Source organism: Phalacrocorax aristotelis, chromosome 1 (assembly GCF_949628215.1).
Source record: "Phalacrocorax aristotelis chromosome 1, bGulAri2.1, whole genome shotgun sequence".
Taxonomy (NCBI): domain Eukaryota; kingdom Metazoa; phylum Chordata; class Aves; order Suliformes; family Phalacrocoracidae; genus Phalacrocorax; species Phalacrocorax aristotelis.
Window position 1 is genome coordinate 59,475,135 of NC_134276.1, and position 243,793 is coordinate 59,718,927.

The 243,793-nt window shown below is 42.6% G+C and overlaps 2 protein-coding genes across 7 annotated transcripts; both read left to right on the top strand.

The window, feature by feature from the left end:
* Positions 1–13,457: 13,457 nt before the first annotated feature.
* TM9SF2 (transmembrane 9 superfamily member 2) lies at positions 13,458–42,128 on the top strand. The gene is made up of 17 exons (XM_075090061.1): positions 13,458–13,806; positions 17,906–17,973; positions 19,086–19,179; positions 19,904–20,031; positions 24,476–24,605; positions 25,847–25,971; positions 26,821–26,932; positions 29,420–29,499; positions 29,589–29,697; positions 29,816–29,948; positions 30,193–30,312; positions 32,453–32,510; positions 33,162–33,321; positions 34,798–34,949; positions 35,968–36,079; positions 36,703–36,874; positions 40,958–42,128. The coding sequence occupies exons 1-17, from the start codon at positions 13,675–13,677 to the stop codon at positions 41,023–41,025; spliced, it is 1,953 nt and encodes a 650-aa protein (XP_074946162.1). The 5' UTR covers positions 13,458–13,674; the 3' UTR covers positions 41,026–42,128.
* A 21,542-nt stretch (positions 42,129–63,670) lies between these two features.
* CLYBL (citramalyl-CoA lyase) lies at positions 63,671–236,269 on the top strand. Of its 6 annotated transcripts, none has more exons than XM_075090089.1 (9): positions 63,671–63,756; positions 151,605–151,794; positions 207,583–207,771; positions 211,321–211,428; positions 213,237–213,330; positions 214,716–214,883; positions 219,948–220,072; positions 222,323–222,378; positions 235,633–236,269. In XM_075090089.1, the coding sequence occupies exons 1-8, from the start codon at positions 63,689–63,691 to the stop codon at positions 222,362–222,364; spliced, it is 984 nt and encodes a 327-aa protein (XP_074946190.1). In that variant the 5' UTR covers positions 63,671–63,688; the 3' UTR covers positions 222,365–222,378; positions 235,633–236,269. The 6 variants fall into 6 exon arrangements, with proteins under 6 accessions (XP_074946190.1, XP_074946200.1, XP_074946174.1 ...); XM_075090099.1 differs by having other exon boundaries at positions 211,327–211,428; XM_075090073.1 differs by lacking the exon at positions 222,323–222,378.
* The last annotated feature ends 7,524 nt before the right edge of the window (positions 236,270–243,793 follow it).

Sequence of the window (243,793 nt, forward strand, 5' to 3'; positions counted from 1 at the left end):
TTTGTAATCTCTGTCCAGGAATTCCTTAGCTCATCTGTCTCAGTGCATTTTCCTTGGAGTAAATGGAAGATCACACTTCCCTACACCTTTAATTCCTTCTACTAAGATACCTGAAACAGTGCACCATTTTATAGAGAGATAAAAGCTTGTAAGTGGCACAATATCCTCATCAGAAGAAACCTGCCTTTTAGTGAATGGCCTCACATCCATCCTCCCTTGCCCATGGATAATTTTTCTTGGTAACTGGAAATACAGCTCTCCATTTCTTCTCTTGGGATAACTGTGCGAGAAAAAGAGATGTCAGTGAGCAAATATTTGGCGGCAAAGCCAGAGGAATGATGTTCTTTTGAGACAAAACTCTACTTACAGCTGAGTAGACAGAGATTAAGTTATAAGGAATCCGGGCTCCTTGCCAATTCCTCCCCATCTGCTTGTCAGGAACAAATGCTTCGTTATTTGGCTCAGTGAGGAGCAAAGAGCAGGAGACAGGGCAGTGGGCCATGGCCATGCCCTCCCGCAGGCACTTCCCCACCCACAGGAGCTGCTCTTGCCTGGGACCTCCAGCACTAATGCTCCATGTTAGTAACAGAGGGAGGGCCAGTGCTGGCTTGCCAGCAGAGGTGGGCACCATTCAGGAAAAAACATCTGGATTCTGGATAGAGGAGAAATTAATGAAGATGGATATGTGAGGCTTACAAAAAATAATTAAAAAAAAGGCTGGTGTGGGAAGTCAAGAAAGTCAAGAAGAATAGAGATTTTCAGCGTCCCTGCAAGACCAAGGCATGTGGTGTCACAGAGATAGGGGCTGAGGGGCTACTGGGGGCTGTCAGCAATTGAAAGAATTTGTAGTTCCTGGAGCTGTTACTATGTCACCAGTATATAATGAAAAATGTGAAAAATCACAAGAGGAGCAACCCCAAGAACCATATACCCTCACCACAGCAGCAACATCAGCCTCTTTCTGCATCTTGTCCCATGTATCAGAAGGCAAGCTGAAATGAGAAGGAGCCTTGAGTGGGTGGAAGACTGTTGCATGACACCTACGTTTGGGAGCTAAGGAAGTCTGGGCGGAATGTCTGCTGGATGGTCCGACACCTGTTAGGTGATTTGACAATTGCTTGGACCACAGGGCTCGAAGGACAGTGATCAACATCTTGATGCCCAGTTGGCAGCTACAAACAAGCAGAGTGCCCGAGGGGTTGCTACTGGTGCCAGTATCGTTCCTTATTCTCATCAAAGACCTGAATGAGGAGACAGAATGCAAATCTGTAAATGTATCTTCCTCAAACAAATCTGCAGATGATACTAAACTAAGGGAGCAGCTGACAAGCCAAATGGTAAAGCATCAATAAATAGACCTCAAAAACCTAAGGACTGCATCAGCAGAAACCCCATGAAGATCAACAAGGAGATGTGAAAAGTTCTGTGACTGGGACCCAACCTGAGAAGTAAGACCTCTGCTGAAAAGGGCCTGGGGGTTATGCTGGGTGACAAGAGGAATATGGGTCCCATTGCAAACAACTGCAGATTGCATACTCAGCAGTGCTGGGAGGAGGGCGGACAGCAGATGGAACTGGACTTCTGCATGGCACTGGTAGGTCTGTGCCTGGAGTATAGCATCCTCTTTAGGGACCCTTGCTTCAAGGGGAATGTGGAAAAACTGCAGATATCCAGCTAAGGGCTGCCACCATGGTCCAGGCCTAGAGTGCAGGTACGGTGTGAGAGAGAGAAAGGGAGCTGGGCTTGTTTTGCCCAGTGAAGAGGAGCCCAAAGGGTGATGGAACAGTAGCCTGCAGCTGCCTGAAGAGCAGGTACAAAGATGACAGAGCCAAACTCTTTGTGGTGGCGCCAGAGGATGTGACAACTGGCAATGGCCACACACAGCATCTGGGGAGGTTCAGGCTGTCCATTAGGAAAACCTTCTCCACAGGTGCTCCTGAGAGATGGTGGCAGCTCCTTCCTTGAAGGCTTTTCACAAGTTGGCTAGATATAGGCACAGCTGACCTAATGGTGTAACACTGGTAGTAGTCCTGTTTCAAGTGGGGTGATCTCCAGCAGTCCCATCCAACCAATATTTCTGTGATTCTATGATCTCATTTCTTTATGTAAAATTTATCAATGTAGGTACTGGCCTACCTCGCTAGCATGGATGACATTTCGGAGAAGTTGCAGTCAATGCAACTTTACATACATGAGTAGACACATAACTTGCTGCAATCCAAACATGCCACCCAGCTCAGAGCAATGAATGCCTGGGTTGCATATGCAGCTGCATGTATTTTCTGTTCAGCCAGATCGCACAGATATATTACAATGTCCTTTATGAAGCCTTTCCCACTGCACCAGAGGTGCCGAGGCACTAGCAGACGCAGCTGTTGGTTGTCTTTAATTGCTTCTGGATTCACCATTCATGGCAGGCCAAGCCACCACAGATTGCTCTCTTTTTTTGGCTTGTAGAATTCCTGGAGCACACAACATGCTCCAATCACAAATACAGCATTAAGAGGCACTACGGTCCACATGAATCCACAGACTGCAGTCATATGCATTGCCAGCCCACAAGACTACTGCTCTGCATTCACTCATCTGTAAGAAAGGGGAACAGTATAGAAACTCAACCACATACCTTGTCATACACCCACATACCATATACTGGCCAGCACACCCAGTTTGAGTATCTGTGAATACAGCCACAGCACTGTGTAACGTCAGAATAGCAATCACCTTTTCCACAGTTAAATTTTCTGTTATTTTAATGTAGGACAACAAGTGTTCTGCACATTACAAAGCCATACTATTTAGGAGAACACCTAATCTGAAAAAAAAGGAACTGACTTGCAAAAATCTTGGCCCTAACAGATTTTGGGTTGCGTTACCTTTCCATTTTCTCAGTGGCACTACACTGTACTGCTCATCCAAGCCCAAGAGCAGCAAACAACGCCTCTTTCTGAGCAGTGCAAAGTAACCTTTGCAGACCTACCCACTGTGTAGGAGTGTTTATAGATGATTCTTATTGCAAGTTTCTTGAGATTCACCTTGTTAGCAAACTAACACGTCAGGTGAGATTCTTGTCACTACAGCCTCTATTTTCTGCTCCTGCATGTCTGCACAGTGATCATGTATAGAAGAGCAAGTGATCCTCCCAGGGAATGTACTGTAATTTCCAGAGAGAAAATGTCACCGAGAAAGCCATCATCTTTTCGCCAAAACTTCCCAAGCATTTCTGTCTCTCGTCTATGTAAATAACATACACAGATTTTTTTTTCATATTTGATCAGCCTTCCTCCCATCAATTATAAATCAAAGAGGCAGTTTTGTGTTTATCTGTAATCTGCCTGATCTTATTTTCTTTGGTGGGGTATGGAAGACATAAATCAGAGCATAATTTGAAATTTCCAGAATTCCTCTAGTCTACAATGAATTTATAACACAGAACAGAGATAAAAGTTCTTCTAGCTGATGTTGTATATCAATTTTTGACATCCTAATCCCATTGACTGTTATTTTAATTATGTTTTAGAGTAAACTCTGTTCTGTTACTGATTGGGACATATTGACAAAAATTTTTAGAGCATGTGAAGTAGTGGCTGGGACAGGGTCTCAAAGGAGATCTCATACAAAAATCAACAGGAGGACCCCTCGCTCCTGCTGCACTCCTTCCCCTGAATTATCTAGCGCTCCTAAGAAATCACGTTGCAAAGGGCAACGTAAGAAAGAATTTTAGTTGCAAATGAGGGCAAATAACATTATTAAACTGGTTTGTGGGTGGGAACTGGCAAAACTGCCTATTGTAGTCTACTCATTAGAAAAATGTGCCTCTCAGTTTTTCCTTAATCATTCAAATTTGGGTACTTAGAGACTCAACTCTCTAGTATATTAAAGGGACCTTCATTACGGGACGAGTTGCAGCAGGTTTGCTTGCTTTTCTCCCTCATTTGAGAAAACAAAAAGCATCATGCAAAGGATCTTAATATTTTTGTCGGCATAGGGCAGGTTTGTATTTACTGATCTGGCAAATCAGGTTCTATTCACAGTCACACACCATTGCTATGAAGACAAAGGCATTGCATGAAACTACAACACTAGATCATAGAATCATTAAGGTTGGAAAAGACCTCTAAGATCATCAAATCACAGTATTGTGTTGGTTTTTTAATTTGGACCCTTTTTGTTATTCTTGGAGGACAAAAATTTACCCCATTTTGTACCTTCTTCCCTCTCCACACCTCTTTCTTCCTCTTCTGCCTTCCACGTTTGTTCGATCCCTTGCCTCCTTTTTACTAGTAGTTTAATGAAGATCACGTGTCCCTAGTTTGCCTATAAGAGTGTGATATGGGACAGCATTCAAAGGTTTCCTTGTACCCCTGCATGCAAGCCACCTTTCACACTATCTTTTTGGCTGTCAGGTCATCTTCCTGGGTGGCCACACTGGCCTCTCTCCATTCTCGCTGCAAGCCTCCTGCATCAGGGCCGTTTCTCATTGCATCTTCAGCACCTCTTTTAGGAGCTGACAGTTCTCCCAGGCTCCCTTTCCCATTAAAATTCCTTTCCACAAGACTGCATTTACCAATTCTTTGAGAGGGTTGAAGTCTTCTCGTTTAAGTTCATTAGTCCATTGCTTTCGCTCCCTCCTCTCCTGAAACTTGAGAGCTCTGCTGATTTGTGATCTTTTCCACCCAGATCACCTTCCTCCAGCAGCAGCATCTCAACCAGTTTTCCCATGTTAACCAGCAACAAACCACAAGCCGCCAGGTACAGCTGCGTACGCCTCACGTCACTGAAACAAAAAGCCACTCTTTATGCCCAAAACTTCAGGGACAGGCTACACAGTGCAGTTGCCTCCCAAACACTTATCTAGGACAGTTTCTTCGGCTGTTGGGTGTATCCTACAGGAGGCATAGGCATCACTTCCCCATGTCCCCTGCTGCACGCAAGGATCCAGTTCAAGGTACCAGCTTGCTGCAACTTAAGCAGGATGTTTGCAGCTCTGCAATCAGCCTCCTAGTCTCCATGCAAGCAATTCCCCTAGGAGCTGGGAACCAGCTCAAATGCTTTGGCTCTGTACTGTCCCTAGCTCTCCTAAGTCCTAGGATGTAACAGGCTAGAAAGAGACAGGTCTATGACCTTTAAAGCTGTGTCAATATCCTTGTCTCTGAAACAGCGGGCTTCTTTCCCCAGTAACAGGCAGTCAGACGTTCAGATGCAGTTACTGATTTTGCACGGTTCTCATCTTGGAAGCTGAATTTCTCTCTGAAGTCAAGGGAAGTGTCATCAGATGCCCAGCAACACTGAAAGTCACACATAGGTTGTCTTAAGAAAGGGCAACAAAAAAAGAAAAAAAAAAAACACCTCAAACCCCACAAAAATCAAGGCATACAAAACTGAAATGCAGATGTTAGAAAAACAGGAAAAAAGAACTTTTGCCTGGATTTCTCCCAGAAACAGCCACTATAATTCTGTTAGGCTGAAGATGAAGAAAATTTTCTTTTAGTTTTACCCACATCATCTTACATAGTATTTTAAGCATAATATTATTCACTATAATTTTTCACTTCTAATTGTCAAGTTCTTTTATTTCTAAGTGTAAAGCTTAAAAGAGGTAAGTAAAGCTTTTTTCAGTGTCAAATTCCCCCAGAATTAGAGGTCTGGGAGCACGGAATTACCATTACCATTTAACACACATCCTGCCTCTCACTGTTCTCTGTCCTGCTTTTGCTTTTCTCCGGCCGTATATTACCTTCTTGCCTTTCCCCACTTTCTATTCAGGCTGTCAAGGAAAGAGCAGGGTCTGACTCCCACAATGAAATGCTTCACCTGGGGAGACTGCTGAGAGTGAAATTGATAAAGGACAGCACCAGCCCAGGCAATTTCACTCACAGCAGGCACTTGCAGGTGAAGCACTACCGTAAAATGGATCAAGGTTACTCACCCACCACCTCCCAGCACAAGTCACAGCTGATAGCTACTACTTTCGTGATCTTTTCACCCGTCTCCTGCCAGGCACCACTTGCTCTAACCCTTGCATGAGAGGCAGGAATCAGCCATGCAGACCAGTGTTTGCTAGTGGGGAGATAAGCCCAGGTAAGTGCTCCAAATGTTGAATGCTCAGCTGAAGCGTGGCCCGGCCGCAGATTGGCTGGAGGCCTTCCTCAGGCCACCTCCTCACAGGTGGCACCCGGGGAGGATGCCCACGATCCCACCTGCCTCACTGGGTAGGATGCCTGCGATCCCACCCACCTCACCAGGTACAACTGTCCCATAGAGCTGTGCCAGTTGCAACTCCCTGATGGGACAAAGGCAACTTTTGTAGCATCTGATAAGGGAACCAGCCTGATGCTCGGTGTAATTTAGGACAACATATACACCATTTTAGCTGGTGGCTCCCGGAGATCTATTTCATCACGGGTCAGGTCCCAAGGGGTAGGGACACTATAAGTCCAGCATCACTGTGCCCCAATCCCGCTTTCTCTGCTATTTGAAAATCATGTGTATTAAAGGACAGCTTTTCACCAGCTCAGGATTTCTTTTTTTATTTTGATAGCAATATTCCTAAGAGCTTTACTGACACTGGGGCTGAGATTTTTCCTTCAGACAGGTTAGCAGAAGGAGCATCAGAGCAAAGCCTGGTGATGCAAAGTAGTGAAACTGGGCTCTGCCATCTACCCCTTTCTTCAATACTGAGAGTAGGGCATGAAACTTAAAAGCTCCAGATTTGAAACAAATAAAGAGATTTTTTCTTACATACTCATAATTTGTCAAGTGAAGATACACTATGTCATAACTGAGATCAAAATATTTTCAAATCTAAAAAGGCTTAAGCCTTTAAGAGGAACAGTTATGGCTGCAGTTACATCACATTGACAGAGCAGGATAAAAAGTTATGACAGATAACCTTTCTCATACTTCAGGGCATAAAATTCCAGGAACTGAAAGGATTATTGAGAAACTCTTTTTCTAAACACTGTTCCTTATGGAGCACTCTATAGTTGTCATTAGAGACTTGAATACCAGGCAGTGCCAGACATCTGGTAGAGCAATTCCTGCAGTACTAGTGGGGAGAAATCATTACGACAACAACTCTTTCTATGAGTCAAAAAATACTGATCATACCGTTTACAAAATTCAAGGACTGAAATTAAGACCTAAGAAGCCCAGTGCAAACTCAATGTACGTGAATACTCTGCTCCTAATTTCGCACATAATTCCCAATTGAAATTAGTGGAAAAATAGGAGTCTCAAAAGGATTTAACTGCCTCAATACCTTCATAATTCTTGTCTATATTTCCAGCAGCCACATCCCAAATCAGCTCTGCAGCCTTTACTGCAGTGTTCCAGAAGGCTTCCCATAATCTCAGTTTCATAAGCATGATTTGCTTTACAACAGCGCAAAATTCACTACCAGGAACTGGACTGGGGTAAAGATCTATGTCAATGAGTGTAGCTGATTGCATGTGTTAATAAATCATGCCTCAGAAGGATACAAGGTGAGGACAAAATATTTGAGAAATGTGACCACATTAACTGCTAATAACAAGGCAGTATCTGTGTGTGTCTGTCTGTGTGTTACCACTTACAGGCTAGAATAATTTTCATACAGACTACTATAGAAAAATTTTCTTCTCTTTTTTAACCCCCAAAATCTAGTTTACTCTTGTCAAAGACCCTGAACTGTCTCTTCTTAAAGGAAAAAAAACCCCACAGATTCTTCTTTTCCCGGTTGATAGAAAACAGTGATCACTGAGAGTGATACTTAAGCTTGGAAATTTGGATAAGCTTGGATATTTAAGCTTACAGTGAAACTATTAATGGCTGACCATGCTTACTGCTGAACAGGTAACCAGCTCAATTTATCTGGGGCTATTATCGCCATAAAAAGAAAGCATTCCCCTTTGTTTTATCCACAAAAATACTCCTGTATAACGGTTTGTTTCTCCCCAGTCCCTATAACTGGTACTAATGTGAACAGCAATTACAGTATTACACACTGAGGGCTGAACAAACTAATTGGTGCAGCCTGAACCAGACCTGCTCCAAACATGGGAGACGTGGGCCAAGGCAGGCAGCAATCTTCCCACACTTCCTTTTGTGCTGGTTTAAAATTCACCAGGGACCTCACAGAAACCTTACTTATAGCAACAACTGAAAAGAGTCATAAATGCAGCTGCTCCCGAGGCTGTTAGTGCTCAGACCGACTAGCTGGTGCCACGTGCCCCCTCTCCCTCCTGGAAGGGTCTGGTCTGTGTTTGCTGCAAGGCATTGGTGCGTGCCTCTTGGCACACTCATTTCTGTGAAGGCTCTGCCCTATTGTCTAGGCAAAGCAGTCAGCCAAGCTGAATTTAGCCTTAGATATAAAGTGATGGCTGTATAACCATCTCAGCATTTCCTTTTGAGACATAATTCAGTAGCAGATTTTACCTTACAGAGTTCTTCTTTGCCCATTTTATTCAATCAGTCCTTTCCCTTTTTAAGTTGGCAAGTCAGGTATCAGGCTGACTGCACATTTCTAGCGCCATATGAAATAGTGGAGAAAAGGACATAGGCCACATAGGCCTCTATAGTATACAAAACGCCTGAAAGGATTTGTGTTAAATACTAATTTGAAGCTGGTCATAAAGTCATGGGAGGTGCTGGATCTAATGCCTGAACAAAGATTGGAAAAAAAAAAGCCCCAAAACCAAACAAAGACAGCAATGGCACAACCAGATGTCCCTACACACTGTGTGGCTAGTGTGAACGCTGCACTGTTTACTTAGCTGCTGTTCAAAAGGATATACTTTTCCAGGAACGCTGCAGCTCTACTTTGACCCGAAGGAGAAGCATGCCTCATGTGCCGCTGAGCCCCGCAGAGTATTCACAGGTTGCAGCACGGCTCCTGCAATGTTCCTGAGCTGCAGGAGGCCAATGCCTACCCACCAGAGGACTGTGCTTTGGGAAAGAGGGAGGGAAATTGGCAGGATCTCTGCCCTGGTGCTTCACAGACGATGCTGCCATCCATCTGCGTGGTCTGAGGGTGCTCATGCCATGCCTCCACTCCTACCGGTCCCACAGGTGACATGGTCAATGACACCTTGCTATTGCCAAGGAAGCTTTGGATCTACAAAAGCACTAGGGCACTTGATGTGCTTGACTTCCACTTCAGGCACAGAACCATAACCCTGCTCTGCTGTTGTCTCACTGCGGAGGCACGCAGCCCCCGCTGTTTTCAGGCTCAAAGCTCCCTAAAGGTTGGCTTGCAACTGTTTGCAGAAGTACCTTATGCTTGGCAGGACCATATTGCTCAATTCTCCTCAAGCCAAAGTAGCATCAATCTTCACAAACCAGAATCCTTCACCTGTTCCATCTGCAAGAAGTTCTCAGACACGCTTGATACGTCTGCTGGGGGGAAGCTGTTACCAGCAATCACCCTTAGTACAGCCATCTGGGACTTTAATTCAACTTCCGGCCTCACCTGATGACGTCCTCACCCATGCTTCTCACTTTCTAGAAAAATGACCAAACTACCAGTCTAGGGGCTACTTAACAGCAGGGGATTTTCCCCCAAAATTAAATTTGTCATTAAGTTACTAGTCCCAATTGTCTTGAGAGAGAAAAAGAGCACGCTCATTTACAAAACTCTGTATTTTAGCTGTTAGGGGAACTCATCTGCAAGAGGGGAGATTTGGGTTCTGGGCTGCAAACATATAGTTTATATTAAACATTTTTAAAAGAATGTTGAAATGACTATTAGCAGTAAAGTGGATGTTAGTTGTATCTAGTTAGCACCCTAAACTTTATGCAACAGAGTATTATTCTGCTCTTCTGGTACTAAAAACAAGCTCACTGAATTGTAACTTGTGGGGGAAACAACTGTGTGCTTGCACCCTCCACAGCAAGGAGTATTTAGCCACTCCACAGCAAGTGGAACAGCCCCCCAGCTTGGCTGCTAAGGCACTATAGTGAGAACAGCAGGTTTCTGTGCCCTCAGGCAAAGGAGGGAATATGCTGGGTGAAGGCACTAGCCACTGAGCTGTAGGATACAAGGGGCATTTAAGAGTTTGTTTCTGAAATGAAGAACTAAACTACGAGAGCTGTGAATCCCCAGATGAAGGAGGAACTCCTCGCAGCCCAGGCATAAGCAGCAAACAGTGAGAACCACCACAGTAATAGCAAAAGTTATTCACAACAGTTCCTGATAAAAAGAACGGTAACATTTTTCAAGGAGTGGCGCTTATTTTCCCAGCAGTTTTTGACCACTCTGTATTCTTATCTCTCATTAAAAATCCCAGGCTGTTTGTTTGCTTTGGCCTCTGTTGGTTCACTAATCTCTGAAAGAGTAATTTTTCATACGTTTTATTTCACAGTCTTGCATAACCTTGGCATTTCTTATGATAAAACCTGCGATACTTGTTCTTCTAGTATTAAAACCACACCCCCTGTATTGTAACCTATAGCTGTAAAACCCGTAGGGAAGGAATCTAAGATGAGAAATTATCAAGCAAATTCCCACTGAAGTTCTCATTAAATTAGGGAAGGTGAATTTTGCCCAGGCTGAAACCAGGCTGAAATCTCAAGGTCCGTGGCCATTCCTGGGATTATAACCCATGGTTATAGTTGCTCCAAAAGAGTTGCTATATTGAATTAATAACACAGCCTAAAAAATGTTTTTCCATGTCACCTTTGTAGAGCAGAGAGGAGGGAGCATCATAGCATACAGCACCACATCTGCTGGAATGCTCTTTGCACCAACTGGCAGACCACCCCTTAAAACCACCCTGAGTCAGCACGTTTGGTTGTCACAAAGGCAGAGTAAGACGAGGGATTTAAACAGATCACAAAGCACACCGCAACTCCTACTCATCGTGCAGCTTTTGGAGCGTTCTCAGGGAAGATGAGGATTAAATGGGCAAAGGTTTTTAAATATTCTCTCATGTGAAGGAATGGAATTAGGCCCACAAAAGTAATTTGCTTGGAATATTAACTTGGGAAATGGGAGATACGTTTGATCTCCCTTGTGGCAGAAGAGAAACTGAACTTGGGTCATTTACAACCTGATTACCCTAACCATGAGCAATTTTAAATAAAAAGAGGGCACAGGGAATTCTTCTCCAGCTGCGCTTGTCACAAGGCTTGATCTTATAATTGTGCTTTTAGGATACCTACAGGATGAGACAAGTAGGAATTAGACCTAGGAATGAGAAAGGTAGATGAACAACTTAAATTTTAAACATGGAGAGTTCAAAAATATCTAATGCATACAATATGTTACAAATCAGCATGTATTTCTCTAAAACTAAGAATGGCTTATGTAGTGTAAAAAATATATAAAAATATGTTTTAAGTAACCTTACCTAAGGATTACATTATGTGGCCTTGGTGCTTAGATGCTCAACACTGCATCTGGTCAAATGGTGTGTGAACTCACCCACCTGGAACTCCATCCTGCTGTAGACAGGCTGGCAGCTATAGCCAGATATCTCATTTATTGCTTTCTGAGGCACTGGGATGTTGCATTTCAGGACACAGCCCAGACATGCCTCTGGAAAGCCCTGCTCATTCCTTACTGGCTTTACCAGCAATGCCTTAGCTGCCTAAAGACCTTGTCCATATATAGGATCATGTGAGCAACAGATGCATCCCCTGAACCCTGTGATAAATACAAGAAAGGAAATCGCAGAATCATATAGTCGTTAAAGACCTCTGAGATCCTCAAGTCCAACTCCACCATGCCTCCTAAATCACATCCCGAAGTGCCATGTCTGCACGTTTTTTGAACACCTCCAGTGAGGATGACTCCACCACCTCTCCAGGCAGCCTGTTCCAATGCATGACCACTCTTGCATTAAAGAAATGTTTCCTTATATCCTATCTAAACCTCCCCTGACACAGCTTGAGGCCATTTCCTCTTGTCCTATCACTAGGGACTTGGGAGAAGAGCCAATGCCCACCTCGCTACAACTTCCTTTCAGGTGGTTGTAGAAGGCGATAAGGTCTCCCCTCAGCCTCTTGTTGTCCAGACTAAACAAGCCCAGTTCCCTCAGCCACCCCTCAGCGAGGTGTGAATCAAGGAAATTAGTGGAAATGCTGCAACATTTATAAATACTGTTTTTCATTAGATGCTGTTGTTTGGAGTTCCTATAGCTGCACAAACCCCAAGTGATGGAAAATATTAGGAAGTAGGGAATGGTAAAATGAGCATCTGAGCAACATTATCAAAACAACAGACTTCTTATGACTGCCCCTTTTATTCAACCCCATGCAACACTACAGGTTAGGGGTAGGGTGGCTGGAAAGCTGCCTGGCAGAAAAGGACCTGGGGGTGTTGGTCGTCAGCCAGCTGAACATAAGCCAGCAGTGTGCCCAGGTGGCCACGAATGCCAACAGCATCCTGGCTTGTATCAGGAATAGTGTGGCCAGCAGGAGCAGGAGCAGGGCAGTGATGGTGCCCCTGTACTCGGCACTGGTGAGGCCATACCTCGAGTGCTGTGTGCGGTTTTGGGCCCCTCAGTACAAGGACATCGAGGTGCTGGAGCGTGTCCAAAGAAAGGCAACAAAGCTGGTGAAGGGTCTGGAGGGCAGGTCTTATGAGGAGAGGTTGAGGCAACTGAGGTTGTTTAGCCTGGAGAAGAGGAGGCTGAGGGGAGACCTTATCACTCTCTACAACTACCTGAAAGGAGGTTGTAGCGAGGTGGGTGTTGGTCTCTTCTCCCAGGTTACTAGTGAGAGAACAAGAGGAAACGGCCTCAAGTTGTGCCAGGGGACGTTTACATTGGATATTAGGAAAAATGTATTCACTGAAAGGGTTGTCAAGCACTGGAACAGGCTGCCCAGGGAAGTGGTTGAGTCACCATCCCTGGAGGTATTTAAAAGATATACAGACACGACACTTCAGGGAATGGTTTAGGAGACCTGGTGGTGTTGGGCTGACAGTTGGACTTGATGATCCTAGAGGTCTTTTCCAACCTTAATCATTCTGTGATTTGGTGATTCTACAGGGTTTTTTCTGGTGGGGATTTTTTTCCAGTGACAGCAGCCATCAGTGACGCAGAGGGAATGCAGACCCGGGTTGCTCTGAATGCTGAGGTGTAAGGGATGGTCACTACAGCCAACACCTTTCTGTCCGTCTGTCCTTCTCCTCCCCGGCGCCACTCAGCCAACAGTAGGTCTCCCCCCAAGTTCAGTCTGAAAACCGGGAGAGCTGTCCGTAGCGAGAATGTATTAAAAGAGAAAAAAAATGTATTTTAAAAAGAGCAACGAACGTTAACAGCCGCGAAGAAGCCAGCGCAGCCTGACCGGGGGCCTGCTCCCCTTCTTCCTCCCCGGCCGCGGCCCGGGCCGGTGCAGAGGGAGGACCGGGGCGGGGCGGTGGCGGGCGCCGCGCTGCCATGGCAACCGGGGCTGGCGGAGCGCTACCCCGGAAGCGAACGCGTAAAGCCCGGACCGGTTCGTCGCGTGCGCCGGCCACGCCCCCCCTCCCGCTCGTCCGGCGGTCCGCGCGGGGTGACGTGTCGCGGGCGAGAGAGAAGCCGGAAGTGGCGGCCGTCCGTCAGTCTGTCCGTCCGTCTGGGCGGGGGCGGGGGGGAGACGAAGCCACTATCGTTGCCGCCGCCGGCGCGCGAGAGGCGCCCAGGGACCCCCTCCCGCCCGCCTCCGGCTCACGCCGCCGTTCCTCCACCGCCGCGCCCCCCGCCCCCCGCCATGGCCCTGCGGCGGCTACTCATCGCCGCCGCCCTGGCGGCAGCCGCGCCCGTCCCCGCCGCCGCCTTCTACCTGCCGGGCCTGGCCCCCGTCAACTTCTGTGAGGAGGGCAAGGAGAAGCCCGAGTGCAAGGTGAGCGGGGCCGGGGGGCTTGGGGGGCACCCCGCCGCCACCGCCGGCCTGAGGGGAGGCCTCGGCGCCCGGGTTGCTGCGCGGCCCGAGTTTTACCCTTCTGCTGGGGGCGGCGGGTCTGTGGTGGGTTGGGTTGGGTAGGGTTCCCCCCCCCGCCGAGGGTTTGTACCAAACGCCCACGGGGGCTGTTGCTGCGGGGGTTTCGAGCGTGTTCCCCTTCCCACCGTGACCGGTAACGGTGAAGCACCCTTCGCCCCTCGCCGGGAAGGAAAGGGCCATCGCTTCATCTCGTGATTTACAGTCACGTTACAGAGATGGGAAGCCCCGGCCGGCTTATCTCTTGGGCGCTTCTAAATACTTGTTGGGAAGCTGCAGAAAGTAAGGATCGCAGTGGCGGGTCGTGCCGGTCGGGTGTGTGATTCTTGGCAGGAGCGAGCAGCCGGTGCCTGCAAGCAGGTATACAATCAAGGCAGCCTTTCCTTGCTGTCTTTTCTCGGCTGCAGGAATCTGAAGTGTAGGGGCTTCTTGGCCCCAGAGTCTCACATGAAGCTTAAACTTATTTTCATGCCTACATAAGTGACAAGCGGACTTCACATCACATAACCAAATTACTGATTTGTAAGGATGTTGGCTGATAGGGGCTCTGTACTTAAAATAGTCTTTTCTCCTTTGGGTGAGCTTTAGAAGTTGTTTGCTGCTGCTGGGGTGGAAATTACGCCAGACCATGCCTTGAGACTTGAATGAGAAAGTTCAAGACCAATAGCTTTTACGATCCCTTGTCTTATTGCTGTTACAAGTGGCTATCTCACACTCTTATCTCCCAGCTTCTGTGTTACATGAAACACTGGTCCCTGATTCTTCAGAATAAGAGTATATTTATACTGTATCCTTTTGCCAATCACCTTGCACTGTCTTTATCCATTTGCTGTCATGAATCAGTAGAGCGGATAATAAGCCAAACATGTAATGAAAGCGTAGTTGCTATAAATGTCTTTTCCCTTCTTTAAGTGTATTGTTCCATTCAGACCAGCCAAACCTTGTGCCTAACACATAGCTGTGGATTTTTTCACTCATTTCCGTGCCACTTCTGTTGTAGTAGTAGAACATTCTGTGGATGTTTTTTATAGGATCATAGAAACAGTGTCTGGAAGCAACCTTAGGAGGTCATGTAGTCCAGCCTCATGCTTGAAGCAAGACTGTTGCCAACACTAGATCAGCTCAGCTCTACCTTTGTTTAAGCAAGCCTTGAAAATATCCATGCATGGAGCATCCGTCACATCCCTGGGTGACCTGCGGGGTGCTGCACTACCCTCTTAAGGATTTTTTTTTCTTCAAGTACAGGCTAAGACTTTCAAGCTGCAGTTTATAGTTTTTCACAACACCCATGAAAAATACAGCTATGTCTGAATTATTCCTGTTTTAAGCTAGGACTGTGGCAGAAAGTTGGTTTTGGTTTGGTTTTTTTTTAAAGTCAAGTAAACCAGATTGCCTACTGTCTTCTGTATCCAACCTGAGATGCTTATGGGGTCGTCCTTCTCAGACGTCTTTTTTTTTTTTTCCCCTCGTATAATGTGTACAAAATGTTTGTCTCCTTATCCTGAGAATTCATCATTCTGTAAATGTGAAGTAAGGTGCTTAAGTAATGTAAATCTACCACCAGCGGTTAGCTGAATGTTTTAGGATAACCTCGACAGGTGTATTATTGCAAAAATATCTTCCTGAAATTAGCCACCTCTTATAGTCCTCTACCTCGTGCCAGCCATTTGTGTACTAAGCAAGACATAGGCATATGGAGAAGCCTAAATCACTCTTCACATCTAAGTCTTGCCATGTAGCCTGCAACTGAATGTAGTCTGGTCCCTGGTGAGGAGAAACAATATGTGATCAGATGATTGCTATATCATAATGCTTACGTAAGAGGATAAAACTATGCTTCCCTGGACAACCTTAATTTTTTACGTGTTCTTGCTGAGTTCTTAAAATTGTCACTGTTGATTATGATGTCAGTAATAATACTGAGTTTTATTCTGCCTAGAGGATTTAGATCCACAGAGCAGATCTCTAAATGGTACTATTTGTCTGTTATAATCTCTATGGCTCTCTGGTCCTCTGTTGGTGAGATGGGATGTTGTTAGTGGGGCACGTAGCTAGCAGCACAAGAATGATGAAACTCATGACTTTCCCCCTTCCTCCAAGCTGTGTACTAATCTGCTTGGGCAAACTCAGCTTGGCCGCTTTGTCTGTTTTGGTTAGAACATGATCTGTGCAGACTTAAATAGTAACTCTTGCCTGAATATTAAGAATCCTTTCTCAGTTTAAAAAAATACTGATGCCTCCAAAGGGGGCTTGCCATTGTATGGGAAATTGTTATATCAAAGATACTGATCTTTGATAGAAAGTAACACATACTTCTTATGGAAAATTGAAGCATTCAAGTAAATCTCCTCCTCCAATGAAAAATAGCTAATCTGAGGCTGTGTTCCTGTGGCCAGCTGAGGCACACTAACTTCTTGCTGCTAGAAGTGAGAGATTTCATTCCTGTATTCCTTGGGGCAATGTCTTCCTCTCCTCTGCATTGTCCCAGCTGTGTTACTTGTTAAATCCTTTTTTGAGCTTATTAACATGGCAGGAAAATATCCAAGTTTTTGCCAGACTAGTTTTTTGCTGTGTTAGTGAGTTGAAGTGGCTTATAGAATTATGGCAAGTGTGCGCTACCCAGAGGTAAGAAGCAGGTCTGTGTAGCTTAGGGCAGGGGTAAGAGGTACAGTAAGGTGTTGTGGCTTAAATGTGTCAATTTAACATCTCAAAGCACCCTACGGCTCATGGAACTGCATCCTGACTTGCACGTGGGCAATTACAGAATATCAGTAAAACATAGCACCTGACTGAAGTATCTGAGCTACAGATACAAGTGAACAATTCCATTCACTTTTTTCCCCCTCCAGAATGTCTTGCTTTGGCTAAACTTGAGTGAATTTTCATAGGGAGGAAAAGCTTTCCTGTTGCTTCCTGGTGAGAAAATAGATGGCTTGCTGTTGAAAGGGAGGTCTTGTTCCTGAAAACACTCTTCTTCCTTTTGCTGTCTCCAGCTCTGGTCTGATTGCACAGTATTACAGTTCAACTTGCTATGCTGCTAAAAACTGCTCTTTAAAAATTTTTGGGGTAAATCTTTTTTGCTGTTTTAGCCAGTTGAATTGGTTTACTGTGCAAGCAGGTAACTGCCAAAAGCAGTGTAAGGTAAACAGTTTACATGTATTGGGACTGCGGGACTAGAATAAAGGAAGGGACTTTGAGGCTAAGAGGGAAGAGTGAGAGACCTCTTCCTTTCCATAGCAGGAGACTACCCCATCTGTAATTCATGTGTATAGACCAAACTAGACTGAAACCACAGCAGACTTAATTTCAGGTTCTTACTCAAGAGTTTCTAGAGTTCTTAATAAACTTCTGTAAGAAGGTAAATGAGTATATCTTTGCCTTCTCTTTGGAAAGAGCTTCTGTTCAAACTTCAAATAGAGCATCAGTCTGAATACGTTGTTTAAATCCTCATACTTCAGTTTTCAGTTGCAACATAGATAAAATTGTGGAGCAGCTTAATTATAGGGAGAAGTACTATCTCATCCATTCTTTCGTTCTTGTTCTTTTAAGACTTTTATTACACAAAAGTTGTGGCAATGAATAATACAGCTCTAACTTGGTACCTTAAACTAAAACACCAGCAGCTGTGGTAATTTTATTATTCTTGTGCATGGTTTCTTGCTATCTTGTAGTTCGCATGGTTATGTTAGCCTTAAAGTGGTTTTGTCATGTGGTCACTGTTTTTGTGATGGTTAGATAGTGTTTAACTTATGCTGTCAGCAGATACGGTTCATTACACAAGAGTCTGTGTTACAAGATGTATAATTGCACAAATCTTACATTTTCAGCTTCACTTTACTTTATTCACACAAATCTATGTATCTAGGCGTCCCTGCTCAAGCAGGGGGGTTGGACAAGATGATCTTCAGAGGTCACTTCCAACCCCAACCATTCTGTGATTCTGTGATCTGTCAGAATTGAAGAAGTGCTTTAATGTAACTGCTGATTATCTCCTCTCTTTCAGTCTGGAATTGAGCTGTTTGTGAACCGGCTTGACTCTGTAGAGTCTGTCCTTCCCTACGAATATACTGCGTAAGTATATTATACTGTTTATGTCACTTTAGTTGTCAGTTCTTCCAAAAAGATGAATTTAATTTATCTTAAAGTATTATCTACCTCTTGCTACAGCAGTTTGCCAGTGAGGACCATCTATTTATTTACTAACATAAATTTACAAATACAGAATTTTCAATGAGGAGGTGGGTGCATACATTGCTTCCTTCTTCTCAGTTGTGCTTGCTTATACTTTAGAAGTAGTGCATGGGTTCATAGGCCCTCACGTAGGTCAAATCGCTGCTTTAGAGTAACTTAAGGTTAAAATGTGTGTGTGTGTATAGATAATATTTACTATTCTGCATTAGTTGTCATTTCTGGAGATCAAAGTAGTAGCGCTGTCTTTAGTAGCCTGTAGCCAGATGAGTTAAATGGTAATGAGGTGTGAACTTCCCATCAATTATCTTAATGAGGTGTTAAATGTTTCCTTGGTACACATCATAGGAGTGAACAAAATGTATCCCTGCCTGGTACAACTATGTAAAGTTGCTTCAAAGAATATTTTGACTATTAATATTGAAGAGGTTAAGCATTAGTTATGTCTTAACTTTAATGAACGCAAATGTGATACACTTGAAATTAGGCTGGAAAAACTTGGAGGATGTGCTATTAAATGTGTTGGTGAATAAAACTGCAATAACCTGTTTATTTAATAGTGCTTGTTGTAAAGGAGCCGTCTCGGTGTATTTTTTTTTTCTGTTATTATTACCTCCACACCCAAGAATCTGGCCTGCATGCTTTTTTCTCAGAGCTGTCATAAAACTCTATGTGAAGGTTTAATTCTTGGCTAAAATCCCTGTTCAAAGAGGAAACTTTGTACTACTTAAGGAAACTTTTATGCTACCATGTTTAATATAAACTGTTCTGAAACAGCTGATTAAGAGATTTGATTGTTGGTTTTATTTTGTTCTTTTCAAAATGGGACTGTGATTTTCACACTTTGCTTTGCACATTCAAAGAAGGAACTGTTGTCTAGAAGGCAAGCTGTATAGTTACTTGTGATGAAGGTGTTGATTTGGGAGCACTCTTTGAGGTCTAATGCTTGCAGCTGAGAATATTTTATTAACTTCTGTATCTTTTCTGTAATTCAGGTTTGATTTTTGTCAAGCAGAAGGAAAGAAGCGTCCCTCTGAAAACCTTGGACAAGTATTGTTTGGAGAGAGGATAGAACCATCTCCTTACAGGGTTTGTTCTCTGACAAGGGGTGTCTGGTAATACGTACATTCAAATGTAACCAAAGGAGATCAGGATCTTGAAGATCCTCTTCATAAGGACTTTGTCTCGAAGAGCTTCGAAATCTGAAATTCCACATAATAGAAATCTATCAATGACACCTAATTGTAACTATGCTCTTTGCATCATGAAGCTGTAGCTGCGGAGGTTGTGTTCTCTCTTTGGCAAAACCTGATTCTTACTCCTCAGCTGTCCCCTTGTTAGAGGAAGTTGAGTACTCTTATTTCTTGGAACCAGATCCGAAATTACTGCAGCTGTAAAGTGGAAGTATTAGAACTGGTGTTAGCCAGCTTGTCTTTGCTGGTGACTGAAGCTCTCGCCTTTGCTCCTACATATAGTAGGAGAGAAAGTTATCAATTGAATCTGCCTGGGACAGCATTGCTGCTGTGAGGTTAAATGACTTGTCTTGGTAAATCATTGCAGAAAACAGGTTTTAATCAGTAACAAGGAGCTCTTAGTGTAGGGCTCCTACAATGAACACAGGAGGGTTTTATAGCACACATCAAAATAAAAACCTCCTCTGGAGTGCTAATATACATAGTCTTGGTAATTTGTTAGGTGTTTTTATTATAATAGTATAGGCAATTTAAAATGCATAGGGGAAATTTGCTAAAATACTGAAATGATACAAAGTTTGTTACAACCTTTTTGCTCATATGTCTTTCATTTTTCTTAGTTCACATTCAAGAATAAGGACACATGTAAATCTGTTTGTACAAAAACATATGATACCACAAAGCCAGAAGATAAACAGAAATTAGACTTTTTGAAAAAAAGTATGCTACTGAATTATCAGCACCATTGGTAAGTTGATAGCTAAATTTATAGGTTGCTTAGTCTAGTATGTTGGCGATAATTTACTTTATCATTTTGTATTTGCAAGTTAATACAGATTGAACACCAGGTATTTGCACTGAATCTATTACCCTTCTGTCCGTGCAAAAGATGTTCTATTGTTTATCATCATAAAAAATTTCCTTCGCTTGAAGGATAAGCACCAGGTGTAATGGAAACAAGTCTGTTTCCAAACAAAGCTTTGTAGTTTTTGTGCTGTCTCTGTGCCTACTGTAAAATACTGCTATTTCTTTGCACCTGTAAATGTAGAAGTTAATCGTGCCCTAGCTTGAGAAAAGTCTTAAGGGACCTTCATTCTATTGCTGTATTGTCTTTGTTTTCCTCAAGAGCCTTTGCGCTCCCCTTCAGATGTTGTGTTGAGGAGATAGGATCAATGGTTCTGGTAGTTTTATGCCAAGTTTGTTTCCCCTACAGGATAGGCAAGTGAAAAGTGGCCATTGAAAATTAATTACTGAAATAATTTTGAGGAAATTATAAACGCTTGGTCCCTTCCTGTTTCCTGAGACCCTCTGTAACCATTTGAGTTGTCTTGGAGCATGCTGGGGCTGTTTTCTGCTTGGGCACAGAGGTGCTCTTCCAACAGGCTTTAAGGGTGGGGCAAGGCTGAATGCTTATGCTGAATCTCATGCTGATTGTCACTTAGGATTTAGCTGTCTTCTGCACCCACATCCAGTTGCTGGGAAATGTTTATCTGCGGGTTCTGTCTTGACACTGGAAATACCCAGCTGTGCTACCTGTATTTGTGTAGTGCTTTGTAGGTTGGTATGCTGTGCTAACGGCAGCCTTTGGGTGCAAGGCTAGAAGGAACAACTTTGTCATGAAGTCGTCAGAGCTCCTGTGGCATGTCTTCGCAAGTAATACATGAGCATAATTAACTGATGTTGCCCATGTGATTCTAAATATGTGCTCCCTGCTTCACAGAAATAAAGGTTTCAGTCTTCATCGAATTAGATGAAAACTTTCAGGATATAGTAGTAAAAATGCAGGTCAAATGTTGAATCTCACCATTGTCATTAAATATTTTTCTGTAATGTCATGTTCCATTTCTTCGTTTTCGAAACAGCCACCTGTGCTGGAAAGCCAGGGAGTGCTTTTTCTACTGTTCTTGGGAAGGAATATGGGATACCCTTTATAGGGATAAACTATGGCTCGCTGATGTAAATCTTTCTAGGAAAGTCTTGAAAATCAGTGTTGTTGGAAGTTGATAGGTTAGGTCAGAAGGGTTCATAGGCAATAGCCATATGTTTATGTAAGTGAACCAGAAAGTAATAAAGAAACCCTGAAAGGCACAGCTACTTTTGCAGGGATTCAGTGTGGATATGCCTAATGCTGAAATAAATGGAGCTTCAAACATGCTGGATTGGGTTATATTCCTGTTAAATACGGCATGTATTTATAATATGTACAGCATTTTGAATTCCACTGATGCATGTTGGTGTGGTATAAAGCTTCAGCTTTATAGGTTTTTGTATGTTTTGGTGTATAAATGAAAAATAGTTTCCCAAGGCTATGACCCTGTCACTCGTTGAAAGAGATTCAGCTTTTTTAGGGGAGCCCAAAGCTTAAGCAGGCTGTTGATACAGAAACTGAAACAGAACCGTGTAAAACTAATCATACAGAAAAGTACTTCAGGTGGGCTTCCGCTCCGCCTTAGCTTAAATTGTTTTACAAATATACTTAGTGCATTTAATTATATTTTTTAGGCTGTACAGCTAGCTTGATAGGGCTGTTCAGATTTTAGTAAGATGTAGTTCTATTTTTCAGTGTGAAAACTTCCCTTTAAATTTAGGGCACTCTATGCATCATCTTACATTCTTAGTTCTTTTAATAGCACTTCTACTATTTGTTTTTGGGGTGGTGGGTTTTTGGTGGTGTGTGGTGGTTTTGTTTTTTTTTTTTTTTGCTAGGCCCAGTACCCTAAAACTTTAGAACCAGTGGCATGAAGAATCCCTGTTTATGTCTGTTACAGTAATGGTAGTCCCCATCAGCCACAGCTTCACAAAGTGGAAGTGTCTGGATTTTGTGATGCATGATGCGTGGTCCAGGAGTATGGTCCGGGGCGATGTTTTATGGGGATCAGCAAGGTAGCATAAGTGAGGATTTAAGAGGTTTATTATCCAGCTTCAGTTTATCATAAAATTCCTGGGGAACACAGATGGTACAAAGAACTTTTAAGGCTTTAGAAGCCACTTAATAAGATTAGGAATTGACATACTGAATTGACTCAACAGCTATACTGATATCTTGGCTGACAACGTTCATCACCAGATGTTCTTGAGAGACGTATAAGAGCACTGTTGTATAGCATATTTGCCCCACATGTATAATCTCTTCAAGTCATTTTAAATTTGAAGATTAACTGTGAAAAATTATTTGCTGCTTAAACTCTCAATTTGTTCCAGCATTGCTGCTTGAAGGCAGCTCAGCATGTCTTTGCTGTAGAAGATCCAAGGGAAAGCCTTTAACCCAACCAAACTCTTTAGCAGTAGGTTAGTGCATGACCTGGTTTTGATTACGAAATGAAAATACTAACAAGCAAGAGCTGTCTCTAGCATATATTATGGAGGTAGAATTCCAAATATGGTTCAAGTGTAATGAATCTGCATCTGGAATAGCTCCTAATCAGCAACTTCATTGTGCTGTGTAGTAGCATGCTGAAACGAGTAGGATTTAGTTCGTGCTGCTGCTGTCTGCAGCTCTGTGATAGTTTTTGGAATCTCCTGAGAACCCAAAAACTGTGTTTTGGGAGGGCCTGTCTTCACCTCTTCCACTGTGTGAGTATGAGCCATGAATGTTGCTTCTGATTTCTGTCTGGGAGCTAATGGTAGGGATGATGCAAATCTTGCATTTTGTGAACAAAGGCACCACATACTACTTTTTTTACCCCCTTCTATTGGTGTGCTTTAAAAATGATGCTACTGTAGAGACTGTTAAAATACACAGCAAACTAAACATTTCATTGTTGTCTGAAGTCGTAATTCCTGTGTTTTATTAGGTATTGAAAAGTGCCTGATGAGGTATTATCAGGTATGAGGTATTTGTTTACGTGAATAGCCTAGTGGTTGTAATGATGAGACGTTTCATTGTAAGGGCTGTTCAATAGCTTGATAAGTTTTACAAAAATGTGCGGTGTTAAGTTTTTGGTCTAGTGATGCACAAGAAGTGGCAGATGTCTCATCTCTTCATGTGCGAAGTTTATTAATAGACCTTTAAGAACATACCTTGGAGCCATTAATGTTGCCGTAAGAGCAGCTACTGAATTTTAAGTCGTCTTTGAATTACTTCCTTTTTCAGATTTATCTTTCAGCTAGTTAAAACACTTCATAACATAAAGAAAAAGGTTTGTTCTTTTTAGTAGTCTCTCTTAAAAAGGGACAGGTGACCATGTTTGGTATCTTTCTCTATGTTCAAAAGTATATTTTTGGTTTGATGTTTTTACTCTTTGTAGCATATTGGATACTGTTTGTATCTTACTGTCTTATAATTTTCCGCAACTGCTCATGGGGGTGTGGGATTCCTCTACAAATTTCTCATTGAAAGTGAACTATAAACCTACCGGGCTCAGGACTTTTAGGTAATATGAACATAAATCTTGAGGCAATAATGTAAAGGCAGCAGGTAAACAATGGAGGGAGGTTTGAAAGCAACTACTTTCCCAAATGTGGCTTTCAATTTTTTGCTCATGTAAACCATCTAGTTAAAATATTCCATACTCTCAGGGAATAGAACTGAGGTTAATGGTCAGGAATTCATTTAAATAGAAGGGGTAGGGGAACAAAACCAACCAACCAACCAACTTGCTTAACTTTAGTGCAAAATAAAAGTTTAAAGAGTGCAGTGAGAAAAGTATTTTGAAGAGCAATGAAGAAGCTGGAGAATTAATGTGTGTGTGTGTGTAGGCAAAATTTTTTTTGGTTTTGTCCTAAATTTGAAATTACCAAATTCATTTTATCTGATTTAGTGGATTATTTTGGCCATTTTAAAATACAAAATAATGAAATGTTAAATTGTTATGACTTTGGAGTGAGAGTTTTATATGTTGGGCTATATTTGTATGGGGGCTTTAGAAACCAGTCCAGTGAATAGAAAGTTTTGGTGGTGACAGAGTAAGCTTCCTGTTTCCAAGCCACCTGCTGAAGAAATAGACTGATTTTTAAAAATATTGTTTTTCTAGAAAAGATAAAGTTTCTGTTCAAGAGCTAGATGCTTATCTCATTTGGAAATTGGTTTGGTAATTGGTACAATTCCATGGTTAAGATCTTAAAGAAGTATTATTATTGTAGTTAATCTTCCAGTAATGAATGTAGCAAAGTTAGATTAATATTAGTTTGCTTTTGTTTCCATTACACTGTGTGTTTTGAAAGATTGTGAAATGTCACTGTGCCATTTACAGGATTGTGGACAACATGCCGGTGACCTGGTGTTATGATGTTGAAGAAGACCAGAGGTTCTGCAATCCTGGTTTTCCTATTGGCTGTTATATTACAGAAGATGGCCGTCCAAAAGATGCCTGTGTTATTAATGTATGTTTATGCAATTATTTTTTTTAATATCCCCTTTTTACTAAAGACTGGCATTTTTCCTGTGTCCTCTTTCTATGGTGAGCCCTTACCATCTTAAGAACCCTTGTTGCTTAAAACTAGGTAAGTGTTTTGATATCTCTACAAGTACCACAATTTGTTAGCCTCAACTAAGCCTAAGAACTTTGTCTCTTCTGTTGCATAATACAGAAGGGCTCTAAAAGATAGAGGGAAGAGATGAACATGCATAGCATTTAGTACCTGTAAATGGTGACAGAGAAGAAAAACATGTCATCCTTCATTGCCTAAGAAGTCTAAACATTCAAAGGCTTGGACTTTACATTTTTGTGGGATAGAAGTGTTTTCACAGAAGCAGGTTTGCATAGACATATTTGTACCTCTCCATGGAAATTAATACTTCTTGAAGGATCGCTTTCCCTAAAACTGTGTGGGCTAATGGAAGAAAGCAGAATATAAGATTTCTGAGTGAACAAAGCTTCTCTTGTGAGAGATCTATCAGATTAACTGGTGGAGGTCCAGATAAAAGCACTGTAAGTATTGTGGAGAAAAGAATGCAATAGAAAATCCAGGATTTCTTTAGATTACTGCAGACCTCTTCCGTGGAGAGGTCACTGAGAACCTGGAATGGATTTTTGGTTTTACCAAAATGGTTGGTTTTACTTAATGGATTGTACCAAAGACACAGCATTCTTAGCTGCTGCTTGCAGTTCATCCCTGTGCATCTTTGGTTTCAAACGTCAAGGTGGCTCTGTCACAGAGAGCAGTTATTTGCATTGTTTGTCTTGGGAGGTTCTCTTTAATCTATGAAAAATATAGACATTGTTTTAAAATAGCTGATGTTAATGAAACACTTCTGATATGAAAGTTGTCATGTAGGTAGCTATCCAGTTTGCCACTTCAATTAAATAAAGTGGGACATCTTCAGTTACTGAAATATTTGAATATATTTATAAATACATTTTGTATTTAAATACATTTTTTTACTTTTCAACTGTAGTAGACAGTTCTTAGCATTAACTTTTTTAGTTTGTCTTTTTAATGCAAGGCTTTAATGCAAAGACTTTACTGTCTTTGTATACCCTAAATCCCCCATTCATCTTGTAGGAGAACTTCTTGACAGAAAATCTGTACATAATCTAAAATTCTGTTATGTAAGCTTCTGCCTAAGGCTTTTAGATGTCTCTATCTTTTCGATTGTTTAACACCATCGTTTATCATTGCAGTCAGAATTTCATGAAAAAGATACTTTTTATATTTTCAACCATGTCGACATAAAAATATATTACCATGTTGTGGAAAATGAAGCTCTGGGAGCAAGACTAGTTGCTGCTAAACTTGAACCAAAAAGGTTAGTACTCGGGAATGACTTGTCATCAAATGGTGGTCCATCCCAAGATACTTGCTTTGGTCTGGGGACCTGTTGCTAGTCAGAAATATTTTCAGATATGTGACCTGTTTTCTGTTGATGGATGTCTAACGTAATTCTGTCCTGAATTCAGTAGATCTTTGTGCACCATTTCCTATTTGGGGGAAAAACAAAACAAACAAACAAAAAAACCTGGAAGCGGTATGTGTTCAGTGAAGCAACCCTCAGTTCCCTACTGGGGAACGGTCCGTCTTGTGACAGAACAGGCCACCAGTGCCTGAGGCAGGCGTAATCAGAGTGCAACATTTGATGTCCTCAGCAATCAGGATTTGAATGGAATGATTTCAGAAACATACCCGTCGGTTGTTCTGGTGTCTGTGTGGCTTGCACAACTGATGTCTTAGCATCTTGTCTTTCCTTTATTTTGTATTCTTGGTATAACTGAGCTTGTTGCATTGTTGGTGCAGCATCATGATGACACTATTTTTTTTCCGACAAAAGTTAGTAATTCTGTTGTAATTTTTTGAGTGTTTTGGAGGTTATTAACAGTACTCAGACGTCTTTAATTTTTGGTGCTCAGCTTTAGAGACTATGCTCTCTATAGTTTTCTCTTTAGAAGAGACAACTATTGTTTAAAAAGTTCAAGTATCAAAAGTTCTGCAGTTATGATACATTGCTTATGAGCTCTGAAATTTGAGGTATTAAGAAAAACTCTTACATTGAAGGGAAGAATCCTGGATGAGACTGATGGCTATGTAAGATGAATGAATTCTTAAAAGCGTTGTCAGTGAAGCAGCTTTCATTCTGTGGTTTTTTTTTTTCTTCCTGCAGTTACAAGCATACTCATCCAGACAACCCTGATTGCTCAGGACCGCCTATGGATATAAGTAATAAGGCTAATGGAGAAGTCAAAATTGCTTACACATATTCAGTTTCTTTTAAAGTGAGTACTAAGCTTTCTGTGGTAGTTTCCTCTTAAAATCATTCATTAATACTCTGAACTATAAAGATGGACAACTAAAATGATCTCAGAATAGGAAATTTGTGGTTTTAAAACTTCATTTGAACTGGAATGTCAGAGGTGGCTTGGGATTTAACCACATGCTTTTTATGATTTTGTATACACACTGAATGTGAAGTGCATATGTGTTTGGGTTTTTTGAAAGAATCATACTTTCCTTGTTTAGATAATTTTTCAATCCAAGCTCTGAGAAAATGTGTGCTTCAGCAAATTAGTGTTGTAGGTAGGTTGAAGCTGATAATTTTCTACTCTCCTGCTGCAAAAGCTTTAATTTCTTCAAGGTCTTCCTCCTATGGAAATTTGCAAAAGAGTAGGGAGCTGGTATTTTTTGTTCCACTACTCGTGATTTAAAGACAGAGGAGCAGTATATCACTCAACTGTAGGGAGCAGTGATACCTGAATATGTCTCATTCTGGTGACAAATGAGATTGATTTTTTTTTTAATGGAGTTGGCTGGATGAACTATTTCCCATTCTTTCCCAATCTGTTTAGTTATTAGTCCAAGACCTCAAAACGTTAGTGACTCGCTAGAAAGAGTGCACATTATAACTAAGTGGATTTCTTGACTCCCTGTGTATGTGTTGAAGGGATAGCTCATACACAGCAGTTCATATTTTCAACCTCATTCTGTGCTGCTTCTGGATATGAAGGAGTCCATGCCTTCCTTTTTTCTGTTGTTATGGACTTCAATCAGAATCTTGACAATTAATAGCCTGAGAAATAGCAGTAGAGCAATTTTTTTGTTTTATGTTTTTCTTGTTCTGATTGCAAGGCCAGTGGTGTCTTTGAAAACTATAGGTCATTGTCATATGAAGGCTGTTCCTGTATCTGTCTTAATTCTATGTTTATAGCCTGCTGTAGGATTCAGTTCAACTGTGGTGAAATGGAGACCAGATAGGGGATCTTTAAATTTAGATGTGGGGTAGCATTGAATTAGGGTGTGGGATCCACTGCCACTGTCATAAGTACCCAGTAAAGCACTGGTCTTGTTATTATATCACCACGCTGTCTCAGGCGTGAACCCTTTTTCTCTTAGAAGCTGTTACAGCAGTGTTTGAAAAATTACCATGATCATTCTTTACTCTAGTAATGTACTGGATTACATGGTAGAGTCCAAAATACTATAACTAGTAGGAGAAAATATTCATAAGGAGCTTTATTATGTATGATTAATTATGTTTTGAGAAATTATGTGAGTTATGATGCTGAAATTAATTTATATACTGTAAAGTAAGTACTTTTGGAAACCTGTGAGTAGTATTTAAGAATGACCTTAGCTTCGTGCTATTATATGGTTTATCTAAAAAGAAAAAAAGACACGCTTCACTGTGTGTGTGTGTTACTGTCCTGTGCACAATGTTACATCACTTGGAGATCATTTTCTGAAATTCTGTCAGGTTGGCAGATCAGGTCATCTCAGGAAGGCAGAAAAAAGGTATGAGGGAAAATGGGATTCTGCCCTAGAACTGTTGATACTGGTTTAGAAACTTGTTGCTTGCATTGAGTCTTAGTTTTATTACCTCAGTGAACTAGGCATTTGATCTTGGCTGAATTTTTTAACACACTGTTTGTTATATTTTCAAAAACTGGCTTTACTGGAAAGCATTCTTGCTCTTGTATGTTATAAATTACTAAAATAACATCCTGTCAGAAAAACACCTACCCATTTTTATTAATTGATACTCGTGTGTATGGTTTGTTTAATAGCAGTCTTCAGGTTGATCAGCACTGTTTATTCCTTTTTTCACATTTACTCTGCAAAATGAAATAAATGCTTTTTGAAGTGTTTCTGAACAATGAAAGTTCAGTCTGAATAGGTATAATCAGCTGAAATGCATGAAGGAATAGTTTGTTTCCTTCTACTAACAATGTAAGTTTTGTAGTATTGTCTCCCCACCTGTCTGGCAGTATAAGCTGAGTGTAATTGGATTGGTAGTTGGTACTGAAACAAGGTTGTATCAAAGCACAGGATAATTTGGACAGAGCACTACCTAGAAAGTGGAATGTTATGCTGGACACCATATAGCAGAGCTTAGTTTCTCACTCTCTGTAGTGTTGACTTACATATGCTAAAAAATGCATATTCTGTGTTATTCTGCTTGTCGTTTGAATTCCAAATGAATTAAAGTAATTTTATTGTTCTTCCTCCCTTCAAGAACTGATTTGATATGCGTTTATGTCTTAAGAAGACATGGGAGCTGAGTGCTATTCAGAAAATATTTTGGTTTAGATTCTATGGCCAAGTCTTAGGTTTGTTTTAGGTAGTTGTTATTAAGCTATTTCCTTTAAGGCATGCAAAATTCAATTTTCAATTTGTCGTGAAATTTAAGATTGCTTTGCGTGAACATCAGCTTGTAAACTTCAGTTGGATACTGACTGTATCTGAAACTGATGTGTTTATTCTTTCAGGAAGAAAAAGATATAAGATGGGCATCAAGATGGGATTATATTTTGGAATCCATGCCTCACACTCACATTCAGTGGTTTAGGTGAGAAGAAAGTTTGTCTCCAAGTGCACTGTACTGAAATGTTTACATAGCTATTTGATGATATTTTTTTAACTTTTTTTTTTATTCAGTATTATGAATTCCTTGGTGATTGTCCTCTTTCTGTCTGGAATGGTAGCTATGATTATGTTGAGGACACTGCATAAAGATATTGCAAGATACAATCAGATGGATTCCACTGTAAGTCTGAAATATACTTCCTAAAACTTATTTGGAATATATTTTCTTCAGCTAAAGGTATATCAGGCTATTTCAATGGCAATCTACTGTATTAAAATAGGTGTGTTTTCCTTTACAGGAAGATGCTCAAGAAGAATTTGGCTGGAAACTGGTTCACGGTGATATTTTCAGGCCCCCGAGAAAAGGAATGCTGTTGTCTGTTTTTCTAGGCTCTGGCACGCAGATCTTAATAATGACTTTTGTCACCCTGTGTAAGTAATAAAGTGGGGAGGCGTTCATTGAGTACAGATGACCTTTCACCACTAATCGCGAGGTACTAGTAAAAATAGCAGTATAGTTTTTGTCTAGAAAATTCTTAAAGGTCTAAGACTAGAAACAGCTGAGCTGATATAGTAGACACGCAACTTAATATACACAAATTTTAAGATAACTTATGTACTGGCTTTAAGTCAAACATATAATTACTTTCCAAAATTGTGCACCTCTGCTTCACAGTTTTTGCTTGCCTGGGATTTTTGTCACCTGCTAACCGGGGAGCTCTAATGACCTGTGCTGTGGTTTTATGGGTGCTGCTTGGAACTCCAGCCGGTTATGTTGCTGCCAGATTCTATAAATGTGAGTAAAAGTTATTTAAAATGACAGGGCCTAAGTTAATTTAAGTAAATTATCATCACAGAACTGATTTTTACTTTCCAGTACTGTTTGTAGTTTCCCTCAGGGCAAGATAGGGAAATGTACTTACTCTTACAACAGAAAACATATAGAACGCTGACGTAGTTACATTGGTCTTTGATGCAATCACGCCTGAAGACCCTGAATTGCTCTTGGTACTGTGTGTTTATGGAATTGGAAAGCAAATTCCGTGTTACTAGTACAAAGCTCATTACATCAGACAGTTTTGTACTTCTGTTTCCTACAGTTGGGGGTTGGGTGTTATCTTGCATTCCATTTTAGCCATCAGTGTTGCTTGGTAACATTCTCTCCCCTTCCTCCCCGGCGAAATCATGAACCTGTATTCTTGCATGCCTGAGATTTGTCACCTCTATTTAGCTAGTTCCTAGGTTTTTGGGAGAATGGTGTTTATCAGACTGGGGCCAGGGGCATAGGGGGAAGGATTTTTAGGTGTTCTGTAGTTGTAGACGTCAACCCAGTGGTGTTTGGACACCTGACAGTAGTTGGTTGATACTATTTTCCTTAACTGATCCCAGCTAGCTATTGTTTCAAGGCCTGCCTACAACCTTAAACAGTTTGGGCCTGTACCTTCTGGCTTATTTTAAGGTGAAGCACATCATTCCACATACAGGTTGTTTTAATTACCTTACTCAAGGTACAAGACTCTTTATGACTGATTGAGCCGGACCTTTTGGACTGTTTTAGTTCTGAACATACAGAGCTAGAGTTTTATCTCTGAACTTCAACCTGGCAGTAGCCACTGGAGTTACTTCTCCTAACTGTTTTGTAATTTTCATGTGGGGAGAACCACTGGGGTTGTATTTTGTAGGGAGTTTTTCCACAGTGGTAGTGATGTGATTCCGTGTCCTTTTCTTCAAGCTATTTATACTTAAATAGAAGGAGATTTCAGGACTAAGAGGACAGAATTATTGTCTCTTTCATGCTGTCTACTATGTGTTTTGAAGGATATTTTGAAGTGTATCAATGATAAATTGAATCCAGTATGTTTGGAGATGTAGCCAATAGTAATTACACTTCATATTTATACTTACAAGGAATCATTTAGTTGAGTATTGTGTTTAACTACTAAGACAGTGAGTGGCTGATCCAGAAATATTGTTGTTATAACACAAGGTGGTCCGTACCCTGTATAGAGCATGTAAACAATGTTTCTCCTTATAGTATACAAATAATGTGAGACATAAACCAAAAGGCTACTGAAATGGATATCCAGTTTTAAAAGTGGGTTGTTCTTTTTTCTCAACGTTGCATTTAAAAAGTGAAACCTGACTTGAAATTAAATGGTTAGTCTTTACAACCAGTGCCATGTACTACCCAGATTTTATGAAGCAATAGAAACTTAATTAAAATCACTCTAACCATAATCACTTCTGAGTCTTGAAGTAAAGAAGCATGTCATTATGGCAGTGCTCAGATGAAATTGTCAGCTTCACTGAAGTCCAGCAGGATATTTTCATTTAAAAGTATACTGACTATAATTTTTATCAGCGTAGTGCAAATTCATAAAGATTTTCTTAATAAAGCTATCTCTGGCCTTTTGGTATCACCACTGCTTAATGCTGTTAAGACTTGAGAGCATCACTACTTCCTGTAAGCATGTTAGTCATGACTTTCTTATAAGAGTCTTAGACAAGAATTATTTCAAGAAAACTCTTAAGCTTGCTTTTCACATATTTATATGGTTTTTTCCTACCGAAACCAGCAGTCAAATTCTAGAAAGCTTAAACTTCTTAATCACTGCAGGTTTAAACTGTTTTTTAAGACTTGAAAGTACTGCATATCTTCTTTTTCCTTTTAACAGATAAAGTGGTCAGAGACCCAGTTTTTTCACTTGGGATACTTTTCCTGACCATGGTCAGGCTTTGATTGACGCTTTGTGATTAAGGAATATGATGAGGGAGTTCAGTTTTATTACTAAAGACTTACTTTACCGTTTTAAACTTGGGCACGATAGCACATTATTTGAGTATTTGCAAGCTAAGTATAGCAGATAATTGTACTAGAAAATTAATAGTTGTGAGCTTAATGCATGTTTTGATGACTGTTAAATGTTTTAATACAGCATTTGGAGGTGAGAAATGGAAAACAAATGTCCTGCTGACATCGTTCCTTTGTCCTGGGTAAGTTGAGAATATTGCTGTGGTAAAAAGAATTAAATTGCATATCTCTGACATGCATAGCTAATTTTTAAGTTTCAGCTATACAAGTAAGTCTTATTACATCGTCTCTTTATTCCAGAAGCTACAAGAGTATCACAGTGCTTTTGACAAAGATGAATATGTTAATGGCATATCATCCTTAGATTTTTTTTTTTAGTAAGCGTTTGTTCACTCTCACCACCTGAAGAGGTTGATTAAGAAGGAGCATTATGATAGTAGCAAGTTTTAGACAGGCACACTTTTTCATTGCTTTCTTTTATTCTCTAGGCTGTTTCTCTAACCATACTGTAGTTGGTCTTACATAGTGTCATATACTGTGTAACCACTGTGATAAGTTTTTCTACTTAAACACAGCAAGCAGTCTTACCCTGAAGTGTAGTTAAGACAAGCATATATTTGAAATTGCTTAGTTGGAACGTCGGCTCCTGCTGGAGTTCAATCCCACTAGATTAACAGAGAATTGCTTGTTTGACCTCTTGGTTTTGATATTTTGTGTGTGTCATTTCATTTTAACAGAGATTTTCACTAAAATCTTAATACAGTGCTATTGCTTTAACATTGTTAAATATTAAGGAGTATTTCTGTGCTTTAAGCGTGTTATGTATTTTTCAGAATTGTATTTGCAGATTTTTTTATCATGAACCTCATTCTCTGGGGAGAAGGCTCTTCAGCGGCTATTCCGTTTGGTACTTTGGTTGCTATTTTGGCACTCTGGTTTTGCATATCTGTACCACTGACGTTTATTGGTGCCTATTTTGGTTTTAAGAAAAACGTAAGTGTTTTTGACAAGTTGTTTTATAAGTGTGTGTATACGCATGTACACACACATGCACACATGTATATTTGTCACTGTATAAATTATGACTGAGGTAACACCTAAGCTAGTTGCATTGTCAGCTCCAGTCCTGTTCGGTTACTTTAGAGCTGCATTAGATACCCGATCTTGGGTTCCAAGACTTTGATATTCAGTTGGTTGGTGGTGCTAATTCTCCACAACGATTAGGGTTATCATTGAATTTAACTGAGTGACTGCACGGGATAAGGCAGGGATTTGGGCATTCTTTATTTTAATAAGCATCTCTTCCATTACTAAAAAATTAAGATGACCCAGCCAAGCATAAGGGGAAGGAACTTACGCATTTCTGGTGTCTCACATGTTTTTTGTTCCTGTCTGCCCACTGAGTCTTTAGAAAGATATTTTCTGATCAAATTGCTAGAGATCTTGTGAAGTTGCTTTCTGTAACTATTCTGTAAATGATTATCACTGCTTGGCAGATGTTAATTGGGATTTACTCCTAAACTGACCAATTTTACTTATTTATATGAGGGCTCTTTGTGACACTGGTGACCAAACCTTCTTAAGTAGCAAAATCAATTCTTCCATTTTTGCTTAAAAAGTGGCTTGCTGTGCCACATAAACTTAAAGATCTAGAAGTTCAGATATTTTTGTGTGTTTTCCTGTATAGGAAGCCAGAGTTCGAGCTCTGTGTAGCTCTCATGAGATACCTTCAGAGAATATTTAAGTATCCTAGAAGGCACTTCTAAAGTTGATTGTAGTTATCCACTTTTTCTTCACCAGAATTCAGGTTTGGTGTTTTTTCTGATAACCAGGTTAAAATTCCAGCAAACCCCCTCCTGCATTGTGACAGGTTTCACAAATACATTAAAATCACGTCAGAAAGCAAGTACCTAGCAAGTGTCTATTGATAGTCTTGATGTAATCGTTACGAAAGGGGAAAGATGGCAAAGTATGCGTGTATCTGCCTTAAGTTTTTTCTCCCACCACACTGATCTATGTATGCATCTTCAATTAGCATTTAATTGCCAGTTTGAATCCTCTCGGTTTCTAAGTTTACCCTAATGCGATTTTTTGAGTAAATGCTGAAAAACAACATCCAGGGGTTTTTAGAAGGGGAAAACAAGAGTCTGCGCCACCACTACTCCCCAGTGGAAAAGTGAGAAATCGGCTCAGGCTCAGTAACAGATCATACATAGCTGGGTAATCATAAAAAGGGAAGTCCAAGATATCTGTTGCTGTGTTTTCAATAAGAGCTGTTTTTTAGCTTGGTTGCCTAGCAGATGATGGTAGCTAGGCTGGTAGCGAAAGCAGATGTAGTGGTAGCTGGGTATGCGCATGCTCAAAACAAATACTAGACTTTTGCCACCACTTGTTTCAAAAAGAAAGCAAAAAGGCGGTGCTGTAGTTTGACGTGCTATTTATTTAGTAATTTCGTATTTTCATTTAAAGGCTATTGAACACCCTGTTCGCACAAATCAAATTCCTCGTCAGATTCCTGAGCAATCGTTTTATACAAAGCCATTACCTGGCATTATCATGGGAGGGATTCTGCCTTTTGGATGTATCTTTATACAGTTGTTCTTTATTCTCAATAGTATTTGGTAAGTTAACACGATCTATTTGAATTTTCTCTTTCATAAAATGTGGTAATTTCTTTCTGAAAGTTTTTCTTCAAGACGCTTTGAGTTTTGGTGATGTGGGGTTACTAGGTACTGGTTCAATAAAAATTTAGATGTTAACATCTTTTTAACACTTTGTGGTTTAGAAGATATTCAGTGCCTGTTCTGCTTGTCGAGGTGTGTAGAGAAGTGGCTGTGATATGGTTAGCAATTTACAGCTGACCTACAATATTCAGACAGCTAGTTTTCTCATGCTACTCCTCTGACTTCATGTGAAAGTGGCTCTGAAGCTGACACATGGCATACAACTTGAGAGTAGTAAGTACATTAAAATTGACTTGAGGTTTTGTGGTAGTTGTTGTTATTGAGCTAGAAAAGTATTACTACTCTTGGGGGAGAAAAGAAACATGAACAAATTTTGTGAAATTGTTATGAAGGCACCAGAGAGTAATTCTTCTTAAAAATAAAGCACCAAAGACTAGTCCAGTGTAAGTGGATTTTGGTGTGAGCTCGTAGCACACTGACAAACTAATCTACTGTGAGGGATTTGTCTTCCTTCTGGCACGATTTAGTTATTGGATCTTGTTAAACTGTTTCTGAACCTTGAATAGGTGCCTCTACCCAATGTAGACAGCTACAGCATTTGACACTTCTCGTTATTTTGCAGCTCTGCCCCTTTGATTGAAATGTGAGGTGAAATCCAACTTCTGCTGAAGTCAGTGGAAGAGGTCACGCTGACTTCACTGGAACTGTAATTTCACTCATTGTGTCTAGTCAGTTCTTTCCCGACAATCCCAACCAGGACCATGCTTTGGGCTTGCTTTCTCACTGTCTTCAGACTGGGCTGCCGAGGCTCCTATTCTTCAGTTAGGAAACGAATTACCCAATTGCATGGCCACACAGCTGATGGTACCTCAGTAGGAATGGGAATACTTAGGGTGACGGTATTAGCACAGTGTCCATTTTAAATTCTTTTTTTTTTTTAAACTCCGTGGTATAGGTCTCACCAGATGTATTACATGTTTGGCTTCCTGTTTCTGGTATTCATTATTCTGGTTATTACATGTTCTGAGGCCACAATATTGCTCTGCTACTTCCATCTATGTGCAGAGGTAAGAAATGTTCTTCTGTATTCGTACTTCATATTGTTTTAAGGATGCTTCAAAAAAATTTTAAGGCTTTTGTAATTGGAAACAAGTATTCCAGCATTCCACATAAACACGGTGACTAGATGTCCTGAAATCATGTGTTTAGAAAGTGAAGCAGAATTGAAGTGGGCTACTTCTGGTGAAACTCATAAAAAATATTAAAACCCTGCACCAAGTACCACGAAGTCAGATATCTATCTCTAGAGTCTTAGCTCCCTGTTTTCTGAAGATGCTAAACTAATCCATTAACTTTTTTCAATCAACGTGCGTTTTTGCACATGCCCAACCTTGAGGGGGAGCAGGGGGAATCTCTGTGGCTGGCAGTAGTAGGTCTGGCTTATTTGGGTTTTTAGATTTTTGCCTATTTGATACTGATCGTTAGGTTTCTTACCTCTAATTGTGAATGATGCAATTAATGCAGTATTGGATATATATAGGTTTTTCTGCTGTAGATAAAAGCTATTAAAAAAATCACTTTTTGATAAAGTAATAATAGAAAAAGTAGCTCTGCATTCAGCAATAGGGTCAGTGCATTAGAGGTATATGGAATATTATTCATACGTATTTTCTTTTCCCACCCCTTCTAGGACTATCACTGGCAGTGGCGTTCATTTCTCACTAGTGGCTTCACTGCAGTTTATTTCCTAATATATGCAATACATTATTTTTTTTCTAAACTGCAAATCACAGGAACAGCTAGCACCATTTTATATTTCGGTTATACCATGATTATGGTTTTGATCTTCTTCCTTTTCACAGGTAAGCATATTGAACCCTAATTTTAAATGTTGAGGCTACCTTGGCAAAACTTGTCTTTATACAGGGTCATAAATTTATATACAAGTCTTTGATTTATTTTTTTTCCAGGTAGTTGTGTAACATTTTGCAACTCCAATCATAAATTAAGTGAGGATGAGGCAAAACTACTGCTAACTTGAGACATGGCCTATAATTAGATCTTCAAATATTATGCCTTTAAATGGGATACGTACTTCTCCAGATTCCATTGCTATGTTAGTCATGTGACAAACGAGTTTTTTTAAATTAATTGTCTTTGGAGAAACACGCTTCAAATCACACACAGTCAAGTCTAAAGTTACAGTATCAATTAAGGAAAAAGTGCAGCTTCTGTGGAATAGGAGGAAAGAAGAGAGAGGAGCAAAAGTTGACAGAGAACACTTCCCCCCTGCCCCCCCGCCCCTTCATTTGCTCCCTTCCATAATGTCCTTGCCTTCTTTCCCAATTGCATTGAAGCGGCAGGGGGAGCAGACAGACCTTCTTAACCATTTTTTTTGATGCAGTTGTGTCAGAACCTTGTCATCTTTATTTTGAGCTTTGGGAAAAAGCACCTGCCTTAGGTGCTGCACTTCATTTGCCTTTTAAGTAAGGTGAGCACAGGTGACAATCTTCATCTTCAGTACTGAGAATGAATCTTCAGACACACTTATCCCTTGTTTGGAGTGGAGGAATGGCAGTGAAAGATGCAAGAAGTCTCCTTTCAAGCTCTTGTGCAAGAAGGCAGCAACCACCAACTCCCCCAAAACTTAAAAACACTAAATTGCGTTCCAGCAGAGTGTAACAAGTCTTTGTGGACTTTACCCTACAGAGCAATATTTTTTTAAAGTATTTTGAACTGGTCGATGCTTTAAATGATTTCAAGCTCCACGTTTATGAAAAAGTTTCATGATTCCTAAGGCTTTGATATGGATTTATGTATACCGCTATAAAGGCTATATTTTGAGGCCTGCTAGAACACAAATGGCTTGTCATCAGAGCTTTTAAAACAGATCTCAGTATAACTGCAAGCAGAATTTTAATTTCCACTTCAAGTAGAAGAACAAAAAAAAAAAACCTAGTGGGAAAAGAAGTGACATTTGAGAATGGTGTTCATTTTAAGCGTAACCGAATATTAATTCCAAAGACATTGCCACTTCAGCTTAGGGAATATTGAAGCAGTTTGGGCACCACAACTGAATGCAGATGATGATGAACAGGAGCAAGAGCCTGCAAGGAGCTTCTTGGGTCATTGCCTGTTAAAAGGAGGGAATGGGACTTAAGTAGATTATATAATTTCTTTGAAAAGTGATCAAGCTGTGTTCCAAAAGTGGTTAGTTTTATCTTCCATCTTCTTTAAGTCAGTCTAATGTGTTTTGGCATTGCTTGCGGATGTTTGTAAGTTACACATCATCTCTACTTTTATTTATATTTTGCCTGCTGGTTAGCAAGTCATTCTGAACGTGTGGATCAGAGATTCTGCCTCCCTTTCACCATCCATCTTATTTCTTGACCTGTCTTTCTCTTAACCTTTATTTGTGACCTGGGTTTACTAACAGTCTCATTGAACTAAAGAATTTAAGAATGTGTGGTGGTTCAACTAGAGATGAATGTGTACTGCTTTACGTAGAACAATTTTAAATGCAGTGCAGACTTAGAAAGTAGCATGAAAAAATAATCAGGCCTTACATAAGCATGGGGTCAGTTAATTTAGTTTCACTAGCTTTTCCAATAGATATTTAGCCTTTAATAGTAAACATTCTTGGCCAAAACCAGCACTGTGTTTACCCTGCCTCCTTTGTTCAGCCTCTTTGCTTTGGATGCATGCAGTAATTCTGGAGCACACACATTCAAAATAAAGGGGATTTACAGTAAATATTCTATGCTGAGACTTAGCTTAGCTGCCTTTCAGCACCTAAGGTAACCCATATAATTTCCATCTTTTGCCCTTATTCTTTCAAGTCAGTCACGTCACATGGTATCGTCTGGAGGCATTAAGATGCGTCCAGTGCATCTCCCTTTTCCTTTGCTCACACGTTCACTTTCAGTTGACCAGCTGGCTGCACAGCACCTGCCAGCAGGTTTGGGGAGTCCTTTTCAGGGTAGGTTCCCGAGCATGTAAAAAGGTGTTTTACACACAGACCCCTTGAGATGCTTTCTGTGGCAGTCATTTGTATCTAACTGGGACAGTGGAGATCGGGATTTTGCTGTGCGACTTGAACTAAGCTTTCAGAGTTTGTATGCTTTCGGTTTTTGAAATTTTTAGTTTCTATATTGAAATTAGGGGAGAATACATGTGAAGTTAACCACACGGTTAGAACTTTGAAAAGTCACGCACTTAACGATTTTTTTTATCTACTTCCCCCAAGATTACACTCAAATTATCCTTTCATTTGAGGGACTGGTCCTATTTCTTAAGATTTAAGAATAATTTTGTCCACTTAGGTTGATATGCATCCAAAGGTGGGTAAAACCCAGTTCTCTGAGTTTTGCTGAAGTGCTTTGAGATAAGGCTTTACAGAAAGTTGAGGCGCAGGGTAAAAGGACAGGCGGTTCTCTAGTTTCTTAAACGAAAAAGCATATTAGCAATTTAGCAAAAACTGCTCCTAAAGGCAACCAACTTCCTGTGTCAGGATGATAAAGAAGCTAAAAAGAGAAAATCATAATTGTTATATAGAAATTATTCTGCTGCTGCTTACTCATCTGTTAAAAATCATCAGTATCAGGAAGGGTTTTGATGGTGCCCTGCTGCTATGTCAGTGTAACACGTGCTTCAGGCTCTTGCATCCGTGCTGCATTCCAGGTCATTGATCAGGCTCAGCAGGCAAAATACCGGGAGCTACATGACAAACCTTTGATTCGCAGCTGGGACCACAACTACGTATCATAGTAAATGAGTCAGTTAAACATCAGTAGTTTAGCAAGCGTGAAGGGAAGAATTTTTTTTTTAACCGAGGTATTATTCATGGTTCCTTCCAAGGTTGCATAGTGCATGAGCCGGCACACAACTTGTATTGTGCCTCTTATCAGATCTAAAATAAAGGGGAATTTTTTTTTCTTTAAGGAACTTACTTGGGTCTTGCCTAATTTAGGGCTATGATTTTAGAAGAGGTACTCAGGCGAAAAACAGATAATCTTCAGGCCTTTTTTGCTGTCCTAGTTTTTGTGGGAAACGAAGGTACCCACAATGTAACAGGTGTTCTGAGCTGTTGTTCAGTCCATTATTGTTCTGACTGAGGCTGCATTTTGAAGTAATCCAGTTAGATTAACGAAGTCCAACTACATTAACTACTTTGCATTCAAAATAATATTTTTGTTAAAAACACCTGTTGGAGTTTCACAAAGAGAAGGGATGCAGTTATTTTTATTCAGCTAAAAGGATTAGAAGTTATGAGGAAAACAGTCTCCATCCTCGAATTTCAGTTCAACTTTGCTTATGCCTTTTGACCGCCTTAAGGACTTCAGAAGTATTTATTTTTAAGGTATGTAACACATTTTTTCAATAGGAAGTACAAGTTGCGTAGTAACCACGCTATGGTTTGAAACACAGAAATAAAGGTAGTGCTCTAATTTTCCAAGACCTTAAAGTATAGCTAAGAAATGGGAACTCCTTTCGATGCTGTCAGTCTAACTGGTTTATTAACTGTAATAATAATGCTCTGACCAGCTGAGCAGATGGGGTAAAGTGTGTGTGACTAGTCACTGAAGAAGGGTGAAGTGGAGCAGTGTGAAAGAGTTGGACTGGGAAATAACGAAACAACAGAGGACAGATATGTAGGAAGAGAAATAACACAGAAACGTTTTGAAATGACAGTATTCCATGTGATCTGTTCAATGATTCTGAAAATAGCGAGGTACTTTATATAGTAGTTGATTCCTATAAAGGCCAGGTACTGTCTCTAACTTGCCATTATCTGGTCTGATTGATGTCCTGAAGATTAAAGATAGCAGATTGTATATACAGATGCCCTGATTTATGAACTACAGATAGAAATTGATGTCTCCTGTGACAGTTTTCCTAATATGTAACTTTTTTGGGGGGGTTGTTGTTTGTTTTTTTTTTTTTAGGAACAATTGGATTCTTTGCATGCTTTTGGTTTGTAACCAAAATATACAGCGTCGTGAAAGTTGACTGAAGAAACCAATGTAAAGAATTAACACAGAAGAGGTTTAATCTTCGTTAACGTAACTTAAAGACCTGGTCTAGTTGATGAACTTGAGCTTTATCAGAAGTATTGGCTTCCTATTCTGATATGATACTGAGTATGGAGCTACTTTTTCCACTAATGCATTTGTATTGTGACTTAACAACCTGTTTTCATTCAGATCTTAAGGAAGATCAGAGTTGCGATATTTATGCATTTGTAAATACAACTATACTTTAAAAGAAATGTTAAATTCTAACGGCAGAGTAGAAGTGGCTGTATTACACGATATAATGATACTTCTGATCAAAGTACAACTGTAAATAGTTTTTTCTAGCTTGGTAGGTGGGATGAATTATTTTTCTTTGAGGGAAATGAGAACTTTTTATTATGCTGACTTTGAAGGATGACTCTTAAGAAGTGTTGCTTTTAGTTTGGATGTGATTTTTATTTTTTACTGGTGTTACGTCCATAAATATTCTGATTTCTGTGACTTCATTAGTACGGTGTTCTTGGCCTTTTAAACAATGTGCCTCCGAGTCCTTGAATTTATAAATTCATAATCTAATAAATATTGTAAAAATGTCTTCAGTGGCTTACTACACATCATAAGTTCATAAAAATATGTAAATACAATTATATTGAAGATGGATGGATGCTTAAAGACTGCACAGAGTATTTTATGGCACTTTTCTATGGTTAAATGTATATTGACACACCCTCAGATCCGCAAGAAATGTTTTGTGCTACAAGGCTATAACACGGAAATATGACTGTGGCGCATGAGAATTACATTATATACACATTTAACAAAACCACTCTGCAGCATTAATCCAGTCCTTAACCCAGATACGTTTTCAGAGATCGCTACAGAACCGTCAGGATGTTGAGAAGATCTTACAACGCATGAATCAGCATTCTCTGCTGATCTTGCTTTTAGATCTCAATGATGCATATTCTCTACGGCAATTATTGCTGACTGTACTTACTGTAGGTTAAAAAATAAAAGAAAATCACTATTTTTGCCTTATATTAAGAGACTAATGTCGATTTTGGATGACTACCATTAAACGTATATTTGCTTTTTTTGAAAATGGAGTATTTTGTTCATATCTTGTTCAGCTATTTTAGACTCGTAACACAATTTGGCTTTTAGCATGTTTCCACAAGCCTGATAAAATTTTATTTAAAATTCAACTTCATGTACCCAGTTGCCATTCATAAGGTTGGGGTTTTTTATTCTTAGCGGTTTCCTTTTCTAAAAGACCATAACCTAGTGGTGCTTGAATACTGAACCCAATAAAAATATCTTTGGTTAAGGTAACTTGTTATTAACCTCCTAAAAGTTGGTATGCAAAAAGGCTTCGGGTGATGTTTCCTCAGCTGCTGTGCTCCACAGCCCCTCCCAGCTGAACCGCACCACTCTCGTGCTCTGCCTGTCCCCAACCACAGCTCTGTTCGGATGTTGTGGACAGGTTTGTTCCTGTGCCCCTCCCAGCGTGCAGTCACTAGGAAATGCTGATTTCAGATAAATCTTCCATGTTTTATGTTCAAAACAGGAAAAGGGTGAGAGTGGTAAGCGTTCGTTCTTTACTAATACAGTGAGCTGTACTGCGGCTCTTGATATAAATTTCAAGAAGTATGAAACTGAATATTCTTAATATCCCTGGTTTTGTGATCACCGACTATGTGCTCAAAATCATCAATAGTTATTACACAAACGGGAGTGCTTAGTTTGAGAAATGCAGATCAGTTGTCTGTTACTGCAGTATGAATATCATAGGTGCTTAAGAATTTCAGTGTGTACGGATACAAAAATGGATTTTTGTGATGTATTTAGAACTGCCGTTCAAAAAAATCACATGGATAGAAGTGAGATGGAACGACTGTATATGGGTTTGAATCTGATGGGTGTGTTTCATTTTTTTTTTCTACAGACTAGTTGACAAGACATGGCATGGTAGCAGAGATCTACCAAGATGATCAGGGGGCTGGAGCATCTCCCTTATGAGGAAAGGCTGAGAGACCTGGCTTTGTTTAGCCTGGAGAAGAGAAGACTGAGGGGGGGATTTCATAAATACCTACAAATATCTAAAGGGTGGGTGTCAGGAGGATGGGACTAGGCTCTTTTCAGTGGTGCCCAATGACAGGACAAGGGGCAATGGGCACAGGTTGGAACACAGGAAGTTCCACTTAAATCTGAGAAAAAACTCCTTTCCTGTGAGGGTGCCAGAGCAGCGGCACAGGCTGCCCAGGGAGGGTGTGGAGTCTCCTTCCCTGGAGACATTCAAAACCCGCCTGGACGTGTTCCTGTGCCCCCTGCTCTGGGTGTCCCTGCTCAAGCAGGGGGGTTGGATGAGATGGTCTCCTGAGGTCCCTTCCAACCCCTACCATTCTGTGATCTTCTGGAATCTAAACCTGCTGCACACACGATTTTTCAAGCAGCCTTGCCTTGTAATAATTGCAGCTGGTTTGGAAGTTGAAACGGTTAGGATTCAGCCTGCAGTACTTGAGACAATCCAGAAAGTTTAATATATCACAGATTTTACAGAAGAGCTATTCTGAAGTTGTCCCCTCCCTTGAACCCCATTCTTTTAAAAGTTTTCTTCTATCTAAAAAGATAATTTAAAAAGTTTTTTTCTAGCATTAGGCTTCTGGTGTGTGTTAGGGCATCCAGATGTTCTACTGTGTACCATATCTGTTCTTCAGATCTCTTGGGAGGCCTGGGTTTTCGTCTGAACTTTCAAAATACTGGCCTTTTCCAAAATCTTTCTCTACTGCCAGATATTTTCTTAAAATGCAATTACTGCATGGATATCTGAGAAAACGTACATTATAGGAAGGTTAAGAAGCAGGAACAAATTCCCGAGCTGTATGAAGGCAGAGCAAATTTAGACAAAACATAATGCTTTGGACCAGAGTCCTTTTTTTGGTGGCTGGTAAATAATTGAAAAACTGGTTCTTCAGAGTCTGAAAAAAAGTGACCATCATTGCCAAATTTAGCCGGAAAGTAATCCTCAGTCCAAATCATCTTTTGAAAACATGATATGGGAGTTAGCGGTTTGGTTTGATTTTCTTTCTCTAAGAAAGAAGAAATAAAAAAGCAGCCTTACAGCAAGCTCTATCTCCTGGCAAGCTACCTGCTCCATTCTTAGCCCGGTAGTGTCACTTCTTACTAAAATGCTTAGCTGGGTTTGAACAGCCGTAGATCTTTGCTGCCGTACAGACCGCGTATGCCCGCAGCTGCTCTGCTGGAGTCTTGCAACCACATGACAGATATTAGTTGACTGTGAGCTAGCCATGGACAACGTCTTCATGGGCTTGTGCCATTTTCAGGTAAAAGGCAGTGAGGGATGACTGGGAAGTGCTGAGGTCATTAGTGCAACCTCCTGCTTGCTGCTTACCTTTCTCCCATTTTGCAGTTTTGTTTTAGGATTGCTTGAAAACAGATTTCCCTGTGCTTCAACCCTCCCTCTTTCCCATGCAAAGGGCAGTGATTACCCAACCAAGCCCTTGTGAATAGCACTACCCTTTCTTATTTGAAAACTCAGCTCGCTGGAACGTGTGGTTACGGGTATGTTGCAGGTGCAGCAACAAGGACAAAGGTGTAGACAGCACTGTGGCACCTGTAGGTGTATTCTGCGTTTCTTTAATGCCACTTACTGTCCCTTTGGGGCTTGAGACGTTCAGAGTGATGGCATCACACGGGGGTCCGTTGATATTTAGATGGAGGAGAAAGCCTGTCCTATGGGGCAGTGAGAAGAGGTGGGTGAGCTGTCTAGTTGTCAGATACAGAGGTGGAAGGAAGGCAAGCAGAGCTTCTCTGCAATTGCCTAGAAAAGGCTTTTAGTGGGTACTTCAGTCCTGTCATGGGCGGTGCCTGCATTTTCTTCAGGAAGAATAAGTGCGGAAGAGAAGCGAGGAAGAGAGAGTGGAACGGGATGGAATTCAGGCAGGCGCCTGAGGCACTTGGTTATACTGATCTGAATAACCTGTTTGAAGGGACAGGAAATGCAAATCAAGTCCTGTTTGAACTGACATACAAATCAAAAATGTGAAACCTGGTGGATGGGAAACACCATTTTACTAATACTAGTAAAGGCAAAAATACCAATCTCTACAAGAAAAGTAGGCTGGACATCATCTGTACTTCGGGCAAGGTAGGGGAGGAGTGAGAGACCCTGAAAGGGTTTTGGTGTATCTGACTTCAGTCAGTGGGGTTTGAAACTGTGGCCAAGTATTTCTGCAGTGCTCTGTGGGTTGCTGCAGCCAGTCCTGACTGCATTAGCAGTGCACAATAAATACAAACTGAGGTTGTCTGGTGAAGCATTGATACTCTGCTGATAGAGATCTGGACTTTCACAGGTAAAGAATAAGTCACATGAAAGTATGGCAAATCCTTAACAGCAGGGAGAGGTTTTTGTATTTGATGGTTGCTAAACATTGTCCTTTGCTGTCGTCGTTATAATTGAATGCTACTGCAGTGTTGGGTTTTTGTTTTCCTGCTCCAGCTACCCCAAAGGTCAAATTTGATGAGCTAGAACTTTGATAAACTTAGCTGGTGTGAGATACACATGACCATGACTTTATGCCATGAAGTTACCTGCTGTTCTCTTTCTGCGCCTTACCAGTTTGGGCAACAGCTTCACTTCTGGGGGCAGCTGTATCTCCTTCATTATGAAAAATTATGGAATTTTTCTTTAAAGTTATTGCTTCTGAAATGATCTGTTCATCCAAGTTTGCTCTCTCAAATCCTTGCTTGCCCCTTGGATTAATTACTAGTCATTTAGAGCATGATGCGTATTCTGCAAAGAGCCACTTCCTCTCTGCTTTTACATCCCTTTTTTCCTTTCAATTACTGTTCTTCTGGAAGCGCTCACTTCTGATAATAGACTCAACTCTTATTCTTGGAGCTCATCACAACTAAGTATTTTCTTACAGGAAAGAAGATTACTTGTGCAGAGATGTTCCAGTCTTCTCCCAAATATAGTTTCATACAATTCACCTCTAATTTCGTTTTTTTATTCTCAGTATCCTTATGCCAGACAGTTAATAGCAATCTACTTATTTATGTATCTGCATAAAGCTGACGTGTGAATTATTTCTCCCATTACCTCATATATTGACTTTGGGTACACGGTCATACGCAAGTGTAAGACACTTCAGACTAAAGCATGAATCTTCAGGGATTGAGAGGCTTAATTTTATTGTATAGCCGCCATCATGCATTTTCTTTATTCTTATCTGAAACAACTAGAACTCGCTGTTGATGAGAGTAGTTGTAGCTGCTTGTAAATCAGATGTGCCAGAAGATTACAAATGAAACCTGTCACGTTTGGGTGATGGCACGTTCTTGCTGCTTCTCAGGATTCCAGCACTTCTAATGAAAATGGAGTTCAAGTTCTGCCTTCCCTCAGAGGTATTTTAGCATCACCTGCTGGCCACAGCACGTATAAACTCATAAAGCGCAGGAGCAGAGTTAAGGGGATGGTAGGAAGAGTTACCAAAGCACGCTGCTGGGGGAAGGGGCTTATCCTTAACATCACATCTTCAAATATGTCCGCTCATTTTAAAGTTTCTGGATGTAGGCAGCCAAAACTCAAGGCAAACAATCGTAACAGTAATCATACAAATAACTTCTCTGTGAAGGTGTTAAAAGCATGCCTCCTGTGTCTAGCATGGGCACACGGCTAGCAAGGGTCCTCTGGAATGAATTGTAATTCAGATAGACAGCCTTGCTTTATAAGGATGAATTGTTCTCGCTCAGGCACCTTCAAACAGGTTTTCTAAGTTCACTAACAAACGGGATGCTTTGGAGGAGGCCCTGCAGAACATCCTGACAGGCAGGTCAGCCTGGGTGGTGAGACAGGCTGAATGCCCGTTCCTAGCTTCATACTGTCAACGGTGTCAAGTCCTCATTTTTGAGCAGTTCAGCACGACCCTTGTTTTGCTACTGCTGGTGCAAGGTTTCCCTTGGCTTGGTGTTGGGTGGAGGGAGGTTGGTCTGGGGTTTGTTTTGTTTTATATTATTTTCTTTGATCATATCAAATCAAGAAGACAGTATAGACTTAATTTTCTTCTCTAATTTGGGGGAATTATTAAGGTAGAGAAATTATTTCTGGTATTTTCCCCAACTTTCCATTACTATCTTTTGATTTGTTCACAACTACTAATCAGTTGAGCTGTGTAAAATCATAGAATAAACTGACTCGGCTACGACTATGTGAGGAAGAAGTGCACATGGTGTCCTCCCGAGAGGACAGGCACACGCACATACACAGTCCGGCCACTGCTTGCCCTGGGCATTGCAGAAAAGGAGCAAGCTTCTTGTTCACTGGAGGTCACAGGTGGGCCGCGTCCTGCTCCCACCTGTTGTGTGCACTCCGAAGGAGTTGCTCTGGGATTTGCCGAGGAAGTTGGTGGGCTGGCGGGGAGGCCTGTTCTCTCCCTTCGTGGCCCAAGGATAGAAGAAACAGTAGGGTTGGGACATGTCTTCTCCAGCCTTGCTTAGGAGCTACAAAATGGAGCAATCAGAAGGGCAGGCCTGCGTTCTTCTGCTGTTCTCACACGGAGTCCTAACCACCCTTCACCTGGAAACTGCTCGTCTCTGCCCATTGCGGCAAGGCTAGCGAGACAGCTGAGAAGAAATGGATGTTTTGTTCTGTCACCCTTTTCCTGCTATCTGCAGGCCGCAGTGACAGCAACAGAGTTAAATCACACAATTATGCATGTTTTCCTGCTGCATAATGTTGGATCAGTGCAGCCTCGAGGCAGGTGGAGGGCAAGGCAAAGGGAAGCAGCGGGTGGCCTTAAATCTACTGTTTATCCGAGAAAGCAGCGTGACTGTAGTAACTCCGGACAAAAATTGCAGAGAGGAAGAGAGGAAGAAAGAGGCTTCCTTCCCTTCAAGAAGGACAATATCCAGATCCAGGGGGGCAAAGCTCAAACAAAGAATTGATTAATGTCCCAGGAAAATGCTGGTTTATTAAATCTGAGTCTTCTCTGTCAGTCTGCTACCAGTTTCAAGCGAGGGTGTCTGCTGGAAGAGCCATCTTAGATCCAGAACAGCATTTCTGAAGAGAGCAAGACAGGCAGACAAATTTAGGCAGATTAGGAACATGATTCTAAATCCCCAGAGATTTTCTTGACCAGTGGATTGTTTTAGGGTTAATATGTCTATCTTTGTCTTTCAAAACAGCTTTACAGACAGAGGTTTGTGAAGACAGTTGCTGCACAGAATTGGACAGAACTTGCAATCTTGGTGGTTTTTTTGGACAGGACACTGTCTCCTGTCCCACTCATCCCTGACACTTCAGAGGATGGCTGGTAAAATAACCTCAGCAAGCCATCGGCCATGTAATTTGATGCAGAAATACACTCTGCGTGCTGTAAGATGAGTCCCAGTGTGCAATGTCCAAAGAAACAAATATCCAGCAGGAGCCCCTACAGCCAGAGACAGTCTGGTGGGCCATCTCTGTGCAGGACTGGGGAGAGAAAATCGTAGCCTTGGAGTCCTCAGTGAAAACACTGCCAAAGAAAAAGGGGATAAATGGAAAACAGAAATTGCAGGAAAAATGATAAGAGTTCTAGGGCTGCAAATAGATGCCAGGAAAAACAAATACTCCCTCTTGCACTTTTAACCAACTTTGAATCTCACAACCTGAGCAAATCCAGACAAAACTGCAATGCTACTAGTTCATATATGGTATGCAGCAGAAATCCAGCAACCAAAAGAAGTTCATGGAACAACTTGCACTTCCCAAGTTTACAGGATTCAATAAATGAGCTCTATTTACTGTGGTTAAGCTCCAAAGGAAAATCTGAGTTGGCTCGAATTAAAGGGAAAAGGAGCTGGGATAATTTCAAAACTTAAGATGATGCAAAGTTTAAATTGTATTAAACTAATTTTCTGGGCACAAAGGATCTATCAAATGTTTTTCTTGGGTTTTGATAAATTTATTGGGAATATCAAGGAATTACGCATTCCTGGAAAGTCACTATGCATAAGCTGATGTTCAAGAAGTTTGTTTTTGTTAATGGGATCAAAACCATAGGACAGAGTACAAGAAGAAAAGTGCTGCCATAACCCAACTTGGGCAAGACCAGTGGCCAGTGCTGACCCTTCAGCACCTCCAGGCACAGGCACGCTGTTACACAGCTCTGTTGCCTCCTTGAAGTACAGATCCTTGAAGACCGTAAAGGGCCTGAGATCATCCCCTCGGCCCTAACAAGCTCTGCTCTTCTGTGAAGCTGCGACCTGATGTTTCAGACTTTGAGGACCCTTTTAGCCTTCTCTCCCTTTCAGCCCCTCCTTGGGTACAACAGCAGCAACCTTCTCACTCCCATCATCCCCACCAGCACAGAGAGGGCTTCCCGTGCTTTGCTGCTCCCTAAAACTCAAACTTGCCCAGGCCAGGCCTGATGCTCCTACTAGGTGTCATGTAGAAACCAGTTTTATTCAGGTGCTGAACTAATACTTGCAAAGCAGGCAAGGCCAGCAGACCCCAGACTGCACCCGTGGTGATGTTGGCTGTAGCTTTCCATGCCGTCCCAAGCGCAGCGGCTCACAGGAGGCAGGAGCGCCATCAACCAGCCTGTCTCGGTGGAGGCCAGGCTCCCCACACGTAGCACAAGCCAGAGCTCCAGTTTGGTATGGACACGTTCTAGCCCTTCACGTTTATTTGTGTGGGTGCAAACACATATTTCCTTTTTTTTTTTTTTTTTTAAATGCAGCTTCAAGGCAGTAGCTGTGTATTGATGAGCAGAGGCATAGGAAGAAGTAGACATTTGCCACCACTTCTTACCGGCAGTGGCAACATCCACAGCAGGGGTAAAAGAGATCGGATAGGGTTAACAAATTAGAGAGTAATTATTATAACCCACCCTTTTCATTATAACTTTGGGCAACTTTTTCCATCATTTCACTGCCTGCCCTGAGAGTAGTTTTGGGGTTTTTTGGTAGGGTTTTTTTATCCCCTCCTAGTTAGCTGATGCTCATTGTCACAGAAACTCCCAGAGCTGCCTGCCAAAATTTTGGTTAAAACTTGCAGGTCGATGTTAATAATTAACATCTAGTGGTCTTTGGGAAGCAGCATGGAAGTCTGTAGTAAAGGATCATGGAGTGGTGTCATCCAGTTACCCTTTGGAATTTTTGAGAGGCCAGGTTTATTCTTGTAGATGACCACTGACAAGATTTTTACACGTGGAAGAGATTGAATTCATACTATGGCCACCAAGTGTAGCAGTCTCATTTTCAACTATTCTGTTAAAAACTGAGCAACGAAAGGCTACTCCTAAACATCTCAAAGCCACGACGGTTAATCAGGCCAACCATCGTTATCTGGGAGATATACCGGTGGCTGCCATAGTAGCTGTCACTCACAGCAGCACTAAGTATAAACCACAGCATTAAAATAACAAACAAAAAAAGAAAGCTGAGCTGCAGGAGGATTATCCTGGCTCCCGTCCGTCCTGAAAATACCACATGACCTTCTTCATGAAATGGTAGTCAAAGAAAATCATGTAGTTGCATAGCTTTGCATGTTCCCCTGGCAAAACCCTGGAAGTTGAGGCAGCCTCTTCTCAAAAGTATTCCTGCTGGAGATTTTCTGTATATGTTTTAGCGCACAGGTTTCTCTCGGAAGTGTATTTCAGTATTTCTAAAGAGGATGATCATTTTTTGAAGACTCTGTGCTTCTGCTATGGATAATGGCTTTCCATGTGGTATAGGGTATATACCTACTGGCCAAAATTATTTGTAGTTTTTACTTTCAGTTTAACTTAGGTTTAATTGTCTTGATTTAAGCCTCTTGCGCAACACTAAGCTGCTTCTGTTTTTACTTTGGATCCAATAATTTTAATGTTTCCTCCATATGGCAGTGGGTTTTCGAAGGAAAAACAAGGTCTGAGACGGAGTTATGTGAATGGATTGAAATTAGGAAAGTGAAACTAAACATATAAATAGGAAATACCAGGCTAATGTGACATACATATAGGGAACTCCTGCATGATATAAACATATACAAAAATTTGACAAAATATTTCACGTCTTATGTTCAGGACTTCTGTATCTACAGCGGATTCTCTACACCTTCAGCAGCAGCTGGATAAGCAGCACAGCTACTCCTCTGGGGTGAATGCCAGGGAACAACAGTTATAAAATACATTTCAGTGATTTTAAACAATGAATTACACCTCCTTGTCAAAAGTACTTTTGTCAAGCATAACCGGGCAGTGGGCTTATTCTGTGAGTGAGGTGTACTTTGTTAGCCAAGTTTCCTTCATAGTCAGTTGGGTTATTAGCACAGGGAGAAATACAGGTCTGCTGATCCAGTTTTTTAGTCTAATAGTTATATCGGTAAACATTCTCCCTTTGAGGGTATTTAACCATTTGTTCAATTGGTAAAACCAATGCTGCGTTACCTGGAGACTGAAGTCTGGGTCCTCCTCCAGCTGTGGCTTTGTCCTGAGGCCAAGCTGTGAGATGGCACTCCCAAAGCTGGTACGTCAGAGACTATATTCTTGTTAGATCTGAAATGCATCCTGAAATCATTTCAGTTGAAACACAGTAGCTTAGCCAAGATCTCCTACTTAAACTGGCTGATTTCATCTAAAGACCTTTGGAAGAAATGGTATGATCATTTCTCTCAAGTCACCAGGCAGTTTGGGAGGTGCTGCAGGTAGCAGTAGGTCATTATAAATGACCACAGCTGATGCAAATCCACCTGAAAACAAGTCTCTACGTTGCTCTAGTTAAAGCACAACTGGTTTTTCCCTGTAAAGATGTGAGATACGGGAGGTGGCTAGCTGGTCCATTTCTTCATCTGCTAGCATCCCTCTACTTGCATTTAAGTTGTAGGTCACTTTCCACAGCTGGACTCTAAGGTGGGAATCTTTTCAGTCCCTGAAAAGTAGCCCAAATTGTTAAAGAACAAATTTCCTGCCATGTGATAACCATATTAAAATCTCTGTGAAACGATTGATGATTCTGGTCTAGTTGGTGGCAGAAAATGTTTCCATGTCATTAAAATCATTGTGACAAGTACTATTTTTCATGCCACATCAGTCACAAAACTGAAGGTTAAATGGAAAGTGTATTTCCAATATACTCCTCTAACACTGGTCACTGTGAGGCTACTGAGATGCAGGGGCTGTCTGTACTTGTTGGGAGTGATGAACATGGATGACAAAGTCAACAGATCCTTCAGTTCAGGATCTGGGATCAGCACTAAATTTACATCTGCCTTGTCCACATGGAGGTCTTTGGAGAGCTCCCGGCTTGATTGTGCTGCGGCATGGCGCACTGAGCAGAGAGGAGTCAGCACCTGGCATTTTTACCTCTGCAGCCCAATGAAACAAACACACACACACACACACACAAAACTCCACCAAAAAACAATTCTAGTTCATGCAAAGAGAGGAAAGGAAAATACAGTCTTTAAAACCTACCCAAGACAGAACATGGCATGCAAAGTGCTTATACTCATTTGCAAGGGACTGCAGGTTTTCCAAGGGGCTGGAGGCCACATCAGCACCTGTGTGGAGCCTGAGGGAGTTCTGCTGCCAGTGGCAACGGTCTGTGCTTGGGGACAGGAGTATAACATAATTATGTCCCACTATTCATCTGATGAAAAGTCTGTTGCCTGCTGGGATGCATGAGTACCCAGGTTATTTGAGGAAAGCAAAATAATTTCACTTGATGTTTCTCACATTGAAAGCATCCACAAAATCTTATCACACTTGCCAAATCCTTCTGTTTCCTTTATAAAAATAAGAAAATGAGCTCATTGAAGTGACGGGAGACATTAGCCTTTGTACACTTAATGGTCTTTGGAAAACTATTTTCTTTTGAAATACAGTGCTTTCTGACATGATGAAAAGCAGTAGCATCTAAATGATGTTTCAGAGACTATAAACAGAATAATACATTCAGAGTATCCACTATATTCAGAACATGTATTCTTACCTTCTTGATCTTGGCAAATTTACTGGATAAAAAAAAAATCTTACTAGAAATCAGTCAAAGCTCTTTCCTGGTTTTCTTTTTTTTTCCTTCCAGCATTAAAAGATAATGGACCACTGTCTTTATATAAAGACTTTAGAAACGTAAAGAATGATGGCAGGTGTGTTAGAGTGGTAGGTAGGCAGGCTACACTTAAGTTCTCTAAGACTTCTTTAAAAGCTTTTTTCATTTATTTTTATGTCAAAAAGTGAAGCGTAATTTCCGAAGCTAGCAGCAACCTAATCCAAACCGCTAGTACCACAGGGCTAAGTTCTAAGAGACTTTTTAACTAACGAGAAGTAAAAGCTAAGTTGTACAAACCTTTCTGTTAGGGTTAGATAAAAATTGGATGCCCTTTAAATGTTGGCTCAAAGAGCGCTGGGCAAGGAAATCAACTCATCACCAGCTTTTTTCTAGATATTTCCCCCCCAGTTTCCCAGTGCCAGTTCCCCAGTTCTTCCAGAGCTGCACTGAACAGCTGCCAAAGGCCTTTCTTTTCTTACACACTAATTCAGGTGTCGCTTTTTAGAATATGAAGGTTTCCCAGTCCCTGCTGCACTACCCTGGCCACAAGCATCATTGCCTACAAGTACAATACTCTTCCCTACACTCACACGCGCTCCCAAAGTGATGCCTTTGTGGCTGCCTTGCGCTGAATCCATTTGCTGCACTCTTCTGTGTGGGGTCTCACAAGGTTCTCCCAAACCGCAGCATCGTATGTCATGGGGCTGTACAGATGTGGACCTGAAAACTAACAGATACGATCAGGTGATGGATAGTCCACGGAAGAGAAATCTCCAGCACAGGCATGCCTGCAGGAGTATTATTTGCTTGATATGGAAGTGTCCAAACTTCCATTCATAAATATCCAAACTCATCCATAAAGTACAACAGGGACCTGGACTATCAACAACAGGATTTAAAAAAAAAAATCCTAAAACTGGGATTATAAACAATTTTTAAAAAATGACTTGCATTATAATTGAAATTTGATACTAACATGTTCCACCATGGGAAAAAAAATGGCTCTGCTCTACTTATAATAAATATACAATTTTTATAAACAATTTTTTCATGTCGGCACTTTGCTACTGAAGTTTTGCCTACTAGTTCACATGAAAACTAGTATCAACCAGAGTTCAGCTCTCCAGTGCACAGAGCCAGCTTTAAGGACAGCGACCTGTGGCAGGCACACAAACAAACCCAAGGGTCTCTGCCTTTTAAACGAACCCCATTTCCCTTGCCCTTCCACCCAGTAAACAGCTTCTGGCTGCAGATTTGGTCCTCTACAGAAATTATTTTTAAGATGCCAGCTGACCTGTCCAGCAGCCTGGTAATCCTCAAATCATCTGCTCACCATGCTCATGTGGAGATGTCACTGAAAAGGCTTGTTGACAACCTTCTGTTGCATTAAAGATAAGTCTGTAAACCTGCCACTATCTCACTCAGTTCAACTTTACCGCACGGTTGAATAAAACTTCTTCTTCTGACAAATTCAGAAAGACTGTTGACAGAAGAAAATTGTATGGAAAAATACTTCTGGTTTCCAGTTCGCTTTGGGTTAGATTAAATTGACAGTGATCTGTATAACAGCTTGCAAACTCTTTTTAAAAAAAATATTTGACAAGTTATTATTTCAGAAGTCCGAATGTCTTTTCCGTGTGCATTCTCATACAATGCATTTTAAACCATCTAAATACCATGTTTTGTATTAGTATGATGTTAAAATATTTTAATTAATAAGAGATTTATGTCAGTTATTCAGTATTACCTTTTCACATGAATTGATTTTTTTATTCTCAGGTCTTAAGAAGAACTCATATAGCAAAAAGACAGTAATTTGCTGACCAAACACAAACTGTGATATTATCAGCATCTAGGAATCCTTCAATCAATTTTTGCGTTGAGTAATGAATACTAATCTCAGCTAAACTGTTTTGTTACATATAAAGCATGCTCTGATCCCAAACAACTCCTTAATCCACTCTCTTAATAATAGTCTGTGGATTAAGGGATCTATACTGAATGTATACTGACACAACGTATTGAGTTCAGGATCTATAGATGAACATTTCTGTGATTCATTTTTAATGGCATACAAACCATCACAGTATTATGGTGTCACCAGCCTGCAGATTATCTACTGGCTTTCAAAGCATCCTGCAGCAAAGCAAGTTTAATGAACCTCCATAAAGGTGAAAACACCACCAAATGTATGGGGAGAGAGGACTTGGGGAAAAAAAAGCTTATATAAATACACACATTTATATATAAGCAGCTGTAAGTTATAAATAATGTTTCAAGTTTTGAAATCTGTCAAAATAACAATGTTAAGAAGGGCAGTCTTCTTCCTTGGCCCCCTCTTCATCTGCACATGCATCACACTTTTCTCCTGGTGTCCTCATTTCTGTCTCACAGCTTGACAGTATTTCATGTAGGAAACACGTCATGATGGATTTTGTTTTTTAAAAAAAGAGCGTTTGATCCAGGTATCTCTGCATCTATTATATTCCTGCTTCTGAACATCATTGCCTGCCTCTCGTTAAGTAAAACTGCCAGCACGCTGGCAGCAGAGGATCTCCAGCACCATGTAAGGTAGGGAAGCGTCCCCACCACCCACCTTCAACTGGCACCCACACTAACTCAGGTTATTTTTCCCAGGCTCTGCCTGCAGTCAGGGAAAGGATGTACTCCTGCAGACAGCAGTTCAGGATGGAGTCGTCATCGCTCTGAGTTGCCTTCTTCTTGAGTGTGGAAGGTGTCAAGAGGGATGAACCCCAGCAGGCTGGAGTCAGTGCCCGCGTGCAGCACCGCATCCACCCAGAGCAGCATCGGCACCCCTCACAGGCCCCGCTCTGGGGGAGGGCGCTGCGACTCCCTCCCCCAGCGGCAGAGCAGGCACTGCATTAGCAAGCCCAAGGTAATGCACGTCGGGGAGAGCATCTTGAACCATTCCCATGCACCGTTCATTGCTAAGTGACCGGCTAATGCTCAAGTAACAGCCCCACTCCAGTCCAGTGAAAACATCTGCTCAATGTAGAGCACCAAATAAAATGTGGGGATGTATAAGGAGTGAAGAACAAAACCAATACTGAAACCATGCCACTTCTTGTAGGAGACCACCTGCTCTCACCTGGAGGACTGGCAAGCACATCTCTCCGCTTCAAACCCCCTTACAACCCCTGTCTCCCAGTTGTTTCCTCCTTTTTCTTCCCCTCTGATTCTTTCCAGCCAGTCTTGGAGCACCTGGGGACTGTGCCGCTTCCCAGCACGAAAATATTTTGACTTTCCTGAATTCCAGTGACTCCTCGCAGACACTTCTCAGGGATCTTCTCCCAGAGCTGCACAGCACGTAACAGTGTCCGAATTGGATGGCAACAAGCATTCTGCGTAATGTCCTCCTGATGTCCGAAAACAGGCCTCCTGTACTGGATATCATTTATTGAGCATTTTATTTGATTTATGGCCGGACCTGTTCTTGTAGTTTCTACTCCCTGCAGCTTCACCTCAGCTACTGGCCCTTCATTTTTTCCAGATGTTTCTCCCCTTTTGACTTTCCTGTTCCATCTGTTGGTGATGCTTGCCAACACCTCACTCAGGGAAGGGAAGGGTTTGATTTCAGAGGAGGAGAACTGGACTTGGACAAGCAACCTCTAAAGATCATTTCTGGTGAGCTGGTTGTGCTGGGCAAGGAGTATTTACTGAGGAGTTTCCTGCGATCTGGGGAGGATCCAGATGCATAAGGCTGTGGATTTCCCCTGGTTCAATAAGACAGGAGGAATTGGCTGCCCAAGCTGTGCTTTTGAGGTGGTTGAGAAAGCAAAGCTGGGGTGCTCCAGACCCTTCAGGACTGCAGAGAGCGCTTTTCTTGGCAAAATGATCCTGTATATATACCAGGGCTACTCAACCCATTTTCACCAAAATCCATTTTCCATCATGCCTGAAGCATCGGCTCTGGATGGTGGATTTATAATGGATTAAAACACTAAACCACTGCTAGGACACTTAACTGAAACTTGTTTTAAATGTAAACAAATACAAAGTTCAATATATAGCAGCTATGCATGCAAGGTTGTACTTGCAGAAGGGAGGAATGCTTCTGCGTCTCTCAGCACCTCTGCAGGGTTACATATCAGGCACCAATATGCTGAGTTTAATGACAAATGCAAGCCCTGAAGCAATATTTAGCGGTTGAAATGGTTGAGTCACCATGGTGCACTTGGCAGTGCTGGGTTAACAGTTGCACTTGATGATCTTAAAGGTCTTTTCCAACATAAACAATTCTATGATTCTTTGATTCTATGACATGACGTGCACCGCAATTCTGTTAAACATAACAGTGCAATGCATTGGCATTGGAAAATTAATTCTTCACCCATGAAAGCTATTCAGTGTTTACTGGCTTATTTCTAGTCCTGTATCAATACAGTTTTGGGGGAAGTTCCCTAGGTTTTCTTGTTGCTGGAAAGCAGGTTCTTCCTTGGGCTCTCCTCCTCCTACAGGAGGAGACAAATTGTCCCAGCAGCTTCCCAGGCCCGGCTGTGTCCCTGCACACGGGTGCACTGTTGGCTCTGTGCAGAGTAGCAGACCAGGACAGTTCTCCCAGGAGACGGGTACACCCGAAACAGGCAGGAGATGCAGACAACATTAGGCTGAGCACATGTGGACCTGGCACCTGCTCCATTGGGGCACCAGCTGCTACCACACACCTCACAGACTCCACGGTGGTGGAGGATGGGGGTCCTGCCTGGCACAGGAACAGAGAGTCCAGCTCAGCTTTCCACTGCTGGCAGGAAACATGAGGTCTCAAGCAAGGAGGCTGGCAGTGCCATGGGCTGCATTTGGAGGCCTGCCCATAGATGTCCAGTGCCACGTGAGGTGCTCTTGGTGCAACTTGAACAGATGCTGGGGCTCAAGAAGGTTCCAAGTCCTGTGACATATCTGCTGCCTGGCACAGATGTCTCACATGGCACTTAAGGGCTTATATTTAAGTGGCTGGATTGAGCTCTTCAGGGATGTCACACCTTGTGTGAGGTCCAGGCACTATTTACGGTGGCCTGGATCCAAGGAAGTGTTTGCTGTCTCAGGCTGTGTCTACACTACCAGTAGGTCCAAAGCAGTAGTGCGGTTTCAAAGGGAAATCCACCATTGCACTTATTGTGCCCTGGGTTGGTTCTCAAAGCATCTGTGAAGTTCAGGAATTGGATGCCTTTTGAAGGAAACTAAGCTAGAAACTGCGCTCCAGTGCCTGCTGTGGGCACCAGGGCCCAGGGTCTAGGACAGGGGTGAGCTGCACTATCATGAGGTCTCCTAACACGTATGTGCCAACAGGGTATAGCTCTTGGGCTCTCAGCAACTCCTGGAGCATCCTAAAATAGTTCTTGCACTATATATGGGGCAAGTGTGCCTCCCTATTAGCCTTTGACTTCTTGTCCTCAGCATTTTGTGACTCCCCTACTCCTTCCCCACCCATTCACACCTTTCTTATGGCTCAAAAATCCTTTCTCTTCCTTTCCTTGCCCTTGCTTAACCACCTATATTTTTAATCACCTTTTCTATTATCTCCTTAACTCACCATCCAGGCCAAGTCAACCCCATCACTCTTCCAGAAAAGCCAGTGAGACCCAACCAAGGTCCCTTAGGAGACATCACTGCTGGTCATCACGCTGTGAGGCCAAAGGCGGTTTCTTGATGGCCAGATGATCCATGGCAGTGCTGTGATGGTGCTAACCTCCCGGCTGCTGCTGAGTACGAGAAGGCCACGTAAAACTGAAGACAGTGTTCTTCAAGAGTCAGGACACCAGCTGGGTTAGCAGGGAAGAGGTGGCCTGGCAGGTATGCTCCTGTTGCAGGAGCTTGAAGAGATCTTCTGACATCAGTGTCCCACCAGCCCCAGGGATGGCCACGTGGCAGCATCTGGAGGGGAGCACATCCTCCCACCCTGCTCTTGCAGGAGACCCAGGGAGGGATGGCTGGCGCTACAGCCTGCAGAGGGGCTCGGTGTGCCCTGCAGAAGGGGCTGGGGGCCAGGGGCCTCCTCTGCATTCGCAGGGCTGGCACCAGCAGGAGCCAGAAGGTTTGAGAGGTCTCACGTGGCCAGTGTCAGTGCGGGCAGAGCTCTGCTGGCACATGCAGCAGGAGGCAGGCAGGAGGCCAGCATGGGCTTCCTGTGGTGCTTGCGGCAGGGAGCAGAGGTTTAGCACCTTCCCTCTGCACCTCCGTTCTGCAGGCCTGGAAACACAAAGGCAGTTTGTAGGGGAGACCCAACGCTGCCCATTGCTAGCAGCCACAACCTGAATAAAAGACTGACAATGCCCTGTCGTTTCCTCTGTGCTGTTAAGCTAGAGCTGGAAAGTACAGGATAAAGAGGTGTAATGGGGGAATGCCGGGAGCTCTTTGGTGGCACATGAGGCACTGCAGGAGAGGGCTCCCACCAGGCACCAAGCGCTCTCATCACCAGGGAGCTGGGAGGCAGCGGAGGTGTGCAGAGACCCCCGCAAACACTTGGCCAGGTAGGAGACCAGGACCAAAGTAGTGCATTCGCCACAGAGGCACTTTAACACAGCTAGCCCATAAAAACAAGTGTCTGTCGGAAAGAGGCATGGAAATCTCAGTGATATTGGTGCTGACAGTTATTTGTTTCCCGTTTTTGCACAACGAGCTGAAGAGGACATCCCTTTGTGCTCACAATACCAAGTGGAAGGCACATTTGTCCTTGACTGTGACGATGCTCATTTCTCTCTTGAAAATCAAAGTAAATGAGTGTCAAGAGGACATTGACATGCAATAGCTTCAGGCAGCAACACAGGTCTTTTTTTCTACGCAGACTCCAATAAAAGATTATTTATCTTTATCAGCATGACTTATTAATAGTTCTACAGCTTCTTCTACTTTTCTCGTGCAAAAATACCTGCTTTAGTCACTGATTATACCATTAAGAGATCATTAAAGAATTAGAAAACGAGCATAGAAAACGACAACCATATCTTCTTCCAGAATATTTGGTTTGCTCTTTCACAGCAACCGCATGCTTTCAACATCTCAGAAAATACCAGACCACCATTACAAAAAAGGTGTTTGAAATATAACAATTGAAAAAATAGCGTACGTGTACATGTACGTTGTAGCACTGAGGTTGCTGTGATGCTTTACTGAAATAAGGAACACTGGTAGGCAGTTATCTTTTTTTAGCCTATTTTGCCTAGTCCTTTAGAACTGCAAAATAATTTTCAACAGCGCAGTCTATGAGTCATTTGATCTTCATAATTTGTTTTCTGAGAAGTTGCAGGATCGCGCTCTCAGATTAATTTCTGCATGTCATTATCACACATTCAGCTGAAATATTTGTGTAGATGGGGTTTTGCCAAAACCAATAGCACAGACAAAAGTATCACAACACTGACTACAAGTCCCAGCTGAGCTCAGCGACCCTGTTCCCCACGTACTCTTCCTGTACATTCAGCCCTGGGGACTTAGCCCCAAAGATACTGCTGCTATAATACTCACATCCTCATAAGAACCTGGGTGCCTAATTCCTGAGGATGTCAGTGGGAGTTAGGCTCATAAATACCTTCACAGCGTCCTGGAAAATGTTACAATTGGCTTAATCCAATTCATGGAAAACAGCATCTCTCAGAAGCTTCCTACTTCAAATGGGCAAGACAGATGAACAGTTGTTTTCCCAGAATACAGAAGGGAAAAGGCAGTAGTAAGACTTAATTGACCTCCCTGTGCTCCTATGAACATTTACAAGTTTGAAGGGGCATATGTCATTTGGAAACAAGCAGGCCAGGCTACCCCAGGCTTTCCGACACTGGTTTATGCAAAACCTACACTCAGGTACTCGTGCTGACAAACGAGTGTTTGGAATTCTGACAAAACCTGCAAGCTGCTCTGCATGCAGTGGCGACAGCTGACCTGCTGTCACCACACTGCCCTGCCTCCACCTGATGCTGCAGCACTAAACGCCATTGCTGCAAGGGAGACCCGCATTTTGGGGGGTCTGCCCCTGGCTGGCTGTACCCCTGCTCTCATCCTCTCCAAGCTGGCATGGGGAGCCACTGAGAAACAACAGCTAAGAGGGGCTGGCAGGGGCCACACACCTCTTTTCTTCCCCACTGCCGGATGGCCTCATGACAGCAAAGTGGGGAAGGAGAGCATCTGGTGCACCTGGGAGTCTTGGAGTCAGAAAGGGAAAAGGCAAGAGATGTGCTGGGAAGGAAATCCCCTGTCCCTACAGAGGTAAGAGAGGGGCAGGACACAAGTCCCCAGCTCTCCTCCAGCACCTCCTGCCATTTCATCCATCATGGGGAAGAGCTCCCCAAGGTGATAGGATTGTCAGGAAGAGAGGGCAAAGAGAGCGAGGCACTAGCAATGGGAGGGAGAAGGAACAGTCTGTTTCTGTTCACTGGACCTTCATTGAAAAGGGTTAACACTACCATGCTACTGGTGATACAAGGAAATGTTTCTTTGTTATCATGTTGTGTCAGATTCAAGTGGTATCAGCCATGACTAGCACGCAAGATTACAGAGGGGAGAGAAGTTGAGCGCAGGTCACTTTCATGCTTCAGCACAGCTCTTCAAAACAGCATATTTCATTTTGCTAGGAGGGGAAACTCACACTTGCTGACACTGTTTCCCCAGTAAAGTGATGCTAAGCCAGACTGGAAAATTTGTACACAGCCCTCTGACAAAGAAAAGCAAATTGTATGTCAGGGAAAGAACAAAGTTATGCAGCAAAACTAAACGATGCTAGAAAATAAAAAGCTCTTCCATGAGGACCTGAGCTTGACCTGCATGGATGTGAGCCCAAGGAGTACAGGCAGTGGTTTGGGGTGTTGTTTCATTGGCCTTCTCCTGTTTTTATAAAAGCTACTGAAACTGAGTGTCTTGGGGATCTGTGTCTCGTGGCCAGACTTGGTCCAAAATGGGCAATGTGTTCAGCAGTCATGGGAGGGTAGGGATGGGAGACAATGGGACAGATAGGTGGCATGATCCAGGCTCCTGTCCTTAGGAAACCTGGCTGAAATACCCACATAATTAGAGGAGCTTGCCGGGATTATGCTTTGTGGCCACTCCAGCACATTCAAGCAGCATGGTGAGGAAAAATATGTTATCAGTCTAACTTTGGGCTGATGGAAAACAGATCAGCAGAATCCCTGCTCCATTTTCAGGACCCTTTCCTCCGCAATTTCGTTTCCTTCCTGTCCCTTCCCCTGCTACTTCATATGTTACCTTTGGTGTCCGCTCTTTATCCCCTGCAAGAATGAACCATTTCCATTCATGGCAGTTATTTCCACACAGATGTGGAGAGCAGAAGCATCATAGCCAGAACTGACCCCTGAAGCTGGAGGCACGTGTGCCAAAAGCCTCTGCTGCAGCAGTGGTCCTGGACCACTGCTAAGATGCAGTCGGTATTGCCACCAAGTACATTGCTGACTCTAGCAGCCTCACCACAAACACACACCAACTGTGTTAAGTTTTGCTCTGCCAGTGAGTATACCAAGGCGTACACCAGCAACTGGCTGGCTGAAGTTGTGCTACCACAGTGGCTGTACCGGTACAGCTACCACTGCCTGGGACGGACAAGAGAATCATAGAAACATTAAGGTTGGAAAAGACCTCTAGGATCATCAAGTCCAACCGTCAGCCCAACACCACCAGGTCTCCTAAACCATGCCCTCAAGTGCCACGTCTACACATTATTGAACACCTCCAGGGATGGTGACTCAACCACCACTCTGGGCAGCCTGTTCCAGTGCATGACCACTCTTTCAGTGAAGAAGTTTTTCCTAATATCCAGTCTAAACCTCTCCTAGCACAACTCAAGGCTGTTTCCTCTCATCCTGTCGCTAGTGACTTGGGAGAAGAGAACACCCACCTTACTACAACCTCCTTTCAGGTAGTTGTAGAGAGTCATACGGTCTCCCCTCAGCCTCCTCTTCTCCAGGCTAAATAACCCCAGTTCCCTCAACCTCTCCTCATAAGACCTGCTCTCCAGACCCTTCACCAGCTTTGTTGCCCTTCTCTGGACACGCTCCAGCACCTCGATGTCCTTCTTGTCCTGAGGGGCCCAAAACTGAACACAGTACTCGAGGTGCGGCCTCACCAGTGCCGAGTACAGGGGCACGATCACTGCCTTGCTCCTGCTCCTGCTGGCCACACTATTGCTGATACAAGCCAGGACACTGTTGGCAGCCCTGGCCAACGCGACAGCCGGAGGTGACGCCACGGGCGCCCTTCTGGCCGCGGAGCCGCCGGCCCCCTCACGCACCGCCCGGACCGGCAGCAGCCAGCCTGAGGCAGCCCCGCTCGCCTCCCCCTCAGAGCAGCACAGGGAGCGGGAAGGGACCCGCCGCTCGGCCCCGCGGGGGGTGTCCCAGGAGTGGGACTGACGCCCGGCGGCCGGGACCGGGAGTCCCGCCCCACCGTTCCATAACGGCCGGTAACGGCCGCAGCACACGCGCGCGCCCCCCCGCAGTGACGCAATGCTCCTCCCCAGCCCACGGCCGGCTTGGGCACGTGGGGGGCGCGGCGCGGGAGGGGTGGGCGGCAGGCCTCCTTCCGACCAATCAGCAGCGCGGGGGGGGCGGGGCGACGGGGACGGCAGCAGCCCCAGCCAATAGGCCGCGGGGAGGCGGGGCCGAAGCGGTGATGATGGCGGCGGCGGTGGCGGCGCGGGCCTTCTCGCGGGCTGGGCTGTGCCTGAGGAGGCGGAGACTGTGAGTGACGCCAGCGCTGCGCGCGGTGGGCGGGGCCAAGCGACCCCCGGCGCTGCCCCTCCCCCTTCCCCGCTGGAAACGGCGGTCGGGGGGTATCCCCCCGCACCGCCCCCACCCCCACCCCTCTCGCCAGGCCGTGGCGCGCGGGGCGGGGCGGGGCGGGGCGGATGGTCCGGGGGGGCGGGGCTCTGTGCCACGCAGCGGGAGAGCGGGGCTCCGGACGCGCAGCCTTGGCTTTGCGCTGTTTTAGGGGAACCCGGTGTCGCCCCCTCCATCGATAAACCAGCCCGGGTGGAGCCGAGCACAGATCGCCGCGTGGGGAGAAGCGGGGCTGAATGACATACTCACTGACGTAGCTTACATGCTATACTACGTAAGAGGAGGGCTCCACCGCGGCTTGCTTCTGGAGACCCGCGTGGTTCTGATGCCGGGCGCTCTGCCCGCGGGAGCCTGCCTACACCTCACCTGCGGGCATAGAGCCACCCCTGCCAGAGCCGGCGGCTGCCGGGGCTGCAGGGAGGCTTCCAACAGCAGCGCTTCCGGAGGCAGGGCGGATATTTTCAGTACTGATACGAGTCAGGCAATCAAGTAGTAATTAATGATAATATTTAAAGCTCTAAATTCTTGCAGTGTCTGCTGAGACCCTGGTACTGTAAGTCTTTTACTGTTGACTGACAAAAGAGTTTGCAGCCTGTAATAACGGTAACGCAGATGTTACCCGGAACTCGCGACGTTGGTGCTGGTGTTCTTGGGGAACCGCGGGGACAGCTGGGCTGGTTTGTGCTCTGCTAGAGGCAGCGCGAAGGGCCCATAAAATCCTCACCAGTCTTTCTTGTCCACAGTAACACTGTTCTGCATAGCACCCAGGGTCATTTTTCCAGCCTGCCTCCTTCACCTTACTTTTACAGCCTGTTTCTGGAGAAGATGCATGCATGCATGTGCCTTTTTTCCTCCTCCCTCCCCCCCGTATTGGTGCAGAATTATAAATGCTATGCCTTACTATGTCTGGTCGTGAGAAGTTTTGAATGTTTATAATGTGGGGAGAAGACTTGTTTATGCAGTGTGAGGGCAATCAAATGATCACATTTATATGTGCATAGCAGCTGTTTGGGGCTGGGAGGGGAGGCTGACCACATACCCCCAGTGAGGCTGCTCTGTTCCAGCGTGGTCAGAAAGGGCTACCTTGGCTGGTGCTTCTGGGATGGGACATGGCCACCGAGCACTGCAGCCCCCTCGCTTGAGTCCCAGGAGACATGATGGCCTCCCTATGGTGGGAGCTGCTTGCCCCTTGTCATCAGTGCTGCTGTGGAGCCTGAGAGGCCGCCACGCAGGTGGAGACCGCAGAGTTTGGGGCATCCAGGCAGTCAGAGACCAGATCAGGATGAGGCATGAGCTGCGCAGCCGTGTAGCCATGTGCAGTGGGGAGAGAAAATGCAGGGACAACTTCAAATGTTGGCAATCAATACACGAGTTGGTTGGATTTGATTAGCAGCTCCCTGGTCTTTAGCAGGAGTTGGCAGGTCCTGCCGGGCCCAGACCCTGGTGCCCAGATCCCACAGTGCTCCTTACCACGCTGTCAGGCTGGGACCCTAATTACAGCAGGTACCTCCGATGCGGTGTGGCTGCCTTTCCAGCTGCCACCATCGTCTCTTCATGCAGGTGGTCCTGCCCCTGCAAAGCCGCTGCGCAGTGCTCCCGTGAGAATGTGGAGGGAGTATTTGTGTCGTTAGCAGGCAGCCGAAACCTAGGGTACCCAGAGCTGGCTTTGCTTACTTGTGACGTTACAGAGCTTTTTGGGCTTCCCCTGCCTATGAAAGACTTTTGTCTTGTTGGAAAAAGTTCAAACTTCTTCCAGCTGTTTTTTAATAACAAATGCAGCTGTTCTTCCTGTTGTCATTGTTGTCAAGAGCTTCAAATGTGCTTTTAAAGGCAATGCTGCAGCAAAGCATTGACTATGAAAACTTTCTTGCTGACATATCTTTGTGAAAGGTGCTCTCTTTGCTTGATGATTATGCTGTAGGAGAAGAGTGTTGCACACGTAAGCACGATCACCTGTTTTCCCTCAGCTAGCTGAGTGCATGTCTGCTTCACCTGTGTACAAGAGGTTTTTTACATGTATTTATTTACATGGCACATTCCAGGCAGATCTATACCCACATGGTCATACTAAATCAATCAAAAGCGGCACTGTTAAGCTCACATCTTGGCACAGATGCCTGCTAGGAACAAAGGAGCCTGAAAGGAGTAATAACCCCGTGTCAGATCTTGTTCAGGGACTGAGTCTATGTCATCTAAAATTTCTAGCACTGGGAGTTTCCTCTCTCCTCTCAGCTTTCCATCTTCCCTCCCAGGAATCCATTGCTGCTCCGTCTTGTGTTTCACGCTCCCAAGGTTCTGTCTACTTGGCAAATTAGTGATGATGTTGTTTGTCATGGATTGGACACTGGAGGGTGCTAATGCAATGAGAGCTGAAATTGTTCTAGCAAATTAAAGGGTTCCCCTTTGTTAGTTGTGAAATACTTTTATTCTTTGTTGCAATGTTTAAATGGAAAGACATGAATCGTGGTCCTTACCAGTAGCTGATCCTGCTTGGCATATGTAGAGCTATAACCAAGACTATCAATAAAGTGTTAAGTCTGTGAGGGATTTCTTTCCTGAACTTCTGTCCAAAAAAATCACTCATTTTATGTTCTACATGTTTTTAAGTATGTCTTTCAAGGTTATGGACTCTGGGTGAAATTTATTTGAAAGTGTGACTTTCTAGTGATAAAAACGCTTTACCTGGCAGAACTGCTGAGCCATATCTGCAGAATCTGCTTTTCTACGAGGTCACTTTGGTCCACCTAAACCAATTCTGTCATGTTGCTGGTGAGGTGAGAACCAGATAGTAGCTCAAGCTGGGGAGGGAGGGGACACCTTGAGCACCACTAATCGAGTCCCCGGCATTTCGATCCTCTCTCTGGGGATGGACCCTCAGTTTACCTTGCAACCACCGTCACCGGGCTGCGTGCGAGGGAGCGTGCAGGATGGGGCCTTTTGTCAGCCGTCGCTGCTAGGTCAGGCAAAGCACCTTGCGAAGCTGAGCCTTAGCTCTGGCATTTCAAATTAACTCAAAACATTTTTGGCAGGTTAAAGTTACGTTGGAATGTCTCACGCTAAAGGAGGCATTACCTGTCTATGCTGCTCCAGCTTTCTGCTGAACTGGGTTTCTGATCTCCTTTGCCCTTGGCAGAAAGACACGGGGCCGACATAAGCTCCCCGTAGTGCGGTCTGGCAACTCCGTACTCGGCATTAAGGACTGTGAAACTACTGCCTGAGCCAGTTCTCATCCTGGCAGCAGCAGAGGTATGATGCCAGCTAATTAATGCTAATGAGAAGCAGGGTCCAAAGCTGAGCGTGTCCAGCTAATCACCGCTGGCACCTCAACTAGTCTGCTTAAAGCTAACGCAGTTCTAGGCAGTCCTGCCCGGTCCTGTACCCGCCTTTGTGGACCCATTAGCTAGATGAAAGCAGGTATTCATAAAATGTGTGAGCAAAACAGCATTGGGTACAAATACACTTTTCTTAGAAGTCTTTCTCCTTCAGTACAAGCGGCAAATGAGCCACTCCTCTGTCTCATTCCCCTTTGTAAATGAATTGGGCTGTCCTCTCCTGGAAAATGTTGTTACTGTGCTGCATTGGTCAGGTTTTGTTGCAGTTTGCTTATATACGGCTGGTTTTGGTTTTCTTTCTTTTAAAAATATGCATAATTTTTCTCCAAATTCCCCCTTGAACGGAAGGTACAGATGAGCATGGAGAAAGCCTGTGGATAAGGAAACCAGAACTTGTTGTCATCCTGTTCTGGCATCATTTGAGATCTGCTGCTCACCTTGCAAATGGATGCATGGCCAGTTTCACAGCAAAGTTGCTTGACTCTATTGGAAGTAGCAGAAACGTAGCCAGCTGAAAGTTTACATTTCTTTTGCAAAAAAGTAGCTTACCAGAACAGGGTCACAAGGGGATGTGGGCAGAAAAGCTTTTAAAATCATTGTAATAACTAGCAGTACTAAATACAGTCTGCTTAAGAGGAGATAATTTAGTCTAAGCACACGATCTGGTTGACCGTGTATTCATCTCATTTACCAGCTTTTAAGCAAGACCATTTCTTCCATTGCACCTCCATGCTTACAAGCAGGGAGCCAGGGTACACCTCCTGGCATCATTTCAAGAACCGACATGCTAGCTGTGGTGCCAAAAGGATTTGCAGCTGTGCATTTTACGTAGGCAGTGTCCTAATTTATCCCGGGAGACCTTTCTCCGGGGAGATGGTTAACGGACCTTCCACCAACCTGCTTAATAGCATTGAATTTAAATGCCGCCAACTGTGGGGTGCCATCTCTGAGGCCCAACGCCACCCCTGCTCCGTGGCTCTGCAGCGGGAAGGAGCACACCTATTCCCTTGGGGATGTTCTGTGCTGTCCAGCGTTGAGCCTTCACAGACTCATCCAGTCTTTCTTGGCTACTCGTAAAGGCTGGGTGAGTGGGCTGGCCGGTGTTTTCATGCCTTTTGGAGAGATAGGGCTGCTGTGGTTGAAGCCTCTTCACTTAAGAGTCATTCTGGCAGGTAAAAGCCCTTTGATGCTAAGAGCTTTGTAGGATTTCTGCTGATGAACTGGTTGTCTTGAATGCCCAGTGTGGTGGTTGCTCCCATCCTCTGCACATCAGGTGGGCTCCCAGTAGTTGTCTCTCCCAGATCCCTTTCTCACACCTCCCTGAGCTCCAAGCTGCCTCATTTGGAGAGGGCAAATACTGGATTCACCCTTCTTATTGTGTCAGCTGGGCTGTGCATGGAGGTGTTTCTCCAGCCACTGCCCTTTTCACACTTCCCCCTCCCACCCCGCGAGGCCGTGGAGCACAGCAGGTCTGCAGAACTTTGACTGCAAGTGGGTCTGGAGGTCAGCTGTGTGGTTACTGAACCCCGCAGGTGTTGAACAAGTCCCCTTTGTAATTTTCCCCTTATTTTCTCATCGGTGCTATATTTACCTCTCAGGTGTCCCTGTGCCCTTTAAATCTCCGAGCATCACTGGTGTAAATAGGATTTGCCTGTCCTGATGAAACAGTCATCGGGGTGGCTGCCTGCCTTGCCTTCTCCAGCCCTTTGTGGGCTGGGGTTGACCTGTTGTCATGGGCTGAGCAGCCAAACCCACTTTCTTCTCTGCCATTTTAATTAAAAATGGTTGGCATCAGGGGCTCTGCAGCGATGAAAGGGAAATGATGAAACTTTGAAGAATTTGGGGCATAAAGTCAATCTCTAAATTTTAATGTACTCATTGCACTTAAACAGTTGATACATTTTATTATTGAGCTTTCAGGTGACCTAATTTCCCTTAATACTGTACATTTAGCTTTATACATCTGCACCTAATTTGTAAAAAAGGACTTAATGAGAAACTTCAAACAGTTTAAATGTCAATTACAAAGAAAGCGAGGTTTTAAAGTTCCAGTAATCTGTCCATATTGGTCATCGAAACACGATCCCAGGTGGATGTTAATTCAAGACAGATGGCATTCCAAAGGCACAATTACAAAGAGCTTATATATTTTCAACACTAACAAGCTGTCACGCTATGTTGTAGCTATGCTTCCAGTACTGTATAACCACAATTGCTGCTTTATCTGCTGCGGACTTGGTAGTAAAGGGGTTTGATTCCCCACTCTTGATATTGTCAGTGGGATTTTGGTGGGGGGCTGGGAGTGGAACTGGAGACCAGGGCTAGTTAGTGCAAATGTCTTTCATTCACTCAATCTCTTGGGTGTGGGGGGGTTGTGTTTGTTTTTATGTTTAAGTGGGTGAAATGCATTTCAAAGAAAGGAAGGGAAATACTGAATATGGGCATAACAAGTCTAGCTCATCACAGGCGTATTTCTATTTCCCGGCAACATTAATTAGCTTTAGTCTTATCAGCTGCTAGGCAGTAGCTATGATGATTTCTTAAAACCCCTAACATCCTGGATGTTTTCAGTTTAAAAGTCACCTGAAAGTGTTTGGAGTAACACACGTGTTACTTGGAAGACTGAAGTCCAAGGGATCGATAGTGACTTGACTTGCAGTGGTGTAAATGGGCAGCAGCTCGGCTGCACCACCTGGGCAGGAGCGCTAAACCCCATGTGAAAGGCAGTTTGAATTATTTTTAAGTTTCTGAAAGTATTCTTAGGCCCGGAGGCGGAGGGGCTGGACAAAGCAGGGTCAAGGTAGGACTCCATTAGGCTGAAACATCAGCATGTGTTGTAGTCCCTGCTTATTGCAGGGGGATGGGACTAGATGACCTTTAAAGGTCCCTTCCAACCTAAAGCATTCCGTGATTCTATGTGGTAGATGGAAAGGCTTGTTGTAGAAGGACGATGTTTGGTATCTAGCTAGTAGTTGAGGTGGGTGATGCTCTGTGTAACTGAAGAATGTAAGATAACCGGGCATAATTTCCACTGATTTTTTGTTTGTTTCTTGAAACCAGGTCATGAAAAAGCAAGACTTGCACGGCTATGACTAGACAGTGTTTTAATAGGCTTTAAAAATTCTGTGCTGTTAGGAGTGAGATTAACAGTGCTCCCCAGGAAGGTTTTTAAGCTCCTATGGGCACATGTATCCTCTAAAGAGGTGCTGAGAACCAAGAGCTTACATTTCTGCCAACTTATCTACCTTTCACTGGAAAGTGGAGAAGAAAGGAAAAAGACTGAGACACTTCATCCTTGGAAGGCAGGAATTAAATGGTGAGGCTGTGCTCTTTAATTTTTGTTTTTCATTAATGAATGTTGTAAATGTGTTTTTTGAAAGCATCTTACCCAGCTTCCTTTTTGGAGGAGATGCAAGTGCTATTTGAAATATGCAGCTCGCCAAAAAGTGAGTTGGACTCCTGAGCCACGCTTGAAACAAAATGCCAATTTTACCTACAGTTTTACTAGGTTTCCTGGTTTATGCAGTGGCATTTGAATGGCCTCTAGCAATTGTTTTTAGCAGGAAAAAAAAATTCAAACAAAAATTAAAAACACAACCCAAAGCTCATTAGCACTGTATTTGGCATGCCATGAATCGTTAAATCTTTATATAAATGCAGAAGTAATTTGAAAGAAACAAAATCCTGTATTTTTTTGGAAAGACTTTCTCTTGAATTTTTGTTTGGACTGCTGTGGTACAATATGTTTTCCAAACGTTGGATGTTATTACAGAATAGGGGAGGAACCAATTAATGTTTTAATTAAATATAATGTATAATTCATGAGCGTCAGATATACTTAGTGGTGATAAGTGAACAAAATTAGGTGGAAAACAAAAAAACAATAAATAAATGCTTAGATAGGGGGGTTTTACATGATTTTTTTAACCTAATTTCAATGTTAGTGTGTGTTGCTTTTAAGTGGTTTCCCCTCAGGTTTTCCCAGTGCTTATTGGGGTAACATACCGCAGTCTTTTTATTTAGATCAGGCTTCACTTTGAGAGTTAACTAATTGTTCAAGCCCAAGTGGGAAACTTTCTTGCACCTGGAAAATTAGGAGAGCAAAAGCAAGAGACATGTCCGCATCCTTTCCCTGGTGGTTCTTCACCTGCGAATTTGAACTGCAGCGGTAATAAAAGTTTTGTGGACCTCATTTTATGTGAGATCATTAAGCGACAGGAGAATTCAGGACTAGCTGCCCTTCATAATTCAGGACACTGAAAGGTGCCATTTATAAGCTCAAAGTGCCTGCAGGAAGGCAAAACAGGCTTGTAAAACCCACACTCCAAACGCTGAAAGGGAACCGTTTTGTATTGCTGGCTGCAGCCTTGGAGTGGCAAAATTGCAGAGGTCATGGGGACTGGGTTTAAAAAAAAAAATGGAAGAACACCTGCCTCTAAAAGTTGATGTAGTAGCCTGGTTTTTCACACTTCTTTTGTTGGTATCTATTGTCCAAAAAAAACCCCAAATGTCTCAGGCAATGATCCCAGTAAAAACCTTATCAGTTGTAGGATCAGCTGTTGGGTTATTATCTTTCTTACTATAGCCCACTGTTTTGCTGAGCTGCTAATTTAGCTGTAAAAAACGTTTTTCCTGACTTTTAAATAATATTTTGCAACTGGTGACCTTTACCCATTATGTGGGTCAGGCTTTTTGTAGGGAGAGCTCTAGCTTCCTTTTTGCTTGAGAAGGAGTAGCAGCGTGCACAACACTTGGAGAGGTCTTCAGTGAAGTGGGTGTTACGCCAGCATACCCAGTCATCATGAAACAGATTATTATGGCTCTAAACAGGCAATGTAGTCTGCTAAATAGAGAATATGGTGCATCTTTATGGACCTAGAAAGCCTGAAAGGCACTACAGTGGCAGCCCAAGGAAACATTTTGTCTACTGTTTATTCTCAGAGCAGGTACTGCTTTTACTACATGCTCCCCTGTTACTCCTCACATGAGGGTTGGAGCAATCCTTTTTAAGTTTATCACCAAAATGTAGCAATTGCTGCCTAGAAATAAGTCGTGTAGTCTTAAATGGCTGGGACTGAACGCTTCTAGTCCAGCCAACATCAACCAACTACTCACGGCCTCATTAACGTCCCATGACTGAAGTTCCTTGGGTGCCAATTTGCACCATCAGAGCCTAAATTCCAGTGAAGACAAGTCTGCCTGCAGCGTTTTTGCTTTATTAATTTGTATGAATTCAATACCTGCATGTTTTATGCACATTGATTTCAGCAGCAACTGGCTATATGGCGTGGTATCTAGTATCCAAACTGTCATCCCTCCATACGTCAATCACATAGGAGCCAGAGAAGCAGCTGCGCTTTGGTATTATTCCATTTTCTGATGCTGCTTTTGTTGCCTAGATTGACATGCTCGGGGCCCCAAATACTGCACTGAGTTTAGTATGACCCCAGGGCCTTTGCAGAGTCGACTGCAGGACTTAAACCTTTATATCCACTATTAAAAGGCAGTTACGTGTCTGTTTATGTTAGAGCCAGGTGCTTTGTTGCCTGTGGACGTGCTGTTACTCGACTTTTTTTTTAATGGTCAAAATGCGATAAACATACTTACCTGAGTACCTTACTCTCTGCAAATGGTCTGGCTGCCTTCAGCAACCTCTCAGCTTTCTGTGGGAGGATGGGAGTCAGGGTTTTCCAGCTCTCTGTAGGGATGTATCCATGGCAGCGTTCCTGTTACTCCTGTATTTTCTTTGTGAAGGATATACAACTTCTAGACGGCATATTGTCAATGTATTTTTAATGACATTTTTTGTGGTATTTTTCCTTTCAGTTCTCTAATTTGTAATGCATTTCTAGTTTTTGTGGGTTCGTTTATTTAGGCTTTATATATGAATGCATGCTTTGCGGGCTTATTGCATTAAACATCCACTTATTTTTTGTTAAATCTATAGCAGTACTAAAGCACTGAGGGTGCTTTGGGTTGGGTCAGTACCAAATAGTGACTTCAGCATACTGGAAGTATAAACTCTGTTTTCTTACTAACTGTTTTTTTGAGAAGTTGATAGATGTGAAAACCATTTAAGGGTTGGGTTTCTTTCCTTTCCTGTTAAACTAAGCTACTGAGGAAATCTTCCTACTGCTACACGCTGCAATATGTCAGAAACACCGTTATGTTATAGTTGCATCATTATCTAAAGGAAAAATTGAGTGTGGGTTTGAAGTCGACAAGTGATGAAAGTAGCCCTGAGGTTGTCAATTAGAAAGCCAAGGCCTGGAATTGATAAGTTAATGGCCAGTTCCCTTCTCACCCCCTCGCTTTGCTGCCTGCTCCCGCCTCACCCTGCAGCAGCTTTACTGCTCAGAACATAAAGAAAAGGCTCCCGTTGGTTTGTGTCCCAAAATTTATCTCACTACTATGATTCACTTAAATTCTTAGCTGGTTGCAACACTCTTAGTGTGGACAGATAGTTAAACAAGGAGAAATGAGATGCCGCAGAGAGAAGACTGAGTCTCAAAATTATGCCCCCTTTTTGTCTTTTTTTTTAATTTAATTTTATTTTTTTGTTTAAATGTCGGACCGTTGACACTGTTGTTTCAGACCATCCTCCTGCAGTACACATGGCAAATTTAGCAGTAGTGCATAATTTAACTTCTACCGTATGTTTGTTTGCAGGTTTTAAAATCTGAAATTTAATGGCAGCCAGTTGGAACCCATGTGTTCCTGTAAAGGTGGAGGGCGACACGTGTGGTTTTTCCTGAAGGAAGATACTGGTTACCAAAGTTTATGATATAATGTAGCATAATACATAGCGTTTCTATTTCTCTTGGGCAGGAGGGAACTAATGTATTGCCACTTCTCCTAAGGAACACATGCGTTAGATAAATAAGTAAATTATGGAAAATAACAAACCTGATTTATTCAGCTTTTAATCATTCTTGGTGTGCTGTGTTGTGAGAACAACAGTAACCTTATGAAAAGAGCTTTAAGGCAGTATTAGAGGTAAAATACAATTCAAACAGGCATTGTGCAAAGCCAAACATGTAATTCATCTTCAGTTTTTAAAAACTTCACGTACAATGTGAGTTTTTAGGGCTTGTTGCAGATGGGCACCCCCTCTGCAGCCTGAGGTTTTCTGCTCATGGCACAGCTGGTTCAGTGACAGTAGAAATTCAAGATTTTTTTCCACATAGCCCTGTCTAAACCCAGAGCAGATGAATAATAATCATGAGTATGAGAACGCAGTTTAGTTTGCAAGCACATTCAGGTTTTCCACCTTTCTGATGGCTTCACCATAACCAGCAAACATCTGTTGAATAGTAAAAAAAAGTTGCAGTTGCTACTTACCTGCCACAATCAAATGAAACAGAGAGCTCTGAGCATGGACTGCTGCTCTGTAGTCCCTCTTTCCTCCAGCCAGATTTCAGAACATGAAATAAATTTTACCCTTGCTTAATTCACAGAAGAGACATGCCACTGTATTAAACAATTCAGCATTGGATGGCGCTCCCTCCGCCTGACGTGCCCAAGACACACAGAGCTTTTCCAGTGCTTCACGGGAGGTTCAGTGCAGAGGAGGCAGTACACGATTTTCCAAAAGCAAGTGTTCCTTCTGTGCTATACTTTACTTCTTGAGATAGGTGTGCCTCAGAGTACCCATCAATAATGAAAATAAACAATGATGATGTTGATGAGAGGTTTTCATATACATTGTGACTCTGGTGTTTCTAGTGCTACAGGATAAGCTCCTGTGGTGGCCTGTTTCAAAAGGGGTTATCGCAAGATGAAGAAAGAACATTCCACCTAGTTTAGCCTGATCTGTTCAGGTATCACACCTACCAAAGACCATAATACCACATTTTCCTCCTATGTTGGCCCTTGCCTTGGATTTCCATTTTTGTATTTGCAGGAGTTTTCTGCGGTTACTTTTTGAACGAGGTTCTCAAAGTTAATGGTGTTGGGTCAGCAAAGTTTATCTTCCAGGGTCATCTCTTTCTGGACTTTTCTTCTGATCTTGTTGACACCTGCTTCATTTGGTCTCTGCTGTTGTGGTGGTTTTTTTTCCCCTTCCCCTTTTGTCTTTGCTGTTGGGTAACTGTGACTAGAAAAAAAAAAAAGAAAAAAACCCAAACAACCCAAAGGAAAACCCAGTGCTTGCACAAAGGGATGTTGGGAGTGAGAAAGTGGACTTGCATTTCCAGATTTTGAATTTCTAAAACAAAATTGAAGTCCACTGTTGTCTTTATGCAGTCGAGAGATATTTCCTTTGTGTATATCTGAAATGATACAGAGTTCAGTTAAGTCAACTTTGTCTTTAGGTCAGTATCATCATGTAAGACACATGCTTTTAGCAGGTTGTCATCCAGCAGGAGCTCAGCACCAACGTTCCTGAACAAGATAAACCAGAAGAAGAATATGCTATCAAAGGGCTGCATTTCTTAGGGCAGCTGTGGGTTTGTTTTTTTTTATCAGCTTCTGAGATCATTTTCCAGGCAAAAGCGGTCAACTCACCTTAAAACACAACCAACAAATGGCAGAATCTAAAAAAGAAGAAAGGTTTGTTATTGTTATCTGCAACTGTATAAAATCACATATTCATTATGCAACAGTAATGGCAAAATTAAATGGCTTTGAACCAAATGTAAACTTGTTGGGGGAAACCAGCAACAGTTTGGGCCTTTCTAGTACTGTAGACATCAAAGGTGTTTGAAGGCCTTGACTTTAGAGACTGAAGTGTTCACCCCTCCCTGACTCATCTGTTGCAATGCATGACGGGGTCTTCTGTGCGGAGAGGGATGGCTGCAGAATGTCTTCGCCCCACAACCATGAAGAGAGTTAGTTTAGAAGAGAAAGACATTGAAGATTTAACTCTTTAGACACTTCCAGTTTCTTTTTCAGACCACTTTCAGCCTGTTCTACAACTGATAAAAATATTTATTTTCTGGCATTTTTATATAAAATATTTGAGAGGTTGGTCTTGCTGCTTTCTGCCACTAGAATGCTGGCATGTTCCTCCATTAAAAAAAATAATTCTGAAACTAAATGATATGCAAAGAGCTGAACCCTGAGTCAATGAGATGGTAAAAACTTAGTGGTCGAGAAATAAATACCAAAAACAGTTTTCAAAATTTATGCTGAGTATACTTCTTCTTAAAAATACATCTGTTAAAATTATGCCAAGGCCTAAGGTTGCTGTAATCTGCTTAAACCTTAAAAATAACAAACAAAATAGAAACCCTGCTTCCAGGTTGTGGGTCAGCCCATTCAGCTGATGAAAGTCACTGCTTAAACACTGGAAGCCCAAACTGTTTGAAGTACAGAATTGGCTTTTGAGATCAGTAGTCTCTTTTGCAAGTACCAAGAGAATATTTTCTTCAATATATTCAATTAGCTCAGTTAAATGACTAATTTATTCAAACTTGACCAATTGGGAGTTGAAAGAAGCAGAAAATCTTGTTCTTCTCTACCAATCTGTGAATAAAAGCTGATTATGAGAGGATTAAATTTGCTAATACTACAATATTGAAGGATATTATGACCAAATACTAGAATGGTGCTAATTCTAGCTAATACAGAGTTGTTTTAATAGATCAATTTTTAAACTGAATCACAATTTTCTTTAGAAGTCTAGCCTCTTTAAGACAGTGCTATGCAACTGATGAACCGTCTCACTACGTTTTAAGTTGCACTCCAGTTTCCATCCAAAGAACCATAAATCACAAGTAAACACAAAGGGATCGGCTAGTAAATAATAATTGTGCCATACATGATTTTCTAACAAAAACAGTAAAATTAATCTGAAAAAATATATAATGAGGTATAGAAAAGCTTAAATATGTAACAGCAGAGCTACTCTGTCCTTCTGGCTAGCAATAAGAAGTGCCAAATTTAGTGTAAAAGCTATATTTAGTTACAAAGCAACATACTTGAGTGGTTACAAACTGAGAATTAACCTTTCTCCAAGAAAATAACTAAAACATTTAAATGGGAAAACAAGATTCAAATTAATTATTTAACTCAAGGTTTCCCGCTTGGTAGTTTAACTTGTTATTTTAAAATAAGTGGCTTAAAAGGTTTCATCCTGCTGAAAGCCATCGATAACTGAGGTACGTACAAGTGAATGTAAATGTAAGTGCAAACTTGACATAAGGATCCAGAAATTCAGCCAAGAATGTCATGTCAAGAAAATGTCAGGATAAAATTTTCAGTCCTGTCCGTAAACATTTGGTATATGGGACACCCCACAATGAAATTTAATTACCTCTTCTGCTGATAGGATCACGAGAAAAATGTTGCTTCAGGCACCAGCAGAATGAGATATGGAGGACAGGATGGAGAGTGTCTCGGTCATCGTGCCTTTGCTACAAAGACACCAAGTTCTGCTGCCATTGGTCCTTGGCATCTCAAACTTTGAGACAGACACCATCGTGGTTCCTCTCCATCTGCTGGTTGCATCGGAAGCTGTTCCTGTAAATGCTTATTCATAACCTTTCATCAAATTGCGTTGAAAAACCAACGCTTTCTGTTGCTGACTGTTTAAAAAATCAATTTGGCAATGGTTAGGCTGCCCATTTTTCATATCCGTTCCCCCACAAGTGGAGTCCATGAATGGTGCTGTGTTTCTGAGAAGTGGTACTTTTCCTATAGCTTACTTGACAGCGTGGCTGGCTGGCTCTTCCTCACCTCCTAGCTGGGATGGGTGACCAGGGCAACAGAGACGAGTGTTCGGTGCAGTGCCGCCAGACCAAGAAACAAATCTTGGGGTGCTCCAGCGCTGTGCTCTGTGTGCACCCGCTGCTGTGTGCCTGCCTGACCTTGCTCGGTAGCTTCTTTAGGTTATAACCTTTCATGAACAGGGGTTCCTCATCTTCAGCAGGTCCATAAGCCAGCTGTGTAACTTAGAAGTAGCCTATTGGTAAGTAGAAAAAGAATTTGTAGCTGGAAATTTTGCTGGGTATAATGGCTTGTTTCCCCAGCTCCCCCTTCTCCCCACGGTTATTTCTCAAGGTAGTCCGGTATGTTTTGTCTATATGTCCTGAGCCTCCAGGAGCCTCGCACTAACCACTTTTCTCATTGACGAGCCCGGAAGAGGATTTTCTTACCCAGTTGCCCAGCCCTCTGCTTACTGCTGGAGGCACGGGGATGTAGCAATGAGTGTAGATGGTGGTGCTTGCCTCCCCAAAACTATTAATGTGAACAGGCTACGGATGCACCCCGACCTCCATTCCTCTCTGCGTGATCTGCTGTCTCCCTCATCAGGCGCTGGGGTCTGCGACCCTGCTTGGGCATTCATCGCGAGAGCGATGAGGCTTTATGTGTTTATTGAACTGTAACAGCCAGTGTAAAGGATGCTGAGGTAAAGGCTGTGTGTTACCTGCCCTGTGTATCTGCCCAGGGCCCAGATTTTTAAATATGCTATTTCTCTGTAGTGTCCTTTTCAAGTAAAAATCCAGGTTTTGCCATCTCTCCCTCACGTGCATCCACTGTGAAAGATTAGCACAGTATATAGGTTTTTTCCAGACCGATTTTCAGGACAACTTGGACCTTATTTTTTCTGTGATGTTTCTAAAACTGGCAGAAGAAGAACTTTTTTTTTAAGCCTGAATATGCTGCGAGGAGTATTTTAAAATAAAGATTTATATTTTTTTTAGATCTTTAAGTGTGTTTAATGCTTGTGTAAGGTGCCAGATTTTAATTACAGTTGGCATTTATAAGTGTGGTGCTGGCAATGGCAACCATATTGCTGAAAAAAGGCATAAATTTTGACACTGGCAATATGGGAACCCAGCATATGAGATTGTAAACCTCATTGCTTTCTGGTTTAATATACTAGTTTAAGGGAAGAACATTTAACGGTTAATATTTAACTAGAACATTTAGGGTTCGATATAAAGTTGTTCTAATTTGAAACTATTTAGTAATTTAGGTCCTATCAAAGATCAGCTTAGCTAATAACTTTCTATTAAACAGCCTTTAAATAAGCATGCTTAAAGTAGGGAAAATAAGATGCTTCATTACAAGAAATGAGGTTGGCATCTACCAGGTTTTCCATTAAGTTCCAGGTCACAGACAAATAAAGGAAGTATGTTAGGAAAAAAAACCTTTTTAAAAATAATTAGGGAGATGTCTGTTTTGTTCACCAGATGGAAAATCAGTAGTTGTGGGTGGTCTGTGCTGGATGGGGCATCTCACAATTGGCAGAACTATGCCTTTAACTTTTAAAGTCCTGGGACAAAATGTGAAAGTAATTGACTGTTCAGAATGCTCTCCCTCTGGATACCTAGCATGCTTTTAAAACCAAGATTTGGTGAGTTTCTGACTTTTTTTTTTTTCCCTAAGAATGCTCAAGCTGTTGTGTCTTGTATTAGGCCAGTTGGGTATATTTTTGGTAGCTGTTTAGCGGGGCTGTTGCCTTTTGTGCTTTACGCTTGTGTGTGCCTGGACTTGCATGCGCACAACTGAAATGCCACAGCTTTACAATTCTCCATTAGCATGTTGTGCACATGATTTTCATAATATTGTCATTGTTTTCCTGTTCAGGGTATATGTAAACCGTTGGTTAACATAATTTGTTTCTTTCCTTTAGTTCATTCTGGTTTAAGGAATTTAAATCTACCGATTTGCCAACATACAAAAGAAAACAAAGTTGCAACCTTATTGATGCAAACAGGAAGAAATTTCCTGTTTTAAAATAATTCGGGCATTGGCAAAAGTATTAAAAATCCATAGTATTCTTTTTTAAAAAAAAATCTGAATAAGTAAATCCAAATGTGCATGTGTGGGTAGTACGTGTACACATATGCATATTAAATACAGTCGTTTATGATTGTGTTAGAATCTTCTTGGTGCAGTTTGTAACTTTGCTCGCTGTTTCATAACTGATGCTTTCTAACTGCCAGATTAATTTGAGAAAACAGTATTTTGAATGTGGAAGATGGGTTAGCAAATCCTTGTATTCACGTTAAGAATAACAGATTTTATTATCTGAACTGCCGTAAGAATGTGTGCTGTTCAGCGGTGACCCCTCAAAGAATGAGGCAGAACCCATTGATGGCATAGGAGGCAATTGCTTTATATTTACCTTACTTTACAGACAATTTTTTTGCAGTTATCTATATGAATGGTCACAGAGAATTGTATGTGTGTGTTATATCTATATTGTAGCTTGTGTTAAACCGATCCCCGCACTTATTATGTAGAAGCATTCTTGAAGATAAGTGAGGCACTCAACTTAGTGCCTTCTTTGTAAAATCCCTTTTGCTATGCATGACATGTACTCTGTATTTTTTTTCCTTGCAGTAAATTATAAAGCTTTTTTCTTTCCATGAATCTCCTTCCAAGAAAACACATACAGCCTAATAACACTCGCCTTGAGAACCGTGCATTGCCTCCACTACAAAGCCGTGTTTTCATTGAAGAGATAATTATAATATGGTTTAATGTTCTTGTCAACCCTGAAACACTGTCTGTGAAGAGTGCTATTCTGGTGGATGTCTTTTTGAAGAGAGTTGAATGTAGCTAAGAAAACATACATATAGCCACACATTTTTCTGATAAACCAAGACAGATTTTTAAAGCGCTCATGTGCTCTCTGAAAAGAATTATACGTTTTCCAAGGTGTTAATTCAGAGCTGCATCTTCCTCCAGATTTCACTGTTAAATGTATGGAAAATTTGCTTGGATTTATTTATTTGGCTTGCTTCTCCCTTCCTCCCCACAATTATATTTACAGACTTTAAATCTATACAAGGACATAAACTCATAATAATAATTAAAATGTTTTTAATGTGCTTTGAGGCGCAGACTTCAAAGCAGTAAAAAAGCCCAAACTGGAACACAAATGGTTCTTCCCAGGCAACAAACACACTTGGCTGTTGATACGCTGTAATTTTCTGCTTTACTTAGTAAAAACAGCAATTACTTATTTGTTCCATATCCCCCCCCAGCACAGATGCTACTCAGTCTGTCCATTTTCTGAGCGCCGAGCAGGCTGCGTGCATGCGCGTGCATGCGTCTTAATGCGACGCGAGTCAAGTTTTCCCCTTGCATGCTCTACTGTTAACAGCATTTATTTGCCACTGCTGCTAGTTTACCACCAGCCCAAGACAATGGTGTGCTGGAAGCGGCTGTGGCTGTGAGAGTCTCGCTTAGCAGTGTCTCCTGCTGCCGGCAAACGTTTGCTTCCAGGTGCAGTTTTGCAAAGCATTGAGCTGATCGTACAAACCCGCGCGAGGACAGATAAAAGCCGGACGGTCACACCGGTTAAGATTGCAGCCCGGTCGAACAAATCTTTAACATTGTTTTCACTGTATTGTCTTTTGTGGCGGTCTGGTGGTTGTGAACAGTGTCTGGTCCTGCTAAAAGCAACGTAGTCTGAAGCAAAAAGCCTTCCAGGGAAATGAAATCACAGGCTGGCTGAAGGCAATGCAAAATTCCCCTTGGCTTCAGGCCGCCTGGGATTTCCCCCTTGGGTTTCAAAGCCCAGTTAAAGGCTGGTAAGTACAAAAAACCATAGTTATCTGCCGCACCACAAAATGTATGTGTGGCTAAAAAAAACCCTGAAAAGCTAAGGGCAACACAACTTTCTCGCTGCTCATACGGCAAGCGTGAGACTGTGAGGGTATACAAGGAATTGCGTGGCTCAGCACAATGCAACCCGACTGCTGAGTGGGGTGCTTGGGATCTTGAATTTAATACTTGATTATTTTTAAGAGCTGCTTTTAAATGAGGAATAGGAGTGAATATGTTAATTAATTGAAAGTAGACATTTTATTAAGTACTTAATTAGTACAATTCTGGAGAGGTGGTATAAAAGAAGCAGGAAACCTGGCAAAAGTGTATCATTTAAATCTTCTTTACAGTCATCGCATCATTAGCAATCCATTTGCTTGCTCTGAAGTCAGTGGGTTTATTTTTTTTTCTGCTTTGAGGAGGAATTACAAAGTAAGGCCTTAAATTAGTATTGTAAATAATTCCCTCTAGAGAAACTTTTCACTGCAAAAACTGCCTCAACAGGCAAGTGTTAAAACATTTCTGGTGCTGCAGAGTTTACAAATATCCTCAAGATTTTTGCCCTCAGGTGTATATATTCAAGCTAGATAGCTACCATTCAGAGAATAAGCATTTCCGGCAGAATTAAGATTTTTCTAGTCATGTCAAGTATGTTTTGGTTCCCCCACCGTTTTCCTCCTGTTTTGTAATGGAAGGAAAAAATAGCCTAAAAATACAAAATCTTAATTAATGAATGTAGATGCTCAGTGGCTAAGAAATGAAAAAGGCCATTTTCCCATTGGTCCTTCTTTTCATATCTTTGAAGTTGTTGCTACAACCTTTATTGTTAAAGTTTGTTTCCTCATAACAAGATACATTGTGTTCCTACCTAACGTTTTTTTTCTGCAGCTCAGCACCTAACATTTTGATGGATATTTCTTAGCTTAAATCTTGGGTTTGGGTTTTTTTGGTTGGTTTTGTGTTGGGTTTTTTCCCCCTGAACTACCCCTTTTCTTTTTTTGAACCAATAATTCATTGTGGGATTAAATACCTGACAAAAACATACAGGACTTTCCCAATAGGAAAATACATTACTTTTGCAATAATATTACCTCACTTTTTCAGGCTATATGATTTATTTAAATTTTTAAAATTTTAGCTATAATAATGCATATGTAAATCCATTGCCATGTTAGATGCTCCTACGATCACAGCTAAGGCGCAGTGATATTTGTCTGTCCTGACAGACATATGTTTGCTGCTGTATGTCCTCATAAATTTCCCTCTCTGAGAAAGATTGTGTGGAGGGATACTCCCAGACGGCCCGTTTTGTGCAGCCCTCCTCCCGCTGCCCCGTGCTTGCCAAGGCAAATGTTCCTGCTCTGTTCATACCGCATCTTTAATGTGGCACCCTCCTTTTCCATGTAATTTTTCAGCTAAGGAATTCTTAAGCTCTAAATACTCTCGGTGTTTGTTTAAAACCAATTTGATTTTTTACACCTAGTGCTTTTGAAAGCACTCGATTTCCAGCTTTCACATGAGATGGAGAAAGCAACTGCATGGAAGGCTGCATTGTTATGTGTTGACAACCAAACCTTGTTTAAGTGGGTAAATACTCTCTTTGACCCCATTTCCTCTGGAAATTCCCACTGGTTGCGTATTATTGCAGTGAGATACAAACTGATTCACTAGTATTTTCTTGCCTTTTAAAAGACTGGAGTAAAATTCTGCTGAAGTTCTCTTTTGATAATTTTATTATTATTGTTGTTGATGTTTCCTTTTATGATACTGGTATTTGTTCAGCCTCTATCTCCCTGCACACTGCATTCTTATAAGTCTTTTCTCATAAGGGGAGACTGCAAAGAGATGCGACAGTTCAAGACTAAGGCTGGAAAGTAAAATATTCAGGAGTTCAGAATTAAGATAGCTGATGCAATCAAAGTTTAGCCCCCTTATATGTTCACATGAGAGCATAGTCCTTAATTTTAGGATTATACATGGGTTTTTCCACAGGACCCCTGCCTCAGTTCGGGAACAGGATGGACAATGCTGAGTTAATGAGCAGTTATTCAATATTTTGTTTTCTCCTAATTTTTCAATGTGTAGCCCTAGGCCTTATTTACTGCACACTATTGAAACCCTGCTGTGAAGACAGAATTGTTAATTTCCTCATGAGCTTTTCTATGGCACTTATTGCTATAAATATCTGAATGCTTAACAAACATTAATTAATTTATCTTCAAAAAACCCTCATGATGAAAAGGACTGGTATTACTACTGTTTTACAAATAGGGAGCTGAGGCATAGGGAGATGAGGGTCATGAAGGTCCCATAAATTTTGGGTGCTCCATTGTCAGCTTAGAGTTGAAGAGGTAAAGATCGGTATTTCAGCAACCAATTTCGAGGCACCTTGCTATCGGAGCAGAAAAGCATCGCTAGGTTAGATAAATAGGCTTCCTCTACTATTATTAGAAGAGCTAGTGAGCTGAGCTGTGTAGGGAGCACTAATACCGTTTATTGCACTAATAGCTTGGTGGCGGGGGTGGGGAACAGAAGCTTTAGGTATGCAAATCCTCTTCACTTGCACTCTTTTACTTTTGAATATCAGAATAACTTTAATTCTGTGCCAAGTAAAGGCTTCTAAAGAGAGCCGTAGAGCATCATGGCTGCAACTTCACTGCACTTGAGAAGAGGTGGAATCACTTAGAAGACACAGCGAGCAGGGAATCGCCTAAACCTGGCATGGGGAAACACTGCAGAAGTATCATTCTTTAAATCACAGCCTTTTCATAGATTTAGTATCCTTACTCGTGAGTTTCAGGAAAGTGCTTTCTTCCGTTTGAGATTCAGAGCTATTAGCCCTTTATTAGAGTCACTTATCTAAGCTCTTGCTTCCAAAAGCATTTTGGAATTTGATTTAATTAGGTAAGGCCCTTCCAGAAGAGTACAGAAACAAAAATGTTGACAGGAGTGTTCTTTTGCTTTAGGAATTGCTCTGTGATAAGAAGCAGTGGCAATAGTTCTCCCTTATTTTTGAGATGATTCAAGCCAGTATTTCCAAAACACTGCTTTAGCTAGTAACGGGTCAAACTGTAACTTTCTAGATTAATAGGTAGACCACAGACCCAGTTCCTGTCCTTGCTCCAGTAAGTTATCTAAGTAATTGGTAGTAATCAAGTACTGGTTAAAGTAAGAAAGTGGTTTTTAGATGAGTCTTCATGGACTGGCCTCAAAGCTCATGCTTGGGCTTGTTTGTATCATCTCCCTCAAATCCAGTGAATACGTAACTGTATGCCAACTAGCAATGCATCTGCAGTGCGTTCCCAGGTAAGGGGAAGACCTTAAAAAACCTTAACATGAACACACAAACAAACAAACAAACAAAACCCCTCCTAGGCTCCTACAGACGATAATCTTCCTTATCCAGTCATGACTCAGGTCTGTCCCATAAAACATCTCTGCAGGAATATATTGTTGAAGACAGTTTCATAAAATGTGTGCCCTGAGGGCTGAATTTGGATTACACAGAAACGTGAACTTGGCTATTTCCTAACTTGCTGTTAGTTTGCCTTGCAGTCTTAGCAGTATTATTTTAATGTGGTTTTCACAGGTCGCTAAGAGGGCGTTTTAGCCTGAAATGATACTGGACCCTATGTGGTTCGTCAGCATGGCTTCTGAGCTGAAGAGCACCGAGCCCCAGTGGGCAACATGTGGGTAGTTCTGCAATATTGCACTTATTTGTATGTATATGGCACCAAGGTATTAGGCACTGATATGGTGTCGGCGTCCTCTGTGCAGGCATTACGCGTGCTCTGTGTGGCCTGGTGTCACTGAGCCGCTGCCCTTGCCACCTCTGTCCCCGGAGCACGGTCAGTGCCAGGCGCCGTCTGTGGAGAGGGAGGGGGCCATGCTGCTTCATTGGCACAGAGCTGCGGCAGGCAGACAGGAGCCCTGTCCTCCTAAGGGGGGGGACAGAAAACAGGACTGCAGGGGGTGGAAGGGAAACGGAGATCGTAGTGCCTTAGGGCCACTTTCTGCCACAGCCTTTCATCATGACATGAGCGAGTATGAGCCCCCAGTACGAGCAGATCACAGGAGCCACAGCCTCACTGCAGTCCCATTGACTTAATGTTTAACAATTGAATTATAGTTGGTGGTACTATGATACTTTTTCTGGCTTTTGGGGGAATGTTTGCAGTTAAAGATGCTCAGGTGCACAGGGGGCCATTGCACGTTACGTGATGCTTTCTGCTGCAGCTCTGTCTTGCCCTCTCTTTTACTCAGTACACTGTTTCAGTCCCATTCCCCTTCTGAGACTTCTCATTTACTTCAGCCCTCTTGCCTGGCCAGGACTAGCTTTCCTCTTAGGGCTCAGCATTTGGGGGAAGGTTTTGGGGAATGATAAGCAAAAAGCCTTCCTGCCACATCTTCCCAGAACTGTTGGTAGCCACCGTCGTGGGGCAAGAGGTTTGGGGTCTGTACCTGTGCTGTGCCATGGAGCTCCCTCAAGGGGACGGGATACTGCACAATCTGGTCTGACAAGGGCTGCAAGTGGAAGGAGCACAGCAAAATTTTTACTATCTTCAATGAAACAAATCTTCCCTGCTTATGTTGAGTTGCAGTTTTTCAGAGGTTTTTAACTTGGCTAAATTTGGGTGATTTCAAATGAGCATGACAAAGACGTATATAAAATACAGAAGACTCCCTGTCCTCCTTGCTAAGTTGGAAGTAATTTGAAAAGGAATGTTTTTAAAGGTCTTGGTAATTTTAATATGCAGAAGAACCTCACTCTCTGAAATCACCTGTTACTACGGTAAAGTTCCCAGAACTTCAGCCTGAAGCGGATGCGTAGCACAGACAATTCCTGTCCCTGCTGTCAGCAAAATTATGTGTGACTGAAAACAAGGAGTGTCTGGCAACTTAGTAATAGACCACAATGTGATCCTACTGTAGATACTCTACTTGCATGAGGGAAGCAGAACGTGGAGACTGATGTTGTTTTAATGCAGAGATAAAACTTTCTGCAGGGTTAATTGGGAAAAATGTGTACTTCTCCAGTCTGCTTAGGCTGTACAATCCAGAAATTAAGGAATCCAAGCTAAAGGCAAGCAGACATCCCTCTCCAGTGCTCAGGTGCAGCTCTAAGTAAATGTGGAGGTTGAGGGGTTTTGTTAACAAAAAGACCAACATTGCTAATATAGACCCCCTGCTATTGGAACACCAGAAGTGTTGGACTAACAAATTAGCACACAGAAAATCTGCAATTGCAGAAAAACTTGCGTCTCGTGATTGTAGCAATTGTTTACATCTTTCTCCAGCAAAAAGGCTGTTTAATCGTGTTTCATTACAACCTTGTGTTCAGATAGTGGGCGCTCACATTATTGTCTTTGTGAAGATGAGTTGTCACTTCTCTGATCCAGGTTGCTCTCACAACAAAGAGGCAGTAAAGCTTTCTGTTTGAAATAGAAGAAATTGAAGAATTTCTTTTGGTGCTAAGCTGTGCAACAGTTTCCCTTGTATAAGCCCTGAAGTTTAGCCTTTACTAATTAGTACTGGAATGAAAATTAATCAGTGCGAGGAAAAGGAATTCACAGCTGAATTCTAATTATTGCAGAGAAAATAAGCAAAAATGTGCTTGGTCTGTGTGAAAGCATGGCATAAGAGTGAAATGCTCAGCTCGAGCTTGTTAACTGGGACTGATATCCTGAAACAGCTCTGTGTGTTTGCTCTTACCAGCAGCTGGTAGGTGGAGGAAGGTCGTAGCTCTGAATGTTGGAGCCAGCTGTGCTGGTTAGGAATGGCACCGCTCCCCGTCTCACTGCCTCTTCAGGAGAGGCGATTGCTCCCTCCCGTAGGTCTGCCTCAGAGAAGTTCGATACACACTAATGGGGCTCACTGTTCCTGGAGCGGGGTCGGGGGCGCTCACGCTTCCCCTTCCCACCAGCACGGTTGCAGAGGCAATTGCATCCGGCCGGTGGCGGATTCCAAGCACCCCAGGTTGATACTGTCTCAGGTTAGGTTCAGAAGAGGACATCTGCCTGCAGCCTTCAATCACCGAAAGCAGTAGGTGTCCTACCGGCAGAGGTTTTATGGCTGCTGTTGAGCACAGTGCTCCCTAGAAAGCATGTCATGTTCCTCTTTTCCCTCTCCCTAGCTGAACTGCATAGGCTATCTTCCCACGTGGGTACTTGCTCAATGGCAACAGATACCTAATCAATTTAATAAAAGTGGTTTTTTTCCATATTCTCCATGAAGAGTAAATTCCTCCACTGGCTGATGTGCTGTGTCTCTACTAAGCTCCTGTTCAGATAACATTAGAGCTGGTTGGAAAATGTAAAGCAAAATATCCACAGTTTTGGAAAAAGACACTTTTTTCCTCTTGATTTTTCTGTTGTTTAAAGAAGAATTAATGGGTTTTTTCTTTTTTCTTTCTTTCCTCACTCCCTCTTCCTCTTACCCTTCTCTTCTTTTCCTTCTTCTAGTTTGCTTTTGTGAAAATAGATGGCCAGTAAAATGAAAACCGTAGACCAGGCTGTGCCCATATTCTTTGCCTTCCAATTTTGATGAAAATAGCCTAATGTCAAAGCCTTGACAGTGTTTTTTATTAAGTCTTCCTTAACAAAAAAAAAACCCACACCAAAAAAACCCCAACCAGCTCTAGTGAGTATCATCTGCACAGTACTCTCGGGGCTTGTTCCTAAGCAGCAGTAAGTGGCGGTGAGATTCCGTAGTGGCAGTACGTAGGCTTGTGTCCTTCTGGTTTGCTCAGAGGTCATGGGGAATCATGGTGCTGAACTCATACCCACTGGACAATGTGGAATTACTGTTATCGCCAACTTAGCTGCTTCTGTAAGGAGCAAAAGCAACTGCAACCAAAGCAGTACAGAGCAAGAAAAGATCATGTTTTTTGCAACCTCTTTTCTGATAGACTTTTAAGGCTTTGATTTGAACTGGCAAATGGTGATAAATGCTGATTTTTTTTTTTTAATTTAAAGAACTTAAAAAACTTGAATATCTGATGGCAAAAATAGAGGTGTCCATCTATTCTTCAGCATACACTCATTTCCTCTCCTGTTCTGCTCTGGAACCATGGCACTGTCATTGCCCTGCATGTTTATTGGGACTTAGGAGAAAACAAGGAAGGCTGAACTTGACAAAAGCTATACTTGGCAATTATCTTTGGCAAAGCTAAAGTCTATTAACCACTGATTTTTTTTTTTCCCAATAAAAAGTAGAAATTAAATCCTACTGTGCCCATTGGAGACTTTTTCCAAAGGAAGAGTTACCAGTGAGCTATTCTTCCATGACTGTGCTGGCTTCTACAAAGAAAAACATCGCCATGCGTTTTTTCTCAAAGTGAGTGTAATTTGCATAGCATGCTTTTGAGGGTTTCTGCTGCCACCGAAGCTAATTTAATACTCATTAAAGCACTGAGCAAGTCTAATCCAAAGCCTTATGGGCCTTCAATGCAGGCCCATAAAATGTGCAGATTTGCACTTGCCGGGCAGCTCCAGGGGAAGCGTACTACGGGAAGAGGGGGTTGGTGTGCATCCAGCTATCACCGAGCTGCACTGGAGGAAATTTGGAGAAGATTCCCATCACCGTGGGCAGAGGTATACACCCTCTGGTAGTGATCCTACCTGCTGGAGCAGCAAAGGGAGCCAGAGGTAGCTCTGATGGTGATTATCCTGTTCCAGGGGGGTGCCCAAGCCATGCAACTGTTCCAGGGATCCTGCAAAGAACATCTGGTGTGGGCTGGTGCAGCGCCCCAGCTGCCCTATGCCCTGTGCCCCTGGGCTGCTGAGCTGCGCCACCCACCAGCCCTGCTTCTCAGGAGGGGAGCCCAACACTTGCTCGCCCCCTGACATTTCTGGCTTGTGTTGGAGTCAAGGATTTCTCCCTGCAGCGGGTGAAATCATGGTGGTGCCACCACTTTCTGCAGGGCTGAAGTTTTATCCAGCCTGCTGTAGATGCTCAGCAGCCCAGCTGCCCGCACTGACACCAGGGCTCAGGCGACCCTCTGCCAATGCAAGTGAGGAGGTGGCACATGCGCTGCCTGGGCGAAGCCACACGCCAGGCCGATGCCAGCTGTGGCTTCTCCTGCCAGTGCGGAGCCAGTTGGGCTGAGCGCTGCTGGGGGCACGGAGGGGCCACCGCTGCCATCACCTACTCCAGTGACCTCCCTGCTGGAAGCAGCAAAGTTGGTCCCTCTTTAGGCTCGTGTACACACCCCAGACCTGGAGGAGTGTGAAATAGAACATGGCAGCGCTACAAACGCCTGCGCAGCTGCGCAGGGGCGAGAGGTGGCCGGCGGCTGCTCCTCCTGGCTCCCGCTGCTCCAGCTCCTCGGCGGCGGCGGGCTCGCTCCCAGCAGGGCACGTGCCCTGTCCTGCAGCCCGCCTGCACCTTCTGGGTTGTCTTCTTACAACTCGCGTCCCGCTGGTTGTGTTCAGGGCTGAGAAACGGGGGTGGCCGCAGCGGTCTGCTAGCGGGCATGCCGAATGGGTTTGGCCCTTCGCCCCGTTGGGGACAGTGCCCGGTCTGGCTGCCCCGTCTCCCCAGTGCGGGCAGCCAGCCCTGGCACTGCTTTGCCTCCTTCCTCTGAGAAGTGGCTCCCTCAAGCAGCTGTTCTTGCTGGGGGAACGTGTTGTCCGCCTGTCCGTCCATCCATCCATCTATCCATGTACGCAGACAACGGGTGAGTGGGGAGGCTGTGGAACAAGGTTCCCGATCCGGTTCCGTCCCGTTCCCCCAGTGAGCGCGGGGGGCCGTCGGGGTGGCGTTTCGATGGGTGTTGCGGCTGCGGAGGCTGAGCCCCGCGCGGCACCGTGGGGTGCGGGCCGGGGCGGGGGGAGGGAGGAGGAGGAGGAAGAGATCCTGGGGATCGCCGCGGGTGGACGGGCGCGGCGCAGCCCCCTCCGGCCAGGGGCCCTCGGCCCCTGGGGGTGCGCAGGGGAGGGAGACCCCTCCCACGCTGGGCCCGCGCCTCGTGGCCCGGAGCCCCACGCAGGCAGGGGTCGCTGCGCCGGCTCCCGGCGGCCCCACGGACGGCCAGTCGCCTCCCTCCCCCCACCCGTCCTGCCCCCGCCGCCTCCGGAGGGGGCACCCGGCCAGCGGCGGGAGCCCCAACCTCCAAAGCCCAGCCTACCCAGGCCGGGGCCCGGACCCGCCGCTAGATGGCAGTGCTGCCCCGGCAGATCGGCGCCGCGCGCGGGGGGGCGGGGCGACCGGCGGGGGCGGGGCGGGGGCTGGGTGGCCCGGAGGTTGAGGGCGCGCGGAGGGCAGCGCGAGCGCCCGCCCCGCCCACCCCCCCGACTCGCGCCGGGGTGTCGCCGCGCACCTGCAGGCGCGGCGGGGGCGGGGCCGGGGGAGCCCTGCGCCCCGGGACGGGGCACCCGCCTTCTCCGGGCTCCGGTCCCGCAGAGCTCCGCGGGGTCGCTCCGGTGCCCCCACAGCGCTCCGCTCGGCCCGCGCCCAGGTGCGGCCCTGCACGGGGCGCCCCGCTGCCGTCCTACCCCATTAGATGTAGGTAAAACACACCGTCATATACATATAGATTTATATATCGCATTACCCTTTAAAATATATAACCACAAGGTTAATGTCTTCTTTCATCCCAGAAGCTTCTTCCATCACTTTAACGCTATTTTCTAGGGCATAATAGGGCATAAGGCACAACTACTTGACTTTTGATAGAGCCTGTACCGACAAGCACAGATAAAGCGTTCCCAGCTAGCCGTATGCATCGCGACGACTCGGCACCGCGACCCAGGCAGCGGCGCTTTTCCAGCCAGCTGGGCAAACGTTAATACCAAGGCCGTTCCCAGCGTGCTGGGCGAAGAAGCAGAGGCAAAATGTCAAGGTGATGTTGTCTAAAAGCCGTAGGCCCAAATCTCTTGTGCTGCAAACCGAAACACTGCCGTTTGATCCAAAGGAATCGCACTGGTTTATTACAACACAGAATTAGGCTGGAGAATTTCAAATGTGACCGTAGCCACATAATATTCAGGCAATATTCCTGATTTTCTGTTGGAAACGGAAGAAGGAACGAGCCCGTTTCAACCACCGTCTCTGCGAAGTGACGGCTGGTTGTCTGAGGCAGCCCTGCTTCTGCTCCTTGGTGAGACGTTCAGAGCCTACGTGCAAGTGTGATTCATCTCTGCGCTTCTTAGTTGAGATGACAGCATCGCAAACCCGGCTGTTAAGGTTAACCTGTACACTGCATAAGGACAACAGATGGAAATTCTGGTTTAGAGCCACTGCAAGAAAAAAAAAAAATAAAAACATGTTCCAAAGGGAAAAGGAGCTTGTATTTCTGTGTTTGAACCTTTGATCTTCATTCACATCTGAAGGGAAGAGTAGACCTTTTGCTGAAGACACATGGTTTTGCATCTGTGAAAACACAGCTGTATAGAGCAAAACAAAAACTGGCGCAAAACACAATGGTTTTGCTGTGTCAGTTTAGCTGTCGACATTAAAACGCTTTAGAAATAGTGGGGGTTTTTGAAGAACCTTTCAGAAAGTCTCTGCCCTTACACTATTGTTTGTTGAGATTTTACTCTGTGGATTTTAAAGTTCGTTGGTGATCAAGAGACAGCTGCTACCTAAATATTTAAAGCGAACTCATGGGAGATAGGATTAGCTCAGCAATCCTATTTTAACAGGTTTCTAAAAAAAATGTAAATGAAAGCGTCAACATTTACAGGAAGATCCACACGGGCAAAATAACCTTGATTCAGAGAAAAAACAATCCGTGTATCGTTAAAGCTGTAATCCTTAATGGTGCACCCGCAATGCACAGCTATTTCGTAGTAAAATACAGCCTTTCCAGAGTCACCCCAATGCACCCCCTGAAAGTGAGGGGACGTTGTCCAGTGTCCCGGTCACATCCGAGCCTGGTGGCAAAGCTGCTCTCCCATGCCTGCCTGTTGTCACCTGCCTCCCTGTGTTTGCAGCAACACGTCGCTGTCCCAGGAGCATCCCCAGCAGCCCCACTGCCTCGCTGCGTGGCCCCACGCGAAGCCCAGTGCCCACCTGTGTGTTCCCTCGGTGCCTACCTGTGTGTTCGCCCAGTGCCCACCAGTGTCCCCCCAGTGCCCAACTGTGTGTCCCCCAGTGCCCCCCCCAGCACCGCCACTCTTGCTCGCTTGGTCAGGAGCCTGGCTGTGGTATTCATTTTTCCCCTTAAATCCCAACTCACTCCAGCTGGTTTATTACAAAAGACAAAGAGAGGTGCTAGAAACGAGGGCGGCTAAATGTGCAAATGCAAAATTATTTAACTTGAAAGAAATAGCCTCTTATTTCTTAACCACCCGATTCCTTTTTGGGCAGGGAGGGAATCTGACTCTCCCTTTTTTAAATTCTTGACAACGGCACAACAGTGCTTTGCTCTTAAAATTTATCCATCCTGGAGCCTTACAATAAATTTTCAAATGTGTTTGGGTTCCTGAACATGCAGCTGGCGCTTAATGGGATTTTCAAAAGAGCATAAGCAGGTTAGACATCCTCCCATCCACTGAAATCGGTGGGATTTAGGTACCTATCTCCCTCAGTTGCTTTTGAAAATCCTGCCAGGTGCCTGTCTGCATCTTCAGTTGCCCTGGAAAATCTGGTCCCCGTCTCTCCCCGTGACCCCCCCGCTCCCATCACTGTTTGTCTCCGGTCTCTGTCTCCCGCGCTGGGGCCTGCATTGATGCCGGAGCCTCCTCCTTTGTAGCTCCTAACATCAGGGACATCCCTCTCCTTTCTCTCTACCAAGCTGGCTCTTCAGCTGGTTAAAGGCTCAGTTGAGCAGCTATGAGCGTGCCCATATTTTTCAAATCAGTTTCCCTCGCCTCCTAATGATTTTTAATTCTTTCTTGGTGTTGTTTTGACTGTGTAAAGCATTTGGGGATAAAAGACTCTGTGCAAATGGGTGTGAATGTGAGGGAGTGCTGTGTTACGTCTCTGTTATGTTTTACGTGTCTCTAGGCTGAATGCAAGGAGATGGGGAATTAATTTCCAGATCAGCCTGTCTCTCCCTATCTCCAGGAACGGCAAAGTGACCGATGGGGTTTATATTTAAAGTCAAGAAAATTGATATTTTAATTTCTGGCTTGACCATGGATAGAAGCGACTCGCCGGGTCTTCTCGTGCAAGCAGTTCCCCATCTGTGAAATGGATCCCTCAATCTCTGTTTGCATGGGCATGGAGCACGGGTAATTAATAAATGTTGGTGCAGCCCTTTGAAAATCCTCAGACAGAAGGTGCTAGAAGGTGCTGCAGGTTGGCCGGGGGCTGAAGAGGCTCACCTCGGAGCCTAGCCGTCCTCAGAGCCCCACAGGGCTAGGACACGAGCTGCGGACTCAGAGAGCTGCTGGCCAATTCCTTTGCCAGAGATATTTTCCATTTTCTTCAGGGCAAAACAAATTGGAAAGGGAGTTATCGGTGCACACGCCTCCCCTCACCCCACATTGCCTCCTCCTTTTCCCAGGAATAACAACAGCTTCATTAGCAAGCTGACAAAAAATTAAAAAAAAAAAAAAAAGAGTGAGGGTATTGAAATATTAATAATAATATTAGTCCGGGTAATGGAGAGACAACTACTCTCGTCTCTGCTTCATGCAGAAAGTTTCCTCTTTGAAGTGTTTGCTTCCCTCCTCGCCCCGCCGGGAGGGAAGGGGGAACAATTGGCGAGATCTAAAGCCAGCCAGGAATGCTGAGCTGATGGCTTTCCTGCCTGCCCCCCTGCCTGCCCCCTGCCCGCACCCCTGCCTGCCCACAGCCCTGCCTGCATCCCTGCCCGCACCCTTGCACGCATTCCTCCCTACCCCTGCCTGCACCCCTGCCTGTCCCTTCCTGCATCCCTGCCTGCACCCCTGCCTGTCCCTGCCCGCACCCCTCGCCTGCACCCCTGCCCGCGCCGGGGCGGGGGGCTCGGCCCGGCCCGCCCGGGGCTGCATTTCGCGCCGGGGTCGGAGGGTGTCACTAGAGCCCCTGGTTTCCCCGGCCGGCGGCGGCGCGGGGCGCTCGGGACCGGCCGCCCCCGCGTGGCGTGGGCCCCGCCGCCCCGGGGTGGGGGTGCGGGGTGGGGGTGCCCGTGGGGAGGGTAGTGCTTAGTGTCTGAAAAAGAGACGTTTCCATATAGATACATCAAGCGTGGGAGAGGGTTTTTAAGGGTTGGCTGGTTTGGGTTTTTTTTTTTACCGAGGGGGGTGTCGAGTTTTTTCCCCGCGTGGGGAGGGTACCCTCTCTTCCTGAGCGTGGCGGGCGCCCTCCCACTTGGGCTGCAAAACCGGCTGTTCGGTAAGGGCGCCATTCCCATCACGCTCCTTTGGCAACTATGGAAATGCCACTGGTAACAGCGAAAAAGGGATTTTTTTTTCCTTCCCCCTCGAAGTGCAGGTGCGGAGGGCGGTGTGGAGGGGTGGAGGTGCCTGCCTGCCATCAGCAGCGAAGGCAAGAAGTATTTACCTTTAGCTGAAGATCATCAATGAACACTAAGCCAGAGAACTCCTTGTCTGGTTTTGACCAGCAAGTGAGAAGGCTATAAATGGATGTTTGTTCTTCTAAAAAAATATATGCCTGACCATGAGGTTCTTGCGTATCTCACGGGTACAGTTTGTTCCCCATCCGGGATTATTTTCCTGGAGGATTATGGTTTCTCCCTCTCCTTTTCCTTAAGATTAAAAAAAAAAAAGGCAAACCCAAGGAAAAATACTTTTAAACAGCTTCAAATGTTATGGGCTACCCACATTTTGCAGTGTATTCTCAGTAATCTGCAACTTTTGAAAGCCAGGCATTGTTTCTCTCAACTTATTGAAATGCACAGATATGTTAAATGGGGGGGTTGGGGGGGGAACCCAACCCCAATGACTTCTGTTTCGCTGCATATGCAAAGAGAGGGCAGCTTGACTCTTCCCTCGGCATTTGTTAGTCACATCCTCTTGGCCATTGTTTTGCTGTTTGTGCTGGGAATCCAATTTATTTAATGGTAAAGAGCCAGGGGTTGGTTTGGGGGGTTTTTATGCTACTCATTCTGAGCTGATCTGAGAAAGCAGAAAAAAATATTAGCCATGCCAAGGGGCAGCTCCCAAAGAGAGCTCCAGTCGCCTTGCGGGAAGGATGAGGATCTCCCAAGAGACCAGATACAAAATATACAGCCCTGTTACACTTTCTAAGTAATTTTTGGTTGTATATTTAGTTTTTGAAGATCTTAAAACCCATCTGGTGGATAGATGGAGAAAACTTGCCTGTTATTTCAGATGCTGGGCCGCATGTACAGTACTTCTCTCCTTTTTGTAAGCCTTAGGAGGTCCCCCAGCTGCTGTAGGTTGCCTGTTTCTTCAAAATCCTATCCCATGTTCCCCAGAAAAGCTGTTTATAGCAACAGGCCTATTTCCAATGTCAAGAAGGGGCGGGGGTGGGGGGGGGTGGGGGGGAGCACATAGTTTTCAAATTCAGGGATTATTTTTTTTTTCAGGGAAACCGAAACAAATAGGCTCCTTGTGAGAAAGGTGTGAGCTGCCTAAATTGAGAAACTGTCCCGCCGCTGAAAGCTCCCAAGTCCCAAAATGATTTTATTAAAAAGGACATCGAGGACCAAATTTCTGATGTTGTTATAGCAACAGAAATAGTTGGGTGGCAACGTGAGTATCCAGAACGTCAAGATTGTAAGAAACCAGCAAAATAAGCACCGTGTTGTATTTGGAAAAACAAATTGAACGGTGGTGGCCAAGTCTTATACTTATTTCATTCAGCACAATCCCCATTTTCATCTCTCCAGCCATGCCAACGGTGCCTTAACGAAGGTGCCAGCAAGGCATTGCAGTATTTATTGCCCTTAAATGCGACCTGAGATTTCAGTTTGTTATTTTTGCCGTTGACATACTGGAAGAAGGATGTTTCCCTTATGTTTTATATTTACTCCTTCTTCAGTGCCTCCAACTTTTTTTTTTTTTTGCTGCCTTTCTCTAGCGACATGTGCTCCAATCCCTTTTTGTCCCTGCGCTCCCTACCTCGCCTGCTGCAGGACCGTCGGCAATCCCCCCGTAAAAACAGCCGAACGTGCTGTTCCGAAACCTCTGCGATATTAAAATTTCGCCACCGCTTTCATTTCGTTCTAGTTGAGGGAGCCCTGAAACCGCAGCCCCATCTCCCCTGGTTCAGAAACAGCCAAAGTCTTTGGGAAGCTCACAGGTCCCTACTGTAACACGCTTCAGGGACCTTTTGTACAGCAGCTGAACGGGATGAATTTGCCAAGTTTCAAATTTCAGGGGCAGGCAAGACATTTGTAAGTCAGTGTTTTTGTTATTCTGGAAAAGTTCTTTGATTTGCGGGCTGTTTTTTGGGTTTGGTTTTGGTTGGTTTTTTTTTAACCTTTAATAAAAAGGAGATGGAGTGTGACATTAAGCAATTTTACAGCATTAGCAGCTTTGGGCTGTAAACAAAGACAAACGAATCCCGCTTACTTGCAGTCTCAGAAGTTTGCTGTCTGTTGGTCCTAAACTGGGGACTCGATCCTGCGGGACATTATTCAAGCAAAACACGGCTTGAAGTCTCGGAGTGTTGTGCCTGAGTAAGTACCCTGGAACCAGCCCCTCTGCCTGCTGAAAAAGAGAAGTGCTGGTTATCTCCTTTTAAAGATCTTTTCTGCAGTCACACACTTCATCGTAACGCTTTTGATTTGCTTTGAGATTGCCTTGCTAAGACAGCGTTCTTGATGCAAAAGCTGGAAAGAATAAGGGAAATAAATGGTTTTTGAGTAAGGCTGCTTTTTTTCTTTGTTAGATTTTTTTTTAAACTAAAAAAAGTCTCCTCCAAATAAAACAAACCAAAGAACCTTTTATCGAAGCATCTGATTTTAATTTGATGTGATTTTTGTTTTGAGGTTCCTGAAAAAAATAAAACATACTGCCCCAACGTTTCGAGCTTCTATTTTCAGCATTTTACAATGTAAGATTACTTGACATTATTTAATTGGACATGAGGGTGTAATACAGGAATTTCCGTTATGTGATGGATTAATTGTTTTCCTAATACTTTAAAGGCTGAGATCCAAACATTTTTCCATTCTATTGCAAAATTAACTGCAATAAATCTGTCAGACCCAATTATTCATTTAAAACATTCCACACTGATTAAATCTGCACATTTGCCTGCGTGCGAGTGCGAGCAGGCGAAGGAGAGGAGGTGTGCGCGGAGGGGGGAGCCCAGGTTTACTCCCTCTCCTTCTCAAAACGGCGGCAGTGTTGGAAACGAGTCCTTTAAATTTAACCTGGAAAATGTGATTAGCTAAATAGTCTAACGAGAGGATGAAGTATACGTGGATGCACGTCCCTGAGCCTCCCCGCCGTCCCTCCTCCTCGCTGCCAGGTCCGGACAGGCAGAAGTGTCACGTTTGGACATTTGATGCTATTTGAAAAGATCATATTTTACTTCTGGCAAGGAAGGGGCGTTTTGAGGTGGTTTTTTTTTGGGGGGTGTGTGTGTTGTTTTTTCTTTAGTTTGTTGATGTTTTCAAAGTCTCTAAACAAAGTCAGATGTGTTAACAGTCTTATTAACAATGTTAAAATGGAATTAACAGCTTGTGGATACCTCTGGAGTACAATAGCATGTCAGCCTACCCTGCCCCCTTATAAATCGCGTCCCGCTGTCTTTCTTTTGTTTCGTGCCCAATCAGCAAACTAAAGTTTTGTTGAGGCAGAAGGGCAGTTCAAGTGTTCCTGCTCTGGTGGAGGGAGGAGCGGCGGTGGGGTTTCTGCTCGGCCCCAACGAGGCCCCTGCGCGAGTGGGGAGAGGGACTGACCCCCAAACCTGCAGGCAGGGCTTTGCTGACCCGCCTGCCTCCCTGACCTCTGCCGTGCTGTTTTGTCAATTTAAAAGGCTTTGCCAAGGTTGTAGTTTACTTTTATAGGTCTTTCAGCGCGGCTACAAAAGCTTTTGTTTATTTAAGATGCAGTGCGGCTCAGATTTCTATTAATCTTCATATAATTTGGGTGGCTTCGCCGCTTCTGTAAAGGTTCGTTGCTGAAATGGTGCCGCGCCTGGTCTTAGGCAGCCAGCGTCGGCTGGGTAATTACAGCAAGCCTGGGGTATTTCAGAAGTGATTTGCCTCCGAGAGTGGAAATTAGCACCAACGCAGGCTGTTGTTTAACTCAGTTTCATTATAATTTGGGTTCTGCACTAAGGAAAGACTTTTATTTTACCTTTCACTCCCTCAAGTTTACTTCTTGCAGTCAAACTCTTTAGAAAGCACCCAGCCGACTTCAGCGTTAAATGCAAAACAAACATTTAATGAGATCTAATTTTTTTGCATGTGGCTGGAATCACCCTGGGTTAATTTGCATAGAAAATGTATGTAAAATGAGAGGCATTCCCCAAAAGGAAAACACTTCTATGTTTTGCTTTATGGTAATTATATTTATAATCCTTTCATCCAACAATCTCCAAGTATTTACAATTCCTCCTAGAAGTGCATGGCACTGCCAGGCAGACACGAATTTCAGTCGCTTTTATAGGTCAAAACCTGCAAGACAGAGGCAGGTTGCAGTTCACCCAAGGACTGCAAAACAGTTGCAAGCCCAAAATAGAGAGAGCTGTCCCTTTTGTAGGGGGCACAGGCCCCGCGTGCTCCCGGCTGGCCCCGCACGCTGCCCCAGCTCCCCCCATCCCACCCCGCTCTGGCTCCTTGGCCCCGCAGCCGCATGTGGGACAAGGAGAGTGCCTGCTGGAGATGTGCCTGCCCATGATGATGCTCCAAAACGGGCATCTCTGTGTCCAAAGGCTGCTGTCCGGAGCAATAGTTTCGTCTCTGGCAGCTCCACATGCGGTGCCCTCTGTGAAATAATTCGGCCAAGTTGGGCTACAGTCTTCCCCTGCTTTCCTTGTGCTCTCCAGCACTGGTTCCTGCTGTGTCCCCACGGGCATCCCACAGCCCAAGGTGCTTTGCTTTTGCTTTCCGTGGTGGGTAGCGGAGGGATCGTTTCCAGTGTTGGAGCCACAGCCAGACTGCCAGGCCCTGCTTGCCTCGGTCCCCTCAGATGTGTGCACATCCCTCAAACCCCAGCCTAAAACCCTGCTGGTCTCCCTTCCCTTCAGTTTACACAGCTGTTCTGTAAGTGGAGATGATACCAAATGCAATGCAAACTCCTCAGTAGCCCATAGGCCGTTTGACTCCACAGCAAGCATGGCTCATCCTCGCCACAATGGCACAACATGAAAATGTTTACCCTTTCTGAGGATCGTGTCCCCAAGAAGGTGTGTAGTGATGAAGGAAACTTGTACCAGTTTTGCACATATAGAAACCAGTATCTAGTCTTAATAATGAAAGAACAAGGTGATGGAGACTAAATTACGGGGGGATACAACGTATGTTAGGTATACTATAGTTTACCTTACCATCTTTGAAAATATTATATTTAATAGGCCATCCAATAATATTCTGGTAATTCGGCTTAATTTAAATGGTCTGTGCCTATTTTTGCACTACAAAGGTCTTACATCACTTCAAAATTCTACTGATAAAAAGATGTATTTTCATCTTATTTGAAAGCTTAGGAAGCTGATGAACAAAGAAAAATTTGTAACCAGATGCTGGTTTATTTATAGAGAAAAAAATAAATGCCTTTTTTGGGGAAGCGTATTCATTTTTATGCAACATCTGCTGAGAGAACGAACACATCTTTTGTCTGACTACTAGGAAATTCATAAATAGATGTAGTGTTTGTTGAGAAAATATTTTTTGTTGGTGGAAATTGTGGATTACAGCAATTACATCAACACTTTGCATTTGTTGTCATCTTCCAGAAGCAGGGTGTCTCAGAGTGCCTCAGATAAGCAGTCCTCCCAGGAAGGGTGAGTAGGGATGCCGAGGCGATCTCCGCTGGTCGCCCTCCGCACCCCAGTGCTGCGCTTGCTATCGGCAATCCCCATCACCTGGGAGATAGCCCGCCCGTCAGTTACACACACGGTGCTTCTGTTATTATTGCTGCAAATCTCATTTATTTTAGTAGCGGATTGACGGCAATGGAGGAGCCCTTGCGCAGTGTCTGAGGAACGCAGAGTAGCAGGGCAGTCCTCGCTGACTTACCTTTACGGGGCCCCAGAGCCCAACCGTCGGAGGTGCTGAGACCTTCCTGGCGGAGCGGCTTCAGCAGAGCGGCGGCTGCCTGCCGCTTGCCAGCTTCAGGCCCTGACATGGTTTTTGTTCTACAGAGGCTTGCTCTCGTGCGCTTGTTTTCCAGATTCCTTGACCTACGCTTTCATTTCTGTGATTATGCAGAGTGCATGTTCCTGCTAGGCATCTACTGAAAATAGATTTAAGAATAATCTCATTTTCCCCTTTTTATTTCTATTCTTCATAATTTGTAGCAAATTCCTATAAAAGATTTATATTTCATGGAAAATAGCATGGTCTGTTTACTTTTAACATCTGACAGTTTTGTATATGGAGCTATGTCGAAGTTAATTATATGTATCATCTTCTTGGTAAGCTCTCAGTAATTCCCACAGGAACTGCAGGAGTTTTCAGAAAGATGAGTCCCACAAACTACACAACAAATTAAAGAAAGGGAAAGAATAAGCAAGCTTGGTACCACTGATTTAAAAGCAATTTTAAGTGAGATAATATATTACCTATTTACTCATTCATTTGGGTCCAAATAATTCTCCTACAAAAATGTACATTGGACCATCAGCGGAAACTGAAGCATAAAAGCAGAGCCAAAGAAATATTCCGTTATGAATCCAGAATAATGTACCCACATATTCCATATTACAAATGCAAAGACATCTGTTCAAAGTAAGATCAAGATACTGCAAAAAATCTTCCCAGGATTAGGCCTTGATAAAAATGTCTCTGTTTGAAAGAGGCTATGATATTATGCAGCATGATACTATCTTTTATTCAAGTCTAATGCTAGTAACTTGTACTTTTTGGACATAGTTCCTGCTGGTATGTCTGAGGAGCTTCTTCCAGCTTTAGTGAATAGTGGCTATGCAAGAGAGGCGGTGGTCACTCGTTGCCTGGAGCAGAGGATGGGGCAGATTCAAACCCCTTGGAGAAGCCCTTCCCCAAGACCTCGGAAAAGGCCCACGGATGTCCATGACAATCTTTCCGTTGCCCTCATCGGCAGGCAAAGCCAGCACGTGGCTTTGGGGCAGGAGGAGAGCATGTGGCTTTGACGGGTGCTGATTTTGGGTTTTCTGTTCCTCGGGTGAGCTGCATATGGGCTGGGCAGGGTAGGGGTCGGGGTACGTACCAAGGGCAGAAGGTGCTGAGGATGGAAAGTCCCATCTTTCCTACAGAGCAAAGAGAGGCGCCTTGACACAGAAAGCACCATCCTGAGCAGTGGGGCACAAAGACATTTGAGAACCAGGCATCATCCATGCATCTGCCCACCTGGTGCTCAGCTGGTGGAGGGAGGTACTCAGATCAAGCTTTAAAACTCTGGGGGACTTCGCCAGAGTATTCCTGGCGTTCATCCCTAAACTTAAAACCCACCTGGCTAATGTTCTCCAAGGCAAATAGCTGTGTTCATATTCTGTGTTCATCTGTCTTGGATGATTTATTTATTTACCTTTTGCATGCCTGGCAAGTTTTATTGAAGACATCCTGCAGGTTAACTAGTTGCAGGTGACTTTAGTTTGAGTGGCTTCTGTCCTTGGAGGGAGGCGCAGCGAGGTGGCCGGAGGGAGGTCCATTGGGAGCCAAGGGGGCTGCATGTCATCCCCTGGCAGAGCTGCCGTGGGGCGGGTGCAGATGAGCGGCACCTGCAGGAAGGAGCTAAGGGAGATTGTGGGTGCTGGAAGGGGACTTTGGCTTCCCCAACTCAACTGAAGAGTCATGTCATATTGATTCTTTACTAGCACTGTATTTTTATGAATACATACTCATACTAGGAAATGCCGCCTCAAAGTGTTTGATCCATATAGGCATACCTATCCAGAGATTTTTTCATAGAGGTATAATACAGTAATAATTTATGTAAAAGACAGGAGAACCATTTTGAAGATGTAGCACCTTTAATTCTATATGCTTTCCTATTGCAAGCTGATTTTTAAATTGGGAAACTTGGGGAAACCTTGTAAATGAGGCTGACGGTTTATTTATTTATTTGTTTCGTTTCATCTGAGACAGATGGGATTCTCGGATCATGCACTGTTAAGCCTTCCTTTGGAATTCGCGCCACTGTGGCCACAGAGCCCAGATGGTGCTTAAATCTGTCATTTTTTAACAACCCGACTTTCTTAATTTTATATCCAAACACATTGAGCATTCAAAGTGATTAATTACTGTCCAGATATGTCTGTGCTGCAGCAATTTACTTGCATGTGCCAAAGATCATTTCGTTTAGGAGTAGGTAGTTTGTTAAGGACTGAGGGGGTGGCAAGAGGCTCACCGGCAGATACTTTATGTTGGAGGTAGCAGCGTGGTGCTACGTGTATCATCCTTCTCCCACATCAGTGGCTTAGCAAAAAGTTTCCATAAGTAAAACAGAATTTTGGTGCACATCGATATTTTACAGCTTCCATGTGGGATTTTTTACCATTGCCGTGTAAGTTTCAGTCTCACCAAATCTTCCATTTCCCATCAAAATGGATTTTCTTTTGTCCCTGACAAATACTAACATTATCTTTTCAGGATTTAGCAACCAGACACTAGTGACGTGGCCAAGATTATAATGGCCAAGTATTTAGTAAGAGAAAGCTGAAGGATTTTCTTCAAGAAGCAAAGCTTGTTCCAGAGGTTTCAAGGAATTAAATTATCAAATTACCGTAATTCTTCAGAATCAGATGTTTCTCTGGTGGCTTCTCCTGAATTTTTATTTTAAAGTGGTCATTCTTCTGGAAGAGTTTAAATATTATTTGCAAGTCCAACACTTGCATTAATTTGTATGTTCACAGCCAGCTGCTATCAATCCCTTGATTTTTGGAAATGAGGGAAGACGTGATGCTGCATGGTGCATGCAGCGATACCTCTAGCTTTACAGAAGCCTTCAATATAGTCTGTCAAAATCCTTGAACCGCCCTTGTTGCTGTCTTTGACCAAGCACTGTTAGACAACCACCTGAAGGTTGTTTTTGGATGTTACTGGATATTGTTTGTTGGATCACATAGGTTTGGTGCAGGTGGAGGCACAGCTTTCAAAAAACGCAGAGACGTGGGAGCTTCCTCTGGTGTGCCTGGTGTCAACCAGGGTTTCTAGGGCTTCCCTCCCCTTTGCAAAGGAACTGTAGTGTTTGTGCTATGTTAAACACCAACCAAGCAAATGCCTAACTCTTTCCATTACTGGGGGGTGCTGGGTAGCACCAGGCTGTGTCACTCCTTCTTCATACAGTCTTTATACTTTGTATAGCCTTAATTGTTAGCACCACCGTTCTGTGCCTCACCCACCATGCACACCACCACTGAGGAACGGTTCATGGGAGAGAAACAACCCAAGGTGCTCAAGACCAGTTTGTGCTTATCTGAGGAGTAGAAGCTTAGCGGTGATGAATTTTGGTTCTTCTTAACAACCTAGAGAAAGAACTATTCCTCACCATATTAGCACAATTTAAAAGGAAAATTTACTTTGGGGAAAGAGATTTTTTTTTCTCCCACTTTCCCAGAATCTGCATGGAATCAGATGAGTGTAAGGAATCAGATAACCACTGGCCAAATGTATGGTAGAATGTTTTAAAGAATACCTTCTACTAAAATGAAAATGTGCTGACTGTGAAACACAGGCAGTGTTCAAAGACTCAACTAGCCAAAGTGACTTCTACAGTGGTAACGCTTAGCCAGATTTTATTGTTTCCTTGAAAATAAGTGTCCTACTGGCTGCAGCACAGCACATGCATGGAAATTTTGCTAATAGATATATAGATAATTGTAAACAGAGTTTAGACAAACACGTGTATAAAGTGAATTTGCATCTATAATAAAGTGGATGTGTTATGTTCGTATTGCTAAACATGTGTGTGTGTGTGAGTGTATAATCAGTCTGAGTGTTTCCGTTTTGAAATGCACTGTAGTTTTTATTATTTAACACACTGCTGTAGAAGGCTTTTATTCTAAGAGCACTACGTCTTGGTACACAGATTTCCCGTGTTAAATTTCAGTTGAATCTAATTAGTTAGTAGTTACTGACTGGCAGTCACTGTTGCAAAATTGGTAATTAATATTAAACAGCTAAAGTACAGGATTAGAAAAAAAATACTTTTTTGAGGAGGGAGGTGCCTCAGCACCAAAGCCCAGTGCTGCATCCCAGCACTGCTTCTGTAGCAGGGAACATCACCTCTTCCACATCCAAATTTTCGTCCCTGCTTATAACACAGTCTAGGAGGTCTTACAGGAATTATATGAAGTTGCAGCAGTGCTTTGACGTTTGCTTTTGGTTTATGATTTAATAAGGCAGGAGAAGGCTGAGCAGGCTCTGGTTTTTAGGAGGAGAGATTTATTGGCTTTCTGAGGCAGGGAGTTCGAGTTACTGTGTGTTTCCTCACTCTCTCACTGGTGATATTGGTATCTAGCATGACATTTTTCAGACAGGCTATAGTTAGAGTGCTATAGTTAGGAAGGATTTTTTCTATCCTTTCTGGTTTGTACTCTACCATATACAAAGAGCTACATACGATGACACCTTTGAAGTGTTGAAGTGTTGAAGGCATTGAAGTGTTCAGTTAGTTTTTATGTAAGTTATAAACCTGAAGTTTATATAAAAAGAACTGATAAACCCTTAACCCAAGCCCCGCTATAAAATATAACCACTGTGCATTTTTAGTATTAGATTATAATAATCCTGGTTAGTATTTAAATTTTTTTCTATATTTTTTTCCTTGATAAATAATTCAGCTTGCTAGCAACTCTATAACCTGTTGATAACAACCATCATAAGTTTCCATTGAAGTGAATCGTGGTGGTGCAGTGGGAGTTGATCCCTTCACTAAGAAGGTTCGGGCCTCTCCTCAGCTTGCTCCTGGATATAATGATAACTAAGTTTTGGTAGCCCGCTAAATGACTGTGCTAAGCAGCAGCAGTTACTTCTGCACCTGCTAGGTGCCCCTAAAATGTAATAATCAGAGCTTCTTAGGCAATGAAAGTGCAGAAGTTTGGTGGGGTTTTTTTGGTTCTCTTTTAAATAAATATACAGGGAAATTTTTATCTGTAGCTTCAACTATGTATTGTCCTTCCTCTATAAAGCGAAATACCTTGTATTCCATGGGAAGGTCCCATTTCTGATTCCCTTTATTTCCTGGTAGAGATAGAAAATGATGCTACCACGTTTGCACTTTTCACAATAATTCAGGCAGTTTCACCCAGGAGGAGATTACTGCTGTTGACACTTTATTATTGAATATTTGGTTTTAGCACAGAAATTACTTGGAATATCTCTACGCCATCTTCCTTAAATCTTGTTAGCCAGAGAATAACCTGGCTCTGCTTCCCACCTTTTGACGTTTAAAATGCCTGAGGGTGTCTTCTCCTTGGAGTCTACCCCTTGGGAAATCCAGGGGTTTGATCTGACTACTCAGAATACAGAAATCCTTTTGATGAGTAAAAGTTAAACCAGGTTATCTAATCCAAAACCCAAAACACAATCAAAAGGGTGAAATTCCCAAGAACCCGGTTCCCATCTGCCTTTAAAAAAAAGCCCACTTCATCTAATTTCAAATCTTTTATCTTAATTGTTTCCAGTGCTGAGGGACTTTCTTCCTAGCAAAACCTGTGTTGTTAGGCTAGGGTTCCCATTTTCACCGGTCCTCTGTCACACAGGATCTAAAACTTTAATATGAAAGACTGCAAAACAAGTTGCTATTTTTCTGCAGCTTACCTTTGTTGTACGGTCAAAATGCGACGAGGAGAAAAGGGTAACCACCCCCACTAGGGTTCCCCTCTCCTTCCTCTGGGAACACTTCTTCCCAACACCCCAAACACTGGACCCTTCGGATGCTGCTCTAATAGCAAAAAAAGCTGTCTTTCACAAGTGAGTCTTTTTAACCTTTTCCTAATGAGTTCCCAAGTGCTTTTTGGCTATAGATATTAAAGCTTGTGTGTTTGTGATTTCCCTGGCAAGCTGCCGTTCGTAAAGAGGATATAGTGTTTTCTTGGTCTTTTGCCCAAAGTAATTTTGCAGGGAACTGTAACTGCATTTAGTACATGTCATTCATTGGAGAGAAGTCATTGTAATTGCATTTGATCACAATCAGTTTATGGCTCTTTTATCATGTTTTCATGCTGCATATCTACTCAAACATCATAGCAAAACTTAATGGCTACTGTTTTACTTCTGCGTAAAAACATTTTATGGCCTTTTTGTGCAGCAGACATCAGGTTTCAATCACCGTTGCCCCATAGAGAGAGAAAAAAGTTGGACGAAGAACTATCAAAAGTCTTTAACTACATAAAATTTTATTTCAGGTCAACTTCCCATAAAAGATATTAAATGTATTTTGTGGTTTATTCTGCACGTTAACAATTTTAGAGGAGCTGCAATATTTTGGGGGAAGCAGTATGAAAGGGGGAAGTTAATTCACAGAAGATGTTTTACATTTGGGTAGTTTTTCTTTGTAAAAGGATGGATTTGGATGTGGAAGGGGTGGCTGGAAAGTGCTGTAGTCACATTCTCAGAGCAGCTTTAAAAGCTGGCTGTTGCCTCCGCAGTATTCCGGTTTCTGACCTTCTGTTGAGCCTTTTTAATCGTTGCTTTAAATTTGTGATGTTTCATTCATAAAACCCAGCACAATTCATGTGTCTTAAATGATATCTTTTGCTGCCTGAGCACTGCCGAAGTTCCCAGCTGAAAAGTTTAATTAAAAGGGAAACTTTGACATGCTGCTGAGAAGATTAGTTCGCATTAGAATGGCGAGATAAAAGAAAATTTACTTCTAATCTAATTAACACCAATTAAAAGATGTAAAAGAATTTGCATCGGCCAATTGTTAATTATACATCAACTTGCCTTTCCCGTGACAAAAAAAGCAAAACGTGACCCATTTTGTTTTAGGATACCTATAGTGTGATGATATTGCCACAGTCATTTTTCATGCGAATTGGCCAAGATGGTAACACTTACTGTGCATCATCCCAGTGCTTTGGTTTGTGCTCGAGATTTTAGTGGAAGGTTATTTCAGCTTAATTGGGCTGTAACGTGACAACTGTATGTAGGGATGATGGAAATGCAAATCAAAATTCAGGTTTTACAGAAACCTATTAGGTGTATATATATGCTTCATCTCCTTAAATGTATGTATCCAATAGTTTGGAGGTGTTGGAGGGGTATGCCTGGCCACTTTTTTTTTTGTGTGTGTGTGTGCATTTACACATGCTTATATTTATTTTGATTCACATCTTTTTTCACATTATATCTGAGATTATCTGGTAGTAAATATGGTTTCATTCCACGTGCCTTGACCGTGCTTTTACACCAGATGTAATATTTAGGGAGAACTGGTGTGGCTAGTGAGCTGCTCAGTTTGCTGCCAGGTGGAAGGCTGAAGGTATTTCATTGTTGCATGGTAGGCACTTGCTGGGAGTTTAAAATGTTCTTTATTTTTTTAATGTGCATTTGCTTTTTTCTAATTCGGCTTTTGCAGATTTAACATTTAAACATGAGATGTTTAGCTCAGTAGAAAGACAGGACCCAGGCAAGACTATGCTGTTTACATTCTATTAAGCACTTTATTTTTTTGAGGTTACCATATTACTAGATGATTTTATATATAAATACCATTTTTTTATAAGACCACCAATTGAACAATTAGTTTTTGACATTGATTGCTGCTAATGGGGTTATGAAGATGTCAGAGCATTGAACAGCTAGAAGGTTGCGTATTTCTGGAAACCAACTACAGAGGAAAGGAGGTGCGTGCTCGGGTCTGAAAGAGTGGTTATGTCAACCCACTTTAGGAAAGCAATATGGAAATGGAATTTTATGGACAAGTTTTATATTATGGGAACAAAAGAGGACAGGGAACATGTCAAAGGGAATAGAAATATTTGTGTTACAGTATTGCTTGCAATGAAAAGGTATAGAGTTGTAACAATGTCTTAATTAAGAATTGCCCTGAATTTGCTCATAATATTAAAAAACCTAGGTAATTCTTTACCATTTTAAAAATGTGTCAAGTAACTTTTCTGTACGTCTTCTTGTTCATGTTATGCCTTGCTGTGCTGTTCTTTACGCTTTATATTCCCTTTTGTGAAAAGCATCACAAAGGTTCTTTCTAAAGAAAATAAACCAGGAGCTAGAACATTAAGAGTACATTATATATTTGACCAATCACTTTTATAAAGTCTGATGCAAGTCTTTAATCTGAGATCCTTGGAGAATGCTTTAGTTTTTAATATTTCTATGACCTTCTCCAGGGGACTGAAAAATTACTTTGAAGTATCAAAGTGGTGCATGGAGTTTTAGCTGTGTGATTCCCATTAAAGTCAGTAGGAGCCAGGTAGCTAAAACTCAACACAACTATGAAAACATACTCCTTGTGCAGTGTTAAGTAGTAAAGCAATTCTGTGACACGGCAGTGACATTTTACTGCATTTGCTGGCTTTATAGATCCACTCAAGGCTTGTATTTTTACTGGAGTTTTACTGTTCAGTGAAAATAATAAAGGAATATTCAAAAGCAGGTGTAGGCTATTCTAGTAAAAGGCACAGCTGTTGGGAAAAGCTGGCGGCTTACATATATTTTTAATGTAAACTGGCAAAATCTGTTTTGCAAACTTTGAGCTCATCACTTGCATGCTGGTAAGCATTTGTTCAAGGTCCCCAAAAATACTTTGCATACTCTCAGCCCAGGGCCAAAATCAGCCCACAGTGACCAACAGCACTCTCAGACGATGGGAATTTCTCAGCTCAGCCATTCTCCCATCCAAAGAGAAAGATGAGACAGTGCTTCCCAGGGGTACTGACAGGCAAAGCAGCCATCCAAAAGAGAAGCCTGATCTAATTAATGCAGTTTATTTCAATCCGAAATACCTCTACATTTGGCGTATGTACCTACAGAATGGGCATTCATTCAGTCTTTGAACCTCAGCAAAGGCAGAAGGATGGGGGGGGGGGGTTTGTGCTTTTTTTTTAATATCAGGATTGTGGGAACTTCTAAGAGGGCAAAATGTTTTTATTTTATGTTGTTTCACCTATGGACTGGGAAGACAAGACTTTCAGTGGGTACTCCAGCCATTTGTATTTAGGGATTGCCCTGAAGTTTTGTGCTGGATAGGTCTCAAAGAAATCTGTCACCACATCTTAATCAAACATTGTCACCAGCTTCCCAAAGTCTGCCATTACTTTCAGCTCATGGCAGTAAGGTTTTTTGTTTTGTCTGTCAAAGATTTCTGTTTATTGTATTTTATATGAGCTTCTGATTATACTCCAAATGCTGCAGCAATAAATTTTACCCTGTAAAAAAACTATATATATTCTTCTGTGTTGACCACGATAATCTGCCCTACATCTTTTCTAGCAAAGGCAACCATAACATCAGAGGCTTTGGCCATCCTCATTAACTACCAGTTAGTAGTTCTAGCAGTAGAAGCAGCTCTTCTGGATTTGTTGCTCTTGATACTTTCTAGCTATAGTGTCTGTCTGACTGAGAGCAGCTGTTTTTTACCAAACACCTTTGGCCCGGCCAAATTTATACCAAATAAGTAGCCTAGAATGCGATTTTCGCATTTCGTCTTCTGCAGAGAGCTAATTAATTTCTTTCTGAATGACAGAAAAGCTTCTGTATCAGGTTTTCTGCAAAAGTATGGGAAGTCTGATTTATGATATCGAGGGAGGAGAAAATGCAATGGTATCGCCACTCAGTCGTGTCCTAAGGTACAATTACACAGAGGCATGATCCTAAATTATAAAACCCAATTGCCCTTTTCCAAAAGAAAAGCCCACGCTTATGTATTTTTTTGGCTCTGGAGCTGCATGCAGAAATCTGTAGGGTTGTCACACACCAGGAACCAGTTAGAAATAATTGATAATACATTGGAGTATTAAGGATGCTTGAGAAATGAGACCATCACAGTCTTTAAGCAAAACCCAATTCTGAGTTTTCCTGCCAAGCTTATCTTTTCTTTGTCCACTACTTTACAAGAAGAGCAAGCATTGAGAGGAGCTGGCAATCAGAGCTCCATTCATCTCCTCAAACTTGGACTTTGTCTGCGTTGGCCTTTGTCCAGTTTGAAATACCTTTGGGACCACCAGCAGGTCTCCTTTGCATCCTTCTGCCCCAAACCAAAACATCCTCTAAGTTACAACACAGTCAAGTTGTAATGAGTCTATGAAGCTATTTTACACCAATGCAAGACAAGAAGTCAGCTGTTCTATTTGTGTTGCCTAAAAACAGAAAGGAGGATTTAAAGCTTCCAAATCTTCCATTTCCCAATGACGTCCAGTAGCCATCTGACGATCTGGACAGCCTTCTAATGGCATCCCTACCTGGGCCTGCCATGCCCTCCCAAGCAAGGACCAGAGCTGTATACCAGTGCTGCTGGCTGGGACGTGTTCCTCAGTGCAGTAGTAGCTCACAGATGTAGCCTCTGGGAGGAGTCCTCCAAGTTGCAAGAGATGGGTAGAATACCTGATGAGGAGTATTGTCACAAAAGGTTGTTAAGGGAATAAACTTATAGCTATCCTATATGTTTCATAGGCAGCACTGAAAAATCAAAACCAATTCCTCCAGAATTCTGGGGCCTGAGTTCATCTTTAAATGACATGATGTGCTAAGAAGCCTACAATACTCATGAGAGAAATCTAGCCTTTAATATCTGACTACAGGTCCTTGATATGGCCAACAGAAGAAATAATAGTGTCATTACATCAGCTTTATTAGACTTTTCAGGTTTACATGTAAATAGATTATGATTTCACTTAATACGTTATGATTTTATTATTTATTTCTCTTTAATTGAGAAATATTTGGAAGTGTGCAGAGACTGAATCGAATTTTCATTACGTACCTGGTCAGGGACCGGGCTAAATGATTCTTTAAGCAGTTTGGAAAAAAAATGCTCATTGAAGACTTGTTAAGTCGTGTGAGAATATGCATTAAATGCTTATCTCTCCTGTGGGTATGTAGGTATCAGCTACTTCGTTTACTGTGTGAGGTTTAATGCTTTTCTTCTAATTTCTAATGAACTTTACCACCAGACTACTTGATCATGACTAAGCCTATGAACAATGCAAATGGAATTGCCCCCTGATGGTGAGGAATGGGGCCCAGATGGCCCTTAAAAGGTGATAATTAGGAAATATAGCATATCTGAGTAGCTAGAAAGAGAGAAATTTGTTGAAGACAGTCAATCTGTTTGAAGCAATGGTCTTTCCCTTAATTATATAGATTTTCATTTAAGGCTGCTTTAAAGTAAATTTTCCCAGAAAATTTTATTTGCAGCTGGAAACAAGAAACCACTGATTCTGCTTCTCCCTGGTTTAAATTCTCTGTGGAACCTTTTCATCTCATGTTGTCTCCAAAATATGAGTGACAGGCTGGCTGTGTATGTTGTGGCAGTATTTTGGGTTATAGGTATTCTGCTGCAAAATGGCAACAAAATGAGAAGCACCAGGTATAGATATTGGTATGTTGTAAAACATCTGCATTACCAGAAGTCAACTGTAAACTCTGCTGGACGAGGATTTCCTTGCTTCTAGAAAGATTTGTCACTGTTTTGAGAGTTTCATTGCCTTTTGGGGGTTTCATAAAGCTCAGACTTTTATTTCTCTATTTAACTTTATAACTTTATTAAAACACTGCGATTTGGAAATATATTGTTGCTTTATGTTATGGCTCAGATGCTAATGAAATAGGACCACAGGTCATTTAAGGCTTTGCATTGTAGCACTCCGTTTACAGCTGCCTTATGAAACAAGGTTTTATGTTGATTGTACTTGCTGTGTTGTGAGAAAAATGCCAGTGGGGAAGGGACATCCATATTGCTAGCTTCTGGGTGGATATTCTGGGGAAAAGAGAAAACTTACTGGTAAATCCACTACTACTAAGTGTGTATATTCAGTAAAGTCTGTACCTGAGAGAGATGTGACTCAAGCACATATCATTATTTCAGAGAACAGGTAGATAGATATAAAGGTAGAAACATATCACAGGTAGGTGCATCTCAAGTATTAATGTTTTGAATATGAAATCTCGACTTGAATTCAAGTGTCGAATGCAAGCCTGTGACGAGTATTTAGCAGTAAAATCTGTTGGGATGGCCTGCTTGCCTGAAGCTTACGTCTGATTCACCATGTCAGAAGTAATTCTCCAAAACAGAGGCGTATCTTGCAGACTGTGTTTTGTTGCTGTGGAAGAGGACAGACTTGCTGACAAAGTAGGGAAGGTCCTCCAGGAAGATTATTTTGTCCCCTGAAATACCTAATTTTGTCTTTCATTCTGTCCCTCAGGAAATGGTACCATGTTCTGACCCTGTCATACTGAAATGGAAATACAGGGCTCAGCAGTCACCATATCGCCAGGGCCCAAAAGTGCTCTCTCTGACCATCATCGCCTATGTTAACCCCCACCTTATGTTACATATTGTCCTCTGTTTCTAAATGCATTTTCCTCAGCTTCTCGTTGACTGAACAGGGATCATCAAAAGGTTAAGTTTCTAAATCTTTAAATATCAGTTCTTTACTGGTTTCTCTTCTGCTGGAGCATCTTCTTCTTACAAAGAACCAAAAACCAATGCTAAAGGAAAGCCAGCCTACTGAGAGGGAAGCTACAGGAAAAAATATTTTTTCCGTAATTTCTTTTGATTTTCTTTCTTCCAAGAGTAAGGCATGAAAACAAAGTTTGTGATACTATTTCACATTTTTTAATAGAGTTTTAAAACTATTGGGAATTATGTAGAAAATAATGTAAGCTGTTAAGAATAGCTCTGGCTGGCACTATTTAAATTCAAATTAATATAGTTTTAGGAGACATGTGACTGCTGAAGTAGCAAAAAAGTACCAGCTGTAAGTGTGTGTATATGAAATAGCAAATAAACTCAGCACATTTTGTCCTCCACACCTCACACATCCCAGCAGGCTGTAAATAAAAACGTAACTTCAGCAACACCGGTGGGATTCACCACGTGCCTGACCCAGGAGTAGTCCAGGCGCAGACCCCACCAACTGGAATCCATGTCTATAGCCAGATCGAGCGTGTGAGCAAGAGCTGTCATGGTGAGAATCACCTATGGCTCTCACGTAATTCAGATGATTTTGTGAGTGTTGCAATAGCACTGCACGTTTGGGTAAAAGCAATTTAGCAAACACATAAAAGAGGTTGTGCTTCTTTATCCTGATCATGAGGAGTTTTCCTCACGCTCAGCTTTACGTCCGTCCGAAGCAACCAGTGCATCCAAGTGGATGGAGTTAAAGGTGTGTAAATGGAAAGCAAAGGAGGCAGGTGGTTGATGTCTGCATGTAAGAAGCTGGTTGCCTGTTTGTCAGTTCCAGAAGCAACCTTCCGTTTGACAAGTCACATGTGTGTCTTCCAGGAGGCTCCCACCTTTCCTTCCTTCTCTGCGCCTGTGCTGCCTGCTCTGGGTGGCCGTGCCCCTTCCCTGCCATACAGGAAGGCTGTGCTGCCACCCCATTACATCTCTCAAGTCTCCCAAGCGCTGTATTTATTTTTGTTCTGGTTGTTGCAGGCCAAATAAGCAAATCTCGTCTGCTAGGCATGATTGCGCTGCTTCCCAGCATTTCCACAGGGACAACATTTTGGGTTCGCTTCTGCTTTGAACGGAATAGTTGGGTTTGTTCCGCTGGTCTTTTGCAGTTGGTTTTAAAAAAAGAGAGACTCTTACTGTCACTAATGTTGTTTGTTATTCAAAGAGGGTGGTTTTAATCTTTCATCCATCCCAGCCTACCAAAACCCTTCCAGAACATTCCATATTCTGTCATTTTACAAGTAATTTATTGCATGTTTAATTTTACATGGCAGGAAGGAGAAGACAGAGGTGGAGGGTTACTGCATGGCGTTCTGATGTGATTCAGTGTTCTTGTTCTGTTTATTATAATTGATTGGGAATGGTTAAAGTACCTAACAGCTGCCCACTATATTCTGCTGATATTTATATGGTACTTTTATATTCTGTCTGAAACCATAAGCACAAAGGGTTTCTAAAGAATTAATATAAAACTTGCTTGTAAAATTCCAAGGTTTATAGCACGATTCCTTCAGTGCAGACCTGTTTGGTTTATGTGGGTGGATGCTACTTAACTCTGCACGATCCTTTTCCATGCTTCTCTCACACAGAAAAACTTGGTTTTAAAAAGTTTTAAACCTTTTATCTTAATGAGAGAAGCCTACCGTCTTTTTGTAAGGAAGTTATTTTGAAAGTAAGTGACGTGTATAAATGCAAGATTAATGTGGCATAGATAACCTGAAGTACTTTAAATCACTTGGGTAACCAGTGGCCACTTCTCCCTAGCACTTGAAACCTTTTGTTTAGGATTAACTCTTTAGTAGCTTGTTTCTTTTCCCTCTAAAACAGACATCTTAAGGCTTGATCCAGGAGATGATGCTGGTGCAGACTGGTTCAGGACCATCTTTCCCCTTTATCCAGCATCCACACCTGCCAGAGGTGGGCCTCTTCTGATACTTTCTCCAAAGCTGAATTTATGGTTTCATGTGTTTTACACCCAACCCTGGGTCTGTGGCTCCACATTTCCTGCTGCACTAATACAACCCCATTTCTGGTTGGGGTAAATTGCAAACCCTTTATTTCCTCTTAAGCCTGTGACCTTCGCAAGGCTTCACACCACCTCCATCCAACCGTGTTGGCCTGTCATCAAAGGGGCACAATAAGCTGGGGGAAAAGCCACAACTCTTTCTAGGTGTTGGCAAACCTGAATGCCTCAAACACGTCCTCTGGAGCCTCTCCCACTACTACTGTGGTCACTTCTCCAATTTCCATGACGTCCTGGGAGCCACTGTATTTTAGTCCCATAAACAACATTATCCTAGTGTCACCTTCTGCTCTGCATATATACTGATCTTTAACTCAACCAGGAGCATGCGAAAGCTGAGAATGGTTGGGGTAAACTGAAGGGATCAGGGGAAAGAGAGCAAGCGTATCAGTCCTGGGTGTGTGGCTTTGCTAAGGGCAAAGGAGGTGTGATGTGAATTTTTACCAAGTCCTCTCTGACTGCAGGAGGTGATGAGGCTGTCCTGATCATCTCCACCTCCAGGGAGGGAGGTCCTTCCCCAGCTCGCAGCCTCCTGGGACTTGCTGTGTCTTCAGGCTTGGTGTTTGGCTGTGGAAGAAGACCTTGCGACAGGCAGGCAGGACCTGCCCTGCCACAAACCAAGCCTGGCTGGGGAGGAAGTTTGCTTGGAGCCGCGTTAGCTGTGCGTGGCACTGACCATTAGTCCCACCTGGTGCTTTAACCCTGCTTAGTTGCCCTGCTTCAGTGTTGTGCCTGCTGGAGCACCCGAGTCTCTAATTTCCTTCTTGAATGAGGTTTTAATGAATCCCCATCTGAAATGTTAAAACCCACAAGGTTTTAACATGTGTAATAATAATGCTAAGAATATTCTGGTGTAGAACTGTGGGGTTCCCACATTTCCAAGCTTTCCTCTGCAATCAGATGATCTTGAGATTTACCCTTTTTGAAAAATCCTTATGTAGGTCTATGACTCTCAGAAAGGAAGCGTGAGCAAAAGACAGCATAACATGTTTTATAATGCTGATAAATCCCAAGGGCACAGTTAGTGTACTGAATGTTGACAAAAACGAGGAGAGGCAAATGCCCCTATGAGTACGGTTATTTGTACCCGTTTTCTTTTCATGGACTGGATTTAGCGTTAATGAACGCATCAGTGTGCCAGGAGCATCAGAGGCGCTCCCTTTCTCTTCTCACCCCTCCCACCCCCGGTCCGGATGTTATTACACAATGTTAAGTGTATTCTTTCCTGGACATTTGCAAAAGAATAGGAAGATTACCTTATTTTCATGGCTATAGCCTGCATCACAGATAACTTGTGCCCTGTTAGAAGTACTTATACTTGAAAATAAGGCTGTGGTTAATCTGCATCCGCAGAAAACCTGTATTAAATAAAGAGGCAGAAACAGGGTGGGATTAGAGAGAGGGAGAACTAATTGGTCACACAGAAGGAGCTCTTGGGCAGGTGGATGAAGGGTAAGCTCCCCATCACATGCATTCTCCTTATTTTGTTTTGGTTTGTATTTGAACAGCTAACCTGGGGATTGCATACATGAAAACAGGAGACTAGGAATTCACACTTTGGGAAAGGAGCAAAGCTGCCTGCTTTAACACTGTGCTCCATAGTGGGATATAAGGATTGTCTTCACTTTGCAAAGCAGTTTTGAGTTCAGGTAGCTAATATACATCTGCTGCGATCAGGTAAAAACACAGTGAACATGAGGCACTTGGGTTTTGTTCTGAGGTCGTACCCTGACTCTGCATGGAGTTAACCTCCTGGTAAAAATTAAGTACCTAGTTTCCACTGTCTTTCTACCTGCCAATATCTGCCATGCATGAGTTATTCCAGTGGGGGAAAAAAAAAAGCTGCTTTTTTATCAGGGAGAAGCCTGAGGCGGTGGAATCCTCAGCCTTACAAAAATATAAATGACCAGGCTTTGATTCCTGCAGAAGGTTTAAGGCTGATTATTTTAAGAACCGTTGAAACCTGAAGCCACAACCCTCTGATTACAGTCCTAGTCTGTATTTGACATAGTGCAGTAATGATTTCTAACATCTATTTTAGTTTGGATTTGGAGAGAGAGAGGCAACCTACATTGAAGTATATTACCATGCTCTGACTTGTGAGCATTGTGTAGGAGGTTTAAGTCAGATTATTTTAAGAACTCAACAAGCCTGAAACAGCATTTTGATGATTATAGCTTTTTTCCCCCCCATCCTTTCCACCCAGAGCAGTAGTGAATTCTAACATCTCTTTTAGCTGGCTTTAGAGCCGGAGCCAGCCAACACTGAATTGGCCTCTTTTGATGCTACAGTATTGACTGAGGGGAGGGACAGATGGAACAAAAATCCTAATTGCCCAAACTTACAATAGGTTCCCAGCAGCAGCCATCACAAAAGAAATGTTAATGCAGTAAAAGGTAAATGGAAGGAAGCTAAACCCAACTTGTGGACAATTCAAAACCTACATCAATTTATTTTAAACTGCTTCCTGCAGTTTGTGAACACCTTCCTTGTCATAGTAGAATTATATTTGTTTTAACATTAGTCACTGCTCTGCAGAAGTCTTACCATGCTTCTGCAATTTGTAAAGTAAACTGGAAAATGTCGTCCGGCATGAGGAACAAATGACTTCCTATGGTCCGGGGCCAACGCTCTTGAAGTTATTTGTTGCAAATGGTCAACTTCCCCTGCACAGTCTTCACAGCTGCAGCTGAACACTATCTTTTCTGGCAGTGAGAGTTGAGAGTATCTGCAAGCACAACAGATGGCTGTAGTATTTTGATGCTTCGGCCATGAAACGAGGGGGCAAAATGTCATCCATCCATCCATCCATCCATCCATCCATCCATCCATCCATCCATCCATCCATCTCACAACAATTCTGTTAACATGTCATTCATCACATTTATATTTGCCATGTTTTCTGTTCCATTTCCATTTTCACATGCCCTTGCCTATATGTCTGCCTTTTAAAATGCAGCTCGTGTGGATGATGTTGCAATTAATTAAGAGCATGCTGTACACTGAAAAGTGGTTTGCAAGAAGCCTGTGTCCCTGTTCCATGCCGTGAAAAGCTCCCACTCATTGAACAGATTTTAAAAGTTAGTTTTTTTCGCTGACCACCACTACCTTTTCTAATAGTGGGTACAGCTAGGATTGTTTTGCCAGTTCTTAGACCTCCAAAGTAGGCATTAATTAAAGATATGACTTTATCATGCTTTTTGCCAGAATGTAAAGTATCTCTAATCACAGAGCAAGCCCCTTGTGTTAGACCAAATATTTACTCTTTGGGAAGATGATCTATCCTCTAAAGAGGCATCAGTCATAAGTAATTAATACGTAATTTTCTTAACTTTTGTTTGAGATGATTTTCATAGACTGTTTGGAGTCCACTGTTCTATGGTTGATCGATACCTACAGTTACACTCTTAGGAGAAGCAAATAAAACTGTCCTTTAAAATTAAAGTATGGTTGTAAAGTAAAGCACAGAAGATTTTAATTTTTCCAGCCTTTTAATTAGAAACTTTCTTAGTTGCTATACATACAACTTAAAGGACTCTGCCTCATGATAGCTTACAAAGCAAAAAGCACCTCTCAAATGCAGCTATGTTTGTCCAGCCATGGGGTCACATTTGGTGAGATGGTTGGTGTCTCCCCGCAGCTCTGCACCCAGGAGGAGGCAGTCAGGGTCTTGGAGATGAAGCAAGAGATGCCTTCCCCTTTGCTGGTTATTAGTGTGAATGTGCTTACGTGGACAAACATGTGTGACGATCTGCAATGCTTTTATTGGACAAAGGACCCCAAAGTTATCTATATGGTTTGACATCATTCCATGCAACTACATTGTCCTGCATTTTTGGGGAAAAAAACATAGAAGTTCCAAGTGCAAAAGTCTGACACAGGGTTGTTCTCTAGGGCTTACCTGTGGGTGCCTTGTCAACAGTAAAAGTGCTAAGTAATGAAGCTTCTAGAAATTCCTACAGAAAACCCTTCTGCCGCTCTGTGCAGGGCTCCCTCCCTCCCTCCATGCCAAGGTGCAGTTGGCATTTGCTGCTCTCGGTTTCACCTCGTCTCTTCTAAAGCCATTCCCCAAAAAGTCCCTCTCTGCCCACATCACAAGATTGCTGTCCATTTTCACCCAGAAAGCTTTGGCAGGGCCGCAGCCAGTCACCATATCCAACATTAGCTACAGTTGCTTTTGTTCTCGAGAACCTTTGGGTTTCCCTCTCCGTCCCCAGTACAGCCTTGTGCGGGACAGGTGGAGGGGTGCAGCTGCCAGCTCCCTCCGTGCAGCTCCAGCTGGGTTCAGCAGGATTTAGCCTTTAATTATAAAGTGCTTTTTCCCACCTCTGCCTGATTATTAACCCCTTCTTTGCCTGGCACATGCACCACTGGTGGGAACACTATGAAAACACCTACCCGGGGTCCCTGGGGAGACACGCCTGGTGCTGTATAGAGGAGGGGTTGTTAGCAGAAACAAGGCCCCATCTCCCCTCTTCCCACTTCCCTTTCTGCCTCCTTTTCCAGGCCACAAGTTTTGTACAGAAACTTGGGTTCTTGTAAGCCCAATTATTTCCACCCCATAGCAGTCCACTACTGTGGGGCGCTCAGTTTCAGTGCCTGGCAGCAGTGGCGCTCACTGGTCCCCTCCACAGTAACAATCCCAGGTCTGTATGTTTAGTTATAAAAGTCAAAGGTTAAGTGATTTGGGAATAAAATGTCACTTAATGCGACAGAACTGCAACAGAACTGAACCCGCTGATGCTTGCGTTACTCCTGGGGTTTTCTTTTCACTTGCAGGCTCGGTGTTAAGTAATTTTATTAACTGAGGAGGGGGAAACATATTATTCGCTAACATTTTTATCCTCGTTGCAAAATTTATTGCGTGTTGCTTCGTAAGTATTTGAAAGCAGTGTGACTGGGAAGGCAATGAAAGTAAAAATGGAACGTGGTTTTTTTTTTCTTTTGGAGGTGTTATTTAAAACATTGTACGGTTAGTCAAAAAGATTAATTGTTGCTTGTGGCTAAACAGATGATAAATTTTAAAATTATATTATTACAGTGTGTCAGCATAAAAGCTCTGTGTCCCAAGTGTGTCGCCTTTTTATGTTTCTGTTGACAAGGTTCACATTTTATAGCACACTACCAGAAAGTGTTGACACATATTCAGATCACTGATTAAATGTTTTAAAAACGTGCCACTCAGAAACTAACCCTGATGGTCTTGGAGACAGGCATTTTAGGAGTCTGAATGCATTTCCCTTCATCAGTTAGGCTGTAGCACAGTAAGCAGTATTAATTAACAATTTAAAAAAAAATTTGGTACATTACTATTTTAAGAATAGAGCTATTTATAATACATTTTCAGGCACATATTTTTATGGTTGTCTTGAATATGGTTTAAAAATTGAATGTTAAATAGTTAGATACTTAGGCATTGAAATAGGGAAAAAAAGTCTTTCTCATGCAGGATTTTTTGGAGGTGTTTTTCAGTTTGGAGGCTTTTTTTTGCTTTTGCTCATAGTTAACACTTTGATTTGTCTGTCCTGAGACCATCGAATGATATTAAAAAGTACAAGTCAACATGTCTGTAATTTCAAGCTGGAGATGCTCTCGTTATTTTGGAGATTTCGCTCATGACTTTGTTCCAAGTCCTGCAATCTTATCTGCTACCTCAGACATTTTCTTGTGCTTGGAGTTGCCTGAAAGTGGGCAAGCTCCATCCAGACCCACCTGCTCCATAGCTTTTTTACTGCCTGATCTCACAGGTTGCTCAGCAGTTCCCATTCCCACTGCTTTCACAGAAGGGCTGCTTCTTCCCGCAGAAGAGTCATAGGACAAAAAGCAAAAGCAGTCCTGAAAGCACAGGTTGGGACCCAGGTATTTCCTCTCCCAGCCCCACTCACTCCAGCAATTTCAGGCTTCTTTGTAGTTTCTGCCCCCATCTATTTTCTGTTCTTGGAAACCAAGCAGCCCATTTGCAGGGATAACCCTGGGTGTGCTATTGCCTGTCTGCAGAAGTCCCTCCTGCGGGTTGTCATGTGTTTGAGCCTCCTGAGTCTGAGCCTAGTATGAGAACCCCAGCTCCCGCTCTGGGCAGCAGCTGCTGGGTAGCTTCTTCAGCGCCTATCCTTCAAAAGAGAATAATTAACCCTCATTAGAAAAACATTGCTTTCCATTGGAGATATGCTGTGAAGCTCAACTTACTATTTTCTACTGGTGTTTTGGGGGGGGTTAGAGAGGCAGTATTACTGAAACACGAAACATGCCATCTGCTAGTGCTCTTTTTCACTGTTTGCCACTCCAGCCTGTTTTAAGTGGAGCTGTAGTATTTCTGGAGTGAAAATTTTAGTCAAGTAAGAATATCTGGTTGACAAATTACCTTGCTGTTTCATGGGATAGGAATGTTTAAAACACAGTGAACATATCTTTAATTATCTCATCTGTGGTTTCACTGGTAGATTTTATTGTGCCTACTATTGTCCATCAAACTTTATTCATATTATGAGTGCCATCTCTATTCTGTTTCCTTGTCTTGCAATACAACTATTCAGAGATATTTCTATTCTGGAAAACACTACTAAAATTTTGTGCAAATAAGGAAGCTGACTAGCTGAGTGGAGAACAATTTTTTAATTGCACTATTTAAAGCCTTTCACATGTTTTGCTTCGAAAAGATCATTCGTCATGAAAAAAGGTGGGGCTTCAACTTCAGTTTCTAGTGAAAACTCCCTATAAACATTTTAAATAAAAAAAAATTTCAAAGGAGATTTCTTCCCATCTTTAGGAATTGAAATAACCTGTTGTGGGGAAGGTAAGATCCATTCCCGCACCTATAAGACCTGGAAAGCATTGAATATATGCTCAAGTAGAGCAGATGAAAGAGTCCTATCATCTCACTCCTGCTCTTGCGGTGATGCTGACCCACCTCTTGTTTTCCTTCCCTGTTACAGCACTGAGGAGCACTTCTCCAATGGCTGGACTGTGAAACAAACCCATCCTTGGGGCCTTGGTGCAGTCATACGTGCACCAAGTCCCTCGGGCCATCACCTCACCCAGGAACCACCCTTCTTGTTTTGCTCCTGCCTTCTTGGGGCTGCCACCCTTCTGCTTGTCCTCTCTGCCAGCAGGAAAGGTGGTACAGCTCATACAGCACAGGGTGATAGACATGTATTAAGGAGAGAGAAATCCTGATTTTTCTCAGGAAGGTAGTTCAGCCCATCCCTGAGACAGAAGCAATGAACTGTCCTGTGGGGAGCTGCCTCTTCTTCCACAGACTGCCTAAAGGAAAATCATGTAGGCTTGAGGACTGATATTTAGCTGAGTAAAGAATTTTAAAAGGCAGACAAGCAAAATCCTGGCTCCGTTAAGTCAGTGACTTTTTTTTTTTCATTGAATTCAGTAGTACCAAGGTAATTCGCCTAGAGTGCTCCAGAAAATCGCACTCTGGCAGTCGGATAAATGGCCGAGCACGGGGCACCTGGAGCTGAATGAGAGACATGAGCGCACAAATTGGTGAAGCAACATGTGCAACACAGAAATGCTAGATCGGTGGCCTCAGCTTGGGGTTTTCCAAGATAAACATGAAAGCATTACCTCAGTATTTGCTTAATTTATATTTTTGAAAACTGAAATGCCTTCCGAGCACTAACAAATGGAGCCATCACGGCACTAACAGACATGAAAATGCATCCATCACTCCACTTACACTACAAAAAAGCCTGCACCCAAACTCCCAGTTGGGTATTATTTCCTGGATTTACTACAAAAAGAACAATGCATGTTTATTAAAAACAGAGTGTCTTTTAGCAGCAGCAGTAGCGCCGTGCACAATACACCAAAGCACAACGGGGGCCTTCTCCCAGCAATTGATGTGGAGAAGACCTTTGGCAGAGCAATATGGAAATTCGCATTCAGTGGCTTGATTAATTTGGAGTTTGGAAGCCACCTTCCCGAGATGGATGACAGTGGCTTATTAAATAAATAAATAAGGAGCAAGCTGAAGTCGCGCCGGCGTTATAGCATCAGATTTATGTCATCTGCGCAGGCAGAAAAGGCCTTTGTCGCCGCTATTGTTTGGCCTGTCAGTGGAGGCCTTGGCAGCGGCCTTTTGTCAGGGCTTGTGTCGGGGGTAATAACGGGGAGATGACGGCGGTTGGTCTGTTTGATGTAACCCGGTTTTATGGACGCCAGAGTTGGCATCCGCACACGCGGGCGGAAGAAAATAAGCGTGCCGGGGCACTGGGCCTGTCTGCCCTCAGCTCCCCTCTCCGACGGACGGATGGGGGAGATGCCGGCCAGGGTCCCCGGGGCTCTGCTTCAGCGTGGGTCGGCCCGCGGCCTCGGGCTGTCACCCAGGGAGCTGAACGGGGAGGAAAGGCTAACAGCAAGCGGCATCCCTCGGATGGCAGGTTGTACCTGCTTCCAACCGCTGCAGCTCCCTCCTCGCCCTGAGCACGGCTCCGGGGCTCGGGAGCCTGCGCGGGTCCTGCGGGAATAGTGGAAGCAAGTGGCAGGGTTCGGGGTACATGTGCCTAAAACTATTTGGAAGTAATTAAGAATTTCCTGGTACAAATCAGAATAACGTGGTATATGATAGTAATCTGGAATACTCAGGGTAGAAGCGGATAGGAACAGTGGAAAACCCCTAACTGCTGCACCACAAGTTATGATATGACGTTTTTAGCAGGGTGAAAGGACCCTAATTTCACATCTTTTTAGGGGAAACAATCTGCGATCCCTGTGGTTTTTACTAAGATCTCTGCACTTCTTTTCAGCGTAATATTTTTACATCTTATCATAAAAGGTAGAAGACTCTTAAAAAGCAGTATTTTATTTGGAGTGAGTGCTCTGCGATTCATTTTCTCTACAGAAACAAAAAAGGTTTATGTTGTTCAGGTGGAAGCCACTTAGTTCTTCCGTGTTAATTATGAAAAGTAGATAGATTAGCAGAAGTCATCAAAAAATGTGAGCACATTGACCTGAAGATGCGAGATAAAAATCAAGACTATTAGTTTGCTACTGACTCTAAGAGCAACCCACTTTATTATGCCACAAACCCAGTATCATTGGGTAAAAGTTAAGGAATATTTGGCACCCACTGAGAGTACCCATTCAGTCTTAGCTCTGTGCCTGCAGAAGAGTTTGCATAAAAACTGAACACTTGCCATTCACCTGGAGGCCTCAGTTTCTGATTTGCAAGCAGAATATGAAAGTCATTTAAACTCTGCTTAATGCAGAATTTAATAGTAACAGGAATTTATTATAAAGACTTCTTGAACTGTTTTTCCTACTTTAGCATTTCTTCAAAGGCAAGTAATTAAAAGTGAATTGAGTTTGACGCCAGTGAACCCAGTAACCCAGTAAGACTCTTCATCTAGAAGTTGGGGGGCGTTGTTAGCACGGAATCATCAAGTTTCCTGCATACTTGTTTTGGGATTAGCCTTTGTACAGATAAAAATTTTATGGCACAAAAATAAAAAGACCCACAGTGTTAAAAAAAACAACCAAACAAAAAATAACCCTGGACAAACCTCTCAGTGCATCTCATGTCTAAGATGTGTGCTGCTAACTACACACTGAAGAGATTTACCAGGGTGGAACTAAAATATGGGAGTTTGCTATGAAGTCCTCTGGGCAGAATGTCATCTAATTTGTAATAGTACAAAATCAGTACTATATGAAATATCTGTAGTACAAACTCTGTAAAGATACTGGTCATTATTGTGGGTTATGTCCAAATTTTCCGTGTTTTTGGAGACAACGCTGTTCATTCTTTGTGTGTGCGTGTACTGGAGAAATTTTTTTTCTTGACCTAATTTACTCACCCTGAAATCAGAGGGGAACATGAATGTAGAAAAGAAATGCATTTTACCGGTTTCAAAAAAGTTAGCATTGTCTCATTAGCTAGATGGATACTCCATCTGGGCCAGTTTGCATGAGGATGCCAGAATAATGTTTGATAAGGTCAGTGATGTTATTAAGAATGCATGGTATTGATTTGGTAAGAACTGAGATCTGTAATAATTTCATTTCAGAAACTGCACGTTCTGTTCACCTTTATGTGTTACTGGCTGAATTCAGTGTTAGCATTGCTTTGCTTTGAAAAACTGTAGACTGGTAAAACAGAACAGCTGTGGTAAGCTAAGAAGGTCCATACTACATGAAACATTTAAAACATAGAGGCTAAACATTATAGGTAGCCATACACACCAATTAGTTTAATGCAAGGTATATATATTACTTTACAATTTATTTTCTTACTAATACATAGAAAGCATCCTTACATGACTTTAGAATAACTCCTGCACGGACACCATGGGCTTCTTAAACTGGTTGATGGTTGACTTGGTGCAGTGAGAGTTTTGTTGGCAACTTCAGTGAGGACAAGTTTTCATGCATAGTAACCTTCTAGAAAAAGAAAATCCTGTTTTCAAATGGTTGTCTTCACTTTCCCGTGACTTCAGTTGGTGAATTGAGAGCTTTGGATATTTCATAAGAAGCAGACCTCCTTTTGCAGGATTTATCTACCCTAATTTACCCATGGAAGAAAAAAAAAACCACAACGACCAACCCAGAAATTTTTTGTGAAGCATCCTTCTGCTGTACTTGGTGTGACTTGTTGTTATGGCTGGAGCTTCTCTTTCGCAACCTCAGCTGTCAGTGTAAATTAATGTTAAATGATTCTTTAGGTAGTATTCAAAGTGTTTTAAAGAAATTACGGCATATATCAAATGTAGGGCAACCTATTATGGTTTGGACTGAGAGAAAATAATATGCTAAGAAGCTGGAAAGCTTCTTGGGGTGAAACAAAGCACATATTTTTGCCTTGCAAAACCATCAAGAAAACTTTCTAACCCACTCGAATATCACTCATACATCATTGCTGTAAACAGGAACACAGGCCAGCCAATCCCTCTGCTTACCAGTATAACATCGGTTATATTGAATATATGAAATTATACTGGTTATATAAGTTCAACACCTGCACGTTAGAGATTTTCTTTGGCTTTAGCAGGCTCTGGATATACCATTATCTGAAAGCCTTGCGGTTGCCATTAATTTTACCATTTTTCTCATAGGTAGAAAATGTATTTAAAGATGCTTCTCTTTAAATGAGTACCAGAAGTTAGCTAATGGCATTTTTTTTCCTATTTGGTCATGGAAAACAACATTTTTTTATCAGAGCATTATTTTATCAGGAATGGTGGGTGTTTGGGTTTCTAAAATTTTCTCCTTTGATAAAATGCTCTCTTTTGTTTTCTGCTCTGATATTATTCTGCTCTGATACTGTACGGCTCTGGTGCCCTTCCATCAATCTTTTCAAATCTCCTTTTTTCTGTCTGTTTGACTGCATTTCCTTTTATATTGTTTCATTCTGTAGGATTTACTCCTTTTATTTGCTTGTTCATAGTAAATAGTTCCAGTTGCATTTGTTGGGGGAGGGCAAGTATTTTTAGGTGAGGTTCTGGTCCTCCAGATCTGAGATTACCATAATAACCTTTCATGGTGCAGGTTTTAGTTAAAGCCTGCATACTCAAGCAGCCCTTAGAGTGGAGTCAGGCGTATATTCCAGGAAACTGAATTTGCCCCAGTAGTCAGATGCAAAAATGGAGCAAGGCTGTTACCTTGGTGTTTCCTTTGTAGATCCCTGCACCCCTCTCATCAGGGCCAATTTAATTGAATTTTATTACAAAGAAAAATTTAGCACCTACTAGTGGGTATTAAAATGTTTTTGGTAAAACTGGAAGCAAAATCAGATTCCAGAACTCTTTTTTGTCCCATACATTGAGATATCTGAAGTCTCAAACAACCGAAAATTCATGGAGAACAATGTCTGAGGAAGTGAAGACTGCTGTAGGTGTGTATGCTGACAAGTAGCGTATAACTCCGAATCAGAAAACTGTGGTTAAAACAATATGGTTAGAGATCCTTCTGTGACTGTTTTGTAAGGTGCTGAAGTAGCTTTTTTCTTATTTCTGAGCTAAGTTTCTGGATTCTAACCAGATGTCCCAAAAGAGAGTGAAAAAGAGAGAAAATCTTTATGGAGTTTGCCCTGACCTATAAAAGCACTGCTCTGCAGGAGTTACAAATGGCTTTTTGGCTAAGTTCAGCAGCTGAAAGGGTCTCTACTTGTTTTGTATCCAGCTCTGACAATAGCCATGGAGAAGAATGTCTTCTTTAAAAGTTCTGGGGATCAAGCTGAACCTTCAGCTGCTCAAGTTTCGGCTCTCCCCTCAAAAAAAAAAAAAAAGTATGTTAAAGGGCCTAATCCTGCTTCCATTGAAATCGATGTAGCTTTGTCTCTTTTCAGTATTTTTTTTTGGTAGGCTCCTCTTTTGGGCTGCTGGAAGTATGTTTTATGCTTTTAGGTTAAAACCAGGTTTCATATTTTACAGTACAATACAAAAAAATCTAAGGAAAGGAGAAGAGGTTTCGTTTCTGAAAAATGGTTCTGGTTTGATAATAAGCAGTAGGAAGCTGCTGTTTTCCACCAGCATTGCAGACTGTGTGATTACAGACCATTGATTGCAGATGGTGTGAGCTCTCCCATTCTTGTTTGCAAGCTTCTGTACTGGGGCTATGGGCAGCTGTCCCCCAGCACTCAGGATCCAGCACCAGCAGGCTCACTGGAGACAGGTAAGTAAAGCAGTTATTCCGAGACATAGCTGAGCTCTCAGCAGGTGTCTTTGTTTAATTCTACAAAAAGGAGTGCTTTGGTGCTCACCATCTTTCTGATATTCGAGTGCTACCCCACCTGCCCAGGCAGCGAGAGCTAGGCTCAGTCCCACCACTGGCTTGGTTCAGAAATGCCCTAGTCATCCAGCCATTTGCTGTTATGGTGGAGGATCCCCTGTTCCTCCTGTTGAAGCTGAACAAGAAAGAAATACCAGTGTCTATTTATATGGCCAAAATGCACCTGTGCATCAGCTCTCCCCAGAACAGCTGTAGCCTGGAGAGCAGGGTCTCTCAGATAGCATGGGCAGTAGGGGCACCCAGGCTCCCCTTCCCTGGGACATGCTCATATGCGCAGTGGCCTGCCCTGCCTTTTATCCAGCTATGGTTTAGGACAAAGAATTGGCTGGAGCAGGGAGGGTATCTTGGACTTGAGATGTTCTGCAGTGGGGTGGGGGCCCATCAGAGCACACTTTGTTTCACCATCGCTGGTCCTCACAAAGAGCTGCTGAGGATGGAGGAGACTGCAATACAATAAAGAGGTTAAAAGCCTACTTAATTGCAATGACCTTAAATTGCTAAGACAGAATCCTTGTGATGTAGCTGTAGCTTTTAAAGTGCAAGTTGTTTGGGTAACTTCTATAGTCAGTAAAGGGAGAGAGGCACATCTGGAAGGCAGGTCCTCCAGCCCAGAGATACCAGGCTTGCTTGCTGGGTGACTTTTTCTTTGGAAATATCTGATTCTCTTGGTTGATAGTAGGGATCACCTACACAAGTAATGTTTTAGACTACCAATGTGAGGTGGGATGAAATCTACTCCTGAACTGGGAAATTATTTCAGCTGAAAAAGTTGTGATGCCACTGAAAAGGTAGCAGTCCCAAAGCACCTGGGGAAGCAGAATAACCATTCTGCAGCCAAAGTAAGTCTCATGGTTAGCCGATGGAAAAAAAGAATGATCCCTAAAAATGTGGATTGCCAAAAGACTATACCTCTGAATACATCAGCATGTAGAAACATTATAAAAATACATTACGTTCTGCAGAGGAATGTAGAATGGGCATCAAATTGACAAAATCAGATTAAAGACAATTTGGAGAGAGTCATTACAAGATAATAATGCCATTCTTGCATTTCATTATTTGTATTGTCCATATGGAAAAGGCACGCATGTATCTTCAGTTTTTAGCTTAAAGGGGGAAAAGGACACATAGAGACTTCCAAGAGACTTATCCTGTAGCAACAATCATTTTGAGCAGAGGCTGTGTTTGCTGGATACAATGCAATGTCATATAGAAATGCTTAAATTACTTCTGAGTGAGCTAGCTCAGGAAGTCGGAGCAACCTAATTGCATTAAGTGCTCTACTCAAGCTAATGTTTCCTTCTGCCTGTACCAGGACAGCTTTGATATGTCTGATGGCATCACATTAGGTGTGTCAACTTGCCTAATGCACAGAGTAATGCGCAATGCCTAAATAACAGGAAGACCCACACAGGTGCCATGAAAAGAAGCAGCTTAGTGCTTCCAACGCTGCATTATTAAACTCGCTTTCCTACAGCAGAGAAACATCACATGTGTGTTTGAGGGTGCTATATAAAATCCATATAATCTATTTCATATAATGTCAGGCATAAAGTAGGGCCTTGGAGTAGGATTAAATGGGAAAGAAAAAGGAACAAAAGTGGGATCATTTGGCCTCCTAAGGCCCTTAAGGGAACAGAAAACCAGTTTAACAATGCCATGATTGTAGGTTCAAGTTGTCTCCTCGGCGTGACACCTTTGTGGGGCTCCCTCCTGCCTGCACAGAGTGCACCTACGAGCTGGGGGATTTGACTGCGCACCCCGCTGAAGGCAGCCTTGGGTGCGCCTGGCGTCGGCACCGCTCCGAAATTACAACTCACTGGGATAAAATGGAGAGCGGCGCATTTCTTTAAGGGTAGAGAAGCCCAGAGAATAATGGAGTCATTTAACTGCCTTGCCTGGCTTGATGTATGAAGGTGGATTCACAAGTAGTTCCCATAACATTTTGCTGGTGGTTTAATCATTACCGAGAGAAAAGCCTAAAGAATGCGGAGAACAGGACACTGCGCTTGTGGGTTTTTTTTCGGGGGTGGTGTTTTCTTCTGTTTTTAAGAAATGCATGTCTTTGATGAGATATGGCTGCAGGCTACCGTTTTACATTTTATGTCGGCTACCTTTTGTCGGCGGCTCATTATTGATGCTGTATTCTGTTTTAATTCACACTTCTCTGCTAATCAATTACAGCGTTTATCCATTAATCAGGTATTCTGACAGGGTCAATAACTGCTTTGCAGTTTTGTGGGATGTTGCGCGTTATCAAGCAAGTAGCAACAGTCGGTGGATTAGTTTAGCACGGTGTTGTTTTCGCAGGCTGGTGGACGTTAAGGGGAGTAAACACCTAGTGAGGCTTCTGGCAATTACTCGGCTTTTTTGGATTCCTTGTCAAAAACCTCGTCTGTTTGCAAAATTCATCCTCGCTGGTGGGTGTGCGAGAGCGTGTGCATGAATGCGTGCGCTCACAGATGTGAACCTGCATGCACCCTTGTGTGCCTGCCTTCTCCCATCTGTGTGTGTACAAATAGACATAGGTACCCTATAGTCTAAATATCTACCTTGTAAGACGTGCCAGTTCAGCTCTATGGCTTGTAACAGCTATACTGGTGGTAAATCATCACAACATTAAAGGTTTGGGTTTTTTCATTTTAGCAAGTGGTATAGATAACAGAGGGGGCAACATTTAATTGGACAGTTACAGTTTTGGTAGTTGAGTTACCGTCTATAATGATGGTAACAGGTTTCAATTATCTTTTTTATGACAGATGTACCAACATTTAATTGTTTCTCGTCAAGTGTGGAAAGAAAAGACACTTCTGTAGATTTTTCAATTCTTCTACATGTCACTTAGCTGTCTGCACCATTGTTTGAGCTCCTTTCTCTCATCCTTTTTGCAGCAATGAGTTGTGTCATTCCCTCATGATCAGCACTTTTGTTGTCTTTGTTTTTTGCTGTACCTCAGAAGTCCATCTTTTCTTTCATCTCCTTCCCATTCATGCATGAGGGAACAGTTGTGCTCTGTTGTGGGGATGTTCCGCTGGATTTCAAACAGTAGGGTTTCTTTTTATTCTCTTCTAAGTAGTACAATGGGGCTGAATGTCTGTTGCAGAATGCACACACTAATATGCCAGGTTATTTGGTTTCTAAGAAGTCAATAAAAATGCTACATTTAGGTTCAGTACTTGGCTTGCTTTTTTTTGCTGTTTGCCTTTCGGTCTTCAGTTATAAATCTGTTTGTTTGTTTCTGATTATAAAATATAATCCTCGATATTAAATCCAAGCGTGGAATCAACAAACACTTAGGAAAAAATGTTACTGGCGATGGAGTATTTTCACACTCGCAGATTTGGCAGACTCTGTCTTCCCTGATAAGGAAGGGAAAACTGCCGCCAAATCTAATTAATGGGGTCTATAACAGGGAAGGAGTGAGAGGGAGAACGGGGCAGGGGGGAGATGTGATCATGAGTTCGTCTTGGCAAAACTTTCTTGTATCTTGGAGACTTAGCTGGTCTTTGCATTTAAGAAAAAGTAGCTTTAGTCGATTTCATTTTTAAGGACTTTTTTTTTTTTGCTTCTGCACATGCTTAGTTTATAAACACTTGTTCAAAAGCCATTTCAACGGCAAAAGGCTAAAGACATAAAAAGCTAGAGATATCTTCAGACACTTTGTTCTCATATTCAGGAACAATCTTCAAAATCCTTCTTAATGAGGTCATAAAAGAAAAAAATCGAACAAGTGGTACTTGTGTACCTCTCTAGGATGTGTCATCAGGGTCACTTGCCACTAGGTTATCCTATTTAAAAGGGGATTGGGATAGTTCAATCAAGCATTGCATTAAGAGAGAGACTTTGATTAATTCCTTCTCTTCTCTATTGTGCTATAGATAATTTCAGTAAATTTGTGATACTTTCTTCTTAGTCAGTGTTGAGGCTTAACGTTCTCGATGCGTCATGCTGAGTATTAGCATTTATTGGGCCTATTTGGCTCTAGTAAAGAGGAGTGTAGGCTGCAGACAGCCCTCTAATCTTTGACAAGTGAGGCCATTCTTTCAACATTACCGTTATCTCAGGTCATAGAGGGAAAGTGTTCTCTTACAGGTTTGCTGCAGGAACAAATATGGCATGTAAAAGAAGGGGAAGAAGAAAAAGTAAGTAGGCTGATGATTTATTGCAGATTTCTTTTTGGAAAAAATAGAGGTGACTTTTACGGAGAAAATCACTGTCTTGAATAACTTGTTCGTTTTCTGACACAATGGGAAAGAAGTAAAGAAAGGCAAAGCTGAGCTGTGTAACTAACTTGCACCATGGCTGGAGACTCGAAATGCAGCAGAACTGCAACTCAGAACCCAGCTGTGATTGCATTATTTCTACACCTCGTGAAACAAAACTTTTATTTTAAAAAATAATTGGCTTTGGTGGGAAATTTCCTTTTTCGTTTAATTCTCATTAAAAAAAAAAAAAAAAAAGGAAAAAATCTCCTAAAAGGACCTGTTTTGAGAATGAGGAAATCGCGTTATGTCCTATTTCTCAACTAAACATCCACTTTTTTCTCTTGAAATATAGCTCTTTAGAATTTGCAAGCTATGTCTTTTATTCCTTGTAAAAAAATTCCCTCCGTACGTTGTTTGGTGTAATCTCCCTTCTCTTCCCTGGCTGATTTTGAAAACGTGTGTGATAGTCGCTCCAGAGACTCAAGGCCCTGTTGGGTATACACATATTTAGGCGTTCTTTAAAAAGTGGATTTTTGACCTGATAGACCGTAACGGCTCCCAGGGAGCCACTATGGTCATTGTGTAAATCCTTCTTGGTTTTCGGTTTACTCACTTGATATACCGTAACGGCTCTTAGGGCCGTTATGGTCTATTGTGGAAATCCAGCTGCTGCACATGCGCGTGAAGCTTTTGTGCCTAAAAATCCTCGGGAAGTTTTGTTGGGAGCATAGCAGGCACGTCCAGAATTGCTTCCTTTCTGGTGGGGCGGGGGATGAAATGGCTGGAGGAAAAAGCAATGGCTCTTCTTCCTTTCCCTCTCGCAGCGGCCAAAAACACTGGGGCACTTAAAAGGCTATCAGCCTACCAAAAAGTATATTAAAAAATCTCAAAAACCAAAACCCACTACTGTCGGATGCTCAAAATATCATTTGGAGAGACTGGTTTGAATGAAAATGTTCACAAGTGTGAAACAGCCGATTTTTATTTATGCATTTATTTAATGTATGTCTAAGATGTGTGTCAGGCTTCTGCCCAGTGGGATTTTTGACAACTGAGTTATTGACCCTTGAAAACGGGGAATTGTAAGTGAAAGGCTGATATACTCGTAACTATAGCAACACTGTCAGTGTTCCTGTAATTATTAACTTTTTTTTAATAAAAAAATTAAGATGCTGTTTCTTCTCTTAAAGAAACCTTTATTGCAAACTGATGGTGACACCACAGACATGCGATACATTGAAACAATGCATGCCAGTTAGTTACTAAGATAATTAAGGTACTGGGAAAGTATGGAAAAAGAATTAAACATCACTTGCTTGTATGAATAAGGCCTATTGGTTCAAACAGTTCCTGCAAGCCAGTGATGGCAGACAGGTTTAGTCATCATTTTATGCTGACTTGTGCAACTTTTCATGCCACACCGCCCTGAGAGCGCAATATTTGCACTGAGGCTACAGGCAGAGATTCAGACATATATTTAGAGCTAATTCTCTGGCACACAGGATGGAGTGATTTAACTGTGCAATACGTGTGCCTGCTCTCAGTGCACAGAGCAGCAGCATCTCCCACAGATGCACTTTTACATAGGCTTCATGACAGAGAGCACTGCAGGACGCCTGGGACTTGACCCGATGCCACCAGGCTCTCAAAGCCATGCTAGCCTGTGCTACACCTTCCCTCTGCTAAGAGTTGCCAGAGGTTGCATGCCCTTATCCTGGCATGATGCTAAGCACATGTAAGACGTATTTCCCTTGTGCCACTTCGGCCACTTCCCATACTTTTCTTCCAGGCCTTGCTCCATGGTGGCCATCAGCCAAGGCGGTGCAGAAGATGCTGCTGCTGTTCTGGGGTAACCCTTCACCCCTATGGGGACACGGCCAAAGCGCTGGCCTTCTCATCCAAGTATGGTTTTCCAGGACTATATGTGTGCTGGTGTTGAGGAAGAAGAATCAAAAGGAGAGGGAAAGGCTGTTGTACTTCCAGCAGGATCTCCTGAGCCACAGGCTGCTCACAGAGCCCTGTTACGGTCTTCTAAGACTTGACAAGTCACTAAAGCTTTTATTATTGGTCTAGAATTTGTTTGCATTTTTTAATCCACCTTCCAACAGGGATAAGAAATGCACATTATGTATAAAATGTGCGCGCCTTAATATTTAACATGAGCACAGCAAGTATTTAATACTGCCACAAATGGTGGCAAGTCTCTGCTGTCTTTTTCCTTAGAATCCAAACTACTGATAGTAGTATATTTAATCGAGCTCTTTAATTGCTTCTGTTAAACAATCAGTTGCTAAGCTTTCCTTAGCCAGGTTTTAGATAATGGCTTTTGTTTTTGCTTAGCCATCTGTCCCTGTATTAATTGTCCTTTTTCCTTAGCATCCACCCATAATTTTGGCAAACTGGTTCCTGAGGTTGGTCTAAATTCCTTTTGCCTCATTTTCTGTTGTTGGACACCGTTACCTTTAGCATTTCACACATTTAATGGATGCAGTTCTGGCTACTGAAGGGAAGTTCAGCCGCTCGCACTGCATCGCAGGGAGCTGAAGTTACTGTATTTTTATGCAACGTTAAGTGCTGGCAAAACAATGTAGAGACCTAAATTAAAATGATCTCTCATGTGCAGGAAATCAGTGTGTAGGGCAAGTTAAAACATTTTTCTGCTTTCTCTGCGAAGTGAGGTAACTGGTCACAGATAGAGGGTTTTAGAGAACTTATTCTGGGGTCAGCATTGAAGTTCCCATTTCATTTCCATTCTTTGTGCTGAACCACCATTTGTTCTGTGTGGTTTACGCAGCTTTTTCTCCCATCTTGGACTGGAGAACTCCTAAACCAGGCCCTGATTCAGGAAGGTGCTTAGTCAAGTGATATTATTAGATTGCTCAGAACCTCCACATTGTGCTTAGCTACCTGGCTGAATCAAGAACATGCTGTCTCCTTTTTTCTTCCTCCTCCTCCCCGGTACTCTCCATTCTCGCTTCTCCCTTCTGCTGATTCATCATCAGAGACATATGCCAGGCTGCCCCTTAAGTGATGCAGCTGGCTGCCCTAAGTTAATACATTTTATTTGCCTCTGATGCCACGTTAAAGAGGTTTCTCAGTCCTTGCTTTTCATTGATGCTCACCAAAGTCTCCACTGACCTTGTCCTTTTTTCTTTTTTTTTTAATTAAAACCTCACTTTACACTCTTAATCTTGCTTTTGACCTTGTTTTCTTCTGGCTTTCTACAAGAATACCTACCCTGGCTCCCTTTTTACGTCCCTGCTTGATAGTTTGCTTTCTGTTTCACAGTCTCATCTCCCATCCTGCTACATTTTTCCCACAATTCCTCCCCAGTCCTCCCTGGTCTTCTCCAGTGGTGGGTCGGTTGGGCATCTGTCTGCCTCACCGCTTGCACAAAACCCATCCCTCTTTTTGGGGCCTGGGGGCCACCTCACCAAGACCCTATGCATTTGTTGTCCCTTTCCTGGCTGATTGGGCCACCCTGCCTTGCTGGGTGCTGGCTGTCCAGGATTGCCTCCCTTGCTTTGACTTGCCTCTAGAGCTGCCTGTTGCATGTCGCTGGCTTCAGATTTTGTGTGTGCACTGCCCAGGTCCTGGGTTTTCCTCACCTCGTCCCTCTGCCAGACCTGGCTTCTTGCAGCCTACAATTACCCTTTTATTCTCTTCCTCCTGTAGATGCTTTTTAATCTTCTTCTTTACTGGCCCTCAACCATGAGCAGTCTTGCAGAAGTCCTCCATCTTCCCTGCATTCAAAGCCGTCTAATTCCATGTGCTGGTTTGTTAGTTGCTGGTTTCCAAGCAATAGAAAGGGTGTATAGGGTAATGAAAGTGTATTTTTAATGAAGACATACACGTCTAGTTAAGTAACAGAGTAATCAACATACTGCAGCTGCCTGAAGTGCTATTTGTCTCTCCAAGCTCTTGTACCTTCACTTCTCCATAATTCAATCCATCTTGGTCAAGAACCTGTCTTCTGTTTGCTTTCTCCATAATAGGCAGCATTCTTGCAAGGTCAGAAAATAATAAAACAGAATGTTTTAAGACTAGTATATCTAAAATCACATAAAATTTAACTACTGGCTATTTATTTTTCAACCTAATGTAAGCTCCTGAGGCATGAATAAATGTACCTACTAGTATTTAGAATATTGTTTTTGTGGATCAAAATCTAGCAACATCCTTGAAATGCTCAGGTTAGCAGGCATGACTGTTACAATGATGGGAAACAATTTACATTTTATCTGCTTAGGACAGGTACAGAGGCAACATATCTTTAAAGGACCTGAAAACGTAACTGTATTTGTTGAAAAGAAATGGAGGGTTTCGGGCCAGATTGCACCAGATTTTCTTCTCTTTTGAGCATGCTGAATGCCAGGGCTTATCTTGTAGAGCATCAGGAATGTCCAGCAGTGGAACAACATTTCCTCTGAAGAAGTAGTTATTATAATATATAGTGAAAGAAACAATTTAAACACAGTACTAGCACTGGCAGTGGTGGTAATTACCTTTCAGCTAATCCAAAGCTACACAAAACAGCCTAAATACATGTCCATTCAGGTTCAGGTGTCTAAGATGGGCATGGAAGTCTTCCCAGGGACATGCGTCTTTTCACTGTTTCCACAGGAGACGTGAGCCTGTTTTGCAAAGGGCTCAGCTGTTGTTTTCACAGCCCAGCCTGCGCACAGGAACCGTGCAGCCTCGGGATCCTTAAGTTCATCATAGCAAGAGAATGCCTACCCTCGTCCTGCTGCTCCTCAAAAGGAACAAAATAAATAGTTATTTCCACCACCCCCACCACCACCCCACACACACCCCGTTTTGTAGTGCAGTTTAGCACCTCAGGCAACCACTGTAAATGGCTATTTTAGCCAAAAAGTCATTGTTCTTCCCACCTATTAACACACAGAGTATTGACGAAACAGTGAAACAACCCCTAAATTCCTTCCTTGCCCTCCAAAATCATCTGAGCAGGGACAAGGAAAAGAGGATATGAGATTGTTCTCTTACTTTTTATGGCTAAAAGTGTTGAGCTCCAAGAGATGAAATGGAAGGAATGTCACTTGTGTGAGATTTCCTGGTTGCTTCCTTTGTTCTGGCAGGGACTGGCAAAGATGGGAAGCACTAACATTAGGGGCAGAGCTGCTTTGGCTTACTGAGACGTCTTCAGTCTACAGCAGCTGTAAGTCTGCAGTGTCACACCTGTACTTGCAAGATACACAGGATGCCCCAGTGTGCAGATGCAAAGTGTGTGATAAAAAGACCACAGGCTCTGCAAAAGCAAGGCACTGTCATGGGTAACTGATGGTGGAACGACCTTCAGTCTAGTGTACGTGAGGTCCTTGGGAGACTTCATATTTCATTGGAAAATTCCCACCCTAATGCCATTGCTGGAGGTGCAGGAAAAGGCAGTTTATTCCAGGAAAGTATGAGGAATATTTGAGACTAGAAGTTCTGAGGAAAAAACAGGTTTATTATTTCATGTATTTATGGAAGATAATTCTTTTTGCTGCTTTCCATCATTACATGCTACTGTTGTGCTGTGTCACATTGGGTCTTTCTATGTGAGTATATTTGGACATATATGCACATTTATATGTGCAGAAATAAATAAAGTATGTACATAGATATATATTTAGGCACAAAAATATATGAACATAAGGATGCACACATATAAATAAATGTTCATCCCTCACTATTGTGGTTGCAAGCCAAAAGAAAACCTTACCTTTAAGAATGGGGGTATTGTACTGTCTGTCCAGTGTCTCACATTTTGTTCTTGCTTGCACCCAGAGCTAGGGAGGTTATTACTTTGCATTTTTTCCTTTAAACTCAAATGACCCAAAAAAGGAGGAAACGCTTTGCCGGCTGAATGTATTATGCCACAATTCTTTCCCAGCGCGTCTGATGCCAGTCTCTGGCAACTAATCTTGCCATTACTGAGACACTAGCTCAACTAAACTGTTATCCAGGAAGATAAAAATTGAAACATCCATGACAGTCTTCCTATCAGCAAGGAAACACATGATGAACAAGGAACAATGTGAGACTAAAAATGATGCTTCAAACCATCCAAATTCCATATATATAATCTCAACTTTGAGAGAGGTACTTTGTTTCTCGATATTAGTACATATTACTGTCACGCTCTGCAGAACTAAAATGTATCTCAGCTATATTATTTCACCTTTGTACTAAAATGTGTCTAAAATGACACCTGAACAAAAAAAGTAGGCAGATACAGTAATGGAATATTTTTTCTCTTTGTCCAGTACAGGATAAAAGATGCATGTCATCTAATTATCTCATTCCTTAAGTCTGAACCTGTATTCATGACAGAGGTTGTTAAAGAAGACTTTTAAAGGAAAACCAAGTGATGCCTTTACGGCTTTTCACAGGCAGATTTTCCCACAAGGTTATGTATCAGTGAGTTCAAAGAGTCTGTGTGTTGTTCAGTTTTTGTACAGCTGTGGAGTGCTATAACACTTACTTAGAGAAACACAGCTGCTCATTTAAATGTCATAAAAATTGTTGTATGGAAGTAGACCTAACCCTAGGTCTCCTTAAAGATTTTATTTTCATGCAGTCCAGGACTTTTGCTTATCTATTATATATCATCATTATGAACTTAAAGTCATTTTCTTTATTTGTGCAGGTTGCAAGGGAGGCAGCATATTTTTCTTCTTCTCTTACTTTTAAATAAATATTGAACAGCCTGTGTGAAGAATATAGAGGAAAAAAAATTCCTCAGTTTTAAACTGAGGCAGTCTGGAAGAATTCCTTCTTTGTGGCGCTCCCAAGCAAGCTGTGTGCTTGGCGACCCCTTCTCCTGCCTTTCTCTTCGCTTCCCTCTAAGCCATGTCCAACGGTTCCCTCCCCACTAGGCAGCCACCAAGGACAGGACTGTTTTCTAAAATTTGGTTTTAAGGGAGGGGGACCAAAGATGATGATGTGTGTTGCAGTGCAGTGAGGTAGGAAATCCACATTTAATGAAATTGAGGAGTTCGGGCAAAAGGGTCATCCTGTGAAACAAAGCCATCTGGGAGGAGAGCAACTTTGACTCTTGAGCTTTATCTAAGTTTCAGTTGGCTTTTCCGTGTGTTCACTGGCCACGGTAAATATATGCTGTAGCAACCGTAACCGCGCAAGTAATCTCACCTGGGAAATACAGATAAGAAACTCCCACAGAGCATGTAATAAGAGCGCTTGCACTTGCACTTGCACAGAGCAAGGCCCGTCAGGTGCTCTCAGTGCCCCAAGAGGGGCTGCTAGCTGATAATTAGACTTTTTTGTGAAAATAAAATCATATTGTTTTGCAGAGAAGTTGATTTTCACCCTGTCTCTCTTCCACTCTTGTTGGTGATGATTTTTTAAACTCCAGTCTGTGTAAGGTGCCCACATCAGTGACTGATTGACCATCAAATGGGATGGGACTTACTACCTGGGGGATCTGCAGTGGGGAGGTGGGAGTCATGGTTTTATGACCGGTTTCTGAGTCTCCCAGGATGTGGCAAAGGCAATCTGAAAAGTTCTGTGAAAATGCTGAGAGATAATTAAATGATAAAAGTAGCTTAGAAATTGGTTTTTCTGTAGCAGGCTTCTGCATTTTGCATTAAAATAAGTCCATCAGCCAATGTTTTTCCTCCATCACATGTTCGTGTTGTCTGCCCTGGTAGGTCTGGCACCTTTATGGTCTTTGAGCTTGCCTACACAGCAAAGTTCATCCTCAGTAAGATAGGCTGTGATGATAGGACCAATGTGTCCCTCCAAATTAGTTCCCCACCGTGGACACCATGGTGGGGTTCATCTCCAAGTGTACTCACCTCCTCAAGGCGCTTAATGAACGGCCTGAGTCAGGAGGAGGGTTATGGCTGAATCCCCAGTTGGAGGGTACACCTGGGACTTTGACCACATGCCCCAAATATGCACCCATGGGGGCGGCAGGACCCAACCCACCAGCTCAGTAGGGTGAGGGGTTTGTGTCTTTCAAGGTAGTGCTGCGCAAAGGCTTATCACTCACTAAGGGGAACTCCATGGCTAGAGGCGTGCTGAGCCTGAAAAAGCTGGTGGGCACTAAAATGTCTATTTTTAGGTTACTGACCTTAGCAAAGAGATGATTTTGGAGGGACGCTCCTGAGTTAGGGATTGGCATGAATCTTCCTGTGTAATAAAAATATCCTTCAACTGCCTATGTGGAAGATCAAAATTAATTTATAACTGACAGCCTTTTTATCATTAGTTTCACAATATTTTATATTTCCTTTAAGCCCAGCTTCCTAAAATCTCACCTTTAATTTTTTTTTTTACTTTTAAAGAAAATGTCTATCTTTGACTATTGCAAGGAAAAGCTTGGAAATACGAAGCCAGGAACACGAGAACCAGAAAATGATATTTCATTGCGCACTTTAAAAATGTTGTAATTTTTAATGCATGACATTGTTCATGATTTTTTGAATTCTTGGTGATGTTACCAAACAAAAAATGAATAGTTTTTTTTCAAGAGATGTATGGGTGGCAGATACAGGATAAATACTGAAGAAAAGGTAGGTGTTTTCATCATCATCTGTCTAAAAGCAGTAATAATGTTAATTCTTGTAACGTACTGAAAAAGGCAGAAGAAGAAGGAAATTTTATTATTGGATAATAAAGCTTTGCCAGGTGTTTATTTACTGGAGATCAAGAAAGTTCTGCTGTCTCCACAAAGGTTTTTAATCCCACCACTGCTACTAGTTTTGTATGTTCTAACTTTGGATAATTGAACAGGGACATAATTAAAGGCAATAAAATATGGAAGTCAGAATTTTGGGGCATTTCCTGCTATCTTTTGAAATTAATAAAATAAGAGCTGGTTTTCAGCTGATTTAATTCTCAAAGGAAAAAGGGCTGGGCTAATTATTGTTACTACCACAACTGTCATAGAAAGATTCCTACAATTTGCTAACACTGAGTAGTGATCGTGGCATAGAAAATTCATTTGATCTTACATAAAGTTTTCATGGTTAATAAGATTTACATATGACATTTTTGTATGATTAAAAGTACTGGAATTTCATTGCAGTAGGCATTAACTCCTGTGATTGAAGTTAAGGGAGATTTTTTTTTTATAGCTAATCAAGAGTTTAACTGCCTCTGGGGCATTTTAAGAAAATGTTATACTGTACTTAACGAACATTATACTACAAATAAGAGTGATATTCCTGTAATTAAAACAGTCTGGATATTGCTTAATGAATGTTTTTCTTATCTTAATGTATAGGCAGTAAGGATTCATGTAGTTGCCTTTATTAACTTGTGGAGTTAGTTAAAAAGCTGGTTAAAACAGTAAGTCCATATCAGGTCAATATAAAATGCTTATATAGGGATTTCATTGCTCTTATAAATCTGAGTAGTTAAAAAATAAACACAGATGCTTGTTTGTGCCATCCTGAGCCATACTGCAGGGTAGTATTTCTGCCTGTAGACGTTTCTAAAGTTAAGTGTTGCCTGGAGCACTGCAGGATTTGCAAGTGTTCTTCTTTATCACCCATTTAGGAAATATTTCAGAATTTCCACCAGGCTTGTATTCAAAAGCAGTAGCGGTTGGTTTTCAATTGATGTAGCTACACTTGCTGTGGAGCTTAAAGTTGTGCATTTGTTCTTTTTTTCTGTCATGTTGCATCAGCTTTGACGTAATTACAACTCTTTTTTCTATGTAATCATGGTGCATTTTAGGTTTACAGTTCTGTTCTTTGGCGGTTTCGTATTTACTAATTGCTTGCTAACTTGTTCTTCACTGCTCAGTTATTTGGCACAGAAACCATTCTGAATAAGTTCAATTTAATACAAAATAATCCTTCTACATAATCATTCTTCTACAAAATAATGCTTGGCTAAACAAAACTCATATTTTTGCCTTTAATCTTATTCTGAAAATCTCATGCAAGTTTTTTTTTTCCCCAGCTGAGATCAAGCATCTTTATATTGTTTAAAAAATATTCACCAGCTGCAGTGCATCTGCATGCATCTAAATCTCAATTTTGCACAACTCTCCATGCCAAAACATGAAAATAACAGGTTGGCACACGTATAGCCTAAGAACACGTGGAAATGGAACAGTTCCATAATCCAAAATTAACCCCCAGTCCTGCAGGCACTTAAGCACATGGTTAATTTTAAGTGTTTGGCTAGTCCTTTTGATTTCTCTGGGCTGAGCACATGCTCGAGTGGGTTTACAGGAGCAATCTCAAAGTGCAGAGAAGACTGCAATATTGTTTTGTTTTTCCTAAGTAGTAAAAATGTTTGTGCTTTATTTACTAGCATAATTTACATACATTTCTAAGTACAGGAATCGTCAAGCTGTTTGTGCTTTGGCTAAGTGTAAACTGCCGTAAATTGCAAATCAAGATAAAATACGGTTTATTTAGTGAAAAATTCTTAGAAGTATGAAGGGAACCTCAGTTTGTGAAATATCCCCACCACAACCAGAATTACAAAGAGGACAATTTGTCATAAAAAATCAGAAATTCTGAAAGACCCAAAGTGGGTGACAAATTTCTTCTTTCTTATGACTTCTGCAGCACCAGTGTAGTGACGATCAATTAATTTCCTTCACTAAATATTTTCAGGCACATCTCTAGTGTAATTTTATTTTAACTCAGATGTAAATCAGAACTAATTTTAAGGAGTGTACCCTTTTCCTTCTCTCTCACACTGTGCAGATATGGATATCTAACCTGCGTAGGCTGTGGTGAACATAGTGGCTCTGTGTTACAGCAAGGTCATTTAACAGGCAGGAATGGCACTTTATTGATTCTGCCTTTATCAAGTGCCTGTTTTTTATTTTACATATAACTCGTTAGCAGCCCACTCCTAAACTGCTCGGGAGGCTTTGGCTGTTTGGGACTCAGACTGTAATCACAGTAATTAGCGCTGAATTTTCAAATCCTGGTCTCAGTCTTGACCTTGCATCATTTAGCCAACGCACACACAGCTGGACCTGTGGTGGGAGCTGCAAGAGCTCAGTGGTGTGGATGCTCCCTGTATCCTGGTGTGGGCACTGGCACGGAAGGAAAAGAGGGGACTGGGGAAGAAAAGACGGGAAAAGCACGTTCAGTGAAAAAAGAAATTCTGTCCAAACATTTTTATCCATTTTGGTGTATGTGTACATAGAGACGTGGGTGTGTGCGAAAACGTTGGGGCAGGATTAGTAGAAAGGGAGGTACCCGACGGTGAGCCAGAGGGGAGAGTTGGAAGAGGCAAGATGACATAAAGAATCTCCTCAAAGTTCAACTTGTCTACAGAGGCCACCATCATGGGTCTGACTCTATAAAAGTGCAGCCATTACAGACTTGAGGGGTTTATATATTCACTTCCTACGACAGAATTTGGCATGGGCTGCTCCAGGACAGCTTGTTGATGGCATGTGCCTGATCCTCCTTCTGAACTGGAAGATGCTTGACCCCAGAAGCCATGGTTTTCCTTTGTGTTACACAGCCCTGAGCACACTTGGTGCACATTGGTTTGTACATGACAGTGATAAACCAAAACAAATCATACATTGATGTCATGCATCCCAAGTAATCTCTTCTTACTTCGCAATGCACATCTTAAAAAAGGCTGATTTTAAATGTAGTCCTTTCTAAACCTCTGGATATAGTATTGAATCTTCATCTTTATTGTGGGATGGTTTTGTTATTTAAAATGTGTTGAAATTTTCTGTCACAGATGCTAGCTACAATTCTGTAAAAAATATGTAATGCGAAAGCTATACTATAGCTAAACAAATTTTACAGCGCTCTAGATTTAAAAAATGCAACGTAGAAATAACATTAGTTAAATACATGAAAGCACTTAACATTTACTTATAGAAATTAAAACTTCAAAATGGTTTATATTTAGTGTTTATGTTTATTTATATGTATTTATATAAATATGTATATTTAGGAAAACAGGGAAATTAATTGTTATCTTAACTACACCTTCCTTTGGTTAATGTGGAAAAAGCAAATGTGTCACAGATACACAATGCTTTTGCATTGCCCCGCAGTGATGTGGGTTTGATTGAGCAGCAGCAGTAAGCATCCCAAGGAGCTAGAAACTTTGCTAATGGTAAAAGCAAAGCAAGGCGCAGCTCAGCTCGGGAATACTTTATGGGCATGACGAGTTATGCAGAGTTATCCATGCCGTAAGGAAGAGAGTGAACACTTGACTGTATGTCACGAATGTTAAAGCTCCCCAAGACAGGACACCAATTAACCTTGGATGATAGCAAACACACACACACACAGGCTGCCCGAGAGAGGCAGCCTGTTGCCATTAGTAGGAAGCAGCAGTCCTTGTCACCCTGAGCCATTATTTAAATCTTTAAAAATTCCCTTATTAAGTCGAAGGACCATAGCACTCTCCGCTTCCTCACAAACAAACTATTTTTGCTGCTGTAAAAATATGAGACATGAAAATATGAGAAGCCAGTGGTCCTTTTATTTTTATCGTCGCTGTGTAATTTGGCTATTTTGAACTGAGCAAAAAAAACCCAAAAAGCCCTGATCTTCAGTCAAATCAGTTCAAGGCATGGTGGAGCTTGGAATGAACCAAAACAACAGGGTCAAATGTATTTGAAAGAACATGGTGGGGTAAATAAGAGTTGGGGTTTGGGTTTTTTTTTCGTTTAGTGCTGGTGGGAGGAGAAAGTTTGGTTAACTATTTAACCTATGATAGCCTTTTGTCATTTTATGGCTTAGGGCTCTGTGGTTTTAAGCCCTTGTCAGTAAGTTCCTGATCTGTATTCGATCTTTTCCTTGGAAAGGCTCTGGTGTCCAGTTACATGACTCACATTGATTTACTGGAGATAGGAAAAAATTATAAATAGCAGCCAAAGATACATATTTTTCCTAGAATGACTTGCCAGCAACTTTGCATTAGGTACTCAGTTTCCATTTAAATCCTAAACTGCTTTCTTCTGCTCACACTTCTGTGTCATGATTTTTTTTATCAGCGGGGCTCTCCTTCCCCATTTGGTTCGCTTCTCAGTTTTTTGGCTATAATGTGATGTGTCCTATCAGTTGGAGCAAGCGCTTGCTAAAGGTCACTTGGAAGCCCCTTTTTTCATTCCTCCCCGCTACAGTTCTTCCAGCAGGCAACCACTCTCAGGGGAGCGACCCCCTCCAATCTGTCCCTTTTGATATCCAAAGCTGGTTGTTACGGGGGCTAAATTTCTTAATTCGCTGAGTTTTTGTGAGCACTTCTTCAGCCCACTGCGCTCGGTCCTTGCGGCTGGGTGCAGTGCAGACCGCCTGTCTCCCTAAGGATGCTGTGAAAGTGTTAGAGTTTATTCTCTCACCTTCTTCTAACTTGAAGGATGGGGACCAATTTTATACCTGTATATCTTCCATCAGCTTCAGGGGAATTAATCTCCGCGTTACATCGTTGTGAGATCGTATCAGCCTCATTGGGGGAGTTAAAAATCAGACAAAGCCTCTTCCAGGGCGTTTTGACTGGGAAAGCAAGCTGCTTGTCAAGAGATCTCAAACCACGAGAACTGGTGGCTTCTGCCTGCCCTGGTGAAGGGTTAGGTTTGGGGGGGTTTCTTAATTAGTTTTTGGAGGGTCAAGGAAATGACCGTAGTGTGTCTGGAACAAAGGAAGAAATAAAAATGTAAAGCAGAGCGTTTGATATGTTGATAACCCCCAGTTTTAATTTTAGCATAATTGGATCAGGGTTAGTGGCAGTTGTTAGGTAAAGTACCTTCCCGAAGTTCTGGCTTTATTCAAAAGTAAATATCATAGCTCTTCTCTTTTAACCTAAGTCTTTTTCTTTTTTTTGCCCCCCCCCAAAGAAGAACTGCTCGGTTTACCTCGGATTCATTTCGACTAGGGAAGCGCTAAGGTTTCGGGGACCTGTATTTTGATGGTAAAGCTTGTGACATGAGCTTTTGTTTTCCATGCGAGGAAACGTTAGCATTTTTTCACATGTTAACTTTTTAACAATTGCGGGCAATTTCTTTTCCTTGAAAACTGCCTCCTTTTCTTTTTCCTCCCCTTTTCTCTCTTCTTGATATTTTTATTTCCCTTTTATATGGAGACTTGTAGATTTTGTCACTTCAAACGTTCTCTGTTCCTCCTCTTTTCTTTCACTTTACAATACACACTAGGAGATTTTTTTTTTTTTTGCATATTCCTCCCCTTTCTCTGTGAGATATTGTAGTTGACCAAATTTAAAACACTACAGTATTTAGCATCCCCGCAGTGCCATTTTAAGTATTTGGACCTGGAAAATGCCCCAAGCAATAACTACCTGAATTGCTTTTAATTACACAATATAGCTGCATCATTTTACTTCAGATTCTTTTTGATTGATGCTGTAAGGCAATTGTAACCATGGATGATGGGATTAAGTGCCTCTTGAAGTGACTTTAGCTTCTTGTGGGAACAAAGGGAAAGAAGAGAACACTTAGTCCCTTTTTGAGTGAACAGCCTTTTTTCACTTGCTGTATAAAGAAATACAATTAACAAACATTATCCCCAGAGGTGAATTGAAATGTACATGCGGACAATAACCGCTCTTGACTGCAATTAGACATATATGATCCGAGGTATTTTGGCCATTCATTAGTGCTAATTGTTTGAGAAACAAGCCCACTGAACAAACGATTAAAATGTTAGTGCCATAACCAGGATTATTAGCATGTGTGATAAAATGCATGCGCCACAGCTGTACCAATAAAACTCTCTGGCGAGTCGCTTTGATTCGACAAATACTCAGCTCGGCTGCGAGCCCTTCGTATTTGCACAGGGCCTGCTGATGTTTATAACAAACAACTTATATCTTCTTTTCTTAATTAGAAAGAATTACTATGCAAATTGCGGGGCTTTGCAATCTCGTAGAAGTTTCCTTTGTCTTTGGTGAATTATTTGAGCGCGGTTGTGAGCTACTTCCTAGTAAATTTGACATAGGAAAGCCATTATATTTACTCTGGGGGCTTTTTGGACATATTGGAGAAATAATTTGTAGGTTTTGCTGCACTAGCTGGGTCGTGTTCAGTGGGATCTTAGGTCTTGGGTCACTTCTGTCCTTCTGCCGCAGCACCGCAGATATCCAGGATCGTGGTTGGTATGCAGTTATGTGCATACAGGTCAGAAATACACATTGTGGAAAATAATCCCTTTTTTTAGTGGTTTTATTCAAATGCCTAAACATGTTCCTTGGAAACACTTTGCCAAGACTGTGCCAAAGATTGTAGAAGGAGAGCCTTGGCCTATCGAGCAATGGATATTTTCCTATGCGTTAGGCAGATCACAGTGTAGCATCTCTTCCAGGGATGATTTGATCTAGCAAATAAACAGGGAACAGAGGCGCAGGTTGAAGTGCTGATCCTGAAAATCACTTGGGGGAATATTTTACTTTGTGAGCTATATGTTGTTGGTTCCAATGAGACTGCACAGGTGTGTGCAGTTAAGTAAATGTGCGAGCGTGAGCAACGTTGGAATGTGAAAATTCGGTTTACAACAGTGAGATGTGTATCATTTGAGGTAATTTCACTGGTTTGCAGTCACACTGTATGGCTGCCATTGCAAAGTGAAATGTCTCTTAGTAATCCAAAAGGTTTTGTTTTCTCCTTCCCAAGGGTGAACTATTTGCTCTTGGGGGAAATGGTTCTCAGAGGATGACGAGTAACTTTAACCTGCCAGCTACTTTTAAATATCTGATGAAGACTTTAGTAGAGTGTTATGTTTGCTGAAGAAATGTAGTTTCATTTCCAAGACCCAGGAGCATTCAGCATACTGATAGATGCTATGAATGAATATACGCTGCTGTAAAACAATTTAATGCACATTACCCAATAGCCTAGTCCTTGTTTTAACTTACAGCGCATAAAGGAAGAAACATTGTCTTAGCAAATTCACTTGGCTTATGTCCATGTGTTTAGTTTAAAGCATAGCCAAGCTTAGTTTGAATCATTAAAATACTTGCACTCAGGGAACATATGTAAGATTTTCTTCCTCTTTATGGCACGGGGTTAACAATATATTTGAGATTGCAGTGCTGTGTGGGGTTTTTTGTCCTAAAAAAGTAACTGCTTGGGATGTTTTTATTCTATCAAAATAACTGAAGTTGAGATAATCAGGATAGTGTTTCCTACCAGACTAGCTAACTGCTCATATGTATAGCACACTAGGCCTTGCCACTGTTTTAAAAAGGTCTATAGGCAAATGGATTTCTTAATAAATCCACTTCTTCCTCTACATTTCATATTATTGTAGAACATAAAATATGACTACACAAGGAAAATGCACAGTGAGAACAGGAGGTGATTTTTTCAGAATATATGTCAAAATAATAGCATATGAAAACATTTATTGCAGTCACACCTAAGCATACCTGTTGAAAACTCTTATTTTACACATATGTTTCTCAAGCTCTTTGTTTTGAAAGGCGAAGGATGCTGTGTTGGTCCACTGACACCAGTTCCTCCTGTATGGTTTTTTTTTCTAGCCATTCTTGAAAAACTTACTTCTTTGACTTGCTAAAATGGTCCATAAGACTAATAATTTGACAAATTGACAGTATATTGTTATAATAACTTGTGTCCTAAGAAACCTGCGGTTTGAGTCCATGGGGCTACAAAGTTGGTTAGCTGAAGAGGAGATACCAATAGTCACCAGGTGATAGTATTTCTAATATGAGCCTGTTAGGTAAAGGTATTTTAATGGATTAAATCTACTGCTTCTTCAGAGTCAGCTGGGGAAGTTACTCCGCTCCTCCATCTGAACAAAAGGTCATAGACCTCAATGGTGACACCTGACTAAATCTGGTCTGCAGGTAACAGTGGTTTTACCTGCACGATACTACATGCCGTTGTGTATGGTATGCAGAGGAGAGCTGCCTTCATGAGGCTTGCAGCAACGAGAGGGAAAGCGGCTGGTCAAACAGCCCTTGGTTCAGAGACAGCCCAGAAGAAATCCTGGGCAACCTGTGTAACAGGAGATACACCTCCTCTCAGCATGCTCTGAGATTATGGTGTTAGCTACAAGTTTGGGGAGGGTTGGAGGCTGATGAGAGGCAGTCATTAAGGGTGCTTCAGGGGCTGTTTGGCTCTAGGCTGGAGTTAACTATTAATGGGCTGAGCTCTTTGGCTCCTTTGTGCCTTTGGGAACTACAGGGTTGAAGCCATCACAGAAAGAGAATAGAAACTAATCACTTTTGTCCCCTCATATATGTTTAGTGAAGGACTGCGGACTTCTTTACTGACCTCTGTGTCACACTGAAAAGACACCCTCCTCTTCCCATTTGAGAGAAACCACTCTTCCACCTCCTCCTTACTCTCCCAAGATGTACTACTGCAAGAAAATGGGATTAAGTGGATTTAACTAGCAGCCACTTGAGTTGCCACAAGTTGTGTTACCATCCCCACTTCAACATGAGGCAGGGGACATGAAGTGGTTTGTGGGAGAGGGGAAAAGAGGGTACTTAGGAGAGACTCAGTGGATCTCAGCTGCATGTCTCTAGAAGTTGTCAGGACCTCCACCACCTAGGTCTTGACGCTGTTGCAGGTAGAGATGAGATTTATGAACAAGGGTAGCACTAGCACTTGTATTAAAATAATGCATTGTTTATGTTTAACAGCAAAGCTGCCCTGTTTCTTAGGCTGAATTAAGCATTACCAGGCATATCAGAAAGAAGAGATGGGCAGCAGGTTTTTGTGGGCTCGTAAAGTAGGTCCACCCAGGACACTCAGAGACCCGGCAGAGGAGGTGGTGGAATAGTTCGCCTTTTCAACTTAATTTACTGAGATAAAATGTGATAAAAGCTTTCTTCATATTTTTAACCCAAACCTATACTCAGCTTGTAGGGTGCTCACTCTAGGGGAAGAGGGCTTTTCAACAGGGTTAGCTTGGAGAGGCAAGTATTGTAGTGGTCTGTCAGCAACACATCACATTGGCTCTGATTTAGATTGACTGAACTAATTTCTAAACATTTAAGGGGGTTAGTCATCTTCACTTTGAAGAAAACCCACATGCACCTGTAGCCGTGTGTCATCCAAGTGTAGCAACTTGGGAAGCATTATTAAGACTGGCATAGGAAAATGCATGGGTCCCTGACATGATGCGATAATGACATGTTCAGTGTGGTGCTAGAAAAGCTTTGCATTATTCAAAGTGCTGAATAACATACATGATAATGCATAATGGTGTTATATGGTAGGATTATTTTGTGGCATAATTGACTTGTGCTCTGACTATGAAGGCAAATTCTATTATTTTGTCCTTAGTTTTGATGTAGCAGAATAGGCCTGGGGGATACAGCGTGAAATGGGGAGGAACAGGAGCAGGCAAGGGATTTTTTTGGAAGGCCATGGAACACAGAGGCACCCTCTGCAATTTATGCTCTGTGCTTGTAATTACGGAGCAAAGCAAGCTCCCTACTGCTCTTGGGGGCAGCCTCCCGCGGCAGCCCCACTGCCTCCAAGTACACCAACCGAGCTCATGCCTGGGGTGGGTTAGCTGGTCCCTCGCTGGGAAACACTGGCACAGCCACAAACCTGACGCCTACAGGCCATACGGATGCCACCCACTCAAGCCATGTGGCACCACAGGCTCACACCTGCACTGAAATGTGGTGCAGAAAGCATTTATAAATTTTAAAAGGCACTGCAGCCGACAATATGCTGATGATGCTGGTGGGTTTATGAGCTCTGTTGATGGAAGGCTGTGTTGTGGATCTGAAGGTCTGAAGGCTTCTGAGAGGACATGCTGGGATTGATGGTGTTCCACATTACATGGGGTTTGCGTTCCTGTTTTCCTCATTTCCCTCTCCATCTATTTTGCTTATTTAAAATTTGCATGCAAATACATTTGTTGATATAACACTAAGGTTGTAAAATCCATGTCGCAAAACCATGTTTGTTTTAACCAACACCCCTGCTTCATTCACAGCATGCTACCCAGCTCCTGGGGCAAACGTGGCCGATAGCAGCCCTCCTCCCTAAAGCAGTCCTGATCCGTTCCCAGTACAGCCTCCAGCCTATGGAGGCATCCTACAACAGAGGAAAAACGAACCACCACCCTTCTGTATTTAATACTTACCATAGCGTACAGAACAGGGAGAGTAATTAAGGCTGCACAGATAACCTCAGCCCTGCCAGTCCTTCAGTTCTCAGTGTTTAAGTTTGCAACTTATGTTGAATTAGTGGTTTTGGAGCTTTATACTGTAATTAACTATAATACTGATATCTCCCTACCTTGGATCTTCCTAAGAAAAAAAAAATACAAATAACCCCAAATCAGCCACTGTCTAGGTAGGAATGTTTCCCTTTTAAAATATAGCCAAGTATTCTTTACAGAATTTTCAGCCAAGAGTCTAATTCCAACAATATCCTTTACAGGGTGGATTCTCCTCTGCCAGCTGGTGTTCCTAAGCTTAGTTATCACTTTGCATCATCTCACAAGTATGTTCCCAGGCGAGCTGTGCTGTATGTACCTGCAGATGATGAAAAGAAGATACGAAAAATCCCATCACTAAATGTAGATTGTGCAGTGCTGGACTGTGAAGATGGCGTGGCTCTGAACAGAAAGGTAATTAAAAATTATCTGTGTGATACAATCAGCGCTAAAGAGAACGTGTGGAAAACCTTACCTTTGCCTTGGGGAAGTAACAACCAGAGAGACAAAGATAAATCTTAAGATAGACAAAGTAATGTAAAACTGATAGACTGTGTGAAGGCATTGGGAAAATCTGCTTACCCAGAATTGAAAGAAATCCTGTGTGAGTAAGCGGGGAGGGATTTTTGAAGGAATACCGAGCTGGGCATAAGCTCTCATCACAGAAGAGTAGGAGATACTGTTGTTATTGCTGTATATTTCTTATAGAAGAGAAGGAAACAGACTGTGAGAAGAGAAGCAGGAAAGGAAGTTAATTCAGAATCACCAGGTGGGATGGTTTGTTGTTGAAACGAAAGCATCTTCAGGGGTGAGCAAAACAGTGTGGGTTTGAGCTTTGGGGTGTTTAGAAAGATTTATTTACTGAGCTTTTTGGAAGAAGTGCTGTTAGGGGTGTTTCTGAAGGAAGGAGAAGTTAGAACCTGAGTGCACCAGGGTTTGGAGGGTGGTTTAGATTGAAGGAGCTGCAAGAAAGCAGGCATGGACAGCAGCTTGGGAAAGAAATGTAGATGTGTTAAGTACCAGTGCCAAGTTTTTCTTTATATTGAAGTGTGAAAGAAGAGAGAATGATCCAACATGCATTCAGTTTTGCTTGCAAGCAATTTTTTAAATATCTGAAAATAACCATTTAAAAATGTTTCACGTCTTAAATGTATATGAGAAACTGGTGTAAATGTTTCCTAGTGAAGGTAACTGAACAGGAACATAAGTTTGCCATCACATAATTTTCATATTTGTCAGTTCTCCTGTCCATTTTACAGTGTTTCAATTTACAGCAAACACTGTTTAGGTTTTGAGTATGAATGTCTTGTCCAGGAATTTATGAAAATAGACTTGAAAATTTTCCTGTGTCATCTCAAAAATGTGGATGAAATTCTATACTTTTCTATTTCTTGAGAGTTAATGCTTTCCAGAAGGACCCCTTTTAATAGTGTTCTCTTTAACCTTCAGGTCTTTACAGGTATGTTGGAAAGAAAAAAGTTTACAAAGCATTAGTTCGCTATTTAGTTGCACTGTTTTAGTTCTGAAAAGTGAAAATAGCATGGCTGAATGTTCATGTGTACTGCTGAAGACAGTTGGAAAACATTTTCCAGTTGCTAAAATTCTATGTGGAAGACTAAGATCATATCTGCTGTCACAGTGAATTGGTATTGACTAGGTCATATTTGGGAGGCTGCTGCTGTAAGATGACACAAGATGCAATTGTGTAATAAACTAGTATTTTTAGGAACAGCCTATTATATCAAGCAATAAATAGGAGAAGCATCTGTCTGTAATAGAGGATGACAGAAAAACAAAATTTTATGATCAAGGTGACAAAGTTGATAGTAGTAATTTCTAGAGGGTGGTAAAATTCCAGCTCTGTTGAAGTGAAGGGGATTTATGCCACTAGGTATAAGATTTCAAAGAAATTAGGGGGAAAATCTGTAATAGGAACTTGAGATGACAGGTGAGCCCCTGACTGAGCTTACATGCAAAAAGGAAGCAGGCAGGAGGTAGAAGCAGGGACAGGCGGCCAAGGAGCAACGCAGAAGTGTTGTCCAGGCACGTAGGGACAGAATGAGGAAGGTCAAAGCTTGGCTGCAGTCAAAACTGGTGAGGGATGAGCAGGAGAAGAACGACTACTATGAGTGCAGCAGCAGCAAAAATGAGAAGGAAAACCAGGGCAAGTGTGGACCCACAGCTCTATGAAGCCTCAGGCTTTACTGTTGGAGTCTGCTCTCAGGCCTCTTAGGTCATTGTTTGCTTCTGTTGTAGAAGCAAAACTTAGGGGATGGAAGGAGTAGCCATAGTAGGGCAGGATGGAGTTAGGGTCTATTTAAATACGCTGGCCCATGGGACCAGAGAGGACACGCTGGAGGCCACTAAGCAAGCTGACTAGTGTCATCCTGAAGCTGCTGTCTGTCATCATTGAAAGGTGATGGTGGCTGCGAGACATTCCTGGTGCCTAGAGAAAGGCAGATGTCACAGCCATCATCAGAAAGGGTAAGAGTGAGGAACTGTGGGCCCATCAACCTCACACTAGTCTCACCGAAAGTGATGGTGCTAGTTTTCATGGAAGGTATTTCAAGGACCTAAGGACCTAGCCAAAATGGACTGATCAGGAGTAAATCACACCTGACATACCTGATCACCTTCTCTGAACAAATTAATGTCCTCGAGTATGAGAGCTGAACAGATGTTGGCCACCTTCATGTCAGCAAGGTTTTTGACATGGTCTGTCATAGTATCCTGGTCATCAGCTTGAGAAAAAATTGACTGGATTGCAGTTGATATGCTGGAGGGCACAGCTGCTCTTCTGATGGGGGTTTACTGTTGGAGGAACAACCTGACAGAAAGGTAATGAAGTCCAACAAAAGCAAGCTCCCAGCACTGGGCTGGGATAACCAGACTGCTGGAGTAAAAGGCTGGGGAGCAAGTGCCTTGGGTCAGCTCTGCCAAAAAGGCCCTGGGTGCTGTTTTACAACAAGCTGAAGGGGGTCAGCAGAGCACCCTTGCAGCAAAGGTGGCTGCCCACCTCTGGGGCTGTGCTGGCACCGGTGCAGCCAGCTGGTCCAGGGAAGGGGTCCATTCCCTCTGCTGGGCTTTTGAAGGTCTTCTGAGGGGGCTGTGCCCAGCTGTGGTCCCCAGACAAGAGAGAGACTGAGCAAGAGGAAGGAGCCCAGGAAGGGCCACCAAGGTGTTCATGGCACAGGAGGGGAGGCTGAGGAGCTGGGTTTGTTCATCCTGGGGGAGTGACTGCTGAGCTGGGCCTCAATGGAGGGTTTGCTGAGTGCGGGGAGCTGGATGGGTGGCAGAACCAGGCTCTTCTCAGAGGAGCTGAGCCACCAGGAAAGAGCAACGACCACAAGCTGCGTGAGGGGAAATGCTGACTGGAGACACAGGAAAAAAAACTTCCCATGAGGTGGTCAGACACTGCAAGAGATTGTCCAGAGCTGTGGTGCATCCTCCCTCCGTGGGGTTATTCAAGCCTTGGCTGGGTGAAGCCATGAGCAACCTGGCTGGTGTAGAGCAGCAGTTAGCCCTGTTTTGAGGAGGCAGATGGACAAGGTCATCTCCTGAGGCCCCTTCCAACCTGAATTAGGCTCTGTGATTGCATGATCTAGTAGCAAAGCATAATTCAAAATGATCGGAAGATTGAATTTCATTTTTAGATCTGCCACAGATACTCAGGAAGACTTTGAGTCTTAGGTTCTGTGAATGTGAAGCTGAAATTACTATTGCTCTCACAGCTTAATTTATTAATATTTCTATGGTGTTTGGAGACTTTATGTGAAAGATCTGTGAAGAATATGTGCTGAAGTACAGTGTTCTGTGGCCCTTTGCAAATGGGTTATTTGAAACTGAGAAAAAAAAACCACTGGGAACACTGCAACACTGTATCTGTCCTTTAATCATTATTCTTCACACAAATGTTACTTATGAATTTGACTATTTATTGCCATGTTTTATATCACTAAAAATGCTACTTACAAATTTTCTTGAAACTGCTGCCAAAATGTTGGGTTTGGGGAAAATCAGGACCTGGTTCAGTGCCTTGGGCCAAACTTACCTGTCTACAGAAGGCCTTCGCTTGCATCAAGTCCAAACAGCAAGTTTGAACCACATCTTAACAAGTCTATTTTAACAAGGTGCTGTATGGTTTGTATTAGGATTAAGTTAGATTTGGAGAGATCAAGAATTTAGAATGTTGGCAGCTGTTTCGTTGCTCTTTTAGAGAGAAACGAGGAAGATGATCTTCCTGTAACCAAAGCTGATAACATTTGCAAAACTGTATCTGGTTTCAGTAGCTGCTCTTGAAGCAGCAGTTGTAAATTAAAAATCTTTAACTGTTTTCTCTCACAGATAGTTTGGAAGATTTCCTCCCCTGTGCCTGCCCCTCACACTTATGTTTTGTATTGGCTCACAGGGAGCACCAGAAGAGGGGAGCCCGTACCCATACCCATACCCATACCCATACCCATAACCGTACCCTAATCTCCATACCATTTTGGTGCCTGTTTTTCTTACCTTCAAGAGCTCCAACACTGGTCTTGATTTCAGGTATCATCTGTTGACTTCTTCCTGTTTTCAATCTTGTTTTCTAGTGGATATTTTGACTAAATCACAAAAAAAAACACCAAACTTGCAGCAAGAAGTTCACAAGGAGAAAATTTCTCAGCAAATTTTGTGAGTGGAACCAGTGGGAAGAAGTGGCTAAAAAGCAAAGTTATCGTGTGTGGAATACTAAGCCTGTAGGTAGGGTGAGAGCTGATCCTGGTGTGAGTGGAACACATGGGGCTTTTGCGACCACTTTGGGACTGGAAAAAGCTGTAGGAGGTCTTCAAAAATTCGTAATAGGGAAGATGATAGGAAGGTATCCCAGTGTTGCTAAAAATTTCAGCCTTCTTTTACAAAGTTAGATTTATTCTTGCTGAATATAGCCTACTAGTTATGCTGATCTCAAATCCTGGTCGGGGGTCCACACACTGTTTCTGGAGGTTCAGACGCATAATGTCACATGGTGTAGACTGTCAGCTGCCTCTCCAGGTGTCTGGCTCTGTAAGACATTGGGAATTTCTATGACAGAAATTTAGATTTTGATTGGGGGGAGAACTGAATACTGCTAAAAGGAAATTACTTTCCCTGAGCTACTATTCATGGATGAAGACAGGAACTCTTCCCCACTGATGTACACGTAAAGTTTCTCCAGTGTTGCCATACATTTTAAAGAAATGACTCAGAATGGCTCGCTTGGCAATATTATTAAGTGAACTGTTCAAATAGAAATTATAAAACTATAAAATTAGAAATAATACAGATTCCGGTGGTGATGTGTTACAAATATATTACACTGTAGAGACTTTTTGTGAAATGGTACAAAAATAGGCTATATCTATTTTAGCTCTTTGCAGGAGAAGGCCTGAATGTTCTTTCATTTTAATTGTAAAAAGAAAAAAATAAACAAGATGGCCACATCAATGTGCTTGACCAAGTCATATAAGCCAGTAAGCTGAATGGCATGTTACGTCATTGAGAGGTCTCTGTAGGAGCTGAGCTGTCTGAAGATATCCCAAGGGCTCTCAGCCAAGCCAGCACTCCCCGGTGTAGCTTTCTCTGCAGAGCTGCATTACTCACGGTGCTTCCATGCCCCAGGGGAACCTATTATCAAGTGGAAAAGTTTCCTCCTCTTGTTGGAGAAAGGAAGATTTTCGTGCCAGTGCTTTCATTTTCCAAGGGCAGAGTGGGCGGAGATTTCATTGCTAGCTCCCATGGGTCTTGTAAGGTTACCACCCTTTACAAGAGAGTTTTCTAGAACAGCTTTTTTTTTCAGCAGGGTACTGTCTTCAGTGCTGCTAGTCTTCAGAGCATCCAGGAAGTGTTAGCTGCCAGGTCAGCCTAGCAAGAGACCAGTTGGAACTGCTACTGTAGTGTTCTGCCTCTTTCTGAGTCCTTGACAACAGTTTCAGAGCATTTTGATTACTCCAATCCAGTGCTATTAGTGGCTTTATCTTCACTGTGGTCAGTAGAATGGTTTTGAATTATTGGGATATACGGCACCTTTCTCTGTAGCTCTCTTTAGTGTGCCATCAGGCCAGCCAGGGAACAGTCCCTTCTGCCAACGGTGACCTTTGAAAGTTACCTGAGGCAAATTTTGAAGGGGCTAGGGTTCATCCTTTTCTTTCCATGGGGAGTGCTAGTGTTGTAGTTAGAAATCAAAGCAAAACCGCATCATCCCTTCCCACCCCACCCCTACAAAGGATAAAAGCGATCCCTTGGACTGTACATATGGCTGGGAGACAACTGTGGGGTCCTCTAATATGAAACACTTGAAAATATGAGATTTTATTGTTGTTCCTCTGGAACTAAATAGATCTCATTCATTCAGTAAAATTTATTGATATTCAGGGCTGCACTGTAAAACAATGTATAAGTTCCTAAGCGCTTTTTGCTGTGAATCATGATTGTATCACTTTGTGTCTTTTAAAAAGGAGTTGCGCTCTCCTCCAGCGCTTGGGCAACAGAAGCTGGGGAAGAGGAAGCCTCAGCTCTGTCCTTTCCTCACAGCCCTTCCTCAAGAGGGGAAACGGGAGCCCCTGAGCCTCTTCTGTTCTCCCTGCTCCCCTCAGCAGTGAGGGGAAGTTTGGTTTGGCTAAGAGGATGGATAGGGAGGGACCTATTTTGTTTATCCACAGCATGGCCTTTAAGGGTCATAGCATAAATTTGTTCCTACTTAATATCTTGTAGCAGCCACTTAAAAGATCATGGCTGTGCTGTGCCACGGAAGGAAAAAAATTCAATTAGTTCTTTTGAATCATCTGTTTTTAAAAATAGGATTAAAGCCTGACCACTTTTCAAACTGTTCCATTATGAATAACACATACGTAAGAGATGACTCTGGGTTCATTACAGTTAAGAGCAGATCATCCACATACACGCTGATTGTATGGAGATTTCTCCCCATGAGAATGCCTCCTCCATCTCTTTAGTGATCTGATCCTGGGGTCAGAACAAACAGCACACCGGTGAAAGAGCATCCTTGCCTACCATTTTTCCTCTAATCTGAGGCCTTCTGACCTTTTTATTCCTTATCACTGATGCGAAGAGGCTCTTGCATATAAAACAACACTTCAGCTAAATTTGGGGGTGGAGGTAAATGCATAAAATGGGTCAGCATGGTATACAAAAAAAATCCTAGGCCTTCCTTATTGAAATGCATTTCCTTATTGATCTTATTGAAGGCTTTTACAGTATCAGTGGAAAAAAGCTGCAGTTGGTTTCCATAAATCTCTAGCTACTTCAATTAAAATCAACAGTTTTCCTGTATTATGTGATGATAATCTTTTCATTTTTTAATAAACCCAAGTTGGTTAGGATTTATCAATGCCGCAGGTATTTCTTTAGGCTCATAGTGAGAATTTTAGCTAGTACTTCATAGGCACGGTTGCATGAAACATTGATAACTAGGTTATTTTACCAGGTCTTTGCTTTATTTATAATAAATTAGTACTGTACCTAATTGTATTCCTCCTACAGGGAAAAGGCTTGCTGATAAAGTGGGTAGAGAATGATTAAATGTACACAGGCACATAGTAGGGTGAGTTCTCTTCAAAAGATGCACAAAATTAAAATGGGAATGCTGCTTTCCCCCTTGGCTTGCCATTATTAAAAGTCTCAGTAGCATGGGAAATTTCTTCTGTAGGAATTGGGGAGTCCAAAAGTCTCTCTGGTTTATTGTAGGGAAGCTGAACTGTACAGTGAAACTCTGCAAGGCCTTTTTGATCCTTGAAGAGTTCTGATGAATATACAATTTTATGAAAGTTGTAAAGTGTTTTCATTTCCTTATTAATCCCACCATGGTCCTGGAAGAACTGCCACTCCTGAGTGGTAACTGTGACAATAAAATTTTTGTTCCTATTGTTTCACTCTACAAGCCAATCATCTTCCTTACATAAAGATTTGAGGATTCATAAGGATGATCGCAATATTCAGCAATTTTCTTCTTAATGAGCTCAGTAATGCCTGTGTCTCTTCGAGCAGAGCCTTTGAATTGATGGTTGTTTCTTTTCCACTGATTCAGATGTATCCAATTAACTTTGACTTGGACATGTTCTGATATAACTATTACTGCTGACAGAATGGTGTCTAGAAACTTAGGGAAAATGTCTTGGCTCACTATTAGCAGGGGTTTCAGTCAGGAATACATGAATAGACCTGGGAAAATATTTTAAAACTTGCAGTTAATGTTTGTATGGTCTTGGAATTCACAGCACTCTTCATGTGTCGTCCACTGTCCACAGGCACATCAGCACACCTGGGTACTGAAGGCTAATTGCAGGCCTAGACGTTATGTATTGCTACACATTTCTGGAACAGTTTTCAATATTTCATCTGTTTTCATAGCAGGAAGGACCGGGCTGCACAGCCGTTGAGCATCTAGCACTTAGTTTGAAGGGAGCCGTTGAGTTTCAAGTGTGCTACGGAAAATCAAGCCAATACAAAACGTTCAGTATACACATGTAGCTTAGAAACAATCGGTTGGATCAAATTTGGGCAGGCTTTTGTTTGTATGCAGAACCATGCGTTAGGATGCTTTGTCAGGGCTGCAGTGGTACTGGGGGTGAGGAAAACATAAAGGTACTGCCCAGATTGCAGTCACAGTGCTTCTCAGCACTCAACACCATTTGCTTCAGGTCTCCTTTGCTTTTTTGTTGGCCATGAGCAGGCAAAGGAATATGTTTGTACATCCAATTTTCTATTGCAATTAGTCTTGAAACCTAGTCTTGAACCATAGACTCCACTGTGCTCTAACCAGCAGTCCACCCTGCTTATTCTTCCACTTTGCAAGAGCCACATTTTGAAAATCGAGAGGCAAGCCAAGCATGAGGAAACCCACAGACCCTGTTAACAGGGACATGGATCAGGAAATGGTAGGACGCTTGCCCTCTTTAATAAACTTTTCTATGAGGTATTTCTACAGTCACAGTCAGGATAATGGTCTAGTGGACCTTTGGTCTGATTTAGGTAAGATAGGTAGGGAAGGGAAGGTGGAAATGATGGCACCTTTCCAAGCGCATTGGTGCCATCAAAGCTGGACCTGTCCCAGGATGGTGAGGAGCAGGGGGAACCTTAGAGATACTCAGAAGTTTATTGGCAAAATCTGTGGTTTATTTTACCAAACTGTTTAAACATTACCTGTTTACTTGGGGTTTAGTAGTATTATTAGGAAGAAAAACAGGGAAGTGTGGCACGATGCTGGGTGAGAGAATATTTTTTATTTCAGATAGAGGAACAGCATAGCCGTACACATGGAAGTTGCAGACGAGGGTGAGGATGTGTGTGGTCATGGCTAGGCTTGGGAACCTTGGCAGGTGTCAGCTGAAAGCATGATATCTAACCTCTGTACCTTTGGTTTCATCTATTATTCTTCTGGAGACCAGAGAAAAGGATCCCAGCACTCAGTACCTATGGGGAAGCCTCATTTCCTTCCACTGTATGTCCCGTTAGCAGGAGTCCACAATACTTACGACGCTGCAGATTCTGCAGTCCTTATTCAGATAACATTTCACAATGAATTAAGGACATTTGTGTCCAGATGAGTAACTGAGGATTAAGACCTTCAGGAGTTTGAGCTTCTTCCTCCTATATACCACTATATATTGAATTGAGGGCATGTGTGCTGTGCTAGTTGCAGGACACACCATTCCCAAAATAAGCGTTGAACCATCCAAACCCAGCCTTTTATTTCCACCACAAACTAAGCCCATGCCATGACATCCCTTCAACTTAGAGCAGAGTAATTTATCTCTGTTCAACAGAAGACAAAACAGATGGATTAAGATTGCATAAAGCCCTGGCTGAACATATTCTGTGAATGACTTTCTTCTCTGAATTGTGAAAAGACTGTATGTTAAACAGTGCTTTATACACCAAAAGAATACACTTTCATGGAATAGGCTGGTACCCAAAATAGCTACAAAAACACATCTCTGTCTTACTAAAACCGGAGAGCATCCAGAGCCATAAGTTCAATGCGTGATCACATACCAGAATAGAACACAATACGAAACTCTTGTGATTTTTCTAGTCCCTGTTGTAAAAGCTGTAATAAATGGGGACAGTGCATTAGGAAGTACATGCATTGGTTTACTCACAGCTAAACCTGCAGAACTCCACTGGCTACATGGTATGCAGCAGGCTCCAGGCGCACAAAAGATCTTAATGTGTCCCCAGGTTACACGTTGGCATGCCCAGGATTTGGGCTTCCAACCAAGGAATTCTTTTGCAAAGAAGTAAAAAATATGCAAATTTTTTTTTCTTCATTTCAGGTAGATCAAAACGTCTAGCCACATTTGAAAGTTGCTGTTCTGGCAGTGTTTTTATGTATGTGTGGAGTGTGTGCAGTTGCTAGCACATCTAAATGCATTAACCAAAGTATATTGTGTATCTGCCTCCAAAGATAAATGCACACACCTGCAAATCCAGCATGCTACAGATCTGGATGTTAATGTAAGCTACGCTGCTGAGGTTGCCCATCTTTCCTTTCGGCTATGAATATCACAAGGGAGATTATGATCTGTCTTCTTGTTTATCAGTAAGGAAAGTGGTAAGCTGACTGTGGAGTCTGATCAGCACTTCGCATCTTTTTTGAAAGGATAAATAAAATCTTAATGTTTTCTGAGTCTGACTGCAATTTCTGTCTTTAAAACAGCTTGGTTGCTCTGAGATTGCTGCTCCAACTCCTGAATAGCTGCATAACATAGTGCTGTCTACTGTGGTTCGCTGTAATAGTGCTTTTTTGCTATCCTTCTTTCACTGCAGTGAGCTAGGGCTGCTCTCTCCAGAACAATGTACTTGCCGGTTATTTCAAGACTGGGAGAAAAGAATTGTAAATATTTTTCTTCATTTCTGATCATGGAGCTCCAGAAGACCATAAATCCTTACGTTGTTCCTCACTTGGGAGAAAATGGTTGTAAAGATCCTGGTTGTTCATTTTAGGACCATTATAAACTATGGCTTGCTCATTCTTTCCTCCTTACTTGTTACAGTCTCTTACTATATTGCCTCAAAATAGCAGCTTCTCTGCCAGGCTTGAGATAACTTCACCGTCTGAGGTTTCAGAATACAATTGTGCATTAAAAGGGGATATGTTGAACAAATTGGTATTTTCTTCCAGCTTAGTCAGGTTATTTGGTTACATTTTAAACTTTGATTCCACACAGACCCAATCTTCCACTCATTAACCAATTATTTTTAAATAGAATAATTATAGATCATAATTTAGTGTGCATTTTCTTGAGAAAAAGGGCAAATTAATACATGTAAACATGGGTGAATCTATTTAAATAAACTGTCCACAAAATCCTTATAATATGTAAACAACATTTGTTATGCCTTGGAGATAGCATATGATTGGACTCATGAGACCCTGTTTATCCTACTGAACAGTTTCTTTTACAACTTCAAAGGGAATTTTATATATTTATGGCAATAGCAGGGTGTTAAGTGTAGCTAGACAGAAATTATACCTCAGCTATTTAGTTAATGCCAATAGGGATTAAATTAGATTTTATAGCTGTTAGTAGAAGTCTGTTTTGTAGCTAACAAGTGGGATTTTTAAATCCTGGAAAGCATAATCCTATTATAAAACTGGCAGCTGAATTAACATTATCTAGGAAGCAAGTCTTCACGGATTAACATTTTTTGACATTAACAAAGAAAAACTAATGCTACAGGGATATTAGATGCTTTTCCCAAAAGTAGGAAAAAAAGGAAAGTGAATATAGGACAAGGTAAATGGCACAAATACTGCAGCAAGGAAAAACTGAGTGAAATATGCATGAGAAATGAAATCTGGGAGTGGCCATGTTCTGCCTCAAATACAAAAGCAATACACTGGGTGGGAAAAGGCTCCACAATTGGTAATTCATACGTTAGCCCGTGCATTGATTTATACGTGCCTTGTGACTAATTCACAGTTATCCAACATGAGCGTGGAATAGCCACAAAGGCCTTCTTCTGCCCTGAGGGCTGAGGCCTTTGCATTCCAGCTAGATGCTGTAGGAGCCAAGGACGGGCAGCGCTGCAGAAGAAACACTCGTCCCTTTACTGAACAGGCCCTTCAAGCTGTTCTGCAAAGACCCTGATGAAGTTCTCCTTACATGCCTTGAAGGACAGTTATGGGACAACTGCTGTAGGCAGTGGTTCAGGAGATGAGTGGGTCACTGAACTTGCTTGTCTTCCAATATCTTATTCTAGGCATTGATAGACTAAATAGCTACAATATGCCATGTCATATCTCAACAAAAAAATCTTTGTCCCCATCACAGTTGCAGAGCAAACCTTTTATTGTTTAAAATTGTGAAGTATGCATCTCTTGCAAATTATTTTAAAAGCTCTGTGTTTAGAATCTGAGCCCTTATTCACAGCTGCAGTATTGAAATAATGAAAGTAGTATTTTGTTGTGTGGAGGCGTAGGAGGAATCCACCTGATAAACTTATCAGTCACAAAATCATGCTGAACAACTTCTTCCAGACTTTGCAACATCATATTCAGTGTTGTTGACCAGTTCAGATTTTACTGTAACAGTATCTCTTGGCTGCCATCTTGTCTCAAATTTCTTCATTCTTATCGAATAGAGAATTTCATTAATTACTGAGAAGAGCTAAACCGAAACTATTTGTTCTAACTTTGCTTTCCAGCCGCCCAGTGTCTTGGTTCAAGTAAAGCAGAAGTAGATAAAAGTCACTGTCAGACTGGGGTTTTGTTCTCAGAGCTTTAACTGTGGCTTCGCAAACCTAATATGTGTCTTCACAGGTTGATTCTTGGTTTGGTGCTTTTGAAATGCTGCATTTTTCCTCCTTGTGGGTTGCTGCTTTAACCATTAATACTTACTACGTTACCTTTTTACTGAGCATTTTTTCTGCCAAAGCATGTGTGTATAGTAATCATTGCAATGGTTAAATCTGTTACCAGAGGTGTGGCTGTTACTGCCTTAAGGGCTTTCTTAAATCACGGTTGTGTAGCGTAGCCTCTACCTTGCAAAGCATATGACAACATAAGCTGTGGAAGTAGTGTGAAATTTCTAAGTTGCCAAACTGTCCTCTTCTGAAGTTAGTGCCATGACGAAGAACCTTGGCAAGAAAGCTCACACCATTTGGCATCAACAGGACCAAGATTTATCCCCTGTTGTGTGCATGTTACACCAATAATAATGAATCAAAGTGAGAACTGGAAATAGTTGCTTCACCTCTGTTGTGGCTCTTTTCAAAAATCTGTCTCCCAAATGCTTTTTTAGAAATTATTTTTCTGTATGTAGGAGTACACAACAGTCCATAAGCCTGGTGCTTGAAAGCATGCAGGTATCTTTTAGCCATTGCCACAGCCCTCTGAAGTGCTGAGCACCTTTGAAGAAATGGGAATAGAACATGCCTGTGATTTCTCACATCAGGAAGGACATGAATTTGATGTCTCCCAGAAGTGCATGGTCCTTAGATAAAGGGTCTTTCTCTCCCCCTTAAGTAATGTGCAAACCTATAGCATTTTAGAATTTGTTTCCAGTTTTGCTGTCTGGGTTGGAAAGTGTACAGATTTGGCCAATAAGACTTGGGTTGTTTTAAAACGTTTGGCTAGCTCCTCAGTTTGTGTAAATAGGTTTAGCTCTTCATTTTTCATACAGTGACACAGCAGATGAACCAGCTCTCAAATGAGAATTAAAGAAAGATTATGTGAGAAGAGAACGTTATATGACCAGGGAGTTGCATCCACATCACCGGGCTGGACACTCATCATCTGCCTCCAGTCTCTGGAAGAGAGAGATGGAGATGCGAGGGGGCAATGTCGTTACTAAGCAGAGCACCTTTCATCCTCCAGGTGACCCTGCCCTGCCATGACTGGCTGCTGCTTGACTGTGAAAGAACTCTCTGAACAGGGAGGGAGGGATGAGGGATGCTTGGCTCTGCCGCCTGGCACTCTTGCATCTGAGTATGTGTTTTTTAGAGTAGATGCTTTGTAGAAGCTCGTTCAGGGCCAGCATGTGGAAAATGGCAGCAGCAGTGCCTGAGCATCGCCGGTCAGGGCACCTGATCTCAGAATATGTCTTCACGTCAAATTTGCTTATCATTGGTGAGGTACAATGGAAGTGCCAAGAAGAAAAAGAAATGCCCAGAAATTGGATGGTGGGTCATGGCTTTCAGTGCTGGAGGCTGCTACAAGTATCCCTACGCACACATGCTTGATTTTGTAGCGGGGAGGGATTAATGCACTGAGCAACCTCTGAGTGGCACTTGACATGACTTGACAGAAACTAGCAGAAAGAGCAACTGGCTCAGCCTGTGAGGGCAATCCTGATCCCTGGTCAGCAGGCATCACCTCTTCCTCCATCCATCTCTTCATAGATATCTATTTGGTGCTACATAGCAAAGCACTGAGTGGCTCATGCCCTCCCAGGGATGACATTCCCTGCAGGAAGAGTGACAACGCTTTGCTATAAGCACAGCCAACATGTCAAAGGGGTCTCAGAGACATCCCCTTTCTTTTGCCATTGAAGCTCTGAGCTTTCTCTGTGCTATTAAGGGAGAGCAGACCCACAAGGCTCACCTTTTCAGGCCATATGGTCTTGGCAAGCAGCCTCCTGCCGTCCTGACTAGGGTCAAAAATGTAATAATACTGCATATTGTGCATATTTAACGTGTACCTCTGAGCACTGAAGACCAGGCAGTGGCAGAGGGGACTTCTGTGAGCTGGTTGTAGCACACTGCAGCAGGAGCTGGAGGTAAGGACACTCTTTTCTGGTGTGGTCCAGGAGTTGGTAAGGGAAGGACAGAGTGTGAGGAAATGCTAGTGAAGCAACTGAGGCCCCACTGAGGGACAGTGGCACAAAGCAGCAGCTTTTCAGCTCAGAGAAGTCTGGCCTGAGGTTTCACACAAGACTGCCTATAGGCCTTTTTTGACTCTTGCTGTTCAAGAAAAGAGGACCTGTGCTACCTCTTAAATGGGCAAGTTACACGCAGGAAGCTCCCGACTTGTCAGCTGCTGACTTTTTCACACCCAGAACTCTGCAAGTGCTTAGTAAAGTCGGTATGTATAGAAAACCTGCTGTGGCTATCAAGCCTGATCCCGTGAGTGAAGCAGAGCATTTATTGTATTGTGTCTTTTTTTGTTCTGATAACGTTCCAATAAACATATCTGGCAGGGGAAACTAGGACCTCCCTTTGAGATCATTTGTTGGAGGGTTTTCTGGGGTAACGGAAGTACTGAGCTAGAGGAGCTGTTCTCATCTAGTTCAGTCCTCTGGTCTGAAGCAGGATGAAGCCTTTCCAAAGCACCCTGGTGGATGTTTCTGTAACCAGTTGCAGAGAGTGCCCACAGGTGTCTCTGGTCCCCCTAATGTCTACTCAGGATTTGTAATAATGTAACTTAAATGTTATCGTCAGCAAATGAGATGGATTTTGTTGTCCATGACCACTTACAGAAAGAAAAGCAGAAACCTGTAGCCCTCTCCTATAAAACATCATTCTGTGTATAGAATTGTTATTAATGTCTCCTATAGATTTTCTCTTTTTAGTGAAAGTGGCTGAATATCCTTCAGCTTTTTCTAACAGGAGGTGCATGAACATCTTATCAGTCTTCTTGTAAGCTTGTGGACTCTCTCCAATCTTTTTTCATTTCTGGTCCCTAAAACTGGATATTTCAACTGAGCTCTTATAAGTGCAACATAAAACAGTGCTATTACTTCCTATTTTATTATATATGATGTTCCTGTTAATATATTTCCAGAACTGGCTTTGTCTTGTTTGTAATAACGCTGCATTGGTGGCATTCATTCACTTCAACCTACTACTCTTAGTGCATTTTCAGCTTTGTTTCTGCCTCTGTGTCTCTGTCTCTTAGGTCCTATCTTTTCCACTTTTACTGTCTGTCCAGTCTGAGAATGTCTTTGCAGCTCCCTCCAAATTACAGGTCTCTGAAGATACTGAAAATCTAACCTCTCTTGCACTGCCCAAGTTGTTAATGAAAATACTAAAATTATGCCCCTTCACCCTCCAGGAGAGACGCTCAGTTGAATACTGGTTCTTACTTTCTGAAGGTAGGTTTCCACATTAGCTTGTTTTCTTGGAGGTTATCTGCAGCAGTATCAAAAGCTTTCTCACATCTCCCTCCACAGTTTCTCAACACCTCTCTTGAAGTAGGTGGCCAAAGCTGGACATCGTGCTCCAGGTGCATCTTCGCCAGTGCTGAGTAAAAGGGGACAATAACCTCCTCAGACTTCTGGCCATGCTTCTCCCAATGTAGTCCATCCAGTGTGCAATTTGCCTTGTTTGCAGCCGGAGCACACTGTTCGCTTGCTGACCCTCATTCAGGTTGCCATCCACCAAAGTCCCAGGCCCCTTTCAGCAGCTGCAGTCTGTAGCCTGTCACCTCTGGCCAGGCAGACATGTGGGCTTATCCTGCCCCCGCTGTACAACTTCTTGCTGCTTCTTGCTCAACTTCCTGGGGCTCATGTTGGCCCAGTCCTCAAGTTTCTCAGGGTGGCTCTAGACTGAAGCTCATGTCCTTCTAGTGTGGTGTCACTGGAGAATGTGCTGAGGTTTCATTCTATGTCATCACTGAGGTTCATGTGGAAGATGCTGGATTAAATTGGCCCCAGAATCAAAGCCTGGGGTTCTGCACTTGTTACCAGCTGCCAACTAGGCACTGAGCCATGGATAACTATCCTTCAAACTCAGCTGTCCAGCCAGTTTTCAACCCATCTAATAGTTCTTCTAGCCCATATTTTCCCAGCTTCCAGATGAAAATGCCATGTCCTCTAGAGTCAGAGTGTACTACATCTGCTGCTCTCTCTTTGTCCATGTAGCCAGTCATTTTGTCATAACAGGACATCAGATTGGTCAGGCAGAGATCTCCTCCTCCTATCTCCAACCCACACAAACTTACCAATTTTCTTCCCTCACTTGGTTGTCTGTGGTTATTGTGATATCATGATTGCAACCTGTTCTGTCCCCTTTTCTTCTTTACCCAGCTAAAATCAATAGACTTAATGAACAAGAGACTTTACTCTTACTTCATCAAACGGCTTCACAGTGTCGGGTATTTTGAGGTGTCCTTAACACTGGAGCATATTATACTTTCTAAGCATTAAAATTTTAGTTGCCTTGAGTTGACTTTAGACACCTGCATCTGAGAATGTGATTCCCAGACAAAGTGCTAATCCCTGCATGTGCTCTTAACTGGTTGAAAGTCGGCTTTTGTGCATATTCAGAAATGCTTCTGTACTCTTCTGGCAGGTTGTTGCCTCTATCCTGCCAAGTCTATCAGAGAGATATCTTCTGTCTAAGGTCCTTGAGCAGATGGGATCAAAACTTCCCTAGCAAACTCTGACAGGAGTCACATGCAAAGCACAGAAACCATGATCTTTTTATTTAACAATGGCTAGGATAGGAAAGAAGACATAATGGTCATGCCTATGGTGGCATGGGTAAAAGGCTTACCATGAGACGATGGATCAGGGTCAGAGGGGAAGCCTGAATGGGGCAATGTCATGGTGGTGCCTGATCAAGGAGAGACCATGGACAAAAATTTCTTTAAACCACTGAAAATATCTCAAATTCTTTTAGACTCTCATGGAGGACTTCCGCCATGGCAGTATCTACTGAGAGGACAGTGTGATGGGACACAAGCAATCCAGATTTCTGGAGTGCATGGAAGACAATTTTTTGATACAAGTACTGAACAAGCTAGCTAGGGGAGATGCTTTGCTGGACTCCTGAATGAGAATGAACTGTCAGTCAATAGCAGCCTTGACTGCAGGAGCTGCCAGATGCTGGAGTTTGTGATTCTGATTACTGTAAGGAGGGCAAGGACACAAGACTTCAGCTGGTAGGCAGGACTGATCCCATGTTAGGCTGCCCCTGAAGGCAAGGGAGCTCATAAGGGCTGGTCAGACTTCAGTGACAACTTGCTCAAAATGCAAGAAAGTCATCTGAAGAGCAGAATAACAGGCAGGCATGGCAGGACAGTTTCCTGAACAGGAAACACTTGCTTTAACTCAAACACAAAGAAGCAGCATACAGGAAATGGAAGCAGGAATGAGCTGCCAAGGAGGAATAGAGAAATATTTCCTGGACATGTAAGGACAGAATGAGGAAGGTCAAAGCTTGGCTGCAGTCTAAATGGGTGAGGTTTCAACACTTTTATCAGCAACATAGGGACCAGGGAAATCACAGAATTACAGAATGGTAGGAGTTGGAAGGGACCTCTGGAGATCATCTTGTCCAACCCCCCTGCTTGAGCAGGGACACCCAGAGCAGGGGGCACGGGAACGCGTCCAGGCGGGGTTTGAATGTCTCCAGGGAAGGAGACTCCACACCCTCCCTGGGCAGCCTGTGCTACTGCTCTGGCACCCTCACGGGAAAGATTTTTCTCAGATTTAAGTGGAACTTCCTGTGTTCCAAGCTGTGCCCATTGCCCCTTGTCCTGTCATTGGGCACCACTGAAAAGAGTCCAGTCCCATCCTCCTGACACCCACCCTTTAGATATTTATAGGTATTGATGAGATCCCCCCTCAGTCTTTTCTTCTCCAGGCTGAACAAAGCCAGGTCTCTCAGCCTTTCCTCATAAGGGAGATGATCCAGTCCCCTGATCATCTTGATAGCTCTCCACTGGACTTGCTCAAGCAGTTCTCTGTCCTTAAACTGGGGGGCCCAAAATGGGACACAAATGTGTCTGGCCACAAAAATGTGGGTCTACTACTGAGTGGTGGCCTTTGCTTGCAGGACATGGGTAAGGCTGATGTTCAATACTTTCTTTGCCTCAGGCTTTACAGTCAGAGTCTGCTCTCAGGCCTTCTGATCAGCTCCTTGTGTCTAGAAGCAAAACGTGGAGAAGACAGGTGTTACATGCAGTGGTAGGATGGAGTTAAGGTCTATTTAATTACACTGGCCCATGGGACCAGAGAGGACATGCTGGAGGCCACTAAGTAAGCTGGCTAGTGTCATCCTGAAGCTGCTGTCTGTCATCATTGAAAGGTGATGGCGGCTGCGAGACATTCCTGGTGCCTAGAGAAAGGCAGATGTCACAGCCATCATCAGAAAGGGTAAGAGTGAGGAACTGTGGGCCCATCAACCTCACACTAGTCTCACCGAAAGTGATGGTGCTAGTTTTCATGGAAGGTATTTCAAGGACCTAAGGACCTAGCCAAAATGGACTGATCAGGAGTAAATCACACCTGACATACCTGACTGGTCTTCTGTTCTGAGATGACTGACAGTTTGGATGGAGAGGTGGATGTCTTTTACCTTTAAACTAGTAAGGCTTTTGACATAGTGTTCCATGTTACCCTGGGAGCCAGCTGGAGGAGAAATGGAGCCCATAGGCACACTGCCTGGACTGTAGAGCTCAAAGAATAGTGCTCAGTAGACAAGAGCCTAAGTGGTGCTTTGTTAAAAGCAGCATTTTGCAGATATTGTGTACCATTTCAATCAGCAACCTGGGTGATTGCATGGAGTGCACGCTCAGCAGGTTTGCAGGTGATACCATTTTGCAGGGGAATGACTGGACAGCAGGACTGCCCCTTAGAGGGACTTCTGCAGTCTGGAGGAAGGGGTGGGCAAGAACAAAAGCAAGCTCCCAGCACTGGGCTGGGATAACCAGACTGCTGGAGTAAAAGGCTGGGGAGCAAGTGTCGTGGGTCAGCTCTGCCAAAAAGGCCCTGGGTGCTGTTTTACAACAAGCTGAAGGGGGTCAGCAGAGCACCCTTGCAGCAAAGGTGGCTGCCCACCTCTGGGGCTGTGCTGGCACCGGTGCAGCCAGCTGGTCCAGGGAAGGGGTCCATTCCCTCTGCTGGGCTTTTGAAGGTCTTCTGAGGGGGCTGTGCCCAGCTGTGGTCCCCAGACAAGAGAGAGACTGAGCAAGAGGAAGGAGCCCAGGAAGGGCCACCAAGGTGTTCATGGCACAGGAGGGGAGGCTGAGGAGCTGGGTTTGTTCATCCTGGGGGAGTGACTGCTGAGCTGGGCCTCAATGGAGGGTTTGCTGAGTGCGGGGAGCTGGATGGGTGGCAGAACCAGGCTCTTCTCAGAGGAGCTGAGCCACCAGGAAAGAGCAACGACCACAAGCTGCGTGAGGGGAAATGCTGACTGGAGACACAGGAAAAAAAACTTCCCATGAGGTGGTCAGACACTGCAAGAGATTGTCCAGAGCTGTGGTGCATCCTCCCTCCGTGGGGTTATTCAAGCCTTGGCTGGGTGAAGCCATGAGCAACCTGGCTGGTGTAGAGCAGCAGTTAGCCCTGTTTTGAGGAGGCAGATGGACAAGGTCATCTCCTGAGGCCCCTTCCAACCTGAATTAGGCTCTGTGATTGCATGATTTTCCTAGTGGTTAGAAAACTTGTCCAGGAAGCATGGAGCAGAGGTCTATTTGTCCTTAGCCAGAGTGATGACAGTAGCTTGCTTGCTAAATGAAAGTCTGATACGCCATGCGGCTGCATGTGCCCCTGTGGTAGAGACATCCTCCACCTTGCTTTAAGTAAGTGGATATTAACTGGGCCAGAGAGCAAATCTAGGCCTGAAGCTCACTTTCTAGCTCAGTGATTAGGGCATGAACCGACAAGAAGAGAGACCTGGATTTCTATCTTTCCTCCAGGGAGAGCTTATACATTTTAGCCTATGGCTTTTTTTCAAACTTCACGATGTGTGTGTATCCCTGTGTGGTTCTAGTCCTAGTTTACTAACCTAATCAAGAAATCACATCCTCAACAGGCATGAGACCAAAGGTACCACTATACTACCAGGGACATTTTCATTTGTGCTTTTTCTTAACAGCCTGCCTCCTCCATGACCAGCTCTTTCTTTTTAAAACCCTTGAAACAATTCACTCAGTTTTTACTGCTTTTTTAGTTGTAAGTGGAAAATTATACGTATTACTTATAACTGCTGACAGCTATTTTTATCCTTCCCTGTACTCTTTCCTAACCTGTTGCAGTTTGAAAACCAAATCAAGACAGTTCCCCCTTTTGTTGGAAGTGCCCAGACAGAGACTGCAAAGGTCAGGACAAGAAAAAAAACTTTGTTATAGGTTGCTGAATCCAGTACCCCATTAGAGCCAGTTCTACCATCAGTGAGGCTGAGCAAGTGTTCCCAATTGGCACATGTGCCCACATATTTACATATATATATGTATATGTGTATATACATATCTGTATATACTTTCTGACTGTACTAAATAAACTGAGTGGACGACCACTAGGTTCAGCACAGTCAGAAAGCAGTGACTTTACCAGCACTCATGTAAACACAGCGCTCATACACACATGGACAGTATGATGGGCAAATCCTGTTCCCAGTCCTGCATACGCTCCCTCTGAATAGCAGTATGCATATACACACAATGTCTCTATATATCTTTACACACATAATACAGGGCTCCCATATCTGGCCTTAGTCAGTCAGTATATCCTCTAGTTGGCCCCAGATCCCCTGATCTCTCCTCAGTTTGTGTCACCTGGACCTATAAAGCATGGAGGTTCTTGGCCCCACTGCAGCTGCTGTTAATCAGGCTTCTTTTCATTAAACACACACATGCACACACTGGAACACTCCCTGGCCTAGCACAACCTGTCCCATAGCTGGCCCCTGATCCCATTAACAGTTCAACTTACTTTACCATTAGCCTGAGAACTATCACTTCTTATCGCCCATAGCTATAGATATTGTTAGTAAATTAAAGCCGAGGTTTCTCAAAGTCAGAGATTAATGATAAGAAACTTGCTGTCACTGATTTTTTTTCGGTAGGAGCCTGGTGTCAAACTGTTATCCAAACCGTGTTTATCTACAGATGTAGCTATGAAATGAGCAGCTTCAAGCGTGGCATGCTTGAGCATCTTATAGAATTAGGAAGGAAACTTCACAGAACTGATACATGTTTTATTTGCAATTAAAAATGCAAGTGACTGTATCACTTAGCTGCGCTGGCCCACACACGAGGGTCTGTACGTTCAGCATGTTTTACCGAACCTTTTGTAGAAGGTGGAGGTGGAGGAGGAGCAGCTCAACTGGGTTAAGCCCGGTAGATGGTATAGATAGGAGCTTCTGGCTACCCTGCTGCTCTTGCAGTTGATTAGCTGTTTTCAGTAATTATGCATTTCCATCAGGGGTGCAATGGTTATCACCTCTGGTAATGAGATTGCTCCCATTTCATACAAGTGTAATGTTCTGCCAGTTCCCTTTTGGCACTTTACACGTTTCCTTGACTCATGCTCTCAACGCTTGCCGAAGTTGCTCACCATATTGTCTCCTATGGACTCACCGAACCGTGCAAATGGGTTCCCCAACATTTGTCAGCCTCGTGGAAGCAACCTATAGGCATGCCAAGGTAGCCTCACAGCATGTACAGTAAAGAGCTTGCTTTGCAGTAACCACAGTGAACTAGTTCAATTTTTTTTGTTGCTTTTTTTTCAGGTGGCTGCAGTAGGCTGTCACAGAATGGAAATCACATGTTTTTCACTTATGTGAGGCATTCTGTAACCCATGACACAGCATCCCCAAACCCCCAAAACATGGTTTTGCATGCCATTCACCACAGAAGGAAAACCGGATAAGGCACTCTCCCTTCATTACAATATTGAAACACTTGCAAACATTTCTGGGATTCCCTAAACACAGAGTACTCTTTCCCCAAAGCACTGTTAAAAATCATTATCGCCAATTATAGGACAAGCCGGAGAAGTGGATGCTGGTGTTGCATCTGACTTATACAAATAAATGTCCATTCTTCTGGTGCTGAGTAATTACCCTGGAAAGTTCTTAAATGGGAAGAAAGAGAGATAGCCCAGCAAAGGACAAATAAATCATTGAAGAAGGTACAAAACTGTAATGCACACTTCTGGAGCTTAACAAAGAGGACAGGGTACGCAGTGAAACATTACACTGCACGGAGCTGCAGATTCCAGGCATTCCTTTTGATGGAGCCTCTGAAGGAAGGACAGAGGCTGTGTACCCCTTTTGAAACAGCTTTACAGGTCACAGATCTGGCCTAAACAAAAGTATTTTTTTCTAAACTACTCCTTTCATTTTCCTCCTCCTCATGTCAGGACTCCAGCAGAGTTTCGTAAGCAGTCCAAGGGCCATCCTGGCAGCACCTACCTCCCTGCCTCTGGGGATTCATTCCAGGTCATGTATCAGAGGGAAGGTATACTTCATAGAGTGCCTTGGCGCTAGCACACCTCCTTTCATAGTTTTGTTGGTTTTTTTTCCTTCCAGAGTGTGGCATAAAAAGGGCAACACTGTAGGCTACCAATCAACCACCTCCTTAAAATAAACTCCATCATCACAGTATCTTTCATGTAGGCATCCCAGGGAGTAAGCTGCATGGTACAGAGAAGGGCATCTGGTTTTCACCCTGTTCTGGAAATCGAGTGAGTACATAAATGCAGTTTTTGCCAAGAAATATAAATGCAAGTGCTTGAGTGGCAGCCTTGGAGCGCGGAGATATTCTTGACTCTCCATGTGGTTCTAGGAGCCATGTGACAAGTTCCTTTAGTCCTTTTTTCCCATTAAAATTGTTCCAAGATCCCAAAAGATAAGGTATGAAATTCCCCTATGTGTGAAGCTGCCAAATTTCCAAAGCAGAAGACTCTGGTCAGGAGACCAGTAAACAATGCGACCTCTGCAGAAAACCTCTCCTATCACTTCGGAAAAAGGTCTTCAGCCTGAAGGTGCTGCTAAAACCAAGTTCTTCCAAGCAGTGGTGTTTTGGGGGAAAGAGATTAAAGGTGCCTTCTTTAGGAACAGGAGGGCCTGAGACTCCCACACCAAGAGCAGGCACAAAGGAGCTGTCAGACGAAGGCTGCCACTCAAGGGAACGGTCTCCTCCCTTCCTGCTTTTCCATATATCCTTTCTTGCCCACGGCCCTTGTTTTCAACATGCTAAAATGAGACAGGGTGGTGCTCAATCCAGTTGCTTTCTTTGGGCTTTAGAGTCAGGCTTTTGGAGGCCGGGCACCAGCTGTGAAGTTAAATTGATAAGATCTACATTTCAACAGAATAAGACATATAATTCACCCTTGAAAAGTCAGAAGCCTTATTTCTGAGAAACTACTACTTAACGGAAGATTTGACTATACTCTTTAATTCAATCTAATCTACCCAGTCTAATTATACACTCATTTCTACTCTGGTTTAGAAGAACAGTAATATAAAAAATCATACAAAATTTGGGATCTTTTTCAGCATTGCATGAAGTCACTAAGTTGGGTCATGTAAGTGCTATGAAGGCAACACCATGGAATTTTCATTGAAAGGGTTTGATAAGGGACTTACATTGTTGCAAAGGGAAACGCTCTCGGAAAAGCTCGCTATTGAACTTGTTACTGCACGTAAAGCTGTAGCTGCAATAATAAAAAAATCACATCTAATTTCCTGGAGAAGTGGGAAGTGGAGAGCATATATTTTAATAGCAGTCATATTATTAACTCTTTGAGATTCCAGTATATTTCAGTGATCTCTAAACACAGCTGTACAGTACAAGTGCCAGTGCTGGCACGAGGAGCATCTGAGAAAGTTCCCCGTTGTGCCAAGACTGTGACATTGCGTTCTGCTGGAGATCTCTTTGGCTCCGTTTCATGCATACCTAGCAGATTTAGCAGATTGTGAAAATGAATGTTTTCCATTCTCATGGCTGATTTTTGCATGCATCTGTTCACTCATCTAAACCTTAGTTACATGCTGCTATGAGAATGAAAGGCTATAATTTTTTTCCTTGGAAATTGGGATTGTTTCACGCACCACAATTTCTGCTTAAGGATCCTGCACAGAAATTGTGAAACACTTGTCTTACTAATGTCTTAGAAAAAATTGTAGCTACAGTGATGTATTTTTCTCTCCTTCTGCATGCATATCTAGGCTTCATGTTAGAGGAAATATGTGCGTAGATCAAGAGAAGAGTACTCCCCCTAGAATGGAAAATACCTGTTGGCAGGTCCCAAAAGATAAATATTTAAACATGGCGCTTGCATGTGACATTAATAAACCCACACTGATTATGTCACAAATTCTGTGTTGTAATTCATGGTGTTTACTTCATATACCAGGTTGCAAGTTACTATGAGTGCACAGAGTTTGCCAAATTATTTTAATATCTTAGCTGTGCTATATTACAGGGCTTACACAGGCATTTTTGTGCTGAATATTCCTCTTTTTATTTTTTGGAAAAAGAATGGCCTGGTGATTAGCTTGACACAATGATCTTGAATAGGGTCATGAAAGAAAACTGATGCGACACTCCAGAATTAACAATGTTTACACTCTCACTTTTTAAAAATTGCATTTCTGGCATGTTAGCTTTTTATGCTGTAATTTCACTGTGTTTACCATTCTAAATATCCTCTAATATTAATTTATTTTCCTTGGAGGAGTTTAAATGGCTTAACCACATTCTCATAAGAGATCTAGGCGAAGGCAAAGGCTGAGATTCAGATGACTCTCAGCCCACCCAACCCCTGCAATGTTTCTAGTAAATAGCACAAGTCTGGTTTTTTTTTTTTTCAAAATTGTTTGCGCTCTGCAGATTTGTATTCCCTTTGTTGCAGTGATGTCCTTTTCTGAGCCTTGTCCCTGTGCCACCAAAATTAACATGCACCATCTAAAAGGTAAAGACAAGGATACAAAGGCAAAAAAGCCATCAGTAGAAGCATTGTGCCCCACAGTACTCTTAAAACACTGCTTCATGTGCATCCAAAGCACCCATTAAACCTTTATATCAGTCTTCAGAGACTGTCATTTCTTTTTCCACAGCATAAAGTTTACTGGTTCTTCTCTTTTCTAAGGCACCCTCTTTGCTGAGTAGTCACACAAAAGGAACAGAGCTAAAAAGTGAGTCACATTAGTCATGCTGCGTAAGGTCCAGTGAAGTGGATTTCCAATTATTGCTAATTTATTCAAGGGTAAATTGTTGCACTGCGAGGGGGCTAGCAGTAGGGGTGGGTGCAAAGCCACGCCGGCGCAGTGGGTGCCCGGCAGGGCACATCATGCAAAGGCTGTCATGGTTGCTGCATCTCCTGGGGACTGGCTTCAAAATGAACTCACGCACGTGCAGGGTTTGCTCCGCTGTCTTGTAGAAGGAAGAAAGAAAGGTTGGGTTTCATTGCCCCCCTGCTCCTCTGCATGCTCTCTGGGGACCCTGGCTGCATGCTGGAACTGAGCTAGACCTGAACATTCCCAGCCAGAGGAATAACAGGTCCGCCCTTGTGGCTGGGTCCTACTCAGGGATGGAGCCTGGTGCTTCTCATATGAGGACGGGGCAGTTCCTGCTCATCTGTTTCACCTGAACTGCGTTTCCTTTCTGGTTTGGGGATATTTTCTGGAGGGAAAAGAGAGCGCCATGACCCCCAGGCTACCATGTAGCAATGCTGCAGGCAGCCTCCAGGGCCCCAGAGGTCTCGGGGAGCCTCCACTGACACACATGCTTGGCTCTGCCCAGCCACCGAGACAACCAGGAACGATTGGCCACCCGCAGCTGTGCTCTAACTAGCGTTTCGTAGTCCAGGGAGCTCGTAGTTGAGCCCTTCCCTCCTGGCTTGTGCACCTACACAGTGTTGCTCCTTCCACTTAATCAGCAGCATGAGCTTCAAACTATTGTGCATCTCGCACTGCTCAGCGTTCTGTTATCTTCTCTGGATAAAGACACTTTTGCAATTGATAGATATATAACCTTGTGGTTGAGAACAGCTGGTTTGGTTTTAGTGGCAAGCAGTGTGTTTCTGGCTGGGCGATGTAGCTGACCACGGGAGCCAAGTCCATCTGGGCTCTTCCCCAAGGGCCAGTCTCTCTGCTATGACTAAAGAGTATTCCCCCGTTGAGCTTGCCAGCTTTTCCCTGCAAAGGAGCTAGCTACTTAGTTTTACATGCTGTGTCTTAGTGAATCTTTGGGTACCTTCTAAAAAGCTCAGAGTGTTTTCAGTGGAGTTTAGACACACTGCTTTAAAAGTCTCATTTAGCCCGTCCAAACGTCTAAGTCAGAGACACTTAAAGTATTGTTTCATAGCAATTTCCTCTGCTCAGTGATCACAGTGGTACTTGCAGAGCCAGAAAGGCTGTATTTTCCTTCTGGGATAGGAAGAAATACAGTAGAACAGGTGGGGTTTGGTGCTTCGCAGGTTGGAACTAATCCTGCTGTCTCTTGCACTACTAATTTAAAATTTGCATTCTGTTGAATTCAAAGGAAAATTAGAACACAAGTGTTTATTCAAGGGAACAAAGTGTCCTTAGATTTTTAAGACCCCACACACTAGGTAATAAATATCACCAGTGAGAATAACCAGTCTTATTTTTACCAATTCCTATTTAACTTATGATGCTTTGCAAAATTTTTCTGCACATTTCTAATATGTGTGTGCAAAACTGTTGTGGAATTACAGGTGCTGGGTTTGGGCAGAAGCTTGTAAGGTGCTTACATTTCTGAAGATTTTGTTAAGCTGGAAAGCTACTGTATTCTCTGATTGTCTAATGTTTTACATAATGTCGTTGTAAGTTTGCTTGCCTTCCTCTTTTTTTTTTTTTCCCCGTTATAAAATGTAAGAGCTGAGAAGCAATTAGAAATGGTGATTTTCTTTTGGCAACTAAAAACTGTTAAGAGTCGGAAAGTTATGTTTGCGGCATAGATTGCTAATAAAATTCGCCTCTTCCTGCCAAAATCAGAGAGTCCAATTTTCAACATCTCCCCGGTCTCTCTCTCTGCACGAGCTGTTCGCACCAAACTGGCTGCACTTCTGGCTGTTTTGCTCGTGCACTCTGTCAAAAAATATTTTCTGCATCTCTAATTTCATCAAGATATGCTTGACTGCGAGCATCAGCATCACCGAGCGCTAGTGTTTCATTCAAAATTCGCTGTGGCTGCGGCTGCGGCAGCCGAACAACTGAAATATCAGTGAGGAACCAGACCACCGAGGTGCTGCGGTTTGTTGGCGTGTTTGTGCGATTAGATGGGAAACGTCACTCTTGTGTGACTGCCCGTGCTCAAGCAGTGCTCCACTGACAATATAGCATCCATTTCTAATATTCAGGTGAGCAAACAGCTATATGTAAAAATTCTGCTTTTAATTGTTGCATATTAGAGGTGCGTGCATATTTTGAGAAATAAAAAATTCCCTGTTTTCTTCCCCCATTAATCATAGTAACACATGTTTAAATAGCAGTCTGCAGTGATAATTATCTCATCTGTGCAATTTCTAAGGTATTTCTTACACTGAGATATAGTCAGCAGCGTTAAGTCTTTAGCAGTCCTAAAGTCAAACATGGGTAAGAAGGCAAAGGTTGTAAAGAGCTAAGACATGACGAAAATAGATGGAAAAAATTTGGGGTGTCTGCCTCTTAAATATGAATTTTTTTAGGAACACATGCCATTTTTGAAATGAAGCTATAGCATTCCTGTTTGATGTGCTCTTGCTTTCACTGTTGAACGTGATCTATCTTGGACATAATTATGGTACTGTGATTATCTCCTGCCCTGGCTATTTTATTGTCCTTATTTTGTTGTCCTGCACAGATAATTTTTCTTGAGCACTGGTATATCAGGAGAGTTAGATGCCCAGGATATCAAGTAAGTGACGTTAAGGCATTGCGCTTCTAACCGGGGTTGCCTTTGGACATGGCTGTTGTACAGTGAGGGTGCACAGGTTGGGAGTAAGCAGCTGCCCCGACGCTCGGAGGTGTGGGGTATAGCTGGGCTGTTGTGCCCCAGCATAGATAACAGACCACTGAACTTGATTCACATCGTGTGTAAATCCAGCTATTGCTGATCTTCCCTTGAATATATTTAGCGAGGGAATTGGGTTTAGTGGGTGATTGTTTTGAATGATGAGCTATTCATTACATCTGTTTTCCTTGACTGCTGATGTGAAATAACTGACAGATGAAATGTGAGAGGATAATTTCATGTTTCACACCAGTGACTACATTTTATTTGGTACCCTTCTCACATGATTGGGAAAGACTAATGTCATATGAACCCTTTGCCCAACTGAATGGTGAATCGGCAGGTCAGTGATGAGGTCATACCAAGACCTCCTGAAAAGCTCTTTGTTGTTTTGGTTGGGTTGGGTTTAGTGTAGGCTTCTGAATAGGTTTCGTGGTGCAGCATGCAGTTTCAGTATGTTTCCCTCAGTTCAAAATTTTTCCTGGTTGGCACTGTCAAAGATTTTAACTCTCTGACAGCAGTGATTCTCAGTGGCAGACCCTTTTCTGGCAGGTTTAGCAGAGTTGCAAGTGATTGATTGGATATGAACACTGGCCTGTGCTTTCAGCTCAGGGATAATATCTTTGTGTTGGGGCTGGACAGTGCTTGCCTGAGCTTGTGTGATAGATACCTTGTAAGCGAAAACAGGGCACCTGGGCTCTGCCTGCATATGGCAAACCTAACAAATCCTGGGATTTAATCAGAAGGGTAGGGCCAGACACTGGTGAAACAAAACCTGTGGTAGGTTTTATGCTGGTAGACAGGCTTGAAACGTCCTTAACTGCTTGCTTTCCTTCTCCAGTAGCTTCAGATGCCACTGGCTCATAGCAGAGGGCAGTCTCCTGTGTGCTATGAAATCAAATGACTGATCCAAACCACAGCAGGCAGTCATGGTGGAAATGAGACCTTAGTCACTGGGAACAGCTCCCCAGTGCAGTCACCAGTGCTCACACACCAGCGCCACGGAGTAAGCAAAGCAGAGGGGCAGAAATCTTTCCCCTTTCTCCATTGCAGATTGGGAATTAATGTTTGCGTTGTAATCCTCAAGTTGTGCGGAGGTCTATAAAATAGTCTGTCCCATGTTTGTCTGGTTACGCTTGACCCTGAAAAGAAAAGAGCATCTCCTCCTGCTGCCTGCACGATGGGAGAAGGTGGGAGGCTTGGAACACAACTGCTGACATGAGCACAACGTTGGCGACAGCATCCTGGCATTCAGAGTGCTAATCCTTTCCCTATTTCTCAGGTGCCTGATAGTAGGGTTTTCTGATGGACCAATGCTCTGGGAATAGAGCCGATTCCTGACTTACAGAGGGCCTCACACGATACCCCCTTCGCAAACTCCTAGCACAAGATAAATACTTGTTTTGCGCATCTGCTTCCTACCAATGGTACTATTCTTGTGACCATTCCCAGCCCCGATGCTCGGTCTCCCAGCCAGCAGGTGCGGGAAGCTCAGCGAGGGTGGTCCAGACTCGGCACGCTCTGCGAGAGTGTATCCTGTGTTTCTCAATAACAGCCTCTCCAACTGGCGGATGAGCCCCTGAGGGAGTCCTAGACAGTCCTGTGTTGGGCAGAAGAAGTTGGCAGCGACACAGGGCCTCAAGGATGGAGTTTATAAAGCCGGGAAAAAGTCCCCTCCTGTGGCGCAATGCTCTGTGCCAAGGCCATCATCCTTCCAGCCAAGGCGGGCTGGATGGGTCTTCTGTCAGCCCCTTTCATTAGGCAGCCAGAGGGGCTGCTGCTGAGTGATGCACGGCACCTCCTTCCACGGCACCCCACACTCATTCACCGCCAGCCGAGGGAACAAGAGGCCGGGATTAGAAATCAAACTCCGGGTTTTCTGCATGACTGTGCAGGGCATATTAACATTAGACACTTTTTTTTAAATAATAAATATTTTCTATTTGGTTATTCCCAACATCAGTGGTTTTGTTCTCACCCCCGCCCCCCATCCCCGTCCCCCCACCTCCACCAGAGGCATGGGTATGTGGGGGATTGTTCTGCACAGAGCAGAGGCCTGGATGTGAGTTTCGGGGTTTTGTCCGTCTCATTACAGGGAATGCATCACCTGCATGACTCAGTCATTCTTCGGCTGCCTGGGGAGAGAGGCCTTCAAGAGCAGTTGCAACAATAATCCTGTCTCATTATGGCACATGGCACTGCTGCTGTGAAAGTAGGCAAGCTAGCAGATATCCTTCTTAGAAAATACCAGTCTAGCCATGCGGAAAAACTACCTTCTATTACTGGGTAGTCAATGCTATATTGTGGACTTCTGTAGATGGGGTAATTTAAATCACAGTAATTAAAGTGAAAAAGTGATGGTAGGACAGTGCAATGCCACTTTCCTTCTTCTAGTATCTATTGTGGAAAGAGAAATTACAAAAATCTCTATTGATATAAAAAATAAAATCAAAGCAGGGCAAGATTAAATATTTGTGAAAAGCAAATGTGCAAAACCTTCATGTTTCTCCGCATTTGATGATTTTTTCCCCTGCATTTGGGAAAGATGCTCAAACTGGATGCATTCCGTCACTAGCTTGGTTTGCCACTGTCATGATCTGCCATGCTCTTCCAAACCCCAGCCTGTCCTTTGGCATTTCCTTCATGCCTGTGCTTCTTCTGGTGAACATCCACCCTTCAAGTGCAAGGGCTGGCATAGGTTTAGGTAAAGGTTTAGTAAATCCTCTCTATAAGGGAGAGCTGTGAACTGTCACTGGAGGCTCTTCCTATCAATCCATCTCTTCCTATAAATCCATCTGTAAATCCATCTAGGACCACTGGGAGCCATACGACCCTATTATAGCCTTTGTCCTGCTATAGCCACCATCATGGGGCAGCGTGAAGCTGCTCCCCTCTGCCCGCCCTGCGGCTCCCGCTTCCCCGGCGGCTTTCACCTTTGCCTTCTCCTGGGGCATGGCCGAGGCGCTCCCTGGGGCTGCACAGGTTCCTCCATACGGGGTCCTCCCAGAGCCGGAGTTCGGCTCGCTCCCACTCCCGAGTGGGGGCCAGAACAGCGCTGCCGTATTTTAGAGGATTCGCTGCAGGAACCTCCTCCCAAACAGCAGATGTCCTTGCCAGAGAAGGGTAGTCAAGCTTATGTTTTCTGTAAGAAAGATGTTTCCTGAATGATTAGATTTTTTCCTCCAACTCTCTGTATTAAAAAAAGGAAAAAGTATTACTTCGCACATGTGGCTGTGTAGTTTAAATATAATTAAATGGAAACTAGTCTTTTTTTCTTCTGCTAAAGAGTTGCATTTATACATTTTAATATGAAGATATGCTCAGTAGGGAGCAGGAGCCTATCATTGGCTCCTACTGCAGGCAACACAAACTGCAAATCTAGAAGAAAGGGCCACGGCACAGAAAGGAAGAAGCGAATTTTAGATGCAGAGGGAGAATGCAAGTATTTAGACCATATCTGTAGCTATAAAGCTAGAGATAAAAGGCTTTTTCCTTTATATTTTCTTTTTATTGTTTTTTATAGTGCAGTACAATACAAACATTACAACCTGGCTGACTCCTGCAGAGATGCCAGGCACTAGCATCGTGTCCAAAAATTAGCTTTATACATATGCTAAATTAAAGATTGGCAGCCGCAGCAGCACAAATGCCATATTGGCAGCAGTTTGCAAATCCCACGTTGGCAGTCTTCTCCACATGAAAGAAGAGAGGAAATACAAAGGGCAAAAAGCCCAAGAGACTTTCTCTAGCGAATAACAGCGAGTGGAACATAGAAAGTATCTGCAGGGAAAAAAAACATCCAAATTACTGAAGATAAAAGAATAAAGCTGAATCTGTGACAAGCTCAAATGAGGGCCCATTTACACCTTGTGGAGAAAGAACCATTAGTAAACAAATGTTATTTTGGTGGGAAGGGTGTGAGTCCGGTGCTGGGCAAAGGACGGCACTAGTCCCCGCGGGGGCTGGAACCAAGGCGGCTGGGTTCTTCTCTGACACTTGTGTAAAGCTCCATTTAAATCTCTTAAATTAGGCTGTTGCTAAATATATTGGACCTAAAGCATATAGGGTTATTTGAGTTCTCCTTTACAAATTGTGTATTTTCGTCTACCTGCAGAAAAAAATTGATTGTATTTTAATGAAATTTTAATCAAAATTGTCATTGCTTTTAATTCATTAATCCGAATATCAATATTTTCATGTAACTTCCGTTTATAATTGTGTTCAGGGTGCATTTTACAACAACAAGTAGTTTCTCTTACATGTGTGGTTGGCAGCAGTTCCTTCTAGGTCTGCCCAGTCAGGATGGATTACTTAGCTCCCTCAGCCTACCCACCTATGTTATTTTGGCTGGCGTTGCTTCCTTCTTGAGAAGTTACTGCATCTGTTAATTTACCATGAGTAGTGAAGCCTTCCAATGCTTTGACCTGCCTGGATTTTAGAAGTCACGCAGCCAAGATATACAGTAGTAAGGTGCCACAAGGTAAAAGAATTATCACCTAATAGTTCTAATGCTTGGCTGTATCAAAAGGTGGGTCCCAAGATGGACATGCAGAGAAGTAGAATGTTAATTTTTCCAGGGCTGTTGGTTTTGTTTAGTCTTTAAGTCTCTATAAGCACTGAAGTATTACATGATCTTCCAAACCCAAATCTTTGGTCTAGAACAAGATATGATTTTTTTTCCCTTCCCCAGAAAGGAATTTGCAGTGATTCAAAGAGCAGCAAACAACAGAGGTTTAATTCCTTTCCATCTGCATGCTGCCTGTCAGGTCTCACCACTCCTGTAGCCAACACCTTCCCAAGCCAATCATTCCCAGGCTGGCACTGCAGGCATTAGATAATCCACCGCTGAGTCAGTGGATACAGCTCCAGATCAGGCACCTCCGCTGAGCAGAGCAGGGAATGTGGGACAGTGTTTTTGCCAGCATGGGATGTGGGTCTGGTGCACAGCATTCCCTGCCCCACTGCGTTTGAATCACCCACCCCCTGCAGTGTGGGGCACTGGCCTCCACATCAGATAACCTGCCAGAGAAACTCTGTGCCATTTTCAGGATGCCATTTGCTTTTCAGCATCTCACAAGCCACAGAACTGCATGCCAGGGGACAGCAAGGACCCTACAAGTGGAAGCAGGTCTGTGCTCAGAATCCCCAGCCTCAAACCATCTCCTGTGCCATCCAGAACACACACAGGGAGAGGCTTCAGGTGGAGTTGGGCTTACAGAGCACTCTGGTGTCTGTCCTGCAGGAGGGGGCAAGGACAGAAGGTCCAGCAGCAGCACAGTGAGAGCTCAGCAGTAGAGCGAGCGCTGCACGGTGAGAAGGACTATGTTCATAGCTGATGAACCCCCTTGCAAAAGGGGAACAAAAACACTGCCATGGCCACCTGGAAGCTGGTGATTGCCCAGCTTTCTCTGCTGAACCAAACGTTCAGGGCTGCAAAGTGCAAGCAAGCAAAGCTTTTGGCCCTCACTTCCTGCAGGTGATGGACACATGGATTGTCAAAGTAGTCTTTGCTTCTATTGGGCTTTCCAGCTGCATCCAGAGGTGGGATCTGAAGGCTGGACATGGGATTTTGAGAAGGAGAAAGTGTTGTTCCTGTATTATTCATTAGCTGACCTCTGCTAATCATGTCCTGGACAAAGGCCCTGATGTTTTCCACTGAGGCACCCACTGAAGCCTGGCTGTGCTCCATGCTCATGGTGGCTTTCTCTGCCAAGTCTGATTTTGCACATTCACTCTGTTGAGTCTTCTCTCACCACTGCAGCGCTGGTTTTGTTCCCAGAGTTTCTCTAGAGCCTGTAGGACCAGCTGTGTCCTTGAGTTGTCTGGCTTTGGCTGCAGATGCCAAGATGCTTCAAACAAGAAAAATTATCAAGTGGCACGTTCCAAGCAAATCGAAAAGCAGCTCTGTTTCACACAATGCAACTAGTTAGGCTCTTTTCCCTCTCGATAGTGTGGAAATTAACACCAGTCCAAAAAGTAACAGAGCATATTCATGAAAGAATCTAATCAAGGACTATTAAACACAACAACACTGCCTCTCATTCCAGGGATCCCTGATCCAGTGTAGGTAAAAGGGGGAACTTCCTTTCTTCATAATCCTGGGAACAGAGGATTTTTGACAGCTTCAGTGGAAGACAAATGGATCAAGACCAGCTTGCAGTGTACAAGAGAGTGAGGAAAGGGAGCTTAGCCTGACTTCTTCATGATCACTCTGACCGTTTGAAGGTACCACACAGATCGGAGGATGTGACTTGGATCCATGCTCTTCTAGGCTGACACATGCACATCTTCGCTCATGCCAAGTGTACCCTTATTCTGTTATTGCATACTGTGCCTGTAGTGCATTAAACCATAAAAGCAAAGAGCTGTGCAGGTTTCTCTGGAAAAGGTTGCTGTGCTAGGAATCCCTTTTGTTATCTCAAGTTCACGTTTGATTTTCACAAATCCTGATAAGTTAGGTGAAGTTCAGAGGGTGATCTGTCATTATGTATGGGCTTTGCTGTATGAAATTCTTGGCTCTCACAAAATCAGTACCATGTGAGTCATAACCGTTAATCCTAGGGAGGGCAAGCCCATAAGGAGAAAGGCCCACCAAGCAGCAAGAGTTTAGCAAGGAAACATTAGACCCTGTGCCAGGGCCAGGTCTGTTTGGGAGTCTGCAAGACTGAGACAGCTATGTAGGTGATTTAGGTATGTATGAGAGAGCGGAGCTGTGAAAAGTTACCTTTTTGCTCAGTATTTCTCAACATGCCCAGAAAAAACTGTGAAACCTCCGAACTCTGATTCCACACTGAGGGATATGGAAGTCAGGCCAATTTCTGAATATGTTGGGAGGTTCCCTCCAGTCATCTCTTCTCCATCTAAGCTGTGGTCATTAACCTCTTCTGGAAAGAACTGAGTTGTCCTCAAAGATGACTGCTTCTCCAGGGATCCTCCTGTTGCATTTGCAGTTGTGTCTGTGTCCTTGTCTGGGTGCTCATTGTAGTGCTGACCTTGAATTTCTGTCATCGCCCTTGACCATCTCATAGGCTTAGCTCAGAGCTTTCCCTTGATTGTCTTCTGCTCCAGTGTTTTAAGACATCCACGCGGCATGTGCACGGCAATGTCCTGAGCTCCCCCTGGTTGCTCCTGTATGGCTGCTGCCTTCACAACCCAAGTGCATTCAGTGCCCTGACCAAATGCTGGTTGGTGTTCCCCGGGAATCCCACTGTCGGCGCGCAGTCTCGATCGTGTTTGGCTGGGCCCACAAGCTCAGCCCTGACACTGGTGATCAGCAGCACTGTGCTGCTGTTTGGAGTGGTTGACTTGGGCTGTGGTCTCTTGGGAGCAATTGAGTCAGTTCAGGTGTTTTGCAGTGGGCAACAAAAGGTCAAAGGTAAGCCAACTTCTTCATGAATCTTCACGGACCTGCATGTAAGGGAGAGCAACCACATACAAGGGACAACCAGGAACCGTAACTTGGGAGCACTGGGTGTGGAAAGGGGATGAGAAAGGACACGTCAAAAGCCCATGGTTAGCTGAGGGCAGTCCAGTCATTTTTATGCACATCCACAGCCTCCGATCTGGGCTAAAGTTACCCTTCCACAAAGTATGAACAGCCTTCACCTGGCAGGGGGACCTTATGCCATGTTGATGCTTCGCATCATGTGGTCAAAATGATTTTAAAATCTTGGATTAGGTGCTTTAACTGAGAGACACACTTTCCACTGACAACAGCTTTATTTTTTGTAACTTCTTCATGGTACTTATCCCAAATGGTAGTCATACTTCTCTTTTACTGCGTTCAAGAACTTACCACTTTCAGTGGAGTGTTAACCTACTTAAATTATTTGTACAAGCCTTGTGTCTTAATCACAGTTGAGCCAAACAATACATATTTATCTCTCTTCATCTCTCTTTTTTACCTTGCTCCTTCTTGCTTCCATACAAACATATTTCTATTTATTATGGTCTTTCTGATTACAAAGTGCCCAGAATTAAAAATAACTGAAGACTGGCAGTACTGTTGTTTCAGAGCTGCACAGAGATGGAGGTGCCACGATACAGGTCCATTGGCTGTTTTCTCACTGCTGCGCTGTCACACAGCACATCCCTTTCTCATTTGCTGTCCCTAGTTAGCCACACTGCTGCTTTGGCTTTGTCTTTGTTACTGACGGTCCGTGGCTTTGAATTTTGTTTTTATCCTTAGCTCTTATATATTTAGTTTTCATCCTTTTGCACCGCTTTTGATATTTTTCATGTTAGGGTCACTAGAAAATTTTTAGGGGTGACGTTCACATTTTCTTCAAGACCATCAACAGAGATGCAAATTAGATCAAAAAAAAATTTCAATAGGAGAACCCTGGACAGTTTTCTTAGCTCGATCTGATGATTTTTTGCTACTTATTTCAGCTTATGATCTGCTTAACAATCTTTTCCAACAATGCAGCTTTTCCCCCTTGAACATTAATTTTGAGTGCTTGGGTCGTAGAGGTAGAGAAATTGCGCTGAAATTATGAGAAGGTCTTGAACAGTAAAATGCTGCTGCAATACATAATTGTTTGAATTGTTCTCCTGACTCTACTGCATTATTTTTCTTCTATTATACCACAATGGCATAAGCACATATATCAAAAAGCTGAAACAAGTCGGAATCGTGACCGTCTACTCCTCCCCCATGTCCTGTCAGTTTCTTCATCCCAGATTAGTGTCTGTTGGCTTGGGAAGCAAAGAGGGAGCAGATGGACCACAAAATGAGATTCTGTAACCTTCTTACCCAATAGATCTGCTTTCTGCGTGTATTCAGGCATATTTACTTACTGTAGTGACAATTATCAGTTTTATTTCTTTTAAGAAAACCAAACAACTTCAGCTCAGTATGAAAGAGAGCAAACTAAATTGTCTTCTGGCACCGTTACCATCCGTATAATTTTAAATCAATTAGGAGTTATGTGGCTGGATTCCGATCTGCATTATACCTGAATGTGCCCATTAAATCCATAGATATGTTTCAGTATAAGGGGACAGGCACAGTACGTACAGTCTGCGGACTCTAGATAACTTTTTATTGTTCATAGTGCAGGTCAGAAGAGCACAGTTGTTTATTTCCTGGGATGTTTTGTTTGAATATACTATTTGGATGGCCAGATAAAGCATCTTTTTGCTTGCAAATGAAGGGAGTTGGATACAAAAGTAACCAAATAATAATAACTACAAAGCTTCAAAATGCATTTAAAAAATAATTCAGTTTGTTCAGAAACTTGCATGTTTCCTATGCCTCATTAGAGACGCACCCATTCAGAGCACTGGATGTATTTTAAATGAGAGGAAATAAATGTAGTTGGCTGGTGTTTTGTTAAGATATAGCAGAGAATGAAAGCGTCTCCCTGCTCTCAGCCATGCAACCTGTCGGTGTAACCGTACATTGAGCTAGTCCTGAAGATCCACTGTTAAGTGTGATACCCTTACAACAGAAAAGGTCTATAGGTAGGCCTTTCATATTAGCAAAACGTTGTGTGTCTCATCTGGGATAGGAGCCACCAGCCCCGAAAACACTGAGGGGAGACTGATCTTGCCTGTGGTGGCCCTCTAGAAAGAAGGTGTTTTGTCTCAACTAGCTGCTGAGGCTGCCTCCATATTCATCCGAGGGAGCTGGGTGCCTCCAAAGATCATCTCTATGCTTTAGGCAGCTAGTCTAGGAGAAGCTAAACCCCCTCCAGACATACCGACCTCTCACAATTGACTGTAAAAAAACTCTGGGAAAAAACTTAGAGCAGACACCTAACTTTCAGATGACTCAGGCTGGATGCGAGGAATCCAAATATATTGTGACAATGTATTTGGCCAAATACATCATGACAAACTCCTGTGCTAAAAAGAAGTGCCCTCACTCTCACGCTGAGCAGGTGGGACTGGTCCAGCAAGTATATGGCACACATATGGCCATGCACTGGAAACACTGGGTATCTTCCTTAGAAGGAGAAAGGAACATGTCAAACCTAGTGATTAGGACCTGGAGTTTTAGGAGGTTTAGGTAATGGGGAAAATAAAACCGAGAGGTAAAGACTTTGTGTACAAGAATTGCCTGGCTGCCTTATACATGTGAGTGTGTTGCCAAGAGCTGCAGGTGTTCAATCAGACTGCTTTTATTTGAGGTGCCTAGCGTGGATTTTGAAACCACCACATAGGCAACCCGGCTTGAAAATTGACCTTAATTTCTTCTAATTGCATGTCTTATTCTTCATTATTTTTCTTGTTGGAGACAGAATTTTGAAAGGCGATTCACTAGTGCAGCTATTTTTGACTCATCGCTGACTTTGTCTTACTTCGTGTTATTTAATGGGTTCCAGTGGCCATATGCTGCGGAGAATCCTGGAACAAAGTGAGTAAACTGGGAGACATTGCTCGGAAGGATAAATTTCACAGTTGGAAACACACTTAATACTAAGCCTTCTAACCAGTTTTTCCAGAAATCGCAAGCTTGATTGCCATGATATCTGAACATGGCATTAGTTACTCTAATGAGGAAAATAATTGATATGCTATGGAAATTAGGTCTAATTAGATCTTGTTAAGATAAATATCTCAATTCAGCTGAAAACTTGAAGAGATACATTTTGCAGCATTCCAGATTATAAATATGACCCTTGTTCTTCACCCCCCTCCACATCTTGGGTTGCTACTGGTAGAAGTGAATACGAAAAGCATCCTTATCAGAATCGCTGCAGTCTGTACCCACTTGACACAGAATAACTGACAAAGATGCTACACAGTTTAAATCTTACATAGCTTAAAACCCATTTATTTTTCACATCAGCTTTAGACAAAGTTCCTAATTTCAGAACTGTGTAACAAAATATCTCCTGCCTATTCATTTTCTTCAGTTAAAGAAATGCATTAATGTTTATATATTTTCAGATCCACAGTAAATAATGCTCTTCGATGCTCTTTAACACTGTTTTCATTGTCTCTACAACAACCTGTATGCTGTATTATATCATTAACATTTTGATTGAGGGCAAGTATTGAATGCAAGCTATAACAAAATCAAAGTTCCTTTGAAATTTTAAAGGAAAAAGGAGGAAAGAAGCCAAAAATATGTAAGGTGGGCCAGTATTTAGACCAGGACGACAACTTATACCCAGATGTATACCTTGCAAACTGCTGCCAAACCCATCTTCCCCCTTCACTAGTGGAGTTGCCATGGGACTCAAAGCAGGATGAAACCTTAGTGGCAGCTGCTTAATTTTCTTCCAGCTTGCACAAAACACAGACCCAAAATCATTACTCTCTTGATGGGCTTGAGTTTCCAGCTCGTGCACCTACACTCCTTCTGCAGTGCAAAAGAGAGGGGAATCAACGTTCTCTAATAATTTCAGTTTGATATTTTCTCATTTTCATAAAATAAGCTATTTAAAATGAACCCAAAAAGTCTGCCTTCAGATATCAATTTTTTAGAGCCCCTGAGAAAATGACCTACAACCCCTAGAGCCACTGTATGTATCCTGTAACATCACAGGCCATTTTAAAAAGCATAACATGTTAAGGAGCCAATTTCCATTAGTTGCTGCAATTCCTTTGCCGTCAGCCTGGCAGAGCTGGCAGCTTTGGCCAGCTGCTCCTGTTCCCTGCAGCCACCAGCTTGCCTTCTAGGGTGCAAGGTGTACTGGGGGGTGACTCTGCAGAGCAGTGGGGACAACTCCTTGGTGCATCAGTGCTACTGTGAGTCCAAAGGCAGGAGGATAGCCCAGGGTGCCAGTCTGGGCCAGGGGAATTTGTCTATGAGGACCACCACTCCAGAAGGCAGGTTAACCAAGTGATCCCTGCAAGGATAAGGCTGTGAAGGCAGAAAGCACAAAAGCTTCTTCTAGGTAAATCCAGTCCCTCTGGAAAAAAAAAATAGTCCATCAATATGTGCTATTCTTGGCAAGTCTTGAGCAAGGGGAAAGGTGAATGATCTGATTTTTGCAGTCATGGTTCCTGACAGCTTTTCAGTGTCTCTGTGTCTCGATAAATACATACCTCTGTTGACTGACATTTTTCTTTACAAAAGGAGTGCGGGGGAAACCGTGGCAAGATAGTGTATAATTTTCCTGGATGTAGGTGAATAATAAGTGAGTAAAACAAGATGACTCTTCCTATGGCCTTTAAATATTAATAAATACCATTTGCATTACTCATTTTCTATTATTAATGTATTTCTCTTGTTTTATTCTTGGCCTGTCTGGTCATTACCACTCTTCTGCATCTTCCATTTCAGAAAACACTTACAAGCATTGTAAAGATTCCCAGACCCTCCATGCATCAATGTACATAGACAGTGACTGGATGAGATACCATGCAGACCAGCAGCAAATGTATGTAGATTTCTTCAGTAGGAGTCTATTGCAGTGATTTCGCTATTTAAGTCACGCGCACCAAGGCAGCAGTTGTGGGTTTTTTTTAATCTATTTACTCTTTTTGTGACAAACCTAATGATTGCAGAAATGAGAAATCAGCCTGCAAACAGTCCAAATTTAAATAAAATCACCCCCACACTAGACTATAACAGTGGCAGATGGACAGAGGAAGAAAGTGTATATAGTCATATTTTTTGCCATTATAGTATAGACCCTTTCAGATTGCAGCAAGCAACTTGCCATCTGCAAATCTGAGTCCTTCCTTTTCTGCTGAGGCACTGATTCAAGAATCATGATTTCTGAAGTTTGAATTGAAGTATTAAGTGGTTTATCTCTAATTTTAAAGGCATACTGATCTCGTGATTTTACTTCAAACACATGGGAAAGGCATCCTGAAAATTTCCTCATATTTCTCGTTAAGACAAAACCCAAAGGCACTGGCTCACACTTAGGTATGTGGTGAGGTAATGGTTTGCACACATGAATAGCTTTTTGTCAAATAGTCTCTTATTGCTGTTGTTCTCCCGGCTTTTGTTTGGTTTAGTCTATGGGCAAATGGTTTGCTCTATGCCTGTATGATACGTAGATCACACTGAGTACCTTCCTTACTGCAGTACACATACTCAACAGCAGCAATGGGTGTTTGGTTTTAACGCTGCCCCTCTGAAGAGATAAGAATTTGATCACTACATAAATGTAATTGATTTTTAAGGTCCAGATCTTTGTCTAAATGGCCACTGATTTAGCAGAAGTGTCAGTTTAATACAGATTTGCAAACAAAGACTGGGCACATTTTAAAAACGCCTCAGTGTGTCAACCCTCTGTTGTTTTCCACAGTTTTATCTGACCACAAGTTTGCAAAGCGATGCTGAGGATGTGACCATCACAGAGCTCAGGCAAACATATGCAAGTTGCAGCCTACCAGGGTTTCTGATGCTTTCACATTATGGGCAGGGAGTTACTTAATCCAAGGGTCAGGACGCTTATTCAGGTTTAACATTTTTTTCCTTCTGTGTAGCCAGCAGTTACAAAAAAATCTCCTTTAGGGATGAAAGCCCATTTTGAACTTGTCTAAGAAGAAGAGGATGCAATTCTGGCAATTCAGTTCTAGCACTTCCCTTTCAAGAGGTGCTGCAGTATACATTGCATTGCAGTATTTCTAATTTCTACCAAATCAGGGTTGCTCTCTGCGAAGCAGAAAGAGGAAAGGTTTCTTTTGTTACTCGTACATGCAAGAGCCATGTACAAAATAAAGTATTAAATACAGTAATTACAGTAATTTTTGTTAAAATATTACTACACAATAAACCTGTGGCTTTGAAAACTCTACCAGAAGCAAAAGAAAAACAATCTGTAATGAAAAAATTGAAATCAGAAGCCACTAATAACACTAAAGGGAGCCCAGAAGCCAAATTAGTGTTTCTACAAAGAAATACTTTCCTACACCAGGCAAATTCCTGGTAAGACTCTTACCTGGGTCTTTATATATAGGATTCAGATTTCATTTTGAAGCATGCTTTTTACAAACTGTTTAGTGTTCATGTGTCATTACCACTGTTGGGCCAGATTGCACCTGGCATCGATATAAACAAAGCTTTGGCAAGAATTCTTTCCTTTGGGATGGAGACATCTGATTTTCAAGCTGAAAACATGTCAGTGTTGCAAGACACTCCAAATAGGCTGTTTTACCAGTGCAGTAAATTAACCCGCCTGGTGTAGTGTTAAATGCTTTACAAACATCGACTGAAGGCGAGGGAGGGAAACAGCAAAAAACAAACAAAAACATTTCAATAACTTGTTTGACTAGGAGCAGTGAAAAAAGTACAAGCAAAGCTTGAAGGGAGGGGGTGATCCTTGGGAGACAGGACAGCAGAAGAACAGATTTTCTGAATTTTGTCCTGTATTCAACCCAGAGAGCGTGCCACGGCATGGAAAGACACAGAAGGAGCAGAAAGAGTTATATAGACAATAGAAAAGGCATCTTCATTTGAAAAAGAGATTAGGATAACAGCAAACAATGACTCTAACTCATCATCTCCTTGTCTACAGGAGGAAGGCTTTTTGAAAGCTATTGCATGCAAGAGGTTTGTCTGTAATGCTGCGAACGGCTGGTGGACAAAGACTACGTAGGCAAAACAGAGGATACAATATTAGGCTATCCCCCTTGCTTCCCCATTGTTCAGGATGAAAAAGCTGAGCTGAACTTCTGGGCACACAGAATTGGCTGAGTGAAAGCTCTCATCGCTAGATCGTGCGTTTGTGCTAAGCCTGAATGGTCTAGAGGACAATGGGGTTCAACCTGCCTGTGGCTCTACAGCGATTCTACAATATAGAAGTGAAACTAGAATAGCCAGAAAGTAGGTCCACATGCGTATGGAGTCAAACAGCAACCTGTCCTGAGAAACACAGGCAGAAGCAGTATTCCTAAATATATATATATATCTATATAGCTGTTAGACTGAAGCCATTTTGCTTCTCTTCTCTTGCTATTTTAATTATCCTGATAGCCGTCTATTTACAAACATGCATGTAAGTGGCCTAGAATAATTAATTAATATTCATAAGCATTCATAAAATGTGACAAAGTTTATGTTAGGGTGGATGATAATTCCCAAGAGGGTTACATTTGTGTTGAGTGTAGATTTATATTAGTAAGATTCAGCATGATTGATTCTTGCTTGGCCAGTTATAGAGGACTTAGCTTCCATACTGGCAGGGATTATATCTGGTCAACAGGAAAGGAAAACTGGCCAAGAAACTGCCAACACAGAATCTGAAGCTGCGAAACCTGGTCAAGAAGAAACAAAGCCAAATAAGCAACAGATGAAAAATTATCTTAAAGCAAAGATCAAATCACTCAGTTGGAAACGAGAATTGTATTGGAAAAGGTGATGCTGAGAGCATGAAGGGTTATAGGAATTTTAAAAAAAGAATATTAATAAATAAACTGAAGTGCTGAATAGCAGTATTTTTCTAAAAATGGACCATAACATTTTTCAAAAATAAAAAAGTAGACAGTTTTAATACGCTGAAGACTTCTGACAAATAGCAGAGAGGGCTTCTAAACCTTGCGAATCATTTGGAAGAGAATGTCAGAGGTCTCAGTACACAAGAGCCATGGACATACAAGAGACAGTCCAGCGATGGGCTGCAGAGATGGTGAAGGGACTGGAGCACCCCTCCAGTGAGGAGAGCCTGAGAGAGACTGTTCAGCCTGGAGAAGTCTCAGGGTTGCTCATCAATGTATATAAATTCCTCAAGGGAGGGTGCAAAGAGGACACAGCCGGGATCTGCTCAGTGGTGCCCGGTGACAGGACGAGGGGCAATGGGCACAAACTGGAGCACAGGAGGTTCCCTCTGAACCTCAGGAAACACTTTTTTACTGTGAGGGTGACCGAGCACTGGCACAGGGATGTTGTGGAGTCTCCATCCTTTGAGATACTCAAAAGCTGCTTGGACATGGTCCTGGGCAACTGTTTCTTGGGTGTCCCTGCTTGAGCAGGGGGGTTGGACCAGGTGATCTCCAGAGGTCCCCTCCAACCTCCGCCATCCTGTGATTCTGTGACTGTCTAAAGCCTACTGGGGAAGGTGATAGATCAAATGAGGAACTGGGAAAGAAAGAGACTTTGGTAAAATACACACTTTACAATAGTTTTCTAGTACTGTTATACTGATACAGCACCCTCAGACATTGGAGTAGTCCAGTGGGCTCAAGAGGGACAACAGACTTGCTCCTGCACCTGTGCTGCAGAAACCTACTGCCTCTAAAGAGGAGACTTCCTGGGAAGTTTAATTGACAATTGCACACCAAATGAAAGACAGCTGAGACAAATGGGTAGGGGACTCGCTGACAGATAAAGCCAAACAGCATTGATGTCACTGTATATTTTGCCCTCAGAAAATAAGTTAAGTTCTCTGGATGGAGAGCAAACCCTTAACAAGCGGTGTGAGGACCATCTTGGACTGTACTGGCCATAGCCCAATCCCAAGCAAAAGCAAAGACACCTTAACGAGCAAAGGACCTGAATGGCCTGCTGTGTCCAGCAGCAAAACCACACACCAGCGCAAGCACATCAAACAGGCTGGTGGGGACAGTGCCTCGGAGCCCCACCAGAAAAAGCAGAGCCGGGGAACTTCCGGATGTTGTAGGGGTGGCTGCCAGACGGACACAACGCTCAGTGGCAAGCTGGCAGTGGAGGGAGCAGCCACTGCTGAGGAAAGGGAAAGGAGCATCACCTGAGTCCCACTGGTGGGTATTATGGCTGGAGAAGACCTCTCTGTGCACTTTGGGGGAAAAATTGCGTTCTGGTCTCGATACAAAACACATTATTACCGGGGCAGTCAAAAAGTGTAAACAATAAAGCAGAACAGTTTCTCTTAAAAAGAATTTATTCAGTAAGTGGGACACATTTTCATGAATCGCTTTTGGCAGTCTTTCATCACATCAAGAAGGAGATTCATATCAAGTGAAAGGGACAAAAACTTGCTAAATACATATTTAGGTGAGGCAGTTAAACAACAAAAAGCAAGTTGTGATATAATGAACAAAAATGGTAATTTAATGGGTGTCAAACTTGTGAATACTGAATTCCACTTTATCACTGTTGGTTTAAAATTAATATAATAAAACCAAAGCAGCAGTACTGTATGAATGCAATTACACTGCTATAAAATCCTGATTGTCCTTGTAGTTCATTCACACAAGAAAATAAACTATACCGCTAGCAGCACTTTGGCAAACAGATGCATGCCAAAGCTTAGCATCAGTTTAATGTTATTGGTGTTAACTAAATTCCAAGTCATTAAATCAGTACAAAGGCAGGGTCCAGGCTGGCCCCAGCATTTATTATATGTGTTAAGAAGTGGTCCAAAGCTGAACCCATCTTATTAGTCTTTTATTGACATTGCATTTGGCAGAGCCATTGTTCAAAAAGTGGGAAAAAAGACCTGATAAGCCAGACATTAAGAATTTGAGCTTAAAGCATGGCAGACTGCTTGAAGTAGATGAAATCCATGTCAGATTCGGGCTTGGACATATCTAACAGTAGGTAACAAAAACACGGGTGAAGGAGCCTGCATGTTCAGGCCTGGAAAAATGTTATGAAGGGAGCAAGCAAAAGTTGTGTTAGTCAAGTAATTGATGATTTAACCCAGTGCACTGCTTCCAGATGCCCCGGTCAGTTATGCTGAGCTAACATTATGGGTAGTAAGTACGTATGGATGTAAAAATGGGGGCTCGTAGTGATGGTTGTTTTGGAATGCAGGCATTTGCTTGAATCGTACCTGCTACTCTCCTCATTAGCACAAAACAAGTGAAATGATGGGTGCTTAGCTGGTTGGCTTTGGTGGAAAAACCAAAAACAGCTCAAGAATTTCCTCTTTCCATGTTGCCCTTCCTAGCTGCTTATTGTCATCCTTTGCAAGCCCCTTGCTTGCAGCAGTGCAACTGTTTGTATGGCCTTGCTGTAAACGGGACCAATGAAATGGTCTGGGTTAAAAAAAATCCTGTTCTCCCACCCAGAACTAAAATAAACCTGAGTTTTTCTAATGTGGTTGCTTCAGTGAACCAGTTTGCATCTTGGCTCAAGAAACAGTTGCATTGGAAATGCTTGCATGGAGAAAGAAAAGGACCATGGAGTGGGAATAAGCAGAAGAGGGTAGAAACTGCTTAGATCTTGCAGAAATAAACATACAGTGATTTATCTTATACTTTTATTGGGGAATATGCACCAACCTTACTTTAAACTTTACAGATATTCCAGAAGACCCACTAAGGAGCACCTTCTCAGTCAGCCTAGCATTAAAGCAGTTGATTTCATCAGGAAAAAAATAGAGCTGAAGAAAAGCTTAGGGAAAGAAATGTCACAAGTTCCAGTAATTTGTTCCTTTGCAGTCAGGAATACCTAAATTAGGAACTTTTTGAATACCAATAAAATGAAGAATACCAATTTAAAAAATTAAGATTTCTTCTCTACATGTCTATAAAGATGTGTATTATATTGTACCAGTACAATACATCTATCAGTAAGGTACAAATTTCATACCACAACCATAGGATTGACACAGAGGAGATTTGACCTAGAAAATAACCACCTCCTCAGGTCCCACTTTCAAACGGGAGAAAAATCTCAGTTTCTTTAACACTGATCATATATCTAGGCAGGGAAAAAGTCACATTGTCAGATTTGGTTTTGGACCACAGAAAACAAGTGAAGTTATTTCTAAAAGGTCCTTACTCCTTGCCATGAGTACATGAGTCATAGAGCTGATTTTATTTTATATATGAGGGCTCAGCTCCTGCTGCAGCTGGTCACTGCCAATGCAGGGACATGCAGGACATGGCATTCTGGTGCTGTTTCCCCTCAGCCACTTCGGGGGGGTGGGGATGGAAAGAAGGGCGTACTGCTGCCCATCCTTCAGGGGCTCTGCCAAGAGTGAACAGCTAGCTGTCATGGGCTTCATCACATCATTAGGAGCATCTGAGAAAATGTTGCCTATAGGAGCTGCTAAAACCTGCGTTTGGGGTGGAGTGGGATGTTTGGATTCCTTGACTCACCAAGGCACCCATCCAAGAGGGATCTCTATCAGAAGGAAGCCCTTCTGGTAGAGGAAGAAGAAGGATTTCTGGCAAAATCCAGTGAAGTGAGGTGGGCCTTTGTTAAGGTAAGCACTGGCTGAGAAATACACGTATAGAACAAGTTTGCTTTGCGGGAAGGCAAGAGTTGTGTCAATTTAGTGCAAAGCTTGCTAGATCAAAGTTTCCTGTGTTGAACATCCCTGTGGAGAGCTATCTATTCAGTCCTCCTAGCATCTACTTCTTTCAAGCTTCTAAACTTAAAAACATCTAAAATTACGTTCATGCTCTCCTAACGTTATTCTCCCACGGAAGTAATTACTGCAATAATAGGCTACTTCTGCAATGCTAAATGCACGTGCTCCAAGGAGAGATCCCTGGTGCCCTCACCTAGTGGGGCAGAGGGGCTGATGTCCACATTGCATAGGGGCAAACCTCAAGAGCAGACTGACTGCAGTGACGGATACGTAGCACATGGGTCCGCGGCTCCCCATGACACACAGAGGGGCTTTGGTGGACCTACAGCGTGATTGTTTTTCTGGGTGCTTTTTCTTCAGTTCCATCAGCGGAACTAATACGAGCAGTGTGCCATATCAACATGGGGGTTTTTTAACCGTTAGCTGAGGATATGTGTTGCATGCCCTGGGGCACAACAATATGGCACGTGTGAGTGTTTGAAGGTACATAGGCCTTGCTGGAGCAGCGTCGCAGGGCTGAGCAGGGTGACACAGCTGAACAGGGCAGAGTCCTGCCCATAATGCTCTTTGGGTGTGATGCCTGCAGACACCCATCTCTAAAACCACACCTTTATTTCTATTTGGAGGAAATAGATGATTGACTGCCCCAAAGGAGAGGCTGGATGTAAATGAGCAGTTGTGCCTTGTGGGCAGTGAGGGCCCAAGGTCTTCAGGTGAAGATGGTATCGATTTCTCAGAGGATTCATAAACAGAAATTTAAATTAATCACATGATCTCACAAGGGAGTACAGGACTGCATGAGATAATCTCTGCTTTAAAAAGCTGCCCATGAGATGAGAAGGTTTAAGTCCTCTCTAGATAGTGCAAGAATGCACCTGGCAGGAGGACTTCCATGGGGGTGCCTTGCTCAGCGTGTGACACCTGAGTGACCAGCTGGTATCATAAATCCCATGCTAAACCTGTTGCATGGAAACACATGCATCTACAAGGTGACACCACTTAACCTTAAAATGTGAGTTGAAAAGCATGAGATGAGAGCTTTTTTGCACAAGTATGATTTTACTGTGGTCATGACCCATAAACACTTGGCCTTGGGGAATTCTGGGATTTTGATCACATTACAGAATGTTAATTTGCTGATTTACCAGTGCAAATAAAGCACTTCTTGAAAATTGAGATAAGAGCTATAATCAGTATTTGTACAGTACCAAAAAACATGCACAGTTGTTCCAAGTTTTCTCTTTGAAACACGTAGCTTTATTGAGACTGTGGGTAGACTGGGAAAAGCTTCTTCCAGAAAAGAGGAAGGATGAAGGAAGCCATGGCACAGCTGACCTGACTTTTCTTAATGCCTTCTTCATTCCTTGGGGCTTCTGAGCAGCTTGGGGCAGATGCTGGCTACTTCGGTACAAGCAGGCATAAGCCTCCGGCCAGTTGTTTTCTTTCTGATAAACTTTCATTTGCCTTTAGCTTGCCTTTAACCTTCCACACTGTTTAATGTTTACCTCATTTGGCTTTAATTTTTTTCAGATAATTTATTAAATAATTGAGGCAGTAATTAAATGGTGCTTCTGATGGTACCTATTTCCCGATCTTCAAAACCTTTCATCCATATCTCACTTAGAATCACCACACCTGAAATCAGCTGCTGAACAGGGGCTGATAATTTGTTAAAGCAGATGTACTTTTGACAGATAGCAATGTATTTCATTATCAGCATTAACAAAACCTAAATTTATAAAAATAAAAGAATGGACACCTAAACATACACATTTTCCATAATAATTTATTACATCATGCCAAGAAAATATATCTTAAACAAGAATATTTTTTAATAAAAAAATGGTAACATACAGTTAAATTGATGTCCTGGATGAAAGAAATGTATAGCCTTTTTTTTTTTTTTTAATTGATACATCAGATTGAATATTTTGTGGTCTCATTTCATCGTGCAGCAGCTCATTCGGACTGTCCAGGAAGACTAATTAACACTAAAGCTTCTAAAGAATTTTCATTTGTGATGCTAATCTGTCACAAAACGAAAAGCATCCTCAGAAAGCGAGGGAAAAAAAGTAAAGAGACTACATCTTGCAGCCAGCTTAAATTAGCGTTAGCTTGATTTGTCTTAATTGAAAGGTTGTTTACATCTCTTTTGTAAGTGTTTATAAAAGTTGGCAGACAGAAGAATAGCTGCCTACATACATGAACAAAATTTTCTTTTATTGAAGCTGTTGTATATACTACTGTCATTAAAAAAACCTTTTTAAATATTTCTGAACACATAGTCTTAAGGTAAAAGCCCGTCTCTGTGTTTATGTATACACACACACCCCATGCTGTATTATTTTTGCTACAGAAATATTTATGCTAAGTCCTCATGTTACATGACTATTTCTGTGTGCCAATTGATTCTAGCAGCTTAGTGGCCTCTGTTTAAATTTCTTTGAGATACATGCAAGTCAGAAAAATATCTTAAACACAACTGGTGAAAATGCTCTTGCACTAATATACACATCCTTGGCTCAGCAGAAACGTAGTGCTTACGTAGCTGAGCGCCCATAAAGCTTTATGGGGGTCCATGGACCCTGGGTCCTGGTTTACTGGCTGGGTGGACCTCGGATTCTTCTCTGGTTCCCCGTGTTCACAGCATCTCAAGCCAGGCCATCACCCGATCATCATATGTGGAAACTTTCCAGCTCTGATGAGGTTGGATAGACCTCACCTAATATCTTCAGGATCCACACTGGCCATGCTGGTAGAGGGAGGGAGAAGCTTGCAAAACTTACATGGCAGCAAGCATCTCCCAGCGACTCATAAAGAGCTTTAAGAGATATTGTCCCTTAAAAATACCGGATAAATATTGTTGATAGGGGCACTGATGCATTCCTAGACCTTAAATAAAACTTATAGGAAAATGGGCAAAGAAATTAAGATAGCTCAACAGAGCATAATTAAATTGCAGCTTAGTTCATAATACTCGCCACCAAAGTTTGCTTCATTTTAGTGTTGCTAGACCATGTACTGCATGTAAAGACAATTAGCAGAGCCGAGAGAAAAGCAGCAGATGCTAGAGATGCACAGACTTAGATGACTCATTATGTCACGAAGAATCTGTCTTTCAGAAAAGTGAAAAGGTTGGTATAAAAAAAGGCTTGAATAGACCAAATAATTATTAAACAAAGAATTCAACAATTTCAGGAAAGAGTAGTGGAAAAAACAGAATCTTGCAGTGCTCTAAAACATGCATTTGCCTGAACTGCAGAGGGGAAACACCAACATACACGACAGAGGCCTTATTCTCCCTCCTCCTCCTCACTCCTGCCCCTTCTTTCCTTTAGGATTACATGGTGGGTTTGGCGTGTTCCCTGATGAACCAAAAGAAAATGTGTTTTAAAATTTCATAGGTCTTTAAAAACCCCTCAACTGGTTATCTACTGAAAGATAACTAAAAGAAATTATTTAATAACAGCTTCCTGAAGGCTTTGTGACGTGTGCATATTTTACAGCAGTTTTTCAGTCCAACAAGACTAACTAGAAATAGGTATTTGCCCTTTCAAAGATTTATTCTCACAAGAACCTGATGCATGTAAGGCAGAGGCAGGTCTCATGAACAAGGCGCCTCGTGTTCTCAGAAACACTCTGCTCCGCAGTTACGGTTCTCTTTGTTTCCTTAAAAACAAATGTAATTTGTCTTTTCTCTTGCCAATCTCATCTGTGAATTTCGAACTAAATGAAGTATCATTCTGTATGGCATCGCTTCACTGACAGAGAATTAAGTGTGTAAAAAATGTCAGGCTTTCCCTCTGCAGAAACTCAATTTTACCCAAAAATATGTAAGTATATATGTGCGCTTCTGTAAAATCTTCCTTGAGAGACGCAGTCGTAGGGTATGCACTAATATAAGTGACAAAAGATTCAGCAGTGTCAAGTCCTGTAAACAAACCACTCCAGGGAAGTAACATTAACACATAATTGTATGTTTTTACCATGTCAGACCTGTCACAAAAAATAACTGGAATTGTGATTATAGTAATTAATTTTTCCTCTGCCATTTGAAACATGCAAACTTATTATGGCAATGAGGATGATAGATTCTGGCCTGCCATTTTAGCACATCATATATTTACATTTCCATATGAAGAATTATTACCAAAAGATGTTAACAGGATGAGATCTACACATAAACATATCTTTAAGTATACCCACTGTCTTTACATGAAGACCTGAAGGTCTTGAGAAAAAAAAGGGGGTAAGACTAGGCAAGAAATATAAAGCAAAACAGAGATTTTGCCCCCAAAGTCAGGCAGGTCTAGAAATCACAGTGCTGGAAAACTGGTTTGCTGTGTATAGTACCAGTTTGAAAAGAAAGAGGAAAATGTCATTCTTCTGCCTGCTATTGCAGTCCCCAAAATTCTGTTCATCTGACCATCTTTGTTTTCTTATTGTTGTATTAATGCTGTGTCCAGGATGAGTGGGTGGCTGAGCTTCCAGCTCTGTGGCATTCCTTGTTTTGAAGCAGAAATTTCTATGTCTTGACATATAACTTAAAGAAGGAAAGTGCGGGGGGGGGGGGGGCGGGGAAGAAAGAAGGAAAGGTACCGATTCAGCTGGTAGGGGAATGTGATAATACTGTTACCAAAGGCACCTATTTAGGTGCACTTATACTAGGTAGTTTTATAAATAAGCCCGAGGGGCTCCTTCTTCACCAACACCCCTGTCCCCGAGTCTCGCACTCTGCCTGCCTGATCCCATCCGACAGTAGAGCTGATACCGCACTAATCCCCGCAAGTTTGGGACTAATGAACTAACTGCTGGGCTGCCGCCACGGAGCCTGGTCCCAAACTATACTGTACTTCACACTCGATTTATTCTCCAGATGGCGAGACTGCGCAGCCCCGCCGCGAGGGACCACCTCTTCCACTGGAGTGTAAAAGTGGACGGATGTTGTTTTCTTTGCAGATTTGATAATTCAGAGCTAGGAACTCGTGAGGATGGCTAGTTATTAGGTTTAATGGGTGCCAATCGAGCTGGCAACATGCGTATTCCCGTCTTTAATTTCAGTGCCTGTGTGTCTGGGTGGCGGTGGATTTGTCGGCGATGCTGCATCACTGAAACCTTTATCTTCTCCAGTTGGCGTAGCTGTGTGCAGTAATGAACGTCTTCCCGTGCCCGCCTCTGAGTCAAACAGAAGGGATGCTAAAGTAGCCACCCTGGCCAGTGTTTTTTTTCCAGTGGGTTTTCCAGCACGAGCTGCAAATTTAGCATATTTTAATAATATCACTGCTTACCATGGAAGCTCTCTGTTGTCTTTCTCTCTTGTTCAGTTTGATAAAGAACCCAACCCACATGGGACCCAATGGGAATACCACCATCCCAAGCTACCTGGGGATGGAATCATTTGCTTAACAGTCAGGTTTATTTCTTTATCAGCTATTCAGCCATGACAGAGTATTATCCAATGTTGTAGTTCTTGTGTGAAGAACAGGGTAAATAATTTTTTTTCACCTTTCCTTAAAAATTCTAGTTTGACCGTTCTTGGCAGGGACTTTACATACAGTTGGGAAATGTGTTTATTCTTGCATCTACTGCTACAAAGACCTTATTCTATTGAGAACTACTTCCTCTACTATTATGCTGTTGGAATAGTTTACCTCGCTTAAAATTTTAGCTTTTCGCATGAATCCTACAATAAGAATAACATCTACATTTCACTGCGTAATGAGGCAGAAAGGGCTCTCCCTTTCCTCCATGTTTTTAGTACATTTAGTCAGAGGTTTTAGTACATTTTTTTATTTACCCATGAAACGTTTTATTGGAAGCCTGGGATATACCCCACTAACATCAGTGGGATTTTCTCCGTTGTAGGAAGGGTAGGCACCGAGTCAAATCCCTCACCAGGTCTGACTTTGGCAAGCAGGTCCTCTCAGTTTGTCCCACAATTAAAAACATAAATTAAATCCTGATGTGGAAACTATAGTGACTAGAAGTATTTTATCATGGAAGGGAAACATTTCCATTCCTGGGGTATCTAAGCAGACAGATCTAAAACGTAGTGGTTCTAAGAAAATGCATCAATTCTCAACCCAACAGATGGCATGGGTGTGTTAACTAACATAGCAACATATTTTCTATTAAAACATGGGAAAAAACAACAACCCCCTCCCCATGTTTGTTGGTTGGTATAAATTCAGTGAAGTTGTTGGTTATTTTTGGGATACGTACCAGAGGGCTGCACATTTAGTTTATGTAAATTGATAACAGCAACAGCCTGTTAATAAGTGTTTTGTATGGAAATATACCTAGAAAGACACGATCTGTCTTTTTTGGGAAGGGAGTTTGCAGCCTGAGGAGGGAAATAGCTAATGAGACGGTCTACGGCTCATTATTATAATCTGAAAAAAATCATAATTAATTAGGCTGTAAGTTTTCTAGGGATGTGCCTTCAGTTGGAATTGGATGCTGCCTTAGTGGATAATTTGGGGAGATCTTTCTTTTGCAAATTGGATCAGTGTGTGCTGAAACGGTGATAATCTGACTTTAATTAAAAGCATAAATTGGTTTGGAGCGTGTTTTTAAGCTACCCTTCTGCATCATATCCAGAAACTTCCGGCCCAGCCCTAGAAACCTGTTACCCCTGGTTGGAGAAGGAAAACGTAGGGGATTTGTATTACCCGGTAATGGCATCATATGGTTCGGTTTACCTACGGTTCGGAAGAACCATTTCAGATGGCTGTGCACCGGAGCTGTCTTCCAGCTGGACGTGTTTGTAGTAAACTGCATGCATCTTTGTGTGGCTTTCCTAATGGCCCCAGTCAGAGTCCATTCACAGCGGTTCGAACATTTCGGGTTGCATTTTCCAGAGATTACCTCTGAACGTGCCCCTTGATCGCAGCACAGGGATGCGTGCATGTGTGCCTCGTTCCCGTCTGTCCGATTAACAGGCATATGCTCCCAACCTTCAGAAAAGAATGGCTAGTAGCCCCAAGCTGAAGGCTGCCTGCTTCAGATTTCATTAACTTTCTGCTTCATTATTCCTTCCTTTTAACCACTTAGAACCATCACTTGCTTTTCTCTAAACTTACCCTAATTATCGGGGGTCCCGGCCCTGTAAATCAGTACACTGCAGAGCTGTCTTAAACTGGCCTGGGAGACCCTGTTCTGATCGGACCTGACAACTGTAAGCTACTGTTCCCTCACGCTGTTTAACTCAGACCACATTGGGAAACCGCCTCTGCCCCCCTCACCGGCAGAGATTTGCATCCGTCTGGTTTAAATCTACTGTCATGTGCTGTCTTGCTGATTGGTATTAGCCTGGATATTAACTTTGATTATTTTTTTTTTTATTTTTTCCCCTTGAGTTTGCCTGTTTTCTTGAAAAGCATCTCTATTCAGCGACTGCATATTGTTAAAGTCGTTCCTGTACCTCCATGAGTCAGGAGCTTTAAAGTTTTATTAGGCCCATAAAAACTCTTCACAAATGAAATGACTTTTGATAAGTGTGCATTTTGACAATGCGAATTTGTTAGGGGCTGTTGGCGACTGGAAAGAATTTGGGGTTGAAACTGCAGTTGGCAGGAAGCAGGGAGCCCAGCACCCTCCGTCTCCCTCCCCTCTTCTTCTCCAGGTCACGAAATGCATTTCATTTCAGAAAAGCATGCACATATTGTTCATGCAAATCAAATATTAAACAGATTTGTAAATTTACATTCACAAAAATAGCAAAGGGCCATGGGAAGTGTGTGTCTTCAGAGATTTTATTTCGTGCCAGCAGGAGAATAGCTTTTTACGGGCATCAAGAAAAATCTACAAGTTATTTTGGTGTTGTTTTCACATGCAAGTTGTGAACTTTACTATGGGCTTTAATACGCTTTGGATACATGGAGAAAGGATGATTTATATAGCAAAACCAAAGAAGTATATGTACCTCAGTGCTTTCTGAGGTCCGTGCTATTTTAGCACAGGCAATATAGCTATTAATTACAAAAATGAATTGTTTTATGCACATTTATTAACACGTCATTTTTGTGAGTGCTGATGGTTAGTGCAACTCACTGTGGTTAGTATAAAGATTTGTGTTTGTTAGACATGCCCAGCAATAGTGGACACAAAAGTGTTTTCTACAAGTGATGGTGTAGAAATACTTAGACATAGAACCCAAGCATTTTATTTAACAGTTATAAAGAGATGAGGAATGTAAAATTGCGAGATGCTGGTGATGACTGCTTCAATAAAGGTCCAGGAGTGACAGACATTTTGGGGACACCAATATACTGACTGTCTAGCTTTTTCCCCACATCATTTCAACAAGCTTCTGCTCAGTGCACTTTTCTGTCAATAGAAAATAAGTTTTCTTTTTCTTTTCTTGTGCCTTTGAATACATATATATTGTAGAGAGAAGCAAGACTGACAGTTGTGAAAACCCTTGAAGAGTTTGACTTTGGCCATGCTGAAAAGTGTGTTAGGATAAACTCTGTGTCCAGTGGTCTTGCAGAAGAAGATCTAGAGGTGCTTTTGCAGTCCAAGACCCTTCCTTCAAGCATGATGCTGCCAAAGGTTGAAAATGTTGAAGAAATAAGATGGGTAAGTAGTTACCTGTTTACCAACAGCACAGTAGCTTTTGACTGAAGCTGTTGGGCCAAGTTCACACAGCCATGGAAATGAACGGCTGTGAGTTATGATGAAGGCTACAAATACCATATAATGTCATTGCTTGGCTAAGGTAATCGGGAAATGCATCCGTTTAAACGTGTGTAAGTCGTGCTATACAAAAAGGATAGGCCAAACACCTTGCGTTTGTAAAGAAAACCAGATTTATTTCTCCTGCAGTCAACAAAGAACCAACATTGATGTCAGAATACCTTATCAAAAGTAGAGACATAAATATCTGTCTCTTTTCTAAATACCCTAACATGCAAAATGACTATCTATGTCCGTGTGCCTTAGTTACATGCATTGTAAGCAGGAGATGGGGAAACCATGTTAGCGGCATATGAAAAAATGGGTTGGGGGGAAGGTCACTCCTTGGGGCAACTGGAGGAACAAACAGGAAGCTTTTAACTAGTGTTTTTAATTAGCACAGATATTATTTCCTGAACAGTTCTCTATTTCTTCCTTTTTAATTGCTGACAGGTGTGTTTGTGTTTCACTACTGACTTTTCAGCCAATAAAAACCTGAAATGTAAATGGTTGGCATGTCAAATTACTTAAGAAAACTTTGAAATAGGCCTAATTATGCTGTAATTGTTTTAATTGTCAAGAAAAGGGGGGCGTTTGTTTAGATATACCATTATTTCTGTAACATGCCAGTAAAGGAATAATGCTTAATTATTCACTTCTATATTTTTGCAAACTGCTAGCTGAGCAACTAGCACACGTGCAAGCTGTGATGAAAGGCAGGCAGACATATTAGGATCTATTTTAATCTCAGCATCTAACCTTGATCAAACCGTTAAGATCAGGCGTGAGCGTACAACTGAGCAAATACGTTGGGTACGTGACGAGCCCCGTCCATTCCGTGGCACTGCCCCTTCGGCCTCCACCGCTCATGATGGAGAGTACCCCGTCCCCTTCCACCAAGGTTTAATTAAATTAACCAGAGAATACCTCTCAGGGTTTACAGCCATGTAAGTGTTAGACATAACTTGTCAGTAATGAATATTCATGCTTCCAAAATGGCAGGGCCCTTGCTGCCACCAAGTAGGTTTTGTGGGGAGGTGGGATGCGGGGGCTCTTTGACCCCTCATCCCCTTCCACCTTCCCTCTCTCTAACTTTGATTTTCTTCATGGAAAACAAGCCAGCCCCAACAACTTCTGCCTCATTGTCCACATTTTGCTTCCCTCTCACTTTGCCCAACCTTTGCACACAAAGAGCGCTCCGCTCAACGCCGCTGCCTTCTTTTCCCAATCCTCCCAAAATTCACTCCGGCATGATTTTTCAGCCTCCCAGAAGCTGTTTATTTCCCCCTACACATACACCCCCCCTCCCTTCATTTTTATTTATGTGCAGCAGAAAACCTGGAGGCTGATGCACAACTAAAAGATGGGCTTACTTGTTTTCTTTTGTGTGAGAATCTCTTGCTTTCCTTTTGTCCCTAGTGTGGGTACTTGTTTGACTGGCATGGCTTATTGGACTATAACAAGCGTAACTCTCCCTCCTTTGTGGCGGGACAATTCTCCCACAAATCCCGACCAGTGTGCATTCTTCCTGACACACTATTGGGTGTGCACTGGAATTGAAAGAATTGCTGAGGCCTTGCTACTTCATCCCCTCCCCAAGCTTTGTGGGTTTTTTTTCCCTCCGCCTTCTTTTTTTTTTTCCCCTTTCTCCCTGAAATGAACACTTTACCAGGCCGGAAACATTTAATCGTCTCCTTTTGGAAAAAAAAAAAAAATTAATTGAAACTTCTCCACTTGTTACCTTTTGTAGTGGTGCTTATTGCAAATTTTTTGAAAGGGAGAGGAAGGGAGACAATATTTAATTAAACGTGCTTTTTTTTTCACCTTCAAAGAAAAGAGAGTAAAAATCGCAGGAGGGTGGCTTTTAAAATATTTTAAAATAAAAGAAGAGCTCTGCTGCTTCGACTTGCACCTAAAATATAAACATGGTAGTGCTTTTTCCTTTTTTGTTCACTTAAAAGATAAAAATCGGATAGGCGTCTTCAGAATATATGCTGATGGCATTACATTATCTCATTTTCTGCATTCGCCTTTATGAAGTTTACTGTTTTCTGTTGCAGTAGTACCTGCCATACTGTACACTTACACATGTGAATTGCATCGGTCATTATTTTTTTCCTCCTTGCACATTTTTGGGTGGAATTTTCTTCTCCAGAGAAAAGTTACAGACAGGGTCATGGTGATGATGCAAAGCAAGGATGGGAAGGGCAGAATTCTTCATCGAAGAAAGCTGTGATTTATTTTGTCCTAATTGTAAAGTTACTGCAAATTGCTGGAAAGCTTTTTTTCAAGATCTGGGTGATTAGATTTTCCTTCTTTTGGGGAGGGGTGGTGGGGGGAAGCTAAAAGGGGAAATAACACCTCTAATCCAGCTTCTGGTAAATAGGCTGCCAGCTTTTAAAATGAGTTTCCTTTCTATTAGTCAGAATATTATGCTAAGCCTTAAGCATTAGTTTTTTATGTTGCCATAGCAGCCTTATTCCTGCAGGGTTGTGACCTGCGATGATTACAGTACAAAGCTTATAGGGTCTTGAAACCCCCTTTGAAGATGAAAAGTCTTTGATGGTTTATATTTATGCAAATCTCTTAGATATGATTTACCCAACTGAGACTGAATGGAGAGATGATTAAAATTCCCTTTCCTTTGATATCCATTAATAGTCGAATATTCCTTAAATTTGAAATATATGCATATGTTATTTTTGTCTTTATTTACTAACATATTTTTGCCATACCTGCGATATGTTTATCTCCGCACAAATTTCTTGATCTGGACAGACATAATAGATTTACAATATAGGACTGAGGGTTTTTTCCCCTCTTTTTTTTTTTTTTTTTCCCTTTTGAAAGGGGAAAAATCTGTGCAAGAGCTTTTGTATGTTTCCAGATGATAGATTTTGGAATTTGGGCTACCCCACTGGCAGCTCAGAGCTAGCTGTGAACTGGTCTCATGGAAAAAATTGGCAAGCTTTGGTCTTCAAAGAATTAAACTTCCTTTTTAAGGCCTTCCTAGGTAAGCTAAAAAAATTATGAAGAAAAGCCTATTGAACAAAAGGGTAACGGTGCCGTAATGAATAATACGGATGCCACTTAGAAGGCTGGGGAGCACTTCCAGTGATGGCAGTGCTGGACCTGAAACAAAACCGGACCTCAGGTACAGCAGCAATTCATTGTTTTCCAGGGCCCGCGGATTTGCATTTCACTAAGCCAGGGTGAGAGGTGCTAAGCCTGGGTTGTTTTGGGGTTTTTTTTGCAAACCAGCCTCCAAACTTAGAAATGTATGGGAATGCTGCGGTTTCACCTTGCAGGCCTTGTTAAAAGCTGGTTTAATTTTTTTAATTATATGTTTTTGGGGTGGGGAGGGGTGTTCTTACAGCCAGGTGAAAACGTAATGTGTTATATATACATATAGACTGTTCTCTTTTTTTATCTCTGATAGCTCATACTGTCTAGTTTCAGTTTTCAGACAAATTCTCACATCACCTAAAAGGCCGAACACTTGTAGAACCAATGAATTTTATCCCTTTTGTGGAAACTGCAGTGGGCTTGCTCAATTTTAAGGTAAGCAGGTCTTGAAGTGTTCATATTTTGCCATCTCAGCAAACTAGGACGAACAGAATACTCCCCAGTCTCCCCCTAATTTCATCAAGAAAAAGAAGTTAAAAAATGCTAAACATGTTTTCCAATGCCCCCAAACATTCGTATGTTTTAACTCTCGTGTTTGTATTGTAAAGGCCTTCACAAATTCAAAATACTTCAGTGACGGAAGAGTTCCAGACAGCTCATGCCAAATAACAAAACCTCTCTGCATTACTTCTATCATTTTTAACACACTTGGAGTGGAAACGTGCTTCTCCAAAGATCTGAAATACTCACAGTGTTGCAATACACTTGGCTATTTAGTAGTTATCAAACTTGACTTTTGTATAACGTTTAATTAGGAAAAAGAATTAATCATCATTTCACTATTGTTAAACTGGCACTTTTATAATGGTTTCTCCTGATAACGTTACAACCACATTTCATGTTATCGTTTCTCTGTGTGTATGATGGGGTGTTTAATGCTAAGGTTAGAAGTATAATTAACTTTGAAAATAGCAAATATCTGAAGAACGTGCTCCTTTTTTAGGGTCATTTTAGATCAAATCTTATTTTTAAAGTGCATTTTAATATAAATTACCCCCAAACTTTTACTATCAAGTCCAGGTTTTTCAGAAAGGCGAGGCAGCGTGGTAATGAAATGCAAGATCTCGTGCTTGCACCAGGAATTCAGCGTTTCCCTCCCAGGCTCTCAGGGAAAAGTTTCGGACCAGCTGAGGACACACACATCAGAAGTATCTCCAGAAGTACTGGCAGGCCTCACAGGCAACCTGCTCTTTTGATACAGCCATTTATCTTACAACACACGCTAACATATCTGGGAACATAACAAAGCAGTAACCAGAGAGACACTCTCCTGTCCGGTGTGCATATGCAGAATTAAATAATACTTTAAACCTTCTGAGGTTTTTCTTCACATGCAGTATTTTATAGCAGAATTTTTTAATATTGCAGTTCCTGATATTGGCAGGCGAGTTGCCTTTTAAAGCGTTCTGGTTAAGAATAAGCTGCCATAGAACACCCATTAGTAGAGCTTGTAATTACATCTGCCTTTCTCCACGTACCTTAGCCTTAAAAAATATTAATAGTATCCAAACATCGATATAAAATAGTAATATTTTGGAAATGCCCTTCTTCATAGAATAGCTACAGCAGCAAAATTTTTCTTGCTTTTATTTTAATACTTTTATGCAGCACTTGTTGCATTTTTAACTTAACTTCCTTAGCTACTTTTTAGTTGTATGTAACAGAAGACTTTAAATTGGCAAACCTATAAGGAAGACTTATATCCTATCAAGAATCCACAACTGTTTTAAATCGTTCATGTTATTTATTTAATAAAAGATATTCTGATCTTTATTTCTGTCTCTCATGCAGATATATTACATGTCAAACTAGTCAAATTTAATACTTTCAGTTTGCTTTTAAGCAGTATTTGACAAATCCTTTGTTTCATATTGTTACATAAATATCTGAAGTACTGATCCCAGTAATACCCAGGGTATTATGTCAACCAGAAGGTAGGGAATCTGCTACTATGTCCTGTATTTACACAGACTAGGCATATAGGTACTTAGGGAAAGATAATATTTTCTCTTTTGCTGAGTCATTTTAAAGCACTGTGCGTAGTCGAGCAGCTATAATGGCTTTGCTTAATAGGAGCAATTTTAGCTGAAGGATTTTGGTACCACCAAATTGCTGAAATATCCTGTGTAGCCTCTCTGCGTCCTGCATTTCTGTAGAAATTAATAGTCTGTTCTCATTTGAAGGCTGTCTGTGAAGAAGCACTGCGAACAGGATCCCAGGTTGGCTTTCATTTGGATGCAGTCGTCTTTGGAGGAGAGGATTTCCGTGCCAGCATAGGTTGTTACCTGTGTGTTTACTATAAATGTTAACGTATGTCATTTGCATTGGAGAAGCCCAATGCGGTTTATGGCATTGCTTTCCTGACAGGGATAACTGAAGTAATAACAACACTTGATTTTGCATTTTACATATTCACTTTTCTCCTTTTTTTTTTTCAGTGCAGAATGTGTCACTGGCAAATCAAAATGTGACCCCTGAGTGTTACAGGGCACTGACACTTTCTTGTGCTTCTTGCCATGCGGTACCAAAAATTAATGGGAAAAGACCAAACCAAACCTGTTGAGTCACTGAAATTATTTAAAAATATGATATCCATGTGAAACATGCACATGCTCTTAGGAACCGCATTTAAAGTCCTAAAAGTCTGGTATCTGCTTCATCACTGTTTCACAGACAATTATCAGTCAGGCTTTTGACATCACGCAGAAATACTCTCCTGCTACATTTTGCTTTCACATATTTACTTGAAATACATCCCATGTCAATACAGCCACATACATATTCATGTGAAAGCACTATTAGCCTTCCTCAAAAATAAAAAGAATTTCACAATTTCTATTATGAGAGGCCGCTCAGCTTCTTATTAAGCTGATTCAGTTTAAAGGTAAAAGTGCAGAGCTATCAACATCTAAATTAAAAATAAGTACATTAATGTAAAAACTAGCATTGCTTTACTAAAATATTCCTTATAAGCTGGAAATCTGTGTCTAAATAGTGACCCTAAGGAAAGTGAACATATTATTATGATTTTTTTTTCCACACCAGCCTTCACATGAGCACGTTGCTTAGCTGGTGCCCTGCGAGCACATGAAGTCTCGCAAATACTTTTGCTTCTTTTCAGAAGTCATCTATCATCATTTTGTCATCCAAATACTAAAGCTTAAATATTCAGCTTAGAACAACAGTTGTGACAAGACTCAGAACCAAGGAAAGTGCAATTCTATTCTCAGTGTGATTTTTTTAACCATTTAGTTGTACCCACTACATCAATTTGTGTAAAGCTTTTCTTGCTGTAATGTTTCTCACTGTACATAGAGTAAATAATCTAACCAAATGATTACTTCATGTTAGTCCCAACTCCACAGTCCTCACCAGCCAAAACTTCCACTGACTTCATGCTTACAACTCCTTATTTGAACTGAATCAAAATCTGAATTTTATAAGCTAGTGTTTGAAGAGACATTTATTTATTTATTGCTAAAGCAGCTTTTATTTTCCCTCATAAGAGTATTATTTTGACAACATAGCCTTGGACTCCTCTTTTGTTCTCTAAATTGCTTAAACTAAATCTTGACATTTTTTTTTTTTATATAGGAAGTATTTAAAATGGAAAGGTTTAAAATACTCCAGCCAGCTTTTCTTTGTTATCATTATTTTTGTAGGTGCAACAAGCAGCAAGGAAACCCATGATATTCTATATGCCAGGCAAAAAATAATAGTCACAGCAAAGGCATTTGGCCTTCAAGCAGTAGACCTTGTTTACATCGATTTCCGAGATGAAGATGGGCTCCGCAGGCAATCAAGAGAAGGTGCCTCAATGGGATTCACTGGTATGGCTTTCTGCCGATGACTCAAAATAATGCATAGCTTCTTCAATTTAAATATAGTGCTACATTTATTGTCACTTAGACAAATAACTTGGATTTTATTTCAGGTTATTTATTGAAAAGCTCAGTAATACCAAGCTTTTCTATGTTTATTAGCATCTTTAAAATGGGGGCTGGAAATTTTGCCTGAAAAGCCACAGGCTGCTTTTTCAAACCACGTCCCATGAAGCGTGTGACTGTTTTTGAAGATAAGTTGGAGGAGAGGCTGTGCAGTGATTCCTCCCATCACAGAGCACGGGAAAGGCAATACTGTGCTCTGCAGTGACCACTCTAAAATTGCTTCCTAAAATGCGTGGTTCCCTTTCTCCTATTTTCTCTAAATGGTAGTTGTTAAAAAAATACTTTTTAGGTGAAGGAGTTGAGAAGTAAATGTTGTATGCTAATTGCTAGGGGAAAGTTATTTTCTTATTATCCTCTTTGATTTGTTTTTCATCTCCTGGCTCCCCTCCCAGTAAGTGCTGGTGACACCTACGGGTATTGGCAGACAGCAAGGGCAGCAGGCTCCTTGCGCCAGAGTCCTGTAAGGCAGGCTGTTATCCTGCGATTGGTGTACCAGATCACTCGGACATCCTGGTGGGACAGTGCAGCCACCAAAGAGTGGGGTTTTGTGAGAGAAATCAGCCATTTGACACAGGCATTAGAGAATTCTAGCATATAGGACGAACATTTTACATTGTTTTTCTCTAACCATCATTCAGGACATATGTAAGGTAATAGTGCATATCTTATGTTTTTGTTACTAAAGGCACAGGTTCTGGCGATGCCATCTAGCAAACTATATTTTTACAGTTAGTGGAATATGATATCTTAAAGCACAAAGCAAAAACACAAGCGTTCTTTTAAGCAATCTCAACATGCCAGTCGATGCTCTTCAGCACAGACTCAGCCTTACTATCTGTAGAGCTTCAACATTTGCAAAACCCTATCTTGTTAGCTCTTCACAGCTACATTATCCACATCCATGTGGACTTCCACCCTTCATTTGTCTGCAACTGAAGCTGGGAAAATAACAGAGCTCCTGAATGGTAGCACCTGCTGATGGCTACCTAACCTCGACCAATATTTCCTAGCTTAAGGAAAGGCTTGATTTTTGAAAAAACTTAAGCATCTGAACTCCTGTTGACAGAAGATGGAGTTGCAGATGCCTAGCACCTTTGAGAGCACTCTCTTTGAATGCTTAATGTGTATTTAAATACTTAACTCGAGCTGCCAATTTAGGAAAGTTAGAAATGCTCAGCACAAACAACGTAATGGTGGTTTGCACTCCACTGACTTTACAGTGGAGCTCGTCTGACATCAGGATAGGGTCCAGATAGCAGACAAAAAAAAAGGTCATGTGTGGCAGTTTAGGGCGTAAAGCAAATTTCTATCTCAGCCAGAGAGGTGTCTTGCCTTTCCGTACGAGGACTGAAGATCTGTAAAAGGAACAGACTTCAGTAAGGTGAACGCACAGCTCCTGCTCTTTGCCTCCTGCCTTTCCACAACATTCAGCCACACATTTCCAAAATCCAGCAAACAGCCTGACAACCAGTCCAACCATAATTAGACATGGGGCAATACTGACTTTTCCAATTTGGTGGCCAAAAAAAAAAATTTAAATATAAACAAAACAGCAGGTTTTATATTTTTGGTAAAAAAGAAGGAAAAATTTGAAGTCAATCTAAAATGTTTCTTTTGTTTTTTGTTTCTTTTGCTTTCAGTTTATCTAATGTTTTTATAATGTTTCTTGCTTGTTTTGATTAAAATAAAATATCATTTCAAAACTGAAAGCAAAAACATTTTGTTCCAAAACTATATAAATGAGACATTTTAAGATTCCCAATTTAATGTTCATCACAGAAAATTACAAATGGGTCTTAGCTTAATCCATGACCTTGTATAAAGCAGAAGTCTGTCTGCAGATCGTATTTGCCACTGACAGTCCTCTGATAATGTGAGAGTAAAATACTGAAATGTCACCTTAATAACAAGTTCAAAACACACAATTCTTGTTATTTTTAAATATTTAAGATCCCTTCCTGCTACTTTTTCACAAAGAATCAAAATCAGTGAAATCAACAGGACTAAAACAAGCTGAGGCTTCCAAGTTCCTCTCTTAGCTGGAGAACACACACTTATCTGCATGCACAGGGCCAAATTCATCAGCCTCAAAGCTAATGCAAATCCAAAATATCCAGCAAAGTTATGTGTCCTTAGGTTTTCCCATATTCAGATTTAGACCAGTAGAATTGGCCTTCATGGAATCAAATGTGTTCACTCAAGATTAAACAAGTGAAATAATATAATAAAGAATTTACCAGCTATTTGGTTACTATTGTGACCCTCATTGCTTATTGTAGCCAAGTTTTCTTTTCCAGTTATCTTAAAAGCAGCCTGTGTTTCCTTCAGTGAGTGTGCTTACATAAAAGCAAATGCTTTCAAATGTGATTTAGCCTAATTAATAGTTCTTTTATATCTATATTTGGGGGCGGGCGGGGGAGGGAGGTAATATATATAGCTACACACACACGCAAGAGGTTTTACAATGCCAGAACCTGTGGACTTAAAGTCAGTGCGTTGCTGATGTAAGCGGTCATCAGTTTTAGGAATGTTTATGTAAAAAATCAAGTAAAGCTTGCCATAAGCTTTAACAGCTGACGTAGTCATTATAGAAAGTCCTGTGCTACATGCTGAGAAGCCAGGTATAAATACAAAACACTATAGGTTCCCTCTCTTTTTGCGGTCTTTTTAGAAGACTAAAATGACACCATCATACAGTTACCTAAAAGACTTGAGAGGTATTGATTTAAAGCACGATATATCAAGTGGTACTGTAAAAAGGATTTCATGGTCATAAATTTTAATGTCTTCCAATTTTGCACTCTCTCAGTAACTTGTCAATAACAACAATTCTGTTTAAAATATTTGCTGCATTCCTGCATGGCATTACGTCTATTATACCGTTATTTGGATACATAATCTGTGACAAAAATCAGCTGAGTGCTATAAATCAAAAGGTAGAATATATTCTCTGTAAATTGTTCTGGAGTGTTTTAATGATAAAAAGTATAGCTTACTGCTGCAGATATCTTTATAAAAAACAACTTTTTTCAGAAATGTTTTACACTTTTAAAAATCGTATATAAATATTTTTATTTTTGTTATAATTATAGACTGACTTTAAATATAATTTAAAATATATTCTACATTTTTCCCAGAAAGTTAAGCTCCTTAGGATTTTCCAGGAATTATTTATACACCCTTCAATTTTAGAATTAGTAGTTTAGCTAGGAAGAATTTGTTGTACTGCAAATAAGGAACATCATAATCTTATTAATGGTGACACTTGATTAAATTGACTAAAAAAACCTTTGATTAGACCTAATGTAAAACATATTAGTTAAGAAAATTTGTCTCCCCATAATTTCTTTCAAAAAATATAGTTCTTACTGAGTTTTAAGCTTTTACCTATATTTAATCTATTTTTAAAATAGTTATGACATTGAAATTTCAAACTGCATATTTGGATGCCCGTAAGATCATAAACTAAAGGTTGTTTAATAGGAAAGAAAATAAAATTGAGCTACTTAAGGCTTTTTAGGAAACAAACACAGCAACACTAAAAAAATTACTATTTCTTTGCTCATTAAATTAAGTAGATTGTGTTGCTGCATCCCGAGATTTTGTCTGTACTCCAGGTTGTTACTCAGACCCACTGCAGTCCGATAAAAGTAATCCCATTTTTTTCTGCAGTGGTGGTTTCATTTAAAATAGGTGTATCTCTGCGGTCACGCGTGAGACTTCTTGTACTGAGTGACGGGCTGATTCCTAACGTACGGCTGGCTTAGCGTCAGGAGCAACGTGGGAGCAGACCCCGTCGTGCGCAGGAAACCTCCTTAGGTCCTGACGCTTCAAATCTCCCGTGCGTGCAAAAATCTCGCTCCCGCGAGAGGCCGCGGCGTGCGGCGGGACGGCGCGGCCGTGGGACCCTCTGTGTGCAGGAGGCTGCTCACTTGATGGCAGGTTTGCAGGATCAGGCTCGTCCCTTTAACTAGTTTTGTTATCTGGCACAGAGGAGGGTCATTTATTCTGCGGGAAGCTGGGATTTACAGTAGCCTCTCTTTATTAAAACACTTTGAAACCAAAGTGCAGAAAACACACTGGTCTGTGAAATTCTCTTAGAAATAAACTAAAAAATGTCAAGTGTTTCACCTTAAAAACTGTCAAAGTAGATATGTGTTTGTTTTAAGGCAGCTAAATACAACAACAGCTTAAAACGGATCATGTGGCTGTCTATTCACGTTTGAAAATCTCTAGTAAAAAAAGGCAACATCTATTTTTATTTTCTTAACGTATGTTTATACAAGAAAGGATTTTAAAAAAAAAGGCACTTCATGAAACCTCAGGGCACGGCTGGTAGCTGTTTGCTATACTGGTGTCTAAATCGATATTGCAACCTACCTGCAACTGCTAACTACTGCAACAAGAACAATTTAAACAATATTGAGGATTTTATGATGCTATGCCAATACTGAGAATTTAGGGCATGATCCTTAAGTGACTGGTAACTTTTCAGTCCTACAAATCTCTTGCCATCTTCTTCAGATCTCGTTTTCTGAACGCATTTTAATACAACTTATTTAAGAGTGGCTGGAGCTGTTATTTATATAGTTAAATTCAGAGATGCATTATGCTTAAGTGTTATTGACTGCCCCGGCCAAACGATTGCACCTGAAACGAATGAGAGAAGCTGTATGGATTGAAATGGTGAGGGAGGGGAAAGAATCGTGGGTTCTTTCAAGCTATCCTGAATGAAAGCATAGCTCAAGATATTTTTATTCTTAAAAAAATCTGGCAAAAGGCTACCTGCCTGATGTCCAGTTTAAAAAATAAAAGAAACCACGTAAAATAATTCGTTAAAGAGCAAGAAAGTCTGCGAGGCATATGAGAGCCTCAAGTGGTTGGAACATTTTGCTTGAACATCTGCTTGTCGATGCATGATTCTGGTGTTATTAATCTTCTTTGTAGGTAAGCAGGTGATTCACCCCAACCAAATTGCTGTTGTCCAGGAACAGTTCTCTCCGAGCCCTGAAAAAATAAAGTGGGCGCAAGAACTGATTTCTGCTTTTGAAGAACATCAGCGATTAGGCAAGGTAAATATTTTGTTAATATGCCATAGTGGAAACCAAATTGGAATAATATTTAAGATTTAGAAAGATTGGTGACGGCTCTTTGCATTTATCTTACGAAGTGTGCTGTAACTGAGAGTAGTGCTCATGAAATCTGCATCTGGATAGACTATAGAGTGTATATTTATTATAAATGTGTCACTTCCCAATATATTTACAAATCGAGCGGCTATCTTTTTCTTCCCCTCTCCCATTTTAACTTTAATTATTTGATTACACAGCCTTTTGAGTACCTGCATGTATCTGCAGCAGCGGTCAATTAAAACGGCTTCTCCATTATGCCGCAGAGTCACGGTGCTACTGTCATAGGAAAATATTTGCAATCAAAAGGCAGGTAGCCTGGCAGACGCCTCAGACTGCTTGTGCAGACATCATTTGTGGAAAGAAATAAACAGATTAGGAAGTCTTGGTTTTCTAAAAAATCCCTGTGTTGGTAAACCTGTTTCACTTTTGGGGGTTTGATCCTGCAAACATCCCCAGTAGTGAGTGAATTTACTTTTGAGCAGAGCTGCTTGCAGATTGTGGTTCTTAATCATTAAAAATGGGAATGTTTTATGTGCATTTGTACCGATTGCTGGACCTGAAATTTGGATAGAGGAGAAAGCAAATTAACACTAGAATATGATTGTTCCTAATTTAGTGCATCATTGAGTCTCACGTTTCCTGCTCTGTGGGTTTCTGCTATGTAAATATTGCGGTGGTGATGCACAATCTGTCTCCACTTTGTGCCAGTAATACTTAAATTAGGGGTCGCCTGAAGGAAGATTTTATGCTAGTTGCGGCATTGTCAGTTAATTATCTTAAAGGTTATTTGCTATAATCCAGTTTGCCTCTTTTTGAAAGAAAAAAAAAGTTGCAGCTAAATATGTTTATCTTAGTTGCAGCCAAACTCGGGCTAGTTAAAAAGCAAAGTCCCGATGTCAGAACGGGGAGTGCAGATGAGCGGGAACGGTTTGCGTGTGCTTGTGTGGCATTCAAGTGGGAGACAAATCTCTTCGGCAGTGAAGTTCATATATAAGAGTGTGCATAGGGTCTCACTTTCTCTGGTGCCGTATAAAGGTTTTCTGTATGTTTCTTTGCTTTCTGGTGGGTAGAAACAGATTGGTGTGTGTACCTTCCCCGTTCCCCTGCATTTCTGATACTGCAGATGTTGTGCATTAGAAGTGCTAAAAAGGTCAAAGCAGAAATGATGCTTTCATCTCAGGGTAGAAGTGTGACAAGGTATCTGCTATTGCTCTGCCCTTCTCTTTGCCAGGCTATCGCATCCCTTCTGCTTATCGGGGTGCTTCCGATATGTCCACAACTACGATATTTGGGTACTGTCCTGAGCAGTTGTTTCAGGGTCACTATTAGGATGTTGTATGTCTGTACCTCTTTGTTCTGTTCCCTCGGTTTTGAAATTTAGCTGTCTTCATGCAGATGATTTAGAAATAGAAAATGTGTGACTGGTTTTGCCCATTATTCAGATTTACAGAGCTTGGCTCTCTTTAAAAGGGCATCGTTATAAACATACTGCTGGTGCAAATGTGTAGGCAGGTAGATGGAGAAAGAAAAAAGTCAGATGACATACTCAGCCAAATATTGTTTATGTTTATCATGTGTATAATACTATTCATTCAGCTGAATTTAGTGTCAGAAACTCATCTAAGGAATACCCCTGTCATATGAACAATCGACGAAGAGACTGGACTAAATTTAACTCTAGCCCCAGTGTCACACAATCATGAAGTCAAACATGCTTAATATTGAAGAATTCTGTATTAGGCAAGCATTAGTCTTTGGATTTGTTTTGAAGCTGTTATTTTGCTGACATAATGCTGGTTTCTTGCTTATATCAGCCATTCAGGGGGGTTTGTTTGGGTTTGGGGATTTTTTTTTAATAAATGCTTTTAAAATAGGTTATAAGCTTCTATAATCAGCTTCAGGAACAGATTTGCTGAGGGTTTGGGGTTTGGGCTATTTTTTTAACCAACCAGGCTGCATGCTTCATATATTGTTGCACATAGCCGCCTATCAATAAAAAAGGACTGGCAGGTTAATATGTGAACTTCTGGGTCTTGTGTCACTGCCGTATTGCCAGGCTTCATAACAAAATTGGAAAAATAGTTTTCCATGTAGTGCTGCAAACTTCTTAATTGAATTTGCAATTTGGTATTATAAATATGTCAGTAAGAAGAGCTTGGACCGTCTGATTACTTAATTTTTTCTCCAAAGCAAACATATCTCACTGAGGGAGCCTCTTGCTCCGCGTCCTAGCGACATGCTAAAATGTAAGTAATAACTCTTCCCCTACCACCTCCTGACAAATACTCCACACAGCGGTTTTAGTAATCCTCGTGTCCTAATGAAACACCTCTTCTGTTTTCCTTTTCCTTTTATTATATTAAAGTGTTCATGTCAGTAAGACTGAAAATATAGCTGTGGTTAATATGGTTGAGACTTGCATGGTTTTGCCATGTTATTAATCAAAGTTGAAAGCCTGGAAGAAATAAATGTGAGGGATTTGTGCGGCTGTTTGTGTGGTAGATAAGTTACTGGCCTGCGGTCTCTGGGATCATGGTTTGTTATTAATTGGGTTTAAAGTTTGATGCCCTTAGTCAACAACATTTTGTATTAAAATACAGTAATAAGCTTTTATAATCTATTCCAGTTTGAGAGCTACAATTGCTGTCATAATCTTTCTTTGAGAGAAGGCTGAACCAGGCTACTTCGTCCTGGAGGCTGAAATGCTTTGACATAGTAGCTCCCAAACGTGAGTACTGAGGTCAGGAAAAATTAGGATCTCGGGTGAGCACTGCAGAATTGGAGATGTTGTGGCAGTGTCCAAACAGAAGGAAATTAGAGACCTAACCAGCTAGCCAAAAGTATTTGGTCTTACCTTACAGAGATAGTCCAGGTTGAGGGCTTGTTTTGGTTTGGCTTCTAGTTTGTTTTGGTTGTGGGGTGTGGGTTTTTTAAAACATTTCTAATCTGACTGAAAAATAGCATAGCTAGGAAAAAAGAAAGTAGCATTGTATTTTGGACAATTAGAAGAGAAATGTCGAAAAAGTACATTTTGTGTTTTATACAACTATTATTAAGTAGTCTCTTTTGTCTGGAACTTTAAGATCTAAAAATGAAAAGCTTAAAAAGATAAGTATTATTTCCCTATCATGTCAATATTTTTCCAGTAGAATTGCATTCCTAGGGGATATGATTTTCAAAATTTAAAAACTCATCATAAAGAAAGCAGGCGTAGCTGTTGGGAAAGTTTAAATAAAAGCTAAATGTCAGAGTATGTTCAAAAATTAAAAAGAAGCATAATAAACATTGTGCTGGTAGTCTAAAGGACAGTTTCTGTTCTAAATTTCTGAAGTATTTGTACCGCATTAAACAGGGAAGTGATCTTATAAATCCAGATTAACCGAGTCCAAGGGGATAGAGTTAGTGGGAGAAGTTACTAGCTTATTTCAAGAAAAAGCTCTGACTTCTCTCAATGAAGGTACAATAATTTTTGCTGTGTAAGTAACTCCTGCATTTATATTGCCGATACACATCAATACAGACATATAATCTGTATACAGAAATATAATCTCTTCTATATGTAGTTAGTGTCTATATATGTCAAGAAAGTAAGAAATTGAAAATGCATTTTTGAGCCATTTGACTTGTAAATACAGCAGGCATGGTATCATTATCATGATGGTGTATTCCCGAGTCATCTAGTTTTTAAATAAAATTCAGAGAGAAAAAAAAAGCAGACGAGCAAAGTAAGAGGTTGCTTACACATTTATCTCACGTACTAATTTATAAATGCTTTCAAAGCACCCGCACATTAGACCAAGGAATAGCAAAATGCTGCCGCCGAAGTCACCTGTCAGGTAAGGATTATTTAAAGTTAAAGTAATTAATTCACAAACCCACGCTGTAATATGGGTTGAATATTTTAGATCCCACAGAGCAAAACAGAAAGAATATCTGTACATGCCACATACAAATGTACAGACTGTTTCTAAGAAGACCTTTAGCATATGTTTCTTGCATTATATTCTGTGCTGTTGTATATCATGTTCCTGGCAGCTGAGGAATAATATACATGAACTCCAGCGATTTGACAAACTATACAGTTTCTTTTACGGACCTTTCCAGAATTATGAAAAATCTTAGGAACGCATTTATTTACACAGCATCTACCCAACAAAGGAATGGAAATTTCCAGCAGTGGCTCCCTTATAATGCTCTTTGTTTAGCAAAAGCTACCCCAAGCCACTGTATCTTGGAGACGATGCACCCTCGTGCTTGGGCCAGATCCAGCTCGCACCACCACCCGGGGAGGTCTCTCCCCGCTGCCCTCCCTCTCCCAGCAGTGCCGCAGCCACCCAGAGGGCTCTCCATGTACGGCCACAGCCACAAGGGATCTGTCCCATCCCGATCCAGTCCATGGGTGCAGGACTGTGCCCTGGGAGTAGCAGGTTCCTCCAGGCTATCTCCTGGGAGGGATGCGCTGGAGCATCCCTCTGGCACAGGTCTGCGTGGGAGCCCATCAACCTGCAGAGACTATATCGCACTATACAGGGCTTTGTGCAGAGCTGGGGGTGAGGAAGCACTCCAGCTCCCCGCTCCCCTTGCCCAGGAGAGACTGAAGGCAGTGCTTTGAGGTGCCACCAAGCTGGATCCCATCCCAGGGCAACGCTGGCAGCACGAGGTACCTCTGTGCACACTGGGCTGCAGACTCATCAGCCCTCGCTCCCAGGATGCAGGGCATTTGCTGTCGTATATGTTAATTAGGCAATGTATATTCCTCACGCTGCAGAGTGGGGGAATCAAGGATTTGTGATAAATTGCCACCTTTTGTGAGCTTCAGCCTTGAGAAGTATAGGCTCAGGTGCATCTCTATGCAACGATGGAGAGCGCTGGAGGGATTTAAGCATGGGCCACTGTTACGTTGTTTATGTTTTTAAGAAGTGGCCAAGTGAAATTTTAATGTGAAAACTGATCAATACATAGAGACAGGGAGAGCTCATATTAGTACTTAAAGTTTCTCTATACAATTTTATTATTTGAAAGAGATTTTAGAAATGTGTTTTGTGTCACAGCTGAAGGCTTTTCTCTTAGAAAGATCCATCTGGGGGCAAATTTCAAACCTTTACAATAGAGCAGAAGGGGCTGTATTAGCTAATTGCTTGTGCTATACCGGTTCCTACACTGGCGCAATCAGTCCTGAGGGAGTTATGCCAGGTGGGGAGAGAAGGAGACAGATTTTACTATGCGGGGCTGCAAAAGCTCCTAAGCAGGGCAGAAACTCATACAAAACATTTTCTTGCCAACTCCCCTCCCCACCCCCTCCACTCCCCAGCAGGCATTCAGTGGCTCTTAATCTGTTTTCCTCCACTCATTAAAGACCTGTGTCCAAAACATTGGGGGAGAAGGACTCGGATGGCACTTTGACATTTCCCGCAGGGAGAAGTTTCTCCGCGAGCCGGGAGCAGAAGGACGGGTGCTGTGCCCCGCCGTAGCCTTTCTACCCAGAGGTAGCTCCTGAAGGAGGCAGCTGCTGTCCCGGGGAGCGCAGATGCTGCAGAGGGCATGGAACGGTACCCCTCTGGGTTCCTCCTCAGCAAAGCGTGACCCCTCTGTCCTTGTCACCTCAAGGAGGTGCGTGCAGGGTCTTGGTGAGACAGGGTGAGTGCCCTTGCTTTCGGAAGGGCTGTGTCGTGCCAGCACGCTCCCAATGCAGGCAATGCTTTTTTGTGGGCATGGAGCGGGGAGACACCCAACGCTGCAGACACCTGCCCGCTGTCGTGCCAAAACCTGCTCTGCACCAAGCAACCCACCAAGGCAACTACCCACCTCCCAAATCCCTCTTTAAGAAGCATTAACAAGCACTCACAAGCCTCGTTTCAATTTCCAAAGCAGGATCTAACCAGAGATGTAATGTTCTGACCAGATGGCTCTTTTTAAGGCTTACTGAGGGAATTCAGAAGCCTGTACAGCCAAAATATTGTTTCAGTTAATTTAAGTAGCAGCGGTCTTGCTGCTTCTTCACTCCTCTCTGTGCTAGCTGGCATTTTCAGGGACCTGGAGAAGCTCTCTAAAAAAGCTCTGTCAGCTGAAACAGAGAATGGCAGTAACAAAAAAAAAGGGCTGTCCAATCCTATTCAGAAAATGAATCTGAAATTAGAAAAAATATAGACTACTAAAAATAACAGTGATTCCATTCCTGTTGACACAACAAGCTACACTGTTTTTACTTTTCTTGCCTGCATTGTGTTTTATACCTACCTTCCCCTTCAGTACCAAATGCCTTTTGTGTGTCCTGTGGTCATTTTCTTCCAGATGAAATTTTCTAGTCTCTATTTAACAAATTGCTTCGATGACTATAAACCTCAAGTTGATTCTAAATTACTTAATTAAGGGCATCTGAGGATACTGAAGTGTTAGTATTAGTTACTTTTCATTTTTCCATATAATAACCGTGATGCTCACTAGGGGAAAAAAATGCATGGCTGGATAGAATGTTTGTCCAGGAAGCTGCTTTTGTGCTATATAATAAAGATTTGTTTGGCAGCAGCAAGTGTGCTCTCTAGGATTCTTCCGCTCCTGATACATTGTAAGGCGGAGGATGGAAACCAGTGGAGAATACTCCCGATTTCTAGAACTTTCTAGTGTTTCTTTAATTTTATTCTTCCCTACTCTAGAGGAGCATGCAGGAAAGCAACAACCACAATGAAAAGGAAATGAAAAAAAATGTAGAGACAGCAATAAAAACCCTTATATATGCCTTTAATTCAGGGATCTTAAACAGGCTGTTTGCTTAGTAAGAGGTAGAGACTTTGGTGGCTTGAAGGAGTTTCTGGAGCTGGACCAAGCAGGATCCCCTGGCTCATGCCAGCCTAAGTGGCTGTCCCCAGTGGTTCAGGCAGCATGGGGGGGCTGTAAGAGGGAAAACCAGCCTGTCTGGCTAACACAGCAGGCCAAGACGCTTATCCATGGGCTAGGAACAATAATGTCAGTCGGAGGAGACGTAAAGGACATTGTAGGTCCCTGTTCGTCATCTTTCCTGCCCCACTGTGGGCTTGAGGGATCCCAAAGTCTTTCCTACTTGTTGAGCTTTAGAAAGGGCTTTTTCTGTCAGAGTTTTTGTACTGCTGCTAGGGAGTTATTTGAGGTAAAAATTACTCTCTCTTTCGTGTTGCTTTTGCTCTTTCTTTCTCGACCTTTTGTGCCCTTCCTTCTACTCCTAGAGGTAGAAGCCTATGTCATACAAACAGGTCTGCTCCTGGCATTACAAACTGATTTGTCCTCTGAACTGACTAACTGCTTCTGCTCTGGTGGAAGTTTGCACTGGTGAAAAGAAACAAAAGGAAACAAAAGGTAGTGGTATTTAATGTTTTCTTCGTATCAACAAAATGGCTACAGAAACTTGCCGGTGTTGATACTTTGCAGAATTCCCTCCCCATCCATCTCTTCCTTCAACAGATCACAGAGACCCGTTGAGCATCTCCTCTTGCCAAAAAGACATTTTTGACAAGCCTTTTCAAGGATCATTTATTTTCCCCAAAGATTTTGTGTATAAGTGTCTTTGCTCCCATGACATTGCTCCAGAAGAGGGACAAATGTCAAAGATCTCGAAGGAAAGAATACAGAAATACATAACCCAAAAAGCTGTTTGTATCGCTTGCTGTGCGTGGAGTCTTCAGTTTGTCATATGTGACTACACTAGTTATGTGGGCCTACTGCAAAGATACTAAAAGAAGGCCAAGAGTTTTGTGTCAACTTCCTCTGGAGGCAGGACAGGCCTGAGCAAAGAGAAGTGCAAGACATTATCTTGTTATAGCCTGAAAACCGTGCTCAGTTGACCCAGATACCGTTGAACATCACCTAGCAGCTCACTAACCTTTGGAAGTTCATCACTAAAAGGTGGAATCGTGACCCAGCTCTTTTGATGGCTCTTTGGCTACATCTTGCAGAAGAAAAAATTAATTAAACCTGCATTCAGCACTATCACAGCTGTTAGCTTATTTGCTACTCTTGGCTTCCTCAAAAATATGGTTTCAACCTTCTGTTTCAAGGGAAAGTCATTCCTTCGTAGTTAGCATAATCACTCCTCCCCCAGGCACAGAACCAACTCCATTTGCTGTGACCAGGACACTCTTTTGTTCAATACCTGTAAGCAAATCCAAGCATTCCTTTCAAGCCCCAAAGCAAAGATTTCCAAATTTCCTCTGCAGGGGGTTTGCTTAAAGAATGTCTGTTTTCATTTAATCCCAGAGGAATTATCCTCCTGAATGCCATGCTTTTTAGGGGGATCCTTTGCCATCCACCTGCTTCTTTTCCTCCTCAGAAAAGCAACTCTGCCCTTCTTCTAGAGCACAAAACTCTTATTTCCTTGTAGCAGTTTAACATTGTGCAGGATTAGAGATAATGTTCTCAGACCCAAGCAGATTTTAGTGGGTTTATTCCATGTATTTTTGTGGTCTCCAGAAAGTCATAACTAGACCTTAGGAATTTAGAAGTGGACTAGCCACTGAATTACCATGGAAAGAATTAATGTTTCTCAGGTAACTGTGGATCAAAGACTTTCTGCATCTGTGGACTTGAGGATGCTTGTCTATACATGTTCTCCATTTCCCCCTGTGGGAGGTACATAAGGTTTGCATTGGCTAGCTGGCATCACCTGTTCTGCTCGTTTCCATTTATTCTGGCATCTGCCTACGAATGCTGATACAGGTCACAGGGGTTGGAATGGGACTTACATAATTACTTATTTAGACAACTCTGGCCCACATAACCAGAGTGGTGTGGGAGCTCTGGTTGATTCGCAACATCTCCTAATGATGAAGGGGGTGGAGGAGAGAAGGGTGGCTGGCTTACTGGTCTCCCTATGCCTATTTCCCCTAGGTCCTAGATGCACGTCCTCTCAGAAGGCAGCCAAGTAGGGCAAGGAGGTAACCCGACTGCCACACACTCATTGAAGGGATTTGGTCTGCAAAGGAAAGTATTGATAGCTAATCCATTAAGAAAAGTATCTGAGGAAAAGGAAATCTTCCTCAGCATGGCAGTACTTCCAACCCTGTGACAGCAGAGTGCCATCAAAGGCCCTCCCCTCACTTATGAGTTTGCTTGTCTTCTGAGCAACAGTCACCTAACTAGTGCCAAAGATATTTTTGACAATTCCATAAGGATTAGATATATCTTAGACCTATATTTATTTCAGAATTCAGCAGCAGGTGCTTTCTTGTCCCTATTGCAGTTTCACGGAACACGACCTTGGCTTGCTTTTCCTTTTCTTCCACTGGCCTGCATACCCAGAGTCCACCCCATGACAAAGCCCTACCTACTCACCAAGATCCCGTAGCACCTCCAACCCTGCCACCTAAATCGCCTGACTAGATCCCCGAAGTAAACTGCTTTTGGAAAAGTCGGCTGTCTCTACATAGTGGCCAAGGGCAGACCATAGATTGATAGACGCACCAAATGAATATAGCACTGTTGGCTCTATTCTTTCATGTGATGCAAGATAATTGACTTTTTTTCTACTATAGACAAGCCACAGGCTTAATATAGTCTTTATAAATATCTTTAAGAAAGGCCTGGCCACTGTCACATGGGAGTTCCAGTTGTTAGCTACATGTATGATGATATCTGGTAGAACAGGGCATCAAATCAAAGGCTTATTAGCAAAGGTTTACCAATAGTCAAGGTAATTAATAACAACAGCAGTAGTTCCCAAAACCGAGTGCAGAGTTCTCACAACCAGTGCTCACGTTTGGAGTCCCATCTGCAATCGCTCAGGAAGCCAGTAGACTTGTTGGAACTTATAGGACTCATTTGGTACTTTGAAATTTATACGCTTGCTGTGCATTATGAAAGCCGATCCTCATGTTCAGTACTGATGCAGGTTATTAATAGTTTCCAGTGGTCTAAGAATCGAGTGTCCGCAGTAACCCTCTTATTGAGTTTATTGCAGTCACCAGGATGGACGTGGATAGAGGCACAGATAACCACAGCTAGAGGAAATGCTGAGGAAAAAGCTACAAGCATTCCCAGCTGCAGGAGTACCTCTAATTCTTCCATCTTGTCAACCAAACGGGACTAGCTCGCCTGAACACTGTCCCACACGTCCCAGAACAATTATTACTTTACTTTAATTAACACATGTACTTTAATCCAAGCCACAGCTCAGAGAGAAGTGTGTCACATAACTACGAGGTGCCCTAAGTGTTCTGTATCATAATAGTTTTAGCCACCTTGTTTCTTTTGTTAACCCAGTGGTACATGAGGAAACAAAAGAAGGTGGGAGTAAAACCCCACGTAACATTGCATATTATATAAAAAGGTTTCAAAAGGTAAATAATCAGAAGGTCAGATGAAGAAGTATGAAACGACACTTTCCCTGATCTCCTGGAAAAACGTGAAAGGTACGTCACTTGTGATCCTGTCCATCCCCTGTTGTAGTGAAAGTCAACACAATTCTACCATCTATGATAAATGCTACCAAGAGTTGGCTGTATTCTTTCTTCCCCTTTCCTAGTTCCCCCAGAACATATGGATCCCCTGCCGATACAGAAATCACGGACTCTGAGTCCCCTCCATTTACCTTCTAGAAAGGTAAAATGCTTCGTGACATAAAAAAATATATACTCTGTTTATGAGATGTTCATATAGATTTATCAAGTTCTTAACTACTTCCACAAGTTTCCCAGAGCAAATGTTCCTAGATGCTGCTACATATAGACACAGACAAAAAGAGGAGGTCCTCATGTTCCAGGAACCACTGCATTAACATGTTCATCTTCTGGCCATGGCAAATAACAGACCAGTGCTGAAACTCTTTCTGCTGCTTGATACATGTAATTTCTTAAAGGTAAAGGAAATCTTTAAGGATGACATACAGATATGACAAGAGCCATGTCCAAGATCCATGGCAGCATATGGCCAGAGTTTTCTAAGTTGTCAAAGAAGGGCCCTCAATCATATGTTGAACTTTGTTAGACCTGAGTTGGGTTTGGTAGTGGTTACATTTATCCGAAAGGAGGTTCATAAGGTTAAGCTTTGCCAAACTGATATCTTACAAAGTTTGGTTGTGAATCATTTCGATCCCTCCACAGTCACCTGGAAACTTATTGCATTAGACATTCCTAACACATAACTTGATTTTCCCCCTTTTTTTCGTAAGCCTATATCTTCAGCTCCTGACCTGTGAAAATGACTGTTCTTTTTCAGCTCTGCCTTATAACTTCCCTTGTCTGTGGACTGGATCTTTGTATCACCTGGGGCTGACCATGCTCAAGTCTCTTTTTTCCAAGACTATCATTTTTTGCTGTTTCCTTCGGGGGAAAAAAAAAAACCAGCAGCTTTCTATAATTTTAATTCCCTTCCAGCTGTTTTCTGTATTTGCCAAAAGCCCTCTCCACTCCATTCTCAAAGCACTTTAGGACATATTAAAATTCAAAGTAGGGTTGTTAAGGCCTTACTCAGCATGGCCTGCATATTGCATAAATAGCTGTTATGTTTTTAAGGATGTTACTACTGTTTTAACAGAGCATTAAATGCCATTGTGAATTTATTGCATTCAAATACTGTGTGGTTCCTGGGGGATGCAGCAAATTGCACAGTAGTGGCCCTGCATCATTCAGCCTGGAGAAGGTGGCCTGATACAAGAGATGGAGATGGGGAAATGACAACTTGGTGGGCTCTGTGGGCAGCTCCAATGACCAGGCAGAGAAGAGGAGCAAGATGGACCTGCTGCCTTCTTGTTGCTCTGCTCTCACAGAGCTATCCAGAAGAAAACACCCTTGAGTCTTTCCTCGCTCACCAGTCAACTGGGAAGGACTCTTAGCTAGTCTGCATGGTGATCCAAATGGGAAACGTTGCCTGTTCACCTTTCTTCCTTGCTTTCTCCCTGATAGTCTGCCCTGACGGAGTCATACAGCGATCAGGCTGAGGGAAGCCAAAGGCTGTGCAAATACAAACCCCTCTGCTGAGCTGCGCTGCCTTCGCAGCTGTAGAGCAAAAGCGCTCTTACAGCTCTCATGCCCTACAGGCTGGTGAGTGCCAAAGTCACCCTATTTCCCACAGGGCTTTGCCCTTAGCACACTCACTGTGTTGCTGCGTGAAGGACGGCCCTGGATAAGAACAGCAGAATATGTGCTGCGTTGCTGAAAACAGGGGCAATGTCTTTGGCCCACAGAGCCACCCGCTCCTCAGGAGGGCTGCACTTCCCGCCAGAGGGACGGTGGGTGCCTCAGTTGTCCTCCGTTCTCCCACTTCTCATCCCACCCAAGTTACTTGCACCCATGCATCGTCACCCGAAGGCTGCACCCACGGGCTGCGGGCTCTGCCTCTCAGCTGCTCCTTCTCCCATCTCCTCCTCAGCCTTTACCTGGAGGGCCTGTCCCTTCCCAGGGCAAGTCTAACGTCTGTCTCACCTGAGCTCCATTCGCAGCTCTCTGAAAAGGCTCCCACTGAATGATGTATACGGCCACGTGGCGTGCGAGAACCACAGCCACCAAACGCAATGGATGCAAACCCCAGCCTCGCACCACGCACCCGCCATCGCTCCCATTCACGCTGCAAGCTTTCATAAGAACAGACCCTTGGTCCCACAGCTGAACTACTGGAAGTCTAAGTACAAGCTGGAAGCCTGAGATTATTGAGAAAATTAGCCAGAAAGAAAATTTAGATCTATGACTAAATTAATCCCCAGATTAACGCTATCAAAGCAAATGGTGTTTATAGAAAGTCTTGTTTTCTTTATATTCATGCAAGAGAAAATCAAAAGAATGCTGAAGGCAAATTTCATCTAGCAGAATTGGAAAAGAGAGCATGGGGACAAAGCTATAATTACTGGTATTTCCTATCTGTTGAAACCTGTGGGTGGAAAGAGAGGCAGTGAATAGAGTATATTCAATGGCATTAAAATCGGTTTCTTTTTCTGGACTTTAGCTCAACGCTGCAAATTAGCAGGGAGAAAATAAGCCTCAGAGTGAACAGGCAGAGAAGCCAACTTCTTCGTGTTACTCTTTGCTGTCAGGAAAAAAAAAGAAAGGCATTTTTTTCCTTCAAGAATTCAAATTCCTAGCAACCCAAACTACAGCTGCACGCTGACAAGAAGAGAACATACGGCAGATCTCAAGTGGTTCAGTGTTCATGTGTCCACACACAATTATCCTGGTTTCCTTTCTAAACATGTTATTTTAATGATGAGGGGAGAGGCATGCTGTTTAATTAACTCCTGCTTTCGAAAAAAAAAGACATTCTGACCCAGATTCATCATGCTCCAACTTAGGCACCTGCAGAAGTACCTCATTTCAGAGCATCCTGTGTGCAGTTAGTGGAAGGGATAAGACCCTCACGGTCATGATTCGGACCACCAGAGATCAGAATTGCCATTGCTAGGCACCCATCTCTTTCTGCAAACTATTGCAGGTACTTTGGATAACTGTGCTCTGAAGTCAGCCATTTCACAGAACTAGGAAGGATTATTCCTGACCTTAACATATCTCTACTTATCACTGTCATCCCACATGCAAATTTCTCTTTTAATCAATAGCTATTATTTGACTGAATCCCTATAGAAAAATAGGCACAATTAAAACACGTTTTTCTTACAGTGAAAAAAATGTATCTTGCAGTTTGAGATCACTGCATAGACCTGAATTATTCCAAAGAAGTCCTATCTCATAAAATGTTTACTTAGTTCCCAATTTATTTTCACAACAGTTAATAAATTGAATCGTTTGAGGCTGCGTTTCTGTAGAGGTTTAAAACTATAAGTGAAAATGGCTGAGATGTAGCTAAGATAAAAGGTGGTGTATTATTATTATTAATAATAATAATAGCAAAAATAATAATCATGTTGCTGTTGCTGTTGGGGTGATGTAGGGTTGATCAGTTGCTCTGTAAACAAGAAATTCAATTTGAAGCATCTACCAGTGAGTATCTGTCAGTCCCATTATTCTCCAAACCCACCTAAAATACTGCAAGCTATAGTAGGAAATCCTACTTAGAATAAAATAATAGTTTTAACTATTAGGTTTTTAATGGCTTTAATACAGCCTGTTCTTACACGCAACAATATTGTTTTGTATTAGATTACTGTTTAGGGTGGATTTTTGTCTTAACTATTCTAGAATTTGGTTTAGTATTTAATTAATATTGCTTCAGCCAAGCTAGATTTGCCGCTGGAGCTAAACATTTCATAAACATTTTTGTAAATGGGTTGTATTTTCACTTTACTTATTAGAGTCCTCTATTTAAAGATTATCAAGCCTTAAATGAAAACCAGAAAATAATAAACAGCTTGCTCTCCTCTGCACCTCTCTCCCTATGCATGCACAGCCACACACACCGCTATCGTTCTTACCCTGTTCTTGGTGAGCCTCGCTCGCTGTCAAATCTAAGACCAGCCTGTGATCCCGCATCGATTGCAGCAGGACATTAAAAGGGGGTGCGGTGCTTCACAGAGATGCCCTATGCAACACTGGGGCCAGGGAAGGGGAATTGCATCTTTGTATTTGTTTTTTTCAATAATGTCTTGAAGTACTGTCAGAATTACAAATAAGATTTTTTTTTTTGTCTGCTGAACTTTGGCAGTCTTGATGAACAGTGGTTTATCTTCTGAATCCTACCCCAGCAGCACATGTGTGGACTGAAACATGCAAAGGAACAAGTCAGCTTTGGCCCTATTTAAAACGTGTCTTCTGTTTAAGATTTAACTATGATTCATAGTTAATTATTTGAGACTTGTCACTGTGGTACCAACACAAAATCCCTAGAAATACAAAGTGACTTGTGAAACCTGCCCTGGCTCTCAGATGGCCACCGCTGAGGCACACTGGCTAGTTCTGCAACTGCTCAGGGAAATTCCCTACATGCAGTGCTCAGGTGGGCTTTACCTTGGCTCCAGAGCAGATTTGCGCAATATTATCATGCCAGCCACTTGTTTTTTCAGCTTTCGTCCCAGCCCCTGGCTTTGAGCACGGGCCCGGCCTATCTTTATCACCGGAGACGTGATGGATAGGTGCAGCAGCACAACCTCAACACACCCCCAAGTCAGGAAAACTTCCCTCCACCCCCCACAAACGCCTGTTGCTGTCTCCTGACAAAGATAACGCTCCTGGCTTTGCCCTCTGACAGTTTCGCACCAGCCCTGTGGCACAGCCCGGGTGCTGGAGAGTGATGCTGGATGTGGGGAAGAGAGCTGCTCCCCAGGCGCAGTGTCTGCCAGCCCCCCCAGCTGGCACGCACGGCCTCGCTGCTCTTGGCCCTCGACTCTGCCAGCTAGAGAGGCTGAAACAGGCAGGCTGCATGCTGGGCTTCTCTTTTCTCTCTCGTTTTGCCTCCTCTTTGGAGCACTCGGTGCCCACCGCGTTTCTTTAAATGCATTTGCCCCATCTCAGTTAGTTTGTCTCCTAAAACTTGTTCAGGATTCCTGTGGGAGCTAAAGTTTCTTGCCAAACGGATGTGTTTTTAAAGAAAAAGACACAGAAACTACAATTTCCAGAGGTCCTCTCAGGAAGTTTATATTCTCTCTTTTCCAGGGAGCGTTTACTTTCCACGGGAGCATGATCGACATGCCATTACTGAAGCAGGCACAGAACATTGTTACGCTTGCCACAGCCATCAAGGAAAAATGAGCTGGTAAATGAAGCTCTCGCCATGGGGCCCCAGTAGCTGTTTTAAAAGATGACTATAATACTTAGGAGGGAAAAAATTAAAGACATCAAGCTTAAGCAGAAATTCATTTCCATTTTGCAGATCTGTTGTAATTTGCTTGCTGGAATTGCTAATTACTAAAACTATTCCCGACTCAAACCACTGCTCGCTCCTGCACAGCCCATGTACCTCTCACGCCTGCAGTGAAGTTAACATCACTGACTGTGTGACATCACAGTAATTACTACGAATGTGGGACTATGACTTCACTGAAGGGGGAAGGCAAAACGTAAGCTGTGAGCTCTGTTAAAAGGTCAGATGAAAACCAGGTCAATCGCTTTATTTGTATCCGTGCTTCTTCCCGCGCCGGTGGAGAAGTCCCATCAGAAAGGGCAAAGCCTTGAATAATTATGCATTGGTTGAAATAATTGTGATGAAAATCATTGCCCTGTGCGGGCTTCGCATTCCCCCCCTCCCTTCTGTAAACGTCCAACAGCCATTAAAAATATTGCTCCAACAATACGGGACTCTTGACTTTCTTCTCTTTCTTTTTCAGAGGTCGCTATTCAGAGCGTTTCCTCCTGGAAGCGTCCAGCCCGGGAAGGGTTGGACGGCAATAAACTTGTAGTTTTCGGAGACACAATGCAACAGAACTTGTGCATATGGTCTCGAGTCAGATTTACATCACATTAGGGATACGGCTACAGGTCATGTGGGCCGTGTGGTTAACGGGCTTAGTAAAGCTGTTTTGAAGAGGTTAACCCAGCTTGTAGTAAGGGTAAATAAACATAACAACCAGGCATTGTCCTCTATTCAGCATGTACTCTTATATGGAGGGCTAAAGGGTATTGAAGCTGCAGAGGATCAACTTGTGGTTGCCAGAGGACTCCAATGAAGTTTGAAACACCAACAATCAGAGATTTTGTTTCTGTTCCTCATTAAATCATGAGCTTTTGTGCTCAGACTATGAACGACTGTTCTTTAAGAAATTAACAGAATGGGAAGTTTTAAACTATGCACCAACCTTTTCATGACCTACACAGCAGCTATGCTGCTGCACTTAGACAAACACCGCAGGGAAGGCTGTTCTGTTTATTTAAATTTGTAAATAGAAAACAGTTGTTTTTTAGTTTCATTTTTCACCGCCTCCATGGCCATTTTACGTATGGAGTCACAGAGCCTTATTCCTCCCATCTGCTCGCTTAGTATGTTTCCCCTCCATCTCTGAGCAGCGATTTTAAACATTTTGGGTTATTTTTGGTTGAATTAAGGAGGAAGAGGAAGGCAGGAAGGGGGAAAAAATTAAAAAAAAAAAAACCAAAACACCCACCAACTCGTGTGGAAGCAGCGGGGAAAGGGAGCGCAGAGGCGGCAGGGACACAGCTGGGCTTGGCCCAGGGACTGGCAGAGGAGCAGGACTGGGGATGCCCCCCCCTTCCTCATGGAGTTTGAGGATAAGCAGCACAGACCAGACACCTCCACCCACCCACCCAGATCCCGTCCGAGGGCGCTGCGCCAGGTGATCCCTTACAGCGCAGGGACCTCCAGGATAATCTGATTAATTAAAGACTACCTGTTTATATTGCGCCTCGCAGCTCCTCCACCCCACCTCACCCCCCACTCCCCGCGTTTCAGGGCACCCTCCGTTATTAATTCTTGGCTGACTAAATTATGGGTAACGCTATTAAAACATTATCAGAACTAATGAGAAACAATTACTTAGAAGATGAGCAGGGACACGCCAGAGCTGGGCACATGTGTAGTTATCCCCGCAGATTACGTTAATAAATCATCAGGTGCAAGGCACGACAGCGGCAAGGCCTGGCACAGGGAACGGAAAATGAGATTTATGAGATATAGGTTGGTGGGGTTTTTTTCTTGCTTTTTTGCATAATTTTTTCATTAATCTCAATAGGACCCGTGTGGCGTAGATTGTTTTATTCCCTTAATACCACGGGGCAGGGGCGGTGGGAGGGGGAAGGAAGAAGAGGATTTCAAAAAATAATGTCTTCATTGTTTTACTGAAGTCTTAATGACAACGTGTGACAAGCCTGCAGGAGCTGCGCGGCTGCGGAGGGCAGCACAGGGGGGCGGTCGAGGTGCACCCAGACCCCCACCCGGACCCCCACCACACCTGCGCCCACACCAGCCACCTCCCCTCCCTCACTCAAACCAAGAAACAACAACAAGCTCTCCTGAGGTGTTTACGCGCCGACTCTGGCTTCCGCAGCTGACTGCTTAAGTAACTTAATTCTGGGACCCGTACCCGGAGAAACCAAATATGAAACAAAATGCTAGATATATTCAGATTTCTCCTTAAATTTCCCTCACACACACACACACACCAGTGGAAATTCCTGCTTTCATTTAATGGTCTTAGCGATTTTTGCTTTATAAGAAATAAAATGCGATTTATTTGGTTTTTTGTTTACTTTAGGAAGCTTTCTGTGTTTTTCCGGCTTTATTTTTCTCCTCTTTCATTCTTTTTCTCTCTTTTTCTTTCCCGCCTGGTGCTAGGCAAGCAATTGATGAAACAAAACAGATTATAAGATTAGCAGCAGGATTTTGTGCATATTAATGATAGGGAAGGGCACCGAATGGGTTTGTAATTGCAGATCTTGCGCTTGGGATTGGGAACTGTAGCCCGGCTACAGCAAAGACCCCCCTGTGAGGTTTTCACACTGGAACTTAGGGGAAAAGTGAAAAAGTAATTACCAGAGCACAACATTGAAATGTTAAAGCACTTATTCTTTCTTTCAGCGTTCTGTTTTAAAGGGGGAATACGGGCAAAATGGAAAATAAATTACTTTCAAATAAGTAGGTTAGCACCTGAATGCTGGTGCGCATTTTCCCTTCTTTTTTTTTTCCCCTTTTTTTTTTTTTTCAAAATCTAGCAATTATTTAGCCGGGCATTTGCTTCTGAACCTACCATCCAAGCAGCAGAAACGGGGGAAGGGAGGGCAGGGAGACCTCGGGAACACGGGGGCACTCAGCCTGTGAGATTTGAAGCACATATTGCCAGGAAAGCTGTTCAAAGCTGCAGTTTGAAATTTAGAGGGGTTTCTTTTTGTTGTTGTTGGGGATTTTTTTCTTTTCTTTTGGTTTTGTTTTGAAATCGGGGCTTGAAAGGCAAAGATTGTTTTGGTTTCCTCTTCGAGACAAGCATCAAACGGTATTTTAGCAAGGGATGCATTTCACAACCACAAATCCCTTCCAGGAACGGCATGTTCCCTGCAATATCGAGAAGTAACCTGACACTGAATTTTAACTCTTATTAAGGGTCCCTCCTTGTTTCTTGGGCTGCTTCGACCCTCCTCTGAGCTTACTCTTCCTAAAAATCTGGATTTTTGCATTTAAAACACAGTGCTTCTTTACTGACTTCTGTAATCATTCTCTCCTGTGATTAACAGCAAAAGATGGCTTAGGTTTAATAGCACCTACTCTCATGTATTGTTTTAATTCTGCTTTCAACGGAAAATAAACATATCTGGTGGAAATTAGGCTTTGAAAACTCTTTTTTTTTTTTACGAGACAATAAAATGGAGTATCTGCTCCTCAGGCAATAATTTCTGATTTCGAAGTGGAGGGGGGCAGGAAAAAAAAACCAAACCAACTTTGACTGCATTTCATCCATCCCTTCGCTCCAACCCTTTTCTCCCACCTCCACCTCCCTCAGGTTCAGAGCATGGCAAAGCTCTGAGGCAGGGCTATTTTTTAACTACTATTTTAAAGATAAAAACAGGGGGGAAGGGAATTAAAGCCCATGAGAGCAGCATATTATTTTCTATTTTTCCTGGTGCCCTGGGGCTTGGGAGACGCGCATCCACAGGGGAGCTCCAAGGCACAGCGCCCATGCAGGGCACGCAGGGCTGCGGTCTGTTTGGGGTGCTGGTATTTGCACGAGCCACCGCACTGATGGGAGGGGAGTCCCCCAGACTCAAGATGCTGCCAGCAGAGCCTGGTGTGACAGGAGGGGACCCCCGCAGCACCGCACAACACCATGGGGCCACTGGGCTGCAGCCACGGGGTCTACATGGATGGATGCTGGTGCCAGGAGCCCCGGACACCACAGAGAAAAGAAAGGGGGAAGGGGAAGGAGGAAGGGAACCGGGGGAAGTATGAAGGGGTGCCTTAATCACACCCCTTACGCTGTCACCAGAATGGTCTCCTCCAGCCACCCTCATGCCCACAGCATCCCTTCAGCTGGGACCAGGGTGCCTGTGGAAAGGCCACCCACAGGGAGGTGCACACACACCAGCCTGGCTCCAGTGGTGCCTGCAAGGGCCAGCAAAGAAAGTAGTGCCCACCATTTCCATCATACCTTCCTTCCCCTTCACAGTCCCCCCTGGGTCTCCTTGTCTCCTCAGTGCACCCCAGGCCTCCCTTCACCCCTCCCAGCAGTGGGTGTCCCTCACTGGGACAGGAGGGGGACTTTCCTCCCAATATCCAGCGGTGCAGGGAATGGGATGCTGAGCGGGAATGTTCTGCATGTGCCCATACAGCAAGCAGGGGAGACATCAGATATCCTCACTGTGTTTGGGGTTATTGCTTCCCAAATTAAGTCTGAAGCTTCCAAATCTGCGATAGCAAAGCCAATATCGTAAGGTGCTGCTCAGAATTTTGTCTTTAGAAATGCAAGAGGCCTGATTCCTAAAGCTGTTGTAGGCACCTGCTGCCTGCTGGCATCATTTGAAGCTGATCATCCTGGTGAGAATGAGGAGTGCTAAATGCCTATGCTACCTTCTCAGGCCTCTGTAATTTAAACTGTGGCTCCATGTAGCTTTGGGTCTTACGCTTGTAATTTTATTCCTATTTCTGCTAGCGCTGCTGATGGTATTAAAGTTGGGGTATCAAGCACACACATCAGTTAGGAATTTTCCAAAGTGAAGCTTGCTGAAGGTAAAAACCTTGTCCCTGCATGGGACATGCCTGCAATAGCCTATAATTTATGGGAGACACATTCATGCTGCTGGGAAGACCTGGTCTAGGCTTCCTGATGCCTGGATTCATTCCCGGCTTGCTTTTGCAGTATCTTCTAATATACAGCAGTGTTTGTGCAGATCTGGTACACTGGGATGCCGCTGGAAATGCTTTATGTGAACAGGCGTGTCTTGTCCTATGTAAAAATGCAGCTCGCAGTCAGCAGTGCATGTACAGCTGCAAATCTGACTGTCACTGACAGCCCTGCCTCCATCCAGTTTTGTCACCAAGAAGCCCATGGTTGGATAACACGGAATTAAATACTTGCAATTGAGGGGGGAAGTGGTGGCAGAGGATGTGCAAGGGCTGGCGGGTTACATCGCTGGCATTGCTGCGTGAGAGCACAGGTGGGAGAACTTCCAACCTCTTCCATCATCAGCACTTAGGCCATCAGTGAAGGCTTTGTGTTTTACTTTAGGATTTAAGAAGGTCCCATGGGTCAGTGGTAGCTGGTCAGAGTGTAAGGAAGAGCTGTGGTCTCTGTTCTCTGCCCACAAGATGCCTCAGCAGGAGCTGGCCCTGCAGAGGCTGCCCATCCCTGCCTGCCCCATGCGATGCCATGCCTCTACCTCAGCACTTGTGTGACTGCTGGGGTACAAGTGAAAGCCCACCTCTTCATTTGAAAGTGTTCAGGCACTTTCAGGTCCACATCATGATGCTCTACTCAGAGACTGCTCAAAATATATTGTAGGTAGAGACATCTAATGCTTTCTTGACCATCAGTCTGGAAAAAAACCAGTTTCTCCTGAAAGAAAAAGCCAGTCCTGTACTAACAGCAAAATCTCCGTTGATTCAGTTCTAAGATTTTGCAAGGAGTTACAAAAACCAGCGGTGATCTGGATTAACTCACTTCACCATACAGATTAATCAGCGTCTAATATTTTCTTGAATATTAGAGATATGCCAACTTTACAGAAAAAGGCACACAGTAAGTTCAGTATTAAATGTAAATATGTCTCTACGTTGTAGCTATATTAGGCAATTCTGTCCTTAATGTTTAACTAGCATTTGTTAAAGTGGGTGTGTGAGAGTGATTTATATAGTGCATGTTTGGCTGTCAAAGCCTAAGGAAATCAGTGTGTCTTTGTGCCTAGGTCTTCCTGAAGCACGCATGTTCCTGAGTATAGGCAGACAGAGAAAATTGGAAGGCTGTCCCATTTCACATGGAGGGGAGATGTAAAGATCCGTGCTCAGTTCCTGGCCTTGCTCCCCCCTTACTGACATCAGTTTGTGTCAAGTTTACCAAAAAACCCTGCTGCTGTAACACTCCATTTGAGAGGCAAGGGGGAAAGGATAATAAACTTTTTTTTAATTGCTTCCCTGGCTATAAATTAGCATGCATTGGGCTAAATTTTTTTCAGTGAACAAAAGCACAATTGACGGCAAGGCTTAGGGAAAGTAGGGAGGGAGCTCTGAGCCCCAAGGCTCCCCTGCGTATTGAACCTGAGCAGGGGGAGGCCTTGTCTGTGCCCAGCAGTAGAAGGGCACAGAGAACTACAACAAAACAATAGGGATTTTTATGTTTCACTGACTGTTTTTGCAGCTGCATCTTCCCCCCTTCCTCCTCTCTCCCCCCCCCCCCACCATTATTTCATGTGAGAACCAAGTATGAAACCAGAAGCCATGGCTTTCCCTCCTGCCCCAGCCAACATGCATAAAACCAGGCCAGAAATCACCAGAGGTCTGAGGTTAGTTATAAGTCAGCATTACAGGCAAAAGCAGAAACTGTTTTGTGCCTCTACACTGTATTTCATTTCTGTTATCATGGACATAAAGACAGGGCTGAAGCTCACCAACTGCATTTCGGGTTCAACATCTTTGCATCCCCCAGGGTCCCAATGGCATTTGAGGAGGAGCCAGCAGAACCCACAGAGTTCTGCCTTTGCAGCTCCCCCTGCCACATGCCTCCTATTCAGCCATAGAATATCTGATAAACCATCTCTTGGCGTGGTAAAATCTCATACAAGGTGATTTTTCTCTAGAGCTGTCAGTGGAAGCCCTTACACTACTTCTCTGGTGCATCCAGTTACCTACCTGAACAAAGAGCTGACTACAAGTAAGAAGTCAGTGGGCATGGACCACAAGCTGGGGAGCAAGAGTTAACAGAGAGGTGGCCTAAGGGATGGGGAAACACTGGTGGAGAGCGGCTGAGAAATGGCTGAGGGATGGAGATGGAGAGGACAGATGCATGCCTGTCCTCTCATACTCTGCAAGGGAGTCATCCCTTTTCTCCACATCTGTAGGCAGGAGGATAGGCAGAAATGGGTTTAATATGCAGCAAAGGAAAGTGTGAACATCTTCACTATTTGTAAGACAAAAAAAGATACCTAACTGAAGACTGGTTGCACAATGAGATAAGTCACTAAAGGAAAGCAATGAGGCTTCCTTAGAGCAGGCTAGGTAAGCATCTACTGCAGAGCCTTCGTAAGAGGACTGACTAGGTGAACCCTGAGGTCTTTTCTAGTCATTTTTTTGATGCTATAAAATGTACAGAGATGCAATAAAAAAGCAGGGGGAAGAGGAACCTTAGAAAATGAACAAGGAAAGAATAAGAAACTTACTTTCCTACCCCTATATTTTGTCAAGCTGTGCTTGTACCTCAGTCTCCTGCCTAAACATCTACCCTAATGGGCTGTTTCCCTCCTTGAAAAATACTTTTTTCTTTCTTTCCTTTGGTGAGGAAGGCCCACAACAGTGCTATTTAGAGAGGCGAAGCAGTCTTTGTATTTTCACATGGAGCCTTCCTGACTTCAGTGTTCTTACCTCAGTGCATCACTGCCTCAGGGAGCAGACTGCGGTGGGCTGGAAAACCCAGGGTACGGCCTTCTGAACAGGCATGTATGCTGCCTCATCCACCACACATCCACTTGCAGACATGGTCTGTCTCCTGAGGCACCTTCCCTTACCATTTTTAAGGAGATACGTGTGAAGGGCCCTCTACCGTGAGTCTCCAACTAGAAATCCCAGTAGATGCTGAAGCTGTGACTGGGCAGCTGTGACTCCCAAGGTGTGTTTCCTAACAGGTACTGATTTCCTTTCGTGTATCAGCGACACAGCAATGAATCC

Bases quoted from the DNA above. Each gene is read 5' to 3' on its own strand.
- TM9SF2 (XM_075090061.1), top strand. From the start codon at position 13,675: ATGGCCCTGCGGCGGCTACTCATCGCCGCCGCCCTGGCGGCAGCCGCG. The intron at 24,606-25,846 runs GTATGTTTATGC...TTATCATTGCAG, and splicing joins AAGATGCCTGTGTTATTAAT to TCAGAATTTCATGAAAAAGA. The intron at 32,511-33,161 runs GTAAGTTGAGAA...TGTATTTTTCAG, and splicing joins ACATCGTTCCTTTGTCCTGG to AATTGTATTTGCAGATTTTT.
- CLYBL (XM_075090073.1), top strand. From the start codon at position 63,689: ATGATGGCGGCGGCGGTGGCGGCGCGGGCCTTCTCGCGGGCTGGGCTG. The intron at 151,795-207,582 runs GTAATTAAAAAT...TATATATTGTAG, and splicing joins GCGTGGCTCTGAACAGAAAG to AGAGAAGCAAGACTGACAGT. The intron at 220,073-235,632 runs GTAAATATTTTG...TCTCTTTTCCAG, and splicing joins AACATCAGCGATTAGGCAAG to GGAGCGTTTACTTTCCACGG.